This window comes from Podarcis vaucheri (assembly GCF_965113315.1).
Source record: "Podarcis vaucheri genome assembly, chromosome: 16".
Classification (NCBI taxonomy): domain Eukaryota; kingdom Metazoa; phylum Chordata; class Lepidosauria; order Squamata; family Lacertidae; genus Podarcis; species Podarcis vaucheri.
The window spans coordinates 34,113,678-34,402,035 of NC_138754.1; the positions used below are offsets into that span (position 1 = coordinate 34,113,678).

The 288,358-nt window shown below is 45.2% G+C and overlaps 1 protein-coding gene and 1 long non-coding RNA gene across 4 annotated transcripts; one reads left to right on the forward strand and one right to left on the reverse strand.

Annotated features, from left to right (window-relative positions):
- Nucleotides 1-2,257: 2,257 nt before the first annotated feature.
- LOC309521199 lies at nucleotides 2,258-32,224 on the reverse strand. 2 transcript variants are annotated; one of them, XR_014214555.1, is made up of 3 exons: nucleotides 32,128-32,224; nucleotides 9,011-9,166; nucleotides 2,258-2,448 (listed from the first exon to the last, which is right to left on the reverse strand). It is a non-coding gene; the product is annotated as an uncharacterized lncRNA (long non-coding RNA). The 2 variants fall into 2 exon arrangements; XR_014214556.1 differs by having other exon boundaries at nucleotides 8,999-9,166.
- Nucleotides 31,711-236,244, forward strand: GALNT9 (polypeptide N-acetylgalactosaminyltransferase 9). 2 transcript variants are annotated; one of them, XM_082203220.1, is made up of 11 exons: nucleotides 31,711-32,663; nucleotides 86,893-87,073; nucleotides 118,244-118,410; nucleotides 120,966-121,140; nucleotides 130,122-130,319; nucleotides 138,807-138,924; nucleotides 207,084-207,269; nucleotides 211,643-211,780; nucleotides 217,495-217,590; nucleotides 233,499-233,666; nucleotides 235,569-236,244. In XM_082203220.1, exons 1-11 carry the CDS (start codon nucleotides 32,423-32,425, stop codon nucleotides 235,713-235,715), a joined length of 1,815 nt encoding a protein of 604 aa, XP_082059346.1. In that variant the 5' UTR covers nucleotides 31,711-32,422; the 3' UTR covers nucleotides 235,716-236,244. The 2 variants fall into 2 exon arrangements, with proteins under 2 accessions (XP_082059346.1, XP_082059347.1); XM_082203221.1 differs by lacking the exons at nucleotides 31,711-32,663; nucleotides 86,893-87,073; nucleotides 118,244-118,410 and having other exon boundaries at nucleotides 120,993-121,156.
- The last annotated feature ends 52,114 nt before the right edge of the window (nucleotides 236,245-288,358 follow it).

Here is a 288,358-nt window from a genome sequence, read left to right on the forward strand (position 1 = left end):
CCTTGAACCCGAGACCTTCTTCATGCAAAGCACACGTTCTGCCACTGATCCATGGCTCCCAGTATCTAAAAGAAGGAGATGTATCACTCAAGTTGTATTCTGCAACCAGCTGCAAGTATGCTCCTTAATGGCTGAGAGGGGGCAGTAAATGAAAAATGTGACAGAGCTATTCATTAAATGCACAGCAGTTGCTTACCTCAAAATTTTTGCCGGCGCATATTTTCTGTTGCTCATCTCTCATGCTGCTTGGGACAGAGAGCTAATTACTGTTGACTCAGTTCCTGAGCTCAGCAAACTGATGAAGTCAGAAACTCTGCCATAAGCAAAGGGTTCTTCCCCCTCATCCTCTACTTAAATGCTTATGTCATGTGATTTAGATTTTGTTGCAAGCATCAACATACTCGGACCTCCATCCTAACTTGGAGAGAGGGAGGAACCGGCCTCAGTTCACATTTAAAAGTGAATCTGCTTTATTTGCACTTCCAGAAATGATATGTGAATCAAAATTCACACTCCTCTGAGTTTTGCAGCACAATTCTACAGCCAAGAAATCTATTGTGAAGTGTGTATGAAAAGGCATCTATTACTGGAAATAGCATACAATGCGGAATGTATTTGATAAAGCTATATAAAAATGGTGTATATTAGGAGAAATTTGGACAACAATGAAGACCTCCCCCAGGCCCATTGAGTCCTGCATTCTGTCCTTGCAGTGGCCAACCAGATGCCTATTTATCACCCACTAGCACTGCAAGAAGATCAAACCTATCAATTCTTAAGGAAATCAGCCCTGAGTGCTCACTGGAAGGACAGATCCTGAAGCTGAGGCTCCAATACTTTGGCCACATCATGAGAAGAGAAGACTCCTTGGAAAAGACCCTGATGTTGGGAAAGATGGAGGGCACAAGGAGAAGGGGACGACAGAGGACAAGATGGTTGGACAGTGTTCTCGAAGCTACCAGCATGAGTCTGACCAAACTGCGGGAGGCAGTGGAAGACAGAAGTGCCTGGCGTGCTCTGGTCCATGGGGTCACGAAGAGTCGGACACGACTAAATGACTAAACAACAACAAGCAAGACATGGGTGCAAAAGTTCGCTCTCACTCATGTTCCTCAGTGGCTGGCATTCAGAGGTATACTGTCTTTAGTACTGGAGATAGCACATGGACATTGTGATTAGTAACCACTGAAAGCCTTATCTTCCATGAATGTCTAATATCTAATCCCCTTGTCCGCGATTCCACATATTGTGGAAGCAAATGCAATCATTTAATTGCGCCCAGTGTGAAGAAGTGTTTCCTTTTGTCTCTTTGCACACTTCCACTCTTCGGCTTCAGAAGATGAACCTGGGTCCAGTTGTTATGAGGGAGGAAGAAAAACTTCTGTCTTACCCTCTTTTCCCACACTTTATATATATTTGTACATGTTCCCCTCATACTCACTTTTTGTTGCTCCACGTAAATTGTTGTACATGAGCCGAGGTGTTGGAGGGGGTGCCAAGCATTGGGCACATATTTACACATGTGGTGGGCATGCCCAGGAGTCCAAGTCTTTTGAAAGACAGTGTAATATTCCAGTTGGTTAATATTATTAAATACCGTATTTTTCGCTCTAGAAGACACACTTTTCCTCTCCAAAAATTAAGGGGAAATGTGTGTGCATCTTATGGAGCGAATGCAGACTCCATGGCTTCAGCGATAAGAACGCGAAGCGTCTGAAGCTCAGTGGGAGCACTCCCGCTGCACTCCAGAGGCTTCGGTTGCTTTTGCTGAAGCTTGGAGAACGAGAGGGGTCGGTGTGCACCGATCCCTCTTGCTCTCCTGGCTTTGCTTCGCTGGAGAGGCATTGCACAGCTTTCCCTCTCTGCACAGTGCCCCTTCAGCAAAGCGGGAGGAGAAATGGGAGAAGCTCCATTCTCTTCGCTGAAGGGGCACTGTGCAGAGAGGGAGAGATCTTTTTTTTTCTTTTTCTCCCCCTCTAAAACAAAGTGTGTCCTATGGTCGGGTGTGTCCTATAGAGCGAAAAATACGTTACTCACACAAACCCTCCACATAACTAGCACTTCTCAACCTCTTTATGGAAGATGAGTCTATTTCATATAATAGAGAATTAATGGGATATGTACTCAATGCTGCTAGACCTACCACTGTGGAATTTTTGAGAGACATGACAGGTGCCACTGTAGACTACTGGCCTGCAGAGATGTGGGATGTTGCACTGTTAGAAACATTGGTACACAAACTGAAAGTCACAAGAGATCAAAGTAAAAATGATAACTTTATTTCAATCCAATATGATTTTGTAACCTATGTGAACACCCAGGAACATGATCATTCTCCACCTGTGGCTTTCAAATAGATTTAGCTGATTTGAAATGCTTGTCCTTGTCCTTTGTTTTATTGTCCTTGTGCCTCCTAGGTGGTTTTCTATCTTGGTGGGCCCAAGTGTTCTGTAAGACAAGCAAAGAAACAAACTGATTAATCCAAGATGTCAAAACATTATTCGTCATTATACTTACCTGAATAGACCCGGTCTTCCATTTTTCTGTATTCTTTGTAACTTCACTCAAAGCTCTGTTCTATTATCTTATATTGATCGATTGTTTTATATTTGCTGTACAGCTAAAACTCAATAAAAAGTGTTATAAAAAAAGCCTCAAATGTTGTAACCTGGTAAGGTGTTGGCTGTGTTTGACAGGTAGTAGATACTAGATACTGGCAGTTTTTCAAGGTTATACTGAGTTTAACTGAGAAAGTTAATTCTGAAAAGATAATGATTCTAGAAGTGAGTTTGTATGATCTCTTTGCAAATGTGCAGATGGTACCTAAAGTTTGAATGCATTCTCCTGGCATGGGAATGAGCAATTCAAAATTAAGATTTATGAACTGGAATCCTGAAACCAGTTTCCAGAACCTCCTTTGTGTTGTTCTCCTGCATTCTCATTGTTTGAGTAAGGCCCAGACCACTCAACCATCACTTACTCTCTTTTGCCTTAGAAAACATCTGAATCTGTGACTAGGGCTAAACCCACAACTTATTTACAGGAAGGCACTGTCTAACGCAGAGAAATGCTGGAGATGTATTGCTGGAAATGCCTCACTGAGAAACATATTGCATGGACAGGCGGAGTCCCCAGATCCCGAGCGGTCCCCCCGTCATGTGGAATAACGACTCAAGACAACGTGCTATGGGATTAAATTGGCCACAACTTTATTAAATTTCAAATGTGGGTAGACCTTGGCTTAGGCATTGGGTGTTCTCCCTCCCCAGTCCCCAACTGGGGACCTGGGGAGCATCAGGGTTATCCAGTGTGGGGTGGGCCGGCTCTGGAGAACATATGTTCAAGCAGAGATAGCCGCCCCTGTTACGCCGCTGCCGCAGGGGAGAGCAATGACGACCTTTCGGCGTACGGTCAAAGCCTCCCTTCAGAAACCCCTTTAACGGGGAACCCTGGTATTGCCGCTGCAAAGAGGAAGATGGACTAAAGGATTCTGCCCAAGGCCTGATACTGCCAAAGTTGTAACATTTTGCTACGGGAAAGGCGAAACCTGCCAATGCAGGGAAATTCCTTTCCGGCCCTTTAACAGCGACCTTAACGTAGCAGCGCCCGCATACCTGTGAAGAAAAGTTAACCTGCAAAATAAGACATCAACTGAGGGTGGGTAGGGTGGGAGAAGCTCTGGAGCCAAGTGAGGATTCCCAGGTAAGATCCTCCCTCTATTGTGTGGGCAGGTAATCCCTCCCCTACCTGGCCTGGTCTCCTTGGCAACCCTTCCCCCAGGTGGGATTGGACAACTGACTGGGGTAGGCAGAGACCTCCAGGTATCCCACCTGAGGGAAGGCGAAGCCAATACTATGCTGATGGAGCCACTCCAGATCCAGGGGCTGCGCGCATCCACGCACAGGGCGCCCCCCGTTTTATGCGGGGAGCGGTCATTGTGGGCATGTCCAGTGATGGAGTCATTTTGGTCAGAGTTCATTATTCATATACCGGTAATTTTCTATTGGCAAACTCCTTAAAATCTGAGGATCGTGAGAGTATAAGATTCTAGTCCTTATGACTGTTAATATGAGAGAAAGAAAGATGCTGGAAAAGGTGTAGGCAATACTGAATAGAATGTAAATTTTGATATGGAGCTTCAGTATCCTGAAAAATTCCTTGCTCCTCCCCAAGTCCAGCAATTCCAGAAGAGATTGTGCAAAATGATGACAAGCGTATAACAGATGCCCAACTGGAGAAAATGTGCATTTGTACAATTTGCCTGATATACACAACTGAAGAATCTGTCTTTTGGGGAGTGGGGTGGGGGTGGAATATGGATTACCTGTGTGTATCCACACATCCATTCAAAGGTACACAGAGCCTGTGTACCCCTATCAGTACAAAAAAATTGATGAGGCTCGAGTACCCAGCCTAGGCACTCAACATTCAAACTGCACCTTTCCACCCCATGTTTATTTCCAGATTTATGAGCCATATTTGTAAATTCTAGTTACGTGATACATTTTATGTGTACAGTGGTGCCCCGCAAGACCAATGCCTCGCAAGACGGAAAACCCGCTAGACGAAAGGGTTTTCCGTTTTTGAGCTGCTTCGCAAGACGATTTTCCCTATGGGCTTGCTTCCCAAGACGAAAACGTCTTGCGAGTATTCCGATTTTTTCCTGCTTTCCCCCCTTTTTCTAAGCCACTAAGCCACTAATAGCCTTTTAGCCGCTAAGCCGCTAAGCCTTTAATAGCCTCTAAACCGCTAATAGCGCTAATCTGCTAAGCCGCTAATAGGGTTGCTTCGCAAGACGAAAAAACCGCTAGACGAAGAGACTCGCGGAACGGATTATTTTCGTCTTGCGAGGCACCACTGTATAGAAAAGAATTTATACACTTGCCTGAGAGTAGGACCCAGTAAGGCACACTTCTGAGTAGGTTTGCACTGTCAGTGCCAAACGAGAAGCAAGGCTGCTTGTGTGGTCTGCAGAATGGTGTCTGAAATGCCTCCTGGAAACAAATGCTAAATATCAGGGCCGGCCCTAGCATTAGGCAGAGAAAGGCCATTGCTTTGGGTGGCAGATGCTAAGGGGGAATAGTGGCAGCCCTCTGAAACCTGAGTCTCATGGTCGTGCCCAACTGTTGGAGGATAGAGATGTTGTGTCACATGACCTGGCCCCGCCTCCTGCAGTAACTACTCTGCTACCTTCATGTGCAGTAGAGCAGGTAACTGAAACCTTTTCAGACCCAGGAGACCCTTTTAACCCAAACATGTGTTGTAGGACCCATTTGTTAATATTTACTATATATTTGCATTGTGGCAATGCTCTTGTTGTGACCCACTTTGGATCAGGCCACAGCCCATTAGTAGGTCCCAACCCACTAGTTGAAGGCCAGTGTGGTAGAGGATATTATCCAAACACCAGTCAACCACCAATCTAGTTGGCTTGTGTATATGAAACAATACAGTATAGTCGGAGACCTTCTAAATAATGGACTAAAAAAAAAAGGTAGAGAAATGTTTTTAGCATCCCAGAAAGGAGTGTGTCCCTGACTCTATGTAATCACTGGCTCTAATCAAGGGAAGTGTTGATTTAATAAACCTTTTGCCTCCACTTCTTTCTCCAATTATGTCTCTGTGTTTGATGACCAGTAGCCAGCTATGCGTCAGTTGATATTTAGAAAGAACTTTCAATCAAGCATTCCTTCCTGGGCAGTGGCAAATAAATTTACCAAGCGACTGATGCTCCATCTCCTCAACCTTATTATTATGATAAATATTGTCATCAATTATTCCAGCACGGACAGCCCTCAAGGAAATGGTCACAAGCAGAGAACTTGTGGGTGCATGGAATAACAATGATATGCACTGGGGGGAGGGTTTTTGAGTCGTGCATTCATCGGCACCATTTTGCAATTAAGCTAATTCATATGCTTTTTGAATTAGGCAGTGACTTGGGGGGAATTAGCACAGCAATGGCAGTACATAGTGATGCTCTCATAAGCCAGTATTTCACATGACACAGGTCCAGGTTTAACATGTATGGAACATCAGGAGCAGCTGATCATGAACTGAGGCTCAAGGGGAACAGCAAGGTCTCTTACACTCCTTTCTGTCCAGGAGGAGACAATGGCTAGTCTTGGTGGGCAGAGCCAATCTGTGGCCTAAAGGTACATCACTAACCAGCTGTCGCCTGCAGTTCAGTTCTTCAGCATGTGGAATAGCTGCACTCAGAAGTTTCTGACTGTTCAGTGAATGCCTGTACAGTGGTACCTTGGTTTACAACCATAATCCATTCCGGAGGTCCGGTTGTAAACCAAAACAGGTTGTTACCCAAGGTGTGCTTTTGTCAATGGGGCCTCCAAAAAAACGGGTTGTAATCCAAAAAAAGGGACACACACTTCTGGGTTTGATGTGGTTGTAATCCAAAATGGTTGTAATTCGAAACGGTTGCAAACCAAGGTACCACTGTATAGCAATTAGTCATTTATTTGCCCACTTTCCTAACACTGGAACATAGAGTCAACAAAAGGGACACTTCTCCATACCCAAATATCTCCCTGGATGTATCAGGATTCTTCCACTGAATTGTGTTCAGCTATGCGTGCACTTGGTTGCAGCTCTCTGTTCTTTCCATTCCGTCATGTCTTTTCTAGACATCTGTGTTAGTGGTACATGCAGCAGTTACAGGAAATCTGTGATGATTCTGTGGGAATGGTGCATCCAAAATACTATGCAAAGGGTTAATGATGTAGCATAGAATCTTGTGATGTCACATACTAATGCAGGGTTTTGTTTTTTTTGCAGTCAATTCAGTTATCAATTGTTGTGTGTGTTTTAACTGTAAGAGCAGTAAGTGTGCTGTACTATGCTTCTGCCTGCCTCAGAGCCAGTCTGTAAATATTAGCCAGTCTCAAACATAAATTCATGTAAATATGTTCCAGTAACATAAGTATCACCAACTTCTCTTGTACATTCAATCTACAAGAGCAAGTACAGCCAGTAAAAGCCATATGTTATTTTTAAACTTTAAAGGCAAGTGTTGCATGAGTGATTTTTCTAGGGGGGAATGAAGACTATTTAAAAGGGTCAAATGATTTGGGGCAACTTCTGCACATCTCTGTAAAGTATAACCAGTGCCGGATTTACGTATAAGCTAAATAAGCTATAGCTTAGGGGCCCACTCTCTTGAGGTCCCCAAAAAAATTAAAGGGAAAAAACCCCTGGATGTACATTTCCAAAATATAAGATAAAAAACAAATAAAACCTACATACAGCAACAGTGGCAAATGGCTCTAGATACCTATTAGGCCCATAAATTACCATATAGCATATATTCAACACAAAAAACAGCGACAATTTGTTGTTGACAAAGGATAGCTGGACATATAAAGGGCCCCATTACCTTCAGTAGCTTAGGGCCTCATCAAACTTATATCCAGCCCAGGGTATCCAACCCTGTAACTACCACAGATTCTAGACTCCAACCCCCATTAACCTCAGCCAGCATGGCCAGCAGTCAGAATTGACGGGAGCAGCAGTCCAATAAAATTTGGAGGGTCACAAGTTTCCTGTCCCTGCACTGAAGAAAGAGGACAGGGTCTGCAAGGCTATAGGACTGAGCAATCAAAACCATCCAAGGTTGAACCTTTATCACATCTTCAAAAGCAATATGGAACACTTGGTATTCATTCAATGGTTTGGTTTAACATATTTCTGTTAAAGCTAAATTGAGTCAATCAGCGACACAGAGGGCATGTCACAAGTCATGTAGGGATGGTGGCATATATTCGTTCATGTCTCTGAATAATAGCACATCACGAGCACCCTCTCTTCCAAGCTTGGCTTGCCCAGTGGTTTCCTGACCATGCATGAGAGCCTCAGCATGACAGCTCTTGAGCTCTCACCTCCAGCCAATCTGCAGGCGTATGTACCTTGGAGTCTCAGCTACGCCATACTGTCAGCAGGCCAGAGCGCCATTGTAATGGCACAACTGCACTGGAGCTTTGTTTACTAAACCTATGGGATGCTCAATTGAAAGGTTTCAGATCTCAGGAACTCTGGACATAGATGCTGGTGACTGCCCAAACATCAGTTTTCCCAAAATGGAAAACTTTGCAGTATTTATGACTTTTGCTTTGGTAAAAAAATATGTGAAGTTTAGCATTAGCTGTGGGGAGGGAACCACTCTCATAAATCATATGTTGCCAAAGGTTTGGAGGACCCTGAAAAAGGATGTTGGTGGGATTTCTCTTATATGCAACTGTAGTGGTTGGGAGTTACTCGTGCGTAATCCTGCCCCGTTTGAGCATCGGATTGCCTGGTTAAACCCTCCGGACTGCACAGCCCATCTCAGCGTGGCTGCCCTTAGTCACTTGTAGAATCTGTCTGTGGGCGTTTCTTAAAGCGCTGCCTACATAAGAGTTGTTTGACGCTTAAGCGTCTCCTCCTCTCACTGCGCAGGAGTCTCCTGCACAGGGTGGGCGTGGGCAGCGGGGTGCTTGGGCTCTCCTCACTAACTTCCAACGAAGAGCCCCTGCACCTCCCTGTCCCATTGCTCTCCTGGATCTCTGGTGTTACACTCATTCTCTTCCCCTCTTTCCCAGCTGAATCTCCCCCTAGCGCTAGGACCTTCTCCTGCAGAAACAGAGACCCTCTCCTTCTCCCGTGCCTCTGATGTCAGTTCCCTGACAGCAACAAACATTTTCACAGTACAATGTGTAATTTGGTTTTCCTGATGATCTTAAATACTTCACCAAACTAGTCAACTTTTGTTTTCTTTCTTTCTTTCTTTCTTTCTTTCTTTCTTTCTTTCTTTCTTTCTGCGTGCACACACACACACACTCAGGGGTGGGAGACTTTAGGCCTAGTGACAAATGTGGTCCTTGTTTCATTGAAATGCCACTTTATTGCAACCAAACTGCAGATGTTTTGATTAATAACACCCCTATGGACATTGAAAATGAATAAATAAAAGAATGATAGAATTTGAAAGAACCAAAGACCCTCTTACCTGTGGGCTTACCTGTGGGTTACGTGTGATCTACAAATTGCCAGTTTCCAATTCTCTTTAGAATACTTCTGGCTGTCGGTTTCAGCAACCTGAAGAAAGCTGCTCTATCTTTCAAAATAGTGGCATCGAAGTGATCACCAGCAAATGTGGATGTAAAGAATGAATGCCCTGTGTGTTATAAACCAGACAGATTACTTCCTTACCCTTTTGGTGTTCTGAAATATATGTTTGGACAGCTACTTGGGGAAAGTAACCAAACACAAAGGCAAACAGCTTTTGAAATATACGAGGCAGAGCCTTCAACATTTTACCTGGATCAAAGCCGTTCTCAAAAGGGAATTGGCGTGGCGAAGAACAAGCATTCCGGTGCGTCAGGCTGATCATCCCTGACAACTTATTAGGAAACACAAAGCAGGGAGGGTGGAAACAGTTCATAAGACTGATATATTTCGTTAGCCTGCAAATAAAAAGGCTGTCTAGCAGCTGAAAAGGATGGGATCACAGGCACAGGTGTAGTTTACCAAAGCAGGTGTCATCAGCCCGTCAACTCCATCAGAATCTGGCATGGTATGGCAGCCCCAAACTGACCAGGAGGAAGCAGCAGCAGCAGCAGCAGCAGGTGGGGGTCTGGAAGGCTGGAACCCAAGGCTGGCGGAGATGTCAGAGAAGGAGAAGCTCTCTACTCTGCCCCTCCAGTGGAGCATAGAGCCTCATCGGGGAGTTGGGAGGACTATGACCAGCCAGATGGAGGGGCTGAACAGGAGGCAGCTGCCATGAAGCTGGTGGCAAGGCACCAAACACAGCCTTGCCACCGAGAAACAGGTGCCACCTCCATAGTTGGGATCAGAACACATCCACCTTGACTGAGTGTGCATGTGCACATGCAGCAGATTGGTAGGGTGAGAGAGTCCCATGACCTTGCTCACCTTGAAGAGCTTGGTGGGAGGGGTGTGTCAGCTGTTGGGTGACTTCATAAAATCGGTCCAGGTGTGACCCCTTTGCCTTGCTCTTGTACTTTGGAATCTTGACTTCTGGATCTTCTGCTTGCTGCTGCGCCCTGTACAGTGGTACAGTGGTACCTCTGGTTACGAACTTAATTCATTCCGGAGGCCCGTTCTTAACCTGAAACTGTTCTTAACCTGAAGCATCACTTTAACTAATGGGGCCTCCTCCTGCTGCTGCGCCGCCGGAGCACAATTTCTGTTCTCATCCTCAAGCAAAGTTCTTAACCCAAGGTACTATTTCTGGGTTAGCAGAGTCTGTAACCTGAAGCGTATGTAACCTGAAGTGTATGTAACCCAAGGTATCACTGTACCTTGGGTTAAGAACTTAATTCGTTCCGGAGGTCCGTTCTTAACCTGAAACTGTTCTTAACCTGAGGTACCCACTTTAGCTAATGGGGCCTCCCACTGCTCCTGCGCTGCTGCAGCACAATTTCTGTTTTCATCCTGAAGCAAAGTTCTTAACCCGAGGTACTATTTCTGGGTTAGTGGAGTTTGTAACCTGAAGTGTCTGTAACCTGAAGCATCTGTAACTGTACCACTGTACTGCTGTTAGGCCAAATAAGTATCTCTTCCTTACTCTTAAGGAAGATCTACTGTTGTGGTGTTTGGGGATGGGCAGCAGGGGAAATAATGATTTGTTGACTAATATGAGGGCCCCACTTTATAGGCAGGGATAACAGGAAAGAGCCTTGTGGTACCTTAAAAGTAACTCATTTGTTAAGTCATAAATTTACATGGGTCAGAGCCCACTTCATCAGATATTTAGAGTTTAATCTTGAGTTCACATGGATGTAAAGTGGGGGAATGCAGAAGTTAGAGTTAGATAGCAATGAAGTTTTTAAAAAGTATAGCCTGTTAACTATTCAGTTAGGGCTTAATAAGCACAGTGTCCCTTCACAATACCAAGTAAATCAGCACCTGTAATGGAACAAGAAACCATTGCCTCTATTTACATCTAAATGAATGGAATTGAACTTATAGACAGGGATGTCATTGGCATTCTGGAGGGGATTTACACTGTCAGTTGCTGGAGATGACATTTTAATATAGTTTATTATTATTATTATTATTATTATTATTATTATTATTATTATTATTACCCCGCCCATCTGGCTGGGTTTCCCCAGCCACTCTGGGTGGCTTCCAACAAAATATTAAAAACACAATGAAACATCAGACATTAAAAACGTCCCTAAACAGTGGTGTCTTCAGATGCCTTCTAGAAGTCAGATTGTTGTTTATTTCCTTGACATCTGATGGGAGGGCGTTCCACAGGGCAGGCGCCACTACCAAGAAGGCCCTCTGCCTGGTTCCCTGTAACCTCACTTCTCACAGTGATGGAACCGCCAGAAGGCCCTCGGAGCTGGATGAGTCCTGGATGTGGTATGCCTACCATAAGTAAAATTTCAAGGTGCTCAGGAACATCGTCACATGTCTTTGAAGGGCAGCCAGAAGTTTTGATAAGATGATCAACATTTTCTGAGGTAGGAACTATGTGCATCCTTCCTTGGGACCCATAGAAAACTTTAGGGCAGGCTGTTAACTGATCAGTGCTGTGAATACTGTCTGCCTCTTGACGGTCCTGGACGGGTTTTTGCAGCTGGTGAGGAAATTCTCCATGCAAAAATGATAAGATCTGGGACTACAATTGCCAGGGAATTTCTTATTGAATCTCCCTTTATTCTCAGTCTGACTATTGGTCCATCTGCTCAGTATCATCCAGCCCTGCCTTAAATAACGGTTCTGGCTCTTTTGCCTAAACAATTGTCTTCAAACCTGCTTGTTTTTCTGCTCAAGAGAACAGACCTTGTAGCTTTGACATGAAAAGGTTAAAACCAGGGTGTGTTTTTTAGCCTGAACTCACTGGAACTCAGTTCTGGCACCTCTCAGGTGGGCGCCATTGCCATTATAAGAGAACAAGGGAGGTGTTCCTGGTGATTTCTGAACTTCCTTTTCTAGAAAAATAGCACTGGCTAAAATGCTGTGAGAATACAATGTTTATAGATATTATTGGTTTTTTTGTATACAGAGCAAAGCTAACTTAGGGAAACAGTTCATTACTATAAGATGTGCTGATGGCTTGTGATTCAGAAGGTTTTAGCTGGGTGGCCTTCAGATAGTCATTCTACATGCCAGAGGCCTGGGAACAATGCCTTATGAGGAACGGCTAAGGGAGCTGGGCATGTTTAGCCTGGAGAAGAGGAGGTTAAGGGGTGATATGATAGCCATGTTCAAATAGATAAAATGATGTCATATAGAGGAGGGAGAAAGGTTGTTTTCTGCTGCTCCAGAGAAGTGGACACGGTGCAATGGATCCAAACTACAAGAAAGAAGATTCCACCTAAAGATTAGGAAGAACTTCCTGACAGTAAGAGCTGTTTGACAGTGGAATTTGCTGCCAAGGAGTGTGGTGGAGTCTCCTTTTTTGGAGGTCTTTAAGCAGAGGCTTGACAACGATATGTCAGGAGCGCTCTGATGGTGTTTCCTGCTTGGCAGGGGGTTGGACTTGATAGCCCTTGTGGTCTCTTCCAACTCTATGATTCTATGATTCTCGGCCACCAATTGTCAAGGCCAGTGGGCACATTTAGAATTTTGAGAATGTGCTGTAGCCACAAAATGACTGCTGTGATGGGGAATTACACCAGGGTCTACAGTATGTCTGCAAGGGACTCTCTTGTCTCTGCCCACTTGCTGTCATTTTGCCCACTGCATGCCTTGTTTTATACAATAAAAAATAATAAAGTTTAATTCAATGAGCTTTTTTTTTTAAAAAAATGCCTTTTGTATGGAAGGGGATCCATTTTCAGAGGAACTACACTAGGGCCCCAATTTCCTTAATCTGATCTTTGGCAATGTAGCTTTCTCAGTGGTTGTTAACATTGTACTAGCCACTTGAAGACTGTGAGGGATGTCAGTGGAGGCTTCAGAGTAGGCTGGATAAGTCTGAGAGAGTGGGGTGGGCAGGATGGGAGCAGGAAGGAGTGGAATTCTTCTCTAGTTTAGATTTTAATCCAAGTCAGATAATATATATATATTTGGCGGCGGAGGACAACATGCTTATATTCTATTTGAGGGACCCCCCAAATTCAAAACTCCAGGAATTGAAATAGGAATTTTGGTGATATCTGTTTCAATTGATTGTTTTATGGCATATTTTAATTACAGAATTTGCATTTCAGCATTTTAATGAGATTATTCTGTCGTGTGTCTTAGTTGTGCATTTTAATTGTGGATTTTTACATCCAAATGTTTGTGTTACTGGTTTTTATACTTGCCATCTATGTAGAAGCCTGTTTTGACATCAAGTGTTATTTACATTAATCAATAACAATAACTATTCCAACAACCCAAAATTTCTCAGTTTGGGCATTTCTGCTGCAAGCTGCGCAGAAATGGAACATTTAATGCTAGGCTTTTGATAGTGACAATGTGCTGGCAATAGGAAATTGTAGTTATTAACTGAGCACAGGAACATGGACAGCTTTAAGGCTAAGCCCTTTCACCTTTTTTGTCTTGCTAAGAAGTCATGCTTTCTGGTAACATATGAGCATGCCAGGGGAGGAAACAAGAGTGAATAATACTTTCTATTAAAATATGGCAGTGTAATATGATAAAACACATTGAGCCATTATTCAAGGCAAAACCCTCAGAAAAATAGCTCTCTCCATTTGTTTTCAGTGCTAAACAATTGAATCCATCCTGAATCAGGTACTTAAAGTCAGCGCTGCTATAAATCAATGAAGAAGAGAATTAAGTTTCAATTGACTTTCCTGACCTTGAACATCAAACAGGAACTACTTGAAAAATGGAGGCATTTGGCAATCTAAAATTCAAATGTGCTGCAATCAATAGATGTTTTTTTTCCCAGGCAAAAGGGTGTTTGGAGCCCTTTGGTTGCCTAACCGTATTAGTCTTTGAAAGCTGGGTTGTGTTGTTTTTTTTCATCAAGGGAGTTGGACCAGCTGCTCAGTTGCAACTCTGTGAGTAGCAAGAGACAATATTTGCCTGGGAATGAGCAACACATGTACGCACGCACACATTCAAGTTTCTAAAAGCAAAGCTGTTCTTTTGCTATTTCTGGTGCTTGCTCATCAATATAAAGGCGAGCAGGGAGAACAAAGCTTAGAACTCGTTGGCTTCGTAAATACAGGTGTGGTAGCAATAGCTGAAGTCAATGGAATAGATGTCACAGGCCAGAGGGGACCAAACTTTTTTGACCAGTGAGCACATTTGTAATTTTAAGAGGTGGCCGGGGGTGCCAGTCACAAAATAGCTGCTAATGGGAGGTAGTTGACATAACACAAAATGGCTGCCATGGGGAGACAGTAAAGTGTAGTGTCAGGCTAGGACCTGGGAGGCCAGTGTTCAAATCCCCACATGGTCATGAAGCTCACTGGGTGAGGAGGAGAACTGTGCATGCCACTTTGAGCTCCTTGAAGGAACACAAGAACAAAACAACAACAAAACAACACATAATTAGATAGCCACCCCTTGCAACCTATTGAGAAGCCAGACAAGCTAATAATAATAATAATAATAATAATAATAATAATAATAATAATAATATACCCCACCTATCTGGCTGAGTTTCCCCAGCCACTCTGGGCGGCTTTCAATCAAGTGTTAAAAACAACACAGCATTAAATATTAAAAACTTCCCTAAACAGGGCTGCCCTCAGATGTCTTTTAAAGAGAAGATAGCTGCTTATTTCCTTCACATCTGAAGGGAGGGCATTCCACAGGGCGGGCGCCAGTACCGAGAAGGCCCTCTGTCTGGTTCCCTGTAACCTCACTTCTCGCAATGAGGGAACCGCCAGAAGGCCCTTGGCACTGGATCTCAGGCTGAATGATGGGGGTGGAGACGCTCTTTCAGGTATACAGGACCGAGGCCGTTTAGGGCTTTAAAGGTCAGCACCAACACTTTGAACATACTGGGAGCCAATGCAGATCTCTCAGAACCAGTGTTATGTAGTCCCAGCGGCCACTCCCAGTCACTAAAAAAGTCTACTCTAAAAAGTAGAGTTTAAGGGATTGTACCCGACTGCTTCTCTGGAAGCACTTAAAACATGTCTTGCTATGAAACCTCAGCTGCTAGAACCAAGCAAGTACCTAGCAAAACCTCCACTGATTTGCAAATGATAATCATTTTTTCATAGTTCGAGTGCTCGACAGCTACAGCATGCCGGCAGGACATGCAAGCCCGTAGCTCCTTTGACGGGAGAATCTTACATTAAACTGTGCCACTAGAACCAAGCAGAATGTCTCAACAGCTTTTCAAATTTTAATAAATTTTGATAGCTTGACCTTCTGGAGAGCTTCCCCTTGCAAGCAGATCACGCAAACCCATAGCTGTTTCAGTAGGAGATGGTTAAACTTTAGCTTTTATTAGTTTATATCACTGACAGTCTGGCCTTCCTCCATGGAGCTCAAGATCCATACAAAGTAAGGGTTGTATCCAGCTAAATTCTACCCGGCATGGAAAGCCTCTTCTAAGAAACCCACCCCAAAATTCCTACTCAGCTCCTAATGGGTGGCTGCATATGAACCTAAAATGTTTCACAGAAGGAAGGAAGGCTTAAATGTGAATCTGCCCTCCTCCACAGCGTCTAGAAGGGAAAACCTGGGGAAAGACTGCAGCTCAGTGCTACAGCGTCTTCCTTGCATGCAAAAGGTCCCTGATTCAATCCCTGGCATCTCTTCAGAAAGACTTCTTTTCTGAAGTGCTGGAAAGCCACTGCCAGACATTATAGACAACACTGAGCTAGATGAACTAATGGTCTGGTTCAGTATCAGGTGGCTTCTTGTGTTCCTGCACTTAGGGGCAGGGCTATAGCTCAGTGGCAGAGCAGCTTCATGCAGTTACTATTGGCCAAACCTATCTGGTGTTTCACAACTTTCTGACTAGTTGCAGAACCTTAGCCAGACCTAGCAGAGTAAACGCAGAATCCACGGAATCAATTGGCGACTTGGCTGCAGACAAGATAGACGAAGCAGGAACTAGGAACTTGTAGTTAGGTGTTTATTATATACAGTGGACTATTTACAGGAACAGAACACGGATCTTTAGCTAGCTCTCTCATACACGACTCACAACTCGTACACTGACACACAGAGATCTGAACCTCTGAACTAACACATTCCAGTTAAAAGGTAAAGGTACCCCTGCCCGTACGGGCCAGTCGTGTCCGACTCTAGGGTTGCGTGCTCATCTCGCTCTAGAGGCCGTGAGCTGGTGCCGTCCGAAGACACTTCCGGGTCACGTGGCCAGTGTGACGAAGCTGCAGCTGGCGAGCCAGCACCAGTGCAGCACACAGAAACGCCGTTTACCTTCCCGCTATAAAGCAGCACCTATTTATCTACTTGCACTTAGGGGTGCTTTCGAACTGCTAGGTGGGCAGGAGCTGGGACCGAACGACGGAAGCTCACCCCACCGCGGGGATTCGAACCTGCCGACCTTGCGATCAGCAAGTCCTAGGCACTGAGGTTTTACCCACAGTGCCATCCTAATACACGACTCACAACTCATACACTGACACACAGAACTCTGAACCTCTGAACTAAGACATTCCAGTTAGTAGGCCATTAATTATCACTCCCTTGAGAGAGCTTGACCAATCAGGGAGCTGCCTCCATGCCTCTGTTATCACCAGGCAGACTTACTCCTTCACATGACCTTTTGGCTGTCTGACAAACCTTAATTGCCTCTGTGTGAGTAGCTGCAGCACGTACACCGTTTCCCAACAGTTACAATCTTTGGCATCCCCAGGTAGGGCTGAGCGGGTTCCCTGCCTGACACCTTGGAGAGCCTCTGCTAGTCAGTGCAGACAGCACTGAGCTAGATGGACTATTAGTCCAACTCAGTATCAGGCAGCTTCTGGTGTCCCAATCAATCACTGGGAGAATAGCCGCCAAACCAATTCGTCAGTTCACCAGTGCAACTCTGATTATTATTCTTTTGCAAAATGTGAGCCTCATGAATGAAATATTGAAATATTGACCCATATCTTTTTGGGTCAGGATATGGTGATGGAGCAGGAACTTTGGGGACAGGGAAGAAACCTCATGTAGATATTATAGATTTTCTTAATGGCTTGCATTGCAATAAAATAGTGGTAGACCATTGTAGTTGTTGCTCTCTGTAGCTCCTGTCTGTCGGATCTGCTTGACATAATTTTCTACTTCCAAGTTGTTGCCATCCCCTGCCCTGCTACGTATGCATGTGTGTGTATATAGAAACAAAAAATTCTTTTTTTCTTTGGTTTGGTTTTCCTCCTGCATTCTTCATTTCCACCCAGTCCTGGAAGGTTTGTTCCCTTTTCTAATCAAGTGAGTTGCTACCCTGAAAAACAAGAGTAATGGGGTGCCACAAGGCTTTTGTCTGGAGATTTTTCATACTTGTGAAAAGAGCATCATAAATAACTTACTAGAGCCAATTGGGATGTGGCTGGTTCACCACCCCTGGGTTAAAGGGTTTCTTCCTTGGCTGCAATCCAAGTGTGAGCCAGTGTGGTACAGTGGTTAGAGTATCAGAGTAGGACCAGGGAGAGCAGAGTTCAAATCCCCACCTGGCCATGAAGCACACTGGGTGACCCTGAGCCAATCACTGCCTCCCAGGCTAACCTACCTTGCAGGGTGGATGTGGGGATTAAATGAGGAGGAGAACTATGTATACTGCCTTGAGCATCTTGGAGGAAAAGGTGGGAAATAAATGCTTAACAAATAATAATACCTTTGAGCCATACTGGGATGAGTGGGTTAGACTGGGCAGAGGTGTCACTCTGTCAGCACAGAACTCTCCATTCCACCAGCTCAACATGTAGCCAGAAGTGCTACTGGCAGGATCTCTGTGGATGACAGCTTGCATAAAACCACCAAACAGTGTCTTCCACAGGCAAGGAGGGGCTTGAAACAGCCTGGGATCTGCTGGATCCCCAGCTGGTCCCATTGCCATCTCATGATGGTACCAGGACCTTTTCAGGCTAACACAGTAATCTGCCTGCCCTTTTGTCCTGGCCAGTGTGATAGGCAGGACTTTGGACCTGGCAGTGACCCAACAACCATCAAGTCCATCCACTCCCTGGTCTGTTTGGGTTTTGGAGAAATCCAATGCACAGCCGCAATCATGGCATCTTGCAGGAACAAATTCCATCACATAACTCCAAGGTGTGTGAAGAAGTACTTTGTCAAGAAGTAATGGGCTAGCAACTGACCTCAGGGGCCAGGGGCCTGGTATGAAGATACGTCTTCCAGATGTTGATGTGATGTTGCATCCATCCCTGGCAGCTATGTGGACAAACCTGGGGAAATGCAAGAATATCATCTGCCCATTTTCAGAAGAAGAGCATGTCCATTACGGCTTGCTTACTCAACTCCATATCTATATTGATTATTTGCAAATTGTTTTGAGCTCTTCCAATATCTCCCAATGCTGAAATCTGATGTGAGAGTGGGCCCTATGGGGCGGGGTGGGGAAAACAGGCCACATTATCCTGTGTGGATATTTGATCTCTCCCATCTATGTTATGGGAGCTGCTTTAGTGCCATCAAACACTCTTACTCAAGAAGCAAACAGAATCAGTGCTGTTTGTTCACTGATCATGTATCAATTTACAGTGCTGTTGCATGCAATTAATGGCAATTAAATGATGTTAAAGAGGATTGAGCTAGTGCTAAATCTATTTCCTTCCAATTATCTTAGCATCATGGTCCATAATACTAGTGTCTCTGTTACCCCCCCCTCCCCTGAATAAGACATTTATTGTAATCAGCTGCATGGCATTAAGCTTTCCCAAGGTAAATATTGTTTTTAGATCCTCATTTCTTTCAGCAGCAAGAAGCAGAGACAGTATGTGTTGTGGCTAGAGTGGCAGATTAGGAGTTGGGATAACTCAGTTGGCAGAGCATGAGACACTTAATACCAGGGCCATGGGTTTGAGCCCTATGTTGAGCGAAAGATTCCTGCATTGCAAAAGGTTGGACTAGATGACTCTAGGGGTCCCTTTCAACTCTACAATTCTATGATTCCTCAGTCATGCTTGCAGAACTCAGCTGGGAAGATGAGGACAACAGTAGAGTTCATTGCTATTGGCCCTGGCACCACCTACTGTTGATCTTCCAGGAAACTGCCCTACCAGTCCTAATGGCCACCAGCCACCATTAGGTGAGTCCTCCCCATAATTGAACGTAATTGCCTTTGCCCCCTCCCTCCAAGTTCCTTTTAGCTAACCAGCTGCAAAGTACAACTCTCTCTCTTTTTTGCTTGCTGAGAAACACCATTTGTATTTAGATTTGCACTGAGCAATCTAGTTAGTGGGGTAGTAAAACTGGGAGCAGCACTGGGAATTATAAGAAGTGCCAGCGAATCAATGCTCTTTATTTGAGGATGTGTATTCTTCTATCTCATAGGAGGGACTTTAACACAATGATGGAAAGCACATTTTGCATACAGAAAACTCCATGTTCACGTGCAGTGGTGCCTCTAGTTGTGGACATGATCCATTCCGGTGTGCCATTTGCTTAAAAGGACCTCAGGTAGCTGTGCTAGAAAAGAATCCCACCTGAGACCATGGAAGTCCACTGTTGGTTACTGCAAGTAGGTAGATCTGATGTGGTTTAAAAGTAGCTTCATATAAGAGATGTTTGAGCTTTTGAAGCTGGTAGTGCAGGGGCACATTGTGGCTTGGAAAAACTGATGCTGCTTTTAAAAATAGCACTGTCTACTTGCATGATACCTCTTATTCAGCTTGCATGTTTGTGCACTTGGGACAGAGAGGAATTCCCATATAGTGTGAATTATGCATGGAAGATTCCTTGGGTTAGATGTGGATGCTCTTCTGTATACTGTATTGTATCTTTGGTTCTGTGGGTCCCATGCTCACCTCTGCCTCCTCCCCATACGTTTATAATTGCTCTTATGGGTTTGGCATGAAGGTGATGCACTGAATGAAATTTAGAGGTGATGAGAGAGGTTTGCCACACAACTGGTACTACTTAAATATTACATTTTCTATTCATTTGCTTCTGTTTCTTGTTTCTTGGTGGTTAGGCTCAGGGAAAGGGCCAATGCTCAGTGGTACGGCACCTGCTTTGCATGCAGACGGTCCCAAGTTCAATCCCCAGCATCTCCTGGTAGGGCTGGGAGTGAGCCCACATGAAATCGATGAGAGCCATTGCTAGTTAATATAGACAATAGATGGTCTGAATCAGTAGAAGGCAGCTTCCTGTGTCCATATGGCAAAGAGACAGATAGTAGTAATACATTGCATTATTAATTCTACTAAGAAAGAAAGTGACCTTGTGGAAGACACTCAGAAACACTTGAAGAATTGAGAAGCACGATCAAATACTTTCAATTAGCATTTGATGGGGACATGATTTGATTTCATGTTGGCTGCCCCATAGCATAATGGAACATCAGCTGTGTGTGCTAAAGCAATAAAATGTTGGTGGTGTGGATTATGCCGCAGGGCCTGCAAGACAGAGTTGTTCCGCCAGGCCTTTGGTCAGGGCGCAGCCTGACTCCCTCCTCTGGCAACCTGCACAGAATTTTGCTTAATTGGTTGCCATCAATTTGATTTAATTAATTTTTATAATGAAATATTTTTAGATTGTGTGATTATTTGACTGATTATTTGATTGTTGTTAGCCGCCCTGAGCCCGGCTTCGGCTGGGGAGGGCGGGATATAAATAAAATTTTTTATTATTATTATTATTATTATTATTATTATTATTATTATGTTTATTAGTCACTTGACACATCAAAAGTCTCTAAGCTGAGATCCCTGCATTGCAGGGGTTTGGACTAGATGACTCTTAGGGAACCTCCCAACTCCACAATTCTGTGATTCTATGTGACTTAAAAAATTTAAGAGCAGAAAGCATGGCATAAAATGGGAAAACACAAAGCATAAAAGCCATACAATAACCTATAAACCAAGCAAAATAAAATAGCAAAATTTCAGCAGCAAAACAACAAACCACCGATAGGCAGGAAATCATCCTCATCCTGCTTGGCAGGGGGTTGGACTCGATGGCCCTTGTGGTCTCTTCCAACTCTATGATTCTATGATCAAATGCCTGAGAGCAGAGAGATGAAGTTTTACCCAACATTGTAAGCGTGTTAATGATGGTGCCAGGTGTACCTCACTGGGAAGAGCATTCCACAAGCATGAGCTGTAACTAAAAATACCTTCTCCCTTGATGCAAGCCTCTGAATCTCCCTCAGAGGTGGAACTTGGAAGTATCCCTCCGTTGAAGATGGAAGGGTCTGAGTAGGTTCATATTCAGAGAGGTGCTCTGAAAGCTATTGAGATCAAGGAAGTAGAGAAGGCATATTTGCTATATATAGTTTCAGGAGTTTAAACAATGTGAAAGAGAAGGAACCATACCTCAGTGCAGGGGTCAGCAAACATTTTCAGCAGGGGGCCGGTCCACTGTCCCTCAGACCTTGTGGGGGGACGGACTATATTTTGGGGAAAAAATATGAATGAATTCCTATGCCCCACAAATAACCCAGAGATGCATTTTAAATAAAAGGACACATTCTACTCATGTAAAAACATGCTGATTCCTGGATTGTCTGTGGGCTGTATTGAGAAGGCAATTGGGCCAGATTCAGCCCCCAGGCCTTAATTTGCCTACCCATGCCTCAGTGGATAGTAGTTCAGCTCAGTGGTTCAGCATGCAGAATATGTATCAGGTTCAAAGGTAACAATAAGAAGAATTAAAGGAACTATTGGAAACTCAAGGCAGTAGAGATATAAGATGATCAGAGCCCCACTGAACTTGAAGCATGGGAAGCCCCAATAAAAATTTATAATTTGGCGGGATATTTGGACTACCGGTATATGATATGTATTTTTATAATTTGGAATATTTAATGTGATTTGACTGAATTGTTAAAATGGAAAATTTAATACAAATTATTTTTAAAAAAAGATGTATCAGGTTCAACCCCTGACTTGTTTTCGAATAGCAGACATTGGAAAGACCATTGCCTGAAGCCCTGGAGAACTGTTGCCAGAGCAGATGCAGAGTTTACTGTATCAGCATCCAAGTCAATTCCAGCTCTCTGATTCCTTCCAAATCTATGATTCTGTAGACCAGGGATACCCTATGTGATGACCTCCAGATGTTGTTGGAAAACAACACCCCTCGTCCTTCCCCATTGGCCATCCTGCCTGAGCCTGATGAGAACTGGAAATCAGCATCTGGAAGGTACAACTTATAGGCTACCTGTGCTAGAGACATCAACATGGAGCTACTTGAACACATAGTCTGTCAGTCTCCCATAGTCTGCTGATTTGTCTCCCCCCACTTGTCAGTGGTACTCATCTATACTTGTGGCTGAATCTTAGTCTTTTCAATTTCATTTGGTACTTCCTCAGTTGACCATTGAGGTACTGTAAGGAAGAGGCATCAGTGCTGGTCCTTACCAAGGTACTGGGGCCCCAGCATGCCCAAGGATGCCATGTTCTGGAGAGACATGCCCTTTAGGTTTCCATCTCTTTTCTATTCCATGATGGGCACTACCTTCAGAATCACTTGCAAAACCTTCACCATTAGCTAGTATGGATTCTCTATTTTCAGGTTGTGTCTAGGCATGGCACTGCTAGGTTCTTGAATTAGGAGCATTGCAGGCATATTAGATTCGAAAGAAATAAAAGATTTAGTCCATCTGCTTGTTTCATCTCTCCCTCGCAATCGCTTCTTTGTTATACTCTCAGTTTCACAGTCCATCAGGTTCCAGTGAGTTAAACCCAGCTTCTTGCAGTGTGCCCTCTTGCCCTCTTCCACCTCTGAAAACAGCTTCCCTTAACTTGCAGCCCAAGGAAAAGCCGAGCAATTTGGTGTGAGAGACAATTACCTCTGCTGTTTGAAAAGTTCTCCCTAACCTTTTGTCACAAGTTGAGTAACCTCAGCCTTTCACCCACTGCTGCTTTCTGTGTTTGCTTCTGCCAGGGGACCTCATTAATTGTATTGAACAATGCATGCTAACAGGCAGTAATGCTTTCTCTTTCTTCCAGGAGCTTGTTTGCTAAACAGCAACTGAAATGTCTCTTTTAAGTATATTTAATGCCTATCAAAAGTGCCACATTGATTGTCTTGTGAGAGCTGTTAATTCACATGGGACCTGATTCCGTTAGTTCCTAGACTGGCAAAAGCTCTATGAAGTGAAGTGAATGGGTGGGTGGGTGCATGTGATTCTCAAGCAAATGGTTATTAGCCAATGTTACTTCTACCCAGAATAGACCTACTGATATTAATGCACATGATTAACTTAGTTTCATTAATTTTTACGGGTCTACTCTAAAAAGGACTAGCATTGGAGACAATCCAAAGTCTCCAACTTGCTCACATGTTATGAAGTGAACAAGGACATGCTTACCCTATTACAAATGGCAGGAGTTGATATCAAAGAACCTTGTGACATCATATGGACTAGCAAACTTATTGTGACATAACCTTTCATGGTCTGGAGTTCACAGGGGAATCTAGACCATGAAAGCTTGTGGTATAATAAAACTGTTAGAGCAGCATCCAAACAAATAAAATGCTAATTGGTCAGAGGAATAACTTCATGAGCAATATATTACAACCCTTACATTACAACCCTTATTATCACCCATCTGTCAATACCTCACAGGCCAATGGGTGCCCTCTTCTGTGGAGGAAGGATGGGGAAAGTATTTGTATCTTTACTATATTTCCTATGTATACATGCAGTGTTCAAAACTCCCATTATTCTAGATGCGTTCTACAACATGGAATTTCATTAGTGCGAGCATTTTCTGAGCTTTGGGCACAGTACTGTGCCTAAGATTTCTGAATAAACTGCAGAGTGGAAAGAAAGGGGGACCTTTTACTGCCTCCCCACTTCCAGCTACTCTCTGAAGACTGGAGAAGAGACCCTCTTAAGAATATTAGGGCGGTAGGCAGGGGAAGGACTAGACCATGTGAAAAATGAACATAATATTTTAGCTGCAGTTCATTCGTTTTCAGCTATGTTTTCTTGTTATTAAATAAATCTTGCCTAGACATTCCATTGTTGCGCCCATTTAGCTCCTAGCTTTCCTATCTAAGTTTCTAACCCTGTATACATGTATCTATCATTGCACCGTTTTCATTGACTATTTCTCAAAATTATCAAGGCAGAGGTGAAGGAAGAATAGGCAGGAATAAAAAGGAGGGGACTCAAGTCTATAGTAAATGTCTTATTATTTATTACATTTATTAGATGCATTCTCTCACTGCAGGGAACTCAAGGCATCTTTACAAAAACTAAAACTAAATAAAACTGATCCAATCATTAAAGCCGGGTTGGAGGTGGGGTTGAAAACAGACCCCACCACTCCCCAAAATTTTATAAATTTAAAGGTATAGGGACCCCTGACCATTAGGTCCAGTCGTGACCAACTCTGGGGTTGCAGCGCTCGTCTCGCTTTACTGGCCAAGGGAGCCGGCGTACAGCTTCCGGGTCATGTGGCCAGCATGACTAAGCCCTTTCTGGTGAACCAGAGCAGTGCACGGAAACGCCGTTTACCTTCCCGCCACTTGCAGTTTATCTACTTGCAGTTTGACGTGCTTTCGAACTGCTAGGTTGGCAGGACCAAAATTTAATATTCAACTGTTAAATCCTGTTTTAAGTAGACCTCTGTTGCACAGCACAATTTCCTCTTGGCTGTTGCATACCGGGGGTGGGTTGCCTGTTCTAAAATTCACCTCCATCACTGCAGTGTTTAATGAATCCAAAGAGACAAATCCCAACTTTAAATTTCACTACAGTCAGAGCTGTAAAAACTTAAAGTCCCTTACTTGACACATTTCCATTGATCTCAGAGAAATTCTCAGGAGAAAATTGGTTCTGGATTAAGGCCCTGGAATTAAAATGAGCACTTGGTGGGTACTGAAGAGCTCTCCATGTGACAGACAGCTGGGAAAGTGGTCTACATATGCCAACACCCAAATCTCCCCCCCCAACCATCAATAATTATTTCCAGACTCTCTTCCTATGCGGATAGGTTGAGGAGCTGCAATTGGCATTCATCTGTCTCAAGAGACAACTGAATGTGCCTCCCGGGGTGAAACAATGGAGAACTACAGTACCTGCTGTCACTGCAAAGACCAGTAACTCATAACTGCTGCCTCCCATGTTGTTTTTGCTGCATTTAGCAGTCCCAAAGTGACCTCCCTGGGGTGCAAGCCAGGGCAAAGTGTATGGAGGTCCTGGGTTGTCCAGAAGACAAGACCCCCTCTCGGTCTCACTGATGTGGTCCAAAGGAAAGCAGAGCAATGCATTTGCCACCAGCTTGGCTGCAGGAGTTGCTGGAAGGATTCGTACAAGACGCTATTCAACCATCTTACAGAATCCACTCTGGATTTGTATAGGGTTTACTCCTTCTCCTCCCTGTGGAACGCCCTCCCACCAGATGTCAAAGAGAACAACAACTACCAGACTTTTAGAAGACATCTGAAGGCAGCCCTGTTTAGGGAAGCTTTTAATGTTTGATGTATCACAGTATTTTAATATTCTTTTGGAAGCCGCCCAGAGTGGCTGGGGAAACCCAGCCAGATGGGCGGGGTATAAATAATAAATTATTATTATTATTATTATTATTATTATTACTCCTAAAGATGTCCTGCAAGACAGTGGGTACAGATTTTTCCCCTCTAGGTTTACTTCCGAAGCCTTTACATGAATGTGTATAGCTGCAAGGCAGTAGAGGTTTAGGTTCAGGATATTCCTTCTCCTAAGTGGGCTACCTTCCCAAGTTGTTCATCTACCCCTCACATCCCTCTATGGCCCATGCAGAAACCACCTTCTTGACCATTGGACCCACTATTAGTCTCATCTACTCAGTCTGCCAGGGCCTGTCTTTGCATGCAGTGCAAGTCCCTAACTCACCAAGGATTTGAGAACCCATCAACTACCCTCACCTGGTTTAGGCAGCCAGTCTAAGCCATTTCCCAGGGTGTGGTCACTGTCGCATGCTGACAGCTTCCAGGAATCACAGCTCTCACCTGAAGCTGTAGTAGAGATAATAGAATTCAGTTACTGAAAAGCCATCTACTTCCTCTGCCACTAACCCAGTGCTTTATTATCTACTTAAGGCTTTTCTATGACACGATTGCTTTCTTCACTTATTTCTATTTTACTTTATTGTTATTCATTTTATTTATCTCATGCCCTTTTATCCAAGGAGTTCAAGGTCACATACACAGCTCTCTCTTCTCTTCTCTTCTCTTCTCTTCTCTTCTCTTTTTAATCTTCCCAATGGCCTTATGAAGTAGACTTTGGTTGAGAGACAGTGGCTGGCCCAAGGTCAACTAATGAGCTTCATGGCAAAGTGGGGATTTGAACTCACATCTCCCAGATCTCATTTGGAGGGTGGGCAGGGAGGCAACAACAACCCCAAACCTTTCAGTGCAATAGAAACTTATGGCTGCAATCTTTAACTCACCTACCTGGGAGTAAGCCCCACTGAATTCCATAGGACTTACGTCTAAGAGAAATGATCAGGTTCCAGTTACAGATAGGTAGCCGTGTTGGTCTGCCATAGTCAAAATAAAAAATTCCTTCCAGTAGCACCTTAAAGACCAACTAAGTTAGTTCTTGGTATGCGCTTTCGTGTGCATGCACACTTCTGAAGTGTGTATCTGAAGAAGTGTGCATGCACACGAAAGCTCATACCAAGAACTAACTTAGTTGGTCTTTAAGCTGATACTGGAAGGAATTTAGAAATGATCAGGGTTAGAACAGCACAGCCAAACCTTCTCACTGAAAGGCTACCTTACATTTTAAAAAATCAGGCAAGGAAGGGTTATGTGAGGTGCATTCAAACATGCAACACCCTCTGTATCTGCCATCTAAAATGCTCTGCTAGAGAAAGACCCTTGACATTGATTGGATAAACAGGTCCTTCTTGTTGCTCCTGGCAAGGAAGAGTACAAGCTATCAGGCTCTTAACTGTACCACTACCAGCAGAAGTTGCTGTAATATTCTGAATGATTGAAAGGCATCAAATAAATAAAAGACCCTGGAGGATACATTCAAGATATTTTCTGGTATTTAATGAATGCATTTCCAGCAAAATGCTTTGTAACAGCATTAGTATTGTGACTGGGGTGGGGAAATGCCCACAGATGTTTATGCATACTAGAAAGATATCCATCCTATATATCAGAAATGGGCAACCTGTGGCCCTGCAGATGTTGCTTGAGGACAAAGCTTGTCATCCATGACTACGGGCCATGCTGGCTGCGGTTGAAGGGAGTTTGAGTCCCACAATATCTGGAGGGCTACAAGTTGTCCACCCTCATTATATACTAATAAACTCATTTTCAGAATATGAGTCCTTATACAAACAAAACAGCACCACACATACAGGAGGTAAGGATCAGCAAGCCCGGGGTACCAAAAGTTGCAGAAAGGTACAGACCCAACAGCAATACTGAAAAAAGTGAATCCCATGCTAATAATAATAATAATAATAATAATAATAATAATAATAATTTATTACTTATACCCCGCCCATCTGGCTGGGTTTCCAACATCTGGGCGGCTTCCAACAGGAGATTAAAAATACATCAAAACATCAGTCATTAAAAAACTTCCCTAAACAGGGCTGCCTTCAGATGTCTTCTGAACATCAGATAGTTTATCTCTTTGACATCTGGTGGGAGGGCATTCCACAGGGCAGGCGCCACCATCGAGAAGGCCCTCTGCCTGCTTCCCTGTAACCTCACTTCTCACAGTGAGGGAACCAACAGAAGGCCCTCTGAGTTGGACCAGTGTCTGGGCTGAACGGTGGAGGTGGAGACACTCCTTCAGGTATACTGGGCCAAGGCCATTTAGGGCTTTTAGGGCTAGGGATCATTAGGAAAGAAATCCAAAACTGCCAGTATCTTAATGCTGTTATACAAACTGATGGTGTCACACACTTGGAGGACTGTGTAACAACAGTTCTGGTCAGCTCACATCAAAAAGGATATTGAGGGTGAAAGAGGAGAGTGCAAAATATGGTCTGAAGCTCAACATAAAAAAAACAAAAATCATGGCCACTGGTCCCATCACCTCCTGGCAGACAGCAGGGGAAGAAATGGAGGCAGCATCATAAAAAGCAGAGACATCACCTTGCCGACAAAGGTCCATATAGTAAAAGCCATGGTTTTCCCAGTAGTGATGTATGGAAGTGAGAGATGGACCATAAAAAAGGCTGATTACCGAAGAATTTATGCTTTTGAATTATAGTGCTGGAGGAGACTCTTGAGAGTCCCATGGACTGCAAGAATATCAAACCTATCCATTCTTAAGGAAATCAGCCCTGAGTGCTCACTGGAAGGACAGATCCTGAAGCTGAGGCTCCAATACTTTGGCCACCTCATGAGAAGAGAAGACTCCCTGGAAAAAAACCCTGATGTTGGGAAAGATGGAGGGCACAAGGAGAAGGGGACGACAGAGGACGAGATGGTTGGACAGTGTTCTCAAAGCTAACAGCATGAGTTTGACCAAACTGCGGGAGGCAGTGGAGGACAGGAGTGCCTGGCGTGCACTGGTCCATGGGGTCACGAAGAGTCGGACACGACTAAACGACTAAACAACAACAACAACCACAGAAAAGGGTGACAAAAATGATCAAGGCGATGGAATGAATCCTGTTGGAGGAACGATGACAGCATTTGAGTCTTTACCGTTTCGAGAAAAGGCAAGTAAGATAAATGTATAAAAAATTGTGCATGGTATGGAGAAAGAGGACAGAGAAAAGTTTTTCTCCCTCTCTTATAACACTTGAACTCAGGAACATCCAGTGAAGCTAAATGATGGGAGATTCAAAAAAGACCAAAAATAGGACTACTTCTCCACACTGAGCTTAGTTAAACTACGGAAATTGCTCTCCCAAGAGGTATTGATTGCCACCAACTTGGATGACTTTATAAGAGCGTTAGACAAAATCACGGTGGATAACGCTATCAATGGCTGTTAGCTAGGAGCCAGCAATCAGGGCTGAATAATAAGACAGCAATCCTAACCCCAATTACATGGGAGAAAGCCCCACTGATTTCAATGAGACTTGCTTTTGAGTAGATAGGGTTAGGATTGCAGCCTTCGAAAGAATCAACGGACAAGCAAGGTAATGGAGCAAGCCAGACGCTAGGCTCAAAGGATACCAGCATTCTTGTAATTCAAGCAATGCTTAACTGTTAGAAGATGCCTTCTCATAATCCTTTGTGTCTAGCTGAGTCAATTAGCTGTGAGACTTGGGGTTCTAAAGCTTCTAGCTTGGGCTGCTATAGTTCCTACTGCCCTCTTAAAACAGCCTGAAATAAGATAGGGAGAAAAGAAGATTGTGAAAGAAGGCAAAAGATGACCAGTGGTATGACCATTGCAATTCACCCCAAAGCGATTATGTATTTTTACATTCTTTTTCAAATAAAATATCACAAAGTCCAGTGTCACCAGGAATTTGCAACTAATTAATATATATCGTACCATTGGGTTCATCTGGCAAGATGCCAGATGCCACCTAGTGCTTTGAATTCAGGAATGTCCTATCAAATTTAATATTCTATTATCATCAAGTTTCATGGATGAAAGCCTGTATAGAATGGATGAAAGCCTATATAGAATGGCTTCAGCTATTATTTATTTATTTATTTATTTATTTATATTTTGCTTGTTGCTTTATCTTGCCCAAAGCAGCCCAAAGCGACTTACAACCACCATAGCAGGCCACCATAAGGCAATGGAAATCCTGCACTCCTTGTCCCAGGTGACCAATAAGCGTATAGTGCATGGGTAGCCAAACTAAGGCCCAGGGGCCAGATCCAGCCCAATCACCTTCTAAATCCAGCCCACGGATGGTCTGGAAATCAGCATGTTTTTACATGAGTAAAATGTGTCCTTTTATTTAAAATGCATCTCTGAGTTATTTGTGGGGCCTGCCTGGTGTTTTTACATGAGTAGAATGCGTGCTTTTATTTAAAACGCATCTCTGGGTTATTTGTGGGGCATAGGAATTCGTTCATCCCCCCCCCCAAAAAAAAATATAGTCTGGCCCCCCACAAGGTCTGAGGGACAGTGGATCGGCCCCCTGCTGAAAAAGTTTGCTGACTCCTGTGGCAAGAAGAGGGCCACTTGTTGATGGACTGGTGCTAGATCAGGGCATTGTAGCTCTTCACAAAGCATACTTGGCAAGCAGCTGCTTTAGGGGGGCAATATGGAGCAGCATTAGTAGCTGTGCTGCCTGCTTTAGAAGTCTGCTTGATTCTAATACATACTAACTGCACAGTTGTAAACAAACAAAAGCTAAAATAGCATAAGTCTCCAGTGTGCTCTCTCATCCAAATTCCACTGGCACTGCTCCAAGATTTCTCACTGCTCAGGGAAGCAGTGAGAAATCTTGAATAGATGCAGTTGTTTACTCTCGTGTCAAACAAGAATTTCGCAAGTTGGCATTTGTGTCATAACTGCAGCCCCCCTCCCCCAAAGTACCCAATCATTACCTTAGCAGCTTGCCAGAAGGAGCCAACTCCATCGGCACAGAGAACAGTCATGGATGACACCTTGAAGGCACCATGTTGCCTATTGCTGAGCCAGGCAGTGCATACTCCCCACACCCAACTCACTTCAAGCAACTCTTTTTCTTATATTGTAAGCATTGCTTTTATTCTAGTTCTGTGTCAATAAAAATGCACAGGATGGATTCATTGCCTATTTAAAATATTTGTATACCATTTTTTTTTCGGGTGACCCTCATGAAGCACCTTGCTTAAGAATACTAAAACTGTAAGTAGGAATGTGTGGTGTAGTGGTTAGAGTGTCAGACCAGGACCTGGAAGATCAGAGTTTGAATCCCCTCTTGGCCCGCAAAGCTCACTGGGTGACCTTGACTCAATCAATACCTCTCAGCCTAACCTAGTTCACAGGGTTGTTGCAAGGATAAAATGGAGAGGAAAAGAGCCATGTGTGCCACACTGAGCTCTTGGTAGAAAGGTGGGGTATAAATGCTAATGCTAATAATAATATTAATGTGATTATATAGCAAGGACAAATCTGCCCCGCCCCCAGATCAAGTAAAACAATAGAAATACTTAACTAACTGACCAATCATGTCAGTTCTCCCCCCCAAAAAAAAGCCCTGCCCCCCCCACAAAAATTCTGGCTATGCCCATGATAGTGGTCAAACCTAACAAATGCATATTCTTGCTATTTAGCAGGAGAAAGGGCTAACACCGCAGAGACTTCTCCCTCCCTAACCCCAGCTGCAGAGAGGGAGGAAGACACCTTGTGCATGTTCAGAGGCACTGTGTTCCGACTTCACAACTTTTGAAGTAGTGATTTTTAAAAGGGGGCCTCCTCATCAGTGAATCGAAGAGCTGGCCTAGCTTCACCCTCTTCCCTCAATGGCTTTGCTCCCTTCCAAACCCAGCGCTTTGGAAGAAACTTCCCAACCAACCACCTCCCCGAGAAAGGCATTTTCAAGCAAGACGCTCTAGCTGAAGCGAACAGTGAGCCTGCTCAGCTCAGCCTCACCTCCTGCGCTGGGATAGGTGTCCCAGACGGGCTTCCTCAGCTGGTGGAAGACGAGCGAGTGAAGCGAACAGGCAGCTCGACTATGTGAATGTAGATGAGTTTTTCATCTCCTCGGTCCTCGCCCTCCCTTTCTCTCTCTCTCTCTCTCTCTCTCTCTCCCCCCCCAACCCAACAAAGCACGTGACTTCGCACCGGCGCTCTGCGAGAGGGAGAAACGATGCAATTGCGAAACGCACACACACACACACACAAGGAAGGAGGCTGCGATCAAGTGCGACGCCTTTTCTCTCGCTCCATCGTTCCCTCCTAACATCCTTATTCTCTCTGGATGTATGTCTCGCTTCTTTCTTGCTGCACGAGCCGGGCTGGCCTTGTGAGGAGGGCTGCTTGGAAAGCCTGGATCGCCCGCGCGCCCGCCCGCTTGGTCGTGTCCTTTACTGTCTGTGCGACCCCCCCCCCATCTCCATCCCTATCCCCTGCCCCCATCGCGAGAGCCTCCCTGCAACCTCCCTTCCAGAGCCGCGAAGAAGGGTCTTCTCTTTGCCCGCAAAGCCGCCGCCAGAGAGTAGATAGGAAGGTGACTTGAGTCCTACCAGCTGCTGCTTGCAAGAGGAGGAAGCGGAGAGCGCCGTGGTGCTGAAAGGACAGCTCCTTCTTCAGCATCGCCTTGGCTCTAGACATCCGCCGGTCTCTCTCCTCCCTGCCTCTTTCTAATCAAGGATAGGGGAGGAAGAGGGTAAGGCGGGGGACTTGCCCAGACCTCCCTCCCTCCCTCAGCTCTCACCCCCCCACCTTCTGCAGGCAGGTACTTCTGCCTTAGATGCTGCTGCAGCTCCGAGGGCACCGGCGACCATGCCTTGATGCCCGCCACCCTCCCCAGCGGTGTCCATGGCGGTGGCAAGGAAAATAAAAACTTTGTTGACTGTGAATATTTTGGTCTTTGTGGGGATCATCCTCTTCTCGGTCTACTGCAGGATCCAGGATCGTTCCCAGGAGTTGGTGCAGATTGTCAGGAGCGCCGACCGGCGGATGAGGAGCCGGAATACCAAGGTGGGAGCCCTCCTGGACAGGGAGTCCATCCTGCAGCGGCTGGACCACCTGGAGGAAGTTGTGTACAACCAGCTCAATGGTAAGCCGGCAGGAGGATGAGCACAAGTGTCTGGGGGCGGTGGGAGGGTTCATAAAGGGCTTTGGGGGTGGATTTAAAAGTACAGCCTGATACTCAGCTAGCTCTCTCTGTGTGTTTGTGTGTGTTTTTACCATGCAATGGTTAGACCACGTGGAGTTTTCTAAGGCTTGGACAAATCACATGGTGCCCCTGTTGAACAGGTCAGTGGAATACCCACGAGCCTCACAGGTACAGGAGGTGTGTTTAAGATAGAGGAGTTGCTGGAAAAGGGGACAATATAGGATATTTTGATTCAAGCATCTTCTGAGTACTGGCTCTTGAATGTAAAGCTAGGGTAACTCTGGGGTTCTGCTCAGGCAGCTAGGGTAACTCTGGGGCTTTAGAACTTGAGCACGAAGTGGGCATATATCACATACTCATAGTTTAGGGTCCTTTGTTCTTCTTTATACCTAATAGCAGCCAGGATTTATTGCATTTATTGAAGGGTCTAACAATGTAGATAGATAATGGCCAATAATTTTACAATCTCTGTAAGTTTCAAGGAGATCTGCATTTTGTGTAGGCCAATGGTGAGACAAGTGGATTTCTTTATTTTCTGCTTGTTTGCTTGTTAAAAACTGCTTGTTTGCTTGATTTTTTTTTTAACCACTTCAAACAAACCTCGGAGAATCATAGAATGGTGGAGTTGGAAGGGACCCCAATGGTCATCTAGTCCAACTTCCTGCAATGCAGGAATCACTGAAAAAGAATCCCAGACAGATGATGGCCATCCAGCCTCTATTTATGGACTCTCCTTCATTGGAGGTTTTTAACTTTCTGAAACAGCCTGTTTCACTGTGGAGCAGCTCTTGCTTTCAGAAAGTTATTTTTAATGTTTAGTTGGAATCTCCTTTCTCGTAATTTCAAAGCAGTTCAGATCAAAGTGGTTTATAAAAAGTCTGTGTTCAAGACTCACTTGTGCCACATAATCATAGTTTGCTGCTGCAGTATATGAACTTCTATTCCCCATCTGTAAAAATAGGATTGTGTGTTCTCACCTGTATGTATATCACTTGAATTCTCATCACATGTTTATGCAACACTTAGGACTGGTTCAGACATGCATCACTTCATCTCACCATGCTCAGGAAGTGAATTATAAACTGACTGTGGGAGTGACAGCCATGGTAGTACCAAAAATTATGGTGGGCAGTGTAAGGCATGAGAGGGAACATGGAGAACCTCCAGATGTTGGTAGGCTACAACTTCCATAACCCACGACAATTGAGCATGCTAATGGGGGCTGATGGCAGTTGGAGTTCTGCAACATCTGGAAGGTCACTTGTTCTCCAACTCTAATGCAAGGGATGATGCTCTGGACCCAGCCCACAGCCCATTGGGAAAGAGAGGCTTCACTCTCCCAGTTATGGGGATTTGCTCCCATGGAACTGAAAGGTGCAGTATCACAAAGAGTTGTAGTCTAGTTGTTGCCATAACATGTGGATGGCCCCACATCACTAGAGAGCTAAGAAGCCCTATATGGTTGGTTGACTCTAAGGATGTGTGTAAGAGTAGGGATGCAGTTGATTAAGGAGAAATCTCAGGGGGCTCTGTTTGGGGTACAGAAGCAGCCCCAAGAGGAGGCAGAGGAGGATCCCAGTCTGGTTCAAGCCACTTTCCTCTGTCCAAGGCACACTTTGATGTGCTTGGTGGTTGCTATCCTAACTGCATACTGACTTCACTGGGCAGTGTGATACAAATGTTCTATCTGTGGCTATTGACCTGTGCTGACTCATTCACATAATCAAATTATGTATTGGTTCCACAAGATGTGAAGAAATACCAGTCATGAAAAACTCACAGATGATGGTGTAAACCATCTCTCTTGTAATCAAAGCCAACATGAAAGTTCTGGCTATGCTGTTTGATCTCTGATGTCCAGTGATGGCTCACCTCTTGATAGAAGTCACCTCTTGATACTGGAGTCACTTATTGTGATGAACATCAGCAGGCATGAGCCAGCCATACTGACCTCTCTATTGGCACTGCAAACATAGTACACATTGTAAAGCACTTTGCAAGATTAAAAATGTGATAGAAAATATAGTTGCAGTAAAAGGTTGCATTGTTATGTTGAAGGTGGATGTTTAACATCCTTTGTACTCTTCTTCGAGCGCCATTTCTGTATCACTTCTGCTACCACTGTTCCTAGTCCTCATTAAGGGCAGAGACCAATTTTATTTTATGAAAGCATACAACAGTTTTTTATCAATCCTACTTGCTGCCCCCCCCAAGTTTGGTTTTGGTTTTTTTTTTCTTCAAAAAAGATCTCATTAGATGTACAGATGAGAACATGTTTATTTGTGGGTTTGAAACAAGATGACTAATAAAACCTGTTTATGTTACTCCCCATCTTCCCTGTGCCTGATGCATCACAAGTGCATTCTGATTTTACAGATATTCATAAGCAGCTAAATATGAACCCCTAAGGGAGTTACAGCATACAGTAATGAAATTTTGCAACAGTTTGGGAGGAAGGAATGTGTTAGATGTAATGTTGTGCCTCAACTCATGTTTAGCGACCAATAAAGCTACATAGATAAGAGTAAGGGCACACTTGTCATATGCAGAAAGTTGATTTCCAGTGCAATACTAAATGGAGTTGGGCAGGGTATGTGTTTTCAAAGATCACCCATATCTTCAAGAATCCTGGATGCTTATGGTGCATGGCAGACTTACCACATTTTCCCTACATGGGGGTACTCTTCCCCCACCCTTGGGTTCAATGGGGAGAAACTGAGTTGCAGCAGATGCAGGCTGGCATAGAGGGGAAGCCTGATCCAGGGACTCGTCAATGAACAGAAGTGCGGCTTTCATTCTTCTGTGGGCCTAATACCAGCTACCACTAGTGAAACAACTACCAGTGGTAGCACTATGCCTGTGGAACTTAATAACAGACATGCACTACCCCGGTGAAGCTCTTCTTCACTGGAAGAGATGCACCTCTGCTCAGATCCAGGCAGTGGATCTGTGGGATAGGATTTCTCTGGTCAACAGGTGTCATTTCAACTTTCAAAAGCAGAGAAAGTAAAATGGTTAAAATCAATGGTTATATTTCTGATATTTTTGCATAACACAGTGCTTTGCTTGCTGGTATATTTCACAGTGAAGTTGCACTGTGACGCCTTTGCATGAGGAGGCTGTGCAACAAAGTTTGTTGAAACTTCGGTGATTTTTTAAAGACATGGATCAGGCCCTCCAGTGCGTGAAGAGGGTACTCATGGAATGATCCATTGCTGCTGGTGGTTTCTCTTTTTCTAAGACCCAAAATGAGAACTTCACAAATAATATTTGGAGGAGGAAGTTGTCCACTCTCTAGGTCAAGATGTAGAATATGGATGGGAATTCTGCAGCCCTCTAGATGTTGCTGGACTGATTTGTCCCAGCCTGCTTGGTCAATGATCAGTGATGAATGCCTGAAGGGCCACAGGTCCCCCAGCCCTGATGTAGAACATCTAAGTGAAATATTTGTCCATGCTTATGTGCTCAGAGCACTAAGACACATGGATTTCAATATCTGCAACTATAAATATGTGGATGAAGAAGGAAGGACTCATATCAGGTATTAGATAGGCAACCTATGAGATGCTAACTGGGGATTCAGGTTGTGTGTGCACCAACACACTGCTTTGGTAAAAGACGGGAACTGCTATTGCACCGGACTGCTTACATGAAACAACCAGAGTAAGTCAGGTGGTACTCATTAAGCCCATCATTGGGTTAGTATTGCTAATAAGGATACTTTGCTCTTGCTGCCCATGAGTTATCTTTGCTTTCCTTTGCTTGCTTCCCACTCAACAAGAACCAGTTGTAACGAGAGGGCAAATGTGGAGGACCCCTTTAAGAAGAACCGTTGACCATAGCATCTTATCTAGCTCCGCATACCCTAATTTGCAGCAGCTGGAGGAAAATATTCAGATGTATGCAAGGATCTCTGTGCACCTACTCACACACTTAACATATCTATACCATGCCTTTTGTGGAATAATGGCATTAAAAGCTATCTCAAAGGTAATCTAATCCAACACCATGCCAATACAGGAAATCCATGGCTGTAGCATCCCAATTAAAATGTTCGCAGCTGGTTCCATGAAAGAGAGAGAGGGAGAGAAAGAGAGGGGGAGAGAGACTGTAATAACGATGCAGGACAATAACTACACACAGAGACCATTCTCCATCTGTGCAGAAACACACACACACACCCCTGAGTAAAATGGGAGCCCAAGATGAAGCATCCCAGCTCCAGTGACAAAGAGTCAAGGGAACAAGTGATGAGAGGGAAAGTACCACCTATTTAATTAATTAATTAATTAAAGCAAGCATCAATTTAAACTGTGAAGAGACCATAATTAAGGGCATTGTATGCTGGAAGCTAAATCCTGTAAAAACTCAGAGATTAATCCTAAAGGTATTAAGCCTGTAGAAACTTCGTTTCCAGCAGGGAATCTTGATGAGCTACAATAAACCAAGATAAAATCCCAATTTTTATAGAGAGGGTAGAAAAAGAAAAGAAACCCACTTTCATGCAGTGCAGACACAGCTAATGGGAGATTCAGATTAGAATTAAAAAGGTAGGCTTAAATTTTTGTGCAAAGCTCAGTATAGCCTTCAGTTTCAGCTTTCAGTTTAGTATAAAACCTAGCTTCAGGTTTGTTTTGTTTTTAAAGCCAGAGGGTTAATCTCTACCCATTGTCCACTCCTGTGAAAAACAATTCCTATTCCCAGGAAGGTAAATTGCCCCAAACCCACCTTCCTTTCAAGTTTCTGCTCACTGGGATGTAGCCAGGACTATAATTTTGGAACAACCTAGGGATTCTACCCCATGAGCAAGAGGGGAGTCCCAGATGATGTAGTGTCTCAGCCTGTGATAGAGCATCAAAATAACAAGCAAGTTAAGCAGGCAACTGAGACCAGCTGCAAGACAAGAAGGTCGAGATGGGCAACTCTGCTCTTCTCCTTAGTAACCTAACGCATCTCAGTTTTCCAGGTAAACTAACTCACCACCCTATAAAAACAAATGTGCAGGTAGAAAGTCAGCAGGGTTGTGAGGACTGTTCAATATATTTTACAGAATGTCACATGTATAACTATCTGCTTGCTGGACAAAGGATATGAGTGTGTACCGTATTTTTCGCTCTATAACACGCACCTGACCATAACACGCACATCGTTTTTAGAGGAGGAAAACAAGGGAAAAAATATTCTGAATGAAACAGTGGACGTATCATTTTTGTGCTTCATGCTGTGGCCACAGACATGTGATCTGATGGTGAATTTGGGGTGACCCAATGCAAAAATCCTGAGGATCCATGTGGACCCATACTTTTTAACCACGTTTTTGCACCATTGCAGCCCCAGGCAACAGTGGGTGCGTGATTTTTTTTGGGGGGGGGACAGGCTGTAGTCATGGACATGCTATGTGCTCTGATGGGGAATTTTGGCTGACCCAATGCAAAGATCCTGAGGATCCATGTGGATCCATGCTTTGTAACCACGTTTTTGCACCATTGCAGCCCCAGGCAACAATGGGTGTGTGATTTTGGGGGGGCAGGCTGTAGCCATGGACATGCTGTGTGCTCTGATGGTGAATTTGGGGTGACCCAATGCAAAGATCCTGAGGATCCATGTGGATCCATGCTTTGTAACCACATTTTAAGTGGGGAGGGAAGGAAAAACACAGAAGGCTAAGAATGCAGGAGAGGGCTATAACGTGAGGAAAGGAAGGCAAAAGTTTCCCCCCACCCACCCACACAAGCCAGCCAGCGTGTGCGCGCGCTCTCTCTCTCTCTCTCTCTCTCCCTCTTTAAATGGAAGAAAGCATATTTGAATGCTGTGTGTCTCCAAAAACAAAAAGCAGGAAGTCAAATCAGAATTTTAAGCCGAACCTGTAATCTCTCTTCCCTTCACAAACATTGTTCCCTCCGGAGCAGGGAGAGGATAGAAGGACGGACGCTCTGCTTTCCTCTCTTCTTGCCTGGAGGGGAGGGGCTTTCCCTGCTCTTTGTTCCGTTTGAGCAAACACAGTAACGAAACAGAGAGGGCGGGCAGTAAGACCCTGAGGCAGAATGCAGGAAAGCAACAGCTTCCTCTCTTCAGGCTTCCCTTCTCCCTGAAGCGCGGTTTGATTTTTGCCTCATTTTTCGGCTCCAGGGACCACACATTCGCTGCATAACACGCACAGACATTTCCCCTTCCTTTTTAGGAGAAAAAATCTGCGTGTTATAGAGCGAAAAATACGGTAATCAATAAGTGTCTGATCTGCAGGGAGCAAGTTCATTCCCTTGAGGCCAAGGTAGCTGACCTGGAGAAGCATAGAGAGTCAGAAAGGTTATTTGACAAGGACCTCAGAGATGTGATAGCTGCCTCTCAATCCCAGGATGAGAGTTCCCTAGCTACCATGGATGCCTCATGGATCAATCTGAGGAAGAGGGAAATGATCTCTTAGAAGGCATTCATTGCCTCTTTCAGGATGAAGAGCTATCCTTTCCTGAGGGTGCTCCTCTGGTGGGTGGAAAGATCTTAGCATGTGGATGATGGAAGCATTAGGGACTTAGATAGCTGGGTGTGTGATGGGCAGGCAGACCACATGGTGAGGCTCCTGTAGAGGCTCCTGCCATAGCCGCGCGTCACCTCTCCAGCTGGGAGAGGGTCGCGGGGGGCTGCTAAAGAAGCACCCCGCGACCCTCTCCCGGCTGGAGAGGTGACACGGGGCTGTAGAGGTTCCTGCCATAGCCGCGCTTCACCTCTCCAGCCGGGAGAGGGTCGTGGGGCTATGGCGTCTTCGCTCCATAGGACGCACACACATTTCCCCTTCATTTTTGAAGGGGAAAAAGTGCGTCCTATAGAGCGAAACATACGGTAAATCCACTATTCTTTAAGTTTTGGAAATCCAGCCTTTGTCAAACGCAGAAACATTTTCTTGTTCCAGTTCATCAACTTGGCATTTCCTTGGATTTGTTAAATGGTGGGGAAGTTGTGGCCCTCCAGATGTTGCTGAACTCCAGTTGGGGCTGATGGAAGTCAGGGTCCATGAAACATTTGGAGGGCCACAGACTTCCCCATCCCTGCTTTAGTAAAAAGTTGATGCCGTACTTTTGTTTATATGATTTATAAATGCCCTTTGTTCAAGTGACAGGGTGGTCAAAGCATGGAATAATAGAATCATAGAATTGTAGGGTTGAAAGGGACCCTGAGGGTCATCTAGTCCAACCCCCTGCAATGCAGGAATCTCAGCTTACCATTTTACTGAAATCAAGATACAGTATGTCCACAGCATTCCTCCGATCCACCAAACTTGTAACCTCTATCAAATGAAGAAATGAGATTTTTCTGGCATGACTTGTTTTTAAGATACTAGTGCTGGGTCTTAGTAAACATCCTTTTCTAAGTCCTCACAGACCGTTGAATTATCTGTTCTAGGACCTTTCCTGTATCAACATCAAGCTTTCCTGTCAGTAGTTACCTGTGACTTCTTTTCCTTCTTTTTGAAGGTGGGAACAACATTTGTCTGCCTCCAGTCCATAGGGACCTCACATGATCTCCAGTTGTTCTCAAAGATTATAGACAGAGGCTCTGAGATTACACCTGCAAGCTCCTTTAGTACCTTTGAGTGCAGCTGCTCTTCAGGCCCTGGAGATTTGGATTCATTTAAAGTAGCTAGCTGTTCCTATCTTTTTGTATCTTGGGCTTCAGCTCCCTCCTTGCATCATTTATTCTGTTATTACCAGGTTGGGCACTGCTAGACAGAAATACAAAGATTTAATAAAATAAAATAGCAAAACAACAATTGCTAATAGCAGAAGTACTCAGGACACTCCTTCCAGACACCTGTCTCCCTAAAATGTGTCTCAACCAACCGTCTAGAATTATTGAGAAGTGAAGCCAGACCCACTGCAATAGAGGTGTGTCAAGGCAGAAGTTGGGTGCAGGTCAGAAGTAACTCACAAGGTGTCAATGAAATGAACAGAAGAGCTCAGGCCTAGTGAGCACAGCAACTCTTCCCAGTAGGTCCTGCCTCCCCCCATGAGGCATTTGTTAGGACTGAAGGCTCCCACTTCCCCACCACTTTCTGGTCTCCTCCCTAGGGTCCTTCCCAAGTAGGGTTGCCATATGTCCAGGAATTCCTGAACATGTCCTTTTCAGGGAGATGATAGCTAGCTAGACAGACAGATACTGTATTTTTCTGTGTACAAGACTAGTTTTTTTTTCCTTTAAAAAATGTCAAAAATTAGGGGGCATCTTATACATGGATACATCTCCCCCCATTTTCTTAAATCTGAGTCCCCCAAAATAGGGGGCATCTTATACATGGGGATATCTTATAGACGGAAAAATATGGTGTGTGGGTGTGTGTAGTGTGGGTGGGTGGGTGTGGTTCAGGCTCTGGCTCTGGCATACCCTCCAACATTTCTCTGATGAAAATAGGGATGCCCTGTTCCATAATGATATTTTTACTGTTTACACCCCACACATCTTACAGGGTTGCCCCAGCCACTATAGGCAGCTTCCAAAATATATAAAAACATAATAAATAAATCATTAAACATTTAAAAAACTGGAGACTTCCGGTTGTGAGCGACGCCATCGCAAGCGGGGATTGCTTCCAGGCGGAGAATCCCGGGTTTTTCGGAGGATTAAGGGGGTCTTTGGGCGCAGTGACCCCCCGAAGTAGTGTCTGGAGGGTGTACAGACACTCAGGCTCCCGCGGAGAGCCAAAACGCAGACCACCCGGCCGCCAGGTAACTCCACGGAGCGAAGAGAGCGGCGGGGAGGAGAAGCGGGCTAAGGGGAAGCCATAGCTAACTCCGGAAAACGAAGCCCCGAGCTTGCCGGGGGAGCTCACAATTCTCGAAATTAAGGAACCCGGGCTTAAAACAATTCCAAGACAAACCAGGGGAATTAAGGAAAGCACCGGTGGATTATATTTACCTACGAGACCAGCGCTATCTCCAATCAATTTGTACGCATTGGAGAAGCAAAGTTGCCGAAAGTGAAAGTGTGTCGCCGCTAGCGGCTACAGTTTCTTTCCCCCCTCAAAGCTGCTACAAACTATCTGATACAAACTAACTCTTTGATTGAGAAAGAAGAACTTAAGCTAAAAGGGGGGAACGGAGGGTCAAGAGCTGGAATTCTAAGGTCCTTTTTGGAATTCTGAAAGAGGAAGCTGAAAAGAATAACTGTAACTCCTTTTTTTTTTCTTCTCAACAAAAAGGCTGCGTAATAGAGGAAGTGCTTTTGACTCCATTATACGGTCAGTTTTTCGGGCTATTTCCGTTCCTGTCCTTGCCTTGCTCTGCAAAAATCTTTGTTTGGGTGCCTCTTATGTAACCCATTTGGATTTAATTCAAAGTACTGGTCTCTAAATGGCATCAGAGAATTGAGGAACTGGACAGGCAGCTGAAACCCTCATTTTCACTATACTACGGTTTTTTTTCCTCCCCCCCCCTTTTTTTGGTAGTCTACCCAGTTAACTTCAGGAATCTAGGACACCCAGTGGCCAGAAGAGTAACTACAGCTAGGTTATATTTTTCTTTTCAATCAGTCTCAATCATCATATGTGTTTTATCTGACTTCTTTGTTTAAAGACTGAACTGGACTGAATAATTTTACAACTACTTTATAAACTTTACAAGGAATAGCCCAACTGGGGTAGAAGGTTATTATATATATACATATCTTTATTTTTTTTATTTTTTCCTTTTTGTTTTTGCTCCTTCAATTTTGGACTGGGGAAAGAGGACTTGAATTTTGAATCTGGAATCCTTTTTTTTTCTTCTTCTCTTTTTCTTTCCTTCTTATTATTTATATGTACCCATCTGAAATCCTTTACGGCATAACTGGACTATAATTGGAAAAACTACGATATCTAAAGGGACTAGCCTAATTGGTGGCAAGAAGATTTTTTGTTTCTGTTCCGTTCTCTTTCTCTGCTTTTTTCGCCCCCTCTTTTCTTCCTCTTTCCCTTCTCTCTGTGAAACTTTTTGGACGCAATTAGTACTTCACTTGCCATCTGTGCTCCATTTGACTCCCCGGTTGGGAGTCCGAACTAAACCAGGTTTTACAACTACTTTAAAAGAACTTATACGGACTCTCCAATTGGGGGCAGAGGACTGGTTCTTTCCTGCTTCTTTCTGCGACTGGAACTTTGAATTTTGAACTTCTGTACTCCCCTCTATATGGGGTTACACTCTCCCGTGGTATAACCGGAGTATAAATTTTTTCCCTTTCCCCTCCCCTTCTTTCCCCCCTCCCTTCCTTGAAGCTTCCCAGACGAAATTAATTACCCTTCCCCGATTTGGGGGAGGAACTTGGCAACTTTTGGTAAAAAGGTTAATATCGATTCTTCTAACTTAAATTTAGAGGAATTTGGGACTGGGAACTATATTACGAAGGTTGTAAGTGAATAAGGTGGGAACTGACATAAAATTGAATAATACTAGGGGGGTGCTAACCGCCGTTAAAGGCTATACTGGAAGGATGTCTCACGTGCCTAAGAAGGGTGCAGAGGGCGGGACACCAGGAGATAGGAGGGGATCTAAACCAGATGCAGATTTCAAGACAGAAATTTTGAAAATGTTTGCTGAAATTAGACAGAGTGAAAAGAATATGGAGGATAAATTGGAGCATGTGAATACAAGAATAGAACAGGTGGATACGAGAATTGGGAAAATGGACCAAAAGATAGAGGAAACTGTAAAAGAGCTAAGAGGTCAAATTAAAGATATTTCCAAAAGAACACAATCTCTGGAAGAAGGAATGAAAAAAACAAGAGCAGAAATGAAGGAAGTGAAACGGGAGGAAGAAAAACTAAAAGTAGGATTATCGGAAGTCAATAAAACACAAGAAGAATTATGGGACGCAATCGCGATGAATGAATTGAGGCAACGGGAGGTGAATCTTAGGTTGAGAGCAGTCCCTGAAATACAAGGTGAAAACATCAGAGAGAAACTGATAATAGAAATAGCACGATGGTTGGCAATACAAAAAGAAGAAGTAGAAAGATCGGTTCAAAATGCATTCAGAATAAGAACAAGAACAACTAGAATAAAGAAAACGCCGGGAGATTGTTTGATTACCTTTAAAGACAAAGATATGAGAAGCCTAATCCTACAAAAAAATAGAGAAAAAAGGCTAAATATTGATGGGAATTACATAATCATTTTCAAAGATATTCCAGTAAGACTGTTGAAACGAAGAGACCCATATAAGCCATTGGTCCAAATTCTCAAGAAAAACAAGATTGAATTCAAATGGGAGTTCCCTCAAGGGATCTCATTTACCTACAAAAGCAAGAAACATAGACTTATCAACCCGGAGGAAACAAGTAAATTTCAGAGGCGATATAAGGAGTTGATGGTGGAGGAGGAAGAAGAAAGAGGAGCAGTAGGAGGAGTCGATCCACTGGAGAGGAGGTATTGGGCGGAAAAGGAAAGGGAAGACAGAGAACCGGAGGAGGAGGAGGAGGAGGAAGAGGAGGAGGAGGGAGAGGAACAGGAAGAAGCCGGACTATAATCAATTAGATAAATCAATTAGATAAACCAATTAGATAAATAACTTAATTTGGTAAAAGATGGCGCTAAAATTGTGGAATTGGAATATTAACGGAATGAATGACAAGAAAAAACGAAACAAAATTGAACAATGCCTAAAAAAGAAAAATCTTGATATTATCTGCCTCCAAGAAACACACGTGGCAAGGAAGCACAGGAAAATTTTGATTAACAATAGATTAGGAAACGAATTTGTGTCCTCTGATAAAGGGAAAAAGAGAGGGGTTGTATTATATGTAAAAAAGAACATCGAGGCGCAACAAATTTTCAAAGATGAAGAAGGTAGAATAATTGTAATACAGATTAAATGGCAAGGAGAAAAAATAATAATTGTTGGGATATATGCACCTAATGGGAATAAAACTGATTTTTATAAAAACTTGGAAGAAAAATTGTTTGAATACATGGACCAAAAAATGATACTTATGGGGGATATGAATGGGGTGGTCTCGTTGGAAATCGATAGATTTAGAGAAAAAGACGTAAGTAGAGAAGGAAAATTGCCTAAGACTTTCTTTACTATGATAAAAAACTTTAACTTAATTGATATATGGAGACTTCGACATCCGCTGGAGAAGCAATTTACGTTTTATTCGGAACCAAACAAGTCTTTATCAAGAATTGATCAAATCTGGGTTTCCAGTGAGCTAACTCCAAGAATTCGACAGATTGAGATACAACCAAAAACAATATCAGACCACAGCCCAATAAAAATGGAGGTTAAAGGATATGAAGAAAGATCATTCAGATGGCGACTTAATGATTATCTCTTAGCTGATCAGAAGCTTGTTCAGGAGGCTAAGAAAAAATTGATAGACTACTTTACAGATAACATGAATAAAGGCACAAAAACGAGCATAGTTTGGGATGCAAGCAAAGCAGTTATAAGAGGATTCTTTATTCAACAGAATGCGATTAAGAATAAGAACAGGGAGAAAGGGAAGAAGGAGATCTTAAAACAAATAATGGATAATGAAGTAAAATTAATTAAGAACCCAAACAGCTCAAAAATAAAAGAGAATATTAAAGTCCTGCAGGCACAATTTGCAATGATTATTAACAAAGAGGTGGAATGGAACATCAAAAGGCTTCGACAGAAAAACTTTGAATTCGCTAATAAATCCGGCAAATGGCTTGCGTGGCAAATTAAGAAAAGGAAAGAACAAAACACAATTAATAAAATTATCTTAGAGGGAGAAGAAGTTGAGAATCCCAAAGCCATTAGGAAAGGATTTTTGGATTTCTATAAACATTTATATAACAACAGAGAAAAGAATAACACGAAGAAAATAGAAAGATTTTTAAAGGAAAAAGGTGTGAAAAAGATCCCGACAGATAAGAAAGACCGACTGAACGCCCCAATAGTAAATGAGGAAATAATAGAAATAATAAAAGAACTGAAGAAAGGGAAGGCACCAGGACCAGATGGTCTAACATCTAGCTACTACAAAGAACTGAGGCACGCCCTAATAGTACCAATAAAGGAAGTCATGAATAACATACTACAACAACAGGATATCCCCGGAACGTGGAGAGAGGCCTTTATTACACTCATTCCAAAGCAAGACACTGATTTGACACAAGTAAAGAATTATAGGCCAATATCTCTGTTAAACACAGACTACAAGATTTTTGCTGGAATATTAGCAAAGAGATTAAAGAAGATATTGCAAGAAATAATACATGTAGATCAGGCAGGCTTCCTTCCGGGCAGGCAGATGAGAGACAATGTTAGGAACATAATTAATATTTTGGAATATCTGTCTGTAAGGACTGAGAAGCAAGCCTTATTAATGTTTGTGGACGCAGAGAAGGCTTTCGATAATGTATCGTGGGAATTTATGTTAAAAAATTTAGAAATGATGGAAGTGGGGAATGAATTTTACAACGGAATAAGGGCAATTTATTCGGAACAAAGAGCTAAATTGATTGTGAATAATGTATATACAGAAGAGTTTAAGATATCGAAAGGTACCAGACAGGGGTGTCCTCTCTCGCCGTTACTATTTATAACAGTCCTGGAAGTCCTTCTGGGTTCAGTAAGGAACAACGACAAAATAAAGGGGGTTACAGTCGGCAAAAATGAATACAAGATCAAAGCCTTTGCGGATGACATAGTAATAACGATTGAAGAACCAAAAAACAGCTTAAATGAGGTATTGAAGGAAATAGAAGAGTTTGGCAAAGTGGCTGGATTTACTCTAAATAAGAAAAAAACAAAACTAATGGCTAAGAATACTGATCTGACTCTGGTGGATGAGTTGCAACGAGAATCAGGAATTGATGTGGCCAAAAAAGTAAAGTATTTGGGAATATGGTTGACCCCCAAAAATATTGATCTATATCAGAATAATTATACTCAGGTGTGGAACGGAATAAAGAAAGATTTAGAAACCTGGGGTAGAATGAAACTGTCCTTCTGGGGCAGAATATCAGCGGTCAAAATGTGTGTGCTCCCAAAGATGATATTTCTGTTCCAGATGATCCCTATAATCAGGGGAATAAGTGTATTTAAAGAGTGGCAAAGAACGCTCTCGAGATATATCTGGCAGGGCAAGAAGCCAAGGATACAATTTAAGCTGTTGACAGACGCCAAAGAAAGAGGCGGTTTTGCCCTGCCAGATCTAAAACTCTATTACGAGGCGTCTTGTCTTTGCTGGCTAAAGGAGTGGATAAAATTAAATAATAATAAATTGTTAGATCTAGAGGGCCATGATAATAGATCGGGATGGCACGCCTATTTATGGCGGGAGAAGAAGAAAATCCACCAAAGTTTCACTAATCATGTTATCAGGGGCTCTATAATAGAGGTTTGGGACAGGTACAAAAATATTCTGGAATTTAAAACTCCGCATTGGTTGTCTCCACTAGAGGTAATGTCGGTAAAAAAAACGAATATGAGATCAAATTGGATAACTTATGGTGAATTGGTAGTGAAAGAGGGGGAGAAATGGAAATTTAAGCCATATGAACAAGTGAAGGATCAGGTCTATGATTGGTTACATTATTTCCAGGCAAATGCAATGTTTAACAAGGATCTAAAAGAAAGGGGATATATGGAAAAAGCGTCTAAATTTCAATTAGATATAATTGACAATGATGTTAAGATAATTTCGAAAATGTACAAAATACTTTTAGAATGGCAAACAAAGGACGAGGAAATCAAGTCGGTCATGATTAAGTGGGCCAGAGATCTTGGTCACAGCATACAACTAGAGGATTGGGAAAAGGTATGGAACGAAAATATGAAATTCACTGCATGTACAGCACTGAAAGAAAATATAATGAAGATGGTGTACAGGTGGTATATCACACCGGCAAAGTTGTCAAAAATGTATAAGACATGTAACAAGTGCTGGAAATGCAAAGAAAAAGAGGGATCTCTCTTCCATATGTGGTGGGATTGTAGGAAGGTGAGGGGCTTCTGGGAATCGATTTATTGTGAATTGAAAAAGATCTTTAAATATTCGTTTGTTAAGAAGCCAGAGTCCTTCCTACTAGGTATAACAGGAAGAGAGATAAAAAGACGGGACTATAAATTGTTCCAATATGCTGCGACAGCGGCAAGAATACTGATGGCCCAGAGGTGGAGACAGGAGGAAATGCCGACTCTGAGCGACTGGAGGATGAAACTTATAGATTACGCGGAATTAGACAAATTGACTGGAAGAATAAGATATCAAAAAGATCAAAAATTCACCGAGGACTGGGGGAAGTTTGCGGCATATCTGGAAACTATATGTGATCAACAAATAATGCTAGTGGGGTTCAAAGAGACTTTGTAATACGGTAAGGAATATTGCAAGATAGGAATAGAGAGGTGTAAACTAATGGTAAACTAGCAATACTATATAGGAAAATGCGAGGAAATAAGAACAATGGATGATTGTGGGAGGTGCTGGTGGAAGCTCAAAAAGTGTAAATATGTAATTATGTTGTAACCAATATAAGTAAATGAAAAACTGAATAAAAATCTAACTGCAAAAAAAAAATAAAAAATAAACATTTAAAAAACTTCCCTTTAACAGGATTGCCTTCAGACAGCTTGGGGGTCAGATAACTCCATGCCTTCCAACATTTCTCCAATGAAATTAGGGACGTCCTAAGGAAAAGCGGGACATTCTGGGATCAAATCAGAAACTGGGATGGCTTCTCTAATTCAGGAATGTCCCTGGAAAACAGGGGCATTTGGAGGGTCTGCTCTGGCTCTGGCAACCTGGGCTCTGGCGTGGGGCTCAGGCTTGGTGGCGGCAGAGGGGATATTGGGTGATTGTCCTTAAAAAAACCTCATCAACTTTTTGTGTCCGGATTTTTACCTCTTGAAATATGGCAACCCTATTCCCAAGTAACCTGAGACTTCTTTGCCTTATCTGTCTTTGCTCTACCCCACCCTCTTCATACCTATGCAAGTTCTGAGAGATAGTGGGGAGAGGAACTGGTCACATCAGGAGGAGGAAACTCCCTGGCTTCTTCAGCAGCCTGCCTCATCTCTGCCTCTTGGCTTCCCTTCTCTCCAGCCTCTGCTTCTGCCTCAGCACTGCTCTCTTCCACAGCCTCTTCCTGCTCAGTAGACCTTGTTACCTCTTCAGCTTCAGACACCTCTTCCTGCCACTCTGCTCCCTCTTCTCCCTCTGACCACTCATTGTCATCCCACCACCAATCCCCTGGCTCCGAGCCTTTTTCCCTTTTTTTTTGGGGGGGGGTACCCCAGCTGGCACCTTTCAGTGTGGTGTGGTGGCTAAGAGCGGTAGACTCATAATCTGGTGAACCGGGTTCGCTTCCCTGCTCCTCCACATGCAGCTGCTGGGTGACCTTGGGCTAGTCACACTTCTCTGAAGTCTCTCAGCCTCACTCACCTCAAAGAGTGTTTGTTGTGGGGAAGGAAGGGAAAGGAGATTGTTAGCCGCTTTGAGACTCCTTCGGGTAGTGATAAAGCGGGATATCAAATCCAAACTCCTCCTCCTCCTCCTCCTCTTCTTCTTCTTCTTCTTCTTCCACACTCCTCTGCATCTAGCCAGTCCATGACAGCATGCAACTGAGTTAAATGCGCATTTAAATATGAATTTACCCAATCTGCACTTTCTGAAACAATGTACAAATCAAAACTCACCTATCCCTCACAATGGGCACTTCTGTGAATTTTGCAGTGCAGTTCTCCATCTTAAAATGCATATATTGGTGAAACTAACTTCATTATATTTAGGGGAAATGCTTGGCCCCAAAAATGCATAGATTAGGCAAAATTGCATACCAACATAAGTATATTGGGAGAAATTTGCACTAAAATGCTGATTGATATTTATAACAATATTTTCTCTGTGTGTGCACACACACACACGGACTGTGGAGGCAAAGCATTAACCATTGTGGCTAGTTGCCATCAATTGCTTTCCCCATAAATTTGTCAAATCTTCTTTTGAAGCCATCTGGGTTGGTGGCCATCACTGCCTCCTGCGGGAGAGTTTTGTAGTTGAGAGGAGAAGTACTTCCTTTTATATGTCCCTGGTTTTTCCAACACAGCTTCATTGGGCATCCATGACTTTTAGCATTGAGAGAAAAAGAAAAGCTTTTCACCATGCCTTGCCTATTATGCACTTCTGTCATGTCCCTCTTAACTCTCTTTTTCTATAAACTGAAAAGCCCCAACTGCTGGAACCTTTCCTCATAGGGGAACGTTTCCATCCCTTGATCATTTTAGTTGCCCTTTTCTGAATCTTTTCTGAACTCAACAAAATATCTTTTTAGAGCTGAGGCAACCAAAAACTGTACACAGTAGTTCAAATGCGGCCATACCCTAGATTTGTATAATGGCATTTGGATACTGGCAGATTTATTTTAAGTTCTTCCATATGCTCCCTAGCATAGAATTTGTCTTTTCAACTGCTGCCACACAATTGGTTGACATCTTCATCATGCTATCTACTATGGCCCCTAGGTCTCATACCTGGGCAGCCCACACTCTAGACTTGGCGCCCAAAGTATTCCACTCCTTTCGCTTTGCTCTGTGTGCAATGAGTGCAAGATTATGGCCAAAGTAAGCAAACATTCCTATCCTCCCTAACACTGTACATGTGGGATTAAGCAGACAGGTTTTAGATTATGATAATGCCTAATTATGCACCTGTGAAATTTGTCACGCTGCTGATGGAAGCATTCACCTCTATTCCATTATTACTTAGCCCTGCCAAGAACAAAGGTTTGCATTCCAAACAAGGACCCCGTGTCATTTAATCAAGCTGTGATTTGCATTCCTTGGAAATAAGACTGAAATCCTAAAGTGGGGTGGGTGGGATTAACCACAAAGGTGGTCAAGGGCCTTATAATCTGCCGCTGACAAGGTGGAAAGTGAATTAGCCTTTGGACTGAATCAAACTTCTCCACAATCACCATCTTGAGTGACAAACATACACCTGACAAGATGACTCTTGATGCAATGTCCTATAGCCTCCCCAGAAACAGATTAGGATAGATGCTTAATAAGAAAGTGTTATGTACTGAGTTGATGAATATATTTCAGAAAGGCTCCCTACACACAGTGGAAACCTAAAGGATGTTTACTCAGAAGTAAATCCTAGAGAGTTCATCTGTAATGAGGACCTTTAGATTTGTTGGCTTAATTGACTAGATTTTCCTCACCAGGGTTTTGCATTTAACTGCATAGATAATAATTCAACAGAGGGTGGGGTTTTTTTGGCGGCGGTGGCAGCAGTGGGGGTGGGGAGGTTTAATATCTCCAACTCATGCATAATCCTTTTATGCCAAAAGCAATTGAAAGGGTCAGCCGGCAATTTTACTGTAATTGCTTCTCCCCCACTCCCCCCTTTTCACCTCTTCCAGTAATACACAACAATCAATACGCCGTGTAATTAGATTTCATTCAATCTGGAAAAGATGAAGAGAGTTTTCATATTCTTGTTATGCACCCACTCCTCACGCCTTCTTGCCGATGGCTTTCTTATTAGACCTTTTTGGCCTATTAGGGGCAGCAGGAGGAAAAGAATAACTTAAAAAAAAAAATCCGGCAGATTATCGCTCTTGCACATCATAATAATTTGATTGTGCTCTCTTTGGGAGGATTAAATACAGAGGCATTTTTGGGGGCTTGATGGATGAATCATAAGTGACCGGTGTGCTGCATAGCATAGAGGGAAGGAAGAAGATGCTGCATTCCAAACAAGGCCACTGGGGGCGTCCTTCACAGGCCTCATTTAGCTGTAAGAAGAAAAAGAGAGGAACTTTAATAAGAAGAGCAGAAGGTTCTGGGTTAAATACCTGACATCTCTTAATAAAATGAGTTCAGCTAGCAGGGCTAGGACCTATGAACAACCCAGTGTGGTGCTCAGTGCAGAATGTAGTAGATGAGGTTCAGGGGTCAGATGTGGCCCTTGAGGCCTCTCTGCCTGGCCCCTGGAATTCTCCCCAGGCCACACCCCGTTTCTCCAGGCCACAACCCTCACAGTCTGCTCTGCACCCTCCTTGAGTCTTTTTGCTTGTTTGGTATGTGTCCTGCAACTCTGATAAAGCCTTTTGCTTGCCTAGATGAAGGGTGTGTGTGTGTGTGTGTGTGTGTGTGTGTGTGTGTGTGTGTGTAAAGAAGCCTACTGTACAATGGTAAAAATGAATTGCTCTGCTCACAATTGCCACCACTGGCACATGAACCCCAAAATACTGCCCCCCAGGAGGGAATCTGATAAAGGTCCCCAAACTCTGGACTAGGTGAACTATGGGTCTGGGACTCCTGGACCTCCAAAGCTCCTTTCAGATGACAATTGGAGTAGACTGTACTGAGCTAGATGAACTATTAGTTTGGCAAAAACTTTCAAGGGTTTGCTGTAAGCAAGACTAGCACTGTATGCAGTTCGTTGACTTCACTGTAACTTGGCTTTAATCATTATCACGTAAATATATGTACATCAGAGCATCTCATTAGCTACAGAGTATCAAGCTAAGTCAGAGTGAGGGCAACGCTTCCTCCTCACCATCTGGCATTTTATGAGTATAAAGATGGCACTCAATGGAAAGTACCATGGTCATCACAAATAATCTGGTCTGCCCCATAACTTTATATCCTGCTAACACAACGAGTGTCTTTCAGATGTCCTCTTCAATCATTTGCAAAAAAAAAATATTGCAAATTGGACATTACCCATCACTAGCAATTTTAGGATTCAGACAGGCAACATGCTTAACTTGGCCGTTAGCCTCCCTTTCTTCCGGCCAGAACGGCTTAAGATAGGGGTCAGCAAACTTTTTCAGCAGGGGGCCGGTCCACTGTCCCTCAGACCTTGTGGGGGGCTGGACTATATTTTTTTGGGGGGGGGATGAACAAATTCCTATGCCTCACAAATAACCCAGAGATGAATTTTAAATAAAAGCACACATTCTACTCATGTAAAAACACCAGGCTGGCCCCACAATTTATTTTTTTGCTGCTCGCTGGGAATTTTTTTTTTATTATTAAAGATTTTCTTGTTTTACAGAAGTACGTGTAATGTCTCTTGTATTTTTCCCATGTAACATTTTTACAAATACGTTTCATTTGTTGAGACATTAGGGGGAGAGAAAAAAAGGGGTGGGGGGAAGATGGGTGGGGGTGGGGTCAGGTGGCGATGTTTCTATTATGCTTAATGTATGTAGGGTTTGGTGTCCGCGTTGCTTGTGCTGTTCACTTGTGTTCCTTTGGTGGTGAGAGAGGTTGGGGTTGGCCTAGGGTGTGATTGTTTGCTTGTGATTGGCTGTGGTGATCTTTGTTTTCGTGTGTGAGTGAGGTGGGTGGGTGTTTTGGATCAGGTTAGCCATATTGATTTGTATGCTGTTGGTGGATTATTGTCATTGTCTTGTTGGGCTGTGTATGTGATAAAGGGGAGCCATACCGGGGTAAAGGCGTCTTCTTCTGTTTGTCCCCATGTCAGTTTATTGGTTAATTTTTCTAGTAGGGCTGTTCCCCATACTATTTGGTACCATTGGTCCATGCTTACTCCTGACAGATCTCCCCAGTGTCTGGTTATGGTGTTTCTGGCTGCGGCAGGCCCCACAAATAACCCAGAGATGCATTTTAAATAAAAGGGCACATTCTACTCATGTAAAAACACACTGATTCCCAAACCGTCTGTGGGCCAGATTTAGAAGGCGATTGGGCTGGATCCAGCCCCCAGGCTTTAGTTTGCCTTCCCATGGCTTAAGAGCATAAAAGCCACTCTGATGCCTCAAGCCAGTAGCCCATCTTTTCCAGCATCCTGTTCTTGCAGTAGCCAACCAGATGCCTATGGGAAGCCCGCAAGCAGAACCCGAGGTCAACAACAATCTCTCCACTTGCATTTCCCAGCAGCTGGTATTCAGAGGCATGCTGCATCTTTAAGGTGCACCCTTTCCTAAGCCAGGAACTGAAATCTGAAATTGTCATAATATCCTATATCAGAGACACAAAGTGGGAAACAGGCACCCCCAATATTAATGTCATGTGCATCAGATTCGTTTTTTGAAAAACGAGACAGAGAAGAGCGGCATTAAAAGCAGGAGAGACGTGTTCCTTGATAGGCATTCCTTTGAAATGCAGGAGAGCTAAACCATATGCACAGAAGAGACGGTTCCATCCTGATTGCTGGCTTTGCATTAAGGAAGAACCTGTCACTGCTATGTATTTTGCCTCAATATGCAATAGCATCCCTGTAGCAAAAGGAGGCTCAGAAGTAACACTTCATTTGTTTGCTGGGACCTACTACTGAATTGATGGGATGTGGGTGGCACTGTGGGTTAAACCACAGAGCCTAGGGCTTGCCAATTAGAAGGTTGTGGTTCAAATCCCTGCGACGGGGTGAGCTCCCATTGCTCGGTCCCTGCTCCTGCCCACCTAGCAGTTCGAAAGCACGCAGTGCAAGTAGATAAATAGGTACTGCGGGAAGGTAAACAGCATTTCCGTGCGCTGCTCTGGTTCACCAAAAGCGGCTTAGTCATGCTGGCCACATGACCCAGAGGCTGTACACCAGCTCCCTCAGCCAATAAAGTGAGATGAGTGCCTCTAGAGTCATCCACAACTGGACCTAACAGTCAGGGGTCCTTACCTTTACTACTGAACTGAGGCAAGCTTGAAGCTGTGAGGAGCTTTGCAGATAATTTGAAGGAAGGTTCCTGAAACCCCACTAGGAGTCTTTACTCAGCCTTACAAAAGCATTGTGTAAGTACGCTTGTGGAATCAGGGCTTTGCACATGGGAAAGTGAGCCACTCTAGGGACATGGAAACGTGTTGTTAGGGGCAACACTGATTTTGCACTTTCACTCTAGACAGTGGATCCCTTAGTTTGTTTAGGAGACAGAATGCCCTGCCTTTTAATTTCTGCCAGGCTTAGACCTGAAATCTGTTTTTAGTTTCAGAGGTCAGAACAGGCATCCTATTCCTGCTAGCACTGAGTTGTGCAGTTTGGATTCCCAATTATTTTTCATTGTATTTGTATCTGGTCTTTCCTCCAAGGACCTCAAGGCAGTTTCTCTGTACATACAGCACAATCTGCTCCTTCCTCTTTTTTAAAAATTGCTACTACTACTACTTGCTTATTTAATTGCATTTATACCCCACCCTTTATCAAACTGGTGTGCAAGGTTCTCCACCTCCTCATTTAATCCCTGCAACAACTCTGTGAAGTATGTTAGGCTGAGAGGTAATGGCTAGCCCAAGGTTACCCAGTGAGCTTCATGGCCAAGTGGGGATTTGAACCCTGGTCTCCCAAGTCCTAGCTCAGCACTCTAACCACTACACCAGGCATCAGTGGTTCCATCCAAAACTGGACCTTGCCTAGGCTTGACCAGAAACAAACATTCATGAGATCTGGTTATTTATTTCTTTATGTCATGTTTATTAGACTTCCCTTTCCACAAAATTTCTAAGGACAGTGAAATACAAATTAAAACATCAACAGCCATAAAACCACCAAATCACAAGTATAAACAGGGCAATACATAGCCATAATACCACAACACATTGCAATTAAATTGTTAATTCATGTATGTTGAATTGCACAGATTGTGGCCCCCAAAGGGAGTACATTCCTTGAGATGAAAAGGGTTCCCAGCCCTGCATTAGGCAATTTCTACCTGGTTGCAAATGCCCCGTTTCTGGCAAGGTTATCTGGGAGGCTGTGACTAGTCAGTTTCAAGTGTGTCTGGAGAAAGCCAATTATCAAACGCATTTCAGTCTGTTTTCAAGACTGACATTGGGACCAAAATTGCCCTGGTCACTCTGACTGATGACCTTCATTGGGAGAAAGACAGATGGAGTGTCTTGTTGGTTCCCCTTATTCTCTCAGCAACTTTTGATGTTGTTCTGGACTGGTTCTGTGTATTAGGAGACTGAGGCACTGTGTGGTGGGTGGTCTGTTTCTAAGGAATGACTCAGCATGATGGTTATGTTCTGCCTCTACTGTTGGAGACACTTTGCCTTTGGGTATCAGTTGCTGGGAATCACAAGTGGGTAAAATGCTATTGCACTCAGGTTCTGCTTGTTGGCTTCCCAGAGGCATCTAGTTGGCCACTATGATGAAAGGATGCTGAAATAGATGCGGGTGGCTCTGTGGCCTAAACCACAGAGCCTAGGGTTTGCAGATCAGAAGGTCGGTGGTTCGAATCCCCGTGACAGGGTGAGCCCCCGTTGCCCGATCCCTGCTCCTGCCAACCTAGCAGTTCGAAAGCACATCAAAGTGCAAGTAGATAAATAGGTACCACTCCAGTGGGAAGGTAAACAGCGTTTCCGTGCCCTGCTCTGGTTTGCCAGAAGCAGCTTAGTCATGCTGGCCACGTGACCTGGAAGCTGTCTGTGGACAAACACCGGCTCCCTTGGCCAGTAAAGCAAGATGAGCGCCATAACCCCAGAGTCATCTGCGACTGGACTTAATGGTCAGGGGTCCCTTTACCTTTACCTTTACCTTTATGGCTGGATCCAGCAGAGCTAGTCTTACGTTCTCATGACTTAAAGGGGAAGCCTTGTCTGTGTCTAGTTCCTTGTACTGTCCAGTTATGACACCTGAAACTATGATGTACCAAGCACATATTTGGGGATGATTGTGTTGTTCACTTTACCACTGAGCAGTCAAGATGGCACTGCACCCTGCCCAAACTGGGATTTGCACCCATCTCAATTTAGAAATCACCCAAACAGGCTCCATTTATCTGGGATTATGGGTAAGGCTTCCTATCTGGAGCGCTTGAGTTCCAAACAAAGCGTGAGTCGCCTCTGTTTGCTATTGGAAAGGAAGCATTGAGATTGATGGCAATAGTTTGTAGCCATTTGCTTATGGAGGTCGCGTGGAAATAGCTATCATCTCCTGAAAGATGAGGCAAATGAATCAAACCAATGCAGCTGCTATTAAGAATGGCTTTGGCCTTAAATATAATAACATTCTGCCTTTTCTGGTTTGATGGAGGAGTTTTAAAAGGTGGCTGTTGTTTTGCTGTATTTTCAATGGTTCAGAGAGTTGCTAGCTGCTGACCCTCCAAGTTTCCTTATTTTCCAGGGACATTCCTGATTAGGAAAGCCATCCCAGTTTCTGATTTGATCCCCAAATGTCCTGATTTTCCTGAGGATGTCCTTATTTTCATTGGAAAAATGTTGGAGGGTATGGAGTTATCCAACTCCTGAGCCATTTGAAGGCAATCCTGTACAGTTGTACCTTAGATCTCAAATGCCTTGGCTCCTGTACAAATTGGCTCCTGAACGATCAAAACCTGGAAGTGAGTGTTCTAGTTTTCAAATGAATTTCGGAAGTCGAACGTCTGGTGCGGCTTATGCAGCTTCCGATTGGCTGCAGGAGCTTCCTGCAGCCAATCAGAAGCTGCACTTTGGTTTCTGAACATTTGGGAAGTCAAATGGACTTCCAGAACAGATTCCGTTCAACTTCCAAGGTACAATTGTATAGAGAAGTTTTTTTTAAAAAAAGTTTAATATCTTATTTTATTTTATTTTGATTTTGATTTTAAATGTGATTCAAATTGTATTTTAAACTAATCATTTGATTTTTGTGTTTTTAATGTATTATATATTTGGTGTTAGCCGCCCTGAGCCCGGTCTCGGCCGGAGAGGGCGAGGTATAAATAAATTATGATTATGATTATTATCATTATCATTATCATTATGTTTTTATATATGTTGGAAGTTGCCCAGAGTGTTGGGGGAACCCAGTCAGATGGGTGGGGTATAAATAGTAAAATTATCATTATGGAAGGGATGTCTCTATTTTCATCAGAGAAATGTTGGAGGGACCTGTTCACTTACAAGATCGCTTTACCCCATATGTGCCCACTTAGCCACTTTGATCAGTGGAGATTGGCACAACTACAGCTGCCACATCATGCCCATTCCACATTTGTAAAAGAAACTCGGTTGTTTAGTGAGATAGTGCCTGCGCTTTGGAATTCCCTGCCTATTGAAATCAAGCAGATGTTTTGCTACACAGTACTCTTTCTTTTTAGTGCCTGCTAAAATCATTTTTATTTAGACAGGCCTACCCAGATGCTTCGAAAGTTGAGGTAATTTAAATCTGTCTTAGTATTTCAACTATTGCATGTTTTAAACTAGGGTTGAGAGTTTTTCTTGTTTCATCTTTTTGCAAACCGCTTTGCGGTTTCTTACAATCAAGTGGTCTATAAATTTCATGAAATATTTTTTAAAAAAAATCAGAAGTGTTGGGCACCAAATTCTATCTGATGCACTAATATAATATAATATAATATAATATAATATAATATAATATAATATAATATAATATAATATAATATAATAATATTATATTATATTATATTATATTATATTATATTATATTATATTATATTATATTATATTATATTATATTATATTATATTGGTGACAACCATCTGATTGTCAACCCCAAGAGACTCAGTGGTTTAGACCACAGCGCCACTCGCATCCCTAGACACCTAGAACTGCAGCCTCAAAGTGCTTTTTCAAGTTAAATAAAGTGCATCACAGGACTATTGTAAGCAATTAACATCACTAGCAGGGTTGTCTGAAGACTTGTAATGAGAAATTTTCTCCCTTTTTTATATTTATTTAAATTTTGGGGTATTTTGTAATGAGTGTAACTAGAATCAGAAAACACATAAAATGCAATGATAATAAAGTGGATAATAATGATGTGATTGTATATTACTAAATGGATATATATATATATATATATATATGCAGGTTTTGGTGTCTTCGGGTGTCTTCCCGTGTAAGAGTCGGGGTGTCTGTGCGACGTTTCGACGAGGTCTCACTCGTCATCTTCAGGCTGGTGCTTTCGGCTTCTTGTTACTGTAACAGCTCTGTTCCAGTAACAAGAAGCCGAAAGCACCAGCCTGAAGATGACGAGTGAGACCTCGTCGAAACGTCGCACAGACACCCCGACTCTTACACGGGAAGACACCCGAAGACACCAAAACCTGCATTCCTATACCCGTGAAAATCTACGAAAGCATATATATATATATATATATATATATATATATATATATATGCTTTCGTAGATTTTCACGGGTACAGGAATGCAGGTTTTGGTGTCTTCGGGTGTCTTCCCGTGTAAGTGTCGGGGTGTCTGTGCGACGTTTCGACGAGGTCTCACTCGTCATCTTCAGGCTGGTGCTTTCGGCTTCGCACCAGCCTGAAGATGACGAGTGAGACCTCGTCGAAACGTCGCACAGACACCCCGACTCTTACACGGGAAGACACCCGAAGACACCAAAACCTGCATATATATATATATATATATATATCCATTTAGTAATATACAATCACATCATTATTATCCACTTTATTATCATTGCATTTTATGTGTTTTCTGATTCTAGTTACACTCATTACAAAATACCCCAAAATTTAAATAAATATAAAAAAGGGAGAAAATTTCTCATTACAAGTCATCAGACAACCCTGCTAGTGATGTTAATTGCTTACAATAGTCCTGTGATGCACTTTATTTAACTTGAAAAAGCACTTTGAGGCTGCAGTTCTAGGTGTCTAGGGATGCGAGTGGCGCTGTGGTCTAAACCACTGAGTCTCTTGGGGTTGACAATCAGATGGTTGTCACCAATGGAAGCAAAGGCTCAGAAAAAACTCAATATGGAGGCCAAATGGCCGAAGTATTGGGAAATCTTGGAACAAGAGGGAGACAGATTAAAACTGCAGAGCTTTGAAAAATTAAAAAACAGAGTACGAGATTGGCTCCATTATTATCAAATAATGGAGGCATATAATTTGGATAAAAAATTAGGCTTCCAGGTGGAAAAATCAAAATTGGAAACAGAATTGTTAGACCCTAAAGTTAAGAATTTGTCAAGAATGTATAACTTGCTGTTGAAATGGAATACTCAAGATGAAACGGTGAAATCTGCTATGATTAAATGGGCACAAGATGTTGGACATAACATCATGATGGCTGACTGGGAACAGTTATGGACCACTGGTATGAAGTTTACGGCATGTAATGCCTTAAAAGAGAATTTAATGAAAATGATTTACCGGTGGTACATAACACCAGTCAAGCTTGCAAAAATTTACCATTTGCCCGATAACAAATGCTGGAAATGTAATGAAACTGAAGGTACATTCTTTCACCTTTGGTGGACATGCCCAAAGATTAAGGCATTCTGGGAGATGATCTATAATGAAATGAAAAAGATATTTAAATATACCTTCCTGAAGAAACCAGAGGCCTTTCTCCTGGGCATGGTCAGCCAATTGGTGCCAAAGAAGGATAGAACTTTTTTAATGTATGCTACAACAGCAGCAAGAATACTTATCGCAAAGTACTGGAAGACACAAGATCTACCCACCAGGGAAGAATGGCAGATGAAGCTGATGGACTACATGGAATTGGTGGAAATGACTGGCGGAATCCAAGACCAGGGAGAAGAGTCGGTGGAAGAAGATTGGAAAAAATTTAAAGTATATTTACAAAAATATTGCAAAATTAATGAATGTTCGAAGGATGCTGGAATGAAGGTATATGGTTTTAGCGGAATTGTAATAAAGAATTTAGTAAAAACTGATTGATAATGGCCCAAAATGAAAAAAAAAATTAAGGTTAGACCGTTAAGATAAACTATAGAACAAAAATTGAGAAAGATGGAAAGAATTTGCTGAAATAGTTAATTGAACTAGAATACAAAAAAGGGAGGTGTGAGGAGGCCGATGAAACAAGTAAATGAAAGGTAAAGATATGGAACATTGGATGTGTGTTTTTGTTTCTTTTTGCTGTTTTGTTGTATTTTTTATGTTTTTCTTTTTATGTATTGTAAGGTATGTTCTGTTAAATGTTTTATTGTTTTTCTTTTTTCTATTTTTTGTAATTTTAAAACTTCTAATAAATATCATTTTTTAAAAAAAGACAATCAGAAGGTCGGCGGTTCAAATCCCCATGATGGAGTGAGCTCCCGTTGCTCTGTCCCAGCTCCTGCCAACCTAGCACTTCAAAAGCATGCCAGTGCAAGTAGATAAATAGGTACCACTGTGGTGGGAAAGTAAATGGTGTTTCTGTGCGCTCTGGTTTCCATCACGGTGCCCCATTGCATCAGAAGCAGTTTAGTCATGCTGGCCACATGACCTGGAAAGCTGTCTGTGGACAAACGCCAGCTCCCTCGGCCTGAAAGCGAGACGAGCACCACAACCTCATAGTCTCCTGCATTTTGGAATCCTGCACCTGCATTTTGGAATGAGCTCCACTGAATGCAATGAGGCTTAAAGGTAAAGGTAGAGGCACCCCTGCCCGTACGGGCCAGTCGTGTCCGACTCTAGGGTTGTGCGCTCATCTCACTTAAGAGGCCGGGAGCCAGTGCTGTCCGCAGACACTTCCGGGTCACGTGGCCAGTGTGACAAAGCTGCTCTGGCGAGCCGGCACCAGCGCAGCACACGGAAACACCGTTTACCTTCCCGCTATAAAGCGATACCTATTTATCTACTTGCACTTAGGGGTGCTTTCGAACTGCTAGGTTGGCAGGCGCTGGGACCGAGCAACGGGAGCGCACCCCACCACGGGGATTCGAACTGCCGACCATGCGATCAGCAAGTCCTAGGCGCTGAGGTTTTACCCACAGCGCCACCCGCGTCCGCAATGGGGCTTACTTCCATGCAAACATGCACAGGATTGTTCTGTGTGAGAACAATCACTTTGTGCAGAACCAGTCTTTGCCTGAGTTGGGTGGAGACAGCCTCAGATTTGCCCCAGATTGGGCTGGGCCTTCTGGCATGATCCTCAGAGAAAGGCCAACTGACAGCAATAGGTCTTACTACTGAGTACACTTGTAGAGCATTGTGCCATCAGTTATCTGAAGGAAGAGGCAATTCTGTTGCTTTCTGCCTCTCTCAGAAAGCCACTTGGCAGTCCTTGGCCTTATCAAGGAATACTTGCTAACATTTTGTTCTGAACTGAAGTGTATTTATAGCAAAGAGCAATCCTGATTTTTCTTTTCTTTGGGGGAAAAAGTTTTTTCCTATTAATATGCTTACATGCAGGTTTATTTCAGAGCCTTCCGTGACCTCAGTAGGTGGCTCTGCACTGTTAAGAAAGGATTGAATAAATGGAAAAATCCCAAACCCAGAATTGTCTCTCGTTTCTGTAGGCATCCCGGAGTGTTTCTCCATAATAGCCATTTGAAGGGGAAAAGAAAGAAATTAAGGATAAGGAGCCACTAAAGAGCAACCTGAAAAATCAAAGCAGACCTTTTCTCAGTTATGCTTCATTATAATCTACATCAGAAAATCCTAATGAAAGCAGAAGTGAGATATGCCTAGAATAAGAGGTATCCTAGTCCCTTCTTAGGATACCACAGGATGATTTAGAACAGTGGTTCCAAAACCGTTTTAGGCCATCTCCCTCTGGACTCCATAAACGCATCCCCAATGCCACGTACCCTACCCTGTAAAAAGCATCATTCAGAATAGCGTTTTGCATAACATACTAAGGATGGTAAAATAGCACAATAAAATTCAAAACAATAACAATTAATTGCACCTTTACTCAACATCCAATTAAAATTATTTAGTTTAATCGTTAAAAAAGATGAACTTGATCCAGTGATCCAAAGCCCAATAGTTATTTACACCTCCAGTGCCCCCGCCCCTGTACGCTTACCTCTTAGTGCCCCCCCCAGGTAATCCAACCACAATCCAGGAGATGGGACAACTCACTTTGGGAACTGGTTTATATCAACAGGGAGGAATCTGTGACCTTCCATATGTTGTTGCACTCCAACTCCCATCAGCCCCAGCCAGCATTGCCAATGGTTAAGGATGAATGCAACTGAAGTCCAGCATTTGGAAGACCACCAGTTCCCCTCCCATGGTTTTGTGAGCTTTCCCAGCCCTGGTGCTGTCCAGATGTTGTTGACTTCAACTCTCATCACCCTCAGCAAATATATGGGGGGGGTGACATGCAGAGAAAGGCTTCAGGTGACAATTTCAGGGTCTGGACAAGTTCATATATGGAAGATGGCCCTGGAGGTATTGGGGCCATGAATCATGTAAGGCTTTAAAGGTGAAAAACCAACTCTTTGATACAAACTAGCAGCTAATGCAGTTGGGCTGGAACCTTCTTGTTCTAATTAACAGCCTAGGCACCACAGTCTGCATGACTTCGCCTCTTTTACCCTCTGTTCTGCCTCTGTGATAAGATAGATAGATAGATAGATTCTTTATTGTCATTACACAAGTGCAACATTGCACAAAGTGCAACGAAATTGGATGCCATCCCTTAAAACAACAAAAGCAAGACAACAACAACAACCAAACAAACCACATTCCAGCCACACCCACACCACACCCATCAAACTCCCAGGTCACACTAACGAGTTACAGCATTCAAAAGGGCCACAGCTCTTGGATAGAAACTGTTTTTCAGTCTATTTGTCTTTGACTTGATGTTTCTATATCTTCTGCCAGAAGGCAGTAGTGCAAACAGACAGTGTCCCGGGTGAGATGAATCCTGCAGGATGTTATTTGCTTTCCTAAGACAACGGGAACTGTACAGTTCTTCCAAAGATGGGAGAGGATGACCAATAATCCTTTGGGCTGTGGTTATGACCTTCTGGAGCACCTTCCTCTCCCTAGCTGTACAACTGGAGAACCAAGCACAAATACAGTATGTAAGAATGCTCTCTATGGAGCCTCGGTAGAAGGACACCAGCAGTCTCTCACTCAGATTGTTCTTCTTTAAAAGTCTGAGGAAATAAATTCTCTGCTGGGCCTTCTTCACCAGAGCAGTGGTATGTGCGCTCCAAGTCATGCCCTGATCGATAGCTACTCCCAAAAACCTGAATTCCGCCACCCTCTCCACCCGTTCCCCGTTGATATACAAGGGCTGAATGTCCGCCTTTTTTCCCCTGTAATCCACCACCAATTCCTTGGTCTTAGCCGTATTAAAACAAAACAAAATAAGTGTTCAGAAACTCATTGCTTATTGCTTCTCCATGGCGCGCGCGCTCTCTCTCTCTCTCTCTCTCTCTCTCTCTCTCTCTGTAGCTTGGGAATCAAAAATCCCAAGCATTAGTTGCACGCCTAAGCCAAAGAAATGATCTCATCCATATCACATTATTCTTACTCCAGCCATCCCCGAATGTGGATGGTTCTCTTCTTCCCTCAAACTAGGCCAAATATGTTGTCTTCTTGCTTAGACAGGGTGGTTTCTTTCTGCAAGGTGCTGGGGTTAATTGGTTGTTTTCATTTGGCTTCCTTCCGCTGTTTTGTGTATTTTATTTGGCAAAAAGGCTTCACTGCCCTTTTCGAAATTGAGTTTATTTTCTTCCGCCACTCCAATATGCCCGTGGGGTATACGGCTTTGATAAATAAAGATGCATTTTTATTATTATTGTATTAACTCGTTTTTCCAGTCAGCTTTGTGTTGCGAATGGAGTGATGTGTCCCTTTCTGAGAGTCTGCTGGAGCAACTACAGTGATAAGGTTGAAAAAAGCCCAGCTGAGATGGAATTGTGCAACCCAGAGATTTCGTCTACCTTGAGATGATGGAAATGTTGCTGTCACTTCTTGAAACCCAGGCGGCGATTCCTGCCTAATCAGCCAAATGTTCAGCAAATCAAGTGATAACAACACAGTGTTGCACTTAGGAAGGAATTCTACAGGGTCCATCGCTCCTGTGCATTGAATGGGTCCTGCCTATCGTAAGCATCCTCTGGGCTGATATGCAAGCTGGGCTCATTCATATGACTGGTGAAATTAGGATGGGAATTCCTTCATCATGCACCAAAGCTAGGGATGGAGAAGAAATTAATTTTCCATTTAAAAGCAAATACTGTATTTTTTGCTCTATAAGACTCGCTTTTTCCCTCCTAAAAAGTAAGGGGAAATGTGTGTGTGTCTTATAGAGCGACTGCAGGCTGCACAGCTATCCCAGAAGCCAGAACAACAAGAGGGATTGCTGCTTTCACTGCACAGCGATCCCTCTTGCTGTTCTGGCTTCTGAGATGCAGATTTTTTTTTCTTGTTTTCCTCATCCAAAAACTAGGTGCGTCTTGTGGTCTGGTGCGTCTTATAGAGCAAAAAATATGGTAATCTGCTTTGCACTTTCTGAAATAAAATGCAAATTGAAACAGAGCCACTCTTTAAAATTCTCAGGTTTCTGATTTTTCCCATGCAGTTCTCCAGCGAAGTACCACATACAAAAATGCATATACTAAGGTAAAGTGTGCACAAAAAATGCATATATTACTGAAAACAGCACAATATTGCACAATACAGCACAATTTTTGCACAATATTGCAAAATTGTGTTTATTATTCATAAGGGCTTTTTTAAAAAAAGAAATCTCAGATGTGATGAACTGAACTTAAAACTGGGAAAGTAAACTGTGGTGGACAGATTTCCCCATCCATAACTAATGCTCAGCTGCTCAAGGTCCAAAGCCACTTGCAGGTGAGGGGGGTTGATATTTCAATTTGCCCCCTTGCCATGTTTAAGTAGAGGGGATAATGGCATTTGCACCCACAACCCTGGCTGGGGTGATGGGTTGCCCTATATTTATCTGGTAAAAGAGACTGGAGGTGTGGGTTACACAAGGACATAATCAGGTTCCAGAGGCTCATGCTGAATCCTCAATAACCTTCAAATTCCTGACACACAGACCAGCCTCTCTTTAGCTAACAGCATCTTGGGACAAGATGTATAACCTGCATAGAATTTACAAGTCCCCATCTCATTTTAATATGAGTGAAAGTTGAACAGTGAGGGCAATTGCCCTAGACTTCACACATGGAGTGAGCCGCATCATCATTACATAGAAAACTTTCTTATACTGAATCAGACCACTGCTCCATCCAGCTCAGTATTGTCTACATTGACTATCAGATGCTTTCAAAATGTCATGTCCTCCAGATGTTTTCGACTACAAGCCACCGCATCTTTGCTCATTAGCCATGCTGAGTGGGATTGATAGGACATGTAATCTAAAATATCTGGAGAGCAGCAGGATTTTGTTCCTCTGTCAAAAAGTTGAATGGTGTCAAGGTGGGAGCTGGGAGCCAGTCAGCAATAACTCACAAGACGTCTGTGAAGTTAACAATTTTATTCAAAGAAACAAAACCGCTCAGGTCTAGTGAGCACATCAACGCTTCTCAGTAAGTCTTGCCCCCCAATGAGGCAGTTGCAAGAAGGACTGAAGGTCCCCACTTCAGTCATGTCAGACTAACCTGATCTCGTTTTTTGACAGAATTACAAGCCTGGTAGATGAAGGGAACGCAGTGGATGTAGCCTACCTTGATTTCAGCAAGGCATTTGACAAGGTGCCCCATGATATTCTTGTAAAGAAGCTGGTAAAATGTGGTCTTGACTATGCTACCACTCAATGGATTTGTAACTGGCTGGCTGACCGAACCCAAAGGGTGCTCATCAATGGTTCCTCTTCATCCTGGAGAAGAGTGACTAGTGGGGTGCCACAGGGTTCTGTCTTGGGCCCGGTCTTATTCAACATCTTTATCAATGACTTGGATGATGGACTCAAGGGCATCCTGATCAAATTTGCAGATGACACCAAACTGGGAGGGGTGGCTAACACCCCAGAGGACAGGATCACACTTCAAAACGACCTTGACAGATTAGAGAACTGGGCCAAAGCAAACAAGATGAATTTTAACAGGGAGAAATGTAAAGTATTGCACTTGGGCAAAAAAAAATGAGAGGCACAAATACAAGATGGGGGACACCTGGCTTGAGAGCAGTACATGTGAAAAGGATCTAGGAGTCTTGGTTGACCACAAACTTGACATGAGCCAACAGTGTGACGCGGCAGCTAAAAAAGCCAAAGCAATTCTGGGCTGCATCAATAGGAGTATAGCATCTAGATCAAGGGAAGTAATAGTGCCACTGTATTCTGCTCTGGTCAGACCTCACCTGGAGTACTGTGTCCAGTTCTGGGCACCTCAATTCAAGAAGGACACTGACAAACTGGAATGTGTCCAGAGGAGGGCAACCAAAATGGTCAAAGGCCTGGAAACGATGCCTTATGAGGAACGGCTAAGGGAGCTGGGCATGTTTAGCCTGGAGAAGAGGAGGTTAAGGGGTGAGATGATAGCCATGTTCAAATATATAAAAGGATGTCACATAGAGGAGGGAGAAAGGTTGTTTTCTGCTGCTCCAGAGAAGCAGACACGGAGCAATGGATCCAAACTACAAGAAAGAAGATTCCACCTAAACATTAGGAAGAACTTCCTGACAGTAAGAGCTGTTTGACAGTGGAATTTGCTGCCAAGGAGTGTGGTGGAGTCTCCTCTCCTTCTTTGGAGGTCTTTAAGCAGAGGCTTGACAACCATATGTCAGGAGTGCTCTGATGGTGTTTCCTGCTTGGCAGGGGGTTGGACTTGATGGCCCTTGTGGTCTCTTCCAACTCTATGATTCTATGATTCTATGATTCCCACAACTCTCTAAGTCTCCTCCTTTCCTGCGTCCTTCCCAAGCAGCCTGAGACTTCTCTGCTTGATCTGTCTTTACTCTGCCCTCTTCATACCTCTGCAGCTTCTGGGAGACATGGTAGGGGAGCTGGTCACAGCAGGAGGGGGAGACTCCCTGGCTTCTTCAACCTCTTGGCCACCCTCCTCTCCAGCCTCGACTTCTGCCTCTGATTCTGGAATGCTCTCTGCCATAGCTTCTTCCTGCTCACCCAACCCTGTTGCCTCTTCAGCTTTTGACACCTCCTCCCTCCCATCTGCTCTCTCACTGTCATCCCCCCATCAATCTCCTGGCTCTGAGCCTTCTTCCCTTGGGGGAGTTCCCTCGCTGGTGCCTCCTGCCACTCCTCTGCATCCAGCCAATCCATGACAGATAAAATGCCATATGCCAGTGGTAGCCAGCATGGTGCCCCCCCAGATCTTGTTGGAATCCAACAACCCATTATCGTCAGTCAGTGTAATCCATGGCCAGGGATGATTGGTTGTCTCTTCTCAGCTGAATGCATTGAATTTGCTTTCTTATTATGTATAGGTGCTTTCTTACATCTACCATGTTCCTTTTTTAAGCTGGCTGGTAGTTAGCTGTAAACATTTGCCCAGCTGATCAATGACTCCTAAGTGGTTGTTAGTCTTTTACACATGCCCTCCAGTTGGTGAATCTTGGGGTTCTACTAAACAAACAAACAAACAAATCTGAGGTCTTGGATGGCGGTAGACTCTCCTTCATTGGATGCTTTGCAGCAGAGGTTGGATGGTCATCTGTCAATGAGTCTTTAGCTGTGATTCCTGCATTGCAGAGGGTTGGACTAGATGAATATTTGGGTCCCTTCGAACTCTACAATTCTATTATTCTGTGACTCTTACCCCTGATCTGGAGGCTACTAGTCACAAGAGCTAATGTTGGAAACCACTTCTCCACTTGAACAGGGCTCTGAGATATTAGAACATAGGTGCAGCAATAACTCAATGTGGATAGCTCTCATTTTCAAAACCATAAAATGGCTGGTATGTACAAGTCCTAGAATCCCTGACAATAAACAACCAAGGTCCAACTTGCATCACTTGTCATCAGAGCAGAATAGGCTTTATCCTGCTCCATGAACTTGTGTCCCCCCCCGCCCCCCCTTGTATTAACAGCAGGGAAGATGATAGAGGGAATCAGATAGGCTACCATTGTCTCATACAATCTTCTCATTCCACCTTTCACATCCGTTTTTATGTCCAAATGCTTACACAGCATTGCAGTCTCCACCATAAACCCTTTTGCAGTAAGGAGCATTCAAAGCACACTGACTGCGTACCTAGCTCCCAAATTAATTGATCTGAAAATAATTAAGTAGGCAATTCGTGTGCAGCAGCTACTGCTAATTATCCCAGAGAGGCCCATTTCACTGTTTTTGTGATCCTTTCCTTGTGGGTGGTATGTTCCTTCTGTCTTCCTATCACAAGGCAACAGAGCGAGCTCACGGGGGTCGTAACTATCACTTCTTTGATTCATTTTTATAGTTTAAATCCCTTGCAGGGCTTTGCAGAAAATATCAGCGTCCAAATATTATCTGTAAGAGTAAGTAAGCCAACAGCAGACCACTTTCCTCATGACAGATATGGAGCTTTTGGGATGGGCTGATCCACTAATTCCAGCCCATTGCAGGTTGGCTGGTGCTCAAATCATAGATTGGTTGAGAAGAAAGGCTCATAGCTCAGTGGCAAAGCATCTGCATTGCATGCAGAAGGTTCCAGGTGCAATCCCTGGCATCTCCAGTACATCCCCTGTCCGAAACCCTGGTGAGCTGCTGCCAGACAGTGTAGACAATACTTACTCAAGACTATTGGCCCATCTAGCTCTATATTCTATTAAGGCAGCTTCCTATGTTCCTTAATCAAGTGCTAACATGGATACATATTTGGGGAAGGGCTACAGCTCAGTGGGGGATGCAGGTGGCCCTGTGGGTTAAACCACAGAGCCTAGGATTTACCGATCAGAAGGTCGGCAGTTCAAATCCCCGCATCGGGGTGAGCTGCCATTGCTTGATCCCTGTTCCTGCCAACGTAGCAGTTTGAAAGCACGTCAAAGTGCAAGTAGAGAAATAGGTACTGCTCCGGTGGGAAGGTAAACGGCGTTTCCGTGTGCTGCTCTGGTTCACCAGAAGCGGCTTATTCATGCCGGCCACATGACCCAGAAGCTGTACACCGGCTCCCTCGACCAGTAAAGTGAGATGAGCGCCGCAAGCCCAGAGTCGGTCATGACCGGACCTAATGGTCAGGGGTCCCTTTACAGCTCAGTGGCAGAGCTAGGGTTGCCATATCTTGAAGAGCAAAAAAAGAGGACAGCCTGAGCCACTGCCAGCCTGAACTGGGGAAAGAGGCATATGGGCATGGGTGCACAGGGTCACCGCGGCTGCGCCCATGCACCTCTTACCCAGCTCAGGTTGGCAGTAGCTGCAGCATGCAGTGAAGCCCAAGCCCAAGCCCCAGACATTTCCTTTAAAATGTAAAAATCCACCCAGATGGGCATGTTGAGCCTCAAAAAGAGGATATGTCCAGGTTTTCCAGACATATGGCAACCCTAGATCATTTGCACACAGAAGACCCCACCTTTAACCCCCTCCATTTCTCCATGCTGACAATACTGAGCAAGTTGGACCACTGGTCTGACTCAGTATCAGTCAGTTTCCTCTGTTCCTTTGTTAGAAGCCTGGCTTCATTAGAGAGCCAGTGTGGTGTAGTGGTTAACAGTGGTGGACTCATAATCTGGTGAACTGGGTTCTCATCTACGCTCCTCCACATGCAGCTGCTGGGTGACCTTGGGCTAGTCACACTTCTCTGAAATCTCTCAGCCTCACTCACCTCGCAGAGTGTTTGTTGTGGGGGAGGAAGGGAAAGGAGAATGTTAGCCACTTTGAGGTAGTGATAAAGCAGGATATCAAATCCAAACTCAAACAACAACTCCTCCTCCTCCTCCTCCTCTTCTTCTAGAAGGCTGCCCCCCCCATGCTTAGGGGTGTGTGACAAAAACACCAAAAGGGGGGGTGGGTGGAGTAGAGTTAGGGTAGTTGCCCCTCACATTTTTCATTTAACTTCTTATGGCAGTGCCTGAAGAGAGCTAATGTGTCTATATAAAATGACAGCCATTGCATTCCCGCCCCTAAATGTCAAAGCCAATTAATCTTTATACAAACGATAAGCAAGAAAGGAGAAATGAAAATGTTCCAGGCTTTATTGCTCCTTTTAAATAAAACACTGTGCCACTTTCTTGCTGACACTTTCCTTTCCTGCTTATTCTCCTTCTGTGCTATTGCAAAACCAAACTGTCTTCCTTAGTTCTCCAGTTTTATTGTGACTCCAAAATGTGATCATGCTCAATTTTCTCTTTATTTCTCATATTACTCTCAATTATTGTTGTTTATTAGTATTAGACCCAACTGATGCATTCTACCAGAAAAATGATTTCTACCTTGTGCAATGGGACTTCCTCCCTTCTCTGATTCTGCCCCAGAGAGTTGAGAGAGCCCCAAGAACAGATTTAGGGGCTGCATGGGGGAAAGAGACAGGATCACTGGCGGAAGAAGAGGAGTGCGGGGGGAGCGCACCACCCCCGGCAGCGCAATCCCAGTGGGGTGCCATTGTGGCTGCCCCCTGCCCGTGCTGGGTGCCACACCCCCAGGACATGCGCCACACCCCTTGAAGTGTGCCAGCCCTGCCCCCGCCTGCTCTTTGCCCCCCGGTTCCGGAGCATGAAGCTCCGTCACTGGGCAGGATCTCACCGCACCAACACAGAAATTCTTGCACTGCTGAGATGTACTACTTTGGATTATTATTATTACTCTTTTTAAAGGATTTTATTATACTCATAGAATGGCAGCGTTGGAAGCATAGCTGTCAACGCTTCCCCTTTTTAAAGGGAAATTCCCTTATAACAAATAGAATTCCTCACAAGAAAAGGGAAAAGTTGACAGCTATGGTTGGAAGGGAGCCCAAGGATCATCTAATCCACCCCCTGTGATGCAGGGATCACAGCTAAAGAATTCCTGAAAGATGGCCATCCAACATCTGTTTAAAAACCTTCAATGAAGGAGTGTCCACCACCTTCTGAGGTAGTCCGTTCCATGGTCAAATGGCTCTTACCACCAGGCAGCTCTTCCTCCTGTTTACTTTGAATCCATTCTTTTGGTTCCTACCCTCTTGAGCAGAAGAAAGCAAGCTTGCTCCATCTTCCCTGTGACAGTCCTTCAGATATTTGAAGATGGCTATCAGATCACCTGTCCGTTTCCTCTTTTCTAGGCTAAACATACCTAACTCCCTCAACTGTATAATTTTGCATTGCAATGCATTAAGTCATAGTTTTTCAATTTCATTGTTTGCTATATGTATTGTTTTTGTTGTTTCGGAAACCTCTCAGAGACTGTCTTACGTATTAAGTGTTATAGATACATAATAATATAAGTATTATTGTTGCTATTAAATATTATATATTATGCCACATAGAACTCAAAACAGTTTTATGGCATATATCTCATTCTCACAACTTCCATTTGAGTTATTGTTCCTATTTTTAAAGGCCTGGGTCATTTAGGCCTGGGTCTTGACCATACGCTAGCAGTTCCCTTGCTGTTATTTAGTGTACAATTGTTCACATAGGACTGGCTAACATGTAGCTTTATCCTTTGGAAGTTACCATTCCCCACTTCACTTTATGCTAAATGTTGCACTTCAAAAGCAATCACATTTATTTACTTTACTTCCCATTTTTTTACTCCTCTTTTTGCCTGTGTTTGACTTGGCGTATGGCTTGGTGGGTGTGTGGTACAATCTTATATGTGTCGACCTGGAAGTAAGCCCCACTGAGTTCTAAGGAGTTTTCTCCCAAAAAGTGTGGTGAAACAGCAGTCTTAAATTAGGACAGGCCTGCTTTATTTTGTTATAATGCATTTTTTCTTACCTTGATGTTGCCTGTCTCCTTGAGCTTTTAATCATGGAGTGGAAGGTAGTAAACATTATCAAACTTTACCAATGATTACGCCTCGCCCCGCTTGCATCCATAAAGAGCCAGATTCAACTTCCAACATCTTTTGCCACATCAACATCTGGAGGACCACAGATTCTGCATCCCTGCTCTACTCAATGTGTCAGCTAGGCCTTATAATGGGAGTAGAGAAATTCCAGCTTAGGGCTAAATCTGACTCACCAGACTCTCCTCAAGCCATGCCTCCTTCTCAGGCCACACCAGTTACTGACCCTGGTCCATTCCCTCCTCGGCTGAATTTGAATGTTTGGAAAGTGTCCTTGAACCGCAACGATGCCTCTTTTGCCTGGATGAAACCTTTTCCTCCGTTGATGGCATGTGGCCCTTGGAAGGCTGCCTTCTAGGGAATGTGGCCTCTGGACTGACAAAGGTCCCCCATCTCTGCCTTCCTTTGAAGGTGGGATATGGATTTAACCTCAGCAAGAAAGCACTCAATGGACATTTCTCTCCATCCTGCTCCAGTGCCTTGCCTGCTATCGCATCGTCTCTCCTTGCAGTAAATTAAATCATATTCCGATTTAAAAGAGAGAGAGAGGATGAATAGTAGAGAAAGGGATGTCAGCCCAGCCTGCACAGGAACAGATAAGGCCCAGTGAATGTGTGCAGGAGTGAGATAGCGGAATAAAGGTGAGGGAATAAGGGATGGGGAGCATGGGGAGGGAGCAAGAAGTAGGAACGGAAAGATGAAAGTTCTGTCTGAAGATCCCCGGCTTCAAAACAGCAAAACTCTGCAAGGAGACAGAGTGCACAAATGTATTTTCCTTGATCTCCACAAACCTACAAGTGTAAAGTATAGCGACTGTCGGGGAAATGAGGGTGTGGGCATGACTTCGAATGATTGGAGAGGGAGACAGAGCACAGGTGTGAAGGGGCTGAAAACAAATCCTGGCGTAGAGAGACGCTCCAGATTTAGGAATGCAGTAGAAAAGGCTTGTGTCATATTTAGGGGATGTCTCACTCCAGGTGCCAGGGATCAGGATTGTTGAGCATCTGCTGAGGGCCACACTCTGGAAATGTAACAAATGCTTGGGATTCATAGCTGTGTGAATTGCAGGTACAGCTACTTGGACTTTTTGGGGGAAGTCAAGTGCTTTAATTGTGTTTTGGATGTTCTTTAAATGTATGGATGTGTCCCTAGCTGGTTCTGTCTTTGGCTCTTATTCCATCTTACATTGGTCTCTCTGCCTTCTGCCCTACCAGTCTCAACGAGCATCAGTTGCCACTGGCTGAAACCATAGCTCTCATCCAAGCACCAGTCTTTCTGATTCGGGGGGAATAGACAGAAACAATACACAAGGTGAAAGAACTATGGTGACAAACACAAGGTTGATTGACATGTTGTATGCACAATCAGGAAGGTTGAAGTAGCAGCTCCTGTGGTCACACCATCAGTTTGCATTTAATGCATGGGGCTTCCCCAAAGAGTCCTGGGAACTATGGTTTGCACCCCACAGAATTACAGTTCCCAGCACTCTTAAGTTACAATTCCGATGATTCTTTGGGGGAAGCCATGTGCTTTAAATGTGCTTTGAATGTATGGTGTGGATGTAGTGTTCCCTCGTGCCTATACATTTATTTTATTGCATTTAAATTCCACCTTTTCCTCCAAGGAGCTCAAGGTGTTGTATATGGCTCTCTCCCTCATCATTTAATCCCCACCACAAACCTGTGAGGTAGAATAAGCTGAGACGCAGTGACTGGCCCAAGGTCACCCCATGAACCATGGTTTCCCAGGTCCCTATCCTGACACACTAACCACTACATGACCGTGTCTGTCACACTATCTATGGGCTGATTTGTGGATTTAGCATGCATACACAGCTAGCAAGCCCATTACAATAGTCACTTCATCAAGTCCATGAGCTGGCTTCACAGTGAGGTGTGTTTAAAGTTGCCACCGAGACTGAACCTTCACACCAAGTTCAAACTGAATTTGGAAGTTCCTCATTAGCCTAAATGTTTTGAGGGATTTCAGCAGAAGTGGGGAGAGTTTGGGTCAAACAAGTGACATCTCTTGGAGCTTTTATATGCAATTATGTTGTCACAGGATACTCCCCCCCCTTCACTAGAGACAAAATCAAAACATATATGATGGTGAGGTTCCTGAAGTTCAAAGGAAGCCAGCAAAAAGTTGAAGGATGCTAGCAAATTTTCCTTAGGAGACTTTCACATATCCCTAAGTGTTTTCTACACGTACATCTTCACACAGCACATTCCAGATTCATATAATGTGCTGGCGCAGATGTAGTGAGGGCAACAGTTTTGGGTAGCTTTAAAAGGGGGAGGGGACAAATACATGAAGGAGGGGTTTATTCATGGCTTATGGATGGAGCTGTCAATTTTGGTTTCTCGCAGTTTCTCATTCTTCTAGCCTTAAGCTCAGTTCTCCACATTTCCACATCAGTTTACTTTTTTTAAAAAAAAGTCCTCATGAATATTTACCAACATACCATCCTTCATCCGGGCAAGCAAGAGACATGATCACAAATCAAGACATTCCCAGTCCAGAGTGGGGGACCCTCAAGGAGTGTGAGAAGCAGGGCTGGGGAAGGCTGTGACCTGGGACAAGTCTTTATGGCTTGATGGAGAGGTCAGAGGGCTGCCTTTGGCCCTGGACCTTAAGATTTCTTAGCCTAGTTAAAGCCAGGGCTTTTTTTCAGCTGGAACTTGCTGGAACTCAGTTCCAGCACCTCTTGGGTGGGCACCATTGCCATTTTAAGAGAATGAGGGAGGTGTTCATTATGAGTTGCAGCACCTCTTTTTCTAGAAATATAGCACCGATTAAAGCCAACCTACTACTGTGGAAGATCAGCAAGCTCAAATCACAGTGTATTTGGTTGTTTCCTTCTTATTTTAGTTTCTTTACAAGTTTGGAGGCTGCTGTCAGAATGCCTAGCTGCCTGGCTTCATCTAATAATGAGGGGCAATGAAATATTTTGCTTCGGGGTGCAAGCTGTTTACCTGTAGGGTTCAAAGAGATATGTTCTTTCCATCCACCACAAGCCTCTCTGTTTAATTGGCCCAGGCTCTTTATACTGCTTTTCCTTGGCACTGGAGGCCTTGGGTATCAGCCACTGCCAGAGGTCAAATAGGAGACTGATGGCATTCTGAATCTTCGTTTCCTTGCGGGGAGGGGGGGGAACCTGGTTGCCTAGCAGCACAGATGAGTACCACAGCATCACTTGTCTCCTCTCAATGTTGAGGCCATCACCAAATCCAGAATCTTCTGGCTGTTTCCTTGCCCCCTTCCTGATCTGCAGAAAACTATGAATTATAAACACTCTCCTGATTCATATGAGAGGTGGGTGTATCAAAATGAAGAAAGTGAAGTATTGGCATGAATTATTCAATTTTGTTGAAAACAGATATAGAATTTTCTATAGGTTTTTCTTAAAGAAAAAAATGTGAGCTTATGACAGACTGATGACAATAAAAGAGAAATGCAATAAAAAAACCTTTAACAAATGCAGTATTATCTACTAGGGATGTGCATGCACCCACAATCCAATTCAGAGCCCATTCCAATGCTTTGGAATGGCCCTGATCTGATCCAGAATTACCCAGGGCCAGCCCTACCTGGATCCGTGCCCCAATCTTATTCAGGAGTCTTGTATTGCATTTAATTAGAGTTTAAAATGTCCTCTCCTTCTCCTCAGTGCAAGGCCACCCCCTTTGACAACCCCAGATCAATTCAAGTGGACCCAATTTGATCCAGGCCTCAACCCATTCCAGCCAAATCCCAAGTTGACCCAAATTGGCCAAATTCAGTTTGGGTTCTGGGCTTGAGCTGGTGTGCACTATTATCTACCCCATAGAAATACAACAGAGATGGGGAAAAGAGCTGATAGCCTAGCACTCTCATAATAACGGAAACCCTCTAGGTGTGACCACAACAGGATACAATGCACCTGCCTTTCACAGAAGGCAGTCATATATTACAAGGGCTATCCCGCCCACATCCAGTTTAGAGAACATGATGAGGAGAGATTTGAGACCTGGGAGTTGCCCACCAAGAGTGAGTGACTGCACAGCAGACTAAGCAGGCACACAGGTCACTGGGTCACAGCCTACCCTACTATAGTGAGATCTGCATTGAATTCCTGTTAAAATTTAGACTAGGTGCTTCTAAAATTGCATATATACAAGAGATGGGGAGCCTGTGGCCCTCTAGATACTGTTGGACCACAGTTCTCATTAGCTCCACCCACCATGTCCAATAGTCAGGGACAATAGAAGTTGTAGCCTAATGGGATCTAGAGGATCACAGGTCCCCCATAATGATCTACAGTGCAGTGGTACCTCTAGTTATGAACTTAATTCATTCTGGAGGTCCGTTCCTAACCTGAAACTGTTCTTAACTAGAGGCGTGCTTTCGCTAATGGGGCCTCTTGTTGCTGCTGCGCCACCGGCACACGATTTCCATTCTCATCCTGGGGCAAAGTTCTCAACTCGAGGTAATTCTTCCAGGTTAGCGGAGTTTGGAACCTGAAGCGTTTGTAACCTGAGGCGTTTGTAACTTGAGGTACCACTGTATATATAAACATTAACCTAAGCAACTGTGATGTGTTTCCTCTTTTTTAATGATGTGTAATTGGCTCCCCGATGCCAAGGTCTCACAAATCCTTAGTTGGTTTCTGGTGCCAGCCTTGATATGAAGGTAGTATGACCTATAAGGAGTTGCCAGCTCCTTTGCAAATGGAGACTTTCATCCTACCTCCCCTACCTTTGTGTCTATCTGTTGTTGACCTTCATGATCTTCTGATATTTGTTTATCTTCTTCCAAATTATCTCTTGTAATTAGAATCCTTCTCCTCATCTCTAGGGGCCGCAGGCTTCAAATGAGGATTGCTTAAAAGCAATTACATTTTGATATTGGAGATCTGTACACATAAATGTTGTATCATTTCCAATTAAAAATAGTAATGAATTTTGTCCACAGAGACAGCGGACTGAGCGGAGCGATTGTTTCTGTTGGTTCCACCGGGATATAACAAGAATGCGTGCACAAACATCTGTGTTGTGCACACACACACACACATGCCATTGTGTGGGGGTGCTGTTTCACCTTTGGACACAGTTTGAGTCAGAGTTCCAAACCAGAAACTGCCTTTGAGCTGAGTCATAGGAAAGGTCTCTGAGCATGTGCAGAATAGGGATGGATAAGGATGAGGGGCAAATTCATTTTGGTTCACCTTTTAATGCCGATGCTAACTAAATTGCACTGCCTCAAACAACATGTGAACCAAAGCACAGCTTTCCTTCAAAATTTGCACTGCTACAAATTTTCCAATGAAGTTCTCCAACCCCAAAAGGTGTGTAAAAATACTTACGTTGGTGGAAAGTGAACATACAATGCATACATTAGTGAAAATAATATACAAAAATTTCTTATAGTAGTGAAGTTTTATGCAAAAATATGTATATTCAGCAAAATGGCATACAAGCATGTATATATTTGGAGAAATGTGCAGTAAAATGGGGGGGGGGAGTGCAAGCTGATGTGGAAATGTCAGGAGCTGAACCTCAGACTGGAAAGATCAGGAATGAAAGTGGGGGGGGGGTGAAATCCACAAATGTGTATAGCTCCAGGGATGGTGGATTAGTCAATTTCCAATCTGTTTCAGTTTCTCATGCGTTCAACTATGTGCCCACCATCCTTCTTTATGCAATTATTTTAAAAAGCACCCCCAAAATTTTACTCATTTTCTCCTAAGTTCTTCATTTCTGTTTGCTGTTGTTTTAGCCCAGGCGAACGTCCTCTTTCTGATGGCCTTGCTTTGCTAGTCATGGTCCCCTGGTCTTGGTGCTCTGGCTGAGGGTTGAAAGGCTCCTCCATAATTCGGCTCCTCCATGAAAATATGACAGCAACAATCACAGATAACAAGGGCTCTCAGTGATCCATTCACAGTGGGATCAGGTGTTAAACAGGTTTGTGTTATTGCCCCAACTCTATTCATTATTTTATTGTCATGATCCTACACTTTGTCGAAGGGAAACTCCCCACTGGAGTAGGAATCACATATCGAACAGATGGAAAGCTCTTGAATCTGAGCAGGCTGAAAGAAAAGAGTAAAGTTACCGTAACTTCCATCATAGAGCTTCAGTATGCTGATGACAACGTAGTGTGTGCATGCTCAGAGGATGACCTCCAAACCATCCTAAGTATCTTCGCAGAAGCTTATGAAAAGCTTGGCCTGTTGCTCAACATCCAAAAAACCAAAGTGCAGCACCAACAAGTACAAAATATCCCCTCTGCAGCGCCACAAATCCAACTCAATGGTGTAACGTTGGAAAATGTTGATCATTTCTCCTAACTAGGCAGTTATCTTTCCACAAGGGTCAACATTGATGCCGAACTCTAGCATCACCTGAGCTCTGCAAGTGCGGCTTTCTCCCAATTGAAGTGCAGAGTGTTCGAGGACTGAGACATTTGCAGGGAAACCAAAATGTTTGTTTACAAAGCTATTGTACTACCAACCTTAATCTATGCTTGTGAAACATGGACCATTTACAAATGCCATCTCCAGCTTTCTTGAAAGATTCCATCAATGGTGTCTCAAAAAAATCTTACTCATCACTTGGGAAGACAGGTGAACTAATATCAGTGTGCTGGATGAAGCAAAGATCACCAGTGTTGAAGCCATGATTCTTCAACATCAACTTCGTTGGACTGGTCATGTTGTGCGGGTTCCCTGATGATCGTCTTCCAAAGCAACTACTCTATTCCGAACTTAAAAATGGAAAGTGTAATGTTGGTGGTTAACAAAAGAGGTTTAAAGACTGTCTCAAGACAAATTTTAAAAAATGTAGTATAAACACAGACAGCTGGGAAACACTGGCCTGCGAGTGCTCCAGTTGGAGAACAGCCTTTACCAAAGGTGTCATGGGCTTTGAAGACACTCAAACTCAGGACGCAAGGGAGAAACATGCTAAGAGGAAGGCACACTTGGCAAATCTACACTGTGATCAGCTCCCACCCGGGAACCAATGTCCCCACTATGGAAGGAGGTGTGGATCCAGAATTGGCCTCCACAGTCACTTACAGACTCATTGTTAAAACCATGTTTATGGAAGACAATCTTACTCAGCTACGAGTGAGTGCCAAAGAAAGAAGAGAAGAGAGGCCAGTCTTATTCCTTTCAACTTTGCAACCCCACCACAACCGGCATATGGAGCATCAGTTTCCAACTCTGTTTCCACCTCTGTCTGATGGATGCAGCTAGGTTGGTCTCTCCCCATTGCCATGCTGCTTTCTTCCAGGGAGATGTGCAGCCTCCTAGCAACCCCCCATTCCCTGGCCAGTGTCCTACTCTCTCTGCAGTCGCAGGGCAAGTGTAGAACTTTGTTCATTTTCTAAGACTCTGTAATATACTTCTACCATCAAGGCTCATAAATCCTGCACAAACTCTCTGCTTAATGAAGAAAAAAAAGAGGTCCAGAACTACAGAGACGCTCCGTAAAATTATTGCTTTGGAGAGCATCCAAAAAATTCTCTTGTCCCTCAGACAGAAGAAAGAGGAAAAAAAGGTCACAGAATGCATTACTGGCTCAGCATGCCAATACTGAGAGTATGCAAAATGAAAACCTTTGGCAAGCACATATACTGTACTCAACAGCATCCAGGCAAAATGACGTTATTTCAACTTCAAGATTGCTACCTATTTTACAAGAGGAGGTCATATTGAACGTACAAATGAAGATGGAAATGCTTCCGGCTTATGACTCAGCCTAAATATTAAGCAAAGACGTGATTGTGAGATTTGGAATTGTGCATTTGTTCAGTTTGGAACTATCACTGAGCCCAAATCCCCTCCACACACAAGAACTGTGACTAGTGATCCAGGAACTGCATGGAGAGCAGACAAGTAAGTACCTTTTTTAACAGGAAAGAAAAATCTATACTTGGAAATTTATGTTCAAATATGCCCTTCATCAAAATGATTAGGACAGTAAATATGGAGGATAATACTATTAACTATTTATTAATATTGGCAACAACAGCCACTAACAACAAGAAGAATAGAGCTTGTTAAATTGCTTGTTGCTCCAGAAGGTCTCCAAGCGACTCACAACATATTTAAGAATCTGGTGGATCAGCTAGCAAAGGAACACACTCTAAGCATCTCCAGTACTCTTGACTGGAGGCCCAGTCAAACTCTACTGAAAGATATGCAAGTCCATTTGATTTTGTGCCGGCAAGATTCAATATTGCAATGTTTGTTGGTTTGCTTTGGCTAGCTATTGATCAGTGTGTCCATGCTTCTTCCTGACAAACTTCAGACATCCAGCATCAAAGGTGGCAGCCTGATGAACCATAGGGAAAGGACCATAGTTCTGTGGTAGAATATCTGCCTTGCATGCAGCAGGTCCCAGGTTCAATCCCTGGTGTATCCAGATATGGCTTGGAAACCCTGTAGAGGTGCTGCCAGTCAGAGTAGATTATACTGAGCTCATGAAGCTGTGGTCTGACTCAGTAATAAGGCAGCTTCCAGTTTGCCTATGAACAATGAAAACAGTTTTGAGTTCAGATTGGATCGGTGGGTGTTATTTTCCTTAAGAAAGATCAGATTAGCAGTGTGGGCAGCTAAAACACCAGATTTTGCAGAAAACCAGATGCAAGCCTTATAATTATGTACGGCTAAGGTGGGCCACCTAGCTTCTTCTCTCTTAGGAAAAATGATAAGCTGCTTTTCACCCTCTGTAGTCTCCGTGTTCATTGTGCTTCAGCTTTGTTCTTTTCTTGGTAGAGCCAGTGCTGTTCTGTGAATACAGTGGTACCTCGGGTTACAGACGCTTCAGGTTACAGACTCCGCTAACGCAGAAATAGTACATCGGGTTAAGAACTTTGCTTCAGGATGAGAACAGAAATTGTGCTCCGGCAGCGCGGTGGCAGCAAGAGGCCCCATTAGCTAAAGTGGTGCTTCAGGTTAAGAACAGTTTCAGCTTAAGAACGGACCTCCAGAACAAATTAAGTTCTGAACCTGAGGTACCAATGTAGTTCTTTGCAGTTAAATATACACTTTGGCTCTGTTACAAAGGGGGGAACAATTCCTGTTCTGTCTGTGGTTCAGATTAAATAAGTTGATTTATGGGTGACTGTTTTGTAGACAACAGAACATTCTGGACATTTTGTCCTCTCTCATGTTTGAGAGGTATAGAGAATGGAGACCAAGATGATCAAGGATATGGAAGTCAAGTCTTATAGGGAACAGTTCAGGGTGTTGGGTATGTTCAGCCTGGAGAAGAGACGACCGAGAGGTGATATGACAGACACCTTCAGCTCCACAGGGTAGGATGTGAACCAATGAATACAAATTACAAGAAAGGGGATTCTTGTTAAACAATAGGAAGACATTTCTGGTGGTAAGAGCTGTTTGGCAGTAGATTACAAAAGATGGTGGAATCACTTTCATTGGAGGTTTCTAAAGAGAGGTTGGATAGCCACCCATCAGGGATTCTTTAGCTGTTTGATGGCCTGGGACTCGGGCTCGGACTCGGAACCAGAGGAGTCTCAGTCTGCACCGGATCCTTTGCCTCAGGCATCATCTGAACCAAGTCTGGGGCCTGATCCTGAAGAGTCCCAGTCTGCACAGGTTCCCCTGCAACAAACACCAGCTGGGCCGAGTCAGGGGCCTGATACTGCCCTGGCTCCAGATGCGGGGATTACCTCGTTGCCTTCAGCTGGGCCATCACTTACAGCTGCTCCACTACCGGTTTGGTCAGGGGAGGCTGAGGCGGCCCCTGGGTCTAGTAACCCACCAATGACTCCTGAGCTGCAGAGACTAAGGTCTGAGAGAAGGAGCGACCCGAGTACTCGCAGGAGGAGTGCTCGCATTTGGGCGAAACAGGGAAGTGAGTCACTGGGGGATCAGGACCGGCCGCTATCCCAACAAAGATAAAAGGCTGTTGGACCCCGCCCCAGGTTACGGGAGCAACATTGCTGTTTGCCAGATCCTGCCTGAGATCCTGTACCTGTCCTTGCCTGGTTTCCTGCCTCATGTCTTGCCTTGGCCCTGTTGGACTGACTCCTAGCGGAACCTTCGGATTCTGGACTGTGTTTCATGAGTTACCCCCGGGCCCAGCACAAGCTGTGATTCTGTGCTAGATGACCCTTATGGTACCTTCTGACTCTACAATTCTGCCATTCAAGGATTCTATGACCCCCTTCTCTGAAACACTGGAGAACTCTATGATTCTGTGAATCTAATTGAACATGCAAGTCTTGATCAGTGAAGCAGTGCACCTGCAAAGTGTGCGACACCCCCACCCCAATAACTTTTGCTGCTATTATTAATACTGCTTTTCATTTCTTCTCTTTGATCTCAAAATGCATCCAGCATTTCGCCTGGGGAGGAGACACATACTACAGCACTAATATTGTTTTTAAGTGACAACAGCCCATCTATCAAGCATTTGGGAAGCACTGCAGAAAGCTTCCCAAGCACTGGGGAATAAGTGGTTTCTGCAGAAACTGGCTGGGCTTGTGTGTTCCAGCCACTTCTTATACTATGCCCCACATAGGACATCAGAGGTCAGGCAGGTGGGTATGGTTTGGGGGAAAACAGCCTTGCGGGCCAGATTAGGACCTGTGCTGTGCCAAATCTGACCTGCAGCTTGAAGGTTCCCCACCTCCAGTTCTAAGCTGGATGGACAAATGGTATGACATGGCATAAGAACACACCCTCCAAATGTCCCTGTTTTCCAGGGATGTCCCTGATTTAGAGAAGCCGTCCCAGTTTCTGATTTGATCCCAGAATGTCCCACTTTTCCTTAGGACGTCCCTATTTTCATTGGAGAAATGTTGGAGGTTATGAAGTTATTCGACTCCCGAGCTGTATGAAGGCAATCCTGTATAGGGAAGGGGTTTTTTTTTAATGTTTAATGTTTTATTATGTTTTTATATATGTTGGAAGCTACCCGTAGTGCCTGGGGCAACCCAGTAAGATGTGCGGGGTATAAATAGTAAAATTATCATTATGGAATGGGGTGTCCCTATTTTCATGGGAGAAATGTTGGAGGGCATTTAAAAAAGCATTCAGTGCTCCAGTGCATCCACTTCAAGATTTGGTCCCATCCACTACTGGGTTCAGGCCCACCAGCAAGTGCCCCCCCCCATAGATCACCCCAGAGAGAATGTGGTCCTTATCAGAGAAAAGGTTCCCCTTTCTTCTAAGCATATTGTGCACTCCCTCGCAATGTGTGCTGAATTGAAAGCACCGTGATGCAGAATCACTGCTGGCAACAGCTTCACATTTAGCGGCTTTTCTGAATTGTGTGGTGGCGGCAGCGGCGGGCAAGAGAAAGAGAAAGCATCAAATCTCTTTTTAATTGTTCTTCACCCATCGGTAATGCTCACTTTTGGTGTTGGTTACAGAATACAGAAGTGCCTGGCTGGTGCTTGTGCCCGCTCAACAACCCCGGCTAGTTGATTATGGATGCTGTAAGCAAGCTCCAATGTTTCATAGGAAAAGAGGCCATTTCAGTGCAGTTCAAGTGGATTAGGGCTGGCTAGTGGCAATTTCCTAGAAATGAGGAAAGTAATGCAAGGAAACCAGAATGTGCGTCATGAGTATGGCTGCATTTTTTTAAAATGAGAGAGAGAGAGAGAATGCCTATTTTTTTCCAGCCAGGGGAAGAAAATAGAAATGATAGTATTAAGCTCAGGATAGCAAGGAGGCGAGAAAAGAGGTTTGAGTGTGGATTGCACTGCAGAGGAAGGCAAGAAAATCTTGAACAAGGAGGTCTAAAGTTTCAGGAGATGTTCCCTCCCCACCCTCCTCCTGTCCAGCTTGTCAGGCTTGTCCTGGCTCAGAAAGAACATTTGGTGTTTAATCAATTAATCCAAGGTCAGGGGAAGCCAGCAAGCCAGATTGATACCTCCTCCCACCACTCCCAAGCCAAGTTTGACAGAAGAGTGGAACCACCCACCTGGCAATCACCTGAGGCCACAATCATACCAGGTGACCCTTTTATTTGCCCACAGCAGCCCCCAGACCCTATTTTGGAAGTGGTTTCTGAAGTCATCTTCAAGAGCCTGACTCAAAATGCTGTTTTTGAAAACACTACTTTGAAAAGAGCTTTGCAGTCATGGGCAAACAGCTGGCAGAGGAAGGATGAAATAGATGGGTTGTTTTCTAGAGACCTGGGGGAGGACTCCAGTTGGGTGTAGATCTTCAGGAGGGTCTAAGCCTGTGGTGCTTTTTCACCTCAGCCATCCCTGCTTTGAGAGCCACAAGCCCTTCCTCCCTCCCCACAGCCACTCGAACCTATATCGGATATTTCCATGGTGCCTATTGCACTGCCCACCCCTGCTTCTCCAGATGTAGGTGTTCTACCTGCCATGCCTGCCTTGCAGAGAGCAAGGACACCTCCCCTGTCACCTAAGCCCCAGAGGTGCCAAAAGAGGTGTGAAAAGGTGGAGGGGAATTCACCTTCTATAGCAATCTAATGCTTGGCTAAGGAGTGCACTTGCTGCACTAAGTTGAGCTCATCCCTGAACCATTTAAATAGGATACCAAGGGGTGTGGCCATGTTGGATGAACATATAAGCTAGATCACCTGCCATGCCTTTGTGTTTCTGTGCCTTGGATCAACTCTGTTACCTGCTGTCCCTCCAGCCAGCTATTCACATAGGTATTGCACTGATGTAAGTGTTAGTGCCTTTGGAAACATCCTCATTTGAGTTATTGTTCTTGAACAACTGGGAACCAGGACGTACAATGTCAGTGGTAGAGCAGGCAGTTCAGGCTTGACTGAAATGGTCTCACAGACCAAATGGGGAGGCCTGGCTTCCAGGCCAGAGGCTCCTCACCCCCGAATGAGTCGGATATTGCCAGAAAATGTACCAACATTAATGTTTAATTTTATTGGATCTGATCTAGAAGATGTGGGCCTACTAGTAAACAATAGCAAATCATCTGCCTACAAAACCTTTTAAAATCCTATTTGTTCACATGCAAAAAATAAAATAAAAATGGATTTCTCTGTTTTGCGTAATGGCACATGCCAATAGCTCCAAATGTAAATCAAAGCAGAAATATGACAGTCTCGTTTCCCTCCTATTTAATGTTACAATTTATGAGTCACTTTTTCATCAAAGGTACTCAAAGCATCATCAAAAAGTTTACTAGAAGCCTATTATAAAAATGACAAAAGAACAGCAGTAACAATCAAAATCATGAAAAATTGATCTTCAAATGAAGGGGACAGAATCACAACAAATCCCTAAAACATTATTATAGAAAACCTGACAGATGTTTGCTAAGTAGTTGTGATGCATGCTAGAAATGTGAGGAAAACAGAGCAGATTGTACACATGTATGGTGGACGTGTAAAAAACCTGAGGTTTCTAGGGTAGGTGGAATCATTAAACGTATACAGGAAATGATTATTATATGGGGGGGGCATCCAGCCTGAGGGTCAACTTTGGACCAGTATAGATCCCAATATGGTCTGTGTGGCCATTTCCACCACCAAACCACAAACCACCATATGTGACATTAGGCAGAGCTGCTTTGGCAGCAAAGCTAAGTTCCATGTGGGGAACTAAATCATGCAGCCGATCCCTGCAGACAGTAATTTTTGCCAGTCCTGTGCTTGGCACTGTCTAGCACAGAGCTGGCAGAGTCCTGTGCTGCAGATTCTGAGCAGCTGGCTGCTGGGCACTTGGGAAGCACTGCACAAGAGACCCAGATGGGTGGATGGGACAACAACTGTCAATCATCTCGCATAATATTGAGAGATAGGTTGTCCAACTGTTATGTCTTGAGCTTGGATCACAGAACAATAGGCAGGTAGGATTTTAGAATGTAGTAATTTGATTGGCCCATATGAGCTGTCCAATCCGGCTCCAAGAGGGGAGTTTGAATTAGCCTCTCAGGTGTGACTGATGGTGTCAATAAAGTATATATAGCCTGGGATCTGGGCGGGACATCACTGACTCACTCCTACAGGATGATTGACTGTTTATACTATGAGTTGAAATAAACACAAGATAACCTCTCCACTGAGTTTATTTCACCCACCTACCTGTCCAGATAGACCCATGGGGGCTAGGGAGAGATAAGGATCTGGTCTGTGAGCCCCAAAGTTTCCCCCTTCCCTGTTATATAACAATAAGTCATTTCATGAATCCTTTTGGGCCTATCTTAAAGAAAGCATGCCATTAGATTTCATTGGATCATGTTCACTGCAGCCACATTCTTTTGGGTTATCTTCGTTTTAAAAACTGCAATGCATAAAGCACTGTGCATGCACATTTTGCCACATATTTCACTTCATATGTATCTTCTGAAAGGAGGTGAGAAGAAATCTTGATGTACTGTGGTTCCACCAAAGTGCAGGATCACTCATTCATGTCAGTAAAACACTACACAGAATCCAACCCTGAAGTACTTTTACGGGGTTTTCAGAAACTTTACCCAGATCTGTGAATTACTAATATAATATTTATTTTCTTACCACATCTTTATCCTGTAAATTTTGAGTGTTTTATGGCATAGGCTGACTGAAAAGATGTTCAAAGAGGGGTGGGGAATAACCCTTTCCCCCAGGTATAAAAGTGAGAAAAGAGTTCAGAAGATTTAATTCAGAAGATTAAAACGAAAAATCTGCCAAGATGTTTAGGAACTACTGGGATCTGTGTTAACTAAGATGCATCTAATGATTGCCTTTATCTTCTCTGCAGGTCTAGCCAAGCCAATGGGATTAGTTGAAGGCCCTGGAGGCTTGGGCCAAGGGGGGATGGCTGCTACCCTGAGAGACGATAGTCATGAATCTGAAACAAAGTATGAAGAATATGGTTATAATGCCCAGCTAAGTGATCGGATTTCACTGGACAGGTCTATTCCTGACTACAGACCAAAAAAGTAAGTACACTTTTATTAGTGGACATGATTCTGTTTTCTTTACTCACATTGGAAAGCTCCTAAAGGTTTGTCTAAGTGTTAGTGTAAAGGTAGCCTAGATCAATGTTTCCCAACCTTTGGTCTCTAGCTGTTTTCAGACTACAATTCCCATCACCCCTGACCACTGATCTTGATCAGTAGGGATGATGGGAGTTGTAGTCCAAAAAGAGCTGTAGACCAAAGGTTGGGAAACACTGGCTAGATGATGCCCTCCTCATATTATTAGACTCCAGCTCCCATCAGCCCCAACCAGCATGGCCAATGACCAGAGATGATGGGAGTTGTAGTCCAACTCTAATTTGGCCATCCTTGAAGCTAGCAGATGATGTCCAACTAGTTAAGCAACTAGAAAGGTCAGGTTATAGGACAATGGAAACCTGAACCAGATGTCTACTGGTAACTTACCTGTGTGTGTCGCCATTTGGAAATTCAGTCTTCTCAAATGATAACTAATATGAAAGGCAGCATGTCTCCTACTACCAGATGCTAGGAAATAACAGCAGGAAGGGGCTATTGCACCCATGTCCTGCCTATAGGGTTCCTCAAAGGATCTGGTTGGCTGCAGTGGGAAACAGAATGCTGAACTAGATAGGCATTAGCTCTGAACCAGTAGGGCTCTTCTTTTCATAGAATCATAGAATCAGAGTTGGAAGAGACCACAAGGGCCATCGAGTCCAACCCCCTGCCAAGCAGGAAACACCATCAGAGCACTCCTGACATATGGTTGTCAAGCCTCTGCTTAAAGACCTCCAAAGTAGGAGACTCCACCACACTCCTTGGCAGCAAATTCCACTGTCAAACAGCTCTTACTGTCAGGAAGTTCTTCCTAATGTTTAGGTGGAATCTTCTTTCTTGTAGTTTGGATCCATTGCTCCGTGTCCGCTTCTCTGGAGCAGCAGAAAACAACCTTTCTCCCTCCTCTATGTGACATCCTTTTATATATTTGAACATGGCTATCATATCACCCTTAACCTCCTCTTCTCCAGGCTAAACATGCCCAGCTCCCTTAACCGTTCCTCATAAGGCATCGTTTCCAGGCCTTTGACCATTTTGGTTGCCCTCCTCTGGACACGTTCCAGTTTGTCAGTGTCCTTCTTGAATTGAGGTGCCCAGAACTGGACACAGTACTCCAGGTGAGGTCTGACCAGAGCAGAATACAGTGGCACTATTACTTCCCTTGATCTAGATGCTATACTCCTATTGATGCAGCCCATGATGTTCTTTTGCTCTTCTCTCCTGTCTGCCAAGACCAGGTGAGGGTTGTGGGAAGCTAACCTGAATGTAGGCCTGGAGAGTGTAATTCTCCTGTCCCCTCAGTTAGGGCTGCCATACATCCAGAATTTCCTGGACATATCCAGGATTCGTCCATAGAAAATGGTGTCCAGGAAAACCTGGCTGAATAGCAGCCTTTATCAAAAATGCTGATTTATTTTTTTTAAACCTCTGAAAAACTGCTGGAACAGAAGGAAATGAAGGAATGAGAAACTCTCGGTTCTGCTGTACACATTGGTGGCATATATGCACACATGGCCTTTTGGAAATGAGAAGCTCTTTTATCTCGTCTGATTGGCTGAGGGAAGGGTGATACTGGGCAGCTGGCTGGCTTGGGATGATGGTCTGCTTCTCCACTGAAACTGACAAGATAGCAGGAGAGCCTTGTCAGTTTCAATTTGGTCAGATTCCTTTTAAAAAACATTTGTATCTAACCCTGAGACATATGTGGGCTGGAGGTTGGGAGGATCAAATGACTCATCTTTAATTGTACTTCTGAGGAAAGAAATATAACGAAAGAACTACCATATATAGCCAGGATCTTTATTCAAGCCAACTTTGGCTTTTTGCTTTAAAGTAAGGCTACATCCACATTATGCATTGAAAGCACTCCAACACTACTTTCAGAATCATGGCTTCCCACAAAAGAAATCCTGGGAGCTGTATTTTGCTAAGAATGCTGAGCATTGTTAAGAGATCCTTATTCATTCTCAGAGAGCTACAATTCATAAAGTTCCCTGGAAAGAGGGATTGGTCATTAATCTGCTCTGAGAATTGTAGCTCTCTAGAGGGAATAGGGTCTCCTAACAAAGCTCAGCATCCTCAATCAACTATATCACCCAGATTTATTTGGGGGTAAGCCATAACTGCTAAAGTGACTTTTATCTTAATGATTTGTTTTTTAAAAAAAATCTGCTTGATTGTTTGAAAAAGCACCCCCAAGAGAATAAAACAATAATATTATCAGTAAAGGTAAAGGGGCCCCTGGCCATTACGTCCAGTCACGGACGACTCTGGGGTTGCAGTGCTCATCTCGCTTTATTGGCCGAGGGAGCTGGCGTACAGCTTCCGGGTCCTGCGACCAGCATGAATAAGCTGCTTCTGGCGAACCAGAGCAGCGCATGAAAAGACCGTTTACCTTCCCACCAAAGCGGTTCCTATTTATCTACAGTACTTGCACTTTGACGTGCTTTCAGACTGCTAGGTTGGCAGGAGCAGGGACCGAGCAACGGGAGCTCACCCCGTCGTAGGGATTTGAACCACTGACCTTCTGATCGGCAAGTCCTAGGCTCTGTGGTTTAACCCAGTGCCAGCCGCGTCCCTTAATATTATCAGTAGAAACAATCAAAAACAACTATTTAAAACATAAAAAATAAAACCAGCAGATTAGAACATATTTCAACAGTCTACATGTTGGGGTAGAATTGTCTAAACCGATGGTTCCCAATTGGTGGTCCAAGGAAACCCAGGGTGTCCATATAACACACCCAGGGAGTCCACAGCACTATTCACATAACAAAAACCACCATAGACATATCATATTTTTTTTCAAAAGTAGGGGGTCCACAGCTTGGCTTTTGAAAAACAGGAGTCTGCAGTACTTAGCTTATTGGGAACCACTGGTCTAAACAAAAAAAAAAATTCTAGCAGTTGCTGCCTGATGTTAAAACAGCATGCCAGAACATTTATCCGATGAATATAGGGACGTCCTATTCAACAACAACAACAACAACAACAACAACAACAATATAATACCCCCACACATCTGACTAGGTTTCCCCAGCCACTCTGGGAGCTTACAGCACATATAAAACCCTAGTAAAATGTTGTACAGGGGTATCTCAGGATACAGACACTTCAGGTTACAGACTCGTACCTCAGGTTAAGAACTTTGCTTCAGGATGAGAACAGAAATCACGTGGCAGCAGGAGGCCCCATTAGCTGAAGTGGTACTCAGGTTAAGAACAGTTTCAGGTTAAGAACAGACCTCCAGAAGGAATTAAGTTCTTAACCCGAGGTACCACTGTACATTAAAAACTTCCAGATACAGGACTGCCTTCATATGTCTTCTAAAAGTTGTGTTGTTCTTTATCTCCTTGACATCTGATGGGAGGGCGTTCCACAGGGAGGGCACCACTGCCGAGAAGGCCCTCTGCAGCTGTGAGTGCCAGTTCTGCAGATTGAAGGAGTCCAGTATGCAAATGTGGGGTAGGGACATAAGGGTGCCTTAAATATGTAGCATGGATGTGGCTTAAAGGCCCTTTAACTATGCTAATTTTTTATGGGGTTTTCTCCATGTCTGCCTTGCACATGTATTGATAAACTAACTTATACCACAATGTCACATTTTTCATGTATCTCTTCTTTGACCAACTGTGTTTAACGTTGACACCATTTAAGGACTTCCTTCATTAAGTGGCTTTCAAAATAAAGTCATATTTATATCCTTCCACTATCCTCCAAAGGAGATGTCCTTCCTCCCCTGTCATCATCATAATAACAATCGGTAAACGTCTTAATGCAGCCCAAGGAATGCGACACTGCTAAACTGCTCTCCATAGGCAGGACTGAAAAGAATACTTAATTAATTTCTAATAATAATCCCCCCCCCAAAAAAAACCACACCTTTGGGGATTTCCCAAGCACAGCTGAAAGTTTAAATAAAGTGCCTTATTAAGTGGAGGGAGAAAAAGTTAAATAAAGCACGCTCACCAATCTTTCTGGAGAGATCACTCCAGCTGCAGGTAGCCAGGAAGAAAAAGGCAACATGTCAAAATCTGAGCAGATTGTTGTTGTTTAGTCGTTTAGTCGTGTCCGACCCTTCGTGACCCCATGGACCAGAGCAAGCCAGGCACTCCTGTCCTCCACTGCCTCCCCCAGTTCGGTCAAACTCATGCTGGTAGCTTCAAGAACACTATTCAACCATCTCATCCTCTGTCGTCCCCTTCTCCATCTTTCCCAACATCAGGGTCTTTTCCAGGGAGTCTTCTCTTCTCATGAGGTGGCCAAAGTATTGGAGCCTCAGCTTCACGATCTGTCCTTCCAGTGAGCACTCAGGGCTGATTTCCTTCAGAATGGAGAGGTTTGATCTTCTTGCAGTCCATGGGACTCTCAAGAGTCTCCTCCAGCACCATAATTCAAAAGCATCCATTCTTCGGCGATCAGACTTCTTGATGGTCCAGCTCTCTCTTCCATACATCACTACTGGGAAAACCATGGCTTTAACTATACGGACCTTTGCTGGCAAGGTGATGTCTCTACTTTTTAAGATGCTGTCTGAGCAGATAGCATGCTTAAATTGCAAGGCAGCCCAGCTAGCACGGCTGTTGCAGGCTACAACTTCCACCAGCCTTAGCATCACACCATGATGCTGGCTGGGGCTGATTGGAGTTGTATTAGGGTTGCCCTACGTCTGAATTTTCACTTTTTGAAATATGGCAGCCCTGGTTGTAGTCCACAATATTTGGAAGACTCCAGGTTGGTGCACATTGCTGTCAAGGCTAGTGGAGGATTAAATTCAGGGGCTGACATTGCTGTGCATTTGCCAAGGCCCATGTTTCAGTACAAGGATGCCAAATTGAATAAAATATGGAGGGGGGGTAAGCCCTGCCCCACATAATCACAAGACGCAGCACACATGCACAGCATTTGAATTGCAATACCTATCAACTTTGGATGGGGCTGGCCCCTCAAATATTTTAGGGGGGGGTGTCAAAAGGACCTCAGCCCATAGAAGAGGCATAGGCAACCTTCGGCCCTCCAGATGTTTTGGCCTACAACTCCCATGATCCCTAGCTAACAGGACCAGTGGTCAGAGATGGTGGGAATTGTAGTCTAAAACATCTGGAGGGCCAAAGGTTGCCTATGCCTGCCACAGACGTTGGCGCCTATGCACAAGCAGAGGATTCCCTGCTGATCTCTGATCTCTTTGGCCATCCTTCTATTTGCTTTGGCTCAGGGACAGGGAAACCCAGCCAGATGGGCAGGGTATAAATAATATAGTAGTAGTATAGTAGTAGTAGCAGTAGCAGTAGTAGTAGTAGTAGTAGTAGTAGTAGTAGCAGCAGCAGCAGCAGCAGCAGTAGTTTTAACCACAGGCCCTGGGACAGAATGCAGCCCAATGGGCCTCTAAGTCTGCCTGTTGGAACTCTAGCAAAAGAATATTTCAACCCCCCCCCCACAGGCCACAGCCCTCAGCAGTCCTGCTCCCCATAGTGTTTTTTGTCTGGCTGGGAGGTGCCATTGAACTCCAATAACTCCTCTTACTTGTCTGGACTGAGGATAAAGAGGGGTGGTTGGTTTAGAAATTACCCTGCTGCAGAGTGCCTTTGTTGCCCTGCACGTTTTTGTCTCTAGTTTCACCCACCACTGGCATGTGGCCCCATCCGGAAAGGAATGCAGCTCTTGCACTAAAGCAGGCATGTCCAAAGTCCGTTTCGGGGGCCTAATCCAGCCCGCTGGTCAGTTTAATCTGGCCCCTGTGGCAGTTTATTCCCTTGGGAAAAATCCTTAAAAAAAACCCTTAAGAACCTCAATCCCAAAAGAAGTTCAACAACTCCAACCCTAAAAAAAAGCTGAACAACTTCAATCCTAAAGAAAGGTCAATAACTTTGGTCGGCCCCCACGACTCTTCACTTCATCAAATCTGGCCCTCTTTGAAAAAAATTTGGACACCACTGCACTAAAGCATACCCTGCTTTAGCTCCTTCTCCACCTGCCTACTCCAAGTTTGCAAGCAGTGACAAGCAGCAATGAGACGAGGAAGCAGCTTCCATTTGCCTGGGCTGATCCAGCCCAGAGAGCACTTAATGGGCAATGGTGAGCGTGGCAAGGATATGTGCCTTAGGAAGAAAGGAAACTACCTTATTCTGAGTGTGGCCATTGGCATGTCTAGGTCAGTACTGTCCACACTAGCAGGCATCAGTTCTCCAAGGTCCTGGGCAAGGGATATTCCCAGACGTACCTGGAGCTGGCAGGGATTTGAACCTGGGACCTTCTGCATGCAGGGCAAATGCTCTACTGCTGAGCTATGGCTCTCAAATGCAACCTATTTGCAAAGGAGGCCCACTTTACCTAGGAATCCACAGAAAACTGAAGCTGGCACAGGGCTTACTTGCAGCCACCCCAGGCACTGGCTGTCAGCTTTCATCTGCACTATACATTTAAAGCAAAAGGGAAGTGGGTGGCGCTGCGGTCTAAACCACAGAGCCTAGGGCTTGCCGATCAGAAGGTCGGCAGTTCGAATCCCTGCAACGGGGTAAGCTCCCGTTGCTCCCTGCTCCTGCCAACCTAGCAGTTCAAAAGCACATCAAAGTGCAAGTAGATAAATTGGTAAACTGCTCCAGCGGGAAGGTAAACAGAGTTTCTGTGCACTGCTCTGGTTTGCCAGAAGCGGCTTAGTCATGTTGGCCACATGACCCGAAAAATGTCTGTGGACAAACGCCGGCTCCCTTGGCCTATAGAGTGAGATGAGTGCCGCAACCCCAGAGTCGTTCACGACTGGACCTAATGGTCAGGGGTAAGGCAGTGGCGTAGCGTGGGGGTGCAGGGGGGCGGCCACACCGGGCGCAACATCTGGGGGGCACGCTCACACTCGCAGCTCTCTGCCCCTACCTCGAGTGCTAAAATCCACGGGTTAGGGGGCGCAAATTACTTGCCTTGCCCCGGGTGCTGACAACCCACGCTACAGCACTGGGGTAAGGTAAAGGCAAAGGGACCCCTGACCATTAGGTCCAGTCGTGACTGACTATGGGGTTGCGGCACTCATCTCACTTTATTGGCAGAAGGAAGCCAGCATACAGCTTCCGGGTCATGTGGCCAGCATGACTAAGTCGCTTCTGGCAAACCAGAGCAGCGCACGGAAACACCGTTTACCTTCCCGCCGGAGCGGTACCTATTTATCTACTTGCACTTTGACCTGCTTTCGAACTGCTAGGTTGGCAGGAGAATGGTCAGGGATATCTTTACCTTTATACATTTAAAGCAGGGTCATAACACTTTGAACAGCCATGGCTTTCCCCAAAGAGCCTTGGGAACTGTAGCTGGCTAAGCTTGCTGAGAGTGCTTAGGAAATCCCTATTCCCTTCATAGAGCTACATTTCCTAGAGTTCCTAGAGGTTGTTAAACCACTCTGGGAACTGTGGTTCTGTGAGGGGAATGGCGTGTGTGTGTGTCTCCTAACAAACGCTCAGCACCCTTAATAAACCATAGCTCCCAGGATTCTTGTGGGGAAGCCATGACTGTTTCAAATGTTAGGACACTGCTTTAAGTGTATAGTGCAGACGGCACTGAGGTGTTGCCCTTGTCTAATCCATCAGGAAATAGGGTGGAGTGGGGAAATCTGGAATTAGCTGGCTCTTCCTGTCATTGGCTCCAGCTCCACCTTTCTGTGGCTTCCCTGCTTTCTGCCCTACCAGTCCTAATGAGCACCAGCCGCCACTGGTTGTGAGGAGGCAACACAATGACACCTGCCTAATTCTTGAGGAGTCCTTCCCTTCTAACTGGTTCTAACCAGTTTCCTCAGCAGAGGTGGTCACTGTAACCCAGTAGCTTACAAGATGCAAAAGCTGGCCTTGACACAGGTGGAGCTTTGCTTCTCAGTGTCCCATGATTAATTCAGAAGTCCTGCTAGATATGTACCATTAGCTCTGAGCTAATTTTGATGCCACCCCAACAGTTTCTCTCTCTCTTGCTCTCTTTCCCCGTTAGATACATTATTAATTCCCCTTTGTTTAGCCCTAGCCTAGTTCTCTAATTAAGCAGCAAGTTTAATTATACCACAAACGTATGTAGCGTAGATCCTGATTATTAACCGCAGCCCTTGGGATAACAGAATGAGCAAACTGAAATTAAATAGAACTGTAAAAATTAGTGACCTTATCTCTATATCTGTAAGCCTCTGCTACATTCAAATGCTCCAGAGCCCTGCACCTCGCTGCCTCGTTGAAACAGTTCCGTCACATCTATGAATTGTTTGAGCAAATGCTGGTTGCTGTCGGCTCTAATGAGTGTAGGTTTAAGGATATGTCAGGTTCAAGCTGCTGGGGAAAGCCAAGGAGCACTGAAATAGTTCATCATGTCATTCTCTCTAAAAATATGCTACCATTTCTCCTGCCCCTGCTCAAGAAAGCAGGGCAGCTGAAATGGGGGTGTCTGGACTTGCTTGCTTGGACTCCCAGTGCAAACCCAGGCAGGGCCAGCCCTACCATCAGGTAGAGTGAGGCGACTGCCTCAGGTTTTAGCTCCTTGACCATACCCTTCTGTTGGAGAAGAGAGCTGTGTCTCGTGCACCACCTATTCCACCTTTATAACTAGTCTGCTGGTCTCCCTCAGGGGCAGTATAGTGCCCCAGCGCTAGTACTGAAGTAGTATTCTGCAGCCAGTCCAGTCTATGTGGAATGGGTGAGATTTTGTCCTTTGCCTCAAGCTTCAAAATGTCTTGGGCTGAGCAATAGCCCCAGGTGACCTAATACCAGGGCTCCCCCCCCAATAGGGTGACCCACTTCCTCATTGCCAAAAAGGTAAAGGTAAAGGGACCCCTGACCGTTAGGTCCAGTCGTGGCCGACTCTGGGGTTTTGGTGCTCATCTCGCTTTATTGGCCGAGGGAGCCAGTGTACAGCTTCCGGGTCATGTGGCCAGCATAACTAAACCGCTTCTGGAGAACCAGAGCAGTGCATGGAAACACTATTTACCTTCCCGCCAGAGTGGTACCTATTTATCTACTTGCACTTTGATGTGCTTTCGAACTGCTAGGGTGGCAGGAGCAGGGACCGAGCAACGGGAGCTCACCCTGTTGCAGGGATTCGAACCGCCAAACTTCTGATGGCAAGTCCTAGGCTCTGTGGTTTAACCCACAGCACCATCCGCGTGCCAAAAAGGAGAAGACAACAAATGTGGATAGAACTTGCATATACTAATACACTCAGAGACACACACAGAGAGAGAGATATAAAATAAAAAATATGGGAAGTTGCCTCATATTGAGTAAGATTGTTGTTCCAGCTAGCTTAGCACTGTCCATGTCGACTGGAAGCAGCTTTCCAGGATTTCAGACAAAGGTCTCTCCCGGTCCTACCTGGAGATGTCAAGGGCTGAACCTAGGAACTTCTGCATGCAAAGCAGATGCTTTTCCACTGAACGGTTTGGATATATGTCCATTGTTGCATTTTCACATGGAAATTATCAATATGTTTCACCTGCCCTGTCCCCATGTTGAAGCACAGCCAGGATGGTGGATAGTCACTCAGAAATGTAGTTAATAATAATTTTAAAAGCCCTATAAGGAGACGCTGAGGCTGGAAGCAACAACCTTAACAGATGAGACCTTTAAAGGCCTTAGCCCCTCCTTCCCTCTCTTGATATTTCAGGAGATGGTATCTCACAAAAAGATGGTGGGGAAAGATAACTCCTCCTCTCTCCCACCCTCCGAGCCTTTATACCTCCAGGCAAAGTTGCCCTGCATGCAGGGAGTGATTGGAACAAGACTTGCATCATCTGGGGAAATTCTACTTGTGGCACTGCGCCCTGCAGAGTATCATAGGGCAGCAGCTCAGATAAAGGCATTTTCTGCTGATGTGTGTACTGCGAGATACTTTCCCCTCTGCTGTAGATGAAGGAGCAACCATCAGCAGCCTCAGACACCTCAGACACTGGGAGAGCCAGTGTGGTGTAGTGGTTAAGAGCGGTAGTCTTGCAATCTGGGAAACCGGGTTCGTGTCTCCGCTCCTCCACATGCAGCTGCTGGGTGACCTTGGGCCAGTCACGCTTCTATGAAGTCTCTCAGCCCCACTCACCTCACAGAGTGTTTGTTGTGGGGGAGGAAGGGAAAGGAGAATGTTAGCCGCTTTGAGACTCCTGAAGGGGAGTGAAAGGCGGGATATCAAATCCAAACTCTTCTTCTTCTTCTTCTTCTTTCTGTCCAGGCTTTCCTTGACCCATATGACTGCACCCTGTTTTACGTGTTTGAATTTCTGTTTTGTTCGTTCTTCTACGCTTTTGTGTCATTTTTATATTGCCATGTTAGTGGTTTCTAGAGTTCTAGCATTTTTGTTTTATGACATATTGCTTGTTTTTAGACAGTTGCACCCCATGCTTTTGTTCGGGGGGGGGACCACAGCGATACACATACTTCTAAACATTTTGTCAATCTAAGTTTGGCCTCATTTAGGGGCAGTATTTCAATATGAGTAGGAAAATGAGAGTACCCCTAAACATTTTTTTTAAGCACTGGTTGCACAGCTTAGAGATTTTTGAAATATTAAGTAGCATATAGGTGCTTTTAAAAAATAAGTAAAGTAAAACAAGTGAAATAGAAGGTGCATTTATTTCAGTTTTTCTTTCAAAACAAGCTTTGATTAGTAACGGGCACAAAATTTTCTACACACACAACACACCATAGCCTAGCAGGCTACTAGTTTTGTTTTACTTAACTTGCAAGTGCCATAGGCAGAAAGGTATGGAGAGGTCTTGTCAGCCATAAGCATTCATTCCAACTTGAGATGAGCCTGTTGCATCACATGCATTTGATAACAGAAAGCAAGAAGCTACCTGTGGTCGATTTTCATGCTGCAGAAGCCTTTCAGCCAATAAAATGTTATTTTAAAAAGGAAAGCCAAATCAACAAATGTATAAGGCTATATTAAACTGACAGCTGTCCTAGGAAATTTGCACAGCCAAGAGTTAGCTTGCAAATTCTAGTGTGCAAATTCTTTGAGAGTCTACCACTTCATCAGCGTTATGTTGATGATGTTAATTGTATATGAAAGCATAAATTTAAAAAGAAAAAAACTAAGTGAAAGACCAGGGGGTAGGAAATGACAGAAGGGTGCAATCCCATAATGATTTGAATGATTGGCTATGAAATCTTGATAAACAATGATAAATTCCTAGGAAGCGGAAGAGATCCTGTGGGGAGGCTGCCTCTCTCTGCCTCTCTCTCGCTCTCCTCTGAGGGTTGCCATGGCGTCAAGGTTACTGCGGGTGTGCGGGGCCCTGCGAGGCCTCAGCGCGGGCCGGAGTCCCCTGTGCCGGGGGCCGCTGCGCCTGATGGGGGCCGCCTGCTCCATTGGCGCCAGAGGTATTCCCAGTGATGAAGAACAGGCTACAGGAATGGAGAGGAAAACCATGAAAGCTTTAGAGAAGGGGCTGTGGTCTTCAACTCTCCTGCTGCTTGTAGGATCCTTACAACATGCTACCACCCAAACGATATGCTGGAACAAAGGAAGACCCCAACATAGTCCCTTCAATTACAGACAAGAGGCTTGTGGGCTGCATCTGTGAAGAGGACAACAGCACTGTGATCTGGTTCTGGCTGCACAAGGGAAATCCCCAGTGCTGCCCCTCCTGTGGAGCCCATTACAAGTTGGTTAGCTACCAATTGCCCTGATTTGGCTTCAAAGCTTTGCTGAGCTCTCCATTTATGATTTCTGGATACAGGGCTGAGCTACATAGCTGTTTATATCACGATGTATCACATTCCTTGAAACCTAATAAAGTCTTTGACTCATAAAAAAAAGATAAACAATGATAAATTCCTTGGGAATGTAGCAGGGTAGCAATGAGAAGAGACAAAAGAGTCATTCTCTTCTCCTGTTGACCTTAGCCTGGATCTTGCTGGGGAATGCAGACAGGGAGGTCAACAGGAGATCGAGCCGGGTGCCTGGGAGAGTTGCCAGTTTCTCCTGATAAAGGCTTGTTTTCCGACAGTAATCAGGTGATAAGACTTCCTGGGACTAAACCATTTCATGGAGGATGCCAGGTTGGCAACCCATGGTTTAGGGCCTCTTTCCCCAAGTGGATGTCCTCCGGATGTTTTGGAGTAGAGCAACCATCACATGTGATTTTTGGCCATGCCGATTAAGGATGATGGGACATGGAGCCCAAATCATCTGGAGAGCATCAGGTTGGGGAAGCTTGGTTGGGAGTGTTGGGCTAGGGACTAAGAAGACCCATTTTAAGGGCCAACCCAGCTATGAATTTTGAGTGAGTCATATTCTCTTAGCCTAGCTAGACTCACAGAAGTGTTATGAGGATAGAAATGGGTATGGTGTCCTCCTGAGCTCCCTGGAGGAAGGATGGAGTAAAAATGGATGATACAATCTTGATTCTGAGCCACTGATCGCTTCCTGGGTACCGCAAAAATGGTGGTATTTTATAGCTCAGCTTATTGTGGTTCGAGGACCCGATCCCCGCGTAGTGGAATGAAAACACGAGGACACGTGATATCAGTGGCGTAGCGTGGGTTGTCAGCACCCGGGGCAAGGCAAGTAATTTGCGCCCCCTAACCCGTGGATTTTAGCACTCGAGTGCGAGCGTGCCCCCCAGATGTTGCGCCCGGCCCCCGGCCCCCCCACGCTACGCCACTGGGGCTGGGGGCGAGCGAAGGAGCCAAGGACCCCCCCAAAGGCTCAGCAGGAATTTATTAAATTTATTATTTGCTGAGCCCCCGCGGGCCGAGGCAGCCGAAGCCCTCTCCCCTCAGGCGCCTCCCCGCCCCCTCCTCTCCTTGGGCTGTAGGTGGAGCTCCAGATCCGGGCTTGGCGAGCGCCTCTCCTCCTCCCGGCCGGGTCCGGGGGCTTCCAGCCGTGCTCCGTCCTCGCCCCCCCCCCCCGCGGCTGAGACTTGCGCTGAGAGCCGGAGCCAGCGGTGCCCCCTTCTGCCGGGAGACCCTCGCCCACCCACCGGCTTCCTCTCGGAGGGTTTTGGGGAGCGCAGGGCACGGCGAGGCCCCTCAGAGCTCTCCTCCCTCCCAGTCGGCAGAAGCAGCCGCCGCCTGTGGCTGGGCCAAGGGGATGGCGTCGGGGTGCGGAGGCTGCCCGTGCCCGGCCAGGCGTCGGTGGCAACGTCGGCGCTGCTGCAGCGGCTGCTCCTCCTGCGAGCAGTAAGTGGAGCGCAGCCGCAGCAGCGGCGGGGCGCGCACGCGCTAGGGCGCAAGGCTGGCGGTGGCGGCGAGGAGCCCGGCGGAGGAAGGAACTTGTCCCTTCCCTCTGGACTCGCGCCCCCCCAGATGTTGCGCCCGGTGCGGCCGGCACCCCTGGCACCCCCCACGCTACACCACTGCATGATATAAGGTTAATGGGCAAGAAGCCACAACTTTATTGATTACAGCAAGTGAAAAGGTATTGGCTTAGGCATTGGATTACGTCAGCTGACTCCACCCCCTCAGAGAGGGGTGAGTCTAAAACAGGGGGGTTTATTCACCAGTAGGTGGAGCCTGTTGATGCTAATCCAACTATAAGCTCTCCCCTGATGTCACCGAGGGTCGTGCCATGGCCTCCCGCCAAGCAGGCACCGGACAGTATACACGACTGCCGGATTCCTTTAACGGAATACCCAAAAATTGAAGGCATAGGCGATGGCCACACCTAGCCCTTCGACACACCACAACACATTATTCCAATGCCTAACCTACCCACCAATACCACGAAAGTCGTGACGATTGCTACGAGGTAGGTGAAAAAACCAAAAAGCCTAATGCCAAATGGAAAAATTCCTACCAGGCCCCCCGGACAACCAGGGCGACCAACCTAAGGTCCATAGCAAGGCCAAAAGAAAACTGAGACCCTGAGCTCTAAGGGAGTGGAGGGTGGGTGACTCGCGACGGGACGACGAAAAGTGAGGCCGGAAGGCTGGTGCCGCAGCAATTTGGGCTGCTAAACACGTCCCCTCGCAGGCACCTGGTTGGGTGCCTGCTCGTGGGCGTAGGCCAGCCAGGTGAGTGGGAGGCAGGGGGCTAACGCCCCCAGCTTGAGGTGGAGTCCGGCTCCCGACCACAAGCACTCCCCTCTCTTGCAGGAGGAGAGTCTTTGTGGTTCTTTCATGAACATTTCTGACTGTTGTCCCCTATCAGTTCCAGAAAGAGAAAAGGCTCTCCTGTAAATTTTGAAACTGTCATGTTATTGTTATGCTCCACTGTGCCACATCAAAGGATGATCGAGGTAATAGGATGTGGCTGGCTATGAATTCCATTTCCATCCCCTCTGTAATTTTTCGATAAGTACATCCCTATTAGGCTAAATTCCTTAGCCCATCCTCACCTTCAAAATGTTTCCTTTAATCGTCACAGGATTTGCTTCAACCTGCCACAAGTCAGCTAGCTGCCTTTCTCTCTTTGGCTGTTATTTTATGTCACCTTCAGTTTTGATATAAGTTGTTGCTGCTGCTTTTACTACTGTTAGTGCTATTGCTACAAAAGGGGCTTCATGGGTAACATAAGAAATGCCCTGCTGGATCAGATCAATCTAGCTATGTAGCCCAGCACCCTGCTTTCCAGTGTGAAAAGTCGGATGCCTCCAGAAAGCTGTTGTCTCCAGAAGACAACAGGCCTCTCTTGCAACCACCACTAAACTGAAGGCTCCATTTAGTCATTCTTGTTAATAGCAATAAAAAGACCTATTTGTTCTGTGAATTTGAGATTACCAAACATTAATTGTGCAGGTGACAAGTAGAATAGCATAGATGTGTTGAATAGCATAGATGACAGAATGGACCTTTTTGGGGACCCTATAGCTTAAAGCAATAGGACTAAGCAACAGTACAACTAGTACCACTATCAGCAACTTTTTCCAGCTGTGGGCCAGTCCACCATCCCTCAGACCATGTGGTGGGCTGGACTATTTTTTTTTGGGGGGGGGGAATGAACAAATTCCTATGCCCCACAAATAACCCAGAGATGCATTTTAAATAAAATAACATATTCTACTCATGTAAAAACACCGGGCAGGCCCCATAAATAACCCAGAGGTGCATTTTAAATAAAAGGACACATTCTACTCATGTAAAAACACACTGATTCCCAGACTATCCACAGGCCCCTGATTGAGAAGGCGATTGGGCCGCATCCAGCCCCTGGGCCTTAGGTTGTCTACCCCTGGTCATGACTGTCACCTTTGTTCTTGTAGACGATCACAATGCTGGTGTTACACATGTCTTGTGGCATGAATCCTTGTTGCCAACACTGCAAGAGGAGGCTGTGGAGGTGTGACATGAGGGAGGAATTGAATCCAGCTTTCAGCACTTCTGTTGGGATTCCATCCTGTCTTGAGTTGATGGCATTCTTCAGCTCGTCAAGGGAGGGAGGGAGATGCAGTTATTAAAAGAGTAGCGAATAAAGATGGGTATGAAATATTTGTCATATTTAACCCTTATTCAGGGGAGTTTTATTTACCTAACTTACGAAGGAAACATTCACAATAAGCTTTTGAACCATTCATACTTTGGCTCCTCCTGCAGATGCATAGGTAGCCATCAGGTTTAACCACCTAATTGGAGTCTACAGATAGCTGACTCCCCCCAGATGCTACAGGCAGTGTGCTGCAAACTTCTGACTATCACGTAGCTCCCTGTCATCAGAATTCACCTCAGGCCTTGCTGTAATTGACTGATGGGAGACTGTATTTCAGAACATCTTCTATTTTTCGGGAAAGCTGGATGAAGTTCATACATCATCATAATCTATTCTTGGTCTGCCTTGTTATGAAGGGCATTACTGGACAACACTAATGGCCAAAGAATGGCTTTTTAATTTTCTCAGGTAACAGAGATGAAATTTAAAATGCAAATGTTATTTTAAGTGCCTGCTATAATTATCAGCTGGGAAATGGCTCTTTATATTAGTCTTAAAAATGCCTGCATGCATGAAGGCGTTTGCTATTGTACCCTGCAGCTTCAATTAGCTTTAATTTATGCCAAGGTAGCAAGCAAGCATGCCCTTAGAGATCCTGTCCCACAAACTACTGAAAAGAGTCCTTGGCTATATAAAAAAATAACAATGAAGGAGCTACTTAAGAGATCAAGTAGGACTCTTTGTTGCCATTGGGGACATGTAAGACGCCCTCTCCTAACTGGTCAGTTGTTTAGCATGCAGTGGGTGAAATTCTATCAGCTTGATTCAGAGTAAGATGGGTATATTTACAATTAGGGATGGATCAGCATATATATTATTTATCATTTATTAGTTTATATATAGCTTACATGCCAAAATGTCTTCTAAATGGCTTACTGATATAAAATTATAGAATCGCAGCATTGGAAGGAAACCTGGGAGTCATCTAGTCCAACTTCCAACAGTGCTGGAATCTTAGTTAAATCATCCAGGGCAGATGACCATCCAGCCTCTGCTTAAAAACCCCCAAGGAAGGAGAGTCCACAACCTTCCATGATTGAACAGCTTTTACTGTCAGAATGTTCTTACCGATGTCCAGTAAGAATCTCCTTTCTTGAATCCATTGGTTTGATGTTTGAAGATGGCTATCATATCTCCTCCCAGTCTCCTATTTTCCAGGCTAAACATATCCAACTCCCTCAACTGTTGAATTATAAAATTATAAAATCCATCCATGTTTAAAACAGAAATAAAATGATCTTATCAAAGCACTACAAAAACACACATAATTAAAATATGCAATACAATAAGTATACCAATTAAAACAAGGAACAATTAAAGGAGGAAATTCAGGGAGTGCTTGCCTGAATTCAGGGAGTGCTGGTGTGTGTCCAGGGCAACTGTCTACCAGCAGCGTCTGGTATGCCGGCTGAGACCCTACCTGCCCACACACTGTCTTGCCAGAGTGGTACATGCTCTAGTTATCTCCTACTTGGACTACTGCAATGCGCTCTACGTGGGTCTACATTTGAAGGTGACTTGGAAACTGCAACTAATCCAGAATGCAGCAGCTGTGGATGGACCTGGGACCTTCTGCATACAAATCGGATGCTGTAGCCCTGGGCAATGGCTCTTCTCAGAAGGTTCACAACCATCAAGGACTGGCTGATTGAGAAGGAGGCTCAGACAATAAAATGCTTCCATACCCTGTTAAAGCATCTGGTTTGGGCCATCTGGCCCAATAAATGCATTGGAAAGCCTACAAAAATGTATGTTTTAGGGGGGGGGGGTGATACATGTGCAATGCATACAAAATGCATATAAAACATGTATAATTTAAATGCAATTTTGAATGCGATCTCTTTTGAAAAGGAGATGATGGAGGAGGAAAAAAACCAAGATGCAGTCGACTTAAGACTGATCACATGTGAAATTGACACTGACTGGAAATAGACTGAGCCGCCCATCCCTTCTCAGTCTGCAATGCAGAGAAGCATTATGAGTTGGACAAATTTGTAGACTGAACCAGATAATTGCAAACCTAGGCATTGTCGCTAGGGATAAGTGTTCAGAGGAGACTGTTAACAACCAAATGGACTCTGTAGTAGTCAATGCATTTGTGAAATAATCAGGAGCTGTCAGAGTCTATCTGGCTTTATCTCAGCTCTTGGGCTGTGTGTGTGTGTGTAAAAAGACGGCTAAGTCCAGTCAAAGGCGACTATGGGGTTGCGGCACTCATCTATGTATACTGTAACCATGTCTAGAGGGATGGCTCTTAATAGTTATTTATCTCTTCTTATTATTTATTAAATTTCTATACAGTGGTACCTCAGGTTATGAACTTAATTTGTTCTGGAGGTCCGTTCTTAACCTGAAACTGTTCTTAACCTGAGGTACCACTTTAGCTAATGGGGCCTCCCGCTGTCGCCACACAATTTCTGTTCTCATCCTGAAGCAAAGTTCTTAACCTGAGGTACTATTTCTGGGTTAGTGGAGTCTGTAACCTGAAATGTCTGTAACCTGAAGCATCTGTAATCCGAGGTACCAGTGTACTGCCTTTCTCCTGATGATCACAGGATGGTTTGACCCCCTTTTTAGGCCTTAGAGGCTCGCAGCAAGATTGCTTGCTGAAGATTCTCATTATAAAGACTACAGTCAGGTCTAGCATCAAGAACAGACATAACACAATGCAACTGTGAATCTAGCATAGTACCACACATCCATATACATAGTTTAGATGGCAACAATCAGGCCATGGTGGGGAAGTAAGGGTGACCCATTTGATACACTCCTTGGGGTTGTGGGTTTGGTTTGGTTTTCCATCTTGAAAGCAGCACTGTGTCCAAATTGTCTCCTACATTTTCCATTGCTTGGTGAGAAAAGAACTTGCATGAGAAGATAGTCAGATAAAATTTTGGTGACATTCTCATGAGTGGTGTGAAGGCTCATGTTGTTCCCAGCTCTTTTTGGTAAACAATATACCACCACCACCCACACACAAGAGCAGCGGCGTAGCGTGAGTTGTCAGCACCCGGAGCAACGCAAGTAATTTGCGCCCCCTAACCCGGGGCAAGGCAAGTAATTTGCGCCCCCCGCTGCCGCCCAAATGACGCCGCTTGCCCGGAGGAGGAGGGGGGCAGAGAGGCGAGGAAAATGCAACGGCCCAGCAGCTGCAGCAGCACCGGCGGAGGCAGGGCTGTGAGGAGGGGCTGCCTGGCACGTCCTCCGCGGCGAGCGCTGAGAGCCGCTGCCTGCTGGGCGCCTTCAGCCCGGACGCGCGCACAGCTCGTCGGTTCCGCGAGACATGCGGCTCCGCTACAGCCTGCGCCCGAGGCTCTTCAGCAACTCCAGAGGCAGCGAGCGCACCCCCCCAGATGTTGCGCCCGGTGCGGCCGGCACCCCTGGCACCCCCCACGCTACGCCACTGCACAAGAGCACTGGTTGTGCCTTACTTTCAGGGTAGCTAAGAGGTGTTTTTCAGTCACCTTTATTTCATGCTACAAAACATCTCTCTGGTGGTCTGTGTTCTGCAGACTTTATAGGTTCTTGCCCTTCCATGAAACCTCACCATATCCTCAGCTGGGTATTCCTTTAAGTACAGGATGGTGGAAATCTGTTCATTGCTGCCTCCACATGTAAAATATTTTTACTTTTTAACAAATCAACAAAGCTAGGAGGAAGAACTTCCCTTAAAAACATGACAAGTGAGCACACTGATCTCATGCACTTGGAAGCCAGACTCCTTTCTTTCCCAGGCTTCAGTTAGAACTCAGGGGAAGTCATTGGTAGATAGCTCAAGCCAGATCAGGCTGCCAGATCATGAAGTGCAAATAGCCAGGGAGGTATCAGAGTGGTGTTGAAATGATGAATGCAGGGGTTCCTAGCCCTTGGACCTCCATATGCAGTTGGAGTACAACTCCCACCATCTCTGAGCATTGGTTGGGGCTGCTGGAAGTTGGATTCTCAACAACATCTGGAAGGCTACAGTCAGGCCTTCCAAGTGTCCCTTTTTCCAGGGATACTCCTGGATTTACAGAAGCTGTCCTGGTTTCTGATTTGATCCTGGAATGTCCTGCTTTTCCTTAAGACGTCCCTATTTTCATCAGATAAATGTTGGAGGGTATGCCACAGGTTAGACACCTTGGCTGAATAGAAATGGAAATGTACACACACCACCCAAAAGCACCTCACAACCAGAAAGCAAGCTTTGCTTCACCCACTAAAATTCTGAATACGTTCTAAAGGTCCATGAGAGTGTGAAGAAGAATCGAAGCCATTTCTGCAAGGAATACACCTTTTTTGAGAAATTGGAAGATAGGTTTCAGCACTGCGGTACTTGAAACCAGCAATTGCTGATACCAAATTTAAAAGCAGACTGTGGCGTGTTTACATTCAGCAAGGCATCTCTCTGCTGGCCAGCTTAAGACAACGCCAATATGCTGCAATTTTAACTACTACAACAAGTTTGCAGGTGCTCTCTTTCGAATCTTAGCTATACTTCAAAGATAGCAGCCCTAACTCACAATTTTAAGAAATACCTTCCAGTTGTGATTTGCCACTCAGATCCTACTCGGGTCACTGATTTCAAGCTTCTTCTATGCATTAGGAAAAGAAAAAAAGAAATGCTTCTTTCAAAAGTTATCTGTTGGTTCACACATGGTTTTGAATTTCTGTTTGGGGACCATAGTGTGGGAGCAGGCAGGCAGCAGCACGTTGTCTTTAAAAAAGTGTAAATTTAATTGATGTAGTGAAATCAGTTCGGAAACTTCAGCTGCTGTAGAATTTGGTGGCCAGGTTGCTCACTAGGTTAGACTGTTTGAGCATATTACACCGATCCTGGTCCGACTGCACTGGCTGCCAATTAGTTTCTGGGCCGAATTCAAAGTGCTGGTTTTGACCTGTAAAGCCTTAAGCAACTGAGGACCACAATACCTCAAGGACCACGTCTCGCCATATGAACTGACCCAGATCCTGCAATCCATGTGTCTCCTCCAAGGTGGGTCTGGAGGGTGACACACAATAATTCTTTTCTACAGTCCACTAAGAGCTAGAGGTCAGAGCTACTGGAATATGGAGAAGCACACGTCAGCACCAGTTGTTTCAGCAAACACTAGAGTGAATCCATTAAGCTGGTCCTGGAAGCCAACTGGAAGCCAATGCAGCTGTTTCAAAACAGGTGCTCATAGAATTGTAGAGTTGGAAGGGAACAAAAGACACATCTAGTCCAAGAAATGCAGGAATCACAGCTTAAAGGGGTTCTAAGAGTTCTAAATGTCCAGCTTTTCCTAACCTTTTACCCTACATATGTTTTGGACTACTGTTGGCCATGCTGATACAAATTCTACACCAACAACTTCTGAAAAGCACATCTACAGTACAACTAGGTGGTTTGCTATGCATTGGTTTCCTTTCCTATAAGACTTGGCCTCAGCTTTCCTTGAACTATTCAGCTTAGCAAGAGGGAGCAACCTGAGGAGTAAATTATACATAACTCCTGAACATCAAGGCACCTAAAATATTAATTTCTTCACACTGTAACAGCATCAGCTGAACAAGCAAAGACTAGGGGGTAATTTTGCTCAGTCCACTTTCTTGCTTGTTTAGTTCTGTCGACGACAGGTAAGGCTTTTGTTCTCCCCTGAAAGCTCCAGTAACCCACTTGCAAAAGCTGGAAATTTATCTGGAGCTAGTGGAGGCTGGTCAAGCAGGCCCAATGGGGCACTGCCCTGCAAACCTCAGTCTGTGAGAAATGGTGAGAGGATGCAGTGCCTGCAAAGGAGGAGTGGCAGATGAAACTGATGGAGTATGTAGAATTAGCAAGTTTGATGAGTAAAATGAGAGAACAAGAAGTGACAACATTTAAAGATGATTGGAAATTATTTGTAGATTATTTTTTTAAAAAAAACACCAATTTGTAAGAATGTTAAAACGCTAGCTGGTTTGGAGTAAGCTTAGTAGTTTAAAATTGTAATGAGGAAAATTTGGAGGTAAGAATGATTAGGAAAAGCAGAATACGCAATTTGAGGAAACTATGGAAGGTTGGAAGGGAAATTGAGCACAAGAAATTATTTGATGAAATGATTGAAATGTACTGTATTATTGTTTGTTGTTTTTCTGTCTTTTTTTTTTCTCCGATTGTATTTTGGAATGTGTGTGTGGGCGTGTGTGCATGTGTGTGTGTGTGTAGATAGATGATAGATAGATAGATGGATGATAGATAGATGATAGAAGATAGATAGATGGTAGATAGATAGATAGATAGATAGATAGATGATAGATGATAGATAGATAGATGATAGTGCTTTTTTCTGGGGGACAGAGGGGTACACATACCCCCAAGCATTTTGTAAATCTAAGTTTGGCCTCATTGAGGGGCAGTATTTCAATATGAGTAGGAAAATGAGAGTACCCCTAAACATATTTTTTTTTTAGAAAAAAGCACTGTGTATGTGCACACATACACACAGTCTGCCCCCAACTAGTTCCCAACTGCCTGCTTTGTTACTTACAACTAGTCAGGGGGTGACTGCCTGTTACTGACTCTGGCTCCACCTACTGTTGGTCCTCCTGCCTTTCCAAATGAGCCCCCAGTGACTGAATCATAGAATCATAGAATTGGAAGAGACCACAAGGGCCATCGAGTCCAACCCCCTGCCAAGCAGGAAACACCATCAGAGCACTCCTGACATATGGTTGTCAAGCCTCTGCTTAAAGACCTCCAAAGGAGGAGACTCCACCACACTCCTTGGCAGCAAATTCCACTGTCAAATAGCTCTTACTGTCAGGAAGTTCTTCCTAATGTTTAGGTGGAATCTTCTTTCTTGTAGTTTGGATCCATTGCTCCGTGTCCGCTTCTCTGGAGCAGCAGAAAACAACCTTTCTCCCTCCTCTATGTGACATCCTTTTATATATTTGAACATGGCTATCATATCAGGAGCTGACTGAGTGGGTTCAAAATGTCTGGAGAGCACCAGTATAGGAAAGGCTGGGCTAGGCAGATGCCCCAATTCTGCAGCGCTAGATTTGATCACAGATTGAAGATAGTCCCCTGTGAAATATGCAAGAGACCATTAAAATGGAAACTGCTTGTCAAGGGCTCTTAAGCTACTTTTACAGAGTAGAAGCCAGTTAGGGGAAGTCAAGAGTGGCAAATAATTGAATTCTCTCCCCGGCTCCTGCTCTCCCTAACACATTGCTGCATGAGCTCCTGACAAGAGAGCCTTAATGAAATCCCTAATGGAATTTTTTTCCAGCACTCAAATCACCCAAAGTGAGGAGAGGTTCCTTGTTTAAGAACATCACCATTCTATATGGCACAATGCATGTTCCTTATAATATTGCTTACCAGACCAACCCTAAGGTATTAGAGCAGATCACAAAGCCAATAAACAAAAGCCAATTATACTGTAATGTAGTAATCGATGCGGCAGAAGGAGAGGGGACATAGCGAGGCCCACTGTATCGGCTATGCATCAGAGGTAGAGCTAAGTTAGCCCATTCCATTGGTTCCCCCCCCCACACACACAACTGCCTCCATTGCAACAACATGATATGATCCTCACAGGAGTGTCATATAGGAAACAGGAGGCATTTGAGTCAAAGGAGCCTAGAGCCATATTCATACCATGCATTTAAAGTGCTATGATTCCGCTTTATACAATCATGGCTTCCCCCAAAGAATCCTGGGAACTGCAATTTGGTTAAGGGTGCTGAGAGTCACTAGAAAACTCTCATTCCCCTCATGGAGCTACAATTCTCAGAATGGTTTAACAATCAATCCCTCTTCAAAGGAAACTGAGAATTGTAGCTCCAGGAGTTGAATAGGAGTCTCCTGAGGACTCTCAGCACTCTTAACAAACCACAGCTCCCATAATTCTTTGAGGGAAGCCATGGTTGTTTAAAGTGGTATCATAGTGCTTTAAAGGCTGGGTGTGAATGTAGCCATACAGTGGATTATTGGTGCACTCAATGGAGATCTTTGTAAGGGTGTCATGATAAAGCAAAGCAGAGGAAGGAAGTTGCTTGTGATTTCTGGTCAGACATGCAGCTTTTCTGTGAAAAAAGAAGTTGAGGTTCCATTTACGGAAGACTCCTGCAGCAACACTTGAGTGTATTGGCTTGAGTGTATTGTCAGTGCAGGGATCCAAACACTAAAGGAACAAATGTTGGCACCTCATCACCAGATCTCTGGTGATTCACCATCAGCCAATGTAGAGCCTTGAGAAGGCTTTCATTTCCCTCAGTGGTGAACTGGGGCAGCAACAGGTCTATTCTGAGCCAAAGGCCCATTTTTATTTTATTTTTAAATTTATTACCTAGGAATTGCATCTTCCAGAAGTTCTCAGTTCATAGTCTGACTGAGGATATGGGAGATAAATTTAGTTTGCATTTAAAGGTGAACCGACCTAATTCACACATTCTGTCACATAGAGAAACTGAAATACATCCACCCCTTAAAACATGCACTTCTCTGGATTTTGAAAGGCAATTCTTCTGCCAAGGAATGTGTACAAAAGTACATATTCTGTGGTAAAGTGCAGAATTAAGCATGTATTCATAGGAACAAAGTATACAAATGCATTATGTTAAGCCTTACAAATCACATGCAAACAGATATATATTAAGAGAAATTCACAGTAAATGTTGAAATTTCATGAGGGCTTTTTTAAAATGTGAAAATGTGGAGAAGTTGATTTAAGACTAAAATAAAACCAAAAGTGGCCAACCCCCCCACCCCTAATTCTGACTGGGGCAGCTGCTGAAATTTGTTCTATTTGATATGTGGGTTGGTAAGAGAATTGCCTTGGGCCTAGTGTTGGGTTTTCTTCTGCCCCTCCCCATTTTTAAGCTGAGTTTGGTGTGTGTATGTCTACTACACATTTCACAATGGGGCTGAATTCTGAGGCTCCTGCACCAACACAGCTGTAGGGCAGGGATGGGGAACCTGTGGTCCTCTAGATGTTGCTGGGCTACAGCTCCCATCATTCCTGACCATTGGCCATGTTGGCTGGGGCTTATGGGAGTCTATTCCCAGCAACCGGTATCAGCTGCCTCCAACAGAAGAGGCCCATCCTGGCTAGTAGTTCTCCCTGCTTAGAAGCAAAGAAGAAGAAGAAGAAGAGAAGAAGAGTTTGGATTTGATATCCCGCCTTTCACTACCTTTAAGGAGTCTCAAAGCGGCTAACAATCTCCTTTCCCTTCCTCCCCCACAACAAACACTCTGTGAGGTGAGTGGGGCTGAGAGACTTCAGAGAAGTGTGACTGGCCCAAGGTCACCCAGCAGCTGCATGTGGAGGAGCGGAGACGCGAACCCAGTTCCCCAGATTACAAGACTACCGCTCTTAACCACTACACCACAATGAGGAGAGCCTGCTAAAACAGGCCAGTGGCCCATCTTGTCCATTTTACTAGATGCTTGGTCCATTTGCCATGAAAACTTGTCTCTTCTCCCTCCCTCCCTCCCCCCCCCCTCTCTCAACTTACTGCATGGATGGAACATTTTTTCCCCCAAATCCTTCTTGCTCTAGCACAGCAGGTACACTGAAAGTTCACCCAGGAGCTTGTAGGCAGCCTTTGTGTCCTTACTTTTCCTTAACCACTGCTCGCTTCCAAGGAGATGTGTTCCCTTCCTTCCTCTTCACATCAACCCAGTGCACCTTTCTTGCCTCATTAGTGCTTCATCATGCCAGTTTGTTATTTTGCATCTTTAGTGTGTGCCCCCCCCCAGTAGGATCAGGGAGGAAAGGGGTTCATTACTTGGTAGGGGGAAAGGCCACATAATATAGTCATTAGCATTTCCCCCAGAAGCAAGAACCAAATTCTAATTAGGTTTATTAGGAAACAAATGGAGAACAGAAGGGTTGCCTGCAAGATCCAGCAGCCAAAGAACTTAGCGATTCTGCAGTCAGCAAGTGCCTTTTTGTCTGGGGTGCGGGGTAGGGGGTAGGATCAGAGACCAAGGATTTGAATCTTGCCCTCACCAGAGATGGGGGACAAATTTGATTCACTTTGCATTTCAATGAGAACTGCCCTAATGTGCACTTCCGCAAACTGTACACAAACTGAAACACAGCCTCCCTTAGAAATTCACATGTTTCTGAATTCTGCGGTGCAGCTCTCCAGCAAAGTAATGTGTACAAAACTACATTATGGTAGGCTAAAATATGCACACAAAAATCATATATTAGTGAAAATAGCTGGTACTTAAAGGCTAAATTTGCTCCCTGGACCATACATTCCTTATCCCTGTTCTGAAACATCACCCCCTGTAGTAGCCAGGATCACAGATACAGGTGGTGCAATAAGTATGGGGGACTGAGTGGAAAGGCAGCGGAGTTTTTGAAAACTATGCACCAAAATCCTGATCATTCAGGGTTCCCAAGACTCAGGAAGCTTCAACTAAATATGCAGAGGAAACTGCCTTATATAGAGTCAGACCGTTAGTCTACTTAGCTCAGCATTGTCCACACTGACTGACTTCAGCTCTCCAGAATTTCAGACAGAGTTCTCTCCCCATCCTACCTGAAGATTCCAGGGAGTGAACCTGGGACCTTCTGCACACAAAGCAAGATGCTCTACCACTGAGCTATGGCCCTTCTCCAGTAGAATCCCCTGACCCAACCTTCCTGCTGAATGCGGGAAGGCCAAAGATGGTTGCAAGAATATATTGGGGTGAGGTTAGTACACATGAGCCTTCAACAGGTTGAACATTTCGGTATCTGAACAGTGCTAAAGTTAAACAGCGCAATCCTAGGCATGTTTACTCTGTGGCTGCCATATGTTTAGGATTTCAAAGGCAGAGAATAATTGGGTGCACTCTTCCCACCTTAGATCAAATCTATGCTGCCAGGTGCCATAAGAAAGCGGCAGAGATAGTGCAGGATAGTACGCACCCCGGAAATGATCTCTTTCAGCTTCTGCCTTCTGGAAGAAGGTATAGGGTTATAAAGGCCAGGACTAGCCACCTGAGAAACAGTTTCTACGCAAATGCAATTCTGGTTCTAAACGCAGCATAAGGGGTCTCTATAGTATAGTGTATTTTAAAATGGGGTTTCAGAGTTTTTAGGGGTTTTTGAATGTTTTATGTAGTTTTGTAGTAGTTTTATGTAGTTTTTCAATTCCATTGTTCTGCATGGGACAATGAGAATAAAGATATCGTATATCAGGGGAAATTTCCGAAAGGCTGCGCTTTTGTCCTGGATCTTAGGCAACACTGAATATCAGTTGCTGGGTATCAATTGCTGGAATCCAATGAGAGGGGAGAGTGCTCTGGTGCTTGAATCCCAATTGTGGGCTTCCCAAACGCATCTTGTTGGTCACTGTGAGAACAGGATGCCAAACTATATGGGCCATTGGCCTGATCCAGATAGCTCCTCCTCCTCTTCCTCTTCTTCTTTGTTGATATTATGTATTTTTTATTATATAATGGATTACATTCAACCTTCATTGTACCTGGAGTATAATCGTTGAAATTGACAGGGAACTAACTTAGGCCGATTAATTTTAGTGGCTTTACTCTGAATAAACCTTGTTTGAATGCAGCGCTTATACAGGGTGGCCCAAAAGTAGATATACTTTCCATACATACAGTGGTACCTCGGGTTAAGAACTTTGCTTCAGGATGAGAACAGAAATCATGCGGCAGCAGCGGGAGGCCCCATTAGCTAAAGTGGTACCTCAGGTTAAGAACAGTTTCAGGTTAAGAACGGACCTCCAGAACGAATTAAGTTCTTAACCCAAGGTACCACTGTACATAGATACATACATGATTGTTTTTCGTTTCTGATATTTTGAATGATCAGAATTTGAGTCAAGAACAAACAAAGTGGATTCTAAAGCAGCACACCTACTTTTGGGCTACCGTGTGTGTGTGTGTGTGTGTGTGTGTGTGTGTGTGTGTGTGTTGCTCATTATTTTAAACTGTAAGTTGCTGAGAGGTATGATTGCAGTAGGTGACTCACAAATCACATCAAACACATAGTGAATAGTGTTTAGGAACCATTCCTAATTCTGCCCTCACTCCCACCCTCATCAAGGCTTATTTTTTATAAAGCACTGGAATGTATTTTAGCAGGCTAATAATGCACAGTGGACCTTTTTAGTACGTAGCCAGCAGTAGCCCATTGGAACTGGTAGGGTGGAAGCTGGGGACACCAACAGTAGGTGGCCCCAGAGCCAATGTTAGGTGGAGCCAACAACTTCTAGAGAGCCAGTGTGGTGTAGTGGTTAAGAGCGGTAGCCTCGTAATCTGGTCAACTAGGTTCGCGTCCCCACTCCTCCTCATGCAGCTGCTGGGTGACCTTGGGCTACTCACACTTCTTTGAAGTCTCTCAGCCCCACTCACCTCACAGAGTGTTTGTTGTGGGGGAGGAAGGGAAAGGAGAATGTTAGCCGCTTTGAGACTCCTTCGGGTAGTGATAAAGTGGGATATCAAATCCAAACTACTACTACTACTACTACTACTACTACTACTATTCTTCTTCTTCTTCTTCTTCTTCTTCTTCTTCTTCTTCTTCTTCTTCCCATCCTTCACCCTGTTGAGTTCTACAGAGGAGGAAGCTGACATATGCACACTCCCCGGTCGAGTTGTAAGTAAGAAGGCAGGCAAGAGGGGCTGGCTGAGGGCAGACTGATGTTGATGGGGCACTGCCCCATTTGCCCTAATGTGCTGCCCCACTGAGAGGTAGGTTGCCCACAGGACTTTAAATTGTCACAAGGACATTGGGGTGGGTGATAGCTTCCACCAACCTTTTGATACAATACAGCTCGGACTGGGCCAGAAAATGGATTGCTCCAGCACTTTCCCCCTCTCCATCATGTATCACCAGGGGTTGTCTGGTACCTAGGCACGATCTATCACCCCCACCCCCCAGAGATAAATGGCTAACGGTTAAAAAAAGGATGATCATTACGTTGAAGTGATGAGCCAGGAGGTCATCGAGTTTGACAAGAGCAAGGAAAGTCATTTCCTGTGGTATCATTAGCTGTATTTTAGAGAACAGGCCTCGTAATTGCTATGGTAATTGGACCCTGGATCTGCCTGTGAGAGCATGTTGGTTATTTTTAACATTAATTTCTATGCAAAGGAGAGAGTTGGCATTTCACTTTCATTGCAAGGTGCTCTGCAGAAGACTGAACTGTGGGTTGATACCTGCGGCAGCTGGGGTTAATTCTCAGGTTCCTGCATGGTTTGAATATCCAAAAATGTTTAGACAGTGCCCAGAGTAATACTCAGCCATTATCACAATTGTAGTGGATGGGGAAAAATACATATCCTGGTTCAAATAGGATGGGGGGGCCTAACCTGTTGCTCTACAGGTAGTTTCATACTATAGCTCCCATCATCCCTGGCTATTGCCCATGCTGGCTGGAGCTTATGGGACTTATTAATTAATCAAATAATTAAATCTATATCCCACTATACCTCTCAAAGGAGGCAGCCAATTAAATTAAATTAAAACTATTAAAAAATATTTTAAACAATTCAAATACAGGTGCAAACTGAGAGAGAACTCCATTTATTGAACGGGAGAAGTCTCTAAATTAGGCACCAAAAAGACAAGTGAGATGGCAGCTGCCTAATATTTAATGGGAGGGAATTCCACCACAGTAACGACCCATTGTGAGGAACTGACTTCCTTGTAAGATGTAGGAGGTCCTTGCCTGCAGAGCACAGTGGTCAATTGGGTGCATAAAGAGTGAGATGATATTTCAGTTGTTCACTGTTGAGTAACATCTTGGAGTAAAGTTAAAGGTAAAGGATGCCTGGACAGTTAAGTCTAGTCAAAGGCGACAATGGGGTTGCGGCGCTCATCTCACTTCAGGCCGAGGGAGCCGGTGTTTGTCCACAGACAGCTTTCCCGGTCATGTGACTAGCATGACTAAACCACTTCTGGCGCAATGGAACACCGTGACGGAAACCAGAGCACACGGAAATGCCTTTTACCTTCCCGCCACAGCGGTACCTATTTATCTACTTGCACTGGCGTGCACAGCTAGGTTGACAGGAGCTGGGACAGAGGAATGGGACCTCACCCCGTTGCGGGGATTTGAACCGCCGACCTTCTGATCGGCAAGCCCAAGAGGCTCAGTGGTTTAGACCACAGTGCCACCCATGTCCCTAATACCTAGGAGGCCACAGACTAGCCCCCCATCACCCAGAAAAAGAAGCATCCCTGGGTGATCCTATACACACAAGATGGAGGGGAGATAAGTGACCAGTGCATATGGGTGAACCATTTCCAAAAAATTACAAAGCCGTGAACAACTTATGTCCAAGGTCCCTCAGGGGCTCCTTAAACCCTTAAATTTCAGATTGATCACTAAAATAATCTGCAGGAGCATTGCTAGTTGTTCTCCAACTTGGAGAGGCTCTTATTGACAACAATAAAAAACTGTGTCTATAGTGTCATCAACCCAGTCCTATGCAATACTCTGCCAATAGACATTCAGCAGGTGCCTTCTGTGCCAACTATTTTTAATAAAAATGTTTTTATTGAAATATTTTCATGCGTAACAAAGGTACATATAATGTCTCTGTTTTCAATTCACAGAGTGCTTTCTATAGGTCAGTTACATTCAGTGTGAGACACTGTAGGGAGAGAGAAGGGGGAGATAACTTTTTTCATTATTTGGCATAGTGTATGTGCAGAGTTTCTGTGTCAGCATCACGTGGAAAGGTTCTTTCTTTCTTTATTAATTTATCCATTAATGTTGGTGGTGCGAGAGGATGGAAAGCCCAGAGCATGGTTGGTTGCATTCAGTTGATTGCAGTGAGTTTTCCTTGGGGGTGGTTGTTGGGTCAATTCGTATGTATGCTGGGGGGGGGGTTAGGTCATGGTCTTCTTGGAATGCATATGGAATAAAGGGAAGCCACACCAGGGTGAAGACATCCTCTTCCGTTTGTCTCTGTGCTAATTTCAGTTTGCTGGTTAGCTTTTCTAGTAGGGTTGCTCCCCATACAGTTTAAATGCCTGCTGGATACTTCTCTATCCTGCCAGGGCCATGCAGATAATTAAGTATGCACCCTTCAACAGTGGTTAATAGATGTCTGCTCTTAACTTTCTGTAATTGTTTTTATTGAATATTTCTATATTCCGTTGGTGTAAACCAGGGGTCAGCAAACTTTTACAGCAAGGGGCCGGTCCACTGTCCCTCAGACCTTGTGGGGGGATGGACTATATTTTGAAGAAGAAGAAAAATGATGCAAGAGCACCACGAGCCCCTGTGGCTGCTTACCTGTGTCTTGTGAGCGGAAGGGGCTGGCAGTGGCGGCAGAGGGATGATGAGCGTGTGAGAAAGGGCTCCAGAGAGAGGCTGCTTAAAATGGCAGCTACTCGAGCGCTGCTGCTGCTGCTGGCACCAACAAAGCCCAGCCCCTTCCTCCTCTAGGCAGGGCAGGGAGAAGCTAGGAGGAGGGAGGGAGGGAGGAGGTGCCACCACCGCCGCATGAGGGAGAGGGACAGAGAGGGGAAGAACGCGCGCACTGGTGATCCACACAGCGATTCCTGGACCGTCCGCGGGCCGGATCCAGAAGACAATTGGGCCTGATCTGGCCCGCGGACCTTAGTTTGCCAACCCATGGTGTAAACCACTTAGATATTGTTTTTATGACATAACAGTATGCAAATGTTTTTATAAATAAATAAAATTGGATCCCTCCATTTAAATGGAGAAAAGCTTAATGAAAGCTAAGGTGTGATTTTTGTTGTTTTTTAAATGCTCAGTACATCTTAGTCTTCATTTTTATTCTCTCCAGGTGCAAACAGATGTCCTATCCCGATGACCTGCCCCAGATCTCGGTGGTCTTTATTTTTGTAAATGAGGCTCTATCTGTCATCTTGCGCTCAGTACACAGTGTTGTGAATCACACCCCATCCCACTTGCTCAAGGAGATTATCTTGGTGGATGACAACAGTGACAATGGTGAATATTCAAAACACCTGTTTGTTTGTTTGTTTGTTTGTTTGTTTGTTTGTTTGTTTGTGTTTGTTTTCTGTTTCTTACTAATATGCCTGTTTGGATTGTCCATAATGGGGGGAAAGCTGTTGAGGAAAAATGATTCATATGTTCTTATGAGTAGCTTGTTTTCCCACTATGGGGAAATAATGTGCTAATTGCGTGCTGTGCAATGCCACAGCTTAGTGGCAGAGTGTATACAAAAAGTCCCATGTTCAAATTCTGGTATCTTCAGGCTAAACTCTTGTCTGAAACCCTTGAGAACTGCTGCCAGACCATGTAAACAACACTGGACTAGATGGACCAATGGCAGCTTCCCATGTGCCACAGGGCTGTGGCCCTTTCCCTGCAAACATATGGGTTCTGCACTGCATTCGCACCACAACTGATCCTGTTCTCCCCAACATTACCCTAACTGTCAAGTTCCTAAATATATTTGTGCTTTCACATGACATAAAAGAAAAATATAGCAGAAGTTTAGTCCTGATTTCTGCGTCATTTGCTTCCAGGAGAAAAAAAAGAATCCAATTGCAAATAACACGAAAATTAGTGCTAAACTTGTGCTTGTTCTGCTTCAATGGAGGCGGCAGGTATGGACACCAAAAAGAATGAAGATATAGAGGTATTGTTTCTGCTGAAGGAGAACTTGTGATCCAATCTTGGGGTGCAATATGTATATTTACTGTGGTGTTCACTTTAAGTTTAGAAACATAGGAAATGGCCTTGCACTGAGTCAGACCACTGGTCTATCTACAGTGGTGCCTCACAAGACGAAATTAATTCGTTCCGCAAGTCTCTTCGTCTTGCAGTTTTTTCGTCTTGCGATGCACGGTTTCCCATAGGAATGCATTGAAAATCAATTAATGCGTTCCTAGGGAAACCGTCTTCAGACCAGGTCCGGGGACAGTCTGTCCCCGGACCTCTTCTGAAGGCTGGGGGGGGGACAAGGGCTTTTCTTCCCACCCCCAGCATTTTAAAAAACCCCGGGACAGCGGAGGACTTCTCCGCTGTCCAGGCGATCTTAAAATGCTGGCGGGCGGCATTTTAAAATCGCCCCGGGACAGCGGAGGACTTCTCCGCTGTCCGGGGCGATTTAAAAGCCCCTGGGAAGGCAGGCAGGGGGGACAAAGACTTTTGCCCCCCGCCAGCCTTCAGAAGAGGTCCTGGACCTCTTCTGAAGGCGGGCGGGGGGCGAAAGTCTTTGCTCCCCCCTGCCTGCCTTCAAAAGCCCTCCGGGACAGGCAGGCAGGGGGGAGCAAAGACTTTCACCCCCCGCCCGCCTTCAGAAGGTGTCCCCTCCCCCCCGCCCGGCTTCGGAGCACCGGGAGAAGCGATCTCCCCGCAGCCCCTTGCTTCAAAAGAGGTCCGGGGCCAGCGGGGAAGAAGCGCTGCGCTTCCCGCTGTCCCCGGACCTGGGGCTGCGGGGAGAAGATCGCTTCTCCCCGCCGCCCCTTGCTTCAAAAGAGAAGACCCGCTGTCCCCGGGGCAAGCTTCGTTTTGCGAAGCAAGCCCATAGGGAAATTCGTCTTGCGAGGCAACTCGAAAACGAAAAAACCTTTCGTTTTGTGAGTTTTTCGTCTCGCGAGGCGTTCGTCTTGCGGGGTACCACTGTAGTTCAATAATGACTATACCGACCAGTTTCCAGCAGGGGTCTTTCCCAGCCCTACCTGGAAATGCTGGGAATTGAACATGCGACCTTCTGTATTCTAAGTCAGATGTCCTACCACTGAGTTATGGCTCTTTCCAAGTGAATCTTTCTTAAGCTTTGGTCAGTGTGACCAACTTATTACAATTTAATGCACAGAAACTCATTATATCTCATGATTTGGAATAGTAATACCAATACCAATAATAATTAATAATAATAATATTCAAATGGCCCAATCCATTTCATTTTGGGCTACCTAACATAGGAAATGCACAATAAAATAGAGTAACCCCAATATGTTACACTATCCAACTAAATCCTATTCAGAATAGACCCACTGAAATTAATGAACTTAAGTGAATCAAGTCCATTAATTTCAATGTGTCTACTCCAGGTAGCACAATCATTGAATACTACCCTCTGTTTTTGAAGTAATTTTTAAATGGTGGGGCAGACAGAAGGGGCTAAGTACTACGTAATTTGGCTTGATTGAATTGTCCTCATTCAGGTCTTCAGAAATGTTTGTTGTTGTTGTTTAGTCGTTTAGTCGTGTCCGACTCTTCATGACCCCATGGACCAGAGCACGCCAGGCACTCCTGTCCTCCACTGCCTCCCGCAGTTTGGTCAAACTCATGTTGGTAGCTTTGAGAACACCGTCCAACCATCTCGTCCTCTGTCATCCCCTTCTCCTTGTGCCCTCAATCTTACCCAACATCAGGGTCTTTTCCAGGGAGTCTTCTCTTCTCTTGAGGTGGCCAAAGTATCGGAGCCTTCAGCTTCAGAAATGTTTACTCCGAGATAAGTGAGATTCTGTTGAAATGAAACAGAATGTGCTTCTCAACTCCCAAATCTCCTTGTCTCTTTGTTTTTACAGTTGAGCTGAAGTTTAATTTGGACCAGTATGTCCACAAGAGATACCCAGGGCTGGTGAAAATAGTTCGTAATAACAAACGAGAAGGGCTGATCCGAGCCAGAATCCAAGGTTGGAAGGCAGCAACATCACCAGTGGTTGGGTTTTTTGATGCTCACGTCGAGTTCAACACCGGCTGGTAAGGTCTATGATAGGTAGGACATGGGCAGGGGAGATGGCATAATGGACAAGTTGGGGCGGGGATGCTAAGCCATGGAAACTGAGAAAAATCTGAAGCCTGTATTCTGTATTCGAAGTGCTGTGTTTTTTTTACTAATGTAGCTGAGTCATAGGAAAGGTTATCAGAGAAAGAGAATTCTCTCTTAACCCACCAGTGGCAATGCATTCATCCTTCACTCATCTAGGACAAGGATTGTAGGCTAGCTAATTTAAGTATTAAATATTAACAGTTAATGTATCTCAGGTGTAAGCTTCAAGGTTGTGCTTTGTGATAGAATGGATGCTTGAATCGGGCAATTGGAAAAAAGCTAAAAGGACAGCTGCTTTAACTGGCAATCGATAAAAGACCTTGAGAACTTGCTGAGACACTTTTATTACCATGCCTGCGATGGTGGTGGAGTTTGAAATGCTGTCTGCAGACTGCTAAAACTCTGTCTCATGACAACTTCATTCCAGTTACTGAAACTTAGGCTTGAACTGCACATTCCACAGAGTCCCAAGTTTCCTTCCTTCCTTCCTTCCTTCCTTCCTTCCTTCCTTCCTTCCTTCCTTCCTTCCTTCCTGTTGGTTTAACCCAATACAGCCTGGGTCACTCTGCAACTAGCCACAATGGCTATGTTGTGCCACCATAATGCTTCTAAATACCAGTAGCAAGAAATAACAGGAGAAGAGAGGGCTCTTGTGCACATCAGGAGGTGCGTCCAGTTGACATAGTCCTGCTTCTGATAGCTCAGTTGGTTAGATGTGGTGCTAACAATGTCAAGGTTGCAGGTTCGATCCCCGTACAGTGGTACCTTGGTTCTCAAACTTATTCCATTCTGGGAGTCCGTTCAACTCCCAAAACCATTCAAAAACCAAGGCGCGGCTTCTGATTGGCTGCAGGAGCTTCCTGCACTCAAGCGGAAGCTGCGTTGGACGTTCGGCTTCTGAAAAATGCTCGCAAACTGGAACACTTACTTCTGGGTTCAGGAGCTGATTTGTTCAGAAGCCAAGCCATTCGAGTACCAAGGTTCCACAGTATGTGACAACTGCATATTCCTGTATTGCTGGGGAATAGATGATCCTTAGGGTCCCTTCCAGCTCTGGATTCTATGAATGCTTCTCCCTGGTATTAAACCTGTGCATAGAGGAATGCATGAAAGGGGCTGCTGCTTATTTCCCTGACCTAGTGCCCTCCAGATGTTTTGGCTACTCCTCCCCATCAGCCCAAGCCAGCATGCCCAATGATCAGGGATGATGGGAGTTCTAATCCTGGGTTGAGGAAGTCTGGAATCAAATTGAGATATTCACCAAGTTAAACTGGGAGAGATGGGAGAGCAAACCTGGGAATGACACTGGAATGGTGACCGGGGGGGGGCAAGCCCACTCATCCTTAAAAGACAGATAGATAAGACAAAATGAGTAGACAAGAGTATTTAGCTTTGGAATCTGAAGGAGGTAAGCTTCAGTGTGCCTCCAACCAACCATTTACTTCAAGTCACATTAATGTCCCTGCAGGGAGCGCCAATGAAGTTGAAAAGAATCTAACTGGTTGAATACCCAGAAATAGTCATTATGAGGCTGGGGAGGCCCTAACCCCCCCGCCAATTCACCAGCAAAAAAAAAAAAAAATGCTGCCATTTCAAACACTGTTGTCCAGATTCCTCCAGAGAATTAATTTTCAATCAAAAGATTTTGGGCCATTAGGCTAATAATGGAATGTAGGAGAATGAGGCTTAATGGTGTCTCTCTTAGCCTGAGCAATCCCCTACTTAAGTTACTCAATGAGGGAAATGAGATTGAAAATATTCAGAGCATAAGAGATGTTGTGCTGGGTCAGACCAAAGACATGTGTCCCAACAGTCCAGAGATACTTGGGATTTGTCACAAATCAATAATTGCCAAGGAAATTCCTGACTTTTGGCCCAAAGTTTTGTTCTATTGTTTAATTAAATGCTACCTGCCACAAGTTTTCTTGTGATCAGCCAGTCCTCACTACCTCTGCATAGCCCTCTGATGTCAAGAGCGGCTCAGCCTTTGTGTGGGTGCTCCATGTGGTGAAGCTCTGAATTGCAGGTGGCAGCTTCCCTAGTTGACTGCCTTCAGGTCCTGAACTGATTGTCTCCACCCACACAGGCTGGCCATTGGATCCTTCGGCACAGAAAGGAGTATCATAATGCTTCCTGGTCAGATTGAGCCTTGCAAAAGGACTTCTCGGGCTCTGCTGTGTTCCTGCACTCTCAGTAATGGTTTTGTCCCAAGTTCTAGCTTGCTCCTTGGTCCTGATGTGATAAAGAATTAGATGTGATTCTGCTGTGAGTCCGAGCATGGATCAGGATGAGAAGATAGGACACTTTGAAAGGAGCCCTGAGACCATGATATTACTGATTACTACCTGCATTTATATCCAACCTTTCTATGTAGCTCAAGGCGGAATACATGATTCTCTCCTATTTCATTCTCACAATCACCCTGAGAGGTCAGATAGCCTGCAAAATAGTTGCATTTTCCAAGGAAGCGTGGGCATGGAGCACCCTGGAGACAAGGGGGAATGCCTTTCCAGAGTTATGCTCATCAGAAGATGCTTGGAGTTTCGGGGGCTTGCAGGAGCACCCCAGGGCATGTTCTAACAATAATGTGCCCCAACCGAACTCTGGACCCCCTACCAATCACCACTAGATTTGGTTCCCACTAATGTGCCAGGAAGAACAAGAGAACCCAGCTAATTGCATTAACTTTTTGCCTATGGATGTCATTGGACTATAATTCCTGTCAACCCTAAGGACTGGCCATGCTGGCTGGGACTGATGGGAGTTGGAGTTAAACAGGTAAAAGGTTCTCCATTAATGACATAACCCTTTCTTTGCTTCCTGGAAGCTGCTGATGGATCAGCTCCATTGACCAGCTCCTAGGTCTACCTCCCCCCTTGACTGCTTCAGCACTTGGAGCTTGGACTTCATGTTGCTGAAGCTGTTGGACAGCTCCTCTACTGGTCCAATGTCCTATGTAACAGTTCTTCATAGGGCTTTCTGGGCTTGACTCAACCACTCCCCTGCTTCACCCAGCAGGATAAGGATAGGGAATTCTGCTTCCTATGCTGTCAAGGGACTTAGCTTCAGGGTAAATTACTTCTGGAGACCCCTCCTTACTTCTCCTCCACATGGAGAGAACATTGGAATTGGCCTCGAGTCAGAGATTTCTAGTGCTTTGAGCATCAGCTGGAAATCACGTTACATGTGGCCTCTTCAAATTCTCCACTTTATTTGCATGCAGGGAAACCAAATTTCCCAGGGAGTGGGGATAAATTCTCCAATGGTTTCTCTTCAATTCTCTGGAAGACCTCTGATATTTCTTTCTTATAAAAGTATCTTCCATGTATATTTGTACCCTGTGGGGTCATGGCAGAACAGCTGACTTTGGCATGGCACAGGTGCTGCTCCCCTCCTCAAAGGCTTTGATTGTGTCATCGTTTCCCGTGTGCTTCCATTTTAGTATTCTATCCAGATGGAAAATAAAAGTGGTGACATGATCTCATTCTTTCACAAACCCGGGGGAATCTTCACTTGCCATTTCTGTATCTGTGAAATTTCACAGTTCAGGCTTCCGAGAAAGTGGGAATGGAAGTTTTCAAACACAGATCATCATTGGGAACGGTTTAGCTCTTTAGTTTGAAACCAGAAGTACTTGGTGTCCAGTACGATAATTGATGTTCTAATGGAGGGGTGGGGAACCTCACACCTGGAGACTGAATGGTGTCTTCCAAGCTTGTCTGGTCCTCAGACTGGCCCAAGTTCACCCATCAAGCTCCATGGCTGAGTGGGGACGTAAACACTGATCTCCCAGGTCCTAGTCCAGCACCCTAACCCTTATGTCGTCCTCTCATTGCTGAATTCCATAGCTATCTGGGGACAGTGCTGGGAGGACACTCACACCACATTGTTAAGACTTTATTTGGAAGTGGGCACGATTCCCTGATCGTCGCCACCCGCCCCCACTCCCCACTTCAGAAGGACTGCTAAAGCACAAACAGCCCTACTGATATCGTCATTGTTCTCCCATAAGGAAATCTGATCTCTCTTGTACAGGAAGCTGCATAACTCAAGCAAGATGATTTATGGAGTTGCTATGGAGCTATGGAAAGTATGTGCAGGAGGAGGACAAACTAGCGGCCTTAGAGAGCCGTAGTCAGCTGTAATAAGGAAATGGGGGTGGTTTGGCAGTATCCAACATGACAGCTCCACCAGGCCTCTGCAAGGGATCCTTTGATAAAAGATTTTAGGCATCTCCTTTTTGAAACGGGCATCATGGCGCAACTGCTTTTGAGGAAAGGGTGTTGCATTAATTTCTCATGGTACCCAAGTGAGCTCCACGCTGGGTATTGCTTTATGTTAATCAAATTTTTACAAAAGAGGACACAAATGCCTGACAAGCAAAGAATCCCCAACACTGTGAGAGTAAGCTAGGCTTTCCAGCCATTCATAATTTTGCGGTCTGTTCATATATCGGGATCTCTCATCCTAATACTATTGTTGTTGTTTATTAAATTGATAAAACAGCCTTTGCCCAAAGATCACAGGGCAGTTTACAACAGAAAAAATAGGCAGGAGGAAGTTACTATGAATGACATTGGACTGTGTGCACTGTCACAAGAGGTCTCTGCCATGATTGTCTAGACTGCCCTCCTATCACAGAGGTGAGGGACAGGCCAAAGGGAGATGTTCTGGCTGCCTTTGTCTGAGCTGTAGAGCAGCAGCTCATGCAGGAGGTCCCAGGTTCAAAACCTGGCATCTCCAGGTAGCTCTTGAAATGTTCTTTGTCTGAAATCCTGGGTAGTCACTGCCAGCCAGTGTAAACAACACTGAGCTCAATGGACCAATGATCTGGTTTGATATATGGAAGCTTCCTATGTTCCTGCAATATTGACCATCCATGTGTATTCATATCTAGCAGGGATTTTTTAAAAACAACAACAACGAAGTGCTATTGGGATGTACTGATGAACCCTTTTCCATTCCATATCAGTTTCACATACGGTTAATTGTAGGTCCATTCCATCATTATTTTTTGCTAACTGAAAAAAACCACACATTATGTACATATTCTCTCCCTAAAATATGCATTCTGTGTCCTTCTCAAATGCATTTCCCCATAAAATATACATTTTTCTTGTTAAATATGAATTTTTGGGTATGCTTTCCAAAACCAAGACTGCATCACAAAACTCAGAGAGAAGCACATCAGCCAGCTGGTAGCTGCGTTCTGGTCTGCATTTGAGTTCAGGACCATCTAAGTAGATCAGTTGGATTTAAAATGTGAACTGAACCAATTTATCCTCTATCCCACAGTATTATGATCTGTGATGTAGCCATCCCTCCTAAATGGGTTGTCCGCACTAGAGAAGACACTTGTCACAATGACTTATTGCATGCAATGCTATTTACCTTCAAGACTCTCTGATCTGTATTGCTACAATGACAATACAAAGACCCCCTCTTCTTTCAGTGACAGCCCCCTGAGGGCTGTTCCCTGAGGTGGTTGTCACTTGGCAATGAAATACCCCAAGGTGACTCCCCACTTCACCCTTCAATAACAAGTGAATCACAGCAGCCAAGTCCTTCTCTGCCAGGTAAACAAATTAACAGTGTGTCACTAATGATGCCTACATCTGTTGCTTGGTATTCAGATGCTTGACATAGCAGGCCGAAACAAAGCAACGTGTGTGTGTGTGTGTGTGTGTGTGTGTGTGTGTGTGTGTGTGTCTGTTGCAGACAGCAATTGTTATTTAGGTCTGCATGGATTATTCCCACTTACTTGACTAATGGAGACACAAAAACCTGCTGGTAGAACCAGGAGAAATGACAGTTGTTGCATTGCCATGTAAGAGTGTGTGTGTGTGTGTGTGTGTGTGAGAGAGAGAGAGAGAGAGAGAGAGAGTGAGTTTGCCTCTCCCACAGATGCCTGCAGCACAACAAGCCGTTTCTGCTTGAGAAGTAGGGAGAAATTGCGCCTCTTAGCTGAATTGTGTTTTGATTTCTTGGAGAATATCCAGCTCTTCTCCTTGGAATCCCCTGTCATCCTCCAACAACCAGCTTTCTCATAAATTTAATCTTGTCTAAATAGCACAAGCTGGTTGTTGTTGTTGTTATTTAAAAAGAAGGTCTCCTTCTCTAGGCCATGTGGGTAAGATTAAGATTCCACAAACTGGCACCTTTTGACTAATGCACTATGGAGAGAGAAGAGAGAGCATTAAACAGATGTCTCTTATCTATACCATGGTGGGGGTGGAGCAGTTTGGCCCTTGAGTGTTTTGATTTGAGCAATGTGCTCCTGCAGATGTTTGTGCTCTGACTGCTCCTATTTGTTAGGGACAATTCCTTTTTGCTATTACTGGACTCTGGTAAATTGCTTTCCTATGTTTTTGCTTTTGCCTTGTTCAAACATGGTTAGTACAAGCTGCTAGAATTGTCATCCATTATCTTCCACACTTCCTCCAAGATGTTCATACATGGTCCGCCCCACCCCCCTCCACATCCTTGTAAAGTAAGTTAGGCTAAGCAATTTTGACCAGCCTCAGATTGTCCAGGGAGTTACATGGATGAATGGGGATTTGAACCTGGATAAGAATGTAAGAAGGATCCTGCTGGTTCACACCAAAAACCTATCTAGTCCAACATCATGTTTCCCTCATTGGCCTCTGGGAAGCCCACAAGAAGGACAGAGGGACAACAGTCCATTCCCGCTGCTGTTTCTCAGCTACTGACATTCAGAGATACATCTGTTCTGCTTGGTCCTAGCCCAACACTCTAACCATTATTCCACAGTGCCTCTCTTTAAGAGTTGCCATCCAGCAACATTTAACTGCATCCCCAGTCCTCTGGAAGTTACATCTCTGAGTGGTGGTGGTTGGGTGGGTTCACCTTGCCTTTATAACACCTGTTGGAGTTGACCCTTGGTGGTGGTGAGAAGAGACATTGCCTGATCAATATTCAACAAACTGCATATCGGGTGATACACAAGGGTTCAATCCTGCTTTTTCAGGGTGCAGGAGCAGGAGCTGGCTGATGTGCCCAAATCAAGAAGGATTGAATTCCCTGCTCATCTGCTGAGGAACTAAGGTTCAATCTTGCTTCCTGCAGGGCTCAGGAATGGGGATTGGGTTGCATGCCTGAACCAAGTAGGATTGAACTTTCTGCATATTAGCTCATGAATGGGGGTTCAGCCCTGCTTCCTGCAGAGTCCCCACCACCATGTGTTAACTGACTGCTTTCTGCCACCATGAATATATGTGTCCCACACCTAACACCACATATTACCGGTACATCAGGTGTGGGACAGGTGAGCATGGTTTTGTTCTTGCAGGCAAAATGGGGAGGCATGGAAGGCCAAGTTTGACCCATAGGCTAGAACTGCCCCATCCTTGATGTAAATATTAAATTGGTATGCAGTGCACCACTTGCCATTTCACTCATTGGACATTTTGGTATATTTACTTTTGTTGGTTATGTCTTCTTAGACAATTTGTTGTAGCAGTTTTCCCTGCTGAATTCGTTAACCAAAAGAATAAACACCATGTTGGCTTTTCAGACCAGGGGAGGGCAAGCATTTGCAGAGTATGTGAAGATAGCAAGTGACAGGCAAGAGCAGAGCCTTCAGCAATGCATTATGTTCTGAAGGGTCAGATAGTGATCTTCCCTACAAGGGCAGGAGTGATGCAAGGTGAATGTATCCTGTTTTCTTCTGTGAAATGCTGGAGGATAAGTACAGGTGCATTCCTTAAGCTAATGACTTGATACACCAGAAACCAGAGGCTCTTCTATATATCATATAGGAAGCTGCCTTGTCCAGCTTTCTGAAGGACCCAATCCAAGCATGGCTTGGAGCACGAAAGGGAAACCTGTGGTCCTCCAGATGATGTTGGCCCCAGCCCCAGCCAGCATGATGATCAAGGATGCTGGAAGTTGTAGTCCAGCCACATCTAGATGGCTCTTGGCTCTTGATATGATGGGATGCATAGCCTACTGCCCCTCCCCATACACCCTAGAGGTGTTTGTTGGCCATGCAGCACCTCGCTGCAAATGAATGAAAGGGTTCAGGGGTGCTGTTTCAAATCTCAGTGGTGGGATGGGTTGAGATTCTTACAAAGTCCTAAAGCAGGGTTGGTGGATCTGTAGTCCTTGCAACATGGCTGAGCTCCATCATCTGACCACTGGCCATGAGGCTTGGGACTGATGGGAGTTGGTGGCAGTAGTGCTTCTGAATCCCAGTTGCTGGAAACCACAGGAGGCGAGCCTGCTCTTGCACTCATATTCTGCTTGTGAATTTCCCACAGTCATCGGGTTGGCCGCTGTGAGAACAGGATGCTGGACTAGATGGGTCATTGGCCTGATCATAGAAGGTCCTTCCTATGTTCTTATGAGTTGGTGTCCAACATGATCCTCAAGGCCCCTTCCAATTCTACAATTCTATGATTCTATGAACATCTGAATATCCACAGGTTCCCTGCTCATGCCCAACAGCCCTGTTCATGGATATATTCAAGACTGATTTGTTCACTTATTTTTTTAAGAAATAATAGTTGACTTCAAGAGAACATAAGAAGAGGCTGCTGGATAAGGTTATTGATAATCTAGTCCAGCATCTTGTTCCACAGCAGCCAACCAGATGCCCAGGGGAAGCCAGCAAGTAGGCTCTGAGCACAGCTGCCCTCTCCCCACTTGTGATTCCCAGCAATAGGTGTTTTGAGGCATAGTGTCTCCAAAAGTAGAGGAAGAACAAAGCCACTGATAACCTCTTTGCTCCATGAATTTGTCTAATCCTCTTGTAAAACCTTTCAAGTTGGTGGCCATCAATATTCCGTATGGGGGTGAATTGGTAGTATTAATTTCGGTTCTATTTATTCTCAACAAAATACTCTTCTTAAAAAGAAAAAGAAAAACAGGAACAAATATTGTTTGTTTACAGGGTGGAGCCGGCACTTACCCGCATCAAAGAAGACAGGAAACGGATCATCCTTCCAGCTATTGACAACATAAAGTACAACACGTTTGAAGTGCAGCAATACGCCAATGCAGCTCATGGCTACAACTGGGGACTCTGGTGTATGTACATAATCCCACCGCAAGACTGGCTGGACAAGGGGGACGAGTCTGCACCCATCAGGTGACTTTCTGCAATTTCATACCATTGCTGCTTTACTGCTGAAAGTTCCTTAATCCCATGGCCTGATCTTGGTGACCACTCCCCACAAAAACAACACTGCATGCTGTGAGAGGGGATGTTGTGTGCCTTGAGGAATTTAAGCCACCCCATCAGATGCATCAACCACACACCACTGTTCTGAGTTGGCCGAGTCCTTGTGCAACTTTCAGAGCTGGTGTCAGCACAGCATTCTGTCTAGGCATTATTGGGATAACTGGGTCCAGTTAACGGTTGGAACCCTGTCGTATACAGAGTGAGAGGCATTTTTGCTAGTGAATCTTGGTTAAAGAATTGTAGAATCATAGTATTGTAGAGTTGGAAGGGACACTGAGGATCATCTGATCCAGTCCCCAAAGGGATCAAACCTGTAACCCTGGCGTTATCAGCACTACACTCTAACCAACTGAGTGAAAGAGTCGATTTATTGCAATCCCACACAGATATATGCTTGCAGAGTAAGAAAACAATGAAGTAGTTTATAGTAGGAAATACATACGTTGGATAGAAAAGTTTCTAACCTAACTAGCCAATCTGGAGAAGAACAAAGGCAGCCATACTAGCTCCAAGTTGACCTCTCATATTAAGGTCCAAGAGAAAAGTGTGAGAGGAGCAGTAAGCTGTAAACGAATGCAACCATATCAGTCTAATATCAGATACAGAGGTCAGCTCAAGAGGTTAAAAGTACAGGTACAAGGATAGTCTAGGAATCTGGAGGCCCCTAATTCTATCTGCCTTAACCCATGCAAAATCCCTCTTGTCCAAGCTGAGTTGCACCCAAACTTCCAGCAGGCATTACTAAGTTCCTATTGAGGTATGCACTCCTTCAGAAGGTCCATCACTGACCCCTAGGACCCCTTTGTTGTGATCCTCATAGGAACCTAGGAAGCTGCCTTAGGCAAAGCCCGTCCGGTGGTCCATGTAGCTCAGTATCGCCCACACTGTCATTAAGAAACTGCCTCATACTGAGTCAGGCCAGTGGTCTAGCTAGCTCAGTGTTGTCTACACTGACTGGCAGTGGCTCTCCAGGGTATCAGATCATGGACATTCACAGTCCCACCTGGAGGTGCCAGGGACCGTCTGCATGGAAGACAGATGATCTACCACTGAGCTATGGCCCTTCCCCCTCATATTCGCTACTCCTACCGCCTGATCACTTGCCCTCTCCATGCAGTGAGAAGACTCAGGAACTGGAGCTGCTTCCTCCACCTGTCCTGCCTTCTTTTGAGCAGCTGTGTGGCTTAGGGACAGAGGAAGGAAGGAAATAAGCACCAATGATGAGTATGTGGGCTCACACAAAAGGGAGCCCCACTGATGGCATCTTCCTCACATACCCCACAAAAAGCAACCTATCTTCTGGGACCTTTCTCCTGGCCACTCTGTCCCACTCACATCTTGGCTGGGAAGTCAATAGGACTGGAGACAAACTCCATACAGTTTTTTTTTGTTTTGTTTTTTAGTGTGCATCTACCTAATTTGTACTCCCTGAAGCAATATGTGGACCAAAATGCAGCTATGCACATATATATGTTCATTTCAAGGGGTAAAGCAGCCTGGGGGAGGAGATCCAGATCCAAGCAGTGGCTGTGGAAACGGGTGAAGCTCCTCCCCTCCTGACAGCTGTTTTTCTCTTGCAAAGGCCCTTCACCTGATTCATAGTTTGCAAATTCAGGAGCTGCAGACATTTCATACCACCCTCCCTCCGTCCGTGTGTGTGTGTGTTCTCACACATATGGTTCCCTCCTCCTTTCCCCATTAGAGGCAACCCTACACCTGAGCAAAGGTTCATAAATGATGCAAATTGGGCTTTAGCCTTACTTTTCCTCTTATCGCTGCGAAACAGAGGGACGCGACAGCATTCATTTTATTTATCTTCAAGCGGTGCACGTCTGTTATCGGGGACCTCCTGCTCTTTGTGAAGCCTCAATATGCAGGCAGGTAATTGCTCGGGAAATCTGAATGTCCCTTGATAAACCTGGCCAGCTTTTCTCCTTCCCCTTTCAAAGAGCAGCCACTATTTCATTGTCACTGTGGAGATACATCTATGCACTGGGAATGTTTTGCTATTGATTCCAGTGGCCAGAGAAGCGGAAACTACACCAACTTAATCTTTGGTTTCTCTCTCTCTCTCTCTCTCTCTCTCTCTCTCTCTCTCACACACACACACACACACACACACACACTCTTCTCTTCTGAATGGCCCCTGAATGAGATTCTGTGTTGCCACAGACCACGTACTATTTTCCATTTTACCTGTACCTCCATTATCCACACTCCTCCCTTCATTGCCTTCTCTTTTACATTGCAGGCTTCTTGGGATGGAGGGTTGCATTTGTTCTGTACATCACCATGCACAATGGCAGATGGTGCTGATGATTCATAAAGTTTGCGAAGTTGGGCTGAGATGAAATCCCCATATTCATAAACTGTGAATTGAAGTAGCGACGGGGAGGCATTTCAGTGATTTGTGTGCGTGTGTGGATAGTGAAAGTCAGCAACATTTTCAAGGGATATATGCCGTTTAGTGGTGTTTTTTCCTCTATCACCTCTTTTGGTTTGGCCACCACCAGCATTTAAAAAAGAAGTCAAATGAGGTAATAAAAACAATCATTTTATTATTTATACCCCACCCATCTGACTGGATTCTCCCAGCCACTCAGGGCTGCTTCCAGCAAAATATAAAAACATAATAAACCACCAAACATTAAAAACTTCCTGATACAGGGCTGCCTTCAGATATCTTCTAAAAGTTGTGTAGTTCTTTATCTCCTTGACATCTGATGGGAGGGTACCACTGCCGAGAAGGCGCTGTCGCTACTTTTGCCTCCAAGTAGTAACTCCCCCCCCCACAAAAAACCATCCCCTTTTCATTCCTGACAGTGAAACGTCAAGCCAGAAGTTCACAAAGCCATAGGATCTGGGAGTGAAGCTAAGCAGGCAGACCCTCATGATGTGCTGGATTCCTTGTTCACACTCCCTGCCACGCAGAGATGGCAGACTTTGGCACTCAGTGGCATAAGACTTGAAGAACATAAAAAAAGCCTGCTGAATCAAGCCAACAGCCCATCTAGGGCTAGTCCTGTTCTTATAGTGGCTAACCGCATGCCTGTGGCCAACCTGACTGCAACAGCAACTCTCCCCACCTGTGATTCCTAGTAACTTGCATTCAGGGGCATACTGCCTTCGATGGAAAGATAGAACATGACCACCATAGCTAGTAGTCATTGATAGCCTGCACCATGCTTTGCAAACCCTGATGATCAGTTGATTCAAGGCCATGCACTTGCAAGCCTAACAATCAGCTGCTAGTCAGCAGTTCCCAAGTGCTGGGACTTTGCCAGCTCCACAGTCCACCTTTCATCCTAGCTGCATCTTTAGCTGCCCCACACCTGATATCATACACCATAAATGGTTTACCCAAAGCAGCCTCAGAGGCCAGACGGGGAGGCCTAATTGTCCATCGGGCTGCTTCCCTCCCCACTCACCTGCTCTGCCTATTGATGGACTGCTCTGTTGCATTCCATTATCAACACCTCCTGGAGCCATTAGTCACCTGTCTCCAGTCAGGCTCGCCTCTGCCTTGAATTTTTATCTCCTTATCCCAGCAGTAGTGGCCTGTTAAAACAACCCATACGTTTCTCGCTGATTGCTTAATGTACCATAGAACGAGGCAGGTGATGCTCCATCAAGGTGCCACGCGCAAGTATTCCGCCATCTCCGCAAAGTGTGTTTTGACATTCTCTAATTTATCGAAATGAGTTTGCAGTGAAACATGGTGTCTTTCTGCCCATCCTCTCACAAGCTCTCCCTGCTTCAATGGCCTGAGAAAACTCAGTTGTTGTTTTTTTGGTGCATATTAAGTCTTTGTTGACGTCTTGCCGACTCTCTTGACATCCTTTTGACTTCAGCGGTGCGGGTGTGGATTTGTGTCACTTTGATTCTAATCAGAAGTTACTTCTCTCCCCTCCTCCTCCTCTGTAAAGACATCTGGGAAATAAAATCATACCGGTGTTTGAGCAGCAAAAGAGACAGATGGCAGGCCAATTTTCCCCCTCCTCCCAGATTGTCAGATTAGATTAAGGCATTAAGGGAGACAAGATCTGTCAGAATAGATCACACCTATGATCCATCTATTCCCACGCCCTGTCTGTCAAGAGCAAGGTGTGCTGGTATCTTCACACTCAAGAACTAATAAAGACCAAGTATATTATCCCTTGAGGACATTATCAGGCCCTCCAAGTGTCCCTATTTCCCAGGGACAGTATCCTGCCACTGTGGGAAGATGCAAAGTCACCAATAGCCACCTTGGACAGCAGCATTCCCACTGCTCCAGAGGATCTCAAGCTGTGCTCGCTGAAGAACATCTTAAAGTAATTTACACAGATTGACTGCACAATCTCTCCCCCGCCCCAGTACAACAATATTCATTTGCAGTGTAGCACTTGGAAAGCTCCAGCCCTGCCAAAACCAAAAGCCATTTCATTGTTCCAGCGTTAGATGTCCCCGTGCTGATACTCTTCTTGATAACGCTCTGCACCCATCGGCCAGCCCATCAGATTATCAAAAGCAGTTTGGCCAACATTAATCACCTTTCCCCCTCTCTCTTTCATTCTCTCGCTGCCTGTATCTGTCTTCCTCTCACTACCAGCTGGGTGAGAAAGAGTGATTATAAACACAATAGATTCTGTTTGATTGATTATGGCTGTGCAGGTAGACACTTCTGACTTCCCCCTCACCCTTGACAATGCCAACTCAGACATGTTTTCCTTCACCTCTTGGGATGGGGAAGCAATTTGATCCAGATTGAACATGGGACCTTGTGAATGCAAAGCGGGTGCTGTACCACTGAGCTGTGACCCTTCCTTGTATGCCCAGGCACCACGAATCCACCTCCATCAGGACATATTGGTAAATCCAATGTTTTGGGGGGTTAAAAATAGGCCACAACAACAATGCCACGGGGAGTTTGACTTGGCATTGGGTAGCCAAATTAGGGAGTGCTATGGCCCACACCACTGGCAGAGGAACAGAGGTGCGGGGGGAGCACACCGGCCCCGGTGGCACAATCTTGGTGGGGTGCCATTGCGGTTGCCACCCCCCCCCCATGCTGGGCATGACACCCCCACAGGTGGTGCACCTCGCCCCCGGGATGCGTGCCAGCCATGCCCTCCCCTTCTCTCTGCCACCTCCCCCGCCGGAGCCAGTGGCCCTCAGCCCCCATGTGGATCTATGGAGAGAAGCACTTCCCTGTGGATCCCTTTCATGGGATACCCCACCACCAAGGAGGGGAAAACAGAAGCTCACAATTCCTGCTTGGCCAAAGACTAGGAACAACAACAACTTCTTCTTTATGTCATTATGTCAATAATGGTCAATAGTCAATAATGAGGCAGGCAGACACACCTTGCTAGGAAAGGCATTTTGCAAATGGGGATTATCATCCACAACTGCTGCTGCAGCAGCAAGTACCCCAGCTTGCAGAATGACAGGCCTCAGCCCAGTGAATGCTGTGTTTAAGTCCCACTGAAATCAGATGAACATGATAACCATGACTCACAAAATGATTTAGCCAAAATAATTTAGGCTTGGCTTGGAGCAGGGGTAATGATGAGAGGCAAAATCCTTGCCAGCATGGCCAGTTGTCAGGGTTGAAAAGAGGGATGTTGTTGTTATTTAGTCATTTAGTCATGTCCAACTCTTTGTGACCCCATGGACCAGAGCATGCCAGACACTCCTGTCTTCCACTGCCTCCCGCAGTTTGGTCAAACTCATGCTGGTAGCTTCGACAATACTGTCCAACTATCTCGTCCTCTGTCATCCCCTTCTCCTTGTGCCCTCCATCTTTCCCAACATCAGGGTCTTTTCCAGGGAGTCTTCTCTTCTCATGAGGTAGCCAAAGTATTAGAGCCTCAGCTTCAGGATCTGTCCTTCCAGTGAGCACTCAGGGCTGATTTCCTTCAGAATGGATAGGTTTGATCTTCTTGCAGTCCATGGGACTCACAAGAGTCTCCTCCAGCCATGGAGTTTTCTTGGCAGGGATACTGGAGTGGCTTGCCGGTTCCTGCTCCAGGTGGATCACGTTTGGTCAAAACTCTCCACTATGACCTGTCTGTCTTGGGTGGCCCTGCACGGCATAGTTCATAGCTTCTCTGAGTTATTCAAGCCCCTTCGCCACGGCAAGGCAGTGATCCATGAAGGGGTGAAAAGAGGGGTACTCTACCACATCTGGAGGCCGCAGGTTTCTCTCCCTGCCTTCTAGCCTTGGGCAGCAATTCTGTAAATACTTACCTGTGAGTAAGTCCCATTGAATTCCTCTGAGTATTGCTGGTTTTCTTTGGTGCTCCATTTTCAAGCCGGAGCAACACCAGGCGTCAGATATAAACACGCAAGATGAGCCAGATTGCAGCTTCCTTTTGTATGCATTGAAGTTTATTTCAGAACTTTGCTTGATCATTATTATTTTTATTGTCATTACAAGCCACAATAGACTTGGCAGGAGGATCTCTGATTCAATTTATCAGTCCTCCGTGCATTTTTTATTATTATTAAACACAAGGCAAATTGATTAGAATGTTTGCTGCATGTTGGTAAAATATTACTTCCCTGGTAAGAAAGCTGCTGTTCTTTTCTTTCTTTCTTTCTTTCTTTCCTTCTTTTTTATTTTTTAAGGCGGTAATAAAGTTCCATTAGGGGAAGTTTTACAACCGACATCTAATAAAGGAATGAATTGAATCATTGCTTGAATAAAGGGGTAATGGGACTCTAATGCTCTCGTTGTTTTTGGACCAAGGCTGGCTGTTTACAAGGGCTGTGTTGACAATTTTGTAGTTCTCTTTTGGAGCCTCTCTCTTCAGAGTAGGGATAGAGAAGAAATTAAATTCCATTTGAGTTCAAGGGCTGATGTACCTATGTAACTTGTGTTTTCCAAAACAATACACAAGCCAAATCACAGTCTGGGTCTCAGGTAGCTATCCTCTCCTGTCACCTGCTATCTGTCTTTCAAAAAAGCGAAGGATGCTAAAGATTGCACCCAGGACCTTCTATATGCAAAACATGTCCTCTTCTTCTCAGCAATGCTTTCTCCCCAACTGTATCACAGTGGCTTGTATTTGGATGGAGAGGCTGTAACCTCTGAAGGAGCTGCCAGGACCTTCTATTCTAAACCATGGGTAGACAAACTAAGGCCCGGGGGCCAGATCCAGCCCAATCACATTCTAAATCCAGCCCGCGGACAGTCCAGGAATCAGTGTGCTTTTACATGAGTAGAATATGCCCTTTTATTTAAAATGCATCTCTGAGTTATTTGTGGGGTCTCCTTGGTGTTTTTACATGAGTAGAATGGGTTCTTTTATTTAAAATGCATCTCTGGGTTATTTGTGGGGCATAGGAACTCATTCATATATTTTCCCCAAAATATAGTTTGCCCCCCCCACAAGGTCTGAGGAACAGTGGACCAGCCCCCTGCTGAAAAAGTTTGCTGACCCCTGTCCTAAACTCACTTCCATTGTAGCAAGTCAATTTAACTTCCTTCTGAATAGACATGGGAAGGACTGCACTCTTTTCACATTGCAATGGAATATAGGAAGCTGCCATCTAGCTCAGTGCCATTATCTAAACTGGCTGACAGTGGCTCTCTAGGCAGGTTGTCTTTCCCAGCCCTGGATTGAACCTGAGACCTCCTTCTTACAAAGCAGATTATCTACTCCTGAGCCGTAGCTTTCAGATCTAGACTTAGATTTTTGCTGACTCACATTGACTGGGTGAGTGGGTGGGTGGTGTTAGAATTCCTGCTCTGTGATTGCAGTCATGGGATTGTTGTCTTTCACATGACGGTGTGTGTTTTGACTCCACAAAGTGGGAAGTGACGGAGACAGGATGTTTGTGTTACTGGGTTCCGTGAAGTGGGACTATTGTCCTTTGTTCTTTCTCTTTGCTGTCTGATGCTAGAGAGAGAGGGAGCCATGTTGCAGTGCTCCGTGTGTGTTTATATGTAAATTATGTAAATTATATGATGCATGGATATGAAGTTCATTTTGACATCACATGGTGTTACGTGGGTTTGTGTGAATATGCCCCTCCTTTCTTAGAACGGGTCTTTTCTGTGGTGGCTCCCCGATTGTGGAATGCTCTCCCCAAAAGAGCTTGTCTGGCACCATCATTACATGTCTTTAGAAGCCAGGCAAAAACTTTCCTCTTTACCCAGGCCTATGGCTATTAATCAATAGCCTGTGAAAGTGTCTGGGGGAGGTAAAAACATAGTAAGAAGTATATTGTTTTATCATTGATGTTCTGTAATGTGTTTTTAATGTTGTACATCGCTCTGGGATCTTTTGATAAAGGGCCGTATATAAATTGCATAAATTGTTGTTGTTGCTGCTGCTGCTGCTCTTCCAGAGGTGCATTGTTTGAACCCTTTGTCCTTCGTTTGTCCTTGTTTCCCCTCATCAACAGGACACCAGCCATGATTGGTTGTTCGTTTGTGGTGGACAGAGAGTACTTTGGTGAGATCGGCCTTCTTGACCCTGGAATGGAAGTTTATGGGGGAGAAAACATTGAACTTGGTATGAGGGTGAGTGACACATTATTGGCTTTGTGGACTGTAGATCAAGTAGGGCTTGAAGAGATAAGAGCTCTCGGCTTAATGATTTAGCCTTGCTTGGATGAGGCCTTTCGGTGTTAACTCATTATTTGAGCCTGCTTGACCATTGACTCTTTCAATTGCTTTATGGTGGCAATCACAAGCACAGCATGCAGCTAGGGAGTAAATGGGACTGGAGTCAGGGGGGATCAGTTCCAAATAAATCTGTCTAGAAAGAGACTGTGAGACATCAGAGTATTCGTGGGTTTCAACTGAGAAAGCCAAGATCCCATTTCCTGATCACCTATAAAACTCACTTGGGCAAGTCACTATCTCTACCTTGCAAGGGATGTTGTGAGGGTAGAACAGAACAGCTCTGTGTGCTTCCCTGACCTCTTTGGAATGATAATTAGGGACCACACATAACAAGGATGTTCCAGACAGAGGCTCCATGCACCTAAAATGGGAAATATAGATTGGTTCACATGATACTGCCAGAAATGGGTCAGGGGGCAGTCACTGAACAAGAGGCGGGAGCAGGAATCATCTGCTGACCTTACAACCCACAAATCAAAAGTCAGTAAATGGTATTGTTGTCCAGATAATGTCTCAGCTATTAGCAAAGAACTATTATAGTTATTTGGGGTCAAGAGGAGTTCAGTGACTAGTCTGTGACAGCGGAGTCTTTCAGGATCTCAGGAACTGTTGCCCAGATATGTTCCCTCCTAGCTTTCCGTACGATGGCATCCACACAACAGCTGGCTGGAATATCACCGGGCTGGCTGGAATATCATCAACTCTATGAGACATTTAAACAGTATAAGAAGAATGGATTTGCTATTGAACCCTATAAATTTGAGAAGGAAATAGTGAATAATAATACGAAGATAATATCAAAGATGTACCAACTCTTCCTTGACTGGGAAGTCAAGGAGGAGGAGGTTAAGGCAGTTATGATTAGATGGGCTCAAGATATTGGACACCCTATAATGCTGAATGAGTGGGAAAACCCTCTGGAAAACAACTATGAAGTTTACGGCATGTTATAACATTAAAGAAAACATGTTAAAGATGCAATATAGGTGGTATCTAACCCCATCAAAGCTCTCTCCCATCAAAGATGTACAAAAACATAGCAAACAACTGTTGTAAGTGTGGGGAAATTAATGGAGACATGTATCATATGTGGTGGACATGTAGAAAGATTAGAGAATTTTGGTGCCTTGTTTCTGATGAGCTGGAAAAAAACTTTGGGTTAACTTTTCTTTAAAAAGCCACTCCAGTTTCTACCCAAGGAACCTCCTGATAGCAGCTGATGGGAAAATGAAGAGGCTACCGCTACCATCCACATTGCTTCTGGCCCAACCCAATGAAGAAGCAGGCTGGCTGGAAGTGATGTGATGACAGTGAAGCGAGAAGATTCCCCAGATGCTCCCAGCATTTGCATAAACATCAGGATGCAGCAGCAGCAGTGAGAAAAGGTCCCAAGGCTCTAGGAACAGAGACTGGGAATGAATCAGTAGAGGCTTTGCAGTATGAAGACAGAATGAGAAGAAAGGAAAGGAAAACGGAAAAAATACGTCATAGAACAGAAGGATTCCAATGAAGGAGGAAGGAGCAGGGAAGGATATGGAACCATGTCTGAGTTGGTAAGCACAGTGGTGAGCCAGGAAAGGGAGAGACCGAGACGGAGAAAGAAGTGCAAGGTTATAGGGAAGGAACCAATATACTACAGAAAACTGTGTGGTCTTTTGGCAGGCGGTGTTACACTATGAAAAAGAAAGGTATCTAAACTCAAGTGGTAAATTTCCCACCAGTGGTCTCTGACAGGAAGAGACAACCTGGGGCTCTAAGAATCCTGAGAACCTCACGTAGCACTTTTCTGACAGCTCCTTTCTTAATGTGGGGGGTGAGGGGGGGCCTGCATTCCCTACAGCGGAAATGAACGGGATGCTTTGCGTGCAGATGTGTGTGCAAGTCTGCAGTTCTCCCCCCGGTCCTACTTGCACCCAGAGAATTACTTCTAGATGGGCAGCTACCTTGAGGTGTGCATGACTGTAGATGCCTGGCACAGCAGCCAAAGGCTGATACATAATTAGTGAGCAAAAGCCAAGCCCTGGAGCCCTGGAAGATGCAATTGTGCTGAAACGTAGATGTTGAGCAGAGGGCTGTTCCAGAGGGACTGGTTCTGGGGTCTAGCAGCATCATAGAAACTGTTGGGGCAAATGCCTCTGGAGAATGTGGCTGAATGCATCTGACTCTCAAATTGCTGCCAGAGAGTCGGAGCAGCTAAATTTGGCGCCTGTCAGCTTTCATCCAACTCCCTGGCGTAGACCGGACTTAGCATATTCAAGATTGCTTGCTATGACTTTTTTTCTCAGAGCCTGCTGCTAAATGTCTCCTTGAAGGTAGCAGGATGATGTATCAGTGGTCAGCACTTTTAAAGAAGTAGTCTGCAACACATTAAACCAGGCATAGGCAAACTCCAGCCCTCCAGATGTTTGGGACTACAATTCCCATCATCTCTAGCTAACAGGACCAGTGGTCAGGGATGATGGGAATTGTAGTCCCAAACATCTGGGGGGCCCGGAGTTTGCCTATGCCTGCATTAAACGATAGGTTATGTTTTGGTACTTAGGGCTGGGCAGCAGGTGGGTATGAACCCCCCAGGTTTTGGGGGGAGGGACATGGGCAGGATGCATGCTATGGTGGGGTTCTACTCCCCTTTGACACTGTTGGTGCTGCTCATCAGCTTGATAGTCTTTCTCAGCCCAATCAGTTCTACTTCCCAGAGTGCTGGTTCTCCTAGGTCTTCCAAGAAAAGAGAAAGAGAGAGAGAAGGGACTAGAGGGCTTTTGAGATTATTACCAGTGTGGTATGGACTTTGGCAGATGCCTGATAGTGATGACCCCTAACAGCAATCTGGAATCAGGAGCCCTAAGTTAGGTATTGGTTGACTATAGCTAGGGAGGAGGACCTATAGCATTCAGCCTAATTTAAGTTGGCCCACAAAGGTGGATTGGAAGAGGGAGCTTCATAGATGTAGTTTTTGTGGGAATGTTCAGGGAAGCAGGAGAAGATATATTGTTTGATTATATCCTTTCCAACTTGTGTTAACAAGTTCCACAATTTAGCAGAGTAACATTCCCCTTTTTAAACTTGTACAGCGGATGCATTTGCTCAGGCTCGCTAAAGCCTCTATAATAAGTTTCCTTTCGGTAATTCCCCATTCAGTCCCTCATAAAAAGATAAGACACAACACAGTCTTCTATAAAAGTTTAAAAAGAGTTTACTCACACATTCTGTTCACAATTGGATCCCAGAAGGCAGACTTACCTTAGAAAAGTAATATACTGTACCTGGAAACTATCCCATAAGGAGACAGCTCCTTTGTCCTCCCTTGACTGGAAGCCAAGAGAGCATCTTAGGCTAAGCAGATGTTGCCTCTTTGACAAATGTAGTCAGAGAGAAAGAGATGGCGGCCAGTCCTATGCTTTTGTTACCTGCACAGGTGAGGCCACGCCCACATCTAGTCACATGCAGAGGAAGTCTGTCCCATCTTAGGAGAAACAGGAAGTTCTGACTGGCTGGTCCAGACATCCCCTTTTATGTCCACTCTAGAGATGTACTTGACTGCTCTTGTGTTTCACATCCCACAGTTTTCATAGAAACATAGAGTTGGAAGGGACCACAAGGGCCATCTAGTCCAACCCCCTGCAATGCAGGAAACTTTTTGCCCAATGTGGGGCTTGAACCCATGACCTTGAGATTAAGAGTATTGTGCTGTATACCAATAGTAGGGAACCTCAGTCCCCTGAGGGTCAAATGCAGCCCACCAAGCTTCTCCACGTGGTCCTCAGGTCTTCGTCCAAGATGCCGCCTGAACCTCAAATGTTCGCCACTGGGTGAGCTGTACACCTACCCAGCAGATCCTGGCACAAGGGCAGACACTCCAAAAATCTGATGCGGAGAATTTCAGAAGCACCCCCAATTTCCTTAGTCCCATTGTGGCTGCAAACTGCAATGCTGGTATTAAAGACTAGGATGGTTTCGGTACTGAACATGGGTGAATCCATTGCCAATCCTGTGAGGTGAATCTGGTCTGCGATCCATTGGATTCTGAGCCAGACTCACTGGTGTAGCTTGGCAACTTTGGGCATGACCTGTACTCAACTGCTCTGCCACCTGGGTGCTAGTTCAGAGAGAGGACCCAGTTATCCTGCTTCCCCAGCTTCTGTTTCAGCCACTGTGAGCATATGCTCTGCCACCCTGAAGAGCCCTTCAGGAGCGTGTGGGTTGGGATTGCAACTTATTCCTTCCTTTAATCTGAAGGCTGCATTTCTCAGGTTCTCATGCAAGAATAGTTCAGAGCTAAAATATCACGGGGAGTGGGGAAGAGAAAGCGAAGGCTGATAGGAGCTAAAAATTATTAGCAAATGCTTAATAATGCTTGAAAATGCCTTTACTAATTAACATTATTTTCCTGCTGAAGAGAAAACAGAAGGCTTCTGCTTGGTTTTGTTATGTCTGATAAACCTTTGTTGAAATAATTTTAATCAACTGGAATCAGAGAATCCTGTCTAATTAATGAGACTGATCTGATTAGAATATTGCCTGGTGACCCTCCAAATCCTTTTTAAACAGTAACATTTATTTCAGATAAGCTTTTTTGTTGTTTTCCAGCTGTCAGGACAGTATGTGTCTGCAGGTGCATAAGGAACCATGCTCAGTAGAAGAGCACATGGCGAAGATCCCAAATTCATTCTCTGATAAGGAGCCAGTTTTAAGTTGCTAGCCCTTTGTAAATTTAGTCTCATGAATTAGAAGAACATTTCTAACCTTTCTGAATACCACCTACATCCCAAAACCTGCATTTCCAGCTGAAATTAAACTGAGAAAGAAGAACCAACCAATTTGACCCAGGCATGGAGGCTAAGGCTATCAGTGACCACTAGCCATGAAGGCTATGTTGTGTCATGTATTCTACTCAATATCAACCAAGAGCAGAACTCCAATGTATAGTTAGCAGAGTAAAAACGTAAACATGTTGCAGGATTAAAAAAATAAATAAATACACCACAGGCAATTGTATTTCACCCAGCAGAGCTTTACTGCTTGTTGTTGTTTAGTCGTTTAGTCATGTCCGACTCTTCGTGACCCCATGGACCAGAGCACGCCAGGCACTCCTGTCTTCCACTGCCTCCCGCAGTTTGGTCAAACTCATGCCGGTAGCTTCGAGAACACTATCCAACCATCTCGTCCTCTGTTGTCCCCTTCTCCTTGTGCCCTCCATCTTTCCCAACATCAGGGTCTTTTCCAGGGAGTCTTCTCTTCTCATGAGGTGGCCAAAGTATTGGAGCCTCAGCTTCAGGATCTGTCCTTCCAGTGAGCACTCAGGGCTGATTTCCTTAAGAATGGATAGGTTTGATCTTCTTGCAGTCCATGGGACTCTCAAGAGTCTCTTCCAGCACCATAATTCAAAAGCATCAATTCTTCGGTGAACAGCCTTCTTTATGGTCCAGCTCTCACTTCCATACATCACTAAACAGTTCTCACTTCCATACATCACAGTAGCTTTACTGCTACTGAAGGCAAATGAGCATAATGGTCACAAATCCAATACATCCAGGTTTGGCCCTGTCCATAAGAAATCCAGCTGCAAAGAGAAATGCAAACTGGTGTGTTGTTCCTCTACAGTTGGAGACAGGATGCCTCTGAATGCCAGTTACTGGAAATTCATCATGGGGAGCATGCTGTTGTCCTCACGTCCAGCTTACAGGCTTCCCACAGGCATCTGGTTGGCTACCATGAGAACCACAAGCTAGACTAGATGGGCCACTGGTCTGATCCAGCAGGATTCTTCTTATGTTCTTGTGGCACTCAGTGCCAAAAGCTGCCGTCTCTGATTGCTGAATGAGGGTCGGGAGTGGGGACAAGAAATCCCACTGAACATCTCTGAATACCTATTGCTGGACATTCTCAAGTGGGGAGAACACTGTTGCATGTAACTATTCTGTTCCAATCCCCCTAAGACACTGGTTCCCAACCTTTTTTTGGCCATGCCCCACCTAAGCACCTCTAAACTCCTGATGTCCAACCCCTGTGACATATCATTCTTATTATTCAAAAAGTGAACTCCTATTCACGTGGAGGAAGCCTAAAAGGCCATTAACTGTTAATAACTCATTCTCAAATTGCCCCCCTTAAAAATCAAATTTCCCCCTTGTGGGGCATGTGCCCCACATTGGGAACCACAGTCCTAAAAGGTTCCAAGGGGGCAAAACATCTGTGTACTGCCCAACTCCTTGCCCCTCTCCATTGCAAGCTGGACACATTATACAAATAAATTTGCATATTTTCCCACCATTTGCATGATTGCTACATGATTTGCACACACGGGGTGGTATTCAGGCTTTACTCAGAGCCATGGAAGTGAATGAACATTACTCCATTAGGGCCCATTAATTTTGGTGGGTCTATTGTGAGCAAACGTTCGCTAAATACCACCCAAGGAATCTGAAAGTTGCTTTAGGGGACTTGGGAAGATCAGAAGCTGCCTTCTACTGAGCCACACTATTGCACTGTCTGCACTGCCTAGAAATAGATATCCAGGATTTAAGACAGGGAACGTTCCCAGCCTTCGCCAGAGTTGCCAGCAATGGTGGCTGGTGCACTTTTGGACTGGTAGGGCCGGACACAGTAGACAGAATCAGAGCCAATGGCAGGCAGAGCCAACACATGCTAATCCTCCCTGCTGAGTTCTACAAAACAGAGATGAAGGAGGTGACAGCCAGGGCCGTCTCCTGGACTGGTTGTATTAAGAAGGCAGTGTCCCATTCACTCTAATGGATCGGCTTCCAACAGTTGCCGAGATTTGGACCTGGGACACTACATGCGAAACATGTGCTCTGCGACTGCACCATGGCCCTTCAGTCTTTCGTGCCTGAGCTTGTCCAAAGGCAAGCAGAACTGGAGAGGGTTAAAGAGACAGAAATCAATAGCTCTAACAAACTGTGGGTTATTTACTCCCCTGACTCATTAAAAATAACCAGAGTGCCTGACAAGCCTTATATAAGTCCCCTTATTAGCGGAAGCTACAGATGCCCTTGATTGTTTAGAAAAGGGAGCGTATAAACATTAAAAGCATACTTTATGATTTGACCTAATAGAAAGAGTTTATGAGCCATCTTTTTACGGTGCGGCTGTTAATCATCCTAGTAAAGTGCTCTTTCCATCAGCTGGAGTGTGCCAGCCATCAGGAGCAATGAGCTGCACTCCCCCCCCCTTTACTCCTCCTGATCTTTGGCTCCTCTCCAAGGGGGAAGGAGAAGACCAGCCCATGAGGGTCAATAAACAGTGGAACTGGCTGCACACCTGGAAGACCAGGGATCAAGGGCCCAGAGACAAAAGTAGAGTTCCAGCGAAATGATGGGGGTGCTTGAGGTCATGGTGGGGAAGCTGTGACCCTCCAAAAGAAAGACACTGTCTCTTTTCTGCACCAGCCATGTCTCTAATGAAAGGTGGGGGACCTGTGGCCCTCCGGATCTCAATGAATGCCAACTCCCCAGGTATGCCACAATATCTGGAGAGACGCAGGTTCCCCCATTCCTGTAGTAAAGCAAGTACAAGGAACCAGGCTTGATTCTATTCATCTGAAATATACTTATACGTATGTCTGCATGAGGTGCATGTGCAAAGGGAGCTGCAGAATAGGAGAGAGCAGGAGGAGGAGGCCTGTGGACATGAGGGTGAAGATGAAAACACAGGTGCAATTCAGGGCTGACGAAGAGAAGAGAGAAGTGGCTTCAGAAATGGGGTTAGGAAGGTGGAAAGTGAGTGGCAAGCAGAGTGAGCAGGGGCACAGCCCCTTGTGTGTGTGTTTGTGTGTTTGTGTAGACTGGCTTGGCTTTGTTCTTGGTTTGGTTTTCCTGCTTTAGAATAAAGAGATTTCATGCTCCTTTGAACAGTCATTGCTTTATTATTATTATCATTAGTCCCCCTTTCTGCCACGATCTTTTATAATCGTCTCACGGTTTACCTATGCTGAATTTAAACTCTGAACTCTCCCTTTTGTTGCATTAGCTGATAACATAGTAGTTTCTGAAAGCCTCAGCGTGCACTCAGATCAATCCCATCTATTTAAAAGAAAGGTCACTGTCTCCTATTATGTTTTAAAGGCATACAAGTCACTTCTGTGTTTGTAAAAATATGCAGACACTTGGCCCGCATGACTAATGCACCCATCTGGCTCTTCCACAGGCTGGTGAACTGCAATGCTGGACGGCAAGCATCTCTGAATGTCACAAATCTGTATCCAAGCCCAATATAGTCTTCCCAACCGTGGGACCCAGATTAGGAAGGGCTGTAGATCAGTGATGGAGCTTCTGCTCTGCACACCAAAGGTCCCAGAATCAACTCCAGGTATCTGCTGGGAGGGCTGTCTCCTGCCCGTCAGTGCAGACAATACTAAGTTCCATGGAACAATGACCTGACTCAGTATAAGTCAGTTTCCTATTTTCCTATATTGTTGGATTACAATTCCCATCATCCCTGACCATTGCCCATACTGGATGGTGCTCATGGAGGTTGTAGTTCAACAACATCTGGTGACCCATGCCTGGGAAAGACTGGCCTAAACCATTAGGAACCTCTTGCAGCCTCACCCTGTACCTTCTTGGCTCCATCCGACAATGTCCTTTGTTCTCCTTTAAAGTTGTTGTCAAAGATGGGGAAGCTGTGGCCCTCCAGACATTGTTGAATTCCACCTCCCATCAGTCTCAGCCAACATGACTAGTGAGGGGGTGCCCTGAAATTTCTGGAGAGCCATGCATGACATTTCAAAATACAATTTCATAAGGTAGTGCAACTTGTGGGGTAAATTGTAAGCCTTGTGTGACCAATACACTGGCCTCCAGACATTGTTGGAATCCAGTTTCCATCAGTCCCAGGCAGCATCACTTTGGTGAGGGATGATGGGAGCTGAGGTTTAGAAACACCTGTAGAGCACCACTTTGGCTAACCCTATTTTAGGGGCGGACAGGCCACCACAAACCCATTTCTCCAAACATTCTTGACTCCCTCTGACAGTTGCCTAATAAGGAGCAGACATGCTCTGGCAGCTAATTACACTTGGAGCCTAAGGATGGGGGACAAATTTGTCTTTAATTTGACCCTGCCTAATTTGCTGCTTCTTATATTTTTTTCAAAGTATGGTGTGGCTCCAAAGTATGGAGTCTTTGTTGTTTAAGCACAAATGCTAGGCCCACAGAACTTTCTGGCTTGTCTGTGGGAACAGGTGATGTCACATAGTTCTCTGACCTCCCAGGAAGTGTGGCTGGGAGAGAAGCTGGCATGTAGAGACCTTTGCCCTGCTGGAAGCAGACACTGTGTTTGTACTTAAAGGCAGAATAGGCTAGTCCATTAGTGCAAAGAGGGCACTGCCCTACCAACCTCCACCTGCCTCCACCTGGCTGCCTTCTTACAACTAGGTCAGGGATGGCACCGGCTGCCAATCTCCCATCTCCTCTCTTCAATCCTGTCCCCATTTCACAGACTTGCTTTCGCACTTCCTCACCATCAAAAGCAGTTTTGTGTATTTGCCAACACGTCTGGGAAAGTGTTAAAAGCAGGGAGAGAAAATATCTGAGGGGGTCCCATTTGCCTGGCCTCAGCTTCATTTAGAGGGACAGGTCTATTTAAAGTTTCCCTAGAGTGTCATGTTTTGATATGTGAAAGAGATTAATGAAAGGAGGATGAATGGAGAAGCCACGGAGGCGGATGATGTGTGCCGAGTTCTAAGCAGAGTGAACATCGCAGGCAAAGGCAGCTTAAGGTGGATTTCCCTTAAATTTTAATATAATGCAAATTTTATTATATGGTCACAAACCCCGGTGAAAGCAGAACAATTTCTGACATACACAGAGTTGAAGTATAATGGGCTATATCTAATGTTTGCTGTTTCATAGTACAAGAGCCCTTGCACTAGAAGATGGCAGAGATTACGTGTATCTGAAGAAGTGTGCATGCACACGAAAACTCATACCAATAACAATCTTAGTTGGTCTCTAACGTGCTACTGGAAGGATTCCTTTATTATTATTATTTTATTTTGCACCAGCCATTCCTTGTTCAGGCAAGCAAGAGGTAATGTCACAGTTCAAGGACACATTCCAGCCAAGCAAAAGCACTCAACTGGTGAGGAATGTACTCTGGTGAGGGATATGGTCTATGGAGAGTCCTGAGGGCCAGAGGGAAAGCCCTGGAGGGATGCATTTGGCCTTGGGCATGTGGTTCCCAAACCCTGAGTGCAAAGGTTCAATCTCCACATCTTTACCCACAAATGATATGGGTAGCACAGCCTTCACTCTGTAGACTTGGTGAGCCACTTTGTCCCAGGGTAACTCTAAGCTAGAATGACCCATGATAGATAAAACAGGGATCGTGTATCATGCACAGATGGCTGTTCAGTATAGTCCTCCTTGCCCGAGACTTTCTCCCATCCCCCCAATGGACTTGCCTGCTTTTTAAAATGTGACTTCCAAATCCAGCACCCTCTTAACAATTTACTGCACCTGTCAGGGCTAATTTATTAATGGGACCTGTCAGTAATCAGAAAGCTTGTGGTGTGGCAAAGGCTGACATTTGTTCATATTTTTAAAGTCCCATTTGACCTTGAACAGCTGCTAAGTGGAGTGAAGACGCTCTGAGAGGGCTCAGAGAACGTGGCTAATCAGAGGGACCCAACAACATACTGACCCTCCAAGCATCCCTGTTTTCCAAGGACAGTCTCAGATTTACAGAAGCCATCCCAGTTTCTGATTTGATCCCGGAATGTCCTACTTTCCCTTAGGATGTCCCTATTTTCATAGGAGAAATGTTGGAAGATATGGAGTTATGCGACCCCCAAGCCAAGGAGATAAGTGACTATACAACCTTTAGAAGATATCTGAAGGCAGCTTTGTATGTGGGATTTCTTTTACATATTTAATGTTTTATTATGTTTTTCTATATGTTGGAAGCTGCCCAGAGTGGCTGGGTCCACTCAGTCAGATGGGTGGGGTAATAATAATGGGGTAATAATAATAATAGTAATAATAATAGGACATCCCTATTTTCGGGGTGTGGGTGGCACTGTGGGTTAAACCACAGAGCCTAGGACTTGCCGATCAGAAGGTCGGCGGTTCGAATCCCCGTGACGGGGTGAGCTCCTGTTGCTCGGTCCCAGCTCCTCCCAACCTAGCAGTTCAAAGGCATGTCCAAGTGCAAGTAGATCAATAGGTACCACTCCAGCGGGAAGGTACACAGTGTTTCTGTGTGCTGCTCTGGTTCGCCAGAAGTGGCTTAGTCATGCTGGCCACATGACCCAGAAGCTGTACGCCGGCTCCCTCGGTCAGTAAAGTGAGATGAGCGCCGCAACCCCAGAGTCGGTCACGACTGAACCTAATGGTCAGGGGTCCCTTTACCTTTATCTATTTTCATTGGAGAAACGTTGGAGGGTATGCATGGCACAGTGTCAGTGACACAAGCAGGGCAGAGAAAAGGAGGTATTTTTTCACCCAGCACATAGTTGAATTCACTCCCACATGAGGTAGTGGTGGCCACCAACTTGGATGGGGTTAAAAACAGGATTTGATATATTCATGGAGGATTAGGATATCCAGGCATGCCAGGAAACAGGAATTATGTTCACATGTGGTGGGGGTGTAAATATGTACATTTATTATTATTTTTTGCGAAGAGTGTTTAAGGAGATAACAGAAAACACAGGGTTAAAGCTAACCAAAAGTCCAGAGGTAACATTATTATCAATTTACGATGGGGTGGAAGGTTCACAGGCTATGAAGGACTTGCTCACAAATTTATTGACAGCTACACAAATTGTTATAGCTAGAAAGTGGAAGGCGCAAACAGAATATAAAATGGAAGAATGGTATAAAGAGGTATGGGATATAGCTACAGTATTAATGATAAATTACATGTGCCATTGAGGAAAGACAGTGACTATGCAGGAGAAATGATTTTGAGGAGATATGGAGGGTGTTTGTAGAATTTGTACTGTTAAAACGGGAAGGGGGTCAAACCATCGCAAGAGGTGTTAAAATTTTGGGAGGTTGGATGGTTATAATGGAATGGTCTAGGGCAGGGGTCATCAACCCGCGGCTCTGGAGCCGCATGTGGCTCTTTTACACCTTTGCCACGGCTCCGGGGTGGATACTAGCGAGGGGAGGAGGCGCATTGTGTGCCCTGACACTCCCTACTGTTTTAAATGTCGCAATGGTTTTGCGGCTCCCGGTTTTTTTTTTCTTCGGTCCAAGTGGCTCTTTTTGTCTTAAAGGTTGCAGACCCCTGGTCTAGGGGGTGGGGTGCACATTTTTATTCTTATTTATTTATGATTATTACTTTGTAAAAAAAATAAAAAATATATATATGAAATGTAAATAAAGGTATAAAATCTAAATAAAAGAATGAATAATAATTATAAAGGATATCCACAATGGCTATGTTCTGCCTCCACTGTCAGAGGCAACAAGCTTCCGGGAAATCCAAGGTAAAGGTAAAGGGACCCCTGACCATTAGGTCCAGTCGTGACCGACTCTGGGGTTGCGGCGCTCATCTCGCTTTATTGGCCGAGGGAGCCGGCGTACAGCTTCTGGGTCATGTGGTCAGCATGACTAAGCCACTTCTGGTGAACCAGAGCAGCGCACGGAAACGCCGTTTACCTTCCCGTCTGATCTATTTATCTACTTGCACTGGCATGCTTTCGAACTGCTAGGTTGGCAGGAGCAGGGACTGAGCAACGGGAGCTCACCCTGTCGCGGGGATTTGAACCGCCGACCAAGTTAGGTGGGTGCTATTGCACTCTGGTCCTGTTTGCAGGCTTCCCAGGGGCATCCGGCTGCCCTTTGTGAGATGAGGATGCTGATGGGCCTTTTGATTGATCCACCAAGCTCTTCCCGTTTTCCTAAGCGGGTTAGAAAAATTATTGGAGTATAAAGATGTAAATGGCCAATACCACCGGATCTTCATTTTGGGGGGCAGTGTGCCTTTGATGTGCCTTTGAATGCGAGTTGCTGGGAATCACAAACGGAGGAAGTGTTCTTGTGTGCCAGCCCTGCTTGCGAATTCCCACAGGCATCTGCTTCGGCACTGTGAAAACAGGATGCTGACTTTGATTGACTACATTGGCTCCCAGTATGTTTCCGAGTACAATTCAAAGTGTTGGTGCTGACCTTTAAAGCCCTAAACAGCCTTGTCCCCAGTATACCTGAAGGAGCGTCTCCACCCCCATCGTTCATCCTGGACACTGAAGTCCAGCGCCGATGGCCTTCTGGCAGTTCCCTCACTGCGAGAAATGAGGTTACAGGGAACCAGGCAGAGGGCCTTCTCGGTAGTGGCACCCACCCTGTGGAACGCCCTCCTATCAGATGTCAAGGAAATAAGTAACTATCTGGCTTTTAGAAGACATCTGAAGGCAGCCCCGTTTAGGGAAGTTTTTAATGTTTGATGTTTTATCGTTTTTTTTTATATTCTGTTGGGAGCCGCCCAGAGTGTCTGGGGAAACCCAGCCAGATGGGCAGGGTATAAATAATAATTTGTTGTTGTTGTTGTTGCTGTTACCCATTAGCGGCTCATCCAGACTGATTCCTGGCTAGGCTACATGTGAGCAAGGTGGGCCTTTGGCCTGATCCAGCAGGGGTTGTTTAGGTCCTTACATTCAATAATTAATTGATACAGGACTCTGTATCAGGGAAAACACAGACGTATTTTCTGTGCCGAACCTGCAAAGGAGTTGGTTCCCCAGGCGCAGACACATTGCGACAAGATGTTTACAGGGCAATTGGAGACTATTTCAGAGCTGATGTTTGTGAGAGCCTCGAGAAACCGCGCTGCTAAGCTTGCTAAAGTTGTTAAAGTAACCAGATAAGAGCAAGGAATTAGGCTTCTCGAGAACAGCAAGCTTTTTGCCTACCAGCCAAATGGGATCTTGGGGGATTTACGCCTACGGGTCAGAGAGCCTACACAGACTTCAGCCAAAGTGGCAGCAAAGATTACTGAGGGATTTTTCTGCGCACAGCATACTTGGGGAAAGTGTTCCTCATTTCTTTTATGCACAGCTCCGCTCTTGGTCTCAGAGGCTGAAAAGCAATACATTCCAGAACATGTTCCTAAAGGCTGGTGTGGTGCAGTGCAGTGGTTAAAGGAAGGAGCTGTGAGTCTGACTCAAATATACAGCTGCAAATAAAACATTTAAATGTGTTGTAAAGTGCAATATACAAATGTGACACTAGATGGCAAGATTGAGCTATGCCAAATGCAATGTATTTTTCAAAACATTTTTTTAAAAAAAGCATTTTCACAGCATTTTTTTTATATGTGTGTAGATTCCACCTTAGGGACGCGGGTGGCGCTGTGGGTAAAAGCCTCAGCGCCTAGGGCTTGCCGATCGAAAGGTCGGCGGTTCGAATCCCCGCGGCGGGGTGCGCTCCCGCTGCTCGGTCCCAGCGCCTGCCAACCTAGCAGTTCGAAAGCACCTCCGGGTGCAAGTAGATAAATAGGGACCGCTTACTGGCGGGAAGGTAAACGGCGTTCCGTGTGCTGCGCTGGCTCGCCAGATGCAGCTTTGTCACGCTGGCCACGTGACCCAGAAGTGTCTCCGGACAGCGCTGGCCCCCGGCCTATAGATGTGAGATGGGCGCACAAACCCCAGAGTCTGTCAAGACTGGCCCGCTCGGGCAGGGGTACCTTTACCTTTACCTAGATTCCACCTTGATATCCCCTGTTCGAATTGTAGCTCACCTATGAGCTTCCTGGGTGGCCTCGGACAAGGAACTTAGGCTGTGTTCATACAATGCATTTAAAGCACATAAGTTTTCCCAAAGAATCCTGGGTACTGTAGTTTAAGGATGCTGGGGATTTCAGCTCTGTGAAGGATATACTACTGTGAAAGATGCTATAAATGTGCTTTAAATGTGTGGCACCTATGCAGCCTTAAATTGTTATCCAGGCTTGCTTGGCACCCGTGTGTGGCATCTTCAGGCACCCGCTGGGGCCCCAAAGTGTGGCAGCGCCTACCCCAATGCAATTCAGCCAACAGCCCCCTTACCCCACACGCAGTGCGTCAGATGTGCATTTCTGGAGAGCAAAATGGAGGCTGCACTCTAAGGAGCTTTGCTGATGCTTAGCATAAAGGAGAAGACGATTGTGCAATGTTGCAAGGTCAGCCCATCTTATGAGGGGTCATCCACATGGAAGCAGGCAACCTCTTTAGCAAATATTCAAGTTCTAAAGTGGGGGGGCAGCTTCTAAATGTTGTCTGACTACAATTCCCATCACCCTCGAACAGGGAGGGGGGGGACAAATTTGCTTCAGTTCAAATTTAAAGGTAGACTTATCCAGTCTGCACTTCCCAAAATGCAATGTGATCTGAAATGCAGCCTTCCCTGAAATTCATACTTCTCTGAATTTTGCAGTGCAGTTCTCCAGCCAAATAACATGCCCATAAAAAAGATAGAGTAGCACCATGTGTATATAAATTTGTATCTTGGAAAAAATAACAAAAATGCATTATATTAAAGGTAATTGAAAAAATGAGAAGAAAAAGTGCACATTTCTATACAGTGGTACCTCGGGTTAAGTACTTAATTCGTTCCGGAGGTCCGTACTTAACCTGAAACTGTTCTTAACCTGAAGCACCACTTTAGCTAATAGGGCCTGCTGCTGCTGCCGCACCACCAGAGCACAGAACAGAGAACTTCTGTTCTCATCCTGAAGCAAAGTTCTTAACCTGAAGCACTATTTCTGGGTTAGCAAAGTCTGTAACCTGAAGCATATGTAACCTGAAGCGTATGTAACCCGAGGTACCACTGTGTTTTAGTCAAAATTCACACTAAAATGCTGAGGAATTTTCATGAGAAGTTTTTTAAAAAAACAAAACAAAACAATAACCACAAAGTGATCTGGAAATTCAAAGAAGTGAAAAATGAAAAACTGAGATTGATCGATAGATTTGTACATCCCTACCCTTAACCATCAGCTGGCTGGGGCTGAAGATAGTTTGAGTTCAACAACACGCTGAGGGCCACAGGTTCTGTATCGTTGAATTCAAAATTAATACCCCACAAATTAATCTTTCTTCTGAAAGCTGTGCTGTGCAAGGCCTTAACAAGCTCCTTGCAAGAGTCCCTGCTTCTTTAGGCCATGGCAATAAGGCTACATGCCAGTTCTGCAAAACTGACTCCAGGGAGCAACATAAATGAAAGCCAGACTTTTAAGAGGAAATGTAGGCAGCCTGCTACATATAATTAAAATGCCCCAAGGGGATTGCTCTAAGCCTTATTCGGCACTTGTGTATCACCAAGGCTGTCACGTCCACCCAAAAGAAATATTAATCCAGGTGTGATCAACAAGATCAAATGAATACAACTGCCCTCAGCAACCACCTCTAAACAACTCTTACCAAGAAATTTTTATTTTTTGGGGGGGGGAATTATTGGTTTTTTCACAAAAATTTAAACACACAAACAGATAAACAAACACATAAACAACTAAACAAACATAAATCATAGCCTTTTAAAGCCTTAATCTAATTAACATTGTTAAGTGACTTCCTCGTATCCCCCTGGTTGGATTTCAATGGATATCATTATAACGGTTTTCCAATTCAGTATTCTTATAAAATTTACTTAATCACTTAACATCTTCCTTTCTAACCAATTCAGTATTAAACATATTGATTCATCACTTATTACATATTTAAATCCTAAGCCTATTCAGTATTTGCAAGTTTTTTACAATTAATTTATCTTAACATATTTAACTAAATAATCGTTGAATTTCATCCATTCTTCCTGATACTCCTCCTCCTTCTGGTCACGGACACTTCCAGTCAGGTCAGCTAGCTCCGAAAAATCCATCACCTTCATCTGCCATTCTTCCACTGTTGGTACTTCCTGCGTTTTCCAATTCTTAGCTAGTAAAATTCGAGCAGCAGTTGTGGCATACAAAAATAATTTAACATCTTTCTTGGGCAATTCCAAACCTGTTACTTACCAAGAAATATTGTAAGTCAGATAACTTTATTTTAAAGTGCCTCTTGGTGCTAGGGATGTCAGAGAAGTCCAATGTAAAAAGAGAGAGGGAAGGTGGAAATTGCTGGCGTTCTTATTTGTCCCATACCTCAAGGAGACAGGAATCCCGCACATATGGACTGTATTCATTATTGCTGTTGCCTTCAGTCTGCAACTGATATGTAATTGATTAAGTTTCTTCCACTCATTTGCACTGTGTTTCCTTTGCATTGAAATGATTGGTGTGGAATAACTTAATAATGGCAGAATAACTTTTGAATTATGGTGCTGGAGGAGACTCTTGAGAGTCCCATGGACTGCAAGAAGATCAAACCTATCCATTCTTCTTTTTTTCAAAGATATTTATTAAAGTTTTTTAAAATATAGCAATGAAAAAAATAACAAATAAAAAACAAAATACAAAATACAACATAAAAACAGTTAAAAAACAGATAATTTTCCATAACATATCTTCCTTACGGTTATTTCCCCAGACCTCCTCATACCTCCCTTCTTTGTATTCCACTTCAATTTGTTAGTTCAGCAAATCCTCACCATTAAGCTTTTACCCATTTATAAACCTTTTTTTTATATCTCCTAAAGCGTTACAGCTGAAAACCCCTTAGTTTCTATCCAACATCCTTCTAACATTCATTAATTTTACAATATTTCTGTAAATAGTCTTTGAATTTCTTCCAGTCTTCTTTCACCAACTCTTCTCCCTGGTCTCAGATTCTGCCAGTCATTTCTGCCAATTCCATGTGGTCGATCACCTTCATCTGCCATTCTTCCAGAGTGGGTAAATCTTGTGTCTTCTAATACTTTGCAATGAGTATTCTTGCTGCTGTTGTAGCATACATTAAAAAGTTCTATCCTTCTTTGGCACCAATTGGCCGACGATGCCCTGTTGACTTTTTGCAGTATAGTAACGCTGCAGAGAGCTTGCTGGGGAGATCATGCATTAAAAAGGAAGGACTCAAAAATAACTTAAAGAAGGTTTTAATAAGAAAAACAAAAACTCCATTTACACTAAATACATTAACAAACAAACATGACCCAACCACCAACCCATCCCCCAGGGTAATGGGAGAGCTAGGTGCTGCTCCTTATATACTCTACCCAAATGCTGACACGCCTTAATCAAATACAACTCAGCAGCACCTGCTACGTTTCACAGCTGTAAAGCTGGGTCTCGTTATCTTGCTCTGGCCCCTTACTCCGGCCCCTTAAAGACATACACATGGAGTGGAACAATGATGAACCTTTACATTTAAAGAAACCATTCAACATTTCCCCTGCGGTTCATCATTGTGGAACAAAAACATAAAGCATACTTTGTATATGTTTTTCATGTGTGATGTAAACTGCAACCTATAATGTTTGGTATGTTTACGGTACATTGCCACTCTCTTAAGAGGAGAGAAACATTGCGTAGTGGGCTTTTCCACACTGTGAAGCATCTTTTAACAAAAGCTTAACTGTTTCATATTTTACACTTGGTGAATAGCACAAATCATAATCTTCGCCTGGAATTCGTTGAAAACCCTTAGCAACTAATCTTGCCTTGTACCTTACAACTTCATTTTTATCATTCATTTTAACTCTATAAACCCATTTTGAATCAATAAGTCTCATATCTGAGGTTTGTGGTACAAGAGACCAAGTGTTATGCTCTTTTAAAGAAGCTATCTCAGAGTTCATAGCTTTATACCAATTTACAGCTTGGTGCTTAGGTAAATTCTGAACATCATTGTAGCTTTTTGGCTCAAAAACCGCCTTATTGGCATACACAGTATTAAAATGTTCATCTGCAAAACGTTGTGGCTTCTGCCTCTTTCTATCTGAACGTCTCAGTCCGGAAGGAGAGTCAGACTCCTCAGACTTAATGGGACTCAGTGAACTACTAGTTTCATGTTGTAAATCATCATTGTCAGACTGAAGAGGTGCCTGTAGACTAAGCTCACGGTCAGAAAACTCAAGAGAATCTAACCTCCCCTCGGGTGCCTGTGACTTTAAATCCTCAAACAAATTATCCGATTCAACAGGCTTTTCATCTTTTCCCATTAATTCAGAAGCACCATTTTCTCCTGCTGCTGCTGCTGCATCTTCCTCAGTATCATTTATACCATCAGTATCTTGGAAAACAGCAACTCCATTCCAATTTACAGTTTGTATCATGCTTCTGGTAATATGAAATTTGCCAGTTGCTGGTATGTAAATTCTGTACGCCCCCTGCTGGTAGCCCATTAATTTTCCCTGAACACTACGTTCACCCAATTTCTGGTTAGCAGGATAATGCATAATTACATCTGAACCCCAAATGCGTAGGTATTTCAGATTAGGGCGTTTTTTAAACAACTTCTCATAGGGGGTGACATCTAAACCAGAATGATAACTGCGATTTCTAACATAACAAAAGGCATGGAGCGCTTCAGCCCAAAACTCTTTGGGCAGATTAGCATCGTGCAGATAAGTTTTAACCCCTGCCTGCAGGTCACGCTGCACAACTTCAACAAGCCCATTTTGCCAGGGAATTCGGGGGCAAGATAACTCATGAGTAGTCCCCTGCGCTTCCAGGAATTTCTCAAAATCCTCAGAAACAAATTCCCCACCCTGGTCAGAAAACAGGTTCTTAATAGGTTTGTTAAAGTGTGTTTTTACCCAGTTGCAAAAAACTTTGTACTTCTCAAATGCTTGGGACTTCTCAGCTATTGCATAAGTCCAACAATATCTACTATACTGGTCTATCAGAGTTAGCCAGTACTTAGAACCTCCTAATGACTGTGGGAGTGGCCCAACCAAATCACAATGTACACGCTCAAATGGCTCAGTTACTTTCCTATATGAGCACCTACCCTTGCGTGCAACCTTAATCTTATTCTTGCAACAGGATAGACACTGCATAAAGAATTTACATGGTTTTAAGTTGAGGCCATTGACAATATTCTGTGTCTTAATTACATCAGCAAAATTCAGGTGTCCCAGAATTCTGTGCGCCATGTGGACACACTCAGAATGTGGTCTTACATTCCTCAACCCCTGGCTTGACTGTGCTACTGTGCAGTTTATAGGCGATTGTGAGTAGGTGCGAAAATACAGTCTATATAAACCATCAGATTCCCGGGCATACAATAGACGTTTGTTCCCCTCGAAAAACTCACACATTGAATTTAAGAAACGCACAGTTATCCCTTGATGAGCAAAGCACCTTACTGATAATAAATTGTCCATTGACGGGCAGTAAATGCAGTTTGCTATTGTAATGTTTAAAGAGTCAAGTTTAACAGTACCCTTGCCAAGCGACTGCAGGACTTGTGAATTGGCTAAATGTACATTACCAATTTCCTCTTCGAAAGAAATAAACAAGCTTCGATCATTGCAAACGTGCTGCGATGCTCCTGAGTCGATAACAAAAGACTTCCACTTGGCATCTTTAATTCTTTTACGATCTTTAGTCCGAGCGTGAAAAGCTCGCGGCTCGTTTCTGTCTCTACTATACGATGCCGGCTGCTGGGCTGACGACCGTGACTGACGAACAGAAACAGGCTTGGGAGTACTTTGCTTTCTTTTGGATCTGCAGTCCCTTGCAAAATGTCCTTGCTTATTGCAGAACCAACAACGCTTTGCAGCTTTAAATGCAGTTGTATCACCACAGGTTTGCATATGGTGTTCCTCATTCTTTCTGGAAACAGGAGTGCTTATGGCACAAGCCTCCCTTCTATCCAACTCGCCCATTAATCTTGCCGTTACCCCTTCCACAGTTAATTGTGCTGGTGGAACGGCAGATATCTGGCTAGCTATACCATCAAAGTCCTCATTAAGGGAACAAAGGATGATAAAAACATACTGAATATCAGGTACCTCCATGTTCCTTCGAATTAATTCACCGCGTATTGCCTCCAGACGTCTCAAGTGTGCTGCCAAATCACCACCAGGCTGCAACTTCGTCTGGTACAACTGCTTGAAAAACGTCAATGCAGACGCTGACTCCTTTCTAACATGCACTGCTGCAAGACTGTCCCACATTTCTTTGGCAGTTTTCTTATTTCTTATATAGACTACTTGCTGGTCGCTGACTGCCAAATTAATTATCGCCCTGGCTTTCGCATCTCCTTTCGACCAAGCATTAGTTACAGGGTTAGGAGGGTCATCAGTTACATAGGTCCATACTTCTCTAGAGGTCAAAAGCGCCTCCACCCGAAAAGACCATAAACTATAGTTCTCATCTGTTAGCTGTGGGAAGACCAGAGCCTTCTCAGCTTCAGGAACCCGGTCAACCATTCTGGAACTCTTCCAGACCCACAAAAACTACGCTAACAGGAGAAGGAGTTTTCAAACCTTTCTCAGAGTCCAAAAATATGCAGTCATCCACTCAGCAGCTGGGCCCATAACCAAAGTGTTGGCTTTTTGCAGTATGGTAACGCTGCAGAGAGCTTGCTGGGGAGATCATGCATTAAAAGGGAAGGACTCAAAAATAACTTAAAGAAGGTTTTAATAAGAAAAACAAAAACTCCATTTACACTAAATACATTAACAAACAAACATGACCCAACCACCAACCCATCCCCCAGGGTAATGGGAGAGCTAGGTGCTGCTCCTTATATACTCTACCCAAATGCTGACACGCCTTAATCAAATACAACTCAGCAGCACCTGCTACGTTTCACAGCTGTAAAGCTGGGTCTCGTTATCTTGCTCTGGCCCCTTACTCCGGCCCCTTAAAGACATACACATGGAGTGGAACAATGATGAACCTTTACATTTAAAGAAACCATTCAACATGCCCAGGAAAAAGGCCTCTGGTTTCTTCAGGAAGGTATATTTAAATACCTTTTTCAATTCATTATATATCTTTTCCCAGAAAGCCTTAATCTTTGGGCATGTCCACCAAAGGTGAAAGAATGTACCTTCAGTTTCTTTACATTTCCAACATTTGTTATCGGGCAAATGATAGATTTTTGCAAGCTTGACTGGGGTCATGTACCACCTGTATATCATTTTCATAATATTCTCTCTTAAGGCATTACATGCCGTAAACTTCATACCTGTGGTCCATAACTGTTCCCAGTCAGCAAACATAATATTATGTCCAACATCTTGTGCCCATTTAATCATAGCAGATTTCACCGTTTCATCCTGAGTATTCCAATTCAACAGCAAGTTATACATTCTTGACAGATTCTTAGTTTTGGGTTCTAACAGTTCTGTTTCTAATTTTGACTTTTCCACCTGGAAGCCGATTTTCTTGTCCAAATTATATGCCTCCATTATCTGATAATAATGAAGCCAATCTCTCACTTTGTTTTTTTAATTTTTTGAAACTCTGCAATTTCAATTTGTCTCCTTCTTGTTCCAAAATTTCCCAATATGTCGGCAATTTGGCCTCCATATTGAGCCTTTTCTGAGCTTTTGCTTCCATTGGTGACAACCTCCTTGGGGTTTTATTTTCCAATAAGTCTTTATATCTTACCCAGACATTGAACAATGCTTTCCTGACAATATGATTTTTGAATGCTTTATGTGCTTTGACCTTATCATACCATAAATACGCATGCCATCCAAATACATTGTTAAAACCTTCTAAGTCTAAAATATCTGTGTTTTCAAGAAGTAGCCATTCTTTCAACCAGCAAAAGGCTGCTGATTCATGGTAAAGTTTAAGGTCTGGCAGGACAAATCCACCCCTTTCCTTTGCATCTGTTAATATCTTAAATTTTATTCTGGGCTTCTTGCACTGCCAGACAAATCTAAAGATATCTCTCTGCCACTTCTTGAAGCAATCCATTTTGTCCACAATTTGCAATGTTTGAAACAGAAACAACATTCTTGGCAATACATTCATCTTTATCACAGCAATATGACCCAGCAAACCTATCCATTCTTAAGGAAATCAGCTCTGAGTGCTCACTGGAAGGACAGATCGTGAAGCTGAGGCTCCAATACTTTGGCCACCTCATGAGAAGAGAAGACTCCCTGGGAAAGACTCTAATGTTGGGAAAGATGGAGGGCACAAGGAGAAGGGGACGACAGAGGACGAGATGGTTGGACAGTGTTCTTGAAGCTACCAGCATGAATTTGACCAAACTGCGGGAGGCAGTGGAAGACAGAAGTGCCTGGCGTGCTCTGGTCCATGGGGTCATGAAGAGTCGGACACGACTGAACGACTAAACAACAACAACTTGATATCAATGCAGCTTAGGCAATTTCGCCGTGAGAGACAGTGAGACAAATAACATCTTTTTTGTCAGAAGACAAACAGCAGAAGAACGGAAACAGTGGTGCATGTGATGAGAACAGGGTGGAATAGAAAACAATCCCTTCTTACATCTCTACTTGACACCAAGGAAGCAAGAAGCCCAGTTTAGCTGCTTGGTCCCTAGAATCTACTTTTTGCTAACTGTTGAAATTGGTCCAAATGCTTTTTCAGATTACTATAATCACAATGCATACATTTAAATAGCATACATTTATGTATGAAAATGTGTTTAATATGTGCATTTAAATAGTTTATAAATGTGAATTTTTATACAGATAAAACGAAAAGCCTGCAGATCAATGTAGGATCAGGAGAGAAGAGGCATGAGTGAATTGTATGCAAAACTAAAGCAAATCAGAAAGATTCTGACTGAATCCCACTGGGCCATATCCAATATACTCTGTCCACTAGAGTCCTGGCTCCGGTGCTTGGCAGGTTGCAGATCAAAGGAGTTAGGTGAAACTGTTGCACAACAGCTTGTTGCACAACAGCTAGTTCTTGTGCAATCCGTAGCACAACACTATTCAGTAATGTACTTGTGTTTTCATGTGCACAATATTTCACCAGTGCAACAAGTATACTGCTGTGACCTAACTTTAAGGCCAAACCATAGCTGTCAACCATCCCTTATTTGGCGGGAAAGTCCCTTATCCCAGCGCCGTGTCCCGCTGTTGTCCCTTATTGATGATGTCCCTTAAATTTCCCGGGTTTCAAAGGAAGCAGCTCCTCTCCCTCCCTCCTTGCTGGCCAGGGAGGAGGGAGGCTCCAACTGTGTTGCTTGGCTGCGTTGCTCACCCAATAAGGAGTCTAAGAACGACTGGGGGGGTGGAGCTTGCATGCCTTGTGCTGATCAAATCGGCTGCATTGCCTGGGGACTCGCCTTTGCTCAGCGCTTCCCAGCGGAGAGGGGATGGTGGTTTCCCTTGCTGCATCCCCTTTGCCAGGTTGCTGTGTTGTGGGAACCACCGCTTGAGGCTTCGTTTGGTTGCTGGCTGGGCTTTCTGCCTTTGGGTCGGAGGGGCTCAGAAGCTGAACATACCTGTGCTCTGAAAATCCCTTATTTTGGCTGCTGAGCCCTTATTTTCGAGGCTACTGGTCCTTTATTTTCAAATCTGTAAGTTGACAGCTATGGGCCAAACTGGGTGCAAGGGCTGTGTTACGCGCTGTGATTTTGCCCTTGTAACATTGCTTTTCTAAAATGCTATTGCTAATAATATTAATAGTGGTAGTAGTAGTAATAGCAACATTTACTTAACTCAGTTTAAGTTCAGTGGTGTGTGGAGCTATATCTTCAAGGGGCTGAAGCAAGAGTTGGCCAACTTTGACACATTTACCAAAGCCTCAATCCACTATAAAACAGAAAGAAAAAACACGGAAAAAGGTTCATTCAGAATATAGGATTGTATTAAATCTTAGTCATACTCAGATTAGACCTGTTGAAATAATTTAACTTAGGCCCATTCATTTCAGCAGGTCTACTCTGAGTAGAACTTATTTGACTACAACCCATAATCTTAATGTTCAGCAGAAACAACAACAACAACAACAACAATAATAATAATAATAATAATTCCTATACTGCCCTTTATCCAAATATCACAGGACAGGGGTACCTCTGGTTAAGAACTGAATTCGTTCTGGAGATCTGTTCTTAATCTGAAACTGTTCTTAACCTGAAGCACCACTTTAGCTAATGGGGCCTCCTGCTGCCACCCCACTGCCAGAGCATGATTTCTGTTCTCATCCTGAAGCAAAGTTCTTAACCTGTAGCACTATTTCTGGGTTAGTGGAGTCTGTAACCTGAAGCGTCTGTAACCTGAAGCGTCTGTAACCCGAGGTACCACTGTATGTTTACAATATAAAAACACAAAAATGCATACCATGATAAAAAGCAAAAACAATAACCCCCACCACGCACACATTTATTAAAAACAAACAAACAAACCTGCTGATTGAGAATTTGTTGGTGTTAATTTGAAAACTGGGAAGAAGATGAGCCCCTCAGCTTCAGGAGGATCAGGAGGGGCAGCGAGTGCTCATCTGTATTTTGCTGCTTCTGCCCTTTTCTTGCCTCCAACCTTGGAGTGCTGAGCCAACTCTCCGAAGGGAATCAAGATAAGCAAGTGCAGCAGAAAATGATTTCTGTCTGTGCTAACTCACAGGACCCAGCTGGTAAACAAATTATTTGGTTGTGGCTTCCGCCGGTCTCATCTCTCTTCTTCACCTTCTGCCTTGTACCTGCAGATTGTGATGGTAATTGATGGCTTGGGGCAAAGAAGGGTAATTGGGCAGAAGCATATAAGGTCAAAAAGGTGGTGTGTTGTGTTCTTTCCCAATAAGGATTTACGCGGTGTCCTTCATGCTGCAGGTTTAGAATCTGTCAACTAGGTGTTTTTAAAAAGTTTTTGGAGCTACTTTGTGGAGAGGGGAGGAGGGCAAACAGGATCAGGTGTGGATATGGTTGCTGAGTAGCAGCAGCTCTTCAGAATCTTTCTCTGAGAAATGTTGGCTCGGTCTGATTAGAGCCTTGGAGCACACTTGCCAGAGAGTTCAGTTCTTTCTTTCTTTTGTATTTCCCCTCCTTCCTCCATTAACCAGTGAACATGCATAAAACACTGCAAACAATTGCTGCTATTATTACTATTATTGAGTTGTTAATTTTTGAATTACCAAACAGAATCCAGGAAATTGGGGAGGTCCCTTGTAAAGAGGCAGCTGAAGCAAGAGGGGAGAATCTGTGGCCCTCCAAATGTTACTGGACTCTGAATCTCATGATTCCGACTGGGTGCCAATAGTGGCTAGTGCCCATTAGGACTGGTAGGGTGGAAGGCAGGGAGGCCAGGAGTAGGTGGTGCCAGAGGAAATGACAGGTGGAGCCAACTAATTCTAGTTTTGCCACTTCCTACAAGTGAAACGCTGGTATAAAATCATAGTTTTATAGATTCATAGAAATGTAGTGTTAGAAGGGACCCTGAGATTCATCGAGTCCAGTCATAGGCAAACTCGGCCCTCCAGATGTTTTGAGACTACAATTCCCATCATCCCTGACCACTGGTCCTGTTAGCTAGGGATGATGGGAGTTGTAGGCCAAAAACATCTGGAGGGCAAAGTTTGCCTATGCCTGATCTAGTCCAACCGCCTACATCGCAGGAATCCCAACTAAAGCCTTCAAGGCTGGTGGCCATCCAACCTCTGCTGAAAAACATCCATGGAAGGAGAGTCCACCACTTCCTGAGGGAGACCATTCTACTGTTGAACAGCTCTTACTGTGAGAAAGTCCTTCCTAATGTTTAGTCGGGATCTCTTTTCTTATAACTTGAATCCATTGTTTGGGTATTGGTCTCCAGAGCATGAGAAACAAGCTTGCTACATCCTCCATGTGAGAGCCCTTTAGATATTTGAAGATGGCTATTCTATTTCCTCTCAGTTGCCTCTTCTCCGGGCTAAACACAACCAACTCCCTCAACTGTTCCTCATTGTGATGTCCTGGGACTTGGGCTCGGACTCGGAACCAGAGGGGTCTCAGTCTGCACTGAATCCTTTGCCTCAGGCATCATCTGAACCAAGTCTGGGGCCTGATCCTGAAGTGTCCCAGTCTGCACAGGTTCCCCTGCAACAAACACCAGCTGGGCTGAGTCAGGGGCCTGACCCTGCCCTGGCTCCAGATGCGGGGATTACGTGGTTGCCTCCAGCTGGGCCATCACTTACAGCTGCTTCACTACCAGTTGGGTCAGGGGAGGCTGAGACGGCCCCTGGGTCTAGTAACCCACCGACATCTCCTGAGCTGCAGAGACTAAGGTCTGAGAGAAGGAGAGACCCGAGTACTCGCAGGAGGAGTGCTCGCCTTTGGGCGAGACAGGGAGGTGAGTCACTGGGGGATCAGGACCGGCCGTTACCCCGACAAAGATAAAATGCTGTCGGACCCCACCCCAGGTTGCGGGAGCAACATTGCTGTATGCCAGACCCCGCATCTGTCCTTGCCTGGTTTCCTGCCTCGTGTCCTGCCTTGACCCTATCAGACTAACTCCTAGCAGAACCTACAGATTCTGGACCGGACCTGGACCGTGCTTTTTGGGTTACCCCCGGGCCCAACACACTCATAAAGCTTGGTTTCCAGACCAGTGATCATCTTGGCTGCCCACATTTCAGCTTGTCAATATCCTTCTTAAATTTTGGTGTCCAGAACTGGACATAGTATTCCAGGTGTGCTCTGACTAAGGCAGAATGGAGCAGTACTGTTCCTTCCATTGATCTGGACACTATACATCTGTTGATTATTTCAGTTCATGCACTGTTTCAGAAAGTGCATCTTTGATAGGTTCACTTTTAAATACAAACTGAGTCAAAACTCTCCCCCATCCCTAATGAGGCAGAAATGTATAACATGTCAAAGGCAACAGCAAGCTGCATATGGTTTGTCTTTTCTTTGCTTGGCTCTGAAGAGGTTTTTTTTAAAAAAGTCACCTGCTTTATTTCTTTCTGGCCTTTATCAAGCCTAATAGGCTCTCCTGATTCATTTTCACTTAATTGGCTTTAAGACGTTACCTCATTATTACTAGTGCTGCTGGCATTCATGCAATCCTGGAAAGGTAAATTGGCTCAAAAGGAAGGGGGGGAAAGCCAGCGAATTACTCTTTTAATTAGCGTGAATTGATCAGAAAGGTTACACCAGTGGCTCACATTTAAGTACAAATCACATACAATCCACTCTTTCGGAACTTGTCTAGAATAAGAGGGCCAGGGAAAGGAGGGGAAATAGATCCAGGTAAAGCAAAGAAATTGTTGATAGGGGTGGTAGAGAAATTTGGTTCAATTCACATATAAAGGTGAACCTACCAGATTCGCAATTTATCGAACAATACGAGAACCGATTTGAAATTTGAAATTTACCCTTTGTCTAAATTGTGCAATGCAATTCTGCAACCAAGTGTAATGTGTAAAGAATTGCATATCGCTCAGGAAAAGTGTGCACAAAATGCATGTATTAGTGTACATAGAAATGCATTACATTAGGGTAAATTGCTTTGCAAAAATGTGTATATTAGCCAAAATTGCATACAACAATGTGTAAATTTGGAGAAATTTGTGCTAAAATTTTGGTGGAATTTTCAGGCAGATTTTTTTTTAATCCACATCAATGGATGAAGCTATGCACGTGTAGGAAGACCTAGTCATCCCAGAATCTTCCACTCTGGGGTACTAACTTCTCTTCAGTGGAGACTGCCAAACTGTAAACTTGCAGAACAGTGAATGGGGAAAGCAAAAATTCAAATAATGACAGAACAAACTGAATGATTTCTTAATGCATGGGTTCCATATAATTTAGAATTCAATAATACAAGAAGAAACTCAGGGGTCCTTCAGCTGACACACCCATTGAGCATTTGGCCTTCTTTTCTCACACAAAGCTCACATAGAGGTTAGATTGTGCCCAGCCTTTACTGAGCATTCGTTGTGACTGTTGTGCTGGCACAAGGTATGCATCTCAACCTATATGCATGTTCAGTACTCATTCCTATGCACACTCCCAAGAGGTTTATGATCTGTCAAGCTTTGTGCTACTCAACCATTGAAAAACTGTATACTAAGGGAGAAGGAAAGGGGTCTTTTTATCCCTTTGTATCATTGTCTATTTTCTACAAGTTCCTGTCTGTTTGCTATTTTGTTCACTTTGCCCAGTTTGTAGTTGAAAGGGCATGGCTCTAGTGACAAATGACTAACTAGTTTCCTGAATCATGACTTTCCTTTTGGAGGAAGATTCTACTGTCTGTAGAAAATGCCGTTCTTTTCTACTGGAGATGGTAATTAAGCTTTGCTGAATTAGTGTGCTGATCATTACATTAGGTATTAAGAGGTCAGGGCATTTATTCATGCCTCCCAGGACACATTTAAGATAAGGGCAAGTGCCAGGGATAAAATAGGTCATAATGGGGGGTGTTTTTATACCAAGCTGTGCCAACTTCACTAATGCCATTATCTACAGAAATAAGCCATGGAAAAAGTTCAAATTGACACACACCATTACAATACAATCAGATCTATTGTGGAGAAGGCTTTCAATAACTACTAACCACAATGACTATGTTCTGGCTGCACAATCAGAGGCCATAATGCTTCTGTATACCAGTTACAGGAAACTGGAAGAGGTGGGTAACTATTGGGCTTGGATCCTGCTTGCAAGTTTCCCACAGGGTTCTGGGTAGTCACTCTGAGGACAGGATGGTGGATTAAGTGGGCCACCGACCTAATCCAGCAAAGCCTCTCCTCCTTCCGGAGGGGAGGGATTGTGAGCGGAAACCAATTCCCGCGCTACGCAGGGGGCGTTCCGGCCAGAGGTGTAGCGTGGGTTGTCAGCACCAGGGGCAAGGCAAGTAATTTGCGCCCCCTAGAGTGAGTGAGCCAGGTAGGGGCAGAGAGCTGCGAGTGCGCCCCCCAGATGTTGCGCCCGGTGCGGCCGGCCCCCCCTGCACCCCCCACGCTACGCCACTGGTTCCGGCCCCTGCCCTGCCCTCGTTGCTGGCTCACCACGCCTCCCAGATGGGCACCCAATCAGGTGGCAGCTCAGGGGCGTGGTTTAGCTGCTCAAATGCAGCCGCGCCAGCTCTCCCCTCCATTGCGCTGTCAATACTTTCATCTCACATTTTCCATTGCATTTCCCCATCACTTTCTTGACCGCAAAAAGTCTGTTCATTTTTTAAAAAAACAAAAACTTAAGTGCAGTATGGGGGACAGAGGGCTTTAATCCACTTTAACCATACGAACCTAAATTTCTGTGTTTGAATACCTTCTGCAAAATACAGGCTGGAGCCAACTCCAGATGAGAGGTAGTTGTCAAAATATGTTTTGCTTCTGCTCCTTTGTCGCTTTCAAGCCAGACTGAAAAGCAGCCTTCAGTCAGAATGAAAAGAGACGTGCCTGCGAAATTTCATCAAGCGGTCTTGCGTCTGTGCAAAGCCATGTGTGCCCTTGTATAGCACAGAGGCGATAAATCTATATTATGCCTGCTCACACACCGGTATTTATCTTTGTTGTTCAGTGCACCTGCATTAGCTGGAGAATTCATTAGTGGAATGACACAGTCATGCAGCAGGATTTATGAATTAGTGTTTTGCCTGAAGGGATGCCATTGATTCCGGGCAGTGCTCTGGGATACTCATACTTGCCACTGGCTTCAGCTGCCACGCTACTGCCTGCATCAAAGAGCAGCTCAAAACCAATTCTGAGTTTGCAGCCCTTGGGTGGTCTTATCAGATGTGTAGGAAACCTACATGTTGAAAGGGAAGAGGATGAGAGAGGGAGTCAGCTCTGGGGATACAATGAAGGTAGGGGCAGGATTTGTGTCCTCTTATCTCAGCAAGCTCATCATGACCACAACATAGTCTAAACCATGGGTAGGCAAACTAAGGCCCAGGGGCTGGATCCGGCCCAATCGCCTTCTCAATCCGGCCCGCGGACAGTCCAGGAGTCAGCGTGTTTTTATATGAGTAGAATGTGTGCTTTTATTTAAAATGCATCTCTGGGTTATTTGTGGGGCATAGGAATTTGTTCACTATTTTTTTCCAAAATATAGTCCAGCCCCCCAAAAGGTCTGAGGGACAGAAAAAGTTTGCTGACCTGTGCTAAACCTTGTGAAAGCACACAGTCAGATCTTTTTAGAGGCTGATGTAACCCCAAGCTTCCTTTGTCTGCTTGTACTATCACAAAACCACAGGATGGATGGGGATAGCCTAATCAGATGCCGGACCCCTCTCTCATTCAGAGATCAGCACAATCCTTGGAGAGTAGAGATGGGGCAGATATTCAACTTGGCTCACCTTTAAAGACAAACTTCCAGATCCACAGTTTCCAGCATAATATATAAACTGAAACACGGCCAGTGTCAGAGCAGACAGTCCTGGATGGAGAAATAGTCTGTCCTGAGACAACAACAACAACAACAACAACACTCAGCGCCCTTAGGTCAGGGGTGGGCCAAGATAGATGAGAGTGACTAGCCTTACATAGGTAAAGGGACCCCTGACATTAGGTCCAGTCGTGACCGACTCTGGGGTTGCGGCGCTCATCTCGCTTTATTGGCCGAGGGAGCCGGCGTACAGCTTCCAGGTCATGTGGCCAGCATGACTAAGCCACTTCTGGTGAACCAGAGCAGCGCACGGAAGCACCGTTTACCTTCCCGCCAGATCAGTACCTATTTATCTACTTGCACTTTGATGTGCTTTCGAACTGCTAGGTTGGCAGGAGCAGGGACCAAGCAAGGGGAGCTCACCTCATTGCGGGGATTCGAACTGCCGACCTTCTGATCGGCAAGCCCTAGGCTCTGTGGTTTAACCCACAGCACCACTCACGTCCCTAACATAGCCTTACATAGTTGTTGTAAAACTGTGGCGGACAACATTTTAAACAAATAATGCAGACCTAAATTGGGAATCTGGGCCGTGGACGTTGTTATACTACAACTCCCATCATCCCTGCCCATTGGCTAGTGGGGGCCAACTGCCCTGCCAACATCAACCAGCCCCCAGCTACCAGCCTTCTTACTCACAAGCAGTGTCTGGAGGGCTTTCATTGGTGTCAGTGAAGATGCCAGAGATGAAAGGGCTTCGTTCACTCCTGCCAATGTGCACTCACCTTTTTGCAGTCCAAACAATTAGCACTACTCTACTAGTGGTTGATCCCAGCAGACTGAGTTACCTCTCCATTTATTGTGTTGTTAGGAAAGAATGTGTGCTGAACATCGATAAATAGCCACTAACTTTAAAAAAAATAACATGCTGGTTTCCAGCTAGAAATGATTAGATTAGCATATTTTAATTAGGCCTTTCTATTTGGCAAGTTTTAATTCAGGAGAAAGTATATTTACACTCTAATTTAATATATTTACATGTGTTTAGGAATGACATAAATTTGGAACAACAGCACTTGCATGAGAATTCCAAACATCAATTCGTGTGTGTGTGTGTGTGTGAAGAAATATAACTTTCCTCACCTGGGAATCAACTGCAATTTGGTGGCAGATTTATAGTCTAGTGCAGAGATGGGGAACATGACCCCCCCCCAAACACACACCCAGGTTTGATAGGTTCCAGTTCCCATCAGCCCCAGCCAGCATAGCCGAAGATCAGGGATTATGAGGTTTGGGATCCAAAAGGGCTGGTCTAGATCTATTTGGGATTACATTCTAGATCCCACAGAGACCAGTCACCTCCCCCTCCTAAGAACAGAAGAATATCCCTACTGGATCAAGGCAAAAAGCCATCTAGTCTAGCATCCTATTCTCACAGTGGCCAATGAGACAGACATGGGAAGCACACATGAAAGGCAACATGATATCATATCATTTATTATTATAAGTAATAACTCCAGCACTAGAGCTTGTGGGCATCCAAGGAAGCTACATATTTAAAGATTCAGGGAAATATTTATTCATACAGCACCTAGTTAAACTATGGAGCATACTCCTACCGGGGGCAATTATGGCTTCCAATTTGGATGGCTTTACAAGAGGATTAGATAGATTCATGGAGGATAAGGCAATCAGCAGCTACTAGACATCGCAGCTATGCTCTTCTTGCATGGCCATTGTGCTCCCAATGACCCAGTCCTGCTGCCCACCCTGAGGTGAGGCTGGGCATTTGCACCGAGGAGTCATGTCTCCTCACAGAGGTTCCCCAAACAATTCAGGAGCCTGAATGACCAGGGATCCAAATCACATGGTGGAGCAGGTTCGCCGTGGCAGATAGTTGCCCTCCAGGGCCTGCCCATCCATGAGGTGAGGTGAGGTGGTTGCTTCAGGCAGCTGATATGGCCTCCAAGGAGCACCAGTGCCCAGTGCTGCCCACTCCTCTCCAATCTCCTTTTACTCCCCTGCTGCCTTCAACATGGGTGAGGGCTGCAGAAGAGAAGGAGGAGAAGGCAGTGTCTGCAGAAGAGAAGGGGTCAACAGGAGGGTTGCATTCTTCGTTTTGCCTCAAGCAGTGAAATGTCCCAGCCTGGCCCCTGTTACCCTCCAAGGCATGAGGTAAGAAAGTCAGTGTGGTGTAAGGATAAGCATGTCAGACTAGGAACTGGGAGATCAGAGTTCAAATTATGACTGCCATGAACATCACTGGATAACCATGGACCAGTCAATGGGTCTTCCAGACGGGCATTTTGCTTTGTGATGCTTCTGAATACCAGTTGCTGGAAACTGGGGGAGCGGAGAGGGCTTTTGTGTTCTGGTCCTGCTTGCAGGTTTCCCACAGGCATCTAGTGGCCACTGGAAGAACAGAATTCTGGACCAAGTGGGCTGGTCCTCAGGAGACTCTTCTTAAAATGAATAAGTTTAGCAAGGCTAGCTGATGGGAGTGTGATGAAGTGGTAGGAGCCAGTGCTTGTCCTCTCATTCTTCTCCCACATGCAAAAGGAAACATCAACTGTCCTCTGCCAGCACCCATTCCATCAAGCGTGTTTATCAGAACAGCTGATGAAGACAAAAGACAAAACGTCTGGTTGCATACATTAAAAATACTTTTCTTTGTTATTCACAGTGGCATATATATTATTTTGGTGATTAACCTGATCCCAGAACGGATCCAGAACACGAGCTTGCATGAAGTGCCATTTGATGCTTTTATATCTATATTGAGATGAGCAGACTTTCTCTTCCCCAATTAGCACGTGCTGCTTTGGCATATATAAATAGAATGAGACACTTGCGCAGGTGGCTTCCTTGTTCATCTGCAGGCATTGATTTTTAGCAACCAGATTTTGTTTGTAATGCTAACGTATTGGCATGTTCAGTGGGAAGCGATACCCTCATCCTCTTCTTAAAAGCATTTAAACTTGTCTTTATTAACTTACCAATAGGATAGGTCATGCATCCATGTACCTCTCTTGATGGTATCAGGGCCGGGCCCACCTATGAGACTGGGTAAGACAGCTGCCTCAGGCAGGCTGGGGACACCAGGGAGAGGCAGCATATCTGCCCACCCCCCAAGGAGCACATGGCCTGCCACCACTTCCACTTGTCACACACTGTCTCCATCACCTTCTCCAACACAGCATAACCCCTGCTGCCTGCTCCTCTCCACCTCCTTTTATTTTCCACCCCCAGCACACCAGGGCTTTCCAGGCTACCTCCAGTCATCTCAGGAGCAGCAGGAGAGGAGGAGGTAGCAATCAGTGGCAGGCACAGTGGAGAAGGCAGAGGCAGCCTGGGCTGGGCCTATTCAGCCCTACCGAGACTTGGGACATAGGGTCCCCTCTGAGGTGGAGCACAGGGAGTAGAACACCCCCACAAAACCTTGCCTACTGCTGAAAAGCTCTCAGATCTGGATATTGTCATCTCATACCCAGGAACAGATGAGATGGAGAACCTGGGAGGAGCTTCAGGGCTTCTAGCAAGGTACTTAGCTAGCCACACATGAGACAACTCAGCTGGACTGGGGAAGAGGAAGCACTTTGCCAAATCAGGCAAAGCTGGAATTCAAACTTCCCAGCAGTGACCTCACTGCCACTTAACATGAGGGAGTAAGGAAGGGGGAAGGTTCTGGGGGTGTCAGCTTAGGGCAGACACACCAGTGAAGTCGATCTATTGTTCCCAGCAACACACCTGCACTTCAGTGACCTCCATGCCACCTTCTGGTAGGCAGTGGCAACACTACTCCTGGAAAGGCGACGTTGCACCTTGGCTCCACAAGGTGAGCTGCTTCTGGAGGAAGCACATGTAAGCACCTGCCCATATCAGAGCCCAGCTTTCTAGAGCCTCCAACAGTACAGTGGTACCTCAGGTTACATATGCTTCAGGTTACAGACTCCGCTAACCCAGAAATAGTACCTCGGGTTAAGAACTTTGCTTCAGGATGAGAACAGAAATTGTGCTCCGGTGGCGCGGCAGCAGCAAGAGGCCCCATTAGCTAAAGTGGTGCTTCAGGTTAAGAACAGTTTCAGGTTAAGAATGGACCTTCGGAACGAATTAAGTACTTAACCCGAGGTACCACTGTACTGGCCACCTCACCTCAAAAAGTATCTTGTGGAGCTGGAAAGGGTTCAAGCGAGGGCAGCCAAAATCATCAAGGGGATGGCACAGCTCTCCTATGGATGAAAGATGGCAGCACTTGGGGCCTTATAGTTCAGGGGAAAGGTGAGTCAGAGGTGGCAGGATGGAAGTTTATACAATTGGACAGATAAGTTTATAAAAGTGGATAGAGAATCAGTTTTTCTCCCTCTCTCCTAAAACTAGAATTTGCGGGCATCCAAAACGTTGGGATGTTGGAAGATTCAGGGCAGATAAAATAAAGGAATTTGCCACATAATTAAACAATGGAACTCAGGCCCCCCAGCAGGCAGTGATAGGCACCACCTTGGACGGCTTTAAAAGAGGATTAGACAGATAAATGAAGGAGAGGGCTGCTGGTGTCTATTGGCCTTGATGACTATGCTCTGTTTCCACAGTTGGGAGCAGCAATGGTCCTGGATACCAGTTGCTGGAAACTTCAGGAGGAGAGACGTCTCTTGTGCATGAATCCTGTTTGCATGTTTTCTGCGGGCACCTGGTTGGCCACTGTGGGGACAGGCTAGACTAGATGTGACATTGGCTCTTCCTGCATTCTTAACTCCTGAGGATGCTCTCAGTCTGAACTGCTTCGCTGCTGAAGCAACAACACATTGGGAGCTTCAGGGCTTCTGGAACCAGGGAAGTAAACAGACGTCACTGTCTTCGTTTAGTGCTGGCTGTGTTGTGTGCCTGGATCCAGAGTCCACAGATTTCCCAGGCCTAGAGATTCTCTGGTTTTGATTTGTGATGGTGACTCATTCAGATATGCATACTTGATATGGCAACCATTCTGTGGTGAATATGTGCAGGTGAATTCTGATGGGCAGCTACATGGCCAAGGCTGCGGTATAATCACAGAGCTAGAGCAGCTGTTAGCTGAATGGAAGCACTAAAAAATATAGCCATGGGATTCTCAGAACCTCTTTGATCCATTGGAATGCTTTGAATCCCTTTGAAGTCCGGCTAATATGCCTCCGACGAGGTGAATCCTGGCAGCCACATGATGCTGTAAAATTCTAATTCTATACTAAGCCTTCAGGGCTTCCCCCTCCACTCCCCATCATACTTTCCCTGTTTTGCCATCGTACAAATTCTGGCTCCAATTCTATTTTTTTTCCTTCACCTCCAGCTTAAATTATACATTACTCTTTATAAAATCCCCGTACTGCCTTGAATAAGTAAAAATAGTGGAAGGGTTTGGAATCGTTAAAAGCAATGATTTTCTCACATTACCATTAAAAAGTAATTTTAGGTTCTCCATTATCAGTGGAGTGCCGGCTTTCCAAATGTTTAAAAAAAGGAAAAAGAACATCTCATTGAAACTGCCTTTCGTATGAAGGAAGCTGAGAGAGAGAGAGAGAGGGAGGTTTTCCTGCAGCCTGCAATTCCTTCCTATGGAATGGAAGGGCTTTGACTCAGTGGAGGTCCCTGGTTGCTGGAGGCAGGGTGAGTTTTAGGACTTCTCTCAGACAGCGGTGGAGCATATGTCCGCACTGCCCAGGGTGGGTGTGCTCCCGAGGGGGGAGGGGCAAAGAAAACACAGTTCCTCGCCACCAATGTGTAAATGGTGCTATGCCACTTCTGAGGGGGAAACAGAAACAGATAGATTCAGATATACGTTGACAGTTCCTATGTGTAACTTACAAAGGAACTTCCACTGAGTCGATGGGACTTCTCCTCAGGGGCCTACAGATTTCTGGCTCCCCCCCCCTTTGCTTGCACAAATGTGCTTCAAGAACAAGAGCTTTTTGTTCTCAAACCTTAGGAAATCGAAACTGCAGAGGGAGGGGGGAATGGTAATGAGGAGGACACTGACAAACCAATTAGTCCTAATGGGAATCGTTCTCTAAAGAATTTCCCTGTGCAGCAGCTGGACATCTCTCACAGCATTGCCTTTTTACAAAAGGCAAGCCACGAGGGCTGCATTTCATTTCGTCTTCTTCTATCAGCCCTGTCACATGTACTTCTCTGGCTTTGTCTTTCTGAGCAGCAGTCGCTAGATTTGCGCGCACACACAAACATACATATAGGGAAGACTGACAGGTAATATGCTAGCCGTATTCAAATATCTGAAGGGCTGTCTCATGGAAGATGGAGCAAGCTTGTTTTCTGCTGCTCCAGAGGGCAGGATCCAAACCTACAGTTTCAAATTACAAGAAATGAGATTTTGGCTAAGCATTAGAAGAACATTTGGGTGACGAGAGCTGTTCAACAGTAGAATGGACTACCTCAGTGGTGGACTCTCTACTGGATATTTTTTAAAGAGAGGTTGGTTGGACATCTGTCAGGGGTTCTTTAGCTGTGATTCCTGTATTGCGGCGGGGGGGGGGTTAAATTAGATGACCCTTAGGGTCCCTTCCAACTCTATATTCTTAGATTCTATATGTTAGGGTTGTGCACCGGACTTAGCCAGAGCCAAATTGGGCATATTCAAAGGAACTTCAGCATCAGATCAGGTAGGTACAAACAACCTGGGATCACTATGGTTCAGACTGGATGGCCCAGAGCAATCCATGACTGCCAGGGGAAAACCCGCTCTTTAGTGCTGATTCGAAACAAACAGCAATTTGGGTTTCCTCTGAATTGACATTGGACCAGAGCACGCCAGGCACTCCACTGTGTCTTCCACTGCCTCCCGCAGCTTGGTCAAACTCATGCTGGTAACTTCGAGAACACTGTCCAACCATCTCGTCCTCTGTCATCCCCTTCTCCTTGTGCCCTCCATCTTTCCCAATATCAGGGTCTTTTCCAGGGAGTCTTCTCTTCTTATGAGGTGGCCAAAGTATTGGAGCCTCAGCTTCAGGATCTGTCCTTCCAGTGAGCACTCAGGGCTGATTTCCTTAAGAATGGATAGGTTTGTTCTTCTTGCAGTCCATGGGACTCTCAAGAGTCTCCTCCAGCACCATTATTCAAAAGCATCAATTCTTTGGCGATCAGCCTTCTTTATGGTCCAGCTCTCACTTCCATACATCACTACTGGGAAAACCATAGCTTTAACTATACGGACCTTTGTTGGTAAGGTGATGTCTCTACTTTTTAAGATGCTGTCTAGGTTTGTCATTGCTTTTCTCCCAAGAAGCAGGCGTCTTTTAATTTTGTGGCTGCTGTCACCTACCCCTGTGATAATGGAGAAAGGAGGGGTTAATCTCTTCTTTGTAAGGAGGACAATTGTGGGCCTTCCTGAGTTCTGGAGTCTCTCCAGCTATCCAAGGATGCTGAGTCTTCATGCTGGCCTTGGCTATAACAAAGGGGAAGAAAGGAGGGGAGTGTGTCATCTTGGCAAAGGTGGCTGGTGGGTGGGATGGCTTCTCTTCCTGTCCTCAGGTTTTGTTGTGTTTGGCACAGGAACATGCAGTGCATTGGCCAGTGCAGCCCACCTCAAAGCTGTCACTTCTATTTGCCAGGTTTCCAGAACACCCACCTGCCAGTGATGAACATGGTGTGATTTGGGGTGGGAAGGAGACATGCAATCCTCACAGTGAGGTTTAGCTCCTTCCATGAGCCCAGTTTCAAAAAGATGCTCATCAAATACAATGAAGGCGCTCTGTCCTCTTTGAGCCCCCTCCAGAGTTCCAGATAGAGCACAAAAGATGGCTTGCATGCTGTCAACAAAAGCAAGGCCACACTCCCCACAGCACTATCCCCACTTGTGAATCCCAGCAACTGACATTCAGAGGCCTATTATCTCTAACATTTCTCCCAGAGCAGGATTCCAGTTGCCTCTGTGCTAGGTCAAAACCAGGACTGGACACAAGGTAAGAAGGCAAATTTTCAGTGTAGCCCCAAACAAAATGTGCACCTGCATTCTACCGTAAGGGGCAGAAACTTGCAGAACCTGGTTTAGCTTAAACTAATCAGCATTGTACAGTCATGCCTCATGTTACGTTTGCTTCAGGATGTGCATTTTCAGGTTGTATCCTGCGGCAACCCAGAAGTAACGGAACGGGTTACTTCCGGGTTTCACCACTCACACATGCACAGACGTGCAAAATGACGTCACATGCATGTGCAGAAGCGTGAATCACGGCACACACAGATGCACAGACGCAGGTTGCATTCTGTTCAGGTTGCGAACGGGCCTCTGGAATGGATCCCGTTCGCAACCCGAGGTACCACTGTATATAACAATACAAGTAAGCTAACCTAATTCAATAGCTTTAAACGAAACAGAAGACAGAACAATACCACTACAAAAACAGAACAATAGCATGCAGAACATCGCCATGTTTCAGATGATGCTCCTTTCTCCAAAAGTGTGGATCTGAGACTTGATCTTCCAACATCCACAAGCACCCCACCCCATCTCTCACTTGGAGTAGTGCACACACTCCCACCCTTGCTTTCACTCAGAGGGAACTTATACCGGACATTATTGTGGGCTCCCACCCCACAAAAGTGAGATGTAGATGTTTCTGGACTCTAATTCCCATTAGCCCCAGCCAGGGGTGATGAAAGTTGTAGTCCAGCCACATCTGAAGCACACCATGTTGTTGGTCCTGAGATAGGCAAGCAACACAGATAATGGAACACGCCTATATCTGCCAGAGGAAAGTTCCTAGAACCGAAATCTCAGGTGCGGGAGTGGAAGAGTCTGCTGACCTTCAGAAGGCTGTGGTTCACCATCAATGCATAAGTACATAAGAAGAACTCTTCTGGATCAGGCCAAAGTCCCTCCTGTTCTCACAGTGGCCAGTCAGATACCCATGAAAAGACCACAAGCACCCATCTCACTAGTGATTTCCACATGCTTGGAGTAGACAATGTTGTCTATCTGGGTTCCACCATAACCAGCAGCCTCTCCATTGATGCTGAGCAGAACAAGCATATTGGCAAGGTAGCCTACAGCAATGGCTCGCCGCTCCAAAAAGGTATGGGAGAATGTGATGTTGACATCCAATGACAAGATGAAGGTCTACCAGGCTTGCATGTTGACCATGTTGTTTTATGGAAGTAAGTCACTGGCAATTTACAACAGCCAGGAGTGATGCCTCAACACCTTCCACATGTGCAGCATCTGGAAGATTTTGGGCATCACGAAGCAAGACAGAGTCTCAAACAAAGATGTGCTTTCCCAAGCCCACATTCCCAACATGTTCACATGTGGTTAAATCCACAGAATGGAAGATAGCAGGATCCCCAAGGACATGCTCTATGGGGAGCTGGCTTCAGGCACCAGGCCAGTTGGCAGACCAACTCTGCATTAAAAGGTTTCTGCACGTGTGACATGAAGGTAGGCAACACCAACCTCACCATGTGGAAATTCCCTGCCAATGACCGCAGTGTCTGGAGACAGGCAGTCTGGCCATGCATCCATAGCAGTGACCAGAGGAGGAATGGCCACTGGGAGGAACGCAGAGAGAAGGAACTCCATGGTACATCGGCAGCAACACAACTGGACACCTTCCTCTGCCCCAGCTGCAACAAAACATGTCTCTCCCACATTGGTCTCTCCAGCCACAGCAGGCACTGTAACCTTCCAGCAGCTTGACTTCACCCTCAATGTCACATTCCTTCAATGTCTCCTAAGACAGATGAGTACCAACCAGGTAGTCAGAAGCATATTGCCTGTAACAGTGAAGGGGAATGAAGCTCTCACTTCCTTCCCACATCCTTCACAAGCTCCATCAGCAAGAAAAGGCTGTGGGTAAATATGCTTGCTTAAATTCTGTTGTTCCTTTAAGCACCAACAGCTCAAACTTGGAGCAGCTAAGTTACGATGGAACAGTTCAGACTTCCTTTGGGAACAGCTCTCTTTTTACAGTGTGTACACGCAGATAAATTGAAGACTAAGAATAGAGACTGGCTCCATAAGTCTCCAAGGGAAGATAGATGCAGCTTGCAGTGGTGGAAATCTTCCCTTTCTATGAATCATAGTGGCTCACCTGCCATCTGCCATGAAATAGACGCTTCCTTTCCTACCTAGTAATTTTTCTTGATTTGAGCTAATTGGGTTTTAGGGTTAAGGAGATTGTGTAGAGTTAAGGTAAATGGAAAACAAGGGATGCGCTGGATGACTATAGTGTGCATACAGATGGGGAATGGAAGAGAAATTTGATTTTGTTTGCATTTTAATGAGAAATGACTGAATTCAAACTATGCGAAACAGTACACAAACTGAAACACAACTATCCTTTGATATCTGTACTTCTCTGAATTTTGCAATGCAGTTCTCCAATGAAACTACATTCAGAAATGCATCTCTTGGGGGAAGTGTGTGTGTGTGTGTGTGTGTGTGAGAGAGAGAGAGAGAGAGAGAGAGAGAGAGAGAGAGAGAGAGAATGACATACCAAAAATGATAATATTGGGGACACTCACTTGCAAAAATGTTTATATTAGTCAAAACTGCATAAAAAGTATGTATGTTAGGGGAAATTTGCAGTAAATGTTGATGAACTGTCATAAAAATTGTTTTTTTTTAAAAAAGGCTTGCTGAAGAAATGTGGAGAATTAAATTTAAAATATGAGAAAGAAATTGAGAGCCCCCAGATTGACAGAGTTGCCTATCTCTAACACAGACACACTATTAAGTTTCTTACTGGTTACCAGTTATGATGGCTATTATTACCTCCAGGATCAGAAGTGGTGCACCTCTGAATACCAGTTGAGATGAAGATCATGAGCAGGAGAGGACTGTGGGGCTCATTTCTCATCTGTGGGATTCCCAGTCGCAAATGATTGGTCACCATGGAAAATCAAAGGCTGGACCAGATGGACTTTTGGTCTGACCCAACAGGGTTCTTTATGTATTTGTATTGTCTAGAGACATTAAATTCTCTGCCTTTCCTATGTAAGGGAGGTTTCTCCTGGACCAGGGAAGGGGGAATACTTTCATCTCAAGAGGTGTATTCCCTTCTGGGCAGCTCCCAGGGGTCACATGCTAGAGATGTGGGGGGCCAGAGGAAAAAGGAGCTAGAACAATGACTTCATCTGCCAGTGAGAAAGGGGGCAGGTGGGAGAAAAGGGGTGCAGCAAAAGGGAGAGAGAAGCGGGTGGCAGAAAGAGGAAGGGGAAAGGAGTAGCTTCACCCACCACTGTTATGTGGCCCATGACAGATCACTCCTTGTCAGGCTTCAGGGAATTGGCTTCCTTCCCCCCCACCCCGCCTCCCATGGCAGTAAATAAGCTGAGCAAAGGAAAAGTAGTCTTCTTACCACTTAGAAACAAAGAACACATCACCTAGGAATGGTAGCACTCCCAATTAAGTTCACTCCCCCTTCCATCCCTATTAATCTACATCACTTCTACATCTTGTAATATGAGTTTGGAGCAGCTGTGTTTTCTGTTCTGCCCCTTTCTGAGCTCTCCGGGACTTTGGGGGAGGTGGGTGGATACTACCCAGAGACTGTGAGTCTGTTAACTCTTTCTCTTCTAGTGTTTCTTCTGCTAGCTGTTCCCCATCCAGTATTTCCCAGCTTCTGCCTTTTGAACTAGGCCCCTCTGCAAACCACTGTTCCAAATCTATACTGTCCTCCTGCTCCTGGGAAGATTCAGGATCAGGAGGAGGGGGTGGCTCCCACCATTCTTCCTCAGTGCAGCCCTCCTCAGCACAGTCCCTGACACTCCCAAGGAAATATGGTTCTCAATAGATGAACAGGATTCAACAGACTACTATCAAGGTGATGCACACTAAAGATAAGAAAAAACAGTTAGAAACAAAAACCAGCAAATACATTTTAAACAAAACTGGAAACATACGAAACAGATACTTGTGGTAAAGATGCATTTATCCAGCTGGGAATATTGTCTACCCCCATACCAGAAAGATATGGCCTTCCCTGTGACAAGCAAGCTGTACTGGAAAAGAAATCACTTAGAAACCCGGGGTTTGCTTCAAGAGTGTTGACCTCCCCGTTCTTTACAGCCGGGAGGGCTTGGAGAGGCAAGATATGAAATGGAGAGCTTCACAAAAACACCCTTGTGTAGATAGCAGTAAGCTATATTTCTCCTCCACGAGAAACGATGGACATAAGCAATGAGGGTGCTGCGAACTGCTTTTTACGACGCGCACATACCATTTTGTGGGATGCCTTCCCTTTAATTGGCCAATTCACCCCGGGGGCCTGATGTGATGGGAGAAACAGGGTGCAAAAAGCAGGCATAAACTTTTAAAGGTGAAGAGTTAGGGGGAAAGGGTTGTATTGTTTTAGGTCCATGGGGTGTAAAATTGTCAACAGACACCATAACTTCATCCCCTTCAGCGCATCTCTCTCTTAGGACCCTGGAAACTGAGACTTGGAGAGGGGAAGGAAGTATTTAATGGCAACCGTTACTCTTTGACAAATAAAACAGATAATACTGCTCTGTTCTCTCCTCCCCTACTCCTTTTCTAGCCTTCTATTGGGCTATGGTTGAGCTGTATTTGTGGAACTAAAATGAGAGCAGCAGTCCAGGGACATGACATGCCACCATGCCTTAAGTGAACGCTCTCTCCAGTTTATCCGAGCTAGTCATAGCTGAGCCACTTCAGAGTTAGCAACGGAAGCTTCTAAACCCAGCTGGAATGGGAGCCACAGAAGGCTTAAGAACATAAGAAAATAAAGAACTGCCTTTCCAGATCAAAAGCGCAATCCATTTCCATGGAAATGAAGGTGAAAGGTAATCCCTTCTTGTGAATCACTACCATTCTTGTACACAGAGATACACTGATGCTGCCCACGGAGGCTCCGTTTAGCTCTCATGCCTCAAATTAACCCAGGGTTTAATTCTGAAGTCTGCATTTAGGCCAGGCCAGAGCTCAAATCCCCACATAGTCATGAAGTTTGCCTGGGTAATCATGAGCCAGTTGCAGTCTTTCAGCCTGGCCTACCTTGAGGGTCATTATGAGGATAATATGGAGAGGGGGAGAACCATGCACTCCGTTTGAAGCTCTATGCTGGAAAGGTGAGATATACTGTAAATATGATAGATAGATAGCATTAGTCCCTGTTAGAATTCCTACTCCGTGATTGCAGTCATGGGATTGTTGTTTTTCACATGACGGTATATGTTTTGACTCCTCAGAGTGGGAAGTGATGAAGACAGGATGTTTGTGTTACTGTGTTCCGTGAAGTGGGACTATTGTCCTTTGTTCTCTTTCTCTTTGCTGTCTGATGCTAGAGACAGAGGGAGCCATGTCACAGTGCTCTCTGTGTGTTTATATGTAAATAAAGTAGATTAGCCAAAATGCTGAGTTGCTGAGGTCTGTTGCGGAAACTCTGCGGATCCCTAACTGTGCCGGTGTTGGTTGGCATCGGTCGCTGTGATGTTCGGGCTGAAAAAAGCTTTTGAAGCTCCCGAACGATTGACCAGGAGGGAGAGAACATGCCAGTTGGGCATGTGTCTCTACCAGGGTCCTACTCGAGTGTAGGCTGAGCTCCTGACAGTCCCCAGGGTTTAAAACAATTTATAATCAGAAGAATAGGGTGCACACACAGCTGTGCAATGAAGGATCCAGAGGCTCCTCTTTGTGGAGAGAATTCTACAGCTTAGGGGCTGCCACAGAGAATGCTCTGCCCTGGGCATTTCATGAATTTAAAGATGTAGTCCATGATTTTCAGGGTCTTCCATTCACACATTCAGCTGCGAGGTGTCAATGTATCAAGCTGTAAAAATATGGGCACTTGTGAACCAGGCTAGAACTGAGCAAAACTTCTATCCCATGTTCCTTTTTAATACATTTAAAAGGTAAAGGGACCCCTGACCATTAGGTCCAGTCATGGCCAACTCTGGGGTTGTGGCACTCATCTCGCTCTATAAGCCGAGGGAGCCCGCGTTTGGCCGCAGACAGCTTCCGGGTCATGTGGCCAGCATGACTAAGCCGCTTCTGGCAAACCAGAGCAGCACACAGAAATGCCGTTTACCTTCCCGCCAGAATGATACCTGTTTATCTACTTGCACTTTTGACATGCTTTCGAACTGCTAGGTTGGCAGGAGCAGGGACTGAACAATGGGAGCTCACCCCGTTGCGGGGATTCGAACCGCCAACCTTCTGATCGGCAAGTCCTAGGCTCTGTGGTTTAACCCACAGTGCCACCCGCATCCCTTTTTAACACATTTAGGAGCAGCTAAATTGAAAAATACTTTCATTAATACAATATTTGGGCTAGAAACAAATTCAGGCTGGGACCTTAGATATCCCCAGCAGTCTCAAATATTAGCAATTAATGCCAGTTGTGTAGCATTTCTTTGCTAATAGGAAGCTATTACTTTAATGCCCTTTGTTTAGGAGGTATTAGCATAAGTAGATCAGCATGGTAGAATTTGCATTTCAAAAGACCATCATAGAACAAAGCAGGATCTCATACACCTCATGCAAATCCCTCAGCCCCAAATGTCTATATCTGTATCTAGCTAGAGATGGATGGTTGGTTAAACAGACAGACCATTGTTTCTTCTGAATGAATCCCTTACTGCACAAAGGCTTTTCTGACTCTCCCTCTTACAGATCAATTTTTTTTAAAGCAACCCAGGAATTTGTGTACTTGATGCCCAGAGAAGGTGGATGGAAAGAATAACGGAGGCATTACAGTCATTTGAGAAGGACCCCACATGATCATCTTAATAACCAATGTTTCACTTGAGGGGGGAATTTAAGTCACTTTTACTCAGAGTGAAATTAACAAAGGTAACTGAGTTAAGTCCATTAAGTAAACCTTAGTTGAATACCACCCAGTTTTTTATAGATATGGTTCCCTGGTGGTGCTCACTCATGGCCGAGTAAGATTGTCTTCCATGAACATGGTCTTAACAGTGAGTCCGTAAGTGACTTTGGAGGCCAATTCTGGATCCACACGCCCTTTCACAGTGGGGACATAGGTTTCCGGGCGGAAGTTGATCATGGTGAGGGTTTCCCAAGCGTGCCTTCCTCTTAGCATGTTTCTCCCTTTCATCCTGTGTTCAAGCATCTTCAAAGCCCATGACACCTTTGGTAAAGGCCGTTCTCCAACTGGAGAGTGTTTCCCAGTCGGTGTTTATACCAGTCTCATCAAATCACTCCTGGTGTTTCTTGGTTTGGTATCCAATAGTTTGTTCACAGGCTGCAAAAATGGATGTTTTTGGCTTGGTCCAGTGTTCCTTGATGTTATCAGGGCTCCCCGAAAGCAGATGGTCCTTAAGAGTTGTTTGGAAACAATCCCATTTAATAGGATCTTCAAGGGCTTGAGTGTTCATTTTGCACCTTGGTTTCCTTCCTTGAAGCCTGTGTTGAGGTATAATCTTGATAGCCATCATGGAGTGTATTAATCGGTGATCTGTCCAGCAGTCATCGACACTTGTCATAGTTCTGGTAAGGAGCACATCATGGTGATCTTCAGTTCGGACAATTACATAGTCTAAGAGGTGCCAGTGGTTTGACCAAGGGTGCCTCCATGATGTTTTAAATTTATTTTTTTGTCGAAAGAACGTGTTGGCAATGACAAGGTTGTGAGCTTAAAGTGTATGTCAGAGAGAGAGGTGGGGGCTAAATGAGAGGTCCTCAGGGCATGACAGAAGTTCAGTAGCAGAGCATCTGCATCGCATGCATAATGTACCAAGTTCAATCCCTGGCATTTCCTGGTAGGGTTTGGACTCCATGTCTGAAACCATGGAGAACTTCTGCTGGCCAGCGTAGACAATACTAAGGCAGATGGACAGATGGGAAAGAAGGAATTGGCAACAGCAACCAGAACAGAACCTTACTTTTTATAGATACTCTCCCTTTAAACTTAGAAATAAACTCTAGCACCAAATTTCACTTGGCTGTTGCTCTCTATTGCCACTTGAAAGCTTGCTTTGGTTTGTTTGTTTTTGGTTTGTTTGGGGCTTCTCCTCCCCCCCCCCTTTTGGTTTTTTTAAGGATCAAATCTATAGCTTGCAGAATGGCTGGCCAGAATTGCAGCAACATGAAGCAGTGGAAAAGCAGCCTTTATATCCGCCAGCACTACAGAAGTAGATTTTCTGGTTTAAGTGAGACGTGTGTTTCTTTATCCCTTACTGAGATGGCTAGATGTAACTGGCAGGCAGAATTTATTTTTCCTCTTTCTTGTCCTTTGGTTGGGGCGGCAGGTGGGCAAGAAAATAAAAGAAGCTACAGAAACCATCACATCAGGAAGCTGTAACCCTGGAGCTGCTGGACATCTATCCAATGCACAAAGCCTTTGAGACTTTTCTATGGCAGCTGTTGACTTTCGACCATCACAGTGCTGTCAGGACCTTAGGGTGGAACTAGATGTGATGCCCCTTACTTGGGTGGATGGAAGAGAGAGATGGGGTTGCAGAAACAACTTGGCATTTATACCTCCGCCCACTTCTGGCCTCTGGCCCTGCCCACTTCTTCCCCCAGAATGTTGCTCAGATTGGAGTGCAGCCCTCTGTCCAAAAAGGGTTCCTCACTCCTGGTCTAAACTGGCTGGTAGCAGCTCCTCAGGGTTTCCCCTGGAGATACTGAGGATTGGAAATATAGGAGAGGATGAGCGCCAGTGTGGTGTAGTGGTTAGAGTGCTGGGCTAGGACCAAGTAGACCAGGGTTCAACTCCCCACTCATCCATGAAGCTCACCAAGTGTCCTTGGTGTGATGACCTGAGAATCTGATTCAGAGGCTGAACCTGAGGAATCCCAGCCTGCACAGGAGTCCCCGCCTCCAGGGCCGGCTGAGCTGGAGCAGGGGCTTGAACCTGAAGGGCCCTCATCTGTGCCGGATCCTCAGGAGCAGACACCAGCTGAATCTGCTCTGGCTCCGGAGGTGATTGAGGACCCGTTGCCTGCAGGTGCTCCTCTCCCAGCCCTGTCAGGGGAAGGTGAGGTTGCCTCTGGGTCCAGTAACCCTCCAGCCTCTCCTGAGCTGCAGAGGCTCAGGGCAGAGAGGCAGAGGGAACTAAGTTCTCGCAGGAGGAGTGCTCGCCTCCAGGCCAGGAGAGGTCCACCTGTGGACCGGGGCCGCCCTATGCCTCAGAGGAGATAAAGGCCAGCCCGCCCAGTCCCAGGTTGCAGGAGCAACATTGTTGATAGCCTGTTCCTGCCTGCACCCTGTCCTGCTTTCTGCCAGAGTTCCTGACCTCACCCGACTCCCTGACTTGGACCCCGCTTCAGCCTCGGACTGGACACGGACCACGCCACATGGAAACCCCCCTCCCCGGGACCAGCACACTTGGACTCTCAGCCCAAGCTACCTCACATGGTTATTGTGAGGATACAATGGGGCGGGAGAACAATGTATGTCACCTTGAGGTCTATGAATGAAAAGTGGGATATAAATGTAATAAATAAACAGGTAAACCAACAAAGAGGGATCTGCATGCAAACCATCTGCTCTTCCATTGAGTTCCAGCCCTTCTCCAACAAGGAAGACACAGGGCACATCAGCCCAATCTGGGGGCCACAGATCAGGGCCATGGGGCAGATTGAGTGGGGGCTCTGCTCTGCTCAGAAATTTCCACCCTGATTTAATCTGCTGGCAGCCGTTCTCTTTGCTGACAAAGAAGCTACATTTCACACAACTTTAAAGCCCCTTCTCCTCCCAGTTGCTCCCTGCAACAGCTAATGGGTAGGAAGGGATCTAGAGGTCAGGATGAAGCCCAGCTGTGTGGCATATCCCATCCATAGGCTGCAGGAGGTAGTTTCACTTAACACTGCTGTAGAGAACTGCGGCCTCAGTTGTCTTCTCAGAAGAGGATCTCATCCTGCTCATAAAAAAGCACATTAATTTCATCTCTGGACATCCTCTGGTCAGAGAGGCCATGTTCTTAGTAAAAATTCTACAAAATGGGAGTTTATGGAGATCGGATTAACAGTTAAGGTATATGGGTCATTTTTTTTAATATCACTTTAAACCTTATCTCCTTCTCCCTCCCATTGTGCCAGACTATTAATTTACCTGATTTATCTCTCCGCTCATAAAACCTCGTTCTGCAGAGAGATGAAGATTGCTGAGCACAGGTTTCTCCGGGAAATATTTCAATTTTGGCATGATTAAGTGTTCTTCTTTTGTAAGAAGGTTAACAAAAGTCCTTGCCCTTTCTCAATGACATGACTTCTAATTTTTCCCCCATGGCAGATCTTTTTTCTTTAAAAAAATCCTCCCAGTTTCAAAAGAATCCCTGTCCTGTAAATAATAATACAGTAATAATGAAGATCCAAGCAGGAACCAGGAACCTCTGCCAAGTGATTATTCCACTCAGTTTAAGCTCTTGTCCTATGCATCCTTAGGGACTTTGTAGCTTAACATGAGTCAATAATTTGATACAGCAGCAAAAAAGGCTAATGCAATTCTAGCCTGCATCAACAGAGAAATAGTGTCCAGATCAAGGAAAAGAATAGTACCCCTCTCTATTCTGCCTTGATCAGACCCCACCTGGAGTGCTGTGTTCAATTCAGAGCACAAGAAGGATCTTGACAAGCTGGAACGTGTGCAGAAGAAGTGACCAAGATGAGTTGAGTATATCTAGCCTGGAGAACAGAAGGCTGAGAGGTGAAATGATAACCATCTTCAAATATCTGAAGGGCTCTCACATGGAAGATGGAGCAAGCTTGTCTTCTCCTGCTCCAGAGGGGAGGAGCCAAACTAATTGATTCAAAGGATCAATTAGAAAGGATATTCCAACTTAACATTAAAAGATAAAGATAAAGGACAGTCGCAGACAACTCTGGGGTTGCAGCGCTCATCTCGCTTTACAGGCCGAGGGAGCTGGTGTTTGTCGGCAGACAGTTTTTCCGGGTCATGTGGCCAGCATGACTAAGCCACTTCTTGCAAAACCAAAGCAGCGCACAGAAATGCCTTCCCGTCGGAGCGGTACCTATTTATCTACTTGCACTAGTGTGCTTTCGAACTGCTAGGTTGGCAGGAGCTGGGACAGAACAACAGGAACTCACCCCGTTATGGGGATTCAAACCGCTGAACTTCTGATCGGCAAGCCCAAGAGGCTCAGTGGTTTAGACCACAGTGCCACCAGCGTCGCTAACTTTAGGATGCACTTTTTGGTGGTAAAAGCTGTCTAATGGGTTGAACAGACTTAGTAGGTTGGGAACTCTCCTTCATTGGAGGTTTTTAAAGAGAGGTTGGATGGCCATCTGTCAGAGAGTCTTTAGCTGTGATTGGACAGTATGACCCCTGGGTTGCCTCTAACTCTACAGTTAGGATCCCATGATTCCTTCCATGATGCTGCCCATCTCTGGAAAGTTGAGGTGGAACATAGCCTTAACCTCCATGAATCTATCTAATCCTCTTTTGGAAGTCCTTAAGAAAGGATTAGGGATGTGGATGGCACCGTGGTCTAAACCACTGAGCCTCTTGGGCTTACTGATCAGGTGGTCAGTAGTTTGAATCCCTACAACACGGTGAGCTCTCATTGCTCTGTCCCAGCTCCTGCCAACCTAGCAGTTCAAAAGCTACCAGTGTGAGTAGATAAATAGGTACCACTGTGGCAGGAAGGTAAATGGTGTTTCCGTGCACTCTGGTTTCTGTAATGGTGTTCAATTGCCATGCTGGCCACACGACCCAAATGCCGGCTCCCTCAGCCTGAAAGCAAGATGAGCGCTGCAACCCCATAGTCGCCTTTGACTGGATGTAACCATTCAGGGGTCCTTTACCTTTACCTTTTACCTTAAGAAAGGGTTAGGCAGATTCATGAAGGAAAGGCCATCAATGGTGACTAGCCACAATACCTATCTTCTACCCCCACTGCCAGTATAAGGACTTGACATAAGGAATCCCAAATAATTATTGCTTGTTATACTTAACTGGTGTGATAAATACTGTTTTGTTTTATTGGCACATTATCAGCACCAGCCCATCAGAGGCCACCTGCAGCAGTCACTCAGAACAATTCCCTGTGTGAGTGCCCCATCGTGAACCATCTCTGGATCTGCTGCCGCAGTTAGGTAATAGTTTAGTCCAAGGAGATGTGGAGTTTTTTCTATCTAGCATTGCTTTAGTACCCGTCTGTTTTTAGAATAATTTTTATAGCTCATGAAACAATATTGTGCAATCAGATGGTTCCCATAAACAAAACTGTGACTAACTCTGTAAGAACTATAAATAATTCAACAAACTCCACATTAGTTTGTGCGTTAAGTAAATTTTTGCTTGGATATCTCAAGAAGTGGCTAGTTAAAAACCATGAAAGAGATGGCTGCCAAACAGGGCTGGCCCAAGGTGTTTTAGCACTTGAAGTAAACCACAAAATGGTACCCCTCTGCCCACCAGGGAGCAAGGGGTGAGTGACAATCTACATCGGCAACAAGGAGATGAATCAAATCAGCCTTACCCAACAGCTGAAGTGAGAATCATAGGCCATTGTGGAAGGGAACTGGGCTTGCTCTGAATCGCGCTGGGTGAGAGCAGAGCCCAGGAGACCCCAGGGGGCAGCTCCTACCACCTCCTCCCTAGGGGTGGAAGAAGGCAGCAGTGCCTCCCATTCACCAAGAGGCCACTGTAGATGTGGCTGTTGCTGCATTGGCAGAGCCAGGCTTCAAGGAGTGTGTCACAGCCATCGCTGCCACAGTGGCAGCAGCAGTAGGTGACACATTCCTTGGAGGCCAGATCTGCCACCCCTGTGGATCCAGCTGCCCAAGGCAGTTTACTCACCTTGCCTTGCTGACAAAGGCCCAAGGCCCAAAACTCCCGTGGAAATGAATTGATGGGTAAATTTGCCCACCGAGTAAATTTGCACTTGTGGTTCAACATACCATGAACGTTGGGAACCCCTGATTTATGCCAGTCCCAACAATTCCTAGTCTCCCCCCCCACATCCACTTACCTGGGAGTAAGTGCCATTGAATCCATTGGGGCTTACTTCTGAGTAGACATGTTTGGGTTTGTGTTGTTAGTCACATGCATGAATTTGCCTTCCAGGATGGAAGTGGCTTCTGCAGTGGGTAGCTTGGTTTTGCATCTTGAGTCCCAAAATAAAATATCATTGGTTTTCCTTCAGTAGTCATGCTAAATTAAGGTTACCAGAGGTCCCCGTTTCCCGGGGACAGTCCCCGGATTTACACATCAGTCCCCTGACAAAATCCTATCATTCCTACTGAAGCTGAAAAGTGTCCCTGGATTCATTGAAAAAAATCTGGTAAACTTATGCTAAATGTCTGTTGCTCTGTGAATTGCTATTATGGGATTAATAATGTGCTTTATTAGTGCTACTAAGTATAGCGGTTCGAAAGCACATCAAAAGTGCAAGTAGATAAATAGGTATCGCTCCGGCAGGAAGGTAAACGACGTTTCCGTGCGCTGCTCTGGTTCGCCAGAAGCAGCTTAGTCATGCTGGCCACATGACCCGGAAGCTGTCTGCTGACAAAACGCCAGCTCTCTCAGCCAATAAAGTGAGATGAGCGCCACAACCCCAGAGTCGGCCACAACTGGACCTAATGGTCAGGGGTCCCTTTACCTTTACCTAAGTATAAATCAGAATTGAATATGTGAAAATGGGTGCCATGATAGAGTCTGGGAACTGAAGACCACTTCCCTAAGCAACATCTACACCATGTGTTACATACAGCAGTTCTAGAGCTATGTTTGTTGTTCTTCTGTAGCAGTCTCTTGGTCACCTGCAGATAAAGATGGAAGGATCTGTCCTTTCAGTTCCCTCACTTTCTCATTTTCCCAATCTTTTGTCCTCCACATTTGCAGCTATACCTATACTTATACCTATACCTGAATCTATACCTATACCTATGTTGGGGGCAAGAATCCTCATGAAAATTCGCCAGCACTCTTAAGTGTGAATTTCTCCTAAACATATATATATATATATATATATATACCACTTGATTGTAAAACCTCAAAGCAGTTTATGATAGATAAAACAAGAAAATCAAGAAAAATCACAACAATGCTTTAAAGCAAACAAATGTTAAAACACTAAAACAGGTTTAAATTACCTCAACTTTCTAAACATCTGGGTAGGCTGGTCTTAACAAGAATGTTTTTAGGAGGCGCTGAAAAGAGTTCAATAATGGTGCTTGCCTGATATCAAATTCTTTACAAACACAGAATGGAATTTTTATATGCAGTTTTGACCAATGTACACATTTTTGCAAGGGATTTTACCTTTTACAATGCATCTTTGTATGTTATTTTCCCCCACCTTCTTCAATTGTATGTACCCAAGTGATAGATTCAGCTTTATATGCTTGCGGCATCAAATTTCTCCTCCATCCTTGCCTGCAGATTTCTCAAATATTAGTGGAACTACTGCAGATGGTCTGACATATGTGTTAAAATATTACATGAATATGGCAGGTTTGGAGCAACAACATTGTCATATTTATTTATTTTAGATGATTTATATACCACAGCAAAGCAAACAGAGAAGAATACCAAAAAATGCAATAAAACCACAATCCATTAAAGACACAAAGCAGCAATCAACGAGTGCTATTTTTCTAGAAAAAAGAGGTGCCAGGCCTCACCTTTGTTCTCTTATAATGGCAAGGGTGCCCACCTGAGAGGTGCCGGAACTGAATTCCAGTGAGTTCCTGCTAGAGGAAAAAGCACTGGCAATCACTAAACAGGAGTTGCTAATGATGGCAGCACAAATCAGGTCTCTTCACCTCCAAAATCCATCTTAAAAAATGCAGGTATCATAAGGACCACAGACTGCAGATGTGAGATTTCAGCTTTTCGTGGTTTGGACACTGCTTTTCCCCAATGTCTGCTTTTCTGTATTTTGGGGTTGTAGACCTGTCAGAACAAAATTCAGAGTAGTGCAATTTTTCCAAAGCTAGCTGCATTTCAATTTGGGTATTCTTTCAGGAAGTCTGAATCAGGTAGCAGCTGTTCAGCAGTGGAATGGACTCCCTCAGAAGGTGCTGGACATGAGGCATTTAAGCAGAGGTTGGGTGGCCATCTGTCAGGGATGTTTTAGCTGAGATTCCTGCATTGCAGCGGATTGGACTAGTTGACCCTATGCTTCTAAGTTTGCATTTAATTTTATGCAATTTCTCCCATGTCACATCTTTATGATCATAAACTGAAAGATGCTTGGCAAATTTTCATGAGAACATTATATATATATAAAAGAAATCACGTGGCAAATGTCTGTGTGCTGAATGTTCACACTTTTGCTCCTTCCAAGATGAACAAAATTCACAAGAGTACGAATGCTTTTTGCATGCTGCTTCCCCATTCCAGCTTAAATGCATGCAATTCTTTGGGTCAGTATCGCATCTCGTCAGACACCAGCCAGGACCTTTTCCCATTATCTCGAAAGCAAACATACGGAGGCACTTCTGGAGCCTGGAGAGTTTTTTAAGAAATGGTTATTTCCTTCTTCTATTTCTCGTTTTGATTCATGCGAGCTATATTCAGCTTTGCAACACAGCCTGTTTGATGCCCTCTCTCAACAGAGGATATTCCAGGAATTCACAAGAAGCAATTATAATTGCTTGGTGGGTTCTTTTGTTTCAAACAAGAATAGAATAAAAGGGAGGGAGGAGCCTCCATGAAGGGTGGTGTAAGAGATAAGTTGTGCAAGCAGCATACATCTAAATGAGTTTGCATATCCATCCACATAGCCTATTTTATTATCAAAGCCTCTTGGGGGCAGAGAGTTCCATTTGTGAGTGGATGAAAGACGTGGGATCCCTAATCAGGTAGATTTAAACATGAACATGAGAGTTGGGATGAAGGTCTTTTGAACTCTGCCCATTCATAAGAACATAGGAAACCCACATGCCAAGTCAAACCATTGGGCCCATCTCACTCAATATTGTCTACCCTGACTGTCAGTAGTTCTCCAGGATTTCAGACTAGGGTGTCTCATAGTCCTACCTGGAGATGCTGGATATCAAACCTGGGACCTTCCATATGCAAGGCGTGTGATCTACCATGGAACGATGGCCCTCCCCCTAACAGGAAGCTGCCTTGGTCCATCAAGACCAGCCTTTCTCAAACTTGGGTTTCCAAATGTTGTTGGACAATGTTACCAGAACAAGGGAGGCCTAGCTTATGTCTGTGCCCCCTCTGAGGTACTCAACTAAATGGTTACTAGGTTCCTCTGTCAGAGCAAAGGAAAAAAGGATAAGGCAGACAGGCAAAGAAAAAGCAAAGCGAGTTCTTAAGCCTTTGATTGTCTCTTTATTGGTCACAACTAAGGCTCAATCTCCCTGCAAGTGAAGAAAAAGGAATGCTGGGGAAAGGTATGCATAGTCTTTTAAAGATGCGCATTTATGTGTGCAGAAGAGGGACATCCCCTGCCTTGCAAACATCAGGGTCATGATGGAGAAATGTCAGAAATACATAAGATTCCAAGTGGGGATACAATGGGTCAGACAGGTCAAGGTGTGTCACATTCCATGAGTATTAGAGAATTTACATAGTTCCAGACAGAGTTTTACATAAAGCACTGGCATTGATAACTGATTTCAGGATTTACATTGATATTGAATTCCCATGTGTTGTTGGGCTACCACTCCCAACATCCCTGACTGCTGCCCCTGCTGACTATGTATGATGGGAGTTGTAGTCCAGCAACATCTGGGAACCCAAGATTGAGAAAGGCTGATCTAGGCTATTGGTTCATCTAGCCCAGTATTGTTGACATTGACTGACTGTAGACTCTGACGGGCTGCGGTTCTGTGTGTTTCCCCAGCCCTACCTTGAGACACCAGGGGAAAAGAAGTCCTCACCGGCAGCAGCTCTCCAAAAACAAATAAGTAGGTTTCTGCCAAACCAGAAATAGTTTTGACAAACTGTTGAGCGACATCTGAAGGAGATAAATGGGGAAAGGGAAGGGAGAAGAGTGGGATGTTCTGTTTCAGGGGCCAATAAATAGCGAACTGAAACCCAGAAGAGGAATTGTCCATCCCTTCTGAATGCAATACACTTCTTGCTCTGTGCCTACAATTTGCATATTCAGTTTGAAGAAAACCCAAAGCAGAAGTCTCCTTAGGCTATTGGAAATGTGCTGCCAGGGAAAATTAAACCCAGTACCATGTAGTGGAAATATAAGACATCCTATCTCAAGCTCGCAGGTATGGTCCAAAGCTAACCTTTCAGAGCCACAATGCTATAAATTGAAAACAGTATTGCTCAAAGCTATAATCCTGCACTGGGGTGACTGTGTGCAGCAGAGGGTTGCTTGATCTGCCTGCAACTCTGTTAAGAGTCAAGCTTTGCCAAGTTGATTGGGCTAATTAGCAGCTGCATGGTTCAGGTAATGCAACAACACTCATGTTTCTACCACCACCATCATCAGGTTTGTTTATTGACATCAAAAGGACAATGTCAGGGGATGGTTAGCTGCTTGTGCTTAAAATTGTGCCCCTTCAGAGTTTGTGCGACCCCACAAACCTCTGTGTGTGACAGAGCTCCTCAGACATGTCTGCTCTAGTCACTAGTAGAGTCTGACAGTGGCTGTCTGCGGAAGCGCTTCCAGCAAAGAAGTTCCTTAACGGAAACGCGTCTCCTGGACTCACGACGTGGCAGCTTCCGGCGCAGCATGGGTCTCCCTGCAGTTGCTTCTGACACCTCCCCGCTATTTTCGCTCGAAGTGTCTCTCACCCCTTTCTCTCCCCTGCTGCTTCCTGCCTGGGCTGCTGCGTCTCTCTCAGCATTACTGAGATCCTCCTCCAGAGACCCCGCGCTCCCCCTGCTGGTCCCTGCTTTGGCTGTTGACTCTCTCCCAGTCTCTGGGAGCCTTACCACTTCCCTTTCCTCCGATGTCAGTTCCCTGACATCCACCTCCCCTCCAGGGCCCCCCTCTCCCCCGCCCCTACTTTCTCCTCTGGGCGGTGAGGAGCTGAAACCCCTAAAAGAATCCTCTTCATCTTCAGACGTCTCGAACAATTCCCTCCATCGGTCTTCGTTCCGACTCGCTGAATCCTCCTCCACCTCGGAATCAGCGAACCCCTCCAACTCTTCTTCGTCGTCGGTGGTGGCGAAGTATTCCCTCCGGAACCTCGCCACTGGCTGGGGTTTTCTAGGGAATCTCTGATGAAAAGTTTCAATCAAAACCTCGTCATCTACCTCCTCTGCCCTGACCCAGGTGTTTTCCGACTCCGGCTCCCCTTCCCACATTACCAAATACTCTACTTGCTCTCCCCTCCACCTGGAATCGAGAATCCCCGCTACATGGTAGCTGTGTTCTTTTTCTTCCATAGCTGGTCCCCTATTGACCCTCCCCTCTCTGTCCCCTATATACGGTGACAGCAATGATCTGTGGAACACTGGGTGCAACTTCATGTGGTTCGGTAACCGGAGTCTGAAAGCCACTGGGTTGACCTGTTGCGTGACTTCAAATGGGCCCAGTCTTTTGGGTCTTAACTTCTTACAACCTCCTTTAAATGGTAACCCTTGGGTGGACAGCCACACCTGGTCCCCCACCCTAATGCTTTCCCCTTCCCTTCTGGTTTTGTCTGCCTGCCTCTTATATTCCTCCTTCGCCCTGTTTAAATTAAGTTGGAGCTGGCGATGGATCGCTTCCATTTCTTCAACGAACTGTTCTGCGGCAGGAACGCTCCAGTTCTCCCCCTCCCCCCCTGGGAAGGCTCGGGGATGACACCCGTGATTGGCCAAAAAAGGGCTCATCCCCGTGGACACGTTCTCTGCATTGTTATAGGCAAATTCTGCCAACGCCAGCTTCTCCACCCAATCATTCTCTCTGTCATTCACATAACACCTCAAATATTGCTGGAGGACACCATTAGCTCTTTCCGCCTGCCCATTGGTTTCTGGATGACGGGCAGTGGAAAAATTCACCTCTACATGCAATAAGCTCATGAGCTTCCTCCAGAACCTGGAAGTAAATTGTTTCCCTCGGTCCGAAACCACCCTCAAGGGGGCACCATGCAACCTAAACACATTTTCCACAAACAATTTAGCGGTTTCTTCTGCTGTGACCGCATGTGAGCAGGCTATAAAGTGGGCCATCTTGGTTAACAGGTCTACCACAACCATAATGGCTGTCTTCCCTTTGGACCTGGGCAGATCAGTCATAAAATCTATTGCCACTGCCTCCCATGGTCTTTCCGGCGTGGGTAGTGGTTCTAATAAACCTGCCGGTGCCCGCCTCTCCCCCTTGGCTCGTTGACATCGGTCACACCCTCTCACATATTCACGCACATCTTCCCTGACCTTGGGCCACCAGAATTCCCTGGTAACCAGCCACATGGTTTTGTGTTGCCCAAAATGCCCTGCTGTGGGGCTATCGTGCAGTTGCTTGAGTACCTTTTCCCTCAATTCCCCTTCAGGTATGTATAACGCTCCCTTGTAGTACAACGCCCCGTTTCTCTCCTCAAAACCCCCGGGTTTGTCTCCCTCCCTCCTGAGACCCCTGAGTTTGTCCTGGGCGTATTCATCCTGCACCGTTCCCTCTACCAGTTCCCTTTGCCCCACCAAAGCCGCCCCACACACCCAGCGGTCCTCGGGAATAACATGGGTCTCTTCGGGTGCACCCTCTCCCTCCAAATATTCAGGTTTGCGTGAGAGAGCGTCCGCCCTAACGTTCTCCGGGCCTGGTACGTAACAAATCTCAAAGTTAAATTTGGAGAACTCCTGGGCCCATCTCAACTGCCTTTGGTTGAGCACTCGCGCAGTTCTCCAATACTCTAGATTCTTATGGTCCGTGCACACTTGCACCTTCTGTTGTGCACCAATTAGTAGATGCCTCCATCTCCGGAAGGCCTCATAAATCGCAAGAAGTTCCCGGTCGTGCACCGTGTAGTTTCTCTCAGATTTGTTCAGCTTTCGCGAAAAGAAGGCACACGGTCGCCACTCTGACCCCTCCTTCCCCGGCTGCAGAAGAAGCACCGCCCCTATGGCTCTGTCCGAAGCGTCTGTTTCGACCCTCAGCTTTTTTTGTAAATCCACATGTAGAAGTTGTTCGTCAGAGGCGAAGGCCCTTTTCAGTTCCTCAAACGCTCGCTCCGCCTCCCCCGTCCAAACAAACTTCTTTTTGCTGCTGAGACAGTCCGTGATGGGCGCCGTCAGGTGGGCGAAGTTTCGGATGAACTTACGATAAAAGTTTCCAAACCCTAGGAACCTCTGCACATCCTTCTTGGTCTTGGGTGTTTTCCATTCCAGCACCGCTTGAACCTTGCCGGGGTCCATGGCCAACCCCTTGTCTGACAAGCAGTACCCCAGGAATTCCACCTCCTTGGTATGAAACTGACACTTTTCCAGTTTCACCCACAGTCTGTTGGCTTGCAGCCTGCTCAACACTTCTCTGACGTCTCTCACATGTTGCTCCTCATTCTCCGAATACACCAACACGTCATCTAAGAAGGCCACGCAATTCTTGTAGAGCAAAGGCCCCAGTACATGGTTCATAAAGGCTTGAAAACACGCGGAGCCTGTTTGTAATCCAAAAGGCATAACGAGGTATTCAAATGCCCCCAAAGGGGGGAACATGGTGGTCTTCCATTCATCCCCTTTCCTTATACGTATCAGGTTGTACGCCCCCCTTAGGTCCAGCTTTGTAAAAATCTTTCCTTTTCGCACCCTGGTCAAAATATCATCAATCCTGGGCATAGGAAAAGCCGCCGGCTCTGTCACTGCATTTAGGGCCCGAAAGTCACATACCAGCCTCGGCTTGTCCGTGTTTTTTTTATCCACAAAAAACACTGGGCTACCCCCCGCTGCCTTGGACTCTCTGATGAAGCCTCTCTTCAGGTTCTTGTCAATGAACGCTCGCAACTCCTGCATCTCCCTGTCTGACATGGCATACAACTTGCCTACAGGAAGCTGTGCTCCAGGGAGTAAATTGATCTGGCAATCAAAGGGCCTATGCGGGGGTAGTTGGTCCGCTTCCTTCTCGCTGAACACGTCGCTGAGATCAGCATACTGTGGTGGCACCTTCCCCTTCTCCATCACTTCCGTCCCTGCTAGGGTGGCTTGGGCCCCTGCTGACCCCTTTTCCGCCCTGCAGTGTTCTAAGCAGTGTGCGGAACCGAAGGAAACCACTCTTTGATGCCAGCCCACCAGCGGATCATGTAGGGCTAGCCAGCTCATTCCCAAAATAATGGGAGCGCCTCCCAAGGTGGCCACATTAAACGCTATCAGTTCTGTGTGCCTTGCCACCCTCATTATCATTGGGACGGTCTGCAAGCTGACGCCTCCTCCCAACAGTTCCCTGCCATCAATCGTGGTCACCTGCAGGGGGTTGCTTAAAGGGATAGTCTGTATCTGGTGTTCAGCAGCAAACTCCTTGCTCATGAAATTGCAGGAGCTGCCTGAGTCCAACAGCGCCTTTATTTTTAGGGGGTGTCCATTTTGCAGCTCTAGCGACACTTCAATCACTAGAGCAGGTCGAGGAGCTTCTGGCACTGGCACTTGGGGAAGGGGCACTTTCACTGCTCTTTGGCCTGGCTGCAGTGCCCTGCTGGCAACCAGGCGTTGGCTTTTACCTGCTCCGTTTCTCCCTGCTCTTCCCCCTCAACAGCTCCCACCATCCCTTGCCATTCCTTCCTCTGGGGGCAGACTCTGGCAAAGTGGCCTGGCTGTTGGCAGAGATAGCATTTCCGGGCTCCCTTTCCCTCCTTCTTCGCCCCCTCACTGGGCTTTGAAACTGCGCGCGCGCGGGCTGTTCCGATTTCCATCGGCTCTGCCGGCGGGAAAGCTGGCTCAGGAATGTCTGGAATGCGTAACTCCTTCCAACGTTCCCCTCTCCCTTCCCGCCTCTCCAAGGCTCTTGCCTCCTGGCGCGCTCCAATGGTCAGCGCAGATTTGGTCAGCTGATCCATGGACCCCGCCCTGGGGCTCCTGGCCAGCTCGTCTTTCACAGCTGAAGAAAGACCTTCTTCAAATAGCATCTGAATGGGTGCCGCCGATAAATCCCACCCCAATCTGTGAATCAGCATGGTAAATTCAGTCCAGTACTCACGGACAGATCTGCTTCCCTGCTTGCAAGCCATTAGCTGTCTGCGTACCAACCCTTCCTCAATATCGCTGGAAAACATGATATCCATTGCACGAAAGAATTTCATAGTGTCCTTTAGGATATTATTGTGCGTTGCCATCAGGGGTCGAACCCAGTCCCGCGCCCCCTTCTCAAGATGCCCAATTACGAACGCAACTCGCGATTCCTCATCAGGGAACTCATCAAACTGCACATTCAGAGCATATTGCATCTCAGTCCTAAAGGCATGGTAATCCTTGGGGTCCCCCCCAAACTTCTGCACCAATCCTGGTACCTTTCTGGGGAACTGAGTGGTTCTCCCCTTTTTGTCAGCATCCTGAGCCCTTCTCTCCTCGAGCCTCGCCGTCTGCAGCGCAAGTTGGACCTCCAGAGCTTGATACCTTTCTTCCAAGCTTGGACCAGCTCCAACCCCTGCGTCTCCGGTTCCGACTGGGTTGCTCATGATGCTTTCTCCTGCACAGGCAGCGTACAGAGACTGTCAGACTGCTGTCAGGGGATGGTTAGCTGCTTGTGCTTAAAATTGTGCCCCTTCAGAGTTTGTGCGACCCCACAAACCTCTGTGTGTGACAGAGCTCCTCAGACATGTCTGCTCTAGTCACTAGTAGAGTCTGACAGTGGCTGTCTGCGGAAGCGCTTCCAGCAAAGAAGTTCCTTAACGGAAACGCGTCTCCTGGACTCACGACGTGGCAGCTTCCGGCGCAGCATGGGTCTCCCTGCAGTTGCTTCTGACACCTCCCCGCTATTTTCGCTCGAAGTGTCTCTCACCCCTTTCTCTCCCCTGCTGCTTCCTGCCTGGGCTGCTGCGTCTCTCTCAGCATTACTGAGATCCTCCTCCAGAGACCCCGCGCTCCCCCTGCTGGTCCCTGCTTTGGCTGTTGACTCTCTCCCAGTCTCTGGGAGCCTTACCACTTCCCTTTCCTCCGATGTCAGTTCCCTGACAGACAATATTTATATTGGGAGTTAACAGCAGAAATTGCTCTCCCCACTGGCACAGTGTTTGGTCCTCAGCTAGCCCAACATCTGATACATTATCAAACAGTCCTGATAAATCAGTGCCCAGAGTTGCCAGCCAATTGATTCAGCGGAATCTGAAGTGAATTTTCAGAACCCTTCCCAAGGCAAAATGCGCCATTTTCCGGGAAGTTAATGGTGGCACCCATCACCCAATGGCTGCTCCACGTATAGCTTCCACCTCTTCTGAGTGAAGAACAACATTAAGACAACTGCACTTGTTTTATTTATTATTTGTTTTATTATGCAGTTTCTATGCTGCCTTTCACTCTGGAGAGTACCAGAGGGATTTAAAGCAAAACAATACATCACAGATCTAGAAAACAGATCTGTAAAGACAAGGCAGAGAAATATCAGTTTTCAGTTACAGCAACCAGGGTACTAAAAACCAGTAGTAGTGTCCAGATTATTGGAAGTAATAGTACCACATACATCAGTCTTGCCTATTATTATTATTATTTCATTTCTATACCACTGGCATTGCAAAATGGCTTCTAAAACATTTGCAAGAATAAAATCGATTATAAGGTATCTACATATAATTAATATGCACAATACAACAGAAACATCCTTAATGAAAATATGCAGTAAAACAGGTCCATCAAAGGTATGACTATTAAAACAATTAACAGAGCAATTGAAACAATTAGATCAGAAAGTTCAGAGGAATGTTTGCCTATTCAGATGCCTCTTCAAGAATCAGCTCCAACCACAATGTTCATCTGTATGCATAAAGGCTTCCAGGACGCTATTGAACCCCACATGATCTGGTTGGAAGCCAGTGAATGAACAGCTGTACATCCATAGGCATCCTTTTTCAGACATTTTGTCAGAATTCACAATACTGAACTAGGTGGACCAATTGTCTGAATTCAGTATAAGGCAGTTTCCTATGATCCCAAACAAAAAGCAGAAACAAAGGCTCTTAATTTTTGAGTATGCCAGGACGTCCGCAGTAGTATTTTCTTTAAATCTCTCCTGCTGGTTTGTTTGGTTTTTTTAGCTTTAAAAATGAAAAAATACTGTACTGCCACTGTTTCATGGCCTTTATTGTTCTCTGCTCTGAGACTTCTGAACTGGGGAGTGCACTGTCCATATTTAAAACAAATCAAATACCCTGCACGACAGAAGACATTTTGCCCCAGGAAAGAAAAACCAACTGGGGACCAGATCAATGGTTCAGATCTCTCTGCCCACTGTTTTATATAGTAAAAGCTTCCTTTCCAGGCCTTATTGATCATAACTCATGGTGGATTCTTGTAACCCATCATCAACCAATCTATATATTTGCCCTGAATGGAGGACAGCAGATGGGGCAAAGCAGGGGAGAAACATCAATGGCTACAGACGTCGCATCATTGAGCACATCTGTGCCCACTGCTAAGCAACGCTCACTTTGTCCGACAAGAAAAACATTCTCCACCCTATGGCAGTCATATTTTCTTTCTCTCCCCGCCAAAGCCAGGTGTCTGCTGAGAATTTATCTTCAGTAAACAACAATTTTGTCTCTTGCATTTATAGACGAGTCGGACCATTTCCTTTTACACAGTGCTTTAGTGCTTTTTCAGTTTCAACATATTGCATAACCATCCATCTTGGGAGGGAAATAAATCTGCCTTATATAACATTTGAAGTAGTACGTGAACATGAACTGCAGCAAACAGAATTAAAATAGGCAGGATATTTATAAAATCAGCTATGGTCCTTAATTTGTAAATAAGAAATAATCCACATGCTATTGTCTTAATGAAGAAAGGGTAATGAAGGCTCAATGTGCCTGTACTGACTTCTCCATTTCAACAGCTGCTACAGGCAGCTGTGCTTGAAGAGGCTCCTTGTAGTTACTTCCTCACTTTCTTCTTCTAGTAAGGACACATATATGCACACACACTTTAAAAAAGGGGGAACCTCCCCCCTTGTAGCAGTTCCTAGCTTTTCCTTGCTACAATAAAGAAAGACAATACTGCACCTAGCTACATATTGTTATGAGTTGGGGGGTAGGAGGTATGGCCAAGACCCTCCTAACACCTGGGCCCCTTTCTCAGTATTGGAACAGCCAGGACAGCTTCCTGGTGAGGTAATCGGTTATTAAGGGAACAAAGGAATGGGCTCTGTGCAAGATGACAAATGGATACAGCTGCCTCCCCCAACTCACGGGTAGTTGCAAAGACAAAGCCAGAGTTGAAAGCAGAGAGTTGGAGTGACGTGAGCTAGAAACAGAGCAGCAAGCTGGGAACTGAGAGAGACAGAGCAATGTTTGATTTCTGTTTGAATCCAAGGCTGCAGCTATGCGGGGAAGCAAAGCCCTCTTGTGGTGTTAATGCTGTGAACCCCTCCATCATAGGCTCAGGTATATATGTGTGTGTGTTTTTGATTTGATTGTTTTATCTTTTTGTAAGCCATGTGGAGTTGTTGTTTGTTTTGTTTTGTTTTTTTTACAATAAGGCAGTATATAAATTTTATGAAATAATAAATAAGATGACTGAGCCCTTTTGTAGCAGCAGGACCGGGTACAGCCTGATTATTAACATCACCTGTGCTTCAAGTTGACTTAAAGGGGGCCAGTCTTCTCCAGTAATTTGCTTCTGCAATTGTGGGTAGGGCCATGGACTGGGTGGCAGCTGCCCCCCAAAAAAATATCAAGTAAATAAATAAAAATACTTAACTAAAAGTAGAAATTGTGGAAAGATTTTGACAGATTTTTCCGAGCACTTGGAGTCAAAAGAAAGTAATTTTAAACAACTGTTGTTGAGACATTTCATTCCAAAATCTGCTAGACAGAGCCAAACAGAGGGTGATGACAGTTGGGTGTCCTGACCCCCCCCAACATAAATCCTGGCTACACCCATGGGGTAGGGCACTGGTCACTGGAGGTTCATCTGATAAGAGTGCTTCTGGGGCTGTTCCTATGTTCCCTGCCCCTTCACATTCCAAATTCTTACCCCCATCAGGCAGTGATCTGACTTCTGGTCCCTGACACTAGCAAGCTCTCCATTTAAACTTGGATCAGCTCCTCTGAAGTTTGTAACGGAACCCGGAGCATGGCCAATGCACTGGCATTTATTTATTTTTTGACATTTTTCATTCAGCTTATTAAAACGAACCCATTTCTTTCTGCACCCCGATGCTCATTCCTTTTGCTGCAGAAATTCTGGACCTACGTCTGTCCAGATTTATGTCCCCACCACCACCACCTCCAATATGTCTTTTGTTAATCAAATGCAAATTTGCGGGGCTGGTGATTTAGCATGCAACTGCTAGGGAATGGCAATGGGGAAATAAATATCGTTTAGCAAAATAAATTTGAAAAAGCAGTGTAGCATTTTGTTCGGCCATTTGTGAAATAGTTTTTCTTTGTCACCAAAGATGTGAAGGATGCAGGGGGAGATGGGGGTGGCTGGTCACAGTGCAGAACTTGCTGGTAAATGAGATGTGTGTTTCTGGCAGGGGGAGAGTTTGGGACCTGGTGAAATGCTGTTGTGGCTGCAGTGTGTAGATGTGTTGTGCAAACACTCCCCGCGCTCCTCCCTAGGCTGGAAGGGGGCTAGTTTAACCATCTTGTTTGCTACTAAAACTGAATGATGCATGTCGAAAAAGTGTGTCACCAACATGAAAAGTGTCACCAACATGAAAAGTTTGGAAAGCTGTGGGTTAAGGCTGATGTCTGCTGCTTCCATGAACTCATTACTGTTGTGAGATTTGGTAGGTGAACTGAGAGTTTGTATGGACCCTGAGTAAGAAACCAGAGGCTGAGGGGGAGTGTGTGTCAGAAGGAAAATAAATTGACATTGATTGATAAATATTAGTACCTTTGTATTAGAGTAACATGTTTATATGTAACTGTGTGTCTTTATAATATTTTGTTTAAGTTGCTTGCTGTTGCTTCACTTTTTGTAAACTGCTTAAAGACATTTTTAAGATATTAAGAGGTATTGAAATTAAACAACTTGTTGTTGTTGTTTCTTCTTACTTGGGTGGGCCTGACAGATCCTGGTGGATCAGAAATGGGTTGTATCCACAGTTAGTCAGGAAATACTACAAGTTATTGTTATACACGGACTCTCTTTGGATGCTTTGAAATGTCTGCTTTCTGTATGAAATTATTTTTTAAAATGATTTTTTTCTGCTGATCATACTTCTTCTTGCCTGTCAAAATGTGCCCATTGATGTGCCAAATTGCCCATTCAGACTCCTCACCCTTACTATGTAACCAGCATTACAAATGTTAAATAAAAAAAAAGTTAAACAGAAAAAGAAAGCTTTTGCAGCTCTGCGATTCCACATTGTGCTCTGCTGTAGCTGAAGGATGCTAGTGCCATGTTCAGGGCCCTCTTACCCATACATGCTAGGGGTGTGGGGCACCCAGGCGTCGGGCTCTCAAGGGCACCAGGCCGAGGGTCTGGGGCCCGAGAGTTGAGTCCGGGGAAGAGCCTGTCCATCAGTCGGAGCACCACAGAGGTCTCTTTTGCTGTGGTCAGCTCTGTGTTGCGAGTTCAGGGGCGACCAAGCCAGTGAGACGCTGAGGCAGCAGGCCGGCTCCACTCTCCTCTGAGCCTGGGACTGGACAACCTGGGGGGGGGCGGGTGGATCTTTGCACCCCGGCGCCTCATATGCTTAAGACAGCCCTGGCCATGTTCTGTATGAAGAGCAAGTCTGTCCAAGAAGGGGGGAATGTGCCTGAGGATTTACTCCACTAATAACTTGTTTGCCCAATTTATGAGGACTTGTTCAAAGATTTAAATCATTCAGCTGACGGATCGATTGAACACTTGATTAACTTCTTATTAGGAGACAGTTTCCCCTTACATTTCTGAAATGGTGACCTGTTTTGCCTTTAGAGCAGACATTTTAAGGATACAAATTCAGCATACACTCTGCCGCTGTTCTGAGTGCCAGTTTGAAAGGTCTGTGGGGCTGTATTGGGTCCTCCTGACTTGGCTTCCCACAGTTGGCAAGAGCATGAAAGGATGTATCCTGAGGATGCTGCAGTTATGTGCCCACAACCTGTTCCGCAGAACACAACCAGGAAACGTTGTGTGTAGTGTGGATTGGAGCCCAGCTTGCAAAAGACTATCCCTCTTAACTACTATCGTCACACTGGCTCTCATTTCATATTCTGTGAGACAGGACTAGGGAACATTTTTCAGCTCCTGGGAGCCACTTTCCACCACTAGCCAAGGGTGAAAGTAGGCAAAGCAATGAGTTTTTCCTTTGTAGACCAGGTTAGTTCCTACACACATTCAGAAACCCCTCTCTATCCTTCATCCAGACAAGATTTACAGGCAACCTCCATTTTAGGCACAACCGATATGTGTGCAATCACGCACACAGGACCAAACCCGGAAGTGACCCGGAAATGTCATAAAAGACATCACTCAAAGGGGTGGGGACAGAACTTTCAATTATATGCGATTTCATGCAAGCGCACTATGACCCAGAACACAACCCCCCATGCAGGGCCTTCTCGGTGGTGGCGCCCGCCCTGTGGAATGCCCTCCCACCAGATGTCAAAGAAATAAACAACTATCTGACTTTTAGAAGACACCTGAAGGTAGCCCTGTTTAGGGAAGTTTTTAATGTCTGATGTTTTATCATGTTTTTAATATTCTGTTGGGAGCCACCCAGAGTGGCTGGGGAAACCCAGCCCCAGATAGGCAGGGTATAAATATAGTATTACTATTATTATTACTATTATTATCATCATCATCAGGCTTGCCTGTATTATCAGCGTTCAAGTGCACAATCCAGCCTGGCAAAATCACTCGAGGTGCAAAGGAGAACTAATGAGGCATGTATTCTGGTGAGAAGGGATATTGCTGGGAATCAGATATGAACTGGGGTGGTTGCCAAGGGTCTGGAGCCCCACATTTGAAACCCTGGCTGAGATTCCACTGCCTTCACCACGCCGCTTCGCCAGCTCCCGTCTTGCCACCTTAGTTCATTCCTCCCTCCCTTTGTTCTTTGCATCATCACAGGTCTGGCAGTGTGGTGGAAGCATGGAGGTGCTGCCTTGCTCCCGAGTCGCCCACATCGAGCGCACCAAGAAACCTTACAACAACGACATTGACTACTATGCAAAGCGCAACGCACTGCGTGCTGCTGAAGTCTGGATGGACGACTTCAAGTCGCATGTTTACATGGCGTGGAACATACCAATGACGGTAAGGGCAGGCTGAGAAGCTCTCAAAGAGACATTGTAGAGTTGTTGACGGTTGTTGGTACACACACACACACACACACACACACACACACACACATCCTGGAAGTTGTAGTTTGATGAGGGACCTGAGAATATTCAGTCTTCTCTGCACAACATCCTTGCATCTGTTGCCCTTTAATTGCCATAGCCGCTGCCCCCTTGCTAAGGATCACTTGGGCCATGTGGAACTAGAACTAGCTCCCTTTTAAAAATGAATTTTCCAAGCTCTGGTTTCCATGTTGCTGGACTGCAGCCTCCCTGATCATTGGCCTTGCTGGCTGGGGCTGATTGATGTACAGTCCAAGGAAACCTGCAGCAGTGTGGAGCATTTGGTGTATCTGGCGTGTCAGGTAAAATGTGAAGCGGCTCTTATGCAGTGGTGAAGAAAAGGAACTCTGCACATGCTCAGAATGCCATCCCCCCATAAAGGGAGTGATGATTTACCACACCCTCCTTCCCCAGGAGAAGGGGAGAGATGGTTTAGCCAGGGAAGGAATGTGGTTGAGCATGTGGGCAGTGTTGCCCAATAGACAGAGACTGAAGCTAGCTCTGCCCCACACTCTTCTCTCTTCTTCTGTTGGCACCCACCACTATTCCCTTTGCAGTGTGGGCACTGCTAGTGGCCCTTTCTTTGGGGACTGAGTAGGAGTCTTTGAGGGAGTCATTGGTTGGCTCTGGGTCTCCTCTTTTTTGTCTTCTCCACACTGTTGGGCGTCACCTGTGTGACCGGAGGGCCATTGCGTGGCAAGCCCCCCCCCCAGTGGAAATAATGACACATGACACAATGCAGGTTAATGGGCTAAGTAAGGCCATGACTTTATTGGTTACAGGTGATGAGCAGTATTGGCTTAGGCATTGGTTCTAACAGACTATATCCAACTTCAGCCCATCCGCTTGAAGTCCAGGAAGGGTTAGCCACCAGTAGGGGGAGTCCTGCTGATGCCCATCAACTAGGAACTCCCTCGGGGTCACTGATAGGGGGCGTGCCTTAGGCCCTCACCTCCCTAGGCTTCGGACAGGGCCATGCCCCCCGGAATCCTTTATCGGACTACCCTTCAATATGCAGGGCAGGTGATGGCGCTTCCTCCCCGCTTTCATCCACAGAACAATACCAATGCCTAACCACCAATACCAAGAAAGTTGTGACGATTTGCTATGAGGTAGGCAAAAACCAAGTGGCTGGTGCCAATTTGCCAACTGGAAAAATTCCTACCAGGCCCCTCAACGGCAACCAACCAAGGTCATAGCAAGGTCAAGGAAAAGAAAACCTTATAGGGCGGTAGGGTGGGAAAAGCAGGAACAGCAGGCAGGCGGGGAAAGAGGGAGATCCCCTGCTGCGTCCTGCCTTAAATAGGGCAGGCCACGCCCCCAGATCCAGCCGATTGGCTGGCCAGGGGACGACACGGCCAGGAATCCTCCCAATCACACAGGGCCGCTGCACGCATGGTGGGGCCGTGAAGCCCGCAACTCCACCTCCTCCGAAGGGCGGAAGTGGCTTTCCTTAATCTGGCTCAATTGACATTTTCTCCGGGCAGGTGAACAGGTTTAAGTAAGACCTGTGTTAATATATGAGGCAATTTGGGTTGGGTTGGCCATGCACATTGGGGTGAAGGTTGGCCAATGGAGCCACGCTGTGCCTGTCTGAGTCATACCAATGGCAGGAATCTAAACAAATCTTGCTATTTACAGTGTGTGTCTGTAAACTTGCCCAGTAGATGGGACAGATTGAATTCCTATTCCCTTTATTGCTATTCACCTGCCCAGGTGTGTATTACTTGGTTAATTTGCCAATCCCCATGTCTGTTATCTTTTAATAAATATAATCTGTTTACCCATAACATTTTTTTTATCGTGAATCTTCTTTCTCTTGTGATGGCAAAATCATTTTCCCTCCGTTGTCCTGTCTGATTCAGCATACAGGTGCCAAGGAAAGGTTTGCACCAAAATGAGGCTTGAGATGTTTACAAATGGCCCTTGCGGCAAGCACTTAAGTGTGATGAAAACCTTCAGTCTTTGCTTCTCTTCCATTACTTTCATATGATCATTTTCTCCAATGAGCTATAAAGCAGGCCTTTAGGGAAAGAAAAATAAAGGCACATTGCTTTATCAGACATAAACCAGCCTTCCAGAAAAGAAAATGGTTTTTAAACATCACAAAAATAACCACCATTTCCTTTCCTTTGGAACACAACTGCTTTGCAATGGTGGATTCACAGTGGCTTTTAAATTGTCTATTGATCCGTCTATCACTCCCTCTAATATTGAATTCAGGTGGTGAGCGCTGACAAAAAATAGCCAAAATGTGGGCAGTGAAAAACAAGAGGCAGGTTCTGTATCAGCGTACTTGGGTGACTCTAAAGTACAAAAAAATACCCCAAGTCTTTAATACTATGTTCACACACACACACACACACACAAATATTAACTTTTTAGCATATAAATTCCAACAATCATTTAACATAACTTCTTATCTTATACAATATTTTTAGACTTCTGTCAACAACCTCTGAAGATTTCCCGTTCTTTATCACTTGTTCTGCATTTCTTAATTTCTCTATTACTTTTAATTGTCCTTAACTAATAATTCTTTTCAAAGTCTTTCTTGCAATATTTCACAAAGTCCTCCTTACAGAACTTCTTGCAGTCCTGCTAGCATAGTTACTTTATTACTATGTTCAGTAGCCAAATGTGTTGAGGATCAGCTGGAAAAGAAAACTGAAAAATATGAGGGAATGGGAGACAGATTGATTGATTGATTGATTGATTGATTGTGTAGTCCTTCATCCGAAGGGCAGTTCACAGCATAAAACTACAAAATTAAAGCACATTATTATTAGTGGAAATTATTCAAAGTGACATAAGGCACAATAGAGATACTGAAACAAATTATGACAAACACCATCAATAACAACCTAAAGAAACCCCTACACAAGTGAAAAACAAGTCTCAAATACTTTAAAATTGTTCAACCATCCATTGGTCCTCAAGCAGGGAGTGAATTGAGGCATGGAGGTTATGAGTGATTTGGAAAAAGAGTGAGCAATACTTTGGCCTCAGATATGTGAAAGACCAGAGGGTGGTCTTTCCTTCCACACTACCGCTTGGTAGTTTCACCTCCCTCAGAAGCTTGTGAGGGGGTGGCCTAGAAAAGGACATTCTCTGTGGCAGTTCCTAGGTTGTGGGACTCCTATTCCTGTGACACCTGAGATAGATATATTTTTTCAGGCTCCACTCTATTGCTTTGACTGTAATTTGTTTTACACTGTTTTTAATATTGAACTTTTTAAATTGCTGTAACCTGCCCAAAGACCTTATGACAGAGGACATATTATGTATTTTTCTGTTTCTTATATTGTGATTTTATGTTGTGAAGCAACCTGAGATCTACAGGTATAGGGTATAGGGCAGTATACAAATTTAATTAATTAATTATTAATGGCACAACAACAACAACAAATAAATAATGGGGCAAATGGAGATATTGGACTAGGAAGGGCTGAAACCCTCCCTCCCAAGTATCTCCTTTCCCCTTTGTGATGCTTCATGATTCAATGTGCAGAACCTCCAAGACACACCTGGGGCGAATCTACACTGGGCGGTTATAACATTAAAAATGCATTATAAAAACATGACACCAGAGGGCGCTGCAGAGCAACCTTCTGACAATGGGAAATTGCATTGAGAGCTGTGCACTATAATTTTTTTAATAGCCTTTACTAGCGTTTTTACAAAGCAATGTAGATCCAGCCCTAGAGCCCCTCATCCAGGATTTCCCCCATTCATTGCAATGGAGGGGTTATCACGATGCATACAGGTCAAAAAGAGTGGCTCTCTCCCCTGAAATGAATTGAGGGAGCATGATCTCACATGGGAACGCCATATGCTTACTGGAGCATACATATGCAGGTATATACATGCGTATTTTAAACTCAGTACAAATCTGTTTACAAGGCATTCTTTTAACAAGCTGGCATCTTTCCTTCACCTAATTCTGTAAAGCTTTGCCTGCTTGTTTCTTGACTGCAGACAGTAAATTGAATGCTGTGGTAGCCAAACTTTGACATTCTCCTCCACCCCACTTCCGATCATCTTCTTTTCTGTTACCAAAGGTTCATTAATATTTATTCCCTGTTCTCAAGGACAGTTGTAGACTGAGTAGCTACTTACACGGCAAGGGGGGGGGGGGAGTTTGAGAGAGAGAGACAGGGAGAAATCCTCTTGTAAACAAAATGAACAATGAGCATTTTTCAAATAATGAAATTGACTGGAAAATGGCCTAATAGGATTTCTGTGTTTATACGCTCCTGTTGGCCTGTGGGTTTTTTTGTTTTGCAGAACCCCGGAGTTGACTTTGGGGATGTTTCCGAAAGAATTGCGCTGCGGCAACGTCTTCAGTGCCGAAGTTTTAAGTGGTACTTGGAGAATGTCTATCCTGAGATGAGAATTTACAACAATACCATCACTTACGGGGAGGTAATGTATGGTGCTAAATGTCTGCCACACCTCTGCATTACTGTTCCATTTCCCCAGTTCAGGAGGGCTTTTGTACTGGAATGTGGACCAAAGACAGATGTTGTTTCAGCAGTGAAGCTCATCTAACATCTGGAGAATCATAGAATCATCGAATCATAGAGTTGGAAGAGACCACAAGGGCCATCGAGTCCAACCCCCTGCCAAGCAGGAAACACCATCAGAGCACACCTGACATATGGTTGTCAAGCCTCTGCTTAAAGACCTCCAAAGTAGGAGACTCCACCACACTCCTTGGCAGCAAATTCCACTGTCAAACAGCTCTTACTGTCAGGAAGTTCTTCCTAATGTTTAGGTGGAATCTTCTTTCTTGTAGTTTGGATCCATTGCTCCGTGTCTGCTTCTCCGGAACAGCAGAAAACAACCTTTCTCCCTCCTCTATGTGACATCCTTTTATATATTTGAACATGGCTATCATATCACCCCTTAGCCTCCTCTTCTCCAGGCTAAACATGCCCAGCTCCCTTAGCCGTTCCTCATAAGGCATCGTTTCCAGGCCTTTGACCATTTTGGTTGCCTTCCTCTGGACACGTTCCAGTTTGTCAGTGTCCTTCTTGAACTGTGGTGCCCAGAACTGGACACAGTACTCCAGGTGAGGTCTGACCAGAGCAGAATACAGTGGCACTATTACTTCCCTTGATCTAGATGCTATACTCCTATTGATGCAGCCTAGAATTGCATTGGCTTTTTTAGCTGCCGCATCACACTGTTGGCTCATGTCAAGTTTGTGGTCAACCAAGACTCCTAGATCCTTTTCACATGTACTGCTCTCAAGCCAGGTGTCACCCATCTTGTATTTGTGCCTCTCATTTTTTTTGCCCAAGTGCAATACTTTACATTTCTCCCTGTTAAAGTTCATCTTGTTTGTTTTGGCCCAGTTCTCTAATCTGTCAAGGTCATTTTGAAGTGTGATCCTGTCCTCTGGGGTGTCACATTAGGTTTTGCCTTTTCAGGGCTCTCAGCCAGGCCTTGATTTGGGCAGGTGCCTGTATGTGTGTCCCCTTCCTCCTTACTAGTCCCATGCATAATAATAACAATAATAACAATAATAACAATAATTATTTATACCCCGCCCTCCCTGGCCAGAGCCAGGCTCAGGGTGGCTAACACCAGTAAAATTACAATAAAAAAATCCCAATTTAAAATACAAGTTAAAATATAATTTAAAATGCAGCCTCATTTTAATAGTAGCCCATAGATCGAAACCATAAGGGGAGGGAAACATAAGGGTCAGACTGAGTCCAAACCAAAGGCCAGGCGGAACAGCTCCATCTTGCAGGCCCTGCGGAAAGATGTCAAGTCCCGCAGGGCCCTGGTTTCTTGTGACAGAGTGTTCCACCAAGTCGCCAATGGCTACTAAAGTTAATGGGTTGCATAACATGGTTTGCTACGTTAGGCCCCATCTGCACTAAACATTTAAATCTGCATTGTATCACTTTAAATAGCCATGGGTTTCCCCATAAGAATCCTGTTCCTCTCATAATTTTCAGAGTGGTTTAGCAATCAGTCCTTCTTTTTGGAGTATGAAAAATGCTGCCTGCTCTTTCTCTAAGTGAGGCTCTCAGGTATCTTCCTCTAAGCCTCTTCATAGGTAAAAGAGGTCCTTAAGGGGCCCAGTGGTGGAGCAAGCCGATCGGGTGCCTGGGGTGGTGTTTGTGCCCTGTGCCCAGGGGCAGGGCCAGCCACCCACAGGGCAGGGCAAGCCAGGGCAGGATGTTTTGCAGGGCCTTCAAGGAGCCTGCCTGCCTCTTCCCACACAGCTGCCCTACAGCTGAGGGGGAAGCGGAGGGCAGACCGTTTGGGGCAGCGTGGAGCCTGTGGGCCATAGCTGTCAACTTACAGATTTGAAAATAAGGGACCAGCAGCCTCGAAAATAAGGGATCAGCAGCCAAAATAAGGGATTTTCAGAGCACAGGTATGTTCAGCTTCTGAGCCCCTCCGAGCCAAAGGCAGAAAGCCAGCAGCCAAACGAAGCCTCAAGCGGTGGTTCCCACAGCGCAGCAACCCGGCAAAGGGGATGCAGCAAGGGAAACCACCGTCACCTCTCCGCTGGGAAGCGCTGAGCAAAGGCGAGTCCCCAGGCAATGCAGCCGATTTGATCAGCACAAGGCATGCAAGTTCCACCCCCCAGTCGTTCTTAGACTCCTTATTGGGTGAGCAATGCAGCCAAGCAACACAGTTGGAGCCTCCCTCCTCCCTGGCCGGCAGGGAGGGAGGGAGAGGGGCTGCTTCCTTTGAAACCCGGAAAATTTAAGGGACATCATCAATAAGGGACAGCAGCGGAACACAGCGCTGGGATAAGGTACTTTCCCGCCAAATAAGGGACGGTTGACAGCTATGCTGTGGGCACCCAAGCCACCGCGTCACTCCAAGGAGAGACATGTGGCTCGGGCACGCTGCTGCGGTGAGTGCTACCCACTATTGTGTCACCCTCCTCAGTGGTGACACCCAGGGCGACCTGCCCCCACCTTCCCCCCTTCCTCCACCCCTGAAGGGGCCTACCTGAGAACCTTGCAGTACCTGACAAGAAAGAACCGGGGATCACCCCTCCCAGGAGGGGAGGAAAGAGCGTTTAAAAAGCTGAGCAGGGATGTAAGTAGGGCAATATTTCAAATCCCATATTGCAGGTGGAACAGGGTGGCAAAGCTGAGATTGAAATTGTTTCCTTAAGGCAGGCTCATGAGCTTGTGTCAGATTTGAATCAGAGATGTTCAACCCCTAAGTAGCTCAGTCGGTAAAGAATGAGACTCTTCATCTCAGGATTGTGGGTTCAAGTGCCATATTGGGTGAAAGATTCCTGCATCACAGGGGGTTAGATTAGATGACCCTTGTGGCCCCCTTCCAACTCTATGAAATCTATGTACAGTGGTGCCTCGCAAGACGAAAAGAATCCGTTCTGTGATTCTCTTCGTCTAGCGGGTTTTTTCGTCTTGCGAAGCAAGCCCATTGAAGGATTAGCGGATTAGCGCTATTAGCGCTATTAGAGGCTTTTAGAGGCTTTTAGTGGCTTACCTGCTGATCGGATCAGCTGATAAGCAGCTTAGCGGCTTAGAAAAAGGGGGGAAGGGGAAAAAACCAGCAGGAATTGGCAAGACATTGTCGTCTTGCGAAGCAAGCCCATAGGAAATTCGTTTTGCAAAGCACCTCCAAAACGGAAAACTCTTTTGTCTAGCGCGTTTTCTGTCTTGCGAGGCATTCGTCTTGTGGGGCACCTGTACTGGTTTAGACTAAATCACAGGTAGTGTGATTTCAGAAGAAATTATGAATGAATTTCCCATTGCTGGGCCACAGCTTTGTGGCTTATTTGACAATCTCCAGTCTCCAGACTGAGACTCCAGAGGCTGAAGGAACTAAATATGTTGAGGTGGACATAAAACATATTGAAAGGGTTGTAAAAATATATTTCCTACAACTGAAGTCACTTTTTTTTTAAAGGATGAGTTGTAAAATGCCTGTCGTCGCCTTATACCTGGGTAGCACGCTTGTCGTAAACTGACTCTGCTACCGCTTAACAGTTGGCATTCTTTGATTGGCAGCAGCTTGGGAAGGCAAGTTGGGTGGCCTTGTGGCATGCTGTGCTGTCAGACAATATTTATATTGTGGCTCAGAGCAGAAGGGGATGGAAAGCTTCAAGGATGCTCACAGCCATGGCTTTCCCCAGAAAAAGTTTTTTAAAGGTGAGGAAACTGGTTAGGAGACCCTCGCCCCCCCCCCCCAGTACTCCGATTTCCACAGTAATAATAATAATAATAATAATAATAATAATAATAATAATAATAATAATAATAATTTATTTATACCCCACCCATCTGGTTGGGTTTCTCCAGCCACTCTGGGAGGCTTCCAACAAAGTATTAAAATACAGTGGTCTGTTAAACATTAAAAGCTTCCCTAAACAGGGCTGCCTTCAGATGTCTTCAAAAGTCTGGTAGTTGTTGTTCTCTTTGACATCTGGTGGGAGGGCATTCCACAGGGCGGGTGCCACTTATTGCTTGATGTCAGGGTACCTCTCCATAGCTGAACATAGACCCCACCTGCACTGTACATTTGAAGAAGTATTGTACCACTTTAAATAGCCATGGCTTCTTCACAAAGCCTTCTGGGAAGCATAGTTCATTAAGGTTGTTGAGAGACCCTCTAGCCAACTCCCAGAGCAACAATTCCCAAAGTTCCCTGAGAAGAGGGATTGATTGTAAAACCACTCTGGGAACTGTAGCCCTGTGAGGGGGAACAGGGGTCTCTCAGCACTGTGGTGACTAGTAGACAGTCAAATATGAATGTGTCTAGTCCCCTTTTAAAGCCATCCAAGTTGGTGGCCATCCCTGCCTTTTGTGGGAGCAAGTTCTGAGTTTGTGCCCATCACTACATCGAAGGCAAGTGTCCTTTAGACTCTGCTTGTGGGGTTCCTAGAAGCATGTGGTTGTCAATGATGGCAAGCAAGATACTGGACCAGATGAATCCTTGGTCTGACCCAACAAGTCTCTTCTGGCGTTCCTCTGTAGCGGGATGTGCGTGCTTATCTTTAGGTGGCAATCAGGAAGTGTGATGTATTTCATCCAATAAATGGGATCCAGATTTCTCATCAGGATTATTCAGAGCGGGATTGGGACTGGGCTGTTTATGATGCGTATTCCTAATTCATCATCTTTCATGTCATACTCTGCAAATAAATGTCTAGTCCAAGTCATCAGAATGTGTGTGTGTGTTCTGCCTGTAAGGACAATTCATGTCTGCTTTCGCAGAAGAACAAGTTGGCTACGCAGCCCCTAACTGATACGCAAAAGAAGGATTAATGGGGTGTCAGGAGAAGTGAATGAGTGTGTTTTTCTTCCTTCAGGGAAACTCCCTGGTGGTTAGCATCCTATTTACTTTGCTTAAAAATAAGTTTAAGCTGCTCCAGAACAGGGAAGGGCTGTGGCTCAGTGGTAGAACATCTGTTTTGCACTCAGAAGGTTCTAGGTTCAACCCCTGACATCCCCAGCCAAGGATAGGAATATCCCTTGTCTGAAACTCTGCTTCTCAAGGTATTGCAAGTTTTTTGTGGAGATTTGTGAGAACATATAAGACAGCTGGGAGATGTAGGAGCTCGAACCAAGACCTGCCCCCTGCCCTCCACTAAGGCTTTGGGTTAGAGAATTCCCCTACACCAAGGCCAACCTATATGGTACCCTCCAGATAAGTGTTGGTTGGTAACCACGGAGACTGGTAAGGTAGAAGGCTGGGAGCCCAACAGTAGGTGGAGCCAGAACCCAGGAGATGTGGAGCCAACTAATGGTAGTTCTAGCCCCATGCTCTTCCTTGTTCTGTTCTAGAATAGAAGGGCAATGTTGAGACCAAAGAAGAAGAAGCTGACAGGCATTGCCAGCCCCTGGATTGGTTTTAAGTGAGAAGGCAGGCGGGAGAGCTGGCTGAAGGCACATGGTGGCTGGTGGACCTCTACCCCATTTGCTCAAATGAAGCAGCATTCACTGCTCCAGATGTTATTGCACTTCAACTCCCATCACCCTATTCTGGCCGGGGTTGGTGAGCGTTGGAATCCATCATCACCTGGAAGTTCCCCATCCCAGTGCTAGGATCATATAAGACATCCATCAGAACATCGCAATATTGGTTAAATTTCTCTTTTCCCCTCCCTCCTCCCCTGATGTTGATTTCAGGTTCGCAACAGCAAAGCCAGTGGCTTCTGTTTGGACCAGGGTGCAGAAGACGATGACAAAGCCATTCTCTACCCGTGTCACGGCATGTCCTCCCAGGTAGATGAGATCATATGTTATTACATTTCTTCCGTGGCAAATTTGATTTTGTTTGCATTTTAAGGAGAAACTGCCCGATTCATACTTCTTGAACTGATACGTGAACCGAAGCACAGCTGTCCTTTGCAATTTGCATGCCTCCGAACTTTGCATGGAGGCAGAGCTCAACTATTGTGGCTAGTAGCTGTTGATAGCTTTATCCTCCATGAGTTTGTCCAATCCTCTTTCTACAGTTTAATTATTTTTCTTTTCTCTGCCCTGAATCCTCCAACATTCAGCTTCATTGAATGCCCACGAGTTCTCATGTTATGAGGGGGGAACACCCTTACTGTTATGTTAAAGAAGTGGCCCGCCAAACCCCAATCTCTGCTGAGTGGTAGCAAGACATAAAAATGCAAGTTATTAGGGGTGATTAGGGGGATATGTTTATATCATCATCATCAAACCTTTTATTGGCATCACATACAAACATCCAAAACAAATCAATGCAAAATTACCTCTTCCCCAGTGGCCCAAAACATTTGCTAAAAGAAAGGAGGCAGAACAGTCTATCGTCACATCTCTGGGTCTCCAGGAAGATCAGACGTCTGCAGTGTATTTCGACGACAAAAAACCAAATAGAGATATTTAGCCACTAACTTGGTGAGCTCCTGATCATTCCCCAGTAATAGAAAATGTATGACCTCCGACTCTGGTTTCCATTTGGGGATGCAGAGTTGATCTAAAAATTGCTGATGGAGATCAGCATATAGTTTATAATTAAGAACCTTATGTGTAAGTCTTCACACGGGCAAGTTCTTTCTCCTTCCACCCTGCCTGAGAACCTTCCCCAAAGGAGGTTGGATGGATTTGAATTAAACCTGGCCAGCAAAAATGCCCCTCTTTCTTGAGGGTTAAGCAGAAATTCAAGGTAATTGTGGTTAGTTTCATGCGCCCAAGAAAGTTGAAAATAAAGAGGGGAACATGTGTACATGTCAGGGACTGAACTGAGGGGGACAAGACTGAGGAGGAACCTCCTCCTGAGCTTTCCAGAGAAGAGGAAGGCAGTGCTGAATTACAGCAGTGGTTTGGGGAAGATCACAGCTCAGAGACGGGTGAACAGAAGAGCTGGGAGGTGTTGGGAGAAGAGAAGGGGGAGACAGAGACAGAGCAGCCAGCTGACACATTATCGCTGGAGAGCATTTCTGACCCTCCGTCTCCCAGAACCCGGCGTGCATTGAAAGTGGAAGAGCAAAGGACTCAGAGACTATTAGCCCCTGGCAGCCGCCATAAGGGGAAGTGCTGTTGCTAGGAAAGGGGGGGGAGCTCAGATAGAGAAATACCATTTTAGGGAAGCTGCATTCCTTCATCGTTCTCTGTGAATTATTGAATAAATTGCTTGGTAAGAACTCTTATCGTTTCTCTGATTCTGGGCTGCCCTGTGGGAGGGAGCTGATTCCCCAAAGCCTGACAGTATACTAGGATAAGTTCTCACTAAAACGCTGGTGAGTTTTCACGAGGGCTTTTTAAAAAGACATTACAAACTTGTGTGGAAATGTGGAGAAGTGAATGGAAGACTTGAGAAATATTAACCTGAGAGTGAACATAACTGACATATTTGCCCATCTGTAAGTACAACTAGATTACAAATGATGAGATACATTTCAGGGAAGGGGCGGGGCAGTGGAAGAATATCTGTTTTGCATGCGGAAAGTCCAAGATTCATTCCCTGGTGTCTCCAGGTAGGGCTGAGAAAGACTCCTTGTCTGAAACTCTAGAATCATAGAATCATGGAATTATAGTTAGAAGGGACCCCAAGGCTTATCTAGTCCAACCCCCTGAAATGCAGGAATCTCAGCTAAAACATCTCTGGCAGATGACCATCCAATCTCTGCTTAAAAACCTCCAAGGACAGAGAACCCATAACATTCCACTGTAAAACAATTCTTACTGTCAGAAAGTTTTTTTCTGTATGTTTAGTCTGAATTTCCCTTCTTGCAACTTGAAGCCATTGGTTCAAGTCCTACCCTCCAGAACAGGAGAAAACAAACTTGTTCCCTCTTCCATGTGACAACCTTTAAGATACAGTGGTACCTCGGGTTAATTTGTTCTGGAGTTCCGTTCTTAACCTGAAACTGTTCTTAACCTGGGGTACCACTTCAGCTAATGGGGCCTCCCACTGCCGCTGTGTGATTTCTGTTCTCATCCTGAAGCAAAGTTCTTAACCCAAGGTACTATTTCTGGGTTAGCCGAGTCTGTAACCTAAAGCGTCTGTAACCCGAGGTATCACTGTATTTGAAGATGGCTATCATTTCTCCTCTCAGCCTCCTCTTTTCCAGGCTAAACATACCCAGCTCCTTCAAGCGCTCCTCATAAGGCTTAGTTTCCAGATCCTTGATAATCTTGGTTGCCATCCTTTGCACAAGTTGCACAGATGGAGAATCAATGCCAGTCCGAGTAGGCAATATAGAGCTAGACAGACCCAATGTTCTGATTCAGTATGAGGCCACTTCCTACATCCCTTCCTGTGTTTCTAGGCACCAGGGGTCCGGGGGCAGGATGCAGAGGTGTGGTCAGTATTGCTTCCAAGTTTTGGAGGGCCCTTTGACAAGAGTCCCTCTGTGACCCCACCCTCAGTGAATCTTCCCCCTCATTGCAGCAGATCTAAAGAGCTCTTGTCAGTGGACCCCACACTGAGGAGCGGGTCCTCAGCAGATACACAGGCATGCCAGCCCTTGATGCCAGCCCTGGGCATCGGGCATTCTTTCTTCAAGCCTATTGAGATGCTATGCATCAGCTTGAGCCTCATAGTTCTGCAGAGATTTGAACCCAGGTGTCCAGAGAATATATCCTACACCTTAATAATTCCATATACTATTGTTGTACTGTGTATTTTGGGTCTGTTGACCACAATAAAACTGTGTGTATGCCTGTGTTATTAATTCCACCACAATGGCTTTCAGTTCGTCTCTTGCAAAAAAAAAAAGAAGCAAAAAGAAAAAAAAACCCAACAACCATTTGATATTTTAAATGGATTTTTATGTTACAGGAACTGTATGACACATTTTCTGTGCAAAGAAAATGCTAATGGGATGCATAGTTGTGCTGTTTCCATGTGCAGTCAAAACATTTCAGCTATTCCTCTGCCAACAACTTACACACATTCACTTTGTACTTCCAGCTCACAATTAACATGCCTTCGTGGATTTTATACACATTTTCTTTTTAAGGCATGTGGGGCTCTGGCTGAGGGGTAGACTGAGTTTGGTAACGCAGCACTCCATCTCCCTGAATGGACCAGCCTCCACTGCCTAGAAGGGTGGTGGAATCTATGTCTTATAGCAGAGGTTGGACAGCCACCTGTTGGGGGTGCTAACTCTGGTTTTCCTGCATTGAGCAGGAAGTTGCGCTGGGTGGCCTACCAGGACCTTCCCAACTCTATGGTACTATGTATTCACCTCCTCCCGTATCCCACCAACCCCAAGGCTGTCAATCCATCTGTCTTCTGCAGGGGCAAACGAAGGCATCATGACACCCGGGGCGGGACGTCACTACACAGGGTGCATGTGTAGCATCGCTACGTAAGATGCATGCACCCTACATAGCGATGCCACACATGCGCTGTACATAGCGGTTTGCTGGTGGCGCCGCTCCAGCACCATACGGACAGTACTGGGATCCTCTGCTTGCCTCCTCCGTTCGCAGTTGTGGTGGCAACAGAGGGATCCCACCGCTGTCCGGCTGGCGCTCAAGCGGCGCCAGCGGCAAACTGCTATGTACAGCGCATGTGCGACATCATTATGTACAGCACATGCGTGCGACGCTGCACATGAACTATACATAGTGGTTTGCCGATGGCGCCTGAATCCTCTGCTCGCGGCTACAGCAGCGAACGGAGGATCCTCCACATGTGGCTGCGCAATGGCTGCTCACGCAACCACGAGCCCCGCGGGGTGCCTTCTTGTCACACCCCCCCCAGACATGGTGCCTGGGGGCGACCACCACTCCTGCCCCCCCCCCCCGTTGTGATGCCACTGCTCTTCTGCACCCTGTGGAATTCAGGTCTTTAGTCATGGCCACATCCAATCCTTTAAACTTTGACTCAGTATTAAATACACAGTTTTAATCTTCTCAGAACCCATAGGGATTTCAGCCCATATATTCATATTTCTAGGCTTGAATTTTGAATCATTTCTTTAATTATTATTATTTTTTCATTCTAAACCATTCCTCTGCATTTTGCCCTAACCATTCAAAGACGATGATGATTATTTTATTCTGTCTGCCTTGAGGTTTTAAAAGAAAATCTCTTCTGATCATGCTTCTATTGCTATTCCTTACTTTTTAATGAAAATCAGATATCATTTAAATCCCAGATGGTCCCCCTCCCCACATAACCCTCCTACCACAATGCCATTTTAGCTCTTTCTGATGTGCCTTCCAAATTGGAACGGCATTAATGAATTGTCACTCATGCATTCATGCATAAATAATTCTGACCTTATCACCCACCAAACAATTACCTGAAGTTTAGCCGTACATGTTATTGGTTTGGACTGTGGGTGTCAGCTTGAACATTAATATTACAGGCAAAATTATGTGTGTGTGTTCCTTTCTTAATTGTTGCAGCTGAACCAACTGGGTGCTCTGTTGTCACTGTCACAACATCCATCTTGGATGGGCTTGTGGCACTTTCCGCAGCAAATTTGGCCTTTGGTAAATCGGGGGTGTGGAGGGGGAGGAAGAGAGAAACAGAAAAGAGCCACTTAATTAGATTCAAGTAAGGTTTTCGTGCAGAGCCCTATTTAGCAAGATGCTGACACAAGTTCACCTGGCTTTTAATTATGTTGGCCATTTTCCTGATAGCCAAACAAGAGTTAGTCCACATCCTCCAAGAACCTGCCTTGTACAAAAGGAACACGATGAGGGGAAATGGTTCTGGCTGCCCTATATTTTTCTGACAATCTCTTGGCCCAATGGTATTGTTGTGTGCCACCCCAATCTCCAAGTGGAATTCCCAGAGGCACTTACACAGGGTTTGTGTTTCCTTTGGAGAATGAGGCACAGAGGAGACTGTGGTGTCTTTCTGATGTGTGGTTTATTCACACATATATACAGCCTGAGCCTATGATGGAATGGTTTGCAGCATTAACACTCCAATAGGGTCTTCTCCCTTAGATTCAAGCAGAAATCAGCCATCTTTCCTTCTTTGCCTTTCCAACCTGCTTTCTCCCCCTTTCTCCCCCATCACACACAACTCTGCCCTAAGATCACTTCAGGAGGAAACTAGCCTGTCTTATATTTTAACACTTGTTAGTATTATAGGGATTAGAATTCTGGCACCCACCAAGTCATAACACTATTTATTGATGTGTTAGTTTTATTGAATTATGTATAATCTGCAATGCATAAACACACACACACAGAATCCTCCAACAACAATAGCAACATCAATAAAGACAGGTTGGTTAAAAGGGGGGAGTGCCGCATTCCAACGTCCTGTCTGAACTGCTCAGGGATGTGTGTTTTTTAAAAAAGGGGGTATCAAGTTCTATGGGCAGGGAGTTCCGCAGGGCAGAGAGTTCCTCATTAAAACTCAGTCCATGGTAAAGGATGATTGAACCCCAAGGATGTGGGCAACCACCAAGTTTCCCATTGAAAGTTCTCAGCAACTGAGGTGGGGCATAAGGAATCAGGTGGTACTTTGGGCCACATCCAATATTAGCCCTGCTCAGAGTAGACCCTTGAAATTAGTGGGCATGAGAAACTTTGGTCTATTTGTTGTAATGGATCTACTCCAAGCACTCTTAGTTAACCACAACCCTTTGTGAATTAACAAAATGACATTGAACCCGGCCTGGAGGCAAATTGGCGATAACTATAACAGCAACAGTCACCCTCAAAGCATCTCGTCTTAGAATCATAGAATTATAGAGTTGGAAGGAAACTCCAAGGATTATCTTAGTCCAACACTCTTCCTTACACTTTATCTTCCAGAGAATGTCCCTCTGGGCTTTGATTTTCTCTTCCCCCCCCCCCCCGCCCTCCATACCAGAAAAGCTGGATGAAATATCGTACGCATGTGACACCTTGTCATGGTCCGGTCCACAGGCGATCAAAGTCCCGGCTGAGGATGTTGGGACCAGGGGCAAGATGGCAGGGTGGGAGCAGGAACAAGAGTCCAGAAGCCAGGAGTCCAGAAGCCAAGAGTCTGAGGGTCAGAGAGCTGGGAGTCAAGAAGCCAAGGGTCCAAGGGTCAGGAAGCAGGGAGTCACGAAAACAAGGGTCCAAGGATCATGAAGCAAGGAGTCATGAAGTCAAGGTTCCGAGGATCAGGAAACAAGAAGCCAAAGGCAGGAAGCGTGTTGCTGTGGCAACGAGCCAAAGGGAAATGCTGACCTTATATCCCTTCCCGGCTCTTGCTACCAGGTGCTGTGGGTTACCAATTGGCCTCACCTGTGTGGCCACGCCTTGCCTCTTCATTTTTTAAAAAAATATTTTTTATTGCTTTTTTCCAGATAAAGATATACGTTCATTTTACAAAAAGACATCAACAACAAAGAAAGAAAAGAAAAGAAGAAAATATAGATCATTTCAAAACTTATTTCAGTTTCCTATCGGACTTCCCCACATCTCCCTCACAGTGCATTATTAACAATAAAGATATCAACAAATTATAACCTTGTTTCATGCGTTTCATTTATACTTTCATGAACTTACGTTTTAGTTTAAATTACTTATTTTCAATTTAGTCTAGAAAAACCAATATAATATCATTTTCAACATTTAAACCTTGGTTCTTTCATTAATTATTATTTAATTTCATATGTCCTCCACTCTCTTTGCTGGTGCTAATCTTTCCAAATCGTGCGAATTCTTATATTTCATATAATTTATAAAACTTTTGCAGATAGTCCTTAAATTTTCTCCAGTCCTCCTCCATCGCTTCTTCCCCCAAGTCTCGGATCCTGGCAGTCATCTCGGCCAATTCCATATAGTCCATCAGCTGCGTTTGCCATTCTTCCAGTGTGGGCAAATCTTGAGTCTTCCAGTGCTTTGCGATAAGAATCCTTGCTGCTGTAGTTGCATACATAAAAAACGTTCTATCCTTCTTTAACACCTTTTGGCCAACAATGCCCAATAGGAAGGCCTCTGGTTTCTTGGGGAAGGTGTACTTAAACACCTTTTTTAACTCATTATATATCATTTCCCAGAAGGCCTTCACTTTAGGGCACGTCCACCATAGGTGAAAGAATGTCCCTTCAGCCTCTTTACACTTCCAACATCTATTATCAGTCAAATGATATATCTTTGCTATTTTGACTGGGGTCATGTACCACCTGTATATCATTTTCATAATGTTTTCTTTCAGGGCATTACATGCCGTAAATTTCATACCGGTGGTCCATAACCTTTCCCAGTCTTCAAACATGATGTTGTACCCAATATCTTGAGCCCACTTTATCATGGCCGATTTAACTGTCTCATCCTGAGTGTTCCATTTAAGCAGCAAGTTATACATTCTTGATAATAACTTAGTCTTTGGTTCTAGCAATTCTGTCTCTAGTTTCGATTTTTCCACCTGGAAGCCTGTTTTTTTTTTATCCATCTTAAACACCTCTTGAATCTGGGCATAATGAAACCAGTCTTGCACCTTGTCCTTTAGTTTTTCATAACTCTGTAATCTCCAGTTATCTCCAATTTTTTCTATTATTTCCCCATATGTCGGCCAACCGACCTCCATATTGGGTCTTTTCCGCGCCTTGGCCTCCACTGGTGATAACCACCTCGGGGTCTTACTTTCTAACAGGTCCTTATATTTTGTCCAGACTATGAAAATTGCTTTTCTGACAATATGATTTTTAAACATTTTGTGTGTTTTTACCTTGTCGTACCACAAATACGCATGCCATCCTAAAGAGTTGTTAAACCCTTCCAGATCTAGGACATCAGTGTTCTTAAGCAAAAACCAATCTTTCATCCAGCAGAAGGCGGCAGCTTCATAATATAACCTTAAGTCTGGCAGGGCAAACCCCCCTCTTTCTTTTGCATCAGTTAGTATTTTAAACTTTATTCGGGGCTTTTTGCCCTGCCAAAAAAACTTTGAGATATCCTTCTGCCACTTTCCAAAACATTCCACTCTGTCCACGATCTGTAAGGTTTGAAACAAAAATAACATCTTTGGCAAAACATTCATTTTTATAGCTGCTATTCGGCCCAACAAGGAAAGTTTCAATCTTGACCAAATTTCTAGATCTTTTTTCACTTCTGTCCAACATTTTTCATCACGCCTTGCCTCTTCAGAACAAACTTAGGAAGGCCCCAGTCCTGCAAAACCCTGGTGGTCACAAGGCCTGGCTCCTGCACACACTCCTGACACACCTGGTTAATTAGGATAGTCTGGAAATGGGACTGTCAGCTGAATCCAAGGTCCTGACTCTTGGTTTTGTCCCCTGGCTGCTGGCTTCCAGCTCCTGGAGTTCCTGAGGCTGCTGCACATGTACAGAGCATGGCAAACCACCTATTGATTGAATGCAGGCAGGCGGAAGTTTGCTTAGCACTTTCAAACCAGCTTCAGGTTGGCATGAGAAATGTTTCAGTGCCAGGTGGGACCGCGTCTGTGCTTGAAGGATGAGGGATGGGTTTTTAATGTTTGATGCTTTATTACGTTTGATATATCCTGTAAGTGGCTGGGGAAACCCAGACAGATGGGCGGGGTATAAATAATAAAATTATTATTACGACGGTGATGATGATTTGCGTGTCTGCTTAACATCGTCGGCTGCTAGCTGTCAGACCTCTTCACACTCTCTGCCTGAGCATCCTTGAGAGAGGCTGGTGCAGCTGCAGCCCTCACACCAAATTAATTTTGCAAATTGTGGCGAAATGAGGGAAGCTTTTTCGGCTTTGTGAACGTTAATTAACTCGGCTACATAAGAAGGATCCCAGCCCTTTGCTACCTGCAAAATGTTCCGCTGAGATAAAATAATAATAAAAAGCGCCACATCTTCATGGTGGGGGTTCACCATTTCTTGCTAAATATGCTTTGCAAATTATTATTATTATTAAACCCTAATGGTAAAGAACACCTCTGCTGCGTGGTCAAGATAGTTCTCAGAGGGAAAACCTTTGTCTAGGATGGGGGACTTATGGCCCTACAGGTTCTGTGGGACTACAGATCCCATCATCTCTGACCATTCACAGTGTTGGTTGGGGCTGATGAGAGTTAGAGCCCTTCATCATCTGGAGGGCCAGCAGATCCCCAGCCGGCCATGTTTCCTGATTTGAAAAAGTCCCATTCCATTATTAACCTCAAGATATCTTTCCCTTTGATTTAACTGAAGTGTGAGAAGATAGGGTGGTGGGCTTCCAAGTGCCTGAGATTGGTAGGATCAGGCTGACTAATTTTGTTTTTAAGGGAAGTCCTTCCTTAAAAAACAAAAAAACAAAAACCCTTTCTGCACTGATTTTGTGAAAATTAAGTCTTGGCTCTAAATAACAATAACAACAATAATAATGACTAGTTCTTAGGAGCACATTGGACAGCCTTCCTGACTTCTCATACTTATAGGACAGCCCAGCCAAGGATGTAATGGGTTTTTCATGTTAAATGAAAAACAAAAGCAGAAAATCCTGCATCCCAGACACAAGAATTTCACTGATTTTTTCTACCCTTTCAGTAATTTTCAAATCCAATTTCTTTTCTCATGACTAGAAGAGAGGGGGGCGGGGAGAGAGAAAAATTCAGCACAGCACGTGGCAAGTGTGAATGCTCTGTACAACAGAGGAGGGAACAGCTCTGTGATAGAGTATGTACCAGGTCTCAGGCTCAATCACTGGAATCTCCAAAAAGAGCTGGAAAATAATCCTGTCCTCAAAACCTAGAGAACTATTGTCAGCCTGTGTAGATAATAGTGTTAAGAAGGGTTTGGGGAGGCAGGTGGAGTCAGTCTGGATGATGTCCTTGGATCCATTCCTGGCCTGTGATTCTGTATCCAGTGAGGGTTAGAATCCAGTAGAGGATGTTGCTGAACTGGTCAGACAAGTTTCTTTATAAGACAATGAGCTTAGCTGGCCACTGAAGTGCTCTCATCCTTATCTCAAACAATGGGCTAGGTTGCAATAGCTGCAGCTAAGTGATGGAGAACAATAGGCCAAATAGTGGCTGAGATGCAAAGAGTTGCTTATACAGTGGTACCTTGGTTCTCAAATGGCTTAGTTGTTGAACAAATCGGCTCTTGAATGCTGCAAACCCAAAAGTACGTGTTCTAGTTTGTGAACATTTTTGGGAACCTGAATGTCCGGTGCGGCTTTCGTTTGAGTTCAGGAAGCTCTGCAGCCAATCAGAAGCTGTGCCTTGGTTTTCAAATGGTTTCAGGACTCAAACCAACTCCTGGATTATTTTCGGGAACCAAGGTTTCACTGTACTGCACTGGACTTTGGGGCTCCTCTGGTAACCCAACAGAGAATCCAGCTCTCTCTGTAACTTGGGGACTTCCGGGTTAGCGCCTCCGGCAATGGCGGATTTCCTCTGATTGGGAGGAATCCGCTCCATGGAAATTAGGGTCTGGACCGCCACGGCGAGGCGGAGACCCATTAAAAACCACAGGCGGGAGAAGCCTGTGGACGTGGGATTCGGCTGGCACCTTTTGTGCCTCCCCTACTCGCGGGGAAACCCGGTTTCGGGGATCCGGAGCGACGTGGGGTGAGCGGTGCGGTGCTTCAAATCGACTGCTTCTTTCACGGAGTGAAGCCGCATTGCTGTTGCCGGAGAGCGCTGACTTTTTCCTGTGGGCAATTGGACTCTAAACAACTACCCGTGAGTAGAACGGAAAATTGGATCTCTAAATATCTTAATTTGGCATCAAAACGGGAAGGTTCCAAACAGGAAGTCCGCCTTCCTCCTTTGTAAATAGATTGAAGCAAAGACGTTGCAAGCTAAAGCCTGGAAAGTCTTTTGTAAAGGATTAAATCTCCATCGGTTAAAATTACTAAACCCCCCTTGGAAGCAGGAGAAGAGGGGGGAAATTTTAGATCGTTCAAGCCTGCAGGAGAGAGAGTGAAGAAAGATAAATTATCACTGTTTCGAACCTGGGAATGGGCTGCCAGTAAGATTGACGTTTTGGGAAAGTTCATTGACTGTGTATAAAATGTATGTTGACAGACTGTTAAATAAGAGAAATATATTGTTTCCATTGTTTCCTTTTGCACTTAAAAAGGAGTAAAAAAATAACTGAAAATCAAAACTAACTTTGTTGCTGGATCTGCACTTAAAAGGATGAATACAAATAGAAACTGTTTCCTCTAGAGGGAGCTTTCGAAACTGTTGCAGGAGTGGAGCTGGGGAATTTTCCAGCTGTAGAGATTAAAGACCGTGAGAATCAGAGATTGACCTTGGACAAGAATGTTGACAGAAGAAGCCTTAGTGATTGCATTTTGCAAGACAAGTGCTTTATTGGAACAGCTTCATGAGAAGACGGACGTGATGATTATTAAAATTGACAATTTGGGACAAAAAATGACTGATGTGGGACTAAAAGTGAATACCTATGCAGAAACTACTCAGGATTTGATTCAGGAATCTGTTTTGACATGGCAAGCTGTGGAGAAAACGAAGGAGAAAGTTGTTGTTGAACCTCAAGTAACTCAAGCAGAGAGAGCCCCGGCCTCACAGAGGCAATTTGATGAACATAAGCTGTTGCCTTTTACGATCGAAGATAGAGAAAGCCAGATTTGGTGGGATGGAGCCCCACTTGGATTGGAGAAGGAAAGTTGGATAGATCCTCTTATGCAGGGATGTTCTGGCCTTTGGGATTTGGGTCAGGGGGAGATTGGTGCTCTGAAATATCTTTTGGACTTTAGTTCTGACTATGGAGAATGGGCTGACCTGTCGAGAAGGAAGAAGGACATTGTTAGCTTGGAGTTTCCCCGAGATCTACTCCTCAGTGCCAAAGGAAGGAAATTAAGAACAAGATCAGCAGAAGATAAAGTAAAGTACATCTATAAATACGAAGAAGAGCTGCAGAAGGGACATGGAAAAGAGTTAAGAGCCTCGGACAGAAGGTCACCAGGTTGATGGACCATATGGAATTGATAGAAAGGACTGACAGAATCCGAGACCAGGGAGAAGAGACGGTGGAAGAAGATTGGGGGGAAAGTTTTTTTTTAAAAAAAATTATTTAGAGTGTTGCAAAATTAATGAGTGTTAGAAAAATGTTGGAATGAAATTATATGGCTTTAGTAGAAATGTTATAAGAAGTTTAGTATAAATAAGTTTTAGGGTTTTAATGGTAAGATAAGGTTAAAATAAATTAAGATAACTAAATGATAGAAAACAGTGAAAGATGGAAAGGATTTGCTGAAATAATTAATAACTAGAACACAAAAAGGGAGGTGTGAGGAGGTCGATGAAACAAGCTAATGAAAGATAAAAATATGGAAATATTGGATGTGTTTTTAATTGTTTTTGCTTTTGTTTTGATGTATTGTGTCTTTTGCTTTTTTATATGTACTGTAATGTTTTGATTTGTATTGTTTATTTTTTTCTCTTTCTTTTTTATTTCTCTCTTTATTTCTTAAACTTTTAATAAATATTATTTTTTTAAAAAGAGAGAGAGAGAGAATCCAGCTCTGCAGACATGCTAATGCTGTGAGCTCCTCCATCCCATGCTCAGATTGTTTAATTGATCATCACAATTATAACAAATAAAGGCTTAACGTATCTCGCTTTGCATGTCATGAGTCTATCTCATATATCACTTTCACCTCTTAAGTTGAATTACTGAAATAAATGAACTTTTCCACAATATTCTAATTTTTTGAGTTTCACCTGTACATGTGTAAATAAAGCCACATATGCTAAAGAGACCACAGTCTCCGCTGACCTCCGTTTCCAAGGAAATCAAACCCTGAGTAAGTTCCTGGAACCCCTGGGATCTCTCACTGCCCGGAGGATGTGACGGCGTGTAAACAATATTTTGTGGCATGGACCCCTGGTTTGACTCTGTAGAAGGCAGCTACCTATCTTCCTAAAAAGAATAAGAAATAACTGCATCAGTTCCCCTTTGGAAACAGAACTAGAAAACCCAGAGCTCCAGGCTTGCTGGGGTTTATAAACACTCTTAGGGGAAGTTCCAGCGGTTTTGAGAAATGCTGCCTTCATGATATACCACCAGCTCTCCTCTTACTTGCTTTCACAACCCTGGCCACCCCCCCAGTAAGACCCCACTACAATCAGTACATTAAGGGAAAAAATCCTTGCATCCCCCCAGCACATTCAATTTCCTTCCCTCCTGGTGCCTTGCATTTGCTCCGCAGATGGCTTCTTTATTAAGAACAGCTTCCGACATGCAATCTAGTCATTTAAAAAAGGAGAACAAAGAGTGAATTCCAAAGGGCATTCTACTCCTACAGGAAAGATTAGCATATTATGTGCTGGTTGTGTTAAGCCATTACTGCTCGCAAGCAGCGGAACGCATGAACTTTCTTTCCCTCCCCTCCCCCCTTTTCTTCCGTTCTTTTCTTTTCAAAGAGCCCTAAAGTAACAGATGCCATTTATGGGACCTCTGCATATTTATAGGCAGGGCTGTTTTCGCTCCATGTTAAAATGAATGCAGAATCCCCCACTGTAGAATTTCAGAAAGCCATCGTGGATAGATGGGGAGGACAGGGCCGTCTTAAGCATATCCGGCGCCATGGTGCAAAGCTCCCGTCAGTCCCCCCCCCCTTTCCCAGAGTTTTTTAGGGAGGACAGCACTGCTGGCGGGGCTGGAGGAGACGGGCAGCGGCTGGATGGCGGCTCCTCCGGCGGGGGCTGGACGTGGTGCCTCCCGGCTCAGCTGGCTGCTTCATGCCACAGTGGCCATGGCAGACAGAGGCTCCGGGTGCGGCGCTGCTTCAGCATGGCATGGCAGAGGTGGGTGAAGGTGGTGAGCTCATGCCTTAGGTGTCGCGTCCAGCCTCCACCTCTTCCCTGGTGCCCTCCAGAACTTGGCGCCCTGGTGCCCTGCGCCACTAGCCTCTATGGGTAAGACGCCCCTGAGTGGGGAAGCCGTTGAGCATCTGCTCTGCATGCAGAAGGGTCAGAGAGGTCTGAAACATGAGCGTCACTGCCAGTCAGGGTAGTCTTCAACCTTTTCAGACCCAGGATTCACTTTTAACCCAAACGTGTTTGGGGGACCCATCTCTTTTCTTTTCTTTTCTTTTCTTTTCTTTTCATGATATTTATTAAATTTTCCACTTTAACGATCCAATAAAAACCACATTTAATCATTCCTAATTATAATACATTTTTAATTATGGTGCTGGAGGAGACTCTTGAGAGTCCCATGGACTGCAAGAAGATCAAACCTATCCATTCTTAAGGAAATCAGCCCTGAGTGCTCACTGGAAGGACAGATCCTAAAGCTGAGGCTCCAATACTTTGGCCACCTCATGAGAAGAGAAGACTCCCTGGAAAAAACCCTGATGTTGGGAAAGATGGAGGGCACAAGGAGAAGGGAACGACAGAGGACGAGATGGTTGGACAGTGTTCTCGAAGCTACCAGCATGAGTTTGACCAAACTGCGGGAGGCAGTGGAAGACAGGAGTGCCTGGTGTGCTTTGGTCCATGGGGTCATGAAGAGTTGGACACGACTAAACAAATAAACAACAACAATTATAGTACAACAAAACAGCCGAATAATCAGGGAGTGATGATCTAATATTGTTTCTGCATTCCTTAATTAGTTCAGGTAGTCTCGATAAACATTTCCAATGTTGATCCTTCATTTATTTTTAACAGCCTCTGAGTTCATTTAACAAGCGGGTTAATCCTTTGTAGTTCTGTGTGAAATATTGTCCTGTTGTAATCCAACGTTCTCATCCACTTTCACTTTCTGCACAAAGACATCTCTTAGTGAGTCACAGTCAAGATCGAGGGATGTCGCCTTTCACCATTAGATAACCAAAGTTCCCTCCTGTAATCTTATTCCAGCTGCTAGCAAGCTGATGTCTCCGTAAAAAAAACGCCATAGCTCCCATTTTAAATTCTTTTTATCATTCCATTAAAGGTCTTTGCCGGAATCATAGCCCAAATTTCACACAGTCAATTTTGTAGTTGAACTATAACAATAACGATAACAAGATTGGGGGTCCCATTTCTTAATGTTTTACCATATATGTGCAAGGTGGTAGTGCTCCTGTTGTGACCCATCTTGGATCAGACCATCACCTGCTAGTGGATACAAAGGAAAATACTGCAGTCAACAGAATTCAACTCTCTGCTATCTAGTCAGTGAGCGGGACAGGGGTGCTATCTCGCCCTCAGGATTGTGGGTGCCTGCCTCTGCATCTGAGGCACACACACACACACACACACACACACACACACACACACACACAAACACTCCCTGGAAAAGGGGTGCCTTGCTGGCTGGCTGCAGAGGGCAGAGCTGAACTGCTTCTCTCTCGCAGGCAGCACCACTGACACCTGCCAGCTTTTCTCATGGGCTTTGTGGGTCCCAGCCCTCACAATTATATTATTGTGGGTGCCCAGGCACCCACGGCCCCTTGCGGTTGGCTCCTATTGAGTGGAGGGTTTAATCCTGTTTCCCCAGTGCATTCCCTGAGTCTTATCATCCATGAATTTACCTAAACCTTTTGTGGGTACCAATTCCATAGCTTAACCACACGCTTTATGAAGAAGTCCTTTCTTTTCCCTTTACTGACTCTTCCAACAGTCAGTTTTGCAGGATGTCCTAGACAGCAAGCGTTAAAGAGAGAGGGAGAAAAACAACTCTACTCACACGTCTGGGGGTTAAGGGAAAGCTTTATACTAATGCAAAGAGTCTCAATTGCAAGGCAAGCTTGACCTTTAGCACGTCTTGCTTTTTCAGAAATGCCTCATGGCTTACTTGACTGCATCCTTCTCTGTTTTAATTTGGTTCCAGCTTGTTCGTTACAGCTCCGAAGGACTTCTGCAGCTGGGCCCTCTGGGATCTACTGCATTTCTGCCCGACTCCAAATGTCTCGTTGACGATGGGAAAGGAAGGACCCCCACTCTGAAGAAATGTGAAGACACCTTGAGGCCGGCACAGAGGCTGTGGGATTTTACACAGGTATTGGAGCCAGCTGTGCAGGCAAGCAAGCAGGGCCTGTGACAAAGTATTAAAGTGTTTTGTGTTTGTGTTCAGGATTCTCAGTAGTCTCTTCCATCTCCCTTTCCCCAGGTTTGTCACTTGCCCTCATCAGATTTCAGCAATCTTTTGTAATATGGCATCCTGTGTGAGGCCCAAGAGTTGGCGCTGCCAAATGGGTCTTCTCAATTTTGCGCCCCCTCAGCTCAGTGGCCTGTGCAGCAGAACCGCCCACACCACCCTAAATCCAGCGCCCATGTTCCGAAAAAGTTTATGTTTTGTTTTGTTGCCAAAGGCAGCCTTTCTTTTGAATTCAGTCAAAAAAATTCACTTGTGAGTAAAGACTTTGGGCTTTCATGGTTGCGCAACTGCTGGGAATTACAAACTGGGAGCGTTGCTGTTGCGCTCAGGTCTTGTTTCCAGACATATAATAATAATAATAATAATAATAATAATAATAATAATAATACATTATTATTTATACCCCACTCATCTAGCAACTGAGTTGGCTACTGTGTAAACATGTGGCTGAACTAGATGGACTTTAGCCAGATTCATCAGGGCTCTTCGATTCCTAGCTGATATTGACAGGCTTGAAATCAAATTAAATAGATATCTAATAGCAGATTTGTAAATATATTCCAGTAAGTTGTTCAATGGATTTAAGGGTAGACTGTATCCTCCAATGCTTTTAATTTTTCTCCTTTGCCATTTCTCCCCCCCCCCATAATTTTTTATAAAATCTTCTGTTTTACATTTTAGAATGTCCATTTAAACAACCTTAAAATATCAATGACTTCCCTTCTTCTCTTTCCATGGTTCATTTAGCATAACATAAATCCCTGCATATTTTGTATAAACTAAACCATTCAGGATTCCATTACGTTTACATATGTTCTTCTTGTTCTCTTATTCTATATGTTAAGTCTGCAACCTGCGCATATTCCATCGGCTTAAATTCCCATTCTTCTTTAGCTGAGATTTCCCTCGTTTTCCATTTTGGGGCTAACAAAGCACAGGTTGCAGTAGTGGCATACATAAATAACCTTTTTTGACACCTGGGAATTTCTGTCTGAATTATCCCCAACAAAAAGGATTCTGTTTTGTTTTGTTTTTTTGAGAAGTACTTGTAAACTTTTTTTTTTCAATTCATTATGAATTATTTCCCTAACCCTCTGCCATTTCTCTAAGGCCTTGATCTGTTTCCCCAAGTCCACCATATATCGGTTTTCAGTATTTGTTTGTTTATTTATTTGTTTGTTTATTTATTATTGCAAAGTAACTACATTGAAACAAAGCATACGTAAAAATACAATAACAAATAAAGCAAAGTATAAAAGAAAAGATGAAGAAAGAAAGAAAGAAAGAAAGAAAGAAAGAAAGAAAGAAAGAAAGAAAGAAAGAATAATGAAAGTGAAGAGAGAAAGTAGAAAAGAAATAGAAAATAGAAGAATGGTTAAAGAAAAAATACTTTAGAAAAACCATTAACACCTTTTTTACATAAATCATAAGTGATAAATAATTGACTTCCACCTATCTCACAACCCTCCCTTTCATACTTGATATGCCTATCTTTATTTCATTATTATCCTTATCTTAATATGTATATATATGTATTTACATTTTCCTTTCCATTCACAAGATCATTCTAAACACAGCCAGATTTCTACCCGTGAAGCTTGCCTTTCAAAATATTCATTCAGAGAGTCCCATTCCTTCTTGATTAGAGAAGCTTTTAATGTTTAATAGACTATTGTATTTTAATATTCTGTTGGAAGCCACCCAGAGTGGCTGGGTACAAATAATAAATTGTTGTTGTTGTTATTATTGATTATATTTTCTGGTTTGTGTCTTATTGTGTATTCGTTTCTTTCACCCCTACAGAACGGCCCAATCATCAGCCGAGACACTGGCCGGTGTCTAGAAGTAGAGATGTCAAAGGATGCCAACTTTGGGCTCCGATTAGTCGTACAAAGATGCTCGGGGCAAAAATGGATGATCAGAAACTGGATCAAGCATGGCCGGCATTGATTCAGAGCTGGGAAGATGCTTACTCTTCTGGAGTCCTTTGACCAGTACGTGGGCGCCCCTCCAAGAGATTCAGGTTAAAGAGGACTATTGTGATGAGAAGAAGACAGCTCATTGAAGGAGAAGGTTTACTGCTGGGCACACGTTCTTTTATTTTTTTAAAGAAAGGAAAGATGGAGACTGGCATTCCACCTAAGGCCACGGAAGTGATACACCTGTACCTAGACCGTATCATTTCAGACTAGGGCTTGTAGGCGCACATGATACAATCACCTCTCCATTAAGGAAAAGAAACCCCTGCATATAGAAAACCAGCATGTCAGGGGAAAACTCGTCTCTTTGATATGCTCTTTTCTAAGTTCACTAAGTTCTAAGTTCCTAAGGAGGAACTTTCAATCACGTGAGTCTGAAGCTTCATAGTCCTAGCAAAGGTTTATCACCTTGGTGAGAGCTGAGCCTATCCTCATAACAATGGATGCCCCAGAAAGACTTGTGCAAGCTTTCTGCTTTTTTTGGAACTCAGTCGGAGAGGAACCACATAAGCCAGACTTTGCGTCCACTTTCTGGGAGGAAACAGGAGGGCAGCCATATTTGGGTCAGGTTTGCAGGACAGATCAGTCTCGTGCCTCACTGAAGAAGGTCCCACGGCAGAAGGATCTGTTAGCTTTAAGTTGCTGACTGATGCACAACTCTTATGGTGAACAGAACCGTGTGCCTTTTCTACTGTACTTCCTATCCAAGCGGACTGGGGAAATCCCACCTCTTCAGCATGTCTGAGTAACTATTCTGAACAATAACATCGACGACGACGGCAAAATACTCTGTAAATAAATTACACTGCAAAAGAAAGAAAAGAAAAGAAAATCTAATGTTTCCAGAGTGTTTGCCTTGGAGTCTCAGTTTAATTGTTCTTAATTATTCTGGGGGGGGAAAGGGAGAGTGGGAACAGATGGGGCATTCTTAGAACAGTGGGGCTGGTCCAGGGGTCTGCAACCCGCGGCTCCGGAGCCGCATGTGGCTCTTTTACACCTTTGCCGCGGCTCCGGGGCGGATACTAGCAAGGGGAGGAGGCGCATTGTGCACCCCGACACTCCCCACTGTGATGGGCGCTGTACTGGCTGTGACGTCGCATGGGGGCGGTGCGTGTGTTAGTTACGCACTGTCCCGACGTCACCTTCCCACCCGCTGTCAGATTGCGGCTCTGGAGATATATTTGTTTTAAATGTCGCAACGGTTTTGTGGCTCCCAGGTTTTTTTTTTCCTTCGGAAATGGGTCCAAGTGGCTCTTTTTGTCTTAAAGGTTGCAGACCCCTGGGCTGGTCCATTCATCCGGAAGCAAATTCAGGAGGGGGGGAGAATCCACCAGTCTCAAGAGCAGATTTGTGCTTTTTAAACACCTGCATTTTTGTATTGAATAAGGCAAACGCCAGGCCCACAGCATACTGCAATAGCTGCCAGTGCTCTGTGAGGCCCCACCCCAAATGTCTGCCTTGGGCACCATTTTTATTTTACTGCTCCCCCCCCCCAGTGAGCAGCTTCTGGCTGCCATCCCCCTTTCGTTCCCCCAGTCCTGAATATGAAGGTCACACGCACACCATATATTTAAAACACTATTATACCACTTTGTTTAATAATTAAGAATGCCTTTTTCCATAATAGTTGGCTGATTTCTATTTTTAACTCCTTTATATTTTTAACTGTATGGTTTTATATGTAATTGCTGGAAACCACAAATCCCGATATCATATAAGGAACAAACAATACTCACAGACAATCCTTGGATTGTTAAGGGTGCTGGGAACTGTAGCTCTGTGAGAACAGCGCTCTTAACAAACTACAGCTCCCAGGATTCTCCGTAACAGTTAAAATGGTATTTATAGTGTGAATGCAACCCAAGTCATTGTAGAGTATGGTACAAGAGACTGGTGCCATGTTTGGTAGTAGAAACCATCTTTCTGCTTCCTCCTCTCACAATGCTTCAGAATAAATCAACTTCCAGGGCTTGGGGGTGGGAATCCAAAAAGGGTTAGAAGACACTTTAAAACGAAGGGCAGGGCAGGCATCGGAGAGGACCCACCAATAGGTTGCATTTTTGCCACAGGTCCTCTCATCCCCAGAGCCAGGAAAAGATGGGTGTTCGAAGTGGGAAACTTTATAAGGCTATGTGCAGCATGGGTAGGCAAACTAAGGCCCGGGGGCCAGATCTGGCCCAGTCACCTTCTAAATCCAGCCCGCGGACGGTCCGAGAATCAGCATGTTTTTACATGAGTAGAATGTGTGCTTTTATTTAAAATGCATTTCTGAGTTATTTGTGGGGCATGGTTATTTGTTCATTATTTTTTTCAAAATATAGTCTGCCCCCCCACACGTCTGAGGGACAGTGGACCCTGCTGACCCCTGATGTGTAGCCTTATAAAAATAAGCTTAAATTGGACAATCTTACCATGTTGGGAAGGTGAGCCAGCATTCAGTTTGCAGACTAATACTGTTCTCGTTCAAACCACAGCTCTGAAACCAATTTAGGTTCACATCACAGCTAGGGAACCTGCTCTGAAACTTTCCTCCCCCCCCCTTCATTTTTAAAAATAGAATGTCTTTGTCTTTATGTAGTGCCAACAGGGCAGCAGAGAAAACAAAGGTGACCTGTTAGTCAACAGACTCTCTGTTTTATCATCACAACTACACCATAAGGTAATTCAGGCTGAAAAAGAGCAGTGAGCCCCAAGCCATGCGATGATCTTTCCAGCTGAGTTATTTGACCTCAAGTCTCCCAAGTCCAACTCTAGCCACAACACCACACTTAGCGCACACACTTACTGTCTTAACAGTCCAATATCTAAACCAGGGATGGAGAGACTGTGACCCCTTCAGATGTTGTTGGACTCCAATTCCCATCATCCCCAGCCAGCCTGTCCAGTTGTCATAGATGATGGGAGCTGGAGTCGAACGAGGTCTTGAGGACCATGAGCTCTGCATTCATGGTTTAGTGATTGTTGATTGATTCTTTCCAGATACACACCTTTGTATGATCTAGTAGTTGTTCATAGAAGCCCATTCCTACCCCAAGGTAATGTTGGAGTGCATCAGTAATATGCCAAAATTAAGGAACACGAGAAGTTTTCTTCTACCAAGGCTCTCAAAATTGGTCCACACAGCTCAATATTGTCTACAGTGACTGGCAGTAGCACCCCAGGGTTTTACACTGGAGATATTTACCATCCTACCTGGAGATGCTGAGGACTAAAACTGGGACCTTCCTGCAGGTGCATAGCATGGCGGAAGTCGGCTGATGGGCACATTGCCCTGGGTGCATTTTGGGGGAGGGGTAAGCAGTGATCGGGCACAGCAGGCTCCATTTGTCCTTCACCCTCACCCCACCCCAGGGGCAGGTGGGCACACACACAAACCCACCCCGGGCACTATCAAAACACGCTCTGTTGCTGCCTTCTGGGTGTAAGTGCTCTACCACTACGATTCAGCCCTTACTCTGTGTGGTTTTAGAATCTTCCACAATAGAGTCCCTGAAAGTCCTGTGGGGAAGAGGGCTCTCCAGTGAGGTGGGATTATCAAAGAATTATGCACAAAGGGCAATAAGTGATATATGGAGTTTGTTGTGTGGAACAGTTGGAGGACGGGGCAGAAAGGCCTAGCTCAGCGGTACAGCACACGCCTTGCATGCAGAAATCTCAAATGCCAGCATCTCCAAGTAAAGTTGGGAGTGTCCCCTGCCTGAAACCCTGGAGAGCGCTGCTGCCGGTCAGTGTAAACAATACTGACCTAGATGGATCTGACACAGTATGGCCCAGAATAATCTGGAGGGCAGAGGCACTGTTATTTTACCTTTGATAGCAGAATCACCCAAATAACACAGGGGGAGTCCAGAGAGAAAAGAAACTGATAATATATGACCGGTGATCCCAACAAAAGCTATATATGGTGCGGTGAGAGATAAACAGAGAGGCTTAGGAAGAGCAGGGAGACATATAATGACTTAAGGGGGGGGCAAGAGGCAAAAGTGGGTGGAGCAATGAATGAGAATTGCAGCTCTGTATTACACTCACATAGCTTTCTCCATCCTCCAGCAGGGCAAACAACCACATCATTACATAGGAAGCTGCATACCATAACTTCCTGAGTCATTATGAAAGCATTTTAACCAGGTGTGGCAGAAGCCGGGCTTTGGCACTCCTCCTAGCAGTTTTACAGTATTAAAAACAAAGGAAGATGCATAATAGCTCTCTCTATAACCCATAAAGGGACGCAGGTGGTGCTGTGGTCTAAACCACTGGGCCTCTTGGGCTTGCCGATCAGAAGGTCTGCAGTTCGAATCCCCATGATGGGGTGAGCTCCCATTGCTTGGTCCCAGCTCCTGCCAACCTAGCAGTTCGAAAGCACGCCAAAAAGTGCAAATAAATAAATAGGTACTGCTCTGACGGGAAGGTAAATGGCGTTTCCGTGCACTGCTCTGGTTTTGGTGTTCCATTGCTCCAGGAGCGGCTTAGTCATGCTGGCCACATGACCTGCAAAAACTGTCTGTGGACAAACACCAGCTCCCTTGGCCTGTAAAGCAAGCAGTGGTGAAGCTGTATGCTTTACTACCGGGGGCGGAGAGCAGGCGGGGGAGTGGCGCACTGCCCACAGGGATGTGACTTGCGTTCTGGGGGCATGGCATGTCGCCTGTGGGGACGTGGCACCCGGTGCGTGGGGGAGTAGTGCATGTCCAGGGGGGCACCGTGATGGCACCCTACTGGAATAGTGCTGCCGGGGGTGGTCCACTCCCTCCGTACCTCCGTTCCTCCGCCAGTGAAGCGAGATGAGCACTGCAACCCCAGAGTCATCTGCGACTGGACTTAACTGTCAGGGGCCCTTATATCCCATAAGTACTCTAGAATTATTCTATGGCTGGGGTGAATCATAGAATCATAGAATCATAGAGTTGGAAGAGACCACAAGGGCCATCGAGTCCAACCCCCTGCCAAGCAGGAAACACCATCAGAGCACTCCTGACATATGGTTGTCAAGCCTCTGCTTAAAGACCTCCAAAGAAGGAGACTCCACCACACTCCTTGGCAGCAAATTCCACTGTCGAACAGCTCTTACTGTCAGGAAGTTCTTCCTAATGTTTAGGTGGAATCTTCTTTCTTGTAGTTTGGATCCATTGCTCCGTGTCCGCTTCTCCGGAGCAGCAGAAAACAACCTTTCTCCCTCCTCTATGTGACATCCTTTTATATATTTGAACATGGCTATCATATCACCCCTTAACCTCCTCTTCTCCAGGCTAAACATGCCCAGCTCCCTTAGCCGTTCCTCATAAGGCATCGTTTCCAGGCCTTTGACCATTTTGGTTGGGTGGGTGGGAGTGTTGCGGGGGGACTGCCTTGTGTGGGTTTTCCGAGGATTTCCCCAGCATCAGTAGAGGCTGGTCCACTGGGGCACTGCTCCACAAACCTCATCTGGACCTCACCTGCCTGCCTTCCTATTTATTGCCAGTCCAGGGGCTGGCATTGGCTTGTCAGCTTCCTCCTCCTTCCTCCTCTCCATGTTGCCCTTGTAGAACTCAGCAGTGGGGCGGAGGATGAGGAGAAAAGTATTCATTGCCTCTGCCTCTCATTGGTTCTGACTTCATTGTTGGCTTCTCCTTGCCTTCTGTCTCACCAGACCCAACTGTCGCTGCCCAGAATTATCCTTCAGAAAGCACCAAGATAATAAAGGGTCTGGAAATCAAGCCTTATGAGGCATGGTTGAGGGAGTCGGCTATGTTTAGCCTGGAGAAGAGGTGATGTGATAGCCATCTTCAAAGATCTGAAGCATCTTTCCCACAGGGTAGGAAATGAACTGGTGGATTCAAATGACAATAACAGAGGTTCCGATTAAACTTCAGGAAAAGCTTTCTGGTGGCAAGAGCTGTTTGACAAGATAGCCTCAGAAGGTGGTGAACTCTTCATCATCAGAGCTTTTTAGACAGAAATTGGATGGCCATCTGTAGGGGGTTCTTTAGCTGCGATTCCTCCATTTCAGGGGGTTGGATTAGATGACCCTAGAAGTCCCTTCCAATTCCACGATTCTATGAATGGGGCATAATGTACTTTAAGACAGCTGCAGATTGAAACAGCATGGGATGGGACAGGATAATGACACAATCACCCCCCTGCTGTGGGGCTTCTGATTTTAAATTTGATACTGATTTGATATTGCTTTGCACCAGTCCTTTCCCCCCTGACAAGAGATGGGAGGTTCCAGGCACAGGAGATTTAAGTTATCTGCATAATATTCCTTTATTTCTTAATGTGAGAGCAGAGCACAGCAGAAGCAAAGGTCTATTTATTGAGTGTATAGCCAACCTTTATTCCACTTGACAACATGCGGAGTTTTCCACTCACTTCAATGTTATCCGCATGTGAGATTGGCCAGACTGAGAGATAGGAGCTCATCAAATGAGCTTTGCCAACAAAGCCCTCTTTTCACATCCTATCCAACATCAACACCCAGGCTCCTACGTCCCAGAAGAAGGAGGGTAGGAACATCACAACTCTCTAGGAAGCTTTGGCACTTCAGTCTCCTGTTCTTAAGGCTCCATCTGATGCCATCCAAATTCAAACTTCCTCAGAACTTATGCTCTCCCTTTCCCACTCTTTCCAAAGGCTGAGGAGAGATTCCATCATATAAAGGGAACCATTCCAAGTCATTCAATGTCAGGGACTGGTTGGACCAGTGCCGGATTTACATATAAGCTAAACAAGCTATAGCTTAGGGCCCCAATCTCTTGGGGACCCCCCAAAAAAAATTAAAGGAGAAAAAACAACCAGATGTACATTTCCAAAATATAAGATAAAAAACAAATAAAATAAAATGTACATTTAGAGCTTAAAGATTATTTCAATATTAATATACTTCTTTTTAATTGTATTTCACTATTAATATACTTCTTAATTGTATTTCAGTTCAACAATTACTTTGATAAAATAGGTATTTTGTTATGTGTCAATGGCTTTAGATACCTATTAGGTCCATAAATTACCATATAGCATATATTCAACACAAAAAACAGCGACAATTTGTTGTTGAAAAAGGACAACTGGACATATAAAGGGCTCCATTAACTTCAGTAGCTTAGGGCCTCATCACACCTAAATCTGGCCCTGGCTTGGATGAAGAGAAATGGTTGGGGGAACCCTCAAGGGAAGAAGGCTCAGACCTTGGGGAGTGGTAGTGCGTCAGAATGAGAAAAACGGAAAGGGGAGGTGTCAAAAGCTTCGTGAGATCTGGCAGAAAGAAGTCCGGAATCAGAGGCAGAAGATGAAGCTGGTGAACAGGAGGTGGAAGGTTGAGAGGCAGAGATGAGTCAGGTCAGTGAAGAGTCATGGGTGTTTCCCCCTCCTGCTGCAACAAAATCTCCTCCCAACCCCATCTTCCAGAACCAGGAGAGGGCTGGAACGGTCAGAGCAGTGGCAGATTCATAATCAATGTGGTCAAGCTCATTAGTCCACAATTTCTTTCAGACAATCTGTTTATGGAGGAATGGTGGAGACCACCTCCCCACCCTCAGGGGTGAACGAAGGCTAACCAACATCCAGGACAGGGCAAACTGCCGGCTGCAAACATGCTGTGAGGCTACGTATGATGCATGCGTGGCGTCGCTACATAGGGTGTATGTGCAGCGTTGCTATGTACAACGCATGTGTGTGACACTGCACATGCGTTGTACATAGCGGTTTGCCGTCGGTCCTGCTTGAACGCCGTACGGACGGTGGCAGGATCCTCTGCTCACAGCTGCAGCTGTGAACGGAGGATCCACCACATGCTGTGGCGGTGCGATGGCTGCTTGCGCCGCCACATCTGGGGGGGCAATCCCCCCAAAGGATGCCTTCTTGTCACTCCCCCCCCCATACATAGCACCTGGGGCACACTGCCCCCCGCACCCCTTGCAACGCTACTGTCCATCCTGACCCAAGGAAGAGGAAGACAGAATAGATTTACAACAGGGGTTTGAGGGAGGTTGCAGCTGAGAGGCAGATGTGGGGGAAAGTTGGGAAATCATGGGAGAGCCAGAGCAACACCTGGCTGACGTGTTGTCATTAGAAAGCATCCCAGACCTTCCATCTCCCAGAACCCAGTGAGCCTTAAAAGTAGGAGAGCAAAGAGCTTGACGACAGAGGGCATGTAGCAGCACTCATAGAGGAGATGATGAGAATGACGAATGAGGGAGTGGGAGAGATGGGGGTTGAAGATTCACTCGGGACAACGCCATTATCCAAGAGGCTGGGTTCTATAGCCTCTATAGCCGGTATAGACTGAAATAAAATAGGACTGTGAGAAAATTTTCCTTGTCTTTATACTTTCCTGGGCAACCAGCCAGGAGTCATTGACAGCACCATGACATCCATCACTTTCCTTATCACAAAAAGTCTGATTTGGGCAGGAGGGCAGCTTTGTTGCTCAAGGACTCCAAGTCAACTTTAATTGCGCAACCGAGCTTGCCATACTGCGACTGAATTCCACTTAAAAATAGCAAGTCAAGAAGCAGCCTGTGTTCCCAATTTCTTCCAAAGTGAGGAATTGTGGCTAACAAGTTTGGAACAAACCAGGATATTGAACTTGTTCCTAAAGTGGTAGCCATAGCTTCTCTGTCTGGATGAAATGAAAAACTATGCCATCAGAATATGCAAAAAGATGTTGGGGGGGTGTCATGGTTTTATTTTGTTTGGGAACCAATTTTCAAAAATGTAAGTTCACAGAAATCTTTGTGATGGTGACTATAAAATCTTATATGCAAAAGTGTTGATAGGTTTGACAGATTGTAAACAAAGAAAATCGGTGACCTTTCTTTGCAAAATGGCAGCCCAATTTATAAGAAATAAATTGGCAACCTTTATTTTTGGGATTCAGCACAGTTTTCTTTCATCAGAAATACCCAGCTGCTCTAAATACCATCACCTCCCTCAATTTTGGCAAAGTGGTTAACTCCAGCAATCCTAACATAAATGGGTTGTAGCCAGCGAGGTTTTACTCTGAGCCCACCTGCTGGAATGAAAGAGCTCCAGTTAGTCATGCTCATTAATTTTGATGACTCTGAGCACTGGAGGCAACCCTATGTATCGAACAGAAGTTGCATAAACTGCCCTTCAACAAAACTGAGTCTGAGGCTAGTCTTTCCTCTCCCCCTCCCCTTATCTGATCCGATCTCTGCAAGACATCAAGGGAGAACTGCTTCCTCCCCACCCCAGGAGTAGATTCTCTTGAGAAATGAGTGAGAAGCCAGCAGATGTTTCTTGATGCTAAAATGAAGGATGGGTGGGTTTTATTATTCCCTTTCTGGCATCACATCTCCAAATCAGTCCTGCTTTCCAGCTGCCTGTCACAGCACTTAGATTTCATTTGCTCTCTCTTACTATAATTCATCTCACTCTCTTTATATCCATTTGTCCAATCGAAATTATACACGGTGTTTTTGTTTTTGCTTTTTTGCAAACCTACCACGGGAGGGAAACGGGAGATTAGCAATAGCTTTTTCATTAAGAACAAAAAGTCAAAAAGAGATAGCGGTTGCCGTTATTTTCTAGATTTTGGTGGCAAATCTCATATCTGCATTGTCAATTGTTACTGAGTTGGCAACACAGACAATGTGGAATGAATGACTGAATCTTTATTTGCGTCAGCCATCGGCCATAGCAATAAAACAACAATACGCTATACGAAGAATAGAAATAAAAAGTCAATTATATAAAACACATTTTAGGGTTTTGAATCAATAGTCAAATAGTGGATCTTATTCTGATTTTCCAGCTAAAAACCTTGCAACCTTTGCTGTCACCTGCTCATCTGCCAAGAGAAAGGACACTGTGGCAGTGGCTGGGCGACCCAGAATGGACAATACAGTCATACTGTATTGAAGTAGCTTCAGGTTAAGCATTTTCGGGTTGCGCTCCGTGGCGACCTGGAAGTAACGGAGTGTGTTACTTTCACCGCTCGCGCATACGCAGACACTCAAAATAACACCACACGCATGCACGGAAGTGGCAAAACGTGGCACGCACAGACGCGCAGTCACATGTTACGTTCTACTCAGGATGAGAACCAGGCTCCAGAACGGATCCCATTCGCATCCAGAGGTACCACTGAAAAAGAGGGGTGATAGCTTCATTCCTCAAGTCTTTATAAAGAGTGCAAGCCAGCAGGGCATGCACCACTGATTCGGTACTGCCATCTGCACAGGAACATAAGCGGGTTTTGTGTGGAATCTGTTGGAATCATCCCTCAAGTACAGCCAAGGGCAAAAGACAATGTGGAAAAGGATGATGGACCCAGAATGTATTGCTGCTGAGCATCCTGGGAAATGGCGCTTCCAAGGCCTCTCAAGGCAATTCATTGAGCCAGGAGCCTCAGGAAATTTGATTTCTCAGGTTCCCAAGTAGCAATTTTGAGCAGCACCTGCTCCTTAAGAGTGTAAGGAAAACCCTTCTGGATCACAGTGGCCAACTAGATGCCTGTGGGACGCTCACAAACGGAACCTGATGCAACAGCACTCTCCCCAGTTTCTGCTAATGAGTGGGAAACCTTTTGCGTGGACAGGCGGAGTCCCCAGATCCTGCACGGTCCCCCCGTCATGTGGAATAACGACTCAAGACAACGTGCTATGGGATTAAATTGGCCACAACTTTATTAAATTTCAAATGTGGGTAGACCTTGGCTCAGGCATTGGGCGTTCTCCCTCCCCGGTCCCCAGCCGGGGACCTAGGGAGCATCAGGGTTATCCAGTGTGTGGGGGGGTGGATGGGCCGGCTCTGGAGAACATATGTTCAAGCAGAGATGGCCGCCCCCGTAACGCCGCCGCCGCCGCCACAGGAGAGAGCAATGATGACCTTTCGGTGTATGGCCAAAGCCTCCCTTCAGAAAACCCCTTTAACGGGGAACCCTGGTATCGCCACCGCAAGAGGAAGATGGACAAAAGGATTCCGCCCAAGGCCTGATACCGCCAAAGTTGTGCCATTTTGCAATGGGAAAGGCGAAACCTGCCAATGCAGGGAAATTCCTTTCCGGCCCTTTAACAGCGACCTTAACGTAGCAGCGCCCGCATACCTGTGAAGAAAAGTTAACCTGCAAAACCTGTGAAGACAAGTTAACCTGCAAAATAAGACATCAACTGAGGGTGGGTAGGGTGGGAGAAGCTCTGGAGCCAAGTGAGGATTCCTAGGTAAGATCCTCCCTCTATTGTGTGGGCAGGTAATCCCTCCCCTACCTGGCCTGGTCTCCTTGGCAACGCTTCCCCCAGGTGGGATTGGACAACAGACTGAGGTAGGCGGAGACCTCCAGGTATCACACCTGAGGGAAGGCAAAGCCAAGCCTATGCTGTTGGGGCCACTCCAGATCTAGGGGCTGCACGCGTCCACACAAAGGGCGCCCCCCGTTTTAAGCGGGGAGCGGTCATTCCTTGACCTTCATGGCAACCCAAGTAAGGATATTCCCATTTATCTCAAAATGCATATTCCATGTCCACCCAGGGGTTGATCTCCTGCTGAGCTTCAAACATTTGCTCGCAGAGAACAGCTTCATTTGCTAACACTTGAACAATTTTTGCAGTGAGCCAGCAAACTATTCCGCCTCCCCCCTTTCTGCTGCACTTGCCAAACCATCTGATTTTTCTGAGAACTCATTTTGCTGAGGCTCAGCAATCAGACGCACTGGAGCCAATATTCAGTCTGGTGCCGAGCAAAAGTGTCGTGAGGATTTAATTACCTGAGCACACACGCTTATTCTGCATATGGTGGATTTTAAAGAGAAGCATGGGCTCTTCCGCTGGGGATGAAAAACTCCAGCAGTTTCACTCCACCTTATTAAAGTTCCATCTAATGTTGATGGCAAAATAGTTTCAAATTAGATTTCCAGCTGAGAGTAGGCATCCATTTTTTAGACTATTTGGGGATAGTAGAATAATAATAATAATAATAACCCACAGAGACGAGGATTGGTTTGACCTTCTCTAAGGGCACAGACTCGAGAATGTGTACCTCGGTTCCATAATTCCCTTAACATGTGGAAGGCTTTTTTGTATAGTAGACAAAGAACAAGTTTGCTTGCGCTGCATTTCAAAGCAAACCAACCTAATTTGCAGTTTCCCAATTTATAAGTAGATTGGAAGACAGTGAACTGGATTGCAAATTTACACACCCACCCCCCCAAAAAAGTGTCAATCTGGTGTGGGAAATGATGCGGCGCAGCAGCAGGGGGAGGCTCCATTAGCTAAAGTGGTGCTTCAGGTTAAGAACAGTTTCAGGTTAAGAACGGACCTCCGGAATGAATTAAGTACTTAACCCAAGGAACCACTGTATATTTTTCTGGTCTTTTGGCAGCTCTTCTCCAATTACACCTAAAAGAAAAGCTTCTGGTTTCTTAACAAAGGTTATTTTCAACATTTTTTTCAATTCATTATACAGTGGTACCTCTGGTTAAGAACTTAATTCGTTCTGGATGTCCGTTCTTAACCTGAGGTACCACTTTGCTAATGGGGCCTCCCCCTGCTGCCGCACCGCCGCCACGCAATTTCTGTTCTCATCCTGAAGCAAAGTTCTTAAACCGAGGTACTATTTCTGGGTTAGCAGAGTCTGTAACCTGAAGCGTCTGTAACCTGAAGCATCTGTAACCCGAGTTACCACTGTAAATCATTTCCCAGAATGCTTTTGCAATCTCATTGGTGAGATTTTTTTACTGGGACACTTGGAAAGTATGATGTATGTATGTATGTATATCTGGTCCTCATGACTCTCCATAGAGAGAGTCTCCAATCCACACCTATCACCAGCTCTGCTTTACACCCTCCTTGATTTTTTTGGACCAGCTGGAATGTGTCCTTGAACTATCATTCCTCTTGCTTGCCTGGATGGAAGAAGAAGAAGAAGAGGAGGAGGAGGAGGAGTTTGGATTTGATATCCTGCTTTATCACCACCCAAAGGAGTCTCAAAGCGGCTAACATTCTCCTTTTCCTTCCTCCCCCACAACAAACACTCTGTGAGGTGAGTGAGGCTGAGAGACTTCAGAGAAGTGTGACTGGCCCAAGGTCACCCAGCAGCTGCATGTGGAGGAGTGGAGACACGAACCCAGTTCACCAGATCAGGAGTCCACCGCTTTTAACCACTCTCATGGAGGACAGAGAGGGGTGGGTGGGTTGTAAAAACTAGCTACTGCACTTCCAACTTTTGCTTCTGGCCCCAACCAAAAAGGAATGTGGCCCTCTGAGTAAAAGTTCTTTCCTTCTGTCCTTGTTTCTGTTCATTTCCACTGTATTAGCAAGATACTCCTTTTTGCCTCAGCAACTGTGGCTGGAACTCATTAAGAGATGCTTTCTGTCTATGGATGTCAAAAGGCCGGCACTCAACTGGACATACATATGTGTGCATTCAGTTAAAATTTATTCCAGCTCTGCTTGTCTCTGGCCCTTCAGGAAGTCAGTGGTTTTTTTGGGGGGAGGGGGTTGTTTTGTGAGCAGAACCATCAAAGATCACCTCTTTGGTCTTTATAATGTTAATTTTGAGTCCAGAAAGGTGAGTGACTGAGGAAGAAGTTCACTGAACAGAATAATATAATCTCAACATGCCTATCCAACCTCTGAGCTGGGACGCTGCTTATGTTTTAATAATGCCTTCCTGTTGTAGATAACATTCTAAATGCCATGTAGCTTCTGAATATTGATTTGTTTGCTTTAGAAATTGCTTTCCTCCTCCTTGGAGAACATTGTTAGAAAGACTCAGCCATGACTGGAATGGCCAAAGACAGATTCTGATTAAATTAACTGATGCTAAATTAATTCTTTTTCCCTGTGTTAGAATTTACTTTTTCAGGGAAACTTGCTTCCTCCACAGGGAGTTATGAGGCCTGAAATATAGCCCATGGTTAGTAGGGCTCTTAATTGACCTGATTCAAACCTTCTCAGATAAACATTTTGACCACATTTTTAGGAGTGGCAGGAAAGAAAAATGACAGGGAGGACCTGGCATTGAGTGGTACTTCCAGGGTGGCGACCTAACTTATTTTATTTATCGGTATTTAATACCAGCGAAAAACAATGTAAGAGGCTTTTCTTCTCCTCTTTCCCTCTTGCTTCAAACTATTTTGGCTCTGGCTTTCCCTTTGCGGAAACTATCTCCCTCCATCTGTGAATTCATCACCACCACTTATTCAATTTATTAGTTGTTGGACGCATCACTTACAAAAAATATGAAGCATGACATAAAATCAGAAGAAAAAGTACAATGTGATACAAAAAATAACAATGCAATAACCTCTGAAACCCAATAAAAGCACAGCAAAAATGTACCATTCACCATATCACCATGCAACTGAGGATGGAAGAAGGGAATCTTTGAGTTAAACTTCACCTACGCCAGGAGAAAAGCCACAGGAGGATGCTGGCAAAACAGGGCAAGAGACTGTGGTGAGCTGGAGGTGGTCCATATCATGTTCAAGTCACTATAGGAAAGGTTTAGGGCTGCAGGTGGCCAGGACTAAAGACCCTGGATTATGGTCTTAAGGCACATGAGGACACCACCACCATGTTACTGAAGCTTAATACCAAGCTCAATTTTGAGAGCAAATCCATGTGCATGGTAAAGGTGTTCACCTCAGAATCTGTGGAGTGGAATGGGGGGACTTTAGTCAAGAAACTGCGGTCTGTCTCATGACTAAAGTAGAAGAAGAGAAGAAGAGTTTGGATTTGATATCCTGCTTTATCACCACCCAAAGGAGTCTCAAAGCGGCTAACATTCTCCTTTTCCTTCCTCCCCCACAACAAACACTCTGTGAGGTGAGTGGGGCTGAGAGACTTCAGAGAAGTGTGACTGGCCCAAGGTCACCCAGCAGCTGCATGTGGAGGAGCAGGGAAAAGAACCCGGTTCACCACATTACGAGACTACCCCTCTTAACCACTACACCACACTGGCTCTCGAATGTCTGTCTTGAGAGCAGAAGCATTTTTCTGTCCAGAGTGTGATCAAGCTAAGACAATACAGTCCTACCTTGGATCTCAAACGCCTTGGCTCCTGAACAATTGAAACCCGGAAGTTAGTGTTCCAGTTTTCGAACGATTTTCAGAAGCTGAATGTCCAACGTGGCTTACATGGCTTCTGCTCCAAGCAGGACTTAGCTTGGGTACAACCCTCTACAACTCCTGGAATTGTAAATTAAGTCGTTTGCTCTAAAACTGTTACAGAAAATCACCAAAGTACAATAGAACTTCCTTTGCATGTCTGGCCCCTTGGCAAGTTTGGTGATGGGATTAGGCTTTCCTTGGCCAACAATCAGCTCAGCAATTGTCACCTCTGGGAACTTCCTGGAGTCCCTTTCAATGAAAAAATAGCTTTGGAATGGAGGAAACTGGCAAAGGAGTTGATTTTATATTATTTTTAAAGCTAGGTAACTTCCCTGAGCTGTCAAGTTGAAAGGATACATTCAGGCATAATATTTGTAACATTTAACTTTAAAGATGTGCCCCCCCCGTAACAAAAACACAGATTCCCCCCCCTCCGTTCCTAGTTGGCATATACAGTGGTACCTCGGGTTAAGTACTTAATTCGTTCCGGAGGTCCGTTCTTAACCTGAAGCACCACTTTAGCTAATGGGGCCTCCTGCTGCCACCGCACTGCCGGAGCACGATTTCTGTTCTTATCCTGAAGCAAAGTTCTTAACCTGAAGCACTATTTCTGTGTTAGTGGAGTCTGTAACCTGAAGTGTATGTAACCCCGAGGTACCACTGTACGTGAGTTTGAAGTTTGCCTCCATTTTTAATTCAGAAGGCAAAATGTGCCTGAAGCAAAGGCAGATCTAGGGGAGCGCAACCAGTTTGGTCGCACTGGGTGCGGAGCTTCTGGGCACCACAGCAGGTGCTGCAACAAGAATGTCCAACAGAAGGCGAAAGGCAGGGTGTGTGTGTCAGATTTTGACGTTGCACAGGGGGCCACTGAAATTTGAGAAGCCAAGATCCACCGCTGCCTGAGGGATCAGCAATTCAAAAAACACTGTTGCAGATGTTTGCTGGTAGAGCACACTTTTTAACAGCCAAACCAAACAGCACTTAATGAACAACAGAGAGAGAAGGAGAGGCAGACGTTCATTGTGGAGTGGAAGGGAAATGGAATAATTTCATTTTGAGATTTAGGAGTTCCTTTGCTTCAGTCCCTCATTCATAACAATAGCAAAACTGGGTTGAAGAAATCTTCTGATCATATATATTCTCTTCCCCCACCCTTGGGAAGAATTATAAAGCCGAAACATCTATTCTTTCCCATCTCCATATTTTATTTTTAATGCTAGAGTAGCTTCTCATACTCGGCTATGCAAAACACAATGGCTTTATGATTCCATGATGGCACTTTCTTCTGATTACCACCCTGAAGAAGGAGCTGACAATCTTCCTTCGCTCAGAAGCCAAAGTACAATCTCAGGTCTCCTTTCTGAATAAAAGAGACATCGTCGCTCTTCTTCACTGCAGTCAAATCAAAGGGAGATTGGAGCCTGAGAATGTAAGAAGTTAACAATGGTGTGTTTCAGAAGCTTCTCAGCAACAGCATGGACCTTGTTTCATGTGTCATTCTTTGAACACTCTGCTTCCCCCATGCCCCCAACCTTCCCCCCCTTTTTTTCTTTTTGCAGATCCCACACATGGTCACCTAAAAGCAGCATCCATTCAGCACCAGTGACCAGAGTGTCTGAACGGAAAACCTTATGAGAAAAAGACAGTTTTGAATGGCAGGCAAGCTTGTGAAAGAAAAAGGACAGTGGCCCTGCTAGCTGGGGAAAGAGCCTCATTTACAGTATATGTTGTTAATAGGCAGCCACAAGTCGTGCAGTTTTGTTGTTGTCATTTAGTCGTTTAGTCATGTCCGACTCTTCGTGACCCCATAGACCAGAGCACGCCAGGCACTCCTGTCTTCCACTGCCTCCCGGTGCAGTTAAAGGTAAAGGGACCCCTGACCATTAGGTCCAGTTGTGACTGGTCATGTGGCCAGCATGACTAAGCTGCTTCTGATGAACCAGTGCAGTGCACGGAAATGCCATTTACCTTCCCACCAGAGCGGTACCTATTTATCTACTTGCACTTTGACGTGCTTTCGAACTGCTAGGTTGGCAGGAGCAGGGACCGAGCAACGGGAGCTCACTCCATCGTGGGGATTTGAACTGCCAACCTTCTGATCGGCAAGTTCTAGGCTCTGTGGTTTAACCCACAGAGCCACCCACGTCCCGGTGCAGTTAGGGGCTTATAAATAGATCACCCATCTATTGAGCATTCATCCTGAGTTGCTTGCAGCAAGCATATGTGAGGGTTAGATTAAATCCAGTCATTATTGAGCATTTGTTCTGAATTGTTTACAGGGTGGTTTTACAACAATGAGCATTCTGATTTGATTGTGCTGTGTTTGCAAGTCCTCCTGTTAGTCATTTGTTCCTCCCACACTTTTCAATGCACTTCCTGGTCACGTTCCAAAGCCTCTGTCAGCATACAGCAATCTCTCTCTCTCTCTCTCTCTCTCTCTCACACACACACACACACACACACACACACACACCATAGCTGGGCAACTCCAATCCAAAAGTTATTCCTTGAAGGATAGGCCTTATCTTCACAAGAGGGGCGGGTTAGCAGAAGATAAATCTCAATCTACTAATAGAGATCTCTGGGCAATTTGCTTCAGGTCAGGTCAAACTTTTAGCACTTATGGTCAAAGGCTTCGTAAAAATTCAGACAGGCTCAAAGGTAACATGACAAATTACACTTGCAACCCAACTACTAAAAATACTAGGTCTATAAAAGACAATAGCTATAAACCAGAAAGAGGGATTTTGGCAGGGAGGAGCAATAAAAGAAATGATTTCTTTTTGAAAAAAAGCAATAAAACACAGAATAAAGTTATTCACAATAAAAAGCAATAAAACAAAAAAATTAAAAAGCAATAAAGTGAAAAATAAAATTATCATCATCATGACAATGAATTTATCTTTGGAAGCACTTTTGCATAGATTCTTGCAGAAGCCAAAGCAAAAGGAGATAACTTACAAAAACGCCAGCAGCTGACACTAGATTTATATTTTCTGCAATGTTGTGTGTGTGTGTGTGTGTGTGTGTGTGTGTGTGTGTGTAATCTCAATAAAACAGTATCTGGAAACTTGAAGACAAGGTTCCAAATCCAAAGGACAAAATGAAATTTAATGTGTGGAATTTGCAGTAGATCAGCAAATGACTTCTGTTGTCTAGCAATAAGCAACAATGATAAGTTTGCTGGAAAAGAATGTTTGGGGGGGGCAAAGTCTGGAGCAGGTTTTTGTGTTTAAGGACTTATTGGCTGGGTTCTGGTGCTGATCACAAATTCCCAAGCCGAACAAGTGCTCAGAGCAGAGACGCCAGGTTGCCCTGAAGATTGAGGGGACCTTTTTGTGAGGTCATGTGCATGATGCGTGCATGATGTCACGTTGTCTGGAGAAGGCAGAGCATTCTGGAGGAGCCAGCTGTTGAAGCTGCGACACACATGATATCACGTGTGCATGACCCGTGCCAGGCCCTCTCAACAGTGAGGGGGCCCAGCCCCTTTCCAACACATATTGAGAGGGCGGAAGATACCTGGTGCACCTGGCTCAGAGGCACACTGTTCCTTACTGTACATCTAACTGAATGGGACACTATTTTGCACCTGGAAATGGTTGGTGGACTAGGTTGGCTTGAATCCAAAGCAAAGTAGATCCCACAAACCCAAGATCTGCTAACCTCTGCTGTACATGGAGTAGTAGTAGTAGTAGTAGTAGTAGTAGTAGTAGTAGACTGGGTATTGTGTGTATGGGGTGTTGGGGGAGGGGTAGCACCTCTGGTGGGGGACACATCAGGCTCCTTCTGGGGGAGTTTTTCCACCTTTGGTCCCCACCCAGCACTCAGTTCTTACCTGTGGCTCCTAGAAGCTGTCAGCATGTGACAGCAGCCACACCCTAGGAAACAGCTTTGAGTGGGTGGCTAAACCAGGTGAGGGTAGCCAATGGGTCTCAAACATTCAGTGAGTTAGGAGTTTCCTCAGCATGCAATGACAGGCTCTGGTGGATTGAGCAAACGAGAGACCCATAGTGCCCAACATTCAAGAAGGCAGTTCCTGTGCATGCTGTAGAGGGAAGTGAGGGACAGATGGCACTCGTCAACCTGGGAAGGTAGCCCATCTCAGACAAGGAAAGCTCTGATCCTAAACCTCTACTGCCTTTTGGGATATCTTCAGGAGAAGAAAGGGCCAAGGAGTTAACCCAACACAAATCCAGAGTAGAGTCCCTAAGAAGGTTGGATGGCGCCTTGTATGCCTCCTTCCAGCAACTCCTGCAGCCAAGCTGGGGCCAAATGTATTGCTCTGCTTTCCTCTGGACCACATCAGTGAGGGTGAGAGAGATTCTGTATTGTCATCTGGGCAAACCAATACCTCCATACACACTACCCGGGCTTGAGCCCCAGTTCTGGGAGCTAACACCCAGTGCCACTTCCTAGATGAGTGGAATGTTGAAAGGCAGACAGGTGGGGATTGGCTCAAGGCAACAACAACAACAACAATTTATATGTGGTTCATCTAACTGGGTCACCTGAGGTTGGTGGGGCATTAGCCCTGCACACACATCAACTTTCGTGCTATTTCATGGCAACCTGAGATCTCTCCTGGCACTCCTTGTAGTCAATCCGGTGAGATCCTTTCAAAATGTGCAGCTGCATCGAATACCAACATAATTACAAAAGACCAACAAAATGCCAGCGGCAAATCATCTTTCCAGGATGGTTTATATAGCTGTGACAACTTGATATATTGGCTGTGCAGGCAGGAGGGTTTTCCATATCCCACCAGCGGAGAGAATTATGCCTTGCAATCTGCCCCAGCACTGGCCTCTCCAGGGCTCCCAGCTCCAAGGCACTTGCATGTTTCTGTTCGACTCATTTACAAGCAAAACTCAGAAATCCCCGCCTATAGACAAGCTTCTTATAGAGCTTTCCAAGAGCATATTGACAGAGCAAAGACAGGATCCAAATCCCTAATCCTGCTAGCAAGCCAACTTTTATATTTTCTCTGCAAGATGAAACCTTATGATCCCTGCCAACAAAATCAATAGCATTATAGATTTCTTTGTTGGGGCAGCGGGAGTGGACCAGAATGTAGAGTTACTCCTAATTCTTAAATAAAAAACCCCTGGCTGTTAGGATCTAGCTATTTTCCGCACTGGTTGTACAAGCCAATCTGGATTTTATGAGAGCCTTCACATGATACAATAAAACTCTGCCAATTTGTTCCACCACCTCAATACTCTTCACTGCAGAGAGTAAACAGAGCATTGATGGATTGTGTTTCAAGCTACACTACTCACAGACATATTGTAGTTCCTTTCCACAAAAGTCCGTAAAATATCTAACCTGCTTTCCAAATAGGTGGAGTATTTGAGAGGGGTGCTGACCGTTTCCTGATCCATGTCCCTGTGAAAAAACCGTGCTAATTGGCACCTTTTCTGAAACGGCTGGTTAAAAGTATAAATTAGACTCATAGAGGGGACCTTGAGAGACATCTGGTTTTGGGAACCTGAGGCCTCTCTGTATAGCCCTCTATATAGTCCTAGGCTAAGCATGTCCCCCTCCTCAGCCTCCCTCCCCAGGCCACACCCAACCCTTCTTCATACTCTCTGTGGGTGTTTTCACCTAGCTAGAACATGTCCTTAAACTCTATTCATTCGTCTTGGCTGCCTGGATGGAAGCTAGAGAAGGGTGTGTAGAAACCAGCCTACTGAGCAAAGGTCAACTTTACATATACTGTGCCACTCACTTCTGCCTGTGGCCACACACACCACTGGAAGGTGGCTGTGTGGAAGGTGGCCTTCAGGCTGAAAAAAAGTTCTCCACCCTGATCTAGTTCTACCCAATAACTCAGTGTAGGACAGGGAGCTGTCCAGCTGCTAGTTGAAGACCTTCAGCTGCACTTGAAGCCATGGAGTTTACATGATGCCACATCGAGCAATTGTGAGCTGCTACTTTCCAGTGCAATTTCCTTTCACTTTCTGTTTGGGGGCTTTAGGAGGGTGGGAGAGCGTGTGTGTGTGTGTGTGTGTGTGTGTGATTGACTGCACAATAGTCCAGATCCACTGTAATTGTGCAACTTGAATTTGCTGGTACGCAACTGAATGCCACCCACACAATCTCAAGGTTCTTGTATAATCCAGACAGTGGACAAAAATGTGACGCTATTCACCTCTAGAGTCCTTCAAGATTACTGGAAAGATTTGGAGCTATCTCTTAATAGTACAGTCCTGTGCATGTCTACTCACAAATAAGTCCCATTACATTCTATACCCCACATAAGTTGGTGGCATTATTATTATTATTATTGCAATTTATTACCCTCTCTTCACTCCATGGTCCCAGGGCAGGTTACAACAAATAATAATAATAATAATAATAATAATAATAATAATAATAATAATAATAATAATTTTTATTTATACCCCGCCCTCCCCAGCCAAGACCAGGCTCAGGGCGGCTAACAACCAATAATAAAAACAAGTTGATTAAAATACAACTTAAAAAACAAGATTAAAATACAACGTTAAAACATTAAAACATTAAAATGCCGCCTCTTCACAGGAGGAGAAAGGAAAAAAGAAAGAGGGAGAGGGAATCAAATTGATTCTAAGCTGAAGGCCAGGCGGAACAACTCTGTCTTACAGGCCCTGTGGAAAGAAATCAGATCCCGCAGGGCCCTGGTCTCATGAGACAGAGCGTTCCACCAGGCCGGAGCCAGTGTCGAAAAGGTCCTGGCTCTGGTTGAGGCTAATCTAACTTCCTTAGGGCCTGGGACCTCTAGGGTGTTGCTATTTATGGACCTTAAGGTCCTCCATGGGGCATACCAGGAGAGGCGGACCCGTAGGTACGAGGGTCCTAGGCCGTTAAGTAAAACACAAATGTTAAAAACAGTTATAAAAAGCTTGTAATTATAGAAAAAGAGTGGGTTGTAAAATATACATCTCAAGTGCCTAAAGCTAGGATTAAGAGAGGTGTCTTGGGTTTTAGCCGAAGATCTGCCTTGAGAAGTGAGGGGGAGATATGGATCTTATACCAGTTTCTTCCATCCGGGGCCGTAAAGAATACATTGCAAGATGATTGAGATGTCAGCTTGTTACAAAATGTGTCAACATGATTTTAAACCTGAGTTTAAATGCTGTCACATTTATTGACAGTGAGAAAAATAGCTTCGGTGTGCAGTTTTCAAGAGCAAGACCCCCCCCCCACACACACACATCTGATGTACAGATTTAAGCACTTCAGCAACAGAGGCTGCCTGACAAAAGGAATAAGGAGAGAGTACAAAGTTCAATGGTCCAATGTTTTGACTTTAGCAGCCAGATTCTTATAATCATCTGTCAGTGTAATAAGCCAAGAAATGAATGAGCTTTGCACCACTGAACACGTTCCCTTCTCTCACACCTGAAGTCTCCAATTAAGCTTAGTTTCCTACTTCACTGGGACTGGGCAGGGGTGCCATCTAGGGAGGAGCCAGGGGGCTGAGCCCCTCCCAGAAAAATTCAAGGAGGGGGCTAGGAGGTCCCCATTGGGCCTGTCAGGAGCTCATCCTGCACTCGTGTAGGACCCTGGCAGAGACACGTGCCTGACTGGCATGTTCTCTCCCTTCTGGCCGATCGTTTGGGAGCTTCAAAAGCTTTCTTCAGCCCGAGCATCACAGCAACCGATGCCAACAGATATCAGCACACTTAGGGATCCGCAGCTTGGGTAACAGACCTTAGCAAATCAGCATTTTGGCTAATCTACTTTATGTACATATTAACACACAGAGAGCACGGCAACATGGCTCCCTCTCTCTCTAGCATCAGACAGCAAAGAGAAAAAGAACAAAGGGCAATAGTCCCACTCCACGGAACACAGTAACACAAACATCCTGTATCCGTCACTTCCCGCTTTGTGGAGTCAAAACACACACCGTCATGTGATAGACAAAAATCCCATGACTGCAATCATGGAGCAGGAATTCTAACAGGGCCTACCGGCAGCCATGGTGGGCCATACCAGAAGTTCCTGTGGCTACAGTGGGCCCTGCTGGTAGGCCCTGTCAGGCCTTTCCATGGCCATGACGGGCCCCGCCAGAACTCCTTCTGCCATGTGATATCATGCGTGGTGGGCCCCACCCCCAGTTGAGTGGTACTCGCCAAATGTGGGACTGGGAAATTATGGCTACCAGCTTTTGAACAACCCAGGATCTTTCAGCATGTTGGAGGCAGCGATGCTTTTAAATTCTAGTTGCTGGAAACCGCAAGATAGGAGAGTGCTCTTGTGCGCATGTTCTGCTCCCTAACTTCCCACAGTTATCAGTTTGCCCACTGTGAGAGCAGGCACTTCTTGTGTTCTTCTTCAGATAGTGGCATCTCATATTCTGTAGCCACTTTTGCAAGGATTACAGAGAAGGCTCATAAACAAAAGAAAGCCATTTCCTTATCCCCCACTATGACAACAGTTCACAAATTCTTACAAAGTTTCTGACAGCACTGTCTCTCATTTTGTCCAGATTGGGTAATGATGGCTACCAGCTTTTGAAAAAGTCAGGATCGTAAAACAAGTTCAAACTGTGGTTTAAGATACTGACTTGTTTCAAAATGATTAGCCATAGTTTAGTAGTTTCGAAGAAATGGGAAATGTGGTCCATTGGAGACTTCCACCTTGCATACAGGTGTGCTGTGAAGAGAGGGAAACCAAAATGATCAAGAAGATGGATTGACAGCCCCCCCAACTGCTTCATGAGGAAAGGTTGCAGCATTTGGGACTTTTTACTGTGGAGAAAATGTGAATAAGGTTAGGCACTGTTTAGGCTTGCCATACGCCAGGAAAATTCCTGACATGTCCTGGTTTGGGGGTGTAAAAATGGCATGGGGGCAATTGGCAAAATGTCAGGGAAAACCTGGATGTATGACTCAGAAAGCTTAAAATCACTATTTTGGGGTTAGATTTTCCCCAAAAAGCTCCAAAATTTTGGTGGGTTTCTAAAATAAAAAATAATTTTTTGTGGTTTCCTAAAAAAGAGCCCAACAATTTTGATATGGCAACCCCAGCACTGTTGTCCCTTTGGGAGGAGACTGGCAAAGTAGATGCTAAGCAGTTCCACCATCTCTCTGTCACCTAACAGCGTTTCTCCAACTTCTCCATGCAGAGGAACTATGACTTCCTTGTTCTTCCTCTTGCTTTGAAACCTTCTTTTCATTATTTTTAGAGAGGTGCTTTCATTATCTTTATTAAGTCCAGGATCTAAATTTACCTAGCTGCACCAGTGGTACAACAGTACGGTAGCCCTGCCAGCCATCCCAGCAGGTGAAGCTGTCCCTCCCCATTGTTGCATCACATGGCAGAAAGTCTTCCCCAGCTGGATTTCCGCCTGTCATACACCTTGTGAAAGGCACAACAGTGCCACTGGGTGCTCTGACAGCAGCCTTCCATCAGCCTGCTTTGCTTGGCTGGAAGTCTCCTTCTCCTCCGCAGTCGGGAGACTTGCCCAAACTAAGGCTCCGATTTGGTCTCTGCTCTCTCCTTCTCCCTCGCATGTTACCGGTCCCTGTGGATATAACTCCAATTAATAAAAAGGCATCTTTATCTAAGCATTATTATAATACAAAGACTCAAGGGGGACACAATTCCTTCATGCTTTTTGCTGATTTAAAACTCACAATTCTCCTCAGAGCTGGCGGGGGGGGGCTTTGCTGGGAATGAAAGGGAAAGGGATAAAGGGCATTGTAACATTTCATCGGAACGAGGCCTCACACTTGGCAAAAGCACAATGGAGCTTGTTAAATTTGGAGCGTTTATAAGAGCCTTATTGCTGTTAGATCCCATGACGGAGCTATCATTTTTTAAAACACACACACACACACAGGGTTCACTTGGACAGAAGCTCTCTGCTCCATAGTTCATTGCTTCTCCGGGAGAATCTGTAGGAAATTAAAACAGGCAAGCTACAGAAAATGACCAGAGAGGTGTTTTATTTCTCTCTCCCCCATTGAGACTGGCTGAGATAGCTCTATGCTGCCTGTTGTAAACAAAATATGCCCTTTTTCCTTTATGGGGTATCCAAGAGCCTGTATAGAGTCCTTACGTGGGTTCCCTATTGGTAGGAGAAAATAACAAAGGTCAACCAGAGAATACTGAGAAGCAAAGCAGCTAGTAAGCCTGATCTTTATTGATCTGCTGCAACAGGGTGCTCCCCTCACACGCAGGAAAGGAGGAGGACCCAGAAGCAAGGTGTGCCTGCCCTTATATAGACATTTTAAATTCCCTGCCCTGGAGCTCAAGACCACCCCTCCATACATCATACATACATCACAAAAGGGGTGTAACCCAAGACCACCACCCCACAAACTTCATACCTACATCCCAGAAAAGGTGGTCTACAACAGAAATTTGAATGTTGTTGTTTTTCCTGTCTGCCCGGTTATCTGATAATGCCTTATCTGATTGCCTTTCCTGGTAGTCTGTCACCATTTGAGATGGTGATTTCCCAATTCCTGAGACAATGGGAAGGTTCCCTCACCCCCCTCCCTCCTTGCAGAAAAAACATTTAATCAGTTTGGGAGTCAAAATGGTTTCAGGTCGGTCTTCCTGTGCTGATCTATGTACGTGCTTGATTGGTACATTTATGAACATTTATTATATATATAGGTAAAGGGTCCCCTGACCATTAGGTCCAATCGTGACCGACTTTGGGGTTGTGGCGCTCATCTCGCTTTATTGGCCGAGGGAGCCGGCATACAGCTTCCGGGTCATGTGGCCAGCATGACTAAGCCGCTTCTGGCGAACCAGAGCAGCGCATGGAAACGCCATTTACCTTCCCGCCAGAGTGGTACCTATTTATCTACTTGCACTGGCGTGCTTTCGAACTGCTAGGTTGGCAGGAGCAGGGACCGAGCAACGGGAGCTCACCCCGTCACGGGGATTTGAACTGCCGACCTTCTGATCAGCAAGTCCTAGGCTCTGAGTCCTAAGTTCCACAGTGCCACCCGCGTCCCTTTTATATTATAGATATAGATATCTGTTGCAACAGGGTGCTCCCCTCACACGCAGGAGAGGAAGAGGACCCCCAAAAATGCTGTGCAATGGCTTATAAAGACTTTTGAAATTCCCATTCTCTAGATCAAGACCACCATGTGTTATTTTTATATGATATATTTATACAAAGACATCCATTTACAACATATGATGTTATTATTTGTGTTGCAACAGATCAATAAAGATCAGGCTTACTAGCTGCTTTGCTTCTCAATATTCTCTGGTTGGCCTCTGTTATTTTCTCCTACCAATAGGGAACCTATGTAAGGACTCTATATGGGCTCTTGGATACCCCATAAGGGAAAAGGGCATATTTTTATTTATAACAGGAGCAGCATACGCAAAAGAAACAGCACATTGTCCTTATTGGGTGTTGGAACCAGGTGTGTGCTGGTGCAGAGCCCCTGTTCTCTCCTTCACCCAAGACAACTTACAAGGCTCACTGTGTACAAAAGATGCTCCTCTGAACATATGCAGAGTGTCTTTCCCTCACACACTGTGTGGGTTCTCACCATACCACTACAAGTCCCAGCAAAGGAAGAATGGATACAAAAACTTATGGAATATGCAGAAATGGCAAAACTCACCGGAAGGATAAGAAATCAAGATAACAATTTTTAAATAAAAGAATGGAAATGGTTTATTGAATATTTACAGATAAATTGTCAACAGATAAAAACATTGGCAGGATTATTGTAATACAGTGGTACCTCGGGTTACATACGCTTCAGATTACATACGCTTCAGGTTACAGACTCCGCTAACCCAGAAATATTACCTCAGGTTAAGAACTTTGCTTCAGGATGAGAACAGAAATCGTGCAGCAGCAGTGCAGCAGCAGCGCAACGGCAGCAGGAGGCCCCGACACCTAAAATGGTGCTTCAGGTTAAGAACAGTTTCAGGTTAAGAACAGATCTCCAGAACGACTGTAACCTGCAGCTTCGTAAGAGTACAGTGGACGCTCGGGTTGTGAACATGATCCATGCGGGAGGCACGTTTGCGACCCACATTGCCATGTCTGCGCAGGCGCAGGTTGTGATTTGGCACTTCTGTGCATGCGCAAAGCGCAATTTAGAGGTTCTGCGCATGGGCGAGCCCTGAAACCCAGAAGTCACCCATTCGGGTACTTCCGGGTTCGGCACGGTGCGCAACCCAAAAATGCGCAACCTGGAGCATCTGTAACCCGAGGTATGACTGTACATATTTAAAGAAGGTGAATAAATGAGCAAACTAAGTTAATTTGGATATGCAGAAGATTTTTATTTTTTTAATAATAATATCTTTATTGTCATTGCCCCCTTCAGGGACAACGAAATTACTTACTTATTATAAGATATTAAAAATAAATTTAAGGAACCGCAGAAAGAGGGGGGAGGAAGTCAAGTTTTGAAATGTCAAAATGATTGTAAAATTAGTGAAATGTATAAACTTGAAAATTATATAAAAAATATATAAATTATACCCCCCCCAAAGAACCATCTGTTAACAGCCTTGCAAATTGCAGCATGATAACAAGCTAGTGAAAAATATAGTAAAGAGAGACACAATATCTATTGGGTAGCATCCAGCTAAACAGTTTCACTAGTGCAAGGATTTTTCACTGTGCAATGGGTCTTCCTCACCTTCTCCTTTCCCAGGGCACTTCCTGCACATCCTTGTAAATCACCGGAGGAAGGAAGGTTGGTGAACCCCCAGAAGAGAAGTTGAACAGAGGGTGTGTGGGGAGAGGAGTGGGCAAGGAAGTTCCTTTTTTTTTAAAAAAAAAAAAAGATATTTATTGAAATTTTGCAGACAATAAAAGGTTACAAAATTAAAAATAACTAATAAAAAAGAATAACAATAATAAAAGAAAAAGAGATACAAAAATGCAAAGACAAAATACATAAAAAGTAAAAAAAAAGAAAAAAAAGAAGTTAAAAAGAAATCAATATTTTCATGTCTTATATTTCATTTACTTGTTTCCTGACCTCCTCACACACCCCTTTTTTGTATTCCAGTTCACATGGTTAATTCAGCAAATCCTTACCCTCTATCATTTATCTTTACTCAATATCTTAACCTATTATAACTATATATTTTCAACCATTGTCAATCCGTATTTACATATTCTTGTTAATCTTTTTACCAATACCGCTTATTTTCAATCCAACATCCCTTTAACATTCATTAATTTTACAGTATTTCTGCAAGTAGTCTTTAAATTTCTTCCAGTCTTCTTCCACCACCTCTTCTCCCTGATCTCGGATTCTGCCAGTCATTTCTGCCAGTTCCATGTAGTCCATCAGAGGGCAAGGAAGTTCCATTGCACAGCTAAGTGTCATTGCACTAACACAGGCATAGGCAAACTTGGCCCTCCAGATGTTTTGGGACTACAACTCCCCTCATCCCTAGCTAATAGGACCAGTGGTCAGGGATGATGGAAATGGTAGTCCCAAAACATCTTTGGGGGCGAGTTTGCCTATCCCTGCACTAACAGAAGTCTTCATCTGAACATTGCCCATTCACTCAGTGAAGGGGAGGGAGGGAAATAAGGAAAGCAAAGGAATAAAAAAGAAATTTCTGCAGCCATCTCAGCTAAAGAGCAGGTATCAATATTTGGTGACCTAGAGAATCAATATTGTGGTACCTTGGTTTAAGAACAGCCCTGTTTACGAACGATTTGGTTTACGAACTCCGCAAAACTGGAAGTAGTGTCCCGGTTTGTGAACTTTACCTCAGTGTAAGAACAGAATCCGAATGGTGGAAGGGCACCGGCAATGGGAGGCCTCATTAGGGAAAGCACACCTCGGTTTAAGAACAGTTTTGGTTTAGGAATGGACTTCCGGAACGGATTAAGTTCGTAAACCAAGGTACCACTGTATTCGGATTTTCTAAGGAGCTTGGTATACTCAGGGTTAAGCAGCTAACTAGACTGGCTCCATGATATTATACTCCTTAACAGGTCTGGAATGCGATCTGAGGCCAGCCCATTCAAGGAGCTCTGAATCCTGGGAATTTGCAAATGGAACAGGTGAAAATGTAACTAGTGATAATTGATGATTCATTATCTGCAATTAACATTTGGTAAACAGGTGTTCAGAGCCATATAAAATGAGGGATGGGAGCAGAGGGATGTTTAGATTCTGGGGTAGTTGGGAATGGAAGTTCACGGAGCATTAAGTCTGTTCAGCTTTTAGGAAAATAATAGAGTTGTCTCCATACACCTGAATGAAAGCGCAAGATGAGTAATGTGGTTAAATGATCACAGTTTCATTAAAGGAACTCACCAACTATCTGCAAGCAAATGCATCCGTAGCCTGCCTCTGCACCATGTGGGCATATCTAATCTGAGGTGAGATATGGAGCAAGCTCCCTTCCTCTGAGAGCCAGTGTGGTGTAGTGGTTAAGAGCGGTGGACTCATAATCTGGTGAACCGGGTTCGCTTCCCTGCTCCTCCACATGCAGCTGCTGGGTGACCTTGAGTTAGTCACACTTCTCTGAAGTCTCTCAGCCTCACTTACCTCACAGAGTGTTTGTTGTTGGGGAGGAAGGGAAAGGAGATGGTTAGCTGCTTTGAGACTCCTTAAAGGTAAAGGGACCCCTGACCATTAGGTACAGTCATGGCCGACTCTGGCATTGCAGTGCTCATCTCGCTTTATTGGCCGAGTGAGCCGGTGTACAGCTTCCAGGTCATGTGGCCAGCATAACAAAGCCACTTCTGTTGAACCAGAGCAGTGTACGGAAACGCTGTTTACCTTCCCGCCGTAGTGGTACCTATTTATCTACTTGCACTTTGACATGCTTTCGAACTGCTAGGTTGGCAGGAACAGGGACCAAGCAACGGGAGCTCACCCTGTCACGGGGATTCAAACCTTCTGATCAGCAAGCCCTAGGCTCTGTGGTTTAACCCACAGTGCCACCCACGTCCTTGGGGACTTGAAACTCCTTAGGGTAGTGATAAAGTGGGATATCAAATCCAAACTCTTCTTCTTCCTCCTCCTCATTTCACAGGGGTGACACAGCTCTGGCTTGAGGTCTGGCACTCAACATTTGATGGCTGCAAGCCTTTCATCACCAACTCACCATAAGGATGCCATGCTGACAATCCCAGTCTAGACCATTGCTCTCCCATTGGCGTGCTGCCCAACTGTCCCATTTTAAGAGGGGCGTCTCAGATTGATCCCAATCCTGGGTGTCTCATTTTGGCTCCCCTGCAGGACCAAAAACAGGTGGTTGTTGGTTCTATGCCTTGGCGGATGTCACGGGGGCAAGGTGGCACTCCTGCCCAGAACAACACGCCTGGAATGATAAGGCTAAGAGAGAGAGGCTGGTCCAAGGCCACTCAGTGAGCTTGGCTTCTAAGTTGTGGAACTATCATGAGGGGCTAAGGCTATATCTTTATTAGCCTGATGATTAATGTGGACCTGATTTCCACTTTTCACACTACATTCCTCTTAAGTCTGGCACATCAAGCATATGATTGAATAATATCCACTGTATCTGAGGACGGGAACAGAACTGACATCAAACAAAACACAGTAATCCAAATGGAACAATAAATAAAAGGGGGGAAATCAAACTTGAATTAATAGCTGATACTAATGAATGAATAAGCTTACAGCCTGAAGTCATGAAAAGGCCATTAAGTTTTGCAAAGCATCTATCCATCAAAAGAAAAATATATACACAAAGCAGCATCATAAAGATAATAAATTGTCAGATGATATTCTATCAAGCATCATTGTAAATACATTTTCATCTTTGGGGAGCCTTTTACTTGTCAGGAGACTCAGCATGTGTGTGTGTAAGCAGGGGAAGGAACATAATTTCTAAAACAAGTCACATAGCACCCAGATCGAGGAAAGTAATAGTAGCACTCTATTCTGCTTTAGTCAGGAATACTGTGTTCAAATCTGGGCACCACAATTTAAGAAGGATGCTGACAAGCTGGAACGTGTGCAGAGGAGGACAAGAAGATGATCAAGGGTTTGGAAGCTAAGCCTTATGAGGAGCGCTTGAAGGAGCTGGATATGTTTAGCCTGGAAAAGAGGAGACTGAGAGGAGATATGATGTTGTTGTTTAGTCGTTTAGTCGTGTCCGACTCTTCATGACCCCATGGACCAAAGCACACCAGGCACTCCTGTCTTCCACTGCCTCCCGCAGTTTGGTCAAACTCATGCTGGTAGCTTCGAGAACACTGTCCAACCATCTCGTCCTCTGTCGTCCCCTTCTCCTTGTGCCCTCCATCTTTCCCAACATCAGGGTCTTTTCCAGGGAGTTTTCTCTTCTCATGAGGTGGCCAAAGTATTGGAGCCTCAGCTTGGAAAAGAGGAGACTGGGAGGAGATGTGATAGCTATCTTCAAATATCTTAAGGGCTGTCACACGGTGGAGGGAGCATGCTTGTTTTCTCCTGCTCTGGAGGGTAGGACTCGAACCCATGGCTTCAAGTTGCAAGAAAGGAGATTCCGACTAAACATTCGGAAAACCTTTCTGACACTAAGAGCTGTTCAGCAGTGCAACTGTCTCCCACGAGAAGTGGTGCACTCTCTTTCTTTGGAGGTTTTTAAGCAGAGATTGGATGGCCATCTGTCATGGATGCTTTAGCTCAGATTCCTGCATTGCACGGACTTAGACTAGATGACCCTTGGGGTCCCTTCCAATGCTAAGATTCCATGATTCTATGATTCTTTGGTATCTGGCTTCTCATCTCCTATTTCCCATTTCCCTTTTTCGCACTTGAGCTCTTCAAGTTAATATAGTTGTGCTGACTATATTTGTTGAAACAGAGACTGTGTCTTCTGTCTACTGACATTTGCACTTTGTATTTTAACTTGACTGGCTTCTGGCCCTATTAAAGGCATTGACCGCCTGACCATTTACGACAATCCACTGTAGAGCAGCAACAGGGAAGCAATGTCCCTCCTTACGTTGTTGGGCTTTGTGGCTGTAGGGTCCCACATGGGTCCAGTCTGTCTCCAGTGCTGTTTAACATCTCCATGGACAGACAGCATAAAGCATGGGTAGGAAAACTAAGGCCCGGGGGCCGGATCCGGCCCAATTACCTTCTAAATCCAGCCTGCGGATGGTCCAGGAATCAGCATGTTTTTACATGAGTAGAATGTGTCCTTTTATTTAAAATGCATCTCTGGGTTATTTGTGGAGCATAGGAATTCGTTCATTTCCCCCCCAAAAAAATACAGTCCGGCCCCCACACGGTCTGAGGGACAGTGGACCGGCCCCCTGCTGAAAAAGTTTGCTGACCCCTGGCATAAAGCATCCCAACCAAGTCCCATGTTTCAGGCCGGTGTTAAAAGTTGGGTCCTCCTAGATCTAAAAAGGTTGATGGTTACTGTGCAGCGCCACACTGTCTCACTAAAGATACACCTCAATGCATGCAAGTAAGTAACAGCTGAAAGATTTGGATTTTCTGGTAATTAATTTCAGTCCCCTTTTTGGCCCATATGGATACTGCTGCTTTATACAGTTCTGTGGAAATTAAGAGGGTCCGACACATGCTCTATAAATTGTGATATTCTGGATTAAGAGTTGCCAGATGTCGTTCCCCTTAACAGCATTGCTCTGCTTCAGTTTTTTTAATAGATGCTAGAATTATTCACTGTGAATTATTTCCATTCCAAGCTTGCACCTTCTGTCTTCTGGTGGAAATTTTGGCTAATGAGTTTCTGATCGGGAACATAATTAACTGTTAACTATTCAGCACACCATGCAGATAAATCTTTGTTTTAGCATGCAGTATATTTGCAAACTACTGTGCGCTCAGTATAAGGTCTTTGTTTTGAGACGGCATGCGGGGGAAGAGGAGCTTTCAGACGAAGGGCTGCATTTCCTTCTGGCAACTTCCGGAGGCTCACAGGCCAGTGGCAGGTGGGGCCAGAGCCAAAAGTGGGCGAAACAGCAAATGTGTCTACACAAACTCTAACCCCCATCTCCAGTGCTTTTTTTCCTTAAAACATGTTTAGGGGTACTCTCATTTGACTCAAGAAACCACCATTTTATAGTTCAAATCAGAAAAAATAAATACAGTAAATGGACAAAAGTACAAAGAACATGCCTTAGTAATTTTCCTACTCATATTGAAACATTGCCCCTCAATAAGGCCAAACTTTCTTTCCACAGCGCCTGCAAGACAGAGTTGTTCCGCCTGGCCTTCGGCTTGGAATCAACTTGATCCCCTTCCCCTCTTTCCTTTTCCCTTTCTCCTCCTGTGATGGAACTCCTTTTTGGGGACTTCCCTGGCTCTTTTTCTGGCCCATGTAGGACCAGTCTGGAAAGTTAGCCTTGGTGAAGACTTGACATTTTCATCCCCCCCAAAAAAGTTTTTGATTTGAGTTTCCATTGAAATAAGGCTGTATTTTAATGTTTTAATGTTGTATTTTAATCTTGTTTTTAAGTTGTATTTCATTCAATTTGTTTTTATATCGGGTGTTAGCCGCCCTGAGCCCGGTCTTGGCTGGGGAGGGTGTGAAGGAGTGAGGACCAGGGGTCCACCTGGGTCCACTTTGGAGAGCCAGGCTGGAGCCAAAATCTAAAAAAGACATTTCTCTCTCCCCTGCTTGCCCCTGCTTGCATAAACAATATTTTTGCAACACAGCGAGTTTGCAAGAGGATGCGGTCAGGGGATTTTGGAGCTGTTCTGAGAAACTGTTCGTTTGCCCAGGATGTCTAGCCCACCACAAGGTTCTAAGCCGAGCAACCTGTTAAAACCACAAAAGAGGAGGGGGTCAAGGAGCATTTACTGGAACCAGTAAAAGGGGTCAGAAAGATTTTAAACTCGCAGCGCCACCTAGTGTATAATGCAGTCTGGAACCGAAAGACCAACATCAATTATTTAATTGGTTGAGCTTCAATGAATATGCATAAAGGGGAATGTTTGAGGGCTGGGTCAAGGGTTGAACCATTGTTTTGCCTAAGGGGATAAAAACTGTTTGCCCCTGGTGTTCGGGGGCATTTTCTCTCATTTTGGCAGCTGAATGCACCCCTTTGCTTTGCTTGTCTGACAAATAAACCAAAGTCAATAAAACTTTTGTAATTAAAATATTGCTGCCTGGATTTTTTTCCATTCTGGTCTGTATTCTGAAGTCTCTAACATTTCTGGTGCTTGCGTGACTCGGATGGGGACCTTAAGTCCTCAAAAAGACCAGAAGGCAGCTCCCTTGTCCTTTTCTAGGCGGGACACAGGGGAAGGGCCAATAGGCCGCTTATCCTGGCGCCACCGAGGCTTTTCTTCGGAGGAGGGCGAAGCCAATTTGACCCTTCTGCTGGATCCTGGAAGAGAAGGCAATGGATTGAAGGACCGAGCTTGACAGGACAGGGCAGAGTCCAGCCGGCTGGTGAGTACATGACAAAGGGCCCTGGGGACAGAGGAAGACAGAGACCCCCTTGTAATTAAAAAGGGGAAGGGGCATCCTGATCACATGCCCAAGCGTGTTTGGTGGCAGTAAGGGAAGGATTGGCCCCTGATACCCACCCACGCTTAAGGATTTAAAGGAAGGCAAAAAGGAAAAAAAGGGGGGGAACCGGGAGGCTAGTTTGTGTGGTGCACGTCCAGTGAAAGAGGCACTTGGTGCGTGTGTATGTGTAACCCCAGGGTATTCCCCTGGGGTAGAACCAATAAGTATTGCGCTTCCCAGCAGCGCGAGTTTGACTGGGCGAGGAAAATTGGGAAGTTTATGTGTGTTTGTTTGGTGTTTGGGGACGCTGCACAAGGGCCATATTAAATATGGGAGGGAGTGGCTCAAAAGGTCTAATAACTCCCCTAAAGTACATGCTGAACAATTTCAAAAAAAGATTCAGCGGAAACTATGGCGTTGTGATGACGCCAGAACGCTTACACACTATGTGTGAACTGGACTGGACACAGCATTGAACTGGGAAAAAACATAGAGGCCCTAGCTGGGACAGGGCAACAAGGAGTATCTTTTGAGGCTGAGTAGTTACTTAGAGAAGAGTTTCAGACTCAGATTCAGATTTGGGAGCGATGGAGGGGATCGCTCCAGAGATCCCTTAGGTTATCCAAGTTAGTATACAGAACCAGAGTGCATACAAAGCTTTCAGATCTCTGGACCTCAATGAAGGCAAGAGTTCAGCCAGGCAGAGCTGGAGGGTTCTCTGCTGAGCTGTAAGTTTGATAGTAAGGCAAGCCTCCTAGTTTCTCCAAAGCCCATCACTGAACTGGGAAGCACATGAGCCTTGCAGACCTCCAACAGTTTTGATCCCTATAGTAAGTACAGCTTGACCAGGGAGGGCAAGCTAAATCCCAGAACTTAGCTAGGGAAGAGCTGGGTATCTATGTGACCAGCGGCAGTTTGGAACACATCAGGGAAACCACCAGTAGTGCCCTAGTTTCTCTGATGACCAGTGAGAGGTGGTCTATGGTTAGGGAATACGAAATGGTTTTAGACCTATAGCAGTTATAGCTGAGACAGGGAGGTCAATTTAATTGCTGTCCTTAACCAGGCACCAGCTGGATGGCTCAGTGCTCAGGTGTGTCTCAGAGAACACTGCAGCAGACCCCTGGTTTGAGACTCAGGCAGAGAAACCTCAAGAGAAGACCTGCATCTTTGTGGCCACCACAGTTGACAAGTTAGTTGCCACAGAAAAAGGATGAGGGAACAGATGAAAAAAAAAAAACAAACACAAAAAACTGCATAAAACTAAAAGAGGAAGAAGAACTTTCTCCATTTAACTTGCATGAGTTTGTGAACATGGATGAAGTTCTAGAGGTTCACGTGATAATAGAGAAACCCCCCCACCCCCCTGGCTGAAGAAATATAAGACTGATCAATTCAAAATTAAGGAGCACAGGCAGGAAAACGCCTCAAGAAGCCCATTTACCAGGGATCCGAGGCAAAAGTCCTGGCCCCACCCCCATATGATCCAAGTGCCGTGGTGGCCCCCTTGGGAGGACAGGGACAGCCCCATATCCCCAAAGCTCCACCGCCGCCCCGATATGTGGCCCCCAGGAGCCGAAGCAGGAAAGGGGGGCTGCCAGACACCCCAGAAGTAGACGAGGCAGAGCCTAGTGACCAGATCCTGAACAAAATATACCCCAACCTTAAAGAATTGAGGGAAAGGATGAACAAATACAGAAGTTTGACCACTATGTATCGAGAAGGTGCAGAAGCTTATTGCAATATTTGAGGCAAAGCATTGGGGGAGCACATAAAGCGGTCCAGGTCCACCGCAGAGGCAGGAGAAGCAGAAGTCCTGACCCCCCCTTCGTGTAGTTTGGGACAAGCCACTCCCTGCGCCTCCGTTCACCCTTCAATATGTCCCCTTCACCACCATCCCAGGCAGTTGTGGACTTGCGGTCCTCTATATTTGCAGCGCATGAGGCTACCTGGGCAGATTGTCAGCAATTGCTGAGCACTCTCTTTACCTCAGAGGAAAGGAGGAGAATTAATACACAGGCTTTAGAATTTCTTGGAACGCCTGATGGAGGCATACAGAATTTGGACCCCCTTTGACTTTGAACTCCCTGCACATGAGTTAATGGTAAATGCCTCCCTCATAGGACAATGTGCAAAGGACATTAGAACCAAAATCCAAAAACAGCCTGGGTTCCAGGGCATGTCCAGATTTCAGATCATGGCCATCGCCCAGAAGGTGTTTGAACAAAGAGGAGAGGCTGAGAAGAGGGAGAAAAAGCAGTGGAGGAAAGAAAAGGCAGCAGTGTTAGGCACAGTAATGGCTCACAGGCCAGAGACCCGAGGGGTCTGCCGTAGCCATTCAGAGACCCGCGGCCAAGGGGGAGGAAGATGCCTGTTCAGCAACAGTAAGGTCATAAGAATTACCCCTGTGAAAGGCTGCATGGAGCCAATTGGGAAGCCTGGTCAAAACGCATGTATTACTGGCTGGCAGAAAAGCAACTATGGGAAAGTACACAGGCTGAAACAGGCTTTGCCCAGCCCATTAAGAAGTTTACAGGAGCAGTGGAGGCTTGTGAAGGAGACGTGGCTGATGCTCTAGAGAAGCCCTGGGTTGCGTGGCAGGGATTGAAGACGGCATGTCAGGCTGCAGAAAGAGTACCAAGCCCAGAGGGGGCTGAGTACCAAGCCCAGAGGGGGCTGAGGCTGCTTTGGGAAGTTGTTTCTACGGTTCAACGCATCTGTGTGATGCACTGTGTGTTGGAGAAAGGCTGAAAAGGCAGTTGCAAGCTGTTCCTCAGGCAATGGAGCACCCAAAAGTGGGGGTGCAGGCCAGGCAAGCCATTCCAAGAGTTCTGAGGAGGCCAAAGTCTCCAAGAGTTATTTGTCCTCTGAGGTGAAGTCCAACAGCGAAAGGCATTGCCATGCAATTGGCAGCTGGATGCAAGGCTAACATCTATATTGATTCTAAATATGCCTTCTTAACCCTGCATGCGCATGGCGCCCTATGGAAAGAGCGGGGCTTGAGTGGAGCCCACGGGAAAGCTCTGAAATACGTTCCAGAAGTTGAGACGTTACTAGAAACTGTATGGGCCCCCAAAGAGATTGCTGTAATGCACTGCAAAGGCCATGATAGAGGTTGGGACATGGTCACCAGAGGCAACCGGAAAGCAGATAATGCAGCTTGTGAGGCAGCCCTGAAACCTCCACCAGTGGTCACCACCGCCCTCAACCCAGCTACCCTGTTGCCGGTAGGAGAAGGTGAGGAGCAGACGCACGATTGCATTGAGGTTATGGACACAAGACTGGACCAGGACAAGTGGCCAGAGGAAATCGATTGGCAGACAGAGTGGCCAAGGAAGCAGCCCGGGAACCGGCCCCGCCTCAGTTATTGGAACAGTGGTCCCAGAAGGGATCTTGAGCACTGCTGACAAACCAGATACTATGTATCCACCCACATGAGGCCAGATGCCACAACCAAGCAGCTGGAGAAGTATGTCTATATAGCCAACCTTTATCAACTGGCGGCCCAGATTTCCAGGAAATGCCTGCTATGCCAAAAGAATAATCCCAGAACTCACTCCAGACGATGTGGAACCACGTTACACCCTTGATGAACAGCAGTGGACCAGCCAAGAAGGAGCAACGCTCCAGGAAGGACCAGACAGCCGTGTTTTTGTGCCCCAACATCTGGCCAGCACAATTGTAAAGAATTACCACGAGTCCACCCATTTGGGAGGCCCAGCTGCTAAAGCACACCTTGGGAGAATATTCTATCTCAACTAACTGCTGCTATAACTAACTGCTGCTATATCCCAAAACTGTGCCCTGTGCGCCAACCAAGAGACTGAGACTATCACCCTTTGAACTTCTATATGGCAGGCCAACCCCTTTCGTCCGAGACATCCCCGCCAGTTTGGGGCAGATGGGAGATCACATCACCCAAGAACAAGTGCAATCCCTGTGTTTGTTGTGTGTGTGTGTTTGCTTCCTTTCCAGGTATTCCCTCGAGCGTACACCTGCAGTCCCGCGGCAGTCTCGCTGAGCCGGTTCACCAGTTCCTCTGGGTGACAGCGTCTGGCGACCCCCTCATCCCCAACTGCAGTGAAAGTAGTCGAGGTGATCCCCTGGGTACATCACACGCATCTGAAGAAGGGTGTCTGGACTTGCAAGAGAAATCCTGCTGACCCTCTGAAGTTGATCATCACCTTGTGTCTGACGCTACCAGGGAAAAAGCGTTAGGCCACGGGCAACGAGATCCTGCGACTAATCATCACAAGGACAGTTACAAAGACTTTCTCTTTTCTCTCTTATTTTCTTTATTGACTTGCTAATGTCTTATTGCCCTGACCCTACCGAACCATACCAACCCTATTGGCCTGCTGACCTCTGCTATGACTGGTTTGTCTTGCCGGTGGTAAGAGACGGCATACTCGTAGGCTCTTGGGAACGAGGGTTCAATAGGTCGGCCGCAGTACAGCATCCCACTCTCCCACTGTGGCTCTTTATTCACTGCATTGCCCAGCGCACTTGGATGTGGCTCCTCCGGGGAGCTGCAGGATTGGTCGAAATCTATCGAGTTCTAGACCGCTCTTGTAGTTGTGGGAGAATAGCCTGCTGGTTGCAGGGTAGAGCACTGTACCAACCCCATTTGATAATCAGGTGCACATTAAAATTACTGAACAGGTGCCTGTAAGTTCTGCAGCCCCACCTGTGGTTGTCGTGGTGGCTCAAGCCTCCCAAAATCCCAGAATACTACCTGAACTACTGGGCCTGGTAACTCCACACCTAATACCCTTGAATGTGGCAGGGTATTCTTGTGGCTGCATAAGAGTTGCCACCCAGTAGACAGACAGGGCACCTAGTTCCGGAAGAATTGGATGGGAGGGGTGCCCGCGGGCAGGGTCCCCAACGTAGAAACTTGCTCTCCAGCAAATTTAGAGGCACCACTAGGACTTTTGGTATTGGGACCAGAACCCCTTGATATAGTCACCCCGTGTGTCAGGCCGTTGCAGGGGTGGATATATTCTTGTGGGTGCATGGTGATATATGAAGAGGGGGAAGCCCCTTTTGGGTATAATCTCTTGAGGAGACAACACGAGGGCCCAGTCCACCCACAAGGGATTCTAGGGAAATTGCTCCATATAGTGGGTGCCTCAGCAAAAAGGTGGAGAGTCACCCCTGAGGCCCAGCGAATAATTGAATACGAATATCAGTGGGCCCTTCAGCAGTAAAAGAACATTAGGAATGGCCCCCGAGTATTGGTGGGAGGAACTATGGAAATATTGGGGTTGGTGGGTAGGCGTGGTATGTACTGCCCTACTTCTCTGGATACTCCTGTCTTTTTCCTGGCATTGGCCAAAGCGGGAAAGAGTTCCCTGGTCTCCCCTGCCAACTTTTCCCGTCTAATGACTGAGTGGGGCGTCCATAACCCCTACACGAGGTGTTTACAAGTGGCTGAAGTGGTAACCCATTCTGCCAATAAGTCACCCCAACAGATGCCACGAGTGGACTACCACTCCTCCCACTGCCACTTAACCGTTCCGCCATTGGTCAATGCAGCTACATGTACGCATGTCCTGGCTCTCTATGATGTGGTACCTATAGGTCCATCAAAATGAAAATGCAGAACCATAATCGGTCGGCATTTTCATGATGGAAAGGGGGGGAAATGAAGGAGTGAGGACCAGGGGTCCACCTGGGTCCACTTTGGAGAGCCAGGCTGGAGCCAAAATCTAAAAAAGACATTTCTCTCTCCCCTGCTTGCCCCTGCTTGCATAAACAATATTTTTGCAACACAGCGAGTTTGCAAGAGGATGCGGTCAGGGGATTTTGGAGCTGTTCTGAGAAACTGTTCGTTTGCCCAGGATGTCTAGCCCACCACAAGGTTCTAAGCCGAGCAACCTGTTAAAACCACAAAAGAGGAGGGGGTCAAGGAGCATTTACTGGAACCAGTAAAAGGGGTCAGAAAGATTTTAAACTCGCAGCGCCACCTAGTGTATAATGCAGTCTGGAACCGAAAGACCAACATCAATTATTTAATTGGTTGAGCTTCAATGAATATGCATAAAGGGGAATGTTTGAGGGCTGGGTCAAGGGTTGAACCATTGTTTTGCCTAAGGGGATAAAAACTGTTTGCCCCTGGTGTTCGGGGGCATTTTCTCTCATTTTGGCAGCTGAATGCACCCCTTTGCTTTGCTTGTCTGACAAATAAACCAAAGTCAATAAAACTTTTGTAATTAAAATATTGCTGCCTGGATTTTTTTCCATTCTGGTCTGTATTCTGAAGTCTCTAACAGGTGGGGTATAAATAAAAAAATTTATTATTATTTTTAGTAGTAGTAGTAGTAGTAGTAGTAGTAGTAGTAGTAAAACACCACACATCCACATTCCACACTGCTTCGCACATTAAACCAGGAATCGGCAAGGTTTACCTCGCCTGGGCCGGTTCACTCCAGCACAGTGGCATAGCATGGGTTGTCAGCACCCGGGGCAAGGCAAGTAATTTGCGCCCCCTAACCCGTGGATTTGCGCCCCCTAACCCTAACCCCCAGATGTTGCGCCCGGTGCGGCCGGGGCCCCCCCTGCACCCCCCACGCTACGCCACTGCTCCAGCTGTATTGCGAATGCATGCATGAGCATGCGCGCCCGTGAATTCTGGCATCTGCATCTGCACAGATGCGATTTCCGGCACCACAGAAGCGAGTCCCTGCGCTGCACCGGTTTAGCACAGCGCGCAGGAACTTGCCGAGTGGACGGCTTGGTTCAGGGGCAGCTCATGGGCCGGTTAAACGACCCCCACGGGTCGCTTGTGGCCCATGGGCCTTAGGTTGCCGACCCCTGCATTAAACACTCGCTTCTGTCTGAGACTCAGGAAACACCATGACAGGAAATGAGGGACCGCCATCAGGGGTAGCAAAGGAACTGACGATTCACCATGCTATTTAGTGGAACTGATGGTTCACCATGCTAGAGAATAAACTATTTTTTTTAAAATAAAACATAGTTTCTTCTCCCATTAGACTCACAAAAAGTTTAGGGGTGTGCACCCCCCCCCCCCAGAAAAGAAGCACTGCCCATCTCTATCTTCCACCCAGGAAAGCAAGTGGAATTATCAGAGTTCCAGGGACATATTTAAGCCAGGTTAAAATACTTGAGGAAAGTGCAAAATCAGTCTGGTAAAGGGAGACTCTCAAGGCCCAGATTGGGAGGCCTAGAGGGCCAAATCTGACCCCTAGTTTGAGTTCCCCCACCCCTGGTATACAGTGTGACCTTTGTATAAGACGAGCCCTGCAGGATCCGCCCAGATCCAAATGTTGGCAAGCAAACTCTGGACTTCAATGTTTTTCATCCACTGCATATTTAAGTTCAGTGAGAATTTTGCTTATTTGGGAAGGATTACTGCCTGTTGGTGCTCCACCTCAGGGGAAACCTCAAATGCCACTCTGAGCTCCCTGGAAAGAAGAGTGGGGTAACGACAGCATGCAATAAATGTCACTTCCATGGCAACATACTTTATCCATGGTGCTATAGCACAGAACGAGGTTTTTTATTTATGAGGTCTTGTTTATTACATTTTTACCCCATCCTTCTTCTAAGTCAGGGGTGGGCCACATGTGACCTACAGCAAGGGCCGGATTTAGGTTTGATGAGGCCCTAAGCTACTGAAGGTAATGGGGCCGTTTATATGTCCAGCTGTCCTTTGTCAACAACAAATTGTCACTGTTTTTTGTCCTGAATATATGCTATATGGTAATTTATGCACCTAATAGGTATTTAAAGCCATTTGCATATGTTGCCATGCAACCAATCCATGCAGAATGTAGGCACCCTATATATAGAAAGGAGTAAATCAGTGATATTTTAGGGAGCAGGCTAGCAGGCAAGGCCTATTATTTATATCATAGGAGCCTACACAAAACAAAACACTGTTGCTATAAATAGGTTTTATTTTATTTGTATTTTATCTTATATTTTGGAAATGTACACCCAGGATTTTTTTTCCTTTAATGTTTTGGGGGGCCCTCAAGAGTGTGGGGCTCTAAGCTATACCTTGTTTAGCTTATATGTAAATCCGGCACTGCCTACAGCCGAATTTTGTGTGGGTAGCAAGGAGGGTGGAAATGCAGGGCATGGGAAAGGATGGCTTTACCCACTTTTGATTCTACCCAGTGGTTTTTTTGTGGTGGTACATGCTGGTATGGGACGCAGGTGGTGCTGTGGGTTAAACCACAGAGCCTAGGACTTGCTGATCAGAAGGTCGGCGGTTCGAATCCCCGCGACGGGGTGAGCTCCCATTGCTCGGTCCCTGCTCCTGCCCACCTAGCAGTTTGAAAGCACGTCAAAGTGCAAGTAGATAAATAGGTACCACTCCGGCAGGAAGGTAAACGGCGTTTCCGTGCGCTGCTCTGGTTCGCCAGAAGTGGCTTAGTCATGCTGGCCACATGACCCGGAAGCTGTACATCGGCTCCCTCGGCCAATAAAGCAAGATGAGCGCCGCAACCCCAGAGTCGGCCACGACTGGACCTAATGGTCAGGGGTCCCTTTACTCTTTACCTTACATGCCGGTATGCAGTACCGCCACCTCTTTTCCCCCGTCATCATCTTGCCTCCGCCACTTGCATGCCCGCTCGCCCGCTCACCCCGCACCTTTGCCACTTCCTCTGCTGCCACCACTGCCACTTCCCAAGGCTTCAGAGGCCCTTTGGCTCAACCCTGACGATAGCAGATTGTAAAAAGGTCACACCAGAGAGCTTCTGGAAGGCCATGCCTGCAGCCTCAGGAAGTGGAGGAGGAGGAAGCAGCAAAGATAAATGGGAGAGAGAGGAAACGGGTGGGCAGGCAAGCAGGGGGGCGCATGGTGCATACCGGCTGTTATGTATTCAGTGGTCTGTGTTTGCCTGAGCTTGAGTCTGGACTAAGGATTCTGAGCTCCTGTGTTCTGATTCGATACATGGTATCCAATCACAGAACATTTCAGGATTTGGGTGTGCTGGTCCAGGGGGGAGGTTACCGTGGGGCGAGGTCCAGGACCTGAGTTGAGGGTCGCCAGACAGTCCTCCTCGGGCAAAGCAGGGTCCACAGCGAGAAGCCGGGCAAGGACAGGAACTCTGGGGGAACAGGACTGGATGCTGGCCGAAACAGCTCATCAACGACGTTGCTCCCGCAACCTGGGACCTGGCTGACTGGCCTTTATCTTCTCTGAGGCCAGGGGCGGTCCCGGCCCCCAGGAGACCCGCCTCTCCTGGCCTTAAGGCGAGCACACCTCCTGGGAGAAACCAGTTCCCCTAGCCTCTCTGCCCTGAGCCTCTGCAGCTCAGGAGAGGCTGGAGGGTTACTGGACCCAGGGGGAGACTCTCGCCCGGGGGAGAGGCACACCTGTAGGCACTGAGTCCTCAACCACCTCCCGAGCCAGAGTGGATTCACCTGGTGCCTGCTCCTGAGCATCCGGCACTGGTGCAGGCGCTTCAGAATCAAGGCCCTGCCCCAGTTCAGCCGGCCCTAGAGGCGGGGACTCCTGTGCAGGCTGGGATTCCTCCGGTTCAGCCTCTGAATCGGATTCCCAGGCCATCACACCGGGCCTCTGCCATTGGCAGAGTCATGATTCGGAGTTTGGAAGTTTAGACAGCCAATCACGTTGGGAGTGGGAGTAGCCCAGGCCTCCAGAAATGTATATAAGCAGTTGCTTTGTTCTTGTTGTCTAGTTGGGTTAGTTCAAGAAAGGTTCTTGCTGTTATCATTGTGTCTTGCCTCGTGGGAACCCACCTACACTTCACCAGCACATATTTCTTTGGTGGGGGGGACGACACTGGTTCTACCTCTTTTTATCACTCACTTCTATCAAGTTTGTTTCTTTGTCTTAGAACACAGATTGCCAGCCTTTTTGGACCCGTGGGAACATTTCAAATTTTGAGAGAGCGGTGGGGGCACCTGGCACAAAATGGCTGCCATGGTGGGGGGTGTCGTAACCAGTGCTGGATTTACGTATAAGCTAAACAAGCTATAGCTTAGGGCCCCACTCTCTTGGGGGGCCCAAAAAAATTAAAGGGAAAAAAACTGGATGTACATTTAAAATTATAAGATAAAAACAAATAAAAACCTACATGTAGCAACAGTGGCAAATGGATACCTATTACCAGTAGGTCCATAAATTACCATATACAGTGGTACCTCGGGTTAATCACTTAATTCGTTCTGGAGGTCCATTCTTAACCTGAAACTGTTCTTAACCTGAGATACCACTTTAGCTAATGGGGCCTCCTGCTGCTGCCGCATGATTTCTGTTCTCATCCTGAAGCAAAGTTCTTAACCCGAGGTAATATTTCTGGGTTAGCAGAGTCTGTAACCTGAAGCGTCTGTAACCTGAGGTACCACTGTAGCATATATTCAACACAAAAAAACAGCAACAATTTGTTGTTGACAAAGGACAGATGGGCATATATAGGACCCCATTACCTTCAGTAGCCTAGGGCCTCATCAAATCTAAATCTGGCCCTGGTCGTAATACAAAATTAAAGAGACAACAGCCCCTTAAAATCTTATGCTTACCCTGGGAAGTGAGATACGTCCTTCTGGTCCTGATTCACACAGAGAGAGAGAGAGAGACAGAGAGAGAGAGAGAGAGAGAGAGAGAGAGAGAGAGTTGCTGGTTGCTGTCTCTCAGGCAGCATTCTCCTAACAGATATTCTTAACGCAGAATGGATCAGTTTGAGACCAAAGCATTGCAGGCAACAACAAGAAAAGGTTTATTTAAGGAAACTAAAAATATAACATCAAACCACTGGGCACACATATAAAAAACAAAACAAAAAATCATGTGCTGATTTTAATTAAAGCTCTGCCTCCACTTGGGGTGGAAAACACTCCAGAGTCGGAGCAAAATTACAAGGATTTCAAAGAATGCTAAGCTTGAAAGGTTGCCCTCTGCTTTGTGACACAGTTTCTGGCATTTCTTAGAGCAGCAAATAGAATTCTGAGCATTGGTGGAGCTTTGGGGTGTGAAGTGGTCTTTCCGCAGCAGCTTTTTCTAGTCAAGGTTACACATTAAAGGTGATCACCAAGGACAGCTATTTGGGTTATGAAGCTCGTAGCCTATTCAAGAAACATCAGATGTGCAAATCAGAACATTGCTACCCTTGCCACGTATATCCAATTAAAGCTTTTACCTGAGAGCGCTGAACAACTCTATGCCTAGAGCAGAGATTTTTTATTTTTTATTTGGTTTTGGTTTTTTTGCAGGATCCTGGAGAGAAACAAATGGTGGCTGAATCGTGACTTGTGTAAGAAATGGGACTAAGAGCCATCACTGCAACCCACCTTGAATTTACGGTTCCAAATTGGATCCCGCAATTCTGTTACAAAGTGCGCTGTTTGCACGCTAGTCAGCGGTTCTCACATGCAAATTTCACACTATCTCTCTCCTCCCCCTCCCCCTCTTTTTCTCTTTGGGGATCTTTTGACAGTGAGAACTGAATGCACTGCAGGATTTGGCACCCCAAGAGTTAACAAGGACAAGATAAACACAGAGTCGATTGTATTGTAGCAAAAGGGAATTAGCATGCCTATTACAAAATATGGGAACAGATGTTAATTGGCATAGACTTAAACCTCGCCAGGAGAAAGGATTTGGGCAGGGGGATGCGGTCTGCCCACAGCCATGAAGAGAAATTATCCTAAACCATCAGCCTTAACAAAACAAAATCTGCTGTCATTTTAAAAGTACCGACAGAGTAAGGAATCCAGAGGGGAGTTTAGAAGATTCTGCTAGTACACTAAAGCATAACAAAGGAAGGGAAATGGAAAAGAATGAGTGATGGCCACCTATCTTTGATGGCCATCATGGGAAACAAAGTTCTGGATAAAGTATGGCCTAATTCTGCAGGACTCATCTTATGCTTTTGTGTTCTTAGATGTTGTTGGACTCCCAAGTTCAACTCCTATCCACCCCAGCTAGGGCTGCCACCAGGATCCTCTCCAAATGCATGCATTTGAAAGGGTATGTGAAAGGTCATGGATTTAAGCTCTGGGTAGCCATACACAGAGAGATTTACAAAATGGCCTCGGTCCAGTATACCTGAAGGAGCGTCTCCACCCCTATCATTCTGCCCGGACGCTGAGGTCCAGCGCCGAGGGCCTTCTGGCGGTTCCCTCACTGCAAGAAGCAAAGCTACAGGGAACCAGGCAGAGGGCCTTCTCGGTAGTGGCGCCCGCCCTGTGGAACGCCCTTCCAGCAGATGTCAAAGCGATAAACAACTACCTGACAATCAGAAGACATCTTAAGGCAGCCCTGTTCAGGGAAGTTTTTAACGTGTGATATTTTACTGTATTTTGGGTTTTTATGGAAGCCGCCCAGAGTGGCTGGGGAGGCCGAGCCAGATGGGCAGGGTATAAATAATAAATTATTATTATTATTATTATTATTATTATTATTATTATTATTATTATTCATGTGTATGCATACCCTCCAACAGTTCACCCATGAAAATAGGGATGTCCTATTCAACAACAACAACAACAACAACATTTATACCCTGCCCTTCTTTTTTAAATCATTTTTATTGATTTTCCAATAAAAAACATCCAGTTAATATATCCAATCATAATACTCCAATTAAAATAAAAAACTAAAATAAAAAAGACCAAATTATAATTACTAATTTTGGGGAGCTCTCCATGGTCTGGATCTCTGCCCTTCTGACTGGGTTGTTCCAGCCACTCTGGGAGCAGTAGCGGAGAAAAGGGGTGCAGTGGGGGCCATCCGCCCTAGGTATCATCCTGAGGGGGGGTGACATTCAGCCCCCCCCCCGCAACTCCCAATCCTCACCTGACTCCTGATGCTCAAAACGAAAGAGGAAGGCTGGCGGCAAAGCGGCGCAGCTCCCCCCTTCCCCCAATGGCTCAGGGTAGAGTCCCAATCCGTCGGGGGAAGGGGGAGCTGTACCGCTTTGCCACCAGCCTTCCACCTTCATTTTGAGAGTCGGGAGTTGGGGGAGTGTCGCGGGCAGGCGGTGTGCCATTGCCCTGCACTCCCAGCTGGAGGAGGCAGGCAGGAGCTGCGCCACTTTGCCAGCAGCCTTCCCCCCTCAATTTGCGAGTCAAAAGTCGGGGGGGAGAGTCGCAGGCGGGTGGTGCGCCGTTGCCCTCTGCTCCCGACTGGAGGAGGCAGGCAGGCAGGGGAGAGGATGTGAAGGAGGCACCCCATCCCATCCTTCCCTATGGGTTTGCCCCTCCCCATGGGTGTTCGCCCCACCCTGGGCACTCCGCCCCATGTGCCCAAGAGACTTCCTCTGCTGTTGTCTGGGGGGCTTCCAACATACATAAGAACACGATAAAACTATACAGAGCTGACGTCAGATGTCTTCTAAAGGTTGTATAGTTACTTATCTACTTGGCTTAAGAGTCAAAGAAGAAGAAGAGGAGGAGAAGGAGGAGTTTGGATTTGATATCCCTCTTTATCACTACCCGAAGGAGTCTCAAAGTGGCTAACATTCTCCTTTCCCTTCCTCCCCCACAACAAACACTCTGTGAGGCGAGTGAGGCTGAGAGACTTCAGAGAAGTGTGACTGGCCCAAGGTCACCCAGCAGCTGCATGTGGAGGAGCAGGGAAGCGAACCCGGTTCCCCAGATTATGAGTCTACCGCTCTTAACCACTACACCACACTGGCTCTCTTAACTTCATACCCTCCCCTCCCACACTTCTCCGATGAAAATAGGGACATCCAAAGAAAAGCAGAACATTCCGGGATCAAATCAGAAACGGGGGTGGTTTCTCTAAATCCAGGAGTGTCCCTGGAAAGTAGGGACACTTGGAGGGTCTGGTGTGTGTGTGTGTGTGTGTGTGTGTGTGTGTGTGTGTCCAATTCCAGATGGGCCATCCTGTTAGGCTGCAATAGATTGTAATGGATTGCTGTGAAGTCACCAGATAAAAAAATAACTGCCTCCCAAATGGATTGACCACCCTGACCTGCATTTTGCCAGAACAAAGGGGGCAACCCTAATCCCAGCCGCCATAGTCAATAGGTTGGGAGAATGGGCGTTTTAGTCCTACCCTAGCAGGTAGGTCAAAGGTTACCTGACACAAGGAATCCAAACCCTGACCTAAATCCAGTACCTGCTAGATTAGACAGGCCTTTGGTCTGACCCAGCATGTTCTTAAGTATTATCATTATTACATGCAAAAGGCACGGGTGCCCAACTGCATAAAGGTAAAGGTAAAGGACCCCTGACAGTTAAGTCCAGTTGCGAACGACTCTGGGGTTGGGGCGCTCATCTCACTTTACTGGCTGAGGGAGCCAATGTTTGTCCACAGACAGTTTTTCTGGGTCATGTGGCCAGCATGACTAAGCCGCTTCTGGTGAAACCAGAGCAGCACACAGAAATGTCGTTTACCTTCCCGCTGGAGCGGTCCCTATTTATCTACCTGCACTTTGACGTGCTTTCAAACTGCTAGGTTGGCAGGAGCTGGGACCGAGCAACGGGAGCTCACCCCATCACGGGGATTTGAACTGCCGACCTTCCGATCGGCAAGCCCCAGGCTCAGTGGTTTAGACCACAGTGCCACCCGCGTCCCACCCAACTGCATAGCAAGAGCTAAAATAGAATGAGACCCCTTAGCTTGAGTCCCTCCTGAGATTTTCCACTGATCCTCCCTTTCTCAGAGGAAGATACTTATACAGTGTGCTGCACCTCTGCGGGAAGCCGCAATCAATAGCTCCATCCAGTAAGGCCGACAAGTTATTTACTCATCAGCTCATTAGAGGAGAGGAACAGATTACACTCCTCATAATTTTACATGTTGACAGGGACTGTTTTTGAGGTGTTATGGGGTCATCGGTCCCAGGCTTGGTGGTTTTGTTGTTGTTGTTGTTGTTGTTTGGTATTTTGATAGACGACTTACAATAAATGCGCCTGAAGTTAAGGAACGTAAACTGTTCGTGTTTACAGAAATGCTCTGTTGCAGAAAATTTAATCTCGCATTTGCATCAGCATGCAAAGACCTCCGAGTGCTTTGAACATGAATAGGACCATTTGATTTGCAACTGGATATTTGCTGTTGGCATCCATCGGTCTCGAGAGACAGAGACTTCACCTCCCAGGAGTGAAGTCAACCTGCTGTGCTAGCAGCACCGCAGTGACCTCCTAGGGGTGCAAGCCTGTGCAGTGTGTATGGAGGTTCTCAGCTGATGTAGTCCAAAGGAAAGCGGAGCAATATGTTTGACACCAGCTTGGCTTCAGGAACTGCTGAAACCTCTGAATTGGACAGAGCTGCTATAAAAGTTAAGAGAACCCACATATCTGCTTTTGTTTGGTCCATAGAGTAGTTACTTGCTTCTAGGTCTTCAACAAAGTCCATTGACAGTAAGGCCCCAGAGCTGGAAAACAGACTCACAGGTATGATTTTTCCAATCTTTTGTTCAGTTCTTCACAGCAGTTCATATACTTTTTTTAAAAGAAAAAATCCTCCTTTCACCAGCATTTTAGTGCCAACTTCTCCTAAACTGTATGCAATTTTCCTTAATGCATATATCGTTACAATGCCATTTTCCCATATAAAATCCATTGTTTTTGTATGTCAGTAAATGCATTTTGATGGACTCTTTACCCCAGCCTACGCATCTTGTACACAATGCCTGGCCGAAGAACTGCATCGCAAAATTCAGGGAAGCACGGATTTCAAAGGGTTGCCATTGCTCACAGCACAACAGGAGTCCAATGCACCCATAATTTTCATTAACAAAATACAGCCAAGGTAATTCAATGTCACTGCCTGTGGAAAATATTAAAGCAAGGCAAGAGTTATTTTTAACTAGGATGGGGTGAGGTTGATTTATATTCTGGGCTTCATTGCTGGGGGTGTGGGGGTGGCAATAAGCAGAGGGGGCACAAAACCTCTTCTCCAGTGACTCGTAAATGACATGCTACTAGGAGAGGTGCAAATGTGTGAAATTAAGATAAATAATGAGAGGGAGAGCAATCAAGGCAAAACCAAGGTCGGGTATGCAAATGAAGCTAACAGGAATCATTGGTGAATATTTGAATATTTGAATATTTCCTCAGTTGTGTCTAGATTAGGAAAGGGTGGGCGGAGGACTTGCTTGAGACAATGCTTTGGAAGTTGGTGTCAGTTGTTAGCTGCAATAGCACTCAAAAATGGACTCTGTAGGTCCATCCCATTCCTATGTCTTCACCTCCCTATTGACATCACCGCTGCAGCAATAGCCAGTTTAGGGTTCTGCAGAGATGAATTTAGAAACACCATCAACAATGTCATTGGAATATTGGAAGCTTTTTTCCTACCAAGGTGGGCAACCAGTCCATCTAGTGTTGAACTCTCCACAATGACTAGCTATGGACCTCTAGGGTTTCAGGGGTGCCAGGACTGACCTTTGAACCTCATGCATTTAAAGCAAGCATGGGAAATGGTTTACAGTCATAGCTCGCGTTGCATTTGCTTCAGGTTGAGAGTTTTTAGGTTGTGTCCTACAGCGACCCAGAAGTACCAGAAAGGGTTAGTTCTGGGTTTCGCCACTCGCACATGCGCAGATGCTCAAAATGACATCACGTGCATGCACAGAAGCAGTGAATCGTGACCACACACACGCATAGATGCGCAGACGTGGGTTGCGTTCTGCTCATGTTATGAACAGGGCTCCAGAACGAATCCCGTTCGCAACCAGAGGTACCACTGTAAAGTCCAAGTGCTGCATTTTTTACACTCCTACAAAGAGAGGGTGGGGTGTGTGAGTGTGCATGCAGAGTAGCTTACTGTACATTCTTTGCTCTGCCCACCTTTCCATTTGGTCCCACTCAGCAGACAGCATGTGGCCTCAGAAGGTTATGCGGCCCTAGTGCTGGAACAAGTCCCCCAGCACTGCGATATGCGAACCAAAAATCACATTCTTCCCAATGTTGCAAGGCAGATCTCCATTTATTATTGTTGTTATTTAATCCCATATTAGGGGAAGGTGCTCACAAAAAAAGTTCGTGCTAGTAAAAATAAGACACCAATGTGTTACTGGAAAAATACCCCAAAAATATTACATTAGACAAACACATCAAAATGCATGCATTGGGAGAAAAATGCATGAAAATGTTTTTGTAGCTTTTTCAAAACAAAAGAAACTGTAGCCTTTTCATGTTGTAAACTGCCTAGCACGTGGTTTGAATGGTGGAAAGAGAGCATACACTCAAAATTATGTATGCATGCATGCATGCATGAAAAAGAGCCCTTTCTTCAATATCAACTGTCTTGCACACCTATGATTGGCAGGTGAGGCCTTGTTGGTGCTGCTGCATTCGGTTCTGCCTGGTTGGCATTGACTTATGACAGGGTCTTTTCAGTGGTGGTTCTCCTTTTGTGGAATGCCCTCCCTGGCAAGGTGCACCTGCCTCCCTCATTATTAGCTTTCAGGAGGAATTTGAAGGCATTAATGTTTAAAAAGGTAAAGGTAAAGGTACCCCTGCCCGAACGGGCCAGTCTTGACAGACTGTGGGGTTTGTGCGCCCATCTCACATTTATTGGCCGGGGGCCAGCGCTGTCCGGGGACACTTCCGGGTCACGTGGCCAGCGTGACATCGCTGCTCTGGCGAGCCAGAGCCGCACACGGAACGCCGTTTACCTTCCCGCTGGTAAGCGGTACCTATTTATCTACTTGCACCCGGGGGTGCTTTCGAACTGCTAGGTGGGCAGGCGCTGGGACCGAGCAGCGGGAGCGCACCCCGCCGCGGGGATTCGAACCGCCGACCTTTCGATCGGCAAGCCCTAGGCGTTGAGGCTTTAGCCCACAGCGCCACCCGCGTCCCTCATTAATGTTTACCCAGGCATTAAATAGTTGAAAGGTACTGTTGCTGGGAACCCTGATCAGTGGCAGAGGAATGTTTTTTACTGTTTTTGTATTTTTGTTATTGATGTGTTTGCTGCATTGGACTCCAGCGGGAAAGGTAGGATGTAAATTTAATAATGCAACAAGAAGAAGGAGGAGAAAATGAATGAGAGGCAGCATGGCATAGTGGTTAGAGTGTTGGACTAGAACCTGGGAGACCAGGGTTTGAATCTCTGCTCACCAGTGAAGTTCACTGGGAGACCTTGAGCCAGTCACTCCCTTTCAGCGTAACATGCCTCACAGGTTTGTTCTGGGGATTAAATTGGGGGGGGGGTCATGTCTGCCACCTTGAGATCCTTAGAGAAAAAGGTGGG

Coding starts and splice junctions, on each gene's coding strand:
- GALNT9 (XM_082203220.1), top strand. CDS start 32,423: ATGGCGGTGGCAAGGAAAATAAAAACTTTGTTGACTGTGAATATTTTG. Junction 118,411..120,965: donor GGATGACAACAGTGACAATG/GTGAATATTCAA, acceptor TTGTTTTTACAG/TTGAGCTGAAGTTTAATTTG. Junction 138,925..207,083: donor ACATTGAACTTGGTATGAGG/GTGAGTGACACA, acceptor GCATCATCACAG/GTCTGGCAGTGTGGTGGAAG.